The sequence below is a fragment of the Plecotus auritus genome, assembly GCF_963455305.1.
Source record: "Plecotus auritus genome assembly, chromosome: 1".
Lineage (NCBI taxonomy): Eukaryota > Metazoa > Chordata > Mammalia > Chiroptera > Vespertilionidae > Plecotus > Plecotus auritus.
Window position 1 is genome coordinate 32,000,816 of NC_137770.1, and position 238,326 is coordinate 32,239,141.

At 42.0% G+C, this 238,326-nt stretch overlaps 5 protein-coding genes across 9 annotated transcripts; 2 read left to right on the forward strand and 3 right to left on the reverse strand.

Annotated features, from left to right (window-relative positions):
• The first annotated feature begins 49,392 nt into the window (after window positions 1-49,392).
• PLEK2 (pleckstrin 2) lies at window positions 49,393-66,735 on the forward strand. The gene is made up of 9 exons (XM_080673840.1): window positions 49,393-49,616; window positions 58,915-59,079; window positions 60,040-60,221; window positions 61,128-61,219; window positions 61,520-61,707; window positions 61,934-62,035; window positions 63,479-63,562; window positions 64,483-64,561; window positions 65,999-66,735. Exons 1-9 carry the CDS (start codon window positions 49,527-49,529, stop codon window positions 66,124-66,126), a joined length of 1,110 nt encoding a protein of 369 aa, XP_080529966.1. The 5' UTR covers window positions 49,393-49,526; the 3' UTR covers window positions 66,127-66,735.
• Window positions 66,736-67,233: 498 nt separating this feature from the next.
• Window positions 67,234-91,254, reverse strand: EIF2S1 (eukaryotic translation initiation factor 2 subunit alpha). 2 transcript variants are annotated; one of them, XM_080683959.1, is made up of 8 exons: window positions 90,782-91,254; window positions 86,153-86,394; window positions 80,383-80,462; window positions 78,289-78,440; window positions 73,926-74,032; window positions 72,766-72,863; window positions 71,721-71,864; window positions 67,234-70,036 (listed from the first exon to the last, which is right to left on the reverse strand). In XM_080683959.1, exons 2-8 carry the CDS (start codon window positions 86,391-86,393, stop codon window positions 69,911-69,913), a joined length of 948 nt encoding a protein of 315 aa, XP_080540085.1. In that variant the 5' UTR covers window position 86,394; window positions 90,782-91,254; the 3' UTR covers window positions 67,234-69,910. The 2 variants fall into 2 exon arrangements, with proteins under 2 accessions (XP_080540085.1, XP_080540086.1); XM_080683960.1 differs by having other exon boundaries at window positions 73,926-74,011; window positions 90,782-90,913.
• A 79-nt stretch (window positions 91,255-91,333) lies between these two features.
• ATP6V1D (ATPase H+ transporting V1 subunit D) lies at window positions 91,334-107,794 on the forward strand. Its single transcript, XM_080683993.1, has 9 exons — window positions 91,334-91,602; window positions 97,981-98,098; window positions 100,271-100,350; window positions 102,049-102,116; window positions 103,224-103,268; window positions 104,207-104,310; window positions 104,851-104,917; window positions 106,061-106,139; window positions 107,074-107,794. The coding sequence occupies exons 1-9, from the start codon at window positions 91,562-91,564 to the stop codon at window positions 107,213-107,215; spliced, it is 744 nt and encodes a 247-aa protein (XP_080540119.1). The 5' UTR covers window positions 91,334-91,561; the 3' UTR covers window positions 107,216-107,794.
• Window positions 107,795-110,652: 2,858 nt separating this feature from the next.
• PALS1 (protein associated with LIN7 1, MAGUK p55 family member) lies at window positions 110,653-199,345 on the reverse strand. 4 transcript variants are annotated; one of them, XM_080683997.1, is made up of 16 exons: window positions 199,099-199,325; window positions 191,312-191,489; window positions 164,797-164,878; window positions 159,979-160,266; window positions 145,030-145,238; window positions 140,026-140,103; window positions 139,089-139,235; window positions 135,543-135,704; window positions 133,977-134,054; window positions 126,171-126,354; window positions 124,257-124,328; window positions 123,823-123,894; window positions 120,960-121,127; window positions 120,110-120,312; window positions 118,267-118,377; window positions 110,653-110,960 (listed from the first exon to the last, which is right to left on the reverse strand). In XM_080683997.1, exons 4-16 carry the CDS (start codon window positions 160,241-160,243, stop codon window positions 110,784-110,786), a joined length of 1,926 nt encoding a protein of 641 aa, XP_080540123.1. In that variant the 5' UTR covers window positions 160,244-160,266; window positions 164,797-164,878; window positions 191,312-191,489; window positions 199,099-199,325; the 3' UTR covers window positions 110,653-110,783. The 4 variants fall into 4 exon arrangements, with proteins under 4 accessions (XP_080540123.1, XP_080540121.1, XP_080540122.1 ...); XM_080683995.1 differs by having other exon boundaries at window positions 159,979-160,508; XM_080683996.1 differs by lacking the exon at window positions 191,312-191,489 and having other exon boundaries at window positions 199,099-199,345.
• A 9,458-nt stretch (window positions 199,346-208,803) lies between these two features.
• GARIN2 (golgi associated RAB2 interactor family member 2) lies at window positions 208,804-228,672 on the reverse strand (the record flags this gene model as incomplete). The annotated part of the gene is made up of 6 exons (XM_080663385.1): window positions 208,804-208,868; window positions 211,339-211,367; window positions 221,247-221,476; window positions 224,358-224,892; window positions 225,602-225,795; window positions 228,514-228,672. The coding sequence occupies 6 exons, from the start codon at window positions 228,670-228,672 to the stop codon at window positions 208,804-208,806; spliced, it is 1,212 nt and encodes a 403-aa protein (XP_080519511.1).
• Between the last annotated feature and the right edge of the window lie 9,654 nt (window positions 228,673-238,326).

The following is a 238,326-nucleotide window of genomic DNA, read 5'->3' on the forward strand; positions in this document are numbered from 1 at the left end:
GATCTGCGGGCTCAGCTCACTGGGGATAGCCCAGACCTCAACTCTTTTTTTTTTTTTTGTATCTTCAGGGCCCCAATTCCTTAGTGCCCAGGGCCTCAAGGTTTCGAGTAATCCCATGCCTGCCGAGCAGCGGGGGTGCTGGCGGAGAGAGTTGGCTTGCGGTTTATGAACTGCTGGTGTCCTGGGTCTCTCCGCTGGACATCCCAGCATCTCTGAGTTACAGATCGCCATGTGCTGCCCCGCATGGTTGGACTGCTTCCGTGTCTGCTAGCTGTCCTGTCCCTTGTGCCCTGTTCCCTCGGATGCCAGTGAGTCATAGTGGCATCGCAATGGCCTATGCTTATTCTCAGCAATAATACCTAGGGAGTGGCCATGAGTCCCTCTGTCTTGGTTTCTTGCCCTCTGCATGCGTCTCCCGGAGAGGCAGCCGCTGAGTGGGTCAGTTCGTGAGAACCTGTATTTATGGAGCTCTGGGCTGTGCAGATGTCTTCGCAGGGGATGCAGAGGCCCCCCGCTGGAGGAGCTACGGGTAAGGCAGGGAGCTCACCTGCCACCCTGAGGCCACCTCAACCTGGAGGAGCTGCAGGTCTTGGCTCTGAGGCAGGTGGGACTGTCTCCCAACTGCGGCGACTCCTCAGCAGGACACACGACTGGTTTGTGCGCCCATTGCCTGCTCTGTCTCCGTTAGTGTCTCTGTCTTCTTTTCACATCCGTGCACATAAAATATACTGGTGTTTGTGTTCCAGGACTGGCTCTGACCCATGTCTGTCTTTTTCTATTTTGGAGCCCCTTCCCCAGGGCTGCCGGGAGCCAGGCCCTTCACACCTGGGCATCACCCTATCCTGAACCCAGAGGGCTGCTGGGTGGGGCCGCCCTGTGGGGAGGGCAGGTGGCACTACCAGCCAGTCCTTTTCACTGTCTTTGCTCTAACCCTCTTTGGAAACCTGAATTCTCCACCCAACCCCTGCCTGCCCACCAGGAGCATAATCTGGTCCAGGCCTTACTTTGGTCCCAGGATACAGGGCAGATGGTGAGTCCCGGGCGTATCCAGAGTGGCTACAGGTTGGCTGTTTCTGCCCATGAGCTGAGCTCCTCTCAAACATGCCAGCCATGACCTGGGATGTCTCAGGGGGTGGGAAGGCACAAGGGAGGAGGCTGAGGATGCCTCAAAGAGCCGGAAGGCCAGACTCCCTACTTTCCATTGTGCTAACAGTCACACTTGGAAGACACAGAATTCTGCATTCTCCTGGCAGCGCTGCCTTCCCAGAGATGTGCCTGTGCAGGGAGCAGTCCCTTCCTCCTTCGTGTACCTCTGCTCTATCTAGCGGACTTTGTCCCTTCCTCCCACGATTCTCCTGACCACTTTCCTACATCCAGAAAGAGAGTGGAGGGTTCAGAATTTGCTCAGTCAGTTCAACTAAACACCCATGGCTTGACCCCTCCCACTCCAGCCCCCACCCCTGCCCCAGCTAGGCTGTAGCACCCTGGCTGGTTGTCTGGATGGAGTAGGCAGTGTGCTTTCTGAATCACTGAGATGGCTCTAGACCTTCCCCACTCACCTGAAGCTATTTATTTCTTTGACTGAAAGCTTTCCCCCTTATAAAAATGAGCAAGTATAAAGCCCCAGCAGTCCTTTACATGTTAGTGTAAATAAACCTATAAGGCTATTCCTTAGAGCAGGTTTCTATAGGAAGAAGAGGCAAGCATAATGAAACAGTCTATGTTATGGATCTTCAGAGAAGAGGCATGAGGTGGGGCTCAGAACAAGAAGACTGAGGGCACTCAAAACCCTTCTTTAAAAAAATTTTTTTATTGATTTCAGAGAGGAAGGGAGAGGGATAGAGAGATAGAAACATCAATGATGAGAGAGAATCATCAATCGGCTGCCTCCTGCACGCCCCTCACTGGGGACCAAGCCCACAACCCAGGCATGTGCCCTGACCGGGAATCGAACCATTAACTTCTGGTTCATGGATTGACACTCAACCACTGAGCCACACCGGCTGGGCTCAAGACCCTCCTTCTGTCCTCTGCTCAGCTGATGCCTTCCTTTCTTGATACTTTCCTTCCTTACTCCCTTCACCCAATCCAGGGGGATCTTCTGACAACACTACATTGTGCGAAGTTCTCTAGGAAAGCTAAGGTCAAGGCCCTTGGCTGCATCTTATGAAATCTGCCCAAGCTTTGCAAAAGCCTGATGCCTAATTAATAACAGTGAATGAATGACCACAACCTTGTCTTGCCTGCTGGGGGTGCCTATCTCAGAAGGGTGTATTGGCCGTACAGCCCCCAGGTGCCATTCAGGGACGACTGTTTGGTGGGCAGGGAAACAGGTCCAGCAATAGTGACCAACTCATCATACTGCAGGTTAGAGGGACCGGGCTTAACTTTATCAACAGCTGCGCTTCCTACCACGATGCCTCGTACTACCGCAGTGGCCAGGCGCTGCAATGAGTGGTCGAAGGCATCTGCACATTTTCTCCCATCAGAGGTGGGCACTGTTGGTTCCCTGTCCCACAGAGGGGGTCTGGTGGCAACCGGTCTACAACCCTGACTTACTGCATCACTTTTTGTTTCAACGTAAGCAGTAGACACTTCTGGGAGGATTTGTGATGAGTCAGGGTACTCTGTTGTACTTTGATGAGATTATGGATGTTAGAGACTAAATGCTATTTCCAGAGAAAAATTACTGTTTGAGAGAGGGAGAGTTGGGGTCATAACGAAGAACGTATGGGAGGCCATCTTAGCCAGGACTTTTAACAATTGCCACGAGGATCCATCCCTGTGAAATTTTGGCCTCTTGAAACCTTGGGCTTAGAATTGAAACTTCTCCCTCCTACATATGTTTTGTTTATGCCCTAGGCCTTTTCCCTTTGATCCTGTTTCCATTACTTGAGGTTAAGACTGGGTCCCTTAACTGCAGTTATTCTCAGAGGGTTTGAAAGTACCAAATGAAAACGTTCTCCTGAAAACTCAGATGGATCTGAGAATTGATGTGGTTAGTTCTTCAGCTTCTTACTGGACACCACACTCAGCCAGTTACTGGGGTGTGTACAGCTAGTCAGGGAGAAAGACGTTGCATCACTGCAGTGTTAATAGTCCTCCGAAGGAAAAGCCTCCAAGAGAGGAACCCGACTGGTCTACAGGGACACCACCCCAGGAGGTGCCTAAACAGGTATAGTGCAAAGCACAGCCAACCCATAGTGGGTGCTCTCAGGAACTCGTGATCAATGAAGTCCTATCGAGGGTCAAGCTCAGTAAGCTTACCCTAAAGGCTGGGCAGAATGTTCCAGAGCACCAAGGCTCCTTTGGCACCTGAAGCTAGGAATCCTGTTTGGACAACCTCCCTACCATATCTTGCTCACCACTGTAGAGCAACTCACTGTTCTCCCTTCTCTTTCCAAACCACTAGTCTGTGCAGAGCCCCGCCAGCACCCCAGCTTCACTCTTAGAGCCTTTGGACTTTGGCCAAAGACCCAGCTCCACTGATTTGTCCATAGCTTCACTCTGGTGATACCGTTTCTTGGTGTGGGAAATGCTGTCCTTTGAGTGCCAAGCAGTGCGGAGAAGAAGGATCCGCTGGTAGTCTGGTCTGGCTCCTTGCCTCTGTTACAATCACACCTTCCAAACAGAAAGGAAGTTCTCTGGTTTATAAAGGTCCATCCATGAGGAAGGTTCCTGAGAATGAAGTGTCTTAGTTTGAATGTAGGGTTGTATTCGTTTTCTAGGGCTACTATAATGAAGTACCACAAACGGGGTGGCTTTAAACAACAGAAATGTGTTCTCTCACAGTTCTGGAAGTCAGACGTCTGAAATCAAGGTGTCAGCAGGAGGCTCTGGAGGCACTAGGGGAGAATCGTTCTTTGCCTCTTTCAGCATCTGGTGGCTGTGACACTTCTTGGTTTCCTAGGCTTGTGGTAGCATCGCTCCAAGTTCTGCCTCCATGGCCTCACAGCCTCCTCTTCTGTCTCTGTCTTCTCTTCTGCCTCTTCCTAATCCAATCCATTATCATTGGATTTAAGGCTCACCTACTTAATCCAGGATGATCTCATCTCAAGATCCTTAATTTAATTACACCTGCAAAGAACTTTTTTCCAAATGAAGTCTTTTCCAGGGATTTTGATGTGGACATATCTTTTTAGGGGCCACCATTCAACCCTCCATGGGGGTTAGGGAGGGAGATTCCTGTTGAAGCCCTTGCATCCTGTACCCATTTAGGAATTCACTAAGCGTGAGAACTGGAACTCCCATGTGGTGTGACTCGAGAGAGAACTCAAGGACTTAGGTTGAGGATGGAGCTTTCCATTCTAAGACGCCTCCTGTGGCTGATGGGATTTTTCTGTTCAGATGTAGATCTGACCATTTCACCCCTCCTCCAGGTGCTTTAATGAGTTCCCATTACCTTTAGGATCAAGCTCACCACCTTAGCGAGGCTTACACAGCCCGTTGCGGTTTGGCCTCATTTCTCGCCTCCCTCTCAGTCCCACGTGATCCAGGGAAAATGACTTGTTTCCCCACCAGCTCTCTGCTCACTGCCCCTGGGCCAGCCGCCTCTGTGTTCCTGTCCCTGGAACACTCTGACTCCTTCTCTTAGCCCAACTAGAGACCGAGGAGCTCACTCACAGCCAGCAACACTGGTTGTCTGTTTACTTCCAGCTCTCCCTGGCCCCAGCTCTATTTAGTTCAGCAAACTCAGGATGGGAGCTGTCTCCCTGGAAGCTCTCCATGTGACAGCCCGCTAGCAGCAGGAGCTAAGTTCTTCCAGTGCAGTCGATGCAGCAGACTTTCATTTGCCCATGCACCTGCCATGCACCAGGACCTGCGCTAGGCTTGTGGGACTACGGTGAACAAGGCAGACCCAGTCTCTGCCCTCCCTTCCCCTGAAATACAGGGTGCCAAGAACTGTGATGAGCTGGGTTAGAGAAAGAAGAATTAACTTGATTTAGGGGGTCAGGAAATATTTCTATGTCTGGTATAGCCAGGGGAGGGGGAGGTGGGAGGGGAGGTGAAGAGCAGGCCTCCAGGTAGAAAGGACAACACACACAAAGGCGGGGAACCCACCCAGGGGTCTGCAGAAGCAGCCAGGGGTGAGTGATGGAGTCCACGAGGAGCCAGGCCTGGGTCACAAAACGTCTGTAAAGCAAGGCAGGAAGAGACAGATGGTAAACAAACAGAAAATAACAGGCTGTATCGCCTGAGAGCAGAGTGGTATGTAAGTGAGCAGGGAGCTCATTAGATTGGTAGCCCTATGAACCAGGAGGTCAGGGTACCTGCCTGGGTTGTGGGCTCGATCCCCAGTGTGGGGGTGCAGGAGGCACCCAATTCTCTCTCATCATTGATGTTTGCATCTCTCTTTCCTTCTCCCTTCCTCTTCGAAATCAATAAAAACATATATATATATTTTTAAAAATCGCACTCAGCGTCTAGCTGAAAGGGAGTCTGAGAAATGCGGTTTTACTTATTTATTTTTAAAGGTCTTTGGCACGAGAGGATAGTTGGGCTGAATCCTGGAAATGAGGCGGATCGGCCATGTGAAGATGGGGAAAGACTATTCCATGTAGAAGGGACCACTAGGGCAAAAGCCCAAAGATGGATGGAGTTTGGGTAGTTTGAGGAATAGATAAAAGGTTGGTATGGCTGGAGCTTGGTGAGAAAGCAGGTGAGGAATGCAGCATGCGGGTGGGAGAAGTGGGCAGGGGTCAGAGTGTGTAGGGCTCTGGAGGCCTGGGTTTGGGGAGGGAACCGGGTGGATAGATGGATATGAGAGATTTTCAAATGGAGAATTGGGTGGGGGGGCGGCTAGCCCAGCCCCTTCCAGGGAACCCCTCCTGAGGGGCAGGGCCAGGCAAGGGGGAGTTGGTAGGCAGAGTCTGGGGTCCCTTGTGCCCCTGGCATCTGTCCTGTCTCCTAGAGGCTGGGTCATGGTTTGGGGTCAGCATAACTAAAACTTGGGTCTGTTTGGTTTCTGCAAACCTTTCTCTCTTCCTGTTACATAAGACTCCTGCCCTCCGGGGCAGCTTGCACCAGGCTTTACAAACTAAGTCTCTCTCTCTCTCTCTCTCTCTCTCTCTCTCTCTCTCTCTCTCTCTCTCTCTCTCTCTCTCTCACACACACACACACACACACACACACACACACACTAATCTTGGTCAGCTGGGCCTGCGGAGCCCCCCTGAAGCTCTCTGGGAACTCTAGCCCTCATCCTACTGAGACCCGTGGAATCCTAGCCGAATTAGGACATCCCAGAGCAGGGCAGAGGAGGGGGAACAGCACAGGTATTGAGTCAGACAGACTTTCATTAGAACCCTGCCTCTGCCACTTACTTTCGGTCTGACTTTTGACAAGACACAGAGCCCCTCTGGGATTTAGCTCTGTGGATTTGGTGCAAATTGAGTAGTTTGGTTTATTTCCTGGGAGCACTTTCTAGCCTCCCCCGGCCCCGCTCCGAGGCTGAATGTAAAAGGAACTATGTTGAAGGTTTGGAGCAACCAGAGGGGGCATGAGATTCCAGGGGAGCACAGTAAACATCTTAAAGTGGACATTTCTGTTATTAAAAGTCTTGTGGGAATTGCCTTGGGGGAATTTTCACCTGCTGAGTCTGCCCACCACCCTGCCGGTGTCCGGTGACCAGCTGTGCTGGAATTAAGGGGTTTCCCAGAACCCGGGACTTTCCTGCTGAAACCAGGATAAATCTGATTTAGGAGCGCTGCTCTCCTGCATGGGGTCCCCAGGAGTCCTTCAGAGGCACACAGTTCGCCCAGCCTCTCTGGGGACACAGTCAAGGACAGCAAGTGCCCGCTGCCTCCCTGGCTTGCCCAGTCTCTCCTGCTGCACCAAAGCCCAAGGTCAAGGCCGGAGGCAGAACCTGGTCTGCACCTCTTCAACACCCAAGGGCAAGCTCCCTCCTTGGATCCCTTCAGAAGTGAAAGCCAAAGGGCGTTCGGTGTTATTTTGCTGACGTTCCCTCAATCTGTCCCCCAGGACCTTGGGGCTGCTGACCAGCAGGACCAGATGGCACCTTTGCAGGAATATCTCATCCCTCTGCCTTTGGAGGCGCCGAGCTTCCTGAGAAGCAGCTTTCCTCTTCTTCTGATGGACATGTTTGTTCGGCCCTTCTCGGTATTCACATGCTTTTTTTCCTCCCTATGACTCTGCTGAATTACTTGACACCCAATCCCGGCTTACATTTCACATCCTGGATGACAGCTGACCTTGTCCAGAAGGAGGGAGAGCCGGGGTCGAGGGAGGGAGGAGGGAAGGGCAAGACCAGGAAACGAAAGGAGCCAGATTGCTTCACATTTATGACTGTTCGCAACCATCCCCTTTCTCAGTTGTTCCAGAATGTGGCCCTCCGTACTCCACGTCCCCCTGGGAACTTCCTGATTGCCCAATAAAGGTTGCAAACAGCTTTAAGGTCATTCATTGGACCTGACTTTGAATTCAAGGTCCCTGACTCACTTGAGTGTGTTACATACCTCTCTAAGCCTCAGTTTCTTCATCTAAAAATGGGGCTAATAATAGTCCATACCTTCCAGTGCTGTGGAGATCAGATGGGATGATGCTTATCAACAGCTTAGCATGCAATCAATGCCAGACACTAGGAGATGTGTTCTCCTTTGTAAGTCTCAGAAGTCAAAGCTCTAGCAAGGATTCCTGGACTTGGGCCACTTATTGTTAACTAGAGGCCCGGTGCACAAAATTTGTGCACCAGGGAAGGGGGATCCCTCAGCCCAGCCTGCACCCTCTCACAGTCCGGAGCCCTCACTCAGACATCCTTAGCACTGCTGCGGAGGCAGGAGAGGCTCTTGCTCGCCAGTCATGAGCCCGGCTTCTGTCTGAGCAGCACTCCCCCTGTGGGAGCGCACTAACCACCAGGGGGCAGCTCCTGCATTGAGCGTCTGCCCCCTGGTGGTCAGTGTGCATCATAGCGACTGGTAGTTCAGCTGTTCGGTTGATTTGCATATTAGCCTTTTATTATATAGGATAGGAAAGCAAAGTAACCTCTATACCAGGCGTCCACATGCAGCCCGCCGAGGACATTTATCCAGCTCACTGGGTGCCGCTACCTGTCCTGCTTAGCAGCCGACTTGTCCCGGGCCCGCAGTGTGCATAGGAATTTGTTCATAGTTTTTTTTTTTAAACTATAGTCCGGCCCTCCAACGGTCTGAGGGACAGTGAACTGGCCCCCTGTTTAAAAAGTTTGAGGACCCCTGCTCTATACATACAAGTTTTCTCATCTATAAAATGCGAATGATAGAACATACTCTATAGGATTATTATAAAGGTTAAGTTAAAAAATATAATATGTCTAATATGCTTGGTACAGGTCCATGATTTCTTATTCCAAACCCACAGGACTTTGCAAGACTTTTTGGATTTAAGAAAAAAAAATTTATATGCTGTATATATGATATATATATATATATATATATATATATATATATATATACTTTTATTTAAAATAAATATATTTTTATTGATTTCAGAGAGGAAGGGAGAGGGAGAGAGAGATAGAAACATCAATGATGAGAGAGAATCATTGATCGGCTGCCTCCTGCACATCCTCTACTGGGGATTGAGCCCACAACCCAGGCATATATGTGCCTTTGAGCAGAACCAAACCTGGGACCCTTCAGTCTGAAGGCCAATGCTCAACCCACTGAGCCAAACCAGCTAAGACATATATGCTGTATTTTGTAACTCATGAGCCAGGTGTGAGTCAGCACCCCATGGTCAAACATATTATTATTTCTATAATATAACCTTTGAATATCACACTAAGTGAGGTAATAAAGACTTTTTCTATAATATAACCTTTGAATATCACACTAAGTGAGGTAATAAAGACTTTTTCTATAATATAACCTTTGAATATCACACTAAGTGAGGTAATAAAGACTTTTTCTATAATATAACCTTTGAATATCACACTAAGTGAGGTAATAAAGACTTTTTCTATAATATAACCTTTGAATATCACACTAGGTGAGGTAATAAAGACTTTAAGTGGCTTTACATCCTTACCTTGTGAGAAAGGCAGGGCACGTAATAAAATTCCCACTTGACAGATTACAAACTAATGATCAGGGTCATGGTCTGGTCAAGATCACATGGTCCATGATTGGCAGCACCAGGATCCCTGGGTCTCCAGGCCATCTGTCTCAGGGACTCTTCCCATCATACCACACAGCGCGATGGACATGACCCTGTTACAACCATTCCCTTTGCTTAATGAGCTTAGGAAAAAAAGAAGCTACTAAATAATGAAGTTTAGTAGCTTCTTCTCATCTTCATAAGTGTATATAGGAATCTTTCTTTCTTTCCTTCCTCCCTTCCTTCCTTCCTCCCTTTTTTCTTTCTTTCTTCCTTCCTTCCTTTCTTTCTTTTTTTATTTTTAATCCTCACCTGAGGATATTTCCCCATTGATTTTTAGAAAGAGTGGAAGAGAGAGGGAAAGAAAGAGAGAAACACCAATGTGAGAGAAACACATTGATTGGTTGCCTCCTGCATGAGCCCCGACCAGGGCCCGGGCTGGGGAGGAACCTGCATCCACGGTACGTGCCCTTGACCGGAATTGAACCTGGGACCCTTTGATCCACACGCCAACACTCTATCCACTGAACCAATCCGGCTAGGGCTATATAGGTATATTTCTACAATCTTTTCATATTCTTCATTTCCCACTTGGGTAGGTGGTACATATTTCTCTGTATTGTCTTGTAATGTAATGCAGTGTAGTGTATTGTCATTTTTAAAAACTGTAGAGTTTTCCAGAATCTTTATATAACCCAGTTAGCTTAACTATTCCCCTATTGCTGGGCATTTGCATGTTTCCAATTTTGCACTGCTCTAAAATAACGCTCAGTCACGCACTTAAACTCCGCTTTGGGGATGAGCAAGCACATTGATCCGAAAACACCTGTCCCTCGAGCTCCCGGCTGGCGGGCAGCCTTTGGGAGATTGTATTTCCAGGCACGTTGACTATATATTCCTTGTTCCCAATCAACGAATCAATTAGGGTTTGTTGAGTGCCTCCGTGGGGAGCAGGGTGCTCTTTGGTGCTTGGAGGAGGCACGGAAGCGAAAGCCGTGTCACTTACCCTTAAGAAGCTTGTGTGTCACCCGAGAGGCCTTTCAACGTCACACCAGGCCGGTGTGCACCCAGCCAGTGAGGCTTTCTAAGAGGGCGGTGCAGATGCACTAGGGGAGTAGTTAAGGTAACTGGGTTACATGAAGGGTGTGGCCAGAATGGTGAAAGCAAGAACTTTAAATAGGTCTCTGCTGTGTCCCTCGCCTGCCAAGGGCCTGTGATGCTCAGGAGGAAGGTGCTAAAAATGACATGGTGCAAAGGGAAAACAAGGCCAGGGGTTCCAGGAAGCCCTTCCTAACTCCTCAACTTACACTGTGTTCACAGTCAGGGGGAACCATTAAAAGTCAACATGTGGGCGTTGTCCTGTGCATGGAAAGGTTGCCATTCAATACCCAGGCAGGGCAGAGGCTGGGGTTGTGGGCTCGATCCCCAGAGTGGGGCACAAAGGAGGCAGCCGGTGGATGTTTCTCTTCCACATCAATGTTTCTTTCTCTCTCTCCCCCTCTCTCTCAAAGTCCATTTAAAAATCAATATAAAGCACCACTTCCCTGAATCTCCTTGTTGGGGAGGTGGGTGGGTGGGAGGGGGGCAGTTGGCGAAGGACTAGACGACACCTGGTTGCTGGTCCTGTTTAACTTGCCTTGAAGCAAATTAGTTAACCTGCTCTGCCTCCTCCTGCCCACCCATCAACTAGGAATGAAGGCCGCTCTCCTAGGACGCAGGACTGGAAGGAAGATCATTTGGAATCCTGACAAGTGCTTCAGAAAGAACAAAACGTTGCTCAAATGATCTGAGAGGGCCTGGGGACCACATCTCATTCACTGCCTCACCCCAACACCCAGCACCGTGTGGGTCTGGCATCATAAGTGTTTGCTGAGTGGACCAGGAGAGAATCGGCAGGTGTTACTGTGAGTCCATCAAGGGCAGAGAACTGCACATCATCCCATCAACGCTGAGCCCGAGGAGGAGGCTGACACCTCTCCAACTCGACCCCACACCTGTCATCCCTAGAACAGTCCCCACCCTGATCCTGCCACCCCTGAATCCACTCTAAGGAGCCCCTCATTCAGGGCAACAAGGACTCACACCTAAAGTTCACCCCCCATGACGGAACAGAGGCAGCACTGCCCTCAGCCCATCTCCTCGGGTTTCAAGGACTGCACGACGCACTGTCACGAGAGCCTGACCAGTTCTGCTCTCAGCTCCCGCTCCTGGCTGCTGAGCAGGGAAATGTCAGGCTGTAGGGGTCAGCAGCCAACAGCAGCTCCCTGGCCAGCTGAGGACGCCTGGCACCGGAGAGCAGCTATGCTCTTCCCACCACCAGCTGGAGTCTCAGACGTTCCGTCCTGGTGCAGCCAACTTGTTGCTCCTGGGCATTTGGTACCCACAACAGAGACCGCTGGCCAGCCTGTGCTAAGGAGCCAGTTCGGAGTGGCTCACACCTGTCCTACTGGCTGGACTTTCCCAGGGAGTTTTCCTGTATTTCTTAAGTCAATGTCATCCTTCTTCTTGTGATACCTTAGAGGACAAGACAGGCTGTGAGGTCTGCAGCCGTGGGGCTATGAAAACTGGTCATTTTCCAAAGTCTCATTTCTTTGCTTTCATGCATTTCTCTATTTATTCTCTGTCTTCACTACCGAAATGTAAGGTCCAGAGGGCAGGAAACGTGTCTAACTCATCCCAGTGCTGAGAACTGTGCCTTAAGCAAAGCAGGTGCTTAATTAGTATTTGTGAATGAGTGAATGAATAAACGAACCCACAAATGAACTCTTTTGCAATGTTTATTATATACAAGTGATAATTATCCTATATAATAAAGAGGGAATATGCAAATTGACTGTCACTCCGCCACAAAGACGGCAGCACCCACAGCGGAGGTGGGGGGGTTCCATAACACAAGATGGCTGCACCCACAGCAGAGGCCGAGTTCCTGTAACAAGCCTTAACGAGCAATCAGCAGGGACCTGAGGCTGCACCCCCACCCCTGCCAGCCCCCATGGAGCTTGACAGGGGACCTCAGGGCACAACCCCCACCCTGGCACCAGGCCAGGGGACCTCAGGCCGTGGCCCCCACCCGGCAGGGCTTGACGGGGGACCTCAGGCCACGCCCCCCACCCTAGCACCAGGCCGGAGGACCTCAGGCTGTGCCCCCCACCTTAGCGCCAGGTCGGGGGACCTCAGGACACCCCCCCACCCTGGCACCAGGCCGGGGGACCTGAGCTTGTGCCCCCCACCTGGCGGGGCTTGACAAGGGTGGGATCAGCTGGGTCTGGATCTAGCCCAATGTTGGGGGGCTGGCTGGGTCTGGGTCTCGTGCGATTTTGAGGCACATGTGGGTAGGCGATGACTTGACTCTGGGTCCTGTGGTGCACCCCAGACTCTGACAGGCGGAAGATTTTCATATACATTTTACTAATTTTCTTTCATCTCTGACACTTCTATTACAGAGAAAGGGCAAATAGCAATATTAAAATATTTCCTCTAATTAATCCCCTTTTAATGTGCATGAATTTTGTGCACTGGGCCACTAGTTATAAATAATTTATAAGTGACTTTAAAAGGAGGTAGTAATTTCCATAGTCCATAAGGAGTAATAACATATACAGTGTCCTGCCTTATTCCTTGACTATTCATTCATTTTTTTCATTCAACCTTGTGTCTGATCTGTGGTCACATAATGTGCATGTCAGAGCTACAAAATAGAAGCCCGAAGTTCTACAAGCATCTGTGATGGGGGCATTTGACCCAGTCAGAGGTCAGCGGAAGCTACCTGGGGAAGTAACGTGTGAGCCAAGATCCGAAAGAAGAAAGTCCTTTACTGAAGCCAAAGTGGGGATGGAAGAATGTTTCCGGAAGAGGCGATGGCATGTGAAGGGCCTGGTGATGGGAGGGAGTGTGCATGGAAGAGAGAGGGGGGGGGCAGCCAGGAAGTGAGGAGGGCTGTGGGGACGGGTCAGCCCCCTTGGTGAGGCCAGAGCAGCAGCAGATGCCAGCAGCATCCAGATGTGCTCAGTTGATGCCCTGGGCCAGGAGAGATGTCACCTCCTCCAGGAGCCTGTTTCCAACCCCTCAGCCTCGGTTAGGGCTCCTCCTCTGTGTTCCCATGGAAGCCAGCTGCCCTTATCATTTAACTTACAAAAGTCTATTTTAATGTTCTGTTTTCTTACTTTTTTGTCTCCCTGTCTCTCCATTTGTGAGCTGCTTGAGGGAAGGGACCTTGCCTAATCCTCCTATGCCACCAGTACCTCACAGAGTTCCTGGAACATAGTAGGTGCCCCATTAGTGCTTGATGAATGAATGTATGATTATATGAATGAATGAATGAATGAATGAATGAATGAATGAAGTCCCCTCAGACCAGGAATGCATTGGACAATGTTTGGCTTTCTAGTCAGGAAGCCCCCGCTGAGCTCTGCTGCAAACAGGAGCGTGTGGATGGGGGTTCCCGCTGCCTTTTGGAGGAGAAGGGATCCAGATGGCTAGAAAAAAGGAAGGTCAGGGGATGCTGTGCAGTTAGTGCCACATGAAGGAAGAAGGGATTGACAGCGCATCTTTAAAAGGAAGGAGGGATGACAGTTTCAAGGAGGATTTGTTTACCAGACGCTTAAAACGAATTTCAACAGGTGAAGTTACAGGCGCTTATAAGGATGAATGAGAACGTCGGCTGGGTATGCAGCAGCCTCTTGTGCATTATGCATTAAGCCCTGTTCTAAATGCTTTGCAAGTATTAAACCATCTAAATCCTCATAACAGGAGAGACCGAACCAAGATGGCGGCGTAGGTAAACACCTAAACTGCTGCCTCGCACAATTTCAAAACTACAACTAAAAGACAAAACGTCTATCACCCAGAACCACGGGAAAGCTGGCTGAGTGGAAGTTCTACAACTAGAAGGAAAGAGAAAAGAGCATTGAGACGTGCACAAGTGCTGAAAAGCTGAGGTACGGAGGCACACGAATCGGGCTGGCGGCGGGCGACTGGGAGCACTGCTTTTTTCAACCCGAAGGGAGACAAGCTCCCGATTACTCTGAACTCCAGTTTCTGGGGAGACGCTGGGGACCCAAACTCCTGCGGGGAGAAGCTGGACTGTCTGCCATTGGGTCGGAAAGTGAGGGTGGCTTTCTTGCAGAGGTGCGCACAACAGTCATTGTTTACTGTGCTGGGGCGTGGGACACGGGGACTTGGAAATGCAGAGACGCAGAGACGGCTGACTGGCAGCCATCATCACGGTTTGCCACGCCCTAGTCTAGTGAATCCCTGAGACCCTGCCCCGCACAATCTACAAATGCACCCAAGGTCCACGCAGCGGCTTTTGCATATAAATGGCCTGCCCTATCGCAGCTTAACCTAACAAACTGCAGCTCTGGTCAGACAGCTCCAAAATCTCCAAACCCCAAGCAAAGAGGAGAAAACTGTAGTTCTCGCTGTAGCTCCTGCTGGGTGTCCTCAGACAGTAGCTGACCAGCACCCCATTGGAGATCCAGAAGCTAGTGTATCTAGTGGTCAGTGTGAGATGACACCAGATTTCAACTACTCACATCCATAAGTGACACATTCAAGAGGCAGACTCAGTGAGCACCAAAGCCCCACTGAAGCAAGTCCTGCCCCATAAGGGTGTCTCCAGCACAGCAGTTCTTCCTTTATAGACACAGTGGGTCCTCACAGCCAATTGGCCTGGAGGTCAATTCCTCCCAGTGTACCAACAGCAATCAAGGCTTAACTACACCAAGACTTTGCACTCAGCCCACAAAGGGGTGCACCAAGAGTGTCCACCTTAGGTGATAGGCTGAACCACTGGTCACCTACCACAGAAAACCACTCCATCAACACAGGGAAACAGCAAAATGCAGAGACAAAGAAACATGTCACGAATGAAAGAAATGGAGGAAAGCAAACTACTGGACATAGAGTTCAAAACCACATTTATAAGGTTACTCAAGAATCTTCTAAAAACCGCCAAGAAACTTGATGAGACCTCCGAAGAGCTTAGTGAGACCTTCAAGGACCTTAATGAGAATGCTAAAAAAATGGAAAAGGACCAGTCAGAAATTAAGCATACACTGGCTGAAATAAAGAATATACAGAAATTCAACTGTAGATCAAAGGACCCCAAGAATCAAACCAAAGATCTGAAATATGAGGAAACAAAAAACACCCAACCAGAAAAACAAAAAGAAAAAAGAATCCAAAAATATGAAGATAGTGTAAGGAGCCTCTGGGACAACTTTAAGCGTACCAACATCTGAATTATTGGGGTGCCAGAAGAAGAGAAAGAACAAAATATTGAAAACCTGTTAGAAGAAATAATGACAGAAAACTTTCCCTACCTGGTGAAAGAAATAGACTTACAAGTCCAGGAAGTGCAGAGAACCCCAAACAAGTGGAATCCAAAGAGGACCACACCAAGACACATCATAATTAAAATGCCAAGGGCAAAAGACAAAGAGAGAATCTTGAAAGCAGCAAGAGAAAAACAGTTAGTTACCTACAAGGGAATACCCATACGACTGTCAGCTGATTTCTCAACAGAAACTATGCAGGCCAGACGGGAGTGGCAAGAAATATTCAAAGTGATGAAGAGCAAGAACCTACAACCAAGATTACTCTACCCAGCAAAGCTATCATTCAGAATTGAAGGTCAGATAAAGAGCTTCACAGACAAGAAAAAGCTAAAGGAGTTCATCACCACCAAACCAGGATTATATGAAATGCTGAAGGGTATTCTTTAAGAAGAGGAAGAAGAAAAAGGTAAAGATAAATATTATGAACAACAAAATGACAACAAATACATACCTACCAACAAGTGAATCTAAAAATCAAGTGAATAAAAAATCTGAAGAACAGAATGGACTGGTGAATATAATAGAATCAGGGACATAGAAAGGGAGTGGACTGACAATTCTCAGGGGGAAGGGGGTGTGAGGGGTGCGGGAAGAGATTGGACAAAAATCTTACACCTATGGATGAAGACAGTGGCGGGGGGTAAGGGCATGGGGTGGGGTGGGTAATCAGGTGGAGGGGAGCTATGGGGGGGAAAAAAAGAGGAACACCTGTAATAATCTGAACAATAAAGATTTATTTAAAAATAAATGAAAAAAAAATCCTCATAACAATTGCATGAAGCATTTAACTATGGCTGTGCCTATTTTACAGGTGAGGAAACTGAGGAGCAGGGAGGTTAAGTACCCGCCCCCCCCCCCCCTTTCCCAGGACCGAGCAGCCAGGAAGTGCCAGAGCCAGGCTCAGGAAGCCAGTCTCTTACCCGCTACCCCGTGCTGCCCTCCAGCTATCTCTGAAAAGATCTTCCTGAGAGGGAGAGCATCCTGGGAACACATTTTGCAGATGAGAAAACTGAGGCTCAAAGAGCTTAACTTGCCAAAGATCAGCCAGCTGGTAAGTGGCAGAGCCAGGATCTATGATAATAACAGCCCTCACTGCCTCCTGTGTCCCCCAGATGCTCTCAGCTGAGCTCTGAGCCTGGTATTTTCTATGCCACTCCCTCTGCAGCTCAGGAACCTCGGCCAAGGCCTGGCAGATGGCGTGTACATTTCCAACACGGCAGCCCCTTCTCTACTCCCCATCTCGCCATCCCAGCTCCGAGCTGCTAACCCACAGTGACCGCGGCAGGGATTCCATCTCAACCTGGCATGGGATTAGGAACAACTAATTCCATCAGCAACTTTTCGGGGAGAAATAGGTGCAGCTAAAATTATTTATACACCCTTGCTGGACAGGAAGGCGACAGCCTGACCTAGGGGAAGGTGATTAAGGATTCAGCGAGTCAGCATCCCAGGGACCTGCAGGCCAATGGGAGGCCTCCCAGGCAAGGCTTGGAGCCTCAGGCAGACCCTCTGTCTCACCACTTGGATGCCAGGATGTTTTTCCTGGGGCTGCCCATCCCTGCTCTCCTGCTCCATTCCTCAGGGGCTGCCTTTGCACAAGGGCTGACAGGCTCAGGATGCACCTGAAACCGGGGAAAGGGGAATTGGATCCAACCCAGCCTCTTTGACACAGAGCCCTAGGGCCAAGCACGTACCCAGGCCTGTGAGGGTCATCTGAACAGCTTGCGAACACGGGTTACTTTCACCTCAAGAACCCGACTCAAAAGACATCGGACGCAGGCTTCACTACTCATTTCCCTTCCTGCAGGTGACATGCCACTGTGGCAGTCCGTGCCTCAGTTTCCCCATGTGTGAGAACAGAAGTTTTGCAAGCTTCTAGCATACACAGGCTTGACCAAGGGAGTCCTTCCTGAGACAATAACAGGAAAAATTTCCATGTGTGGGCTGAGGAAGGTAGCAGGGTGAGGGTAGGGGCCAGGAGGAGCGTGGTTTTCGGGATCAGGCAGATCTGGGTTCAAATCCTAGATCTGCCTCTTCCTGTGTATGCGAATCTCTGGGCCTTGGAAATGATGACCAATCCAGTCCACAAAACAACCCTCTGAGGTAGGTGCTATCTCTAGTCACATCTTATACTTGAGAAACTGGGGCACAGAGAGGCAAATTAACTTGCCTAAAGTCACACAGCTTGGAAGTAGCAGAGTCAGGTGAGGAAACTTGGGAGCAGAGAGGTTAAGTACACCCCCTTACTCTGGCCTGCACTCCTAATCACCACCCTACACTGCCCTGCTTCCTATGACACCTTGAAGAGCAGAATTCTGATCCTAGACCTGACAGTAACTTAGGTCACAGCGTTGCTTGAGCCTCATGTGTAAAATGAGGAGAGAAGACTCCTGACTCTACACCAAGTAGCACTATCTTAGCTTCTAAGATGTTTCTGAGAGTGTGTTTTCTCTGCCCATTGGCCCACAAAGTGGGGGGACAGTTATCAGGAGATTGCGCCCCCTTTGCCCCACATTGCCTTGCCTTGCCTCCTAGCCTTGGCTTCAAGGGTAAGCAGTGAGGGGCAGTGAGCGCGTGTTTCCCAGGGTAAGCATGTCAAACTCAAAGGCTAACATGGGCCAAATAAACAAGGTTTAAGTTTATGTGAGCCACAAAAAAACGAAAGCTTCAATTTTCATAGAAACGTAGGTTTATTTCGAAAGAGACATGCTGAATACAAAGGGCTGAAATAAAAGAGTAATTGTTAACATAAAATAATAGAACATTTTAATAAAAATTAATATTTTTTCTTGAACATTAACTTACCAGACACTGAATAACTGCACAAATTAATAAGCATAACACAAATAAACCTATTTTTCTTGTTCTCTGAAAGCAAAATATTTCCTGTTGTGCTCACCAAACAAGTCAGTCCAAGACTAATGACAGGGCAATCGGCTGCTAAAATATTCGCTGCTACTATTAGTGGAGAGAAATGGTGCGCCTGCGTGTAAGGCACATAAGGGAAATGAATGCAACACGATTATAGTAATCAGTTATTAGCGAACATTGTAGTTCGTTATTAATAACTAGAGGCCCAGTGCATGAAATTTGTGCACTGATAGGGTCCCTAGCAGCTGCTGGCTGCTGGCCAGGTACTCCCTCCCTTCCCCTGGCTGCCTGCCAGCTGGGGCCTCCCTTCCTTCCCCCTGCCGGCCGACCCGCCCCCTGGTCGAACTCCCGGACAACTCCAGTGGAGGGGACAATTTACATACTGCACTTTTATTATATTGGATTATGTATAATAGGATATTGTAAAAATTAAGTTACAAAATTGTTATTAAAACGTTTCTTACATACTGTTATATTGGTAAAAATATTCGTTGTGGGCCACATGTGCCCGTGGGCTGTGAGTTTGACATGCTTGTCCCAGGGTTTCCCACACATCCTCCTCTGAATCTCCAGAGTGCCACGAGGGCAGCGTCTGCCTCCTGGACAATGCGGACCAGGCTGATGGGTCGTATCCTTCCCCGCATTAGAGTTTCCTTGGCCTCTTGGTTGCACTGGGGCCAGTTTAAAGTAATTCTGAGACTCTTGGTATTGGAGGGGCAAGTGTCGCTAACCAGGATATCAGAATCTCACTTTCAGCAGCTCTAACCAAGATGGCTGGTGTGCCCTCCGACGGCCAGCTCAGCCCCTCCAAGAGAGTCTGAGCCCTCCCTGGCTGGCCAGACAGTTAGGAGTTCTTTCTGGAGTTGGGCTGCAACCTGACTCTCCTGTCAGGTCCACCTTCTGGGCCTAGTGTGGCCGTGTGCAGCAGCGCGGGGTCCCTCTCCTGGGACAGGCCTCTGCCAAGATGAAGAGAGTCCCTGCCAAGTCTTCTATTTTCTAGATTAAATATCCCCACTTCTTTCAGTTTTGCCTCTTAGGCAAGAGTCCTTCGAGGCTTCTTCCTCACCTCCCCACTCCCTCTCTTCCCAATTTGTTCTAATGGATTTGTCAGGAATCCTGACTCAGGGCCCCTTTCAAAATACAAGGTGCCAGCGCTCAGTAGGCCAGCACTATTGTTTATTGTCTCCCTGTGTCGTGCTCTCCTCCCCTCCCTCCAGCTCTCCAGGTCTTCTTCTGGAAACCGCACCCCAAAAACTTCATCCGTGTGGCCCTTGTAGGGTTGCCACATCCACCTATGATTCAGCCCTCAAGGAGAGTTGATTGGTCAAGATGTTGGCACGGCACGTGAGCCACTCCAATCAATTCATTTTCTGGGATTTGGGGGCTTGAGAGCCTCTCTTTTGATTGCAACTGTGAGATATAAAACTCAGTGGCTATTGGCAGCTATATTAACCAAGATGGAGTAGGCTAGGCTGTGGAACCAACCCTGAAGTGTTAGTGGCTTAATCAAATAAAGATGTATTTCTTTCTCATGCAAGGTTTAATGGCATTGGGTACTTCTTCTGGGAAGCTCTCCTCCAACGGGTGAACTCAGGGATCTAAGAACCTTCTATCCTGAGGCTCCGTCCTCAAAGGATGCATTTCACTTGGAGCTGTGAGGAAGGGGGAGAGGGGAGGGAAGGCTGGGGGACCGCTCTGAATGGCTTCTGCCTGAAGTGATGCACATTCCTTCCACCCACATCCCCAGTCAGATTTCAGTCTATAGCTTCACATAACTACCTGGAGGGGAGGCTGGGAGATGGAGATGTCATCTTCCTATGGTGAAAAGTAGCAAACTAGCAACAGGAAACGTGTAGCCGCCATGGTTTTTGCCACGTACAGAAAGCTGGTCTAATTGAGGGGAGCAAATATAGGCAGAAGAGGTGAGAGGTGGAGAGAAAGGCCCTGATGAGACTGTATCTGAGGCTCACCCGCCTTCCCTGGGACTTGGCTATCTGTGAGATACCACAACGTACATTCCTCCTGAAATGAGCTAATTTTGCATTAGTTTTGGTCACTGACATCTAAAGGAGACCGGTATAATACAATCATTGTGTTAACATTATAATGTTATTAACAGACTAAATAATCACAAATTAAAAAAAAAACAACACAAAAACCTTTCACTTCAAATCTTCCCATCTGGACTTCCTTGTCTAGTTCAGGGGTCAGGCAGATGGCAAATATTTCAGACTCCGTGGACCACACAGTCCCTGCCTGCTGTAGCATGAAAGGCAACACAGACAGTCCGTAAACAATGAGCATGGCTGTTCCAGGGAAACCTAGTTGCACTGCAGGCTGGACCTAGCACGCAGGCCTTGGTTTGCAAACTCCTGGTCTAGTTGGTCTTTTTTGATCTGAGCTTGGGATTTTCAAGTCTCCCTATTAAACAAAATCTTGTTAGGGTCAACCCATCTTTCAAGTCAGCAAGCGTATTTTTTAAAATATATTTTTATTGATTTCAAAGAGGAAGGGAAAGAGAGAGAGAGAGATAGAAACATCAATGATGAGAGAGAATCATGGATCTGGGGGTGGGGTTGAGGGTGGAGATCAAGCCCGCAACCCCAGGCATGTGCCCTTGGCCCTAATAGAACCTGGGACCCTTTAGTCCACAGGCCAACGCTCTATCCACTGAGCCAAAGCGGCTAGGGCAGCAGGCGTATTTTTGAACCCTGATTCTACCAACCAGCGGAGCAGCTCTGTGTCCTGTGCATATCGCATGAGCTTTCAACGTCTTAATGGTCCATCAGACTCTCAGGCCCCGGAAACTGCGGTGGCCGGTGACTGTGCTGCCCCTCCTGGGAGAGGACACGGTCAGGGAGAAGCCAGGGCCACAAAGGGTGAGATGCTTAACATGGCACCCTTCAGACCACACGGAGCTCGGCCTCTGCTGACACGGGGCCAGCTCTCTCTCTCTCTCTCTCTCTCTCTCTCTCTCTCTCTCTCTCTCTCTCTCTCTGTTTCTCTCACTTCGTAGAGGGCATCTGGAGGAGCAGGCGTAATCTGAAGGCTGTTTGCTTCTCTGAAGAACTCTTTTCTCAACACTCATTATTCAAAGTGACCATCGGATAATTACCATGCACTCTTCTACTGTGTCCTCCAACAACCTGAGCCCCCTCCCTGAGTCCGAGCCATGGAATCTCCCTCTGAGGGCTGAGTGGACCTTAGCATTATCCATCTAATCCGGTGCCTCTCTTTTTACAGAGGAGAAAATTGAAGCCGAGGTGGGAGCAACTTGCCCAAAGGCCTGGAGGGCATCTGTGCCTGGTTCTGGTTTACTCTACCTTCCGCCCTGCTAGACCCATCCCCCATTAGAAACATACATAGTTCTATTGATAGATATAACTCAAGACTGACAGCTCCAGAAATAACCTACCTCTTTTTCAAGGTCAGTGCAAGGCCATAGAGACACATGCTGGTCAACCCACTGAACCAATGGGTGGACATTGGCTCCCAGGTAAAAAGACCCCCAATCCTCAAGGATGGGGCACTGGGAGTATTGGCAGGGTCATGTTATGATTTTCATAGGCCTTAGGCAGTTGTGTCCTTATGGGCCCATTACTTTATAAAAAATATATTAAAAATTATATTTTAAGACTACATTGGCCCTGGCCAGTGTGGCTCAGTTAGTTAGGCATCCTCCTGTGTACCAAAGGGTTGTGGCTCGATCCCTGGTCAGCGTGAGTGCAGGAGGCAACCAATTGCTGTTTCTCTCACACATTGATGTTTCTCTCTCTAAAATAAATTTTTTTAAAACATTGGCTAAAAAAAAAGACTACATTGGGATAAAGACAAATTTCATCCAGCCCTGACTTATTTTTATATATTCACTAGAGGCCTGGTGCACGAAATTCGTGCATGGGGGGTGTGGGGGGGTTATCCCTCAGCCCAGCCTGCACCCTCTCCAATTTGGGACCCCTCGAGGGATGTCTCTCTTACAATCCAGGACTGCTGGCTCCCAACAGCTCACCTGCCTGCCTGATTGCCCCTAACTGCTTCTGCCTACCAGCCTGATCAACCCCTAACTGCTCCCCTGCCAGCCTGATCAACGCCTAACTGCTCTCTTGCTGGCCGGATTGCCCCTAACTGCCCTCCCCTGCAGGCCTGGTTGCCCCTAACTGCCCTCCCCTGCTGGCCCTGTCACCCATAACTGCCCTCCCCTGCAGGCCTGATTGCTCCCAACTGCCCTCCCCTGCAGGTCTCGTCACCCCCAACTGCCCTCCCCTGCAGGCCTAGTTGTCCCCAACTGCCCTCCCCTGCAGGCCTGGTCCCTCCCAACTGCCCTCCCCTGCTGGCCTGGTTATCCCCAACTGCCCTCCCCTGCAGGCCTGGTCCCCCCTCCCCCCAGTTGCCTTCCCCTGCAGGCCTGGTCCCCTGCAACTGCCCTCCCTTGCAAGCTTGGTCCCTCCCAACTGCCCTCCCCTGCAGGCTTGATCGCCCACAACTGCCCTCCCCTGCAGGCCTGGTCCCTCCCAACTGCCCTCCCCTGCTGGCCTGGTTATCCCCAACTGCCCTCCCCTGCAGGCCTGGTCCCCCCCCCCCCCCAGTTGCCTTCCCCTGCAGGCCTGGTCCCCTGCAACTGCCCTCCCTTGCAAGCTTGGTCCCTCCCAACTGCCCTCCCCTGCTGGCCTGATCACCCACAACTGCCCTCCCCTGCCGGCCATCTTGTGATGGCCATATAGTGTCCACATGGGGTGGCCATCTTTGACCATGTGGGGGAGGCCATCTTGTGTGTTTGAGTGATGGTCAATTTGCATATTACCTCTTTATTAAATCTACTTAATAAAAGAGCAACATGATAATTGACCGTACATTCGCGATGCCCACCAGCCAATCAGGAGTGAGTATGCAAATTAACCCAACAAAGACGGCATTCCGCACCACCCCAGCCACTCCGGGCCTCTGGGCAGTGTGGGAAGGCAGAAAGGTGGGTCCAGGCGGGAATGGAAAGGCTGCTCTGGCCAAAGTGAAGGCAGTACCGGCAGCCAGGGGAAGGAAGGCCCATTCTTGCACGAATCTTCGTGCATCGGGCCTCTAGTAGGATTATAATTACAGTCTCCTGATTTTAAAAGAAATTAAAATTAAAACATTTTATGGACCTCTAAAATTTTGTGGATCTGTATTAGTCTGGGTTTTCCAGAGAAACAGAACCAATAGGAGACACGTAGATATAGATATCCTACCTAATAAAGAGGGAATATGCTAATTAACCATCACTCCTTCACAAAGATGGCTATACCCATAGCTGAGGCCAAGTTCCCATAAGGAGCCTTAATGAGCAATCAGCAGGGACCTGAGGCTATGCCCTCCCCCACCCCCGTGGGCCTTGACGGGGGACCTCAGGCCTTACCCCCCCACTCGGCAGGGCTTGACAGGGGACCTCAAGGTGCGCTTCCCGTCCTGGTGCTGGGCTAGGGGACCTCAGACTGCACCCCCCGTCTGGCAGGGATTGACAGGGACCTCAGGCCGCGCCTCCTGCCTTGGCACCAGGCTGGGGATCTCAGGCCACGCCCCCCACCTGGTGGGTCTTGATGGGGACCTCAGGCCAAGACTCCTGCCCGGGGACCTCAAGGTGTGCTTCCCATCCTGGTGCAGGGCTAGGGGACCTCAGGCTGCTCCCCCCTCCCCAGCGCCAGGCCGGGGGACCTCAGGCCACACTCCCCACCAGGTGGGGCTTGACAGGGGATCTCAGGCCATGTCCCACACCTGGCAGGGCTTGATGGGGGACCTCAAGGCACACCCCCCACCCTGGTCTGGGCCAGAGGACCTCAGGCCACCCCCCCCATCCTGGTGCTGGGCCAGGGGACCTGAGGCTACGTCCCCTGCCTGGCGGGCCTTGACAAGGGTAGGAATGGCCAGGTCTGGATCTAGCCCAATGGGGGAGCTGGGCGGCCGGGTCTGGATCTCACGCAATTTTGAGGCGAATGTGGGTGGGTGGGGACTTGACTCTGGGTCCCGTGGTATGCCCCAGACTCTGACAGGAGGAAGGTTTTCATATACATTTTACTAATTTTCTTTAATCTCTGACACTTCTATTATAGAGGAAGGGCAAATAGCAATATTAAATTATTTTCTCTAATTAATCCCCTTTTAATGTGCACGAATTTCGTGCACTGGGCCACTAGTAGATATATAAATATATAAAGAGATTTATCATAAGGGATTGGCTCAAGCAGTCTTGGAGGCGAAGAAGTCCCCACAGTCAGCAAGCTGAAGACCCAGGAGAGCCGATGGTATAGTTCTAGTTAGAATCTAAAGGACTGAGCCCAAGGGAGGCAACGTGTAAGGTCCAGTCTGAGACTGAAGGCAGGACAAGGTCAGTGTCCCTGTTTGAGGACTGTCAAGGAGAGAGAACTTCCCTATTGTGTTTTATTGAGGTTTCCAACAGATTCGACGAGGCCCACTGACATTGAGGAGGGCCATCTGTTCTGCTGGTCTACCACTCCAGTGCCAATCTTGTCCAGAAACACACAGACACAGCCGGAGTAATGCTTAACCAAATACCTGGGCACCTCCTGGCCAGGTCAAGCTGGCACATAAAATTAACCCTGGCAGGACCTTAGGCACTCTGTCTAGTGAGCCTGCTGGAGAAGGCTGCCCCGAGTGCCCGGGGCCTTTTCTTGGCGTTACCACTTCATGAATGGGCCCCACAGGAGAGATGGCTCTGCACACACAGTGGTTACCTGGGCTTGCTGCCAGGGGTCTTGAGTTTGGGGGCTGGTGCCCATGCATTTTAATCTCTAGTTGGGAGAAGAGTGTGTGTGTGTGTGTGTGTGTGTGTGTGTGTGTGTGTGTGTGTGTGTGTAAACAGGGCCTTGGAGGATTGACTTTTCATCTATCTGTCACAAACCATCCCTACCCCTTGTCAAACGTCTCTGGTGTAGGCTGAGCCCCCAGGAGATGAAGTCTGCTGAGCAGGACCGGGTGGAGCAGAGCTTCCTCTAAGTCAGAGGAGCATGAACTTGGACCGCAGGTTGGTTTGCTTTCTTTGCAATTTGATCTTTTATTTTTAAAATGTCCTCTAAATTTTGCATTCTATACCATATTATATTCATATTTATTTTTCCCCCAAAATAGTTGAGTAAAAGCTGATGCTCCGTGTTTATCCCGTGGCTTCATTATTCCTGGAATATTGGCCCCCTTACTGGGAGAAAAGTGGATTAGAGAGAAGGGCCAGCTCCAAGGCTTTTTGTCAGAGGCTAATGACACTCCGACAGTTAAGATCAATATTCTGCCGTCTGCCCCACCCTCTCTTTAATCTGCCCATTTGGTGGTGGAGAAAGGCCTAGGGAAGGGTGCCCATTCGCTCAATGTGTCAAGGCAGGAGGTGAAATAGAATCAAGGCAGCACCAGGGTGAACTGGAGATCTGCCAAGTGTGTCTTCCCTGCTCTAGGCAGGATCTGGGCACAGGGCAAGGTGAGAGAAACAGAGATTTCACAGCTAAGATTTTCAGTTAAATCCTACCACCTGCGTATTCAAACCGCAGATCACTGTCTGTGCAGCTGAGGCCCATTTCATGTGACTTTACATCCATATCAAGGAGGTTTGAACTTTGGGAAAATAAACACTGACCCAGCTTCCAAAACGTCAGCCTTCCTGCTGCTTATTTTTAGTTCTTTGGATGTGTGCAGATCGTCACCAGCGCAGTGAAGAAAATGCAGATGCTCCCCATAATCACCTGGCTAATAAATCATGGCTGAAAGGCTGCTGGGGACAGTGTGTGCTCTGACCTTGCTGAGGAGGTAGCTGTCTCTCAGGAACAAGTGAGATGGGTTGGAGGTGGAGGTGGACAGTGCACCCTGAGAGAAGGCTCAAGTCAGGGTGGAATGAGTCAAAAGAATGGGCTTCTCAGAATGAGGGGTGTGGTATGTGTTTGTGTGATGTGTGTGTTAGAGGGAGTGCGGTGGGGAATAAGGAAGAGACTGGGGAAATCTAGTCATGGGTTATGAACCAGAGAAGGGAGACTCTGGTCACGATAAGGTCTATTCCAGGGGGTTAATGGGCATCCAATGTTTTGTTTTGTTTTTCCCCCTGGCAAAAACCTATTTCTTGCCCAGCCGATGTGGCTCAGTGGTTGAGTGTTGACCTATGAACCAAGAAGTCACGGTTGGATTCCCAGTCAGGGCACATGCCCGGATTTAGGGCTCAATCCCCAATAGGGGGCCTGCAGGAAGCAGCCAGTCAATGATTCTCTCTCATCATTGATGTTTCTATTTCTCTCTCCCTCTTCCTTTCTCTCTGAAATCAATTAAAATATATATTTTTTTAAAATCGATTTCTCCTTTTTTGGGTTGAAATTTTTCTTGAAATTCTTTTTTGCTTAGGCCAGTTTGAGTTGGGTTTCAGTCATGGTAAGTAAAAGATCCCTAAACAGGCTATGGAAGAGCCCAGTGAAAGAACATCAGCCCGAAAGGCAGGAGGCCCAGGTTCTAGTCCTGGCTCTGGCACAAGCCAGGCTGTGACCTTGGGCAAGTCATTCTTCCTCCTGGACTCAGTTTCCTCATTTGTAAAAAGATGAGTGGTTTTCAGATTTTGGATTTCATGAACCAGTTTAAATAATATAAAGAACCATATCATTAACAACTATCTCCAACATTTTATAAAAGAAAGAATGTTTTGCCCTAACCAGTTTGGCTCAGTGGATAGAGCGTCGGCCTGCGGACTGAAGGGTCCCAGGTTTGATTCCAGTCAAGGGCATGTACGTTGGTTGCGGGCACATCCCCAGTAGGGGGTGTGCAGGAGGTGGCTGATGGATGTTTCTCTCTCATCAATGTTTCTAACTCTCTATCCCACTCCCTTTCTCTCTGTAAAAAAATCAATAAAATATATTAAAATAAAAGAAAGAAAGAATGTTTTTACACCAAAAGTGTAAGGGACAAAATTGAACATGGAACAAATTTAGATTTAAGAAAAATCCACTAGATTGATTGCAATTTCCCCCCATATTGCCCTAGACTGAGAGGAAGCATCATCATAGACTGGCATTGCTCCGATGCCCGGAGCTTGGTGACTATTGAATTTCATGCACTCCCGGGTCCATCTTTAGGCTCTAATGTGGTAGGATCAATCTTTCAGCTCCGCACCTTTTTCCAAAATTGCCAGTCTGTGCATTGTCAGTAGCCCAGCCCTTAGCCATCCCTCCCTCCTCTGCAGCGGAGAGAAGGAAGTGTCTACCACAGTAAAGAGACATTTCCCCCTAAAGGACACACGCTAATGAAAACCTACTGCTATTACTGCTATCGCTACAGCTGCTACTAAAATCCAACAAGAGCCCATTTCTGACATTATTCTAAACACTTTACATGTTTAGTATTTAAAAAGCTAATTCAAATTTCACAACACCCTCCCCCCCCCACGAGAAAGGCATAATTATTATTCACAGATTGCCCAGGAGGACATTGAGGCAGGGAGACAAAATAATGAAGCCACATAGTATTGAGTTCATCTTGAACTTTCCTAACTCTGCAGAGGTCAGACTAAAATGCATGTGTGTGTCTAAGGCTTGGGGCATGTAGAGTGAGGCTCACTATCCGGGATCGTGTAATCCCACCTACTTCAGGACCTGCTGCTTGTCCGCTGTCCCCGGATGGAAGGTCTCCTTACGTGTCCAACAACAACACAATAGCATTAGTCACCATCTATCTTGATGGTCTGTGTGTGAGGTACTTGGCTTCCATCCTCTCGCTTTATGCTTCCTCCCATAGGAAAGGTGGCATTTCTCTTTCTTGGGTGACCTAACTGCAGCTTAGAGAGGTGACCTGCCCAAGGTCACACAGCTGACTGAGATTTGAACTGAGGTCTTCCTAACTCTAAAGCTCCTACTTTTAACCTCATAAAAAAAGGAGGGATTATGTCCCATTTTGGAGTCAGAAATAGAAAGTTCTCAGAGAAGGGGAGTAATAGACCCAAGCCAGGTAGGAGCAGAAAACAGCATCAGGCCCAGGTCTCTGTGCTTCCGAGGTTCCTGTCCCAGTGCAGAAGCACCCCACCTTCTAGACGCTGGTCCAGAGCATCCCATCCTGAGAGCTCTTGCCAAGATGGCTCAGCGTGGCCTTGGTGAGATACTTGCGGGGAGGGAGTTCATAGATGGGCTGGGAAGGAGGGTACTAAGTTGGGTGCAGAAGGTCCCAAGGGCAAACTGGCTTCTTGGTGTTATCTCTCAGTCCTCTTTTTTTAATTTTTTAAAAAATTTATTGATTTTAGAGAGAGAAGAAGGGAGGGAGAGAGAGAAACATTGATTTGTTGTTCCACCTACCTATGGATTCATTGGTTGATTCTTGTATGTGCCCTGACCTGGGATCAAACACACAACCTTGGTGTATCAGGCAGCTGCTCTACCCAACTGAGGTCTTAACTCACTGTGCTCAGCCTAGTTTTCCCAGCCCACAAAATGGGATTAACAGGCCTAACGGGAGAGGCTGGGAAGGAATACGAGACAGTGACTTCCTTGAAGACCTTGTCCTGTTCCCATCACCCCCTCCCTCCTATCAGTCTTCCTCACCGACATAAATGGCACCACCCATGGTCAGGCTGCTCATGCTGGAAGTCAGAGATTCAGCCTCAATTCTTCCCTCTTCCTCATTGCAGCCCATCAGCAAGTCCTCTAGGTCCAACCTCCCAAATATGTCTCAACCCCCCACCTCTCTCTCCACTCCATCCAGGAGTCCAAGCCCGTGTCCTCCCTCACCTACAGCCACAGTGATGCTTGAACATTTAAATCAGATCGTGTCATTTGCTTAAAACCCTTCAGTGATTTCCCATTTTACTCAGACAAAAACCAAAATCCTAAACTTGGCCTGACTGGCTTGGCCCCTGCCCACCCCTCCAATCATCTCAGTCCATAGGACCTTGCCCTTATCCACTGAACCCCAACCCCAATGAACTTGCAGTTCCTAGAACACAAGCTCTTTTCCTCCCATTCTCATCCTGAAAAAAATACTCAGCAGTGTTCAGCATGCTGTCTGCTCAACTCTCCCTCTACCCCCAATTCAGTGCAAAAATGCCTGGTCAGTAAAATATCCTGATGAAAGGATTACACCCCGCACTGCAGCTCTAACACCAGAAAGGATGATATCAGTTATCACCTGGGAACTGAGGGTCCAAGGTGAGAAAAGGGAGGGGGTGACATCCAGGCAGGTATGGCTTGAGGCTGGAATCCTGGAGTTTTTTTGTAAGTTCTTGTTAACTCTTCGAGTGACCTTCCTGGGAGTTTGACAAATATATGAAAACCTGTTTGACTATGATGAATTTCTAAAACAATCTGTAGAACAAGATGCAACATGATGGCCGAAACCGGTTTGGCTCAGTGGATAGAGCGTCGGCCTGCGGACTGAAGGGTCCCGGGTTCGATTCCGGTCAAGGGCATGTACCTTGGTTGCGGGCACATCTCCAGTAGGGGGTGTGCAGGAGGCAGCTGATTGATGTTTCTCTCTCATCGATGTTTCTGACTCTCATCCCTCTCCCTTCCGCTCTGTAAAAAATCAATAAAATATATTTAAAAAAAAAAAAGATGCAACATGACGGACACCCACGACTTTACTCTCTCCTGTTGTGGCCCTGGCCATGGCTCTGCAGTCATCGTTATTCCCTCCTAAGCTCTGTGCACGCCCAGGGTCTGTCCCTGGAAACACAGTGTAGTCCTCCGAACGTTCCCACAGTCTGCAGTTCGCTGAGTTTAGTGGCTCTCAAACGCCACTGAAATCCCGAGTCGGCCTGATAAGATCATGAGCCACTTGATAAGGTTCTGATATTCCAGGTCTGAAGCACGGCCCGGGAATCTGCATTTCTACAAGCTTCCCGGGTGATTCCCAGGCAGAGGGGCCTCGGACCGCCCTTCGAGGAACACTGACTTAGACATCATTGTACAAGGGGTTGATTTTTAATTTTTAAAACGATACTGCAATGAAGACTTTGTAGAAATCATGTTTTCTTTTGCACTATTTTCTTTACACATCTTCTTAAAAGTAGGATTATGGAATCAGAGGATAGCAATTACTTTGTAGTTCTTGCCAAGATAGTCTCCAGGGAATTTGAATAATTGAACATTAACTTTTAGCATTTAAATGGATTTTCATAACAATATAAGAGTTGCTCAAACTGCAAGTTCAAGATTTATAGCGGGGCTGCTCATTTTTCTATGCAAAGCTTTGTGTGTGAACGATCCGCTCATTTCCTCTCACTACTTATCAGAATCGGAGCAGGATGCTGGCCTTTTATAGTTATAGCAATTCCTCAGCTATTTTGGATAAAAAGCTTTATTTGCCGCATGTATTTCTCCCCCTTCTGTGGCTTTCATTTTTGTATTTGCTTTATTACGGTCTGTGGCACAAAAGGCTTTTTAAAACACATTTGGTTCCATCTATTCTGTCCCCGGTATCTATTTCTTCAATAGACAAAATGTTTTCTCCTCATCACAGACAAAACACATCTCCTTTTCCATTTCCTTCTCTGGCTTTTTATGACCCATTTGAAATGCATTGTAGTGCATGGTGTGAAAAAATATGGATATAAGCTAATTCTGATCCATGCTGATGTCCTACCACTTAGGTGATGTTTTTTAAATAGTGACTCTTTCTTCGAGCATTGTGTTGATGCTATTCATCTAACATCAAGTCCTTAAATAAGTTGAATCTGTCTCTATATATTCTATTCTATTCCCCTGGCCAATTTTTCTTGTCTTTACTCCAATAAAATATAGTGACGTCTGTCTAGTTAGTCTGAGTTCCCCAAAACATTTTTAGCCCACTCATACTCCAGATGAGTTTTACTGTTTATTATTTTTTAATCCTCCCCCATGAATATGTTTTTACTAATTTTAGAGAGAGAGAGGATGGGTGAGAGAGAGAGAGAAGGAAACATCTATGTGAGAGAGAAACATTGATCAGTTGCCTCCCATACACACCCCAAGCGGGAATCGAACCCGCAACCTAGGTAGGTGACCTGACTGGGAATCGAACCCGCAACCATTTTGGTATATAGGACAACACTCCAACCAACTGAACCACCTGGACAGGGCTTACTTTTTATTTTTTAAACCCTACTATGCCACTCTTTGTGTCTTTAATTTATATTCCATTGTAATTTTAACTTTAGTTAGATTTCATTATCAGAATCAGGATGTAGCTCTTCATTCACTCATGTTTTCCTTTAAAATTTTCTTAGAAAAAGTATCATTTATTCCAAGTTAAATTAATTTCCAACTAGTTACGGGGGGTGTGGGGGGAGGCGCTCTCCTTTTCCTTCCCTCAGTCCCACTCTTACTCTTATTCTCATGCTCACTAAAATACAGGCGTTTTGACCCAAAAGCCATGAAGATAAAGTGATACACTTCCCCTTATCCCCCTCCACCCCGCCCCCCAGCCCAGCATATGTTGCTTCTTGGCCTCGGCCAGCAGCCTGTGAGCTGCTCTTGGAGACCCCATTTGTCTCCCTCCTCCTCCTTTCCCTCCCTGTAAGGTGGGCAGAGTTGTCCCAGAACCCCCTTCCTGGGTTAGGACAGAGCTGGTCAAGGGAGGCGCAGAGAGTTCTAGAAGTGCCATCCTACTTATTAAAAAAAAACAGGAAGCCATCATGTACTTGAATAAGTATCCCCTCAAAACTCATGTCCCCACAGAACCTCAGAATGTGACCATATTCAGGAATAGGGTCTTTGCAGATGTAACTAGTGAAAAGGAGGCCATACGTGGATTCGAGTGGGCCCTAAAGCCAATGACAGTTGTCTTTACAAAAGAGAAAACAACCCTGGCTGGTTTGGCTCGGTGATTAGTGTCAGCCCGTGGACTGAAGGGTCTTGGGTTTGATTTCCAATCAGGGGCATGTACCTTGGTTGCAGGCTCAATCTCTGGCCCTGGGTTGGAGGAAGCAACCAATTGATATGTCTTACATCGATGTTTCTCTCGCTCTTGCTCTCTCTCTCTCTCTCTCTCTCTCTCTCTCCCCACCTCCACTCTCTCTAAAAATCAATGGGAAAAATGTCCTCGGGTGAGGATTAACAGAGAGAGAGAGAGAGAGAGAAAGAGAGAGAGAGAATACACATACACACACACACACACACACACACAGAGGAAGAGTGCCATGTGACAACAAAGGCAGAGATGGGAGTGATGCGTCTACAGACCACAGAATGCCAAGGATTGCTGGCAATCACCAGAAACTCAGAAACTGGGGGAGAGGCCTGGAACAGACGTTCCCTCAGCCTCCACAAGGAACCAGACTTGCCAATACCTTGATTCCAGACTTCTGGCCCGCAGAGCTGTGAGAGAATACGTCTCTGTTGATGTAAGCCACACCGTTTGTGGTATTGTGTTTGGCAGCCCCAAGAGGCTGGCCCACGCAGGATCCTCGGTCTCGCCTGAAAGCATCCCAACCCTGACTTAACTGTGGGATTATCTAGCTCGCAGGGCAGAGGCATCCTTGTAAACCTGCCCCAACACAGAGAATGAACAGTCCCCTCTGGAATGTAAATACTCAAGAAATGATGAGAGTTTTCCTGTTTCCTGACCAACCACAAGTCTCTCTTTGTAGAAGGCGAACTATTTATAGCATATCCCAAGTTCTGAGAACCCAGGACCCTTTCTCCAGGGAGGCAGTGTGGCATAACCTGAAGGGCTCAGAAGCGGGGCTCAGACCAAGGGTCTAAATCTTGCCCTGCCTGTTACCGGAGTCGTAACTCTAAGCAGGTCACTTACGAGTAATCTCTTCAAGCTAGACTCCCAATCTGTAAACGGAGACAATAAAATTGTATCCCTGACATATTTTAGGGAGTTGTCCCGGGAGCTGATGAGATAATTTATGGGAAATCATTGTTTAAATGGTAAGGCGTTGGGCAGGTGTTACCGCCAATAGTGGTTGCCTGCGGGGCAGGAGGGACAGGGTGAAAGTGTGGGAGGGCCTCGGGCTTCTCACTGTACCTCTTTTTGTTCCTTGTATATATTGAAAACCATTTGTTAAAAAACCATTTTAATGTGCAATGAAGGGGAAAAGTAAAAAACCTGCGTGGCTTCCAATGTCACCCAAAGATGACATCTGGAGGTGTGAGCACCCATGGCCTCGAATGGGAACCTCCATCCCCCTCCCCACCTCCACCCCCACCCTGGCTCCTGGTGTGGAGGCTTCTGGGATACAACCCAGGTCACACCTCCTGAACCATCTTTTCCTTCTCCTGTTAACTCAGAGTGTGGGAACTAAAACCGGGTGCCCAGCCCTGCCACGGGTTTCACATGGTCTGATTTGTCTTTCTGAGTCTAGAGAGAATGGGGACCCTCCTGCTAAGTGGTTGGGGCAACTTCCAGGATTGCGTGTAAAGACAAGGCATATTCGGGAAGACCTTTTCCCAGAGCATGCTGAGGGTCTTAGGCACATCCCAAAGGCACAGAGAATGACTGCTTTGCTGGGAACCCCAGGGAACTGAAAGGGAAACGGAGCCCTGAGGTCCACTCCACTTAACGAAGCTCTTTGCCCCACCCCTGCCAGGTGCTGAGGGGCCCTCCAGGGTTCTGAGGTCTCACCTGGGCCCTTCCCCTTGGTTCTATGTCCTGGGGCCACGTCTGACACTTGTCACCAGCCCCTCACTGCCAAGACTCTGACTTCTCCACATGTCACCACTGGCCTCCCCCTGCGCTCTGTCCCCTTGACCATCAACACTAGCTGGTCAATATGACACTCCACATGGTTGCCTCTCTGCCCCCAGAGAAAGGCCCCCTTTCTTCCTTATTTGGGGTGGGGGGCTTATAGCAAAGTCACTTGAGCCCCCAACAGGAAGGCCCTTTCAGCTGGGCACTTTGTTTTTGAGTCAGAGCCACCAGGCCAGGATCCTTCCTCCCCCACAGCCATTTCCCCTCCCTGTGCCCTGGTGTCATCCCAAACCTCTCCCCAGCCCCGACTGTATACCGATGAATGCAAATTGTGCCCAGGATTCAGGATCTGTCCCAGGCAGCCCTGGGTCAGGTGTGTGGTTTTGTGGAGCATAAGAGGGGACTGGGATGTGTGACGATGGCCTGTCTCCATGTGCCGTTGGACCTGAGCCTGGGCTCCAACCGAGACATAACCAGGCTTGCTCTCCTCTGAGGGAATTTAATAGGGATGCTGTGACTCCCTTTACACTGCAATGGTTCAGCTCTGGAGTCAATCCCAGCTCCACAGTTCACAAGCCATGTGATCTTGAGCAAGTAACGTAATCTCTTGGAATCTTGGCATTTTTTTGTTTGTTTTGTTTTGTTTTTTTTCATTTGTAAAATGAAGATCAGCTGGGCTCCAGGGCTGTTGAAGGACTTAAGTGAGATAATGCATACAAAGGGGGTAGTGTTCGTCCCTGGCAGGTGGTAAGTGGTTAATACATGTCAGATGTTATTACTAACAGAATGGTCTTGTTTCTAGTCATGGCTTCAGCCCGATAGAGCCTTGTGACCTTGAGTAAGTGTTTTACCTCTGTTGGCTCTTTTTTGATGTAAAATGAGAGGATAGGTCTTGAGCCTTGATATTCCTTCCAACTTTATGGGTGTAAAGTCAGAATTCCCTTTGACCCCAGTGGGGTAATTGCTGCCATTAGTATCATCAGATGAGGTGGCTTCCTACGGGGTGAAATAAGAGAGGCTGCCAAATCCATGGGGCTTCTCCAACCCAAGCCCGTCTCTGCCTGCATCCCAGGGCAGTGGTGGGCGGGGCTGTGGGGAGCTTGTCTGTGGGAGAAGCCTGGTAGATAGCTAATTCTAAAGGAAGAAATGCCAGGCCCAGGCCTACCTGAGAAAACAGATTCTGAGATCCGAAGGAAGGGGTAGTGCCGAGTATGTCAGGAGTCTGCCTCACACTGAGTCCTAACGAGAAAGGAGGTTGTGAGGAGAGGCTGAAGAGGCAGTGTGCACACTGGTTACACACCTGGCTGCAGAGCCTGAAGGCCTGGGTTGGAGTCTTGGATCTTCCATTTACCAGCTGTGCGACCTTAGTCAAAGTACCGAACCTCTCTGTTTTCTCAAATTTCTCATTGTGAAACAGGGTAGTAACAACAGTTTCCCCTACTGGTTGTTATGAAGACTAAATGTACATAAGTACTTAGGAAAGTCCTGGCATGTGATAAGTACTTGGTGTGAAATGAATATTATTATAACTAGAGGCCCGATGCACAAAATTCGTACAAGGGGCTGGGCCCCCGCTGCAGTGCTTCATCTGGAAGGTCATCCTGTTAATTAGCATATTATGCTTTTATTATTATAGACTAGAGGCCCACCGTGCCAAATCGCACGAGACCCAAACCCGGCACACCCCGGGACCCAGGGCCCCCGTGGGACCCAGCATCAAGTCCCCACCCACCTGTGTGCCCTCACAGTGCACACAGCCCCGCCCACCTTGAAGACAGTTGTGGACAGAGATAAGAAGAGTTTCCTGCCCTAACGTTTCCTTCTCAGGAGCACTTAAATTGACCTTCGTTGGAAGATGAGAATTGAACAGAGCAACATTTACTGTTCCCATGAAGAAATCATATGACGTTCAACAGGTGCCTTTTGGCATTTGGTCGTGATGGCGTGACGGTGTCATGGCCATGGGGTTTTTATAATAGAGATAGGAAACAAGGTACTGCGCAGGCGTCCTCAAACTACGGCCCGCGGGCCACATGCGGCCCGCCGAGGACATTTATCCGGCCCGCCAGGTGCCGCTGCCTGTCCTGCTTAGCAGCTGACTCGTCCCGGGCCCACAGTGTGCATAGGAATTTGTTCATAGTTTTTTTTTTTTAAACTATAGTCTGGCTCTCCAACGGTCTGAGGGACAGTGAACTGGCTCCCTATTTAAAAAGTTTGAGGACCCTTGGCTTTGGGCTTTGTATAGGGGGAGCGGAGTCCCTTTAATGTTGCAGCAGAAACAGAGGCATCTCCATGCTGACTGTGGCGTTCTGGGGTGTAGGTAGTACTCCCTACAACACCTTCTGGCAAGTTTTAGAAATGTGTGCAAGGAACTTTTTGGATGGTCCCATAACAGTGGTAGAATATGCCAGAAAATGGTGTCTTACAGTTACTGTAAGCCCTCAATGCAGGGGTCTGAGAGAACTAATGTTACCCCACCATTATTAGGGATCAAATTCCTTGGATGGACCAAAAAGGGAATTGTCATATGCTATTAGCTCCTCAGTGCAAATGAGTTTCTCAGATTAGCCAATATTTTAGTGGAACTGGAGGGAATAAGAACTAAAAGTGGATGTGGCAGGTCAGTGGGCGCAGCTCTGTGTAGGACAGCAGGTGGGTGGGGCCGTGGGTACAGGCAGGAAGCTCGGAGTGTTTTGGGTGTAGTGTGCAGATGCCAGAGAGGAAGGAAGAAAGCACCCATCAAAGGTGGCCTGCTTCAGCCTTGCCTCAGGGCCACCGGGTCCATTGTTGGCAGAATTTCCATGGGCCACAGCCCACCAGGGCTGCCCCCTCCTCTCCTGCCCTTGGTGGACCAGGGACCTTACCACGCCAGGGACCAAATCCACCATATGGAGTTTGTCTGCCCCCTAGTGGATACAATGTAGAAGTTCTCTTAAAATTGGAATATATGTTTAAAAATAAAGTCTATATTATGTAATTAATATAAAAATAAGGTAGCATTTGGTTAGTACTTTACAGTTAGTTATAAGGCACTGTCACAAATATTAGCTTTATGGCTTGAGTGTGCACCCCACTCCCCACAGTCTTCAGCCACCTGAGCTTCTCTGATTTCTCCTCATGGGTGGAGGCAAGGAGCCTGGAGCCTGGAGCAGCCTGGGAAGGACTGGGTGAGTTCCGACTCCTCTGGGGCCTTGGGTCCTCGCTCCACCCACTGGACCCAAAAGTGGGCTGGAGAATGTGACAGCCCCCTGCACTCAGCCACACCGTCCCCTTCACACAGTGGTCCTGGCGCCCTGGACATGCCTCAGGCCAGAACTGCTCAGAGTTTTCTTTGCTGTCGAGCTCAAGCCCCAGGCATCTTCAGACTTTCAGTTCCTCTTAAAACCGGACACAAAGTCTGCCCCTTCTGTGCCACTGCTGAAGGTAAGCACACTGGACCGTTGGAGAGGCTGACGGATTGTCCCTACAGGGAAGGGAGTGGCAGGTATGAAACCTCCGACAGGGCAGGTTACAGAGGTTCCCGCACTTTCCAGGGTCTCCCCGCCATGGTCCCTGGTCTCTGGTTCCTCACTCCTCTGCTGAGATCACTGAAAACCCGGAGGGTGAGCTCAAATCTTCCTCCCTTCTCAGTAGCGCGGCCAGATGCTATCCGCCTGGACAACATTCTCCTTTTTTGTGGAGCATGTCCTAGACACTGTGGCTCTGATTTTCTTCCTGCAGGAAAAGGTCATCTGAGAGTCACACTGAATATTTTAAATGTTTGATGTTGTGTTTTGGGTTTTGATGTGTTATTTTGAGAAACCACTTAGAGATGTTTTGTTTTGGGCAGCGTAAGCGAGCCATTAAGATGATTTCATCCCTAGAATTTAACTTTGTTTCCCCAGGCGAGACAAAGCAGTGGCGCCAATGGGGGTGATGTCCTTCCTTTCCGAATAGGTCATGAGAGGGGAGGATGCAAGGCAGGGGAGCAGGGCCTGCTTGAGGGACAGAGTGGGGCTGGGGTCCTGGGGGAACCAACTTGCAAGCACAAGGTGGATCACAGCGGTGGGCGTGTCCTTCCTAATCTGATGGCACCTTGAGAGCCAGCCCGACCCTGTCAGCTTTACCCCCACACCCATGGAAGCCTCTGCAGGGACAGGTCATGACCCAAGACCAGGGAGAATGCCAGATGCTGAGAATGGACAGGAGAGGGAAGATGGGGGTGGGACAGGGGATTGGTTCTACTTCCTTCTCTGTTAACTACCCCCAACATTTTAGCTTCTCCCCCTCTACTTTTTTTTTAAGAGCCTGGTGTTGAGCATTCAATTCCATTGAACCACAGACGTGCAAAGAGGGGGGTGGATCTAAAATCCTTTCATTCCTGCAACTATTGTAGGAGCCATCAGAAGTAACGCCCCCCCCACCACCCCAACGGCTTACGTGCACTTGGATGCTTGAGTAGGGTGACAGCCACCCATTCGCCCTCTCTGGGAGGAAAACACGCCCGTTGACATGGAAGAAACACTTGGGATCTAGAGAACGCTGACTTGGCACAAACCTCGGGGTCTACACCCTTCCCCTTTTTGCATCTCCCTGCCGACTGTGCCACTATTTGCCACAACTCTCTCCTGCCTTTCCTCAGACTCACCACTTCCTCCTTGCTGGGCTACAGCATCCCAAAGCCCACTTTCCCTCGGAGTTCCCCAGGCCTGGCCCTCCCCCTCTGTGGCCCCTCCCACCTTTCCCGTTGCTCCCCTGAAAGTCTCCCCCTTCTGAAAGCACCATGGGTGCCTGGGCTGAGCTAGGGGCTGCTGAGGGAGATCCCCCAAATACAGTTTGTTATAAAGCAGCTGGTTGGGGGGATACTGGGGAGGGGTGGGCATAGCTGAAGAAATAATTATAGGACCACGTCGTAAGTACTATCCTGAAGGTCCATACAGGTGGCTGCTTTATTTTTTAAATCCAATCTTACAAACAAATGCTCTCCCAATCTCCCTTTGTTCTTTTCCTTCCTGCTTGGGATACTATTTTGTGAGAATAATGTTTGTTGCTGTGGCAACAAATGCACTGCTGATGACAGGGCACAAACCTCTCAAAACAGGCCTGGGGAAAGCCTGTTCTTTGGTGGCAGATGAAGCCATTGACTCCAAGGGAATCGCCTACCTCCAGACTCCTTGTTAATTAGATAAAAACGTCTCCCTGGGGTTTAAGCCACTGTTGGTTGACTTTCTGGTTACTTGCAGCCTAAAGCATGATAACTGATTTTCTTCTGCGTATGAGAGAAGGAAGGTAAGGGGGACTTGAGCATGGGCAAACCCAAGTTCTTTGTGGAAAAGGGCAGAAATTCCCCTGGTGGATGGACCCACTTCACCCATTTACTTAACATATTCAGCCAATATTGATGGAGTGGCACCGTATGCCAGGCATCACAGTGAGTTGCTGTAGCTAAAATCAAGAAAATCCACACATGGTCCCAGTCCTCCTGAGGCATGAAGGGGAAGACAGTAGCCAAATAGTCATCCTAACCAGTAAATAACTAGAAGCTGAGCTAAGCACATGGATGACAGGAGCAGACACTGTGAGAACATGTGAAACAACACGTACAATATAATGTCTGGGCGCCAGAAAGACCTCCCGAGAAAGTGATCTCTAAGCTGGGAGCTGGAGGAGGAGAAGGGGTGAACCAGGCAGAAGCGAAGGAGAGCTCGGGGTACAGGGAACAGTGCATGCAAAGGCCCGGGACTGGCTTGAGATCCCTGAGAGGAGTAGACTGAATTTAATGGGTTGAAAATTTTACCTTCAGTGCCTCCTCAAAATCCGGCCTACCAGGTGTCCCTGCCGCCTGCTTCTTTGCTCATCCCATCCTGTCCCCCAGGAACTCTGTGTCAAGGTTCCACCCAGACCTGCTCTTCCTTCTACCCCACCCTTCACATGGCTCTCCCACTATCAAAACCCCCCTTTCCTTCCCATAAACCAAGATACTTTCTCCTATATTTTCTTCTGAGGTGGGGAAGCAGCGGGGAGGAGAGAGAGTCATTGGTGGAATTCATACAGCAAGCAAAGAATTTTAGACAGGAGGAGGGCCCACCTCCCACAAAGCAGTCTCCTGGCCTCCTCCTCAAGACACCTGTGGGCTCTGCTTGGGAGAGTCTGGGGTTCAGGCTGGGCTCTGTGGGTGGGCCAGCCCCTCCCTTCCTCCCAGTTTCTCACCCAAGCAGTGCCTGGGGTGTTGAGAGGGCTGGGCCACCTTCCAGAGGAACTGTCTCCCAAAGGCCTAAGGAGGAGCACTGTGGCCCACTGGAGGAGCCCGGCTTTGCAACCAGACAGCTCTGGGGGTGAGGCCGAACCCTAGCTTTCTGCACGACCTGGGGCTGTCACTTAGCTCTCTGAGCCTCAGTTGCCTCACCTGCAAAAAGGGCATATGTAAAATGATCTTTGCAGAGTTGCTGTGAGGATTATAAATAAAATGGTACAAAAGAGAGACAAAGATGAGGTTTTAAAATCTGAGCTAGGGCTCAAACACAGATCTAGGGTCAGGAATTAGCAGTCTAATCCCAATTTCAAATAGTTTGTCCAGTTCCACTTCTCAGGCCCAGGTTCTGAGTTTTTATTTCGAAAGCATGATGATCCCTATTGGTGGCTGTATAAATTCCAATTAAAATGAAATACAGTTTAAGCTTCAGCCCCTCACACTAGCCACAGTTTAAGTGCTCAGTAGTCATTCATCGCATTGGACAGAGTAGATTCAGAACATTTCCATCAGCAAAGAAAGTTTTATTGGACAACACAGGAGGTCTGTTTATTTTAATGGTCATCTTACTCCTGGACCAAGTCAGTCATTGGGAGGGTGGCATGTGTGTGTGTGCCTGTGTGTGCACACATCTGTGTGCACAGGCCTATGTGTATGGGTGGTAGACAAGCCGGGGGCCCAGCCTTCAGCCCTCCCAGATGAGCTCATCGACACCCATCGTTTGCAGGACTGGACTGGGGTAAAGTCACAGAATGAAAGCCCACCAAGGGGCCCCAACCTGCCCCAGGTGTGAGACAGAAAGGCTGGGGGCAGCCCACAGCCCCAGAATCCGGTCTTGACACGGGGCCCCAGGAAGAAAGAGCCCCCAGTGTTGCTTCCGAGGCAGAAGGGGAAGACAGTTCACGTGAAGCTATGAGATGCAAGTGTACAGCCCCAACCGCTACCTTGATTCTGAGACAAGGCCTCGGTGGGTAAAACAAGTGGGCTTCCCAGGAATCTGTCCTATAAGGTCACATAAGAGGGGACTGGGCTGAGGGAAATACGACTATTCCTCTCCATCAGGCCTACTTCCCAGAGACCTCGGCATCATAGGGGACAAGCTTCCTACCCCAGTCCACTTCCAGGAACCAGCAGTATCCTGAGCAGGCCGTGGCCACAAGGAGAAGCAGAGCATTCAACCCCGAAGGCCCAGGCAACTCCCTGGAATTGTCTGCAGAGATGCCTGTGCTCTGAGATGCCTCCATTCCCTGCATCCATATCTGCATTCATTCATTCATGCATGCATGCATACATTCCATTCAGAAGTCATGGGAGCTCCAGGCCTCCATGCGGGTCTGCCCCTTTGGAGATCATCTCCATGGAATATGATACACGGTCAGGGCACCTCTGAGGTTAGGAGCCCAGATTTTGGAGTTAGCTCTGTGCAACCTGGGCAAGTCACTTCTGTTTCTTCAACTGCAAATGCAAAGAACAGAAGCTACCCTCATAGGGCTGTTGGGCTTAATGGACGACAGTGTGGTGCCCCAAATATGGTAGCTATAACTATTATTATTATTATTATTATTATTATTATTATTATTATTACAGCAGTGGTGACACACAGGACTGAGCCACAACTCTGAGGGTAGCTGGAGGGGGCCACTGAGGTGGGTCTGAGAGACACGCTGGAGAGGGAAGTGAGGAGGACCATTGTGGGAGGAAGACAGTAACCCCTTGGGGCTACCAGACTGGGCTGACAGCCAGAGCCTCACCCATCTCCCTTCCTAGGCCAATCATGAGACACCTTGAAGGGTAAGAGGGAGGGAAGGAAGAAGTGGCCATGATCTGTGCCCTGGTGTGGACACAAATCTGAGGGCTGGATAGCTCTCCACCCATCTTCATATCTCCGCACATCCCTGCGAAAGTGCAATTGGGGGTCAGAGCCAAGTGCTGTCCTCAATAGGAGCTGCCTGATGGTGGCCTGGAGGAAGAGAAGGTTCCCTGCCTCTGTAGCATGGATTCCCCTGACTTGGAATAAGAAGCGAAGAATAATGGCAATTATTTTTAAAACCTGCACTTTTCCTGTTATCAGTTTTCTGCTGCTACGGTGACAACTCCTTCACCCAGAATTCAGTATCTGGCAACCTCACTTGCACAAAACAAAGCCCAGAAGCAGAAGTCAGCTGGAAAAGGAAAAGCTGGAGATGCTGAAATAGACACGATGAAAGCACTAATGCTTTCTGATGCCGTGTATCCGTATTTTAAGTACCATTCTACACCATTCTAATAGCCTGGCTTATTCGTCTGAGTCTAATCAGATTGTAAGCGATTTAAAGCGTAGCTGCTGAAGACGGGCACCCTGACAGCCGGGAGAAGTGGCAACTGGCAATAAGGAAGGAGATGGAGAAACTATGACGAGCAGACGAAGCGCCCACAACACGCAGCAGCCTGGATCTGCTTCAGAGGCAGTGTGTGAGGGCCCCTGCGCAGCCCCTGCACAGCTCCATGCTCTTGCCAGTGGGCTCAGAACACAGTTCTCTAGGAGTCCAACCGGTGAATGAGCCAGTGGTTAGAATTGGGTTCGTACGGGGCCAACTCTCACCCATCCAGTTGCAAGCTCTCCTCAGCATTTTGGAGAGAGGCCATGGCTGCCAGCTGTCATCAACTTTTAAAATTTATTTTATTATTTTTATTTTATTTTATTGTTAATTTTATTATTTTATTATTTTATTTTTGCCCATTGAAAGGAAGAGCTCTGCTGAGTGGAGGCCTGAGTGGGACCCTCAACAAGTCGCCCCACGCACCCAGCATTAGTTCTTTGAGCTCCTGTTATCCTATTATGGGGCTCCATTTCCTCTTCTGTAAAATGCAGGTTGAACTACTAGCACATAAGCTCGCAGCCTGTGCTCAGGGAGAGGCTGTCTGGGGCTGGACAGTAATGACACTAACATTACCCAGGATTTGCCACACGCAGGTGCGGGGTGCTTTACAAAGCTAACTTTAATCCCATCACATAGGGGCCCAGGGCCCAGTGATTGTTTTTAAACTCTGCTGAAATTCTTCATTTTTGAACCAAGATCTTACCTTTCCATTTGTATGGGGCCCTGCAAATTATGCAGCCAGTCCTGGTTCAAAGTCTCCCCATTGGAAGAGCTAAATACTCCTGTGGCCCCTATCCAATAGCGTCATCTGAGAGTTAGTTACAAATGCAGAGTCCCAGGCCCATAGCTCTTCCCCCTCAACCCCCCCTCGCCCCAGTCAGATCTGCACTTTAATAAGATCACATTCAGAGCTGCAATCCCATCACTGTTTGCTATTTTCTTCCATGTCTGCATTTACTGGAAAGTATCTTTAATTGCATAGTTAAGAGCTCAATGTCTGATCTGCCAGTGAGACTGGAGATTCACCTGCCTATGGGAGATGGACTTCTAGGGCCCCCAAATCTTTGAATGGCGGCGTGGGCGGGCGGGCACCCCACAGGCTGTAAGAAGCGCCGTCTAATTCAGAGGTTGCCCCTACACTGGATCGGGACTTTGCCAGCTCCAGGGCGGGCAAGCAGACGCCTAAGGAGCAACATTTAAGGAAGCACGTACTTCCAGGCGCCAACGCTGCACCTGCATTACTAAGAGCACGTGCTTCCTTAAACGTTGCGCCCTAGGCTCCTGCTCCCCCTCCCCCCCCCCGCCCCCGCCCTCAGCCCTCACTCCACACACACTAGTCCCCGCCGGTGCTCTGGGGACGTCACAAAAAACTGGAGCTTGGGACCACCCGTTCTTTGGCAGCCTTCGTTGTTGTGCGTTTGGGACGCTTTGAAGCGCATGCTCCAAGCCCTGAGCATTTCTGGTCTGGGGCAACTCCCAAAAGGGGCGTGATTGCTCAGCATCAGAATCCAATCCCCCCACCATCTCTTACCATTTCTAACCCCAGGAAGCTCGCAGCTACCCTCTACCTCTCACCAATCTAAATTCTGTGTTGGAGATTGCCGGGGTTGGCTGGCTTCACCCTCTTCTCACCTCCCCAGCAAACTGCTCCGTGGGCGGAGCTGCGTGCAGGGGCCTGGGGATGCATTCCCGCCAGCCTCGGGTGCAGACGGAGGCCAGGCTGGAGATTGGCTGCTCACCTGAGTTTAGCTCCAAGTATTCATCACTCGGGAGCTGCAGGACTGCAGGTGGGGCTCCCTTCAGCAAGGGGGCTGATTTGCAGCGGACACCCACAGTTGTTGGAGCGGAGAGGGCCCTTCGCAGAGGCGGGCTGAGAAACTCAGGGATTTTCCAGGGCTGGGGTTCCCCGAGCTAACTCAACCTCTGAGAGCCTTTTCTTACTTGGCGAGATTTCTAAACCAAGGTTTCCCCAACCCATGACGCAGAGTCTCCTGGGGATGGACGTGGTCCCTGCTACTTTTGTAGGAAATAGAAAAAGGAGCCCCACTCGGGGCAGATGCAGCCCCGCTGGGATGTGGCTTGGCAGGTAGACAGAGACTTTAGGTAAAGAAAAAGCTTTCCTCCTTTTGGGCAATGCAGCCCTGGGTCGGGGAGGGGCAGGAGGGAGAGGGAAGCGTGCTGTGGACTGTGGAGCGTGGACTGCCACGTGCCTCTTTGTACAATACACGACCTGCCTTGCTGTGAGCAGTGGCCCTGGGTGGGGCTGGTAAAAGCCCTGCAGGTGAGTCTGATGATCAGCCACGTGGGAGCCTCTGAGGCTGCAGAGCGGCTGTGACCAGATGTGATCCACTGTGGCCAGCACCTGGCACCCTGGCCACCACCTTCCTGCTGGGGTTCCTCAGGCATTCTCAGGCCAAGGTTATGCCCCTTTCTTTTTTACCCACACAAAATAAGCAAAAGAAAGCCTGACCTCCAGGGGTAACATTTAGGGAATGAAGGGATGAAGGGGAGGGAAAGGGACAGGAGGGGAGGGGTAGGAGAAGGAGGGAGGGCCCTTATCTATATTAAACAGGCCCAGCTCTGCCTGCTTGCACAGCTGAGTCATGCTATGCATCCTGCTCCACCCCTCCTGGCCATGACACAGCTGCCAGGGGGCCATCTCTCCTTCAGGGCTGGGCTCTAGGCGGCCAGCAGGGTTGATGGTGCTGGTGGGGAAGCAGGGAGTCAGCCAGGACATTCCAGTGCATGACTGAGGCCTTGCGTCATTGAACAGAATATTCCCCTCTTCCCCAGCAAGTTGTCAGTTCCGAGTCTCTTCCAGGGGACCTCCTCCAGCTGGCTGACTCCTGGGAGTCCCAAGCGGTCCACCTGACAGGGATTACACAGAGCCTGCGAAACTGGATGGTCTCTGTTGATTCTGATAAAATCAGCAAAACTTTCTAGAAATACTGCACTTAGTGCTGGTATAGGCATCTGAGGCTGGTCTTATCATGCTGGTGAGGACATCATGTGGTACATTCTAGGAAGCAGTTTGGAGATATGTATCAAGAATTTTTAAAATGTATGCCCTTTAACATAAAAGTATGCTCCAAATATTTATATGAAATAAAGATGTGGCAAAATGCTTATGCACAGAGATACTTATCATAGCAACATTTATACAGTGAAACAGGAAATGATTAAAGACATTATGATACAGGCATGATGAAATATTATACAGCCATTAAAGTTATATTTTTGAGTTGTTATTAATGATTTGATAAGGTGCTTAGAAGCTATTATAAATGAAAAAGGCAGGGCTCAAACTTTTAAAATAAAATTTAATAAAATATATGTGCATATAAAAATACCTTCTGTGTACGTCAGCAATTTTCAAACGGTGTGACCCAAAATTTTTTATTTTATTTATGTATTTATTTATTTATGTATTTAAATTTTAAAAAATTTATTGCATGAAATTTAAATGCTTCCTTTTTCCCCCAATGTTTTTTTAAAATTAAATTTATTGGGGCGACATTGGTCAACATGAACATACAGGTCTCAGATGTGGGTTTCTATGTTGCAAGATCTGTATATTACACTGTGTGCCCACCACCCTAAGTCCAATCTTCTTCTGTCACCTTACATTAGGACCCCCACCCCCTTCCCTCTGGGAACCACCACACTGCTGTTTGTGTTCACCAGTTTCAGTTTTATATCCCACAAGAATGTTTAACACATGCAATACCTAACTATTTAGTCAAGGGCACTGACCACTTTTCCCTTAGATTGTCAAATAGAAAAAATGACAACAACCAATTCAACAATAGCTGTCCTGTATGAATGAATCAAAATTATGCCTATTTTTTTTGTTATATCGGCAAAAAATATGATACATTTTCCGATGTGCCACAGAATTTTAGTAATTAGTTTATGTGTGCCAGGAGATGAAAAAGGTTGAAAATCGCTGGTCTAGGTGATGGGATTTGGTTTTATCCTTTTAGGCATTTTCTACATTTTCTATAATGAGCACAATTTATTTTTACGGTTGGGAAAAACAGAACACATTGTTTAAAGTCTTTTCCGATTTTGTAGACAGAGCTCTCCTGGCCTGCAGTTCCCCCTCACTGCAGTCCTGCTCTGATGCAAGGCGGGGGGGGGGGGGGGGGGGGAGGGGGTTGGGGGGTGGGGGAGCAGGGAGAGCCCCTGCATTGCCCCAGCAGGCCTTCTGGCACTTAAACTTCGAGCCTATATACTAGTCCTGGCTTGGCCATTAACTGGCTGCGGGACTGTAGACAAGCCATTTTATTTATCTGGGTTTGCGGGGAGGGGTGCTCATTTATAACATGAAGTGCCTTGATTTGATGATATAAGGGTTAGATTCTGATTCTGTGATTCTGATAAACGTACTGAGTCAAGGTACTTGTGAATAAGACTCCATGATTTCCTCTTCTCCGCTGTAAGTATCTTAAGATTCTTGTCTATAGCTAAACGAGTGGCTCTCTAATGGTGGAATTTAACATCAGATTGTGAATCACCTACACCCAGAAACTGGCCTTATTGCTCTCTGAAGTTCACACAATCTAGACGTTATCTGGCCCTTGTGAGCGAGTCAGGGTCCCTTCCACACCAGTGTCTGACCCTGAGAGGCAGAGGAGAGGAGACAGGCTCCTGGGTCCTGAGCTTCCTTCCCTTCCCTGCTCCCTTCCCCGTGTCAGCTGTTCATAACTTGCTGTCTGCTTCCTCTGTCTCCATCCTCTTCCCTGTGGTTGAGTTGGGCTTATGTCAGCGTGGTTCCCTGGTGGGCTGATGGCTCAGCCACCACAGCCAGGGGAGGTGGGGGATGACTCATGCCCTGGGTTCAGTGAGTCAGACTCAGGGTGGCTGGACAGGGGCTGTCCTAGGATGGAAAGCAGGTTCTAAGTATACCGAGGCCTAGCCCTGTCCTGAGGGGCAGAGAGAACCAATCTTTCTGTGAACTCATTCAGGAACTCTTCTGGCCAAAGACAATGCCACCCCTTCTAAGGCTCAGAAGGTTGTGTTTGGGTAAGACTAAAACAACCTGTATGCCAGCTGCCTGCTCCCCTGGCATCTGGGAGGAAGAAGGAGAATAACAGCTTAGTTAGAGCCAAAGGAGATAAGAATTTCCCATTCCAACTTCTCAGGCCACCATGTTTCAGAGCTCAGAGTATTCTTTCTTCCTCTTCCCCGCCCAGGAACTGAGGAGCAAGTGCATTCACACTGCCCTGGCGCTAAAATTGGTGACCTTGGGCAAGTTATGTAACTGCTTCAAGTTTCAGTTTCCTTGGCTGGAAAGAATGGGATAATAAACTCACCTCGTGGGTTGCTGTGCATTCAATAAAACCTAGCACCCACCACAGGCCTGGCTTCAGAAGGTGCTGAGCCAATCTGCATGCTGAAACCCGGCGGAAGCACCATTGCTTTGGGACTGGCTGGGAGATCTAAAGTCAGTCTGTGCAGAAGGCTGAGGTGCGCCACCCCCCCCCCCCCCCCCCCCGCCCCGCGCATCTCACGTGGTTTAGGTGTCAGCTCCAAGCTGGTTTTGACAGGCACAGCTGGTTTCCCACAGCTTGAGGCACCTTCTCCCAATCTAGAGCCTTCTCTTCCCTTTTAGGCATTTGGGGCCTTTCCCCTTCCTGGTGAGCCATCCTAATGGCGTGCTTCAGCGTGCAGTGAACATAATGAACGCAACGACTGTGTCCTAAGGATTACTAGACAGAATCAGTATTACTGAGGTTTCCTTTTGTTTCAGGCTCCCATATGGTCTGCTATTGATTCAGTTGTCATTTAAAAATTTGATATTTTCTTCAACATGAATTTTTGCATTAATTTTAATTAAAAATTTTTTTTTGCATTAAAATGTTATTTATTTAGAGTGCGGAGGTCCTTGGCACACCCTTAAATTTTGCACAAGGATTAAATCTTCAGCTCTAGCCCTTTGGGGAGGGATGTATTTGGGGGGCAGAGAGCCCCCACAGACAGTGCCTTTTAAATCTGTGACCTTGCTAATGGGAGCTCTTCTCTGCCCCCACCAGAGGCCAGGATAAGTTTCTAGCCTGGTGCCACCCCATCCACTCTCACACCCCCGTTTCAATTGAACTCAGGGATGACTCTAGATCAGTGATTTTCAGCCAGTGTGCCATAAAATTTTTTAAAACATGCAAAAAACTGTTGAGTCAGGGGCACTGAGCCCTTTTCCCTTAGATTGTCAAATAAAAAAAATGACAACAGCCAACACAATAGCTGTGGAGTGTGAAGGCCCTGTCTTGGACCATAAATACTAGTATATAGGTCATACAATAGAGTACATCTTATTGGCCATGCCACATAATAAGGTTGCATGTGATTGGTTAATTCTTAGTGCCAGAAACCCTTATATACTCTTATAGGCACCTGGTTTTTTAAAAAGTCACTTTGGAGCAAATAGGGTAGGTAGGTAATCACTTTTTTTTTTTTTTTTTTTTGTAAATCAATCAAAATTATGCCTACTTTTTTTGGCAGATAGGCAAAAAATATATTTTTTGGTTTGCCGCAGAGTTTTAGTAATTAGTTTATATGTGCCATGAGATGAAAAAGGCTGGGAATCTCTGTTCAAAATCCTTGAAATCTTTTCAGTTCCATTTAATTCCAATACTATTACTCAAGGGCTGTATACTAAGTGCCAGGCAGGCACCTGGTTAAGGCTGGGGGAGGAGGAAGATAGGCAGAGACAGAAAAAGTAAGAGGCACCGAGCGCCCTGGGGCACCTGGATGGGGCGCCCTGCCCAGTGGAGAGAGCTGAGGCGGGAAGACTCTCCAGGGAGAGGCTCCAGGTGGCAGACTCTGTACCTTCAGGACTAACCTGGGCATCTGGGGGCGGAGGCGGGGGGGCACGTCAGGGATCCCAACCAGGTCTGACTTCCTCCCTGGGCGACCGGGCGCCCAGGCTCTGGACGCGGGCCAGGAAGGCGGCACCCGCGCGGGTCGTTGGCGCTTCCTGCGCTTCCTGCGCGCGGGGGACGCGGAGGAGGAGCGCGGAGCAGCATGCGGCGCGGGGACAGCGCACCTGGGGGGCTCGCAGGTGGCGACATGGAGGACGGCGGCGTGCTCAAGGAGGGCTTCCTCGTCAAGAGGGTGAGCGCCCGGAGCCTCTCCGGACTTTGCCCAGGGCGGCTGGTGGGCGGGCACCCGCGCACCTGAGCGGCGTCCCCAGCTCCGGCTCCAGGGCGGATCGGGCGCCCGGGGCTCTGCGGGGCAGAGCTCGTGTCCGTGGGGAGAGCCGGCGGACAGCTTTCTACAGAAAAGGCGCCAGGGCACAGGCCAGGACAGTCCTGATTAGTGTGGATGGGGTGCGGGTGGAGGCTACCGAAGTGGCTATCTTCATTACAACAACTTAGTAAAGTAGTTAGTACTTAAATACGATGGATTAAAACAATGTAAACGTGCCTGTAGTTCACAGTGCCCATCCATGTAATTCCCGCCTATACGCTTCACAATAACCCAGGAGCAAGGAGGAAGCCTGTGCTTCTTAAGCATGTACTGTGTGTGTGTGTGGGGGGGGGCGACACTGTCTCCTTCAATCCTCCCAACAGCCCACGGGTGGTACCGCATGATCCCCCTTCTCCAAGGGGAGAACAAAACGCACAGAGGCCGGGTGACTGGCTCAGGATCTGGGTGCTAGCGAGTGATGGAGCAGGATCAAACCCACTCAGGTCTACTCCAAACCTCTTCCTGCCCACCGCAGGGTGGGCATTCTTATCACTCTATCACAGACGAGGAGACCGAGGGTTAGAAAGACGAAATCCTCCTCCCAGAACCCCAGGGCTAACCACAGATAGGACTGGCCCCTCCATCCCCAGTGCTTCCCCATTGGCCCATGTGGCCTTTCCCACAGCAGGCAGGAGTCCAGACAAAAACTGGACACAGGATCAAGGTAGAAAATGATGAAGTTCTTCTAGCATGGATGTTCATGCTCAGCATTTTTGCTAACATAGTGGCAGACCATAAACCCTGGGGGTGAGCCTTCCGGCCCTTCTGTTGAGTTTACAGCTTTGAGAGGGGCTGACAGAGAGGGATGGCTGTGCTCTCCTTTCCATTGCCTCCTCTGGTGGCCAGATGGGCCCTGGAGTCTCAAGTCGCCTTCAGGCCCGTGGGTAATGCAGCCCTGTTATATTACACCTCGTTTGATAGAGGAAGGTGGGTGTGTTGTTTGCTCAAAACTGTAAGCAGAGGAGTGCTGATGCCAGATCAAGGGTCAGACTGCATACAAGCAGGTACAAAATTCCACTCCTGCTTCATGCCACTGTGATTAAAGCCATAGGCTGGTCCCTTATGGTTTGTGGAGGCAGATGCACCTCAGTGAGACAACGTCTGAGGGAACCTCTGTGGTCTCCACTCCTGCAGCTTCTGAAGTTTGAGGGGAGGTGTTGAGCTGGGCAGGAGTTTTTGCTGGGCATCACTGATTGTTGGGAAGCTGGGTCCTGGTAGGGGCCCGTGGAGGCCAGACTCCCTCAGAATGCCCCTTGTGGGCCTCCTCCCCCACCCCACACCCACCCCCCATATTCCCAGGGGTTAGCTTACCTGATTCCCCACCTGCGGCCAGGGGGAGTCAGGAGACAAGAGGGGAGGATGTGAGTTCTCTTCTGCACAGGCTGCCAGTCCTGCGTGTCCAGCTCACAGAGTCCAGGGTGCAGAGAAGGGAGGACAGTCCACGGGTCAGACCCCAAAAACACACGATAGGGGCTTGGCTTAAATACATGAAGCTCATTCCAGCTTTAGGAGGGTTTGCAGTGCAGAGGTGGGCAGGGCCGTAGCTGGAAGCCCAGAGCACAGAACAGTCATCACGCTGAGGGTGAAGCAGGGGCAGGCAGGGGCATGAAGGGTTTGGCTCCTAATTCTGCCCGGACAAGAAGCAGAACTCCAGGCAAAACACAGGCTGCTCACTAGGCCTGGCTTGAAAGGAGGTGGGTGAGGGGAGGAAGCCCGGATCAGCGTGGGTAGGACCGCTTTTCCTTTCAGAAGAGGCGGGAGCACTTCAGATATTGCTGCCCCTTCATTCCTTGAACGGCACGCCTAGAAAATGGCAAGGTTAACGTGCTTCGGCCTAGGAATTTCATTCGTGGGGCTCTATCCAAGGAAACACCGTAAGAGGTTTATGCACAAAGAGTTGCGTAGGTAGTGAAAAACTGGAAACTACCTGTATATCCCCCCAAACAGACAAATGATTAAGTAAATGATGTTTAAAATGTTCTTAATATTATAACTTAAAGAGTAAAAATGTTAAAGGGGTAAGTAAGGGAAAATGTACGTACCAGAGAAAAGTCTGGAAGGAGTTCTGGAGGCTAGAAGCCTGAAATCAAGGGTTTTCCTCCTGAAACTAGTAGGGCAGAATGTCTCCTTGCCTCTTTTGCTTCTGGCATTTGCAGGCTATCAAGGAATCACCCAGATTTTTTTCCTCCCGATGTAGGGAGAAACCTGGTTCTTCCCTACTGTGTGTGTGTGTGTGTGTGTGTGTGTGCACGCGCGCGCGCGTGCGCGCGCATGTGTGTTTATCCTGTGAGTATCCTTTACTTTTGCACAGAACACTCCACTGCTGACACTTCTGGTCACCAAATGTTTTCCTCCACCAAGCAATTCTCTGTGACACCCGCTGGGTATCCTACAATTTAACTCAATTCTGACACAGTCTATACAGAGATAGTGTCAGATTCCACAGGTTAAGGGCTCAGTCCCACAGACTGCCCATCCCCAACACACACACACTTCAGCCGAAGTCACAAGCCTGATGGGAGATCCCAATGTCCCCCTCCTTGGATTTGATTAATTCGCTAGAGTGGCTCACAGAACTCAGGGAAACACTTACTTATGTTCACCAGTTTATTTTATTTTATTTTATTTTATTTATTTTTTAAAATATATTTTTATTGATTTCAGAGAGGCAGGGAGAGGGAGAGAGAGATAGAAACATCAATGATGACAGAGAATCATCGACTGGCTGCCTCCTGCAACCACAACCTGGGCATGTGCCCTTGACCGGAATCGAACCCAGGACCCTTCATTCCACAGGCTGACGCTCTATCCACTGAACCAAACCGGCTAGGGCCACCAGTTTATTAAAGCATATGCTAAAGGATACGATAGACAGCCAGATGGAAGAGACACACAGGGCAGGGTATATGGGAAGGGGTGTGCAATTCTAAGCCCTCTCCAAGAACCCAGTGCTCACCACCCAGAAGCTCTCCGAACCCCGTCCTGTGGGGATTTTAATGGAGGCTTCATCTCATAGGCACGATTGATCAGTAATTCCATCGGAGCCCCTCCCCTTTCTCAAGAGAATGGGTGTGCTGGGCTGGAAATTCCAAGCTTCTCATCCTGGCTTCGTCTTTCCAGTGAGCAGCCCCTATCCAGGAGCCATCAGGAGCCCACCCAGAGTTGCCTCATTAGAATAAAGACACTGACATCACCTGGGAAATGACAAGGGTTTCAGAAGCTCTGAGCCAGGAACGCACGCGGGGCAGAGACCAATATATGTATTTTCTGTGATCTCAAAGCAGGCAACCCTTGGCATCCCTTGGCTTGGAGAAGCATCTCCCCAATCTCTGCCTCCATCGTCACATGACCATCTTCTCCCCGTGTGTCTCTCAGTGTGTAAATTGTCCTCCTTCTAGGAGGACACCAGTCATATTAGCATCACTGGGGCCACCCTGATCCATGTAACTTTATCTCAACCTGATTACATCTGCAATGACCCTAATGCCATATGAGATCCTATCCAGAGGTACCAGGTGTTAAGACTTCAATACCTTTTGGGGGGACATAATTCAACCCATAGCAAGTAGCATATCTGCTGCTTTGAGGTTGTAGGGTCTTGGGCAAGACCTTTCTGAGGCTCAGTTTCCTCATCATGACAGTTCGGGAGTACAGGCTTTTTCAAAGGGTCCCTCCAGCTGTAACTTTCTGTACCGAGGGTCGCCATCCAGCATATAGACGCCCCTCCTTCCCCTGAAGAAGCTTTAGGGGCTCATGGGTTAGCCGGCTTCTGGCCCCAGCCAGCCACTTGCAGACAAGGAGCTGGAGGCGGAGAAACTGCCCAGGTGGAGGGCCTTGTTCGGCTTATCCCACTGTGTTGTCAGCCTCTGACCTCCTTTGCCTGGGACTTTGGACCAGCCCCTTGTGCCCTCTAAGCATGGCAGGGCTTATCTGTAGCTGCGATGACGCTGCTCTCATCCCGTCCTGTGGATTGTTGCAGCAGCTCCGGCTGAGCTGTCCGCGTGTGGCTGCTTCATTCCCGCACTCCACAGCGAGGTCCCTTGACCTTTTTAACAGGAGGACTTAGGCTTGTCGTCCTTATGCTTAGAAGTCTTCAAAGACTCCCCTCTGGCTGCAATATAAAGATCAAACTCTGCAACACAGGACCTGAAGCCGACTGGTCCCTCATCCCTTCCTCACAGCCCCTGAGCCCCACCCTACAGAACTGTTTGGAGTTTTCCAGATTCGCAGCAGTTTTCTGCTCTCCCCTCTTGCCTTCCTCACCTGGCCAACACCTCACAGCCTTCAGCACGCAGCCCAGGATCCGCTCCTCTGGAGCCCGCTCACCCCGCGCACCTCCTCCTCCACCTCAGAATGACCTCCATCCTCCCTCTGAGCGCCTCCTTGGGGTTTGCATCATGCCCTACATTGATTATCTGTTATTGTGTAATAAGTAGCCCAAAGCTTCACGTCTTAGACAACAAATACTTATTACCTCGCACAGTTTCTTAGGGTCAGGTAACCGGGACCAGCTCAGCTGCAAGATTCTGGCTCAGAGACTCTCTCTCATGAGGTTGTAGCCAAAATGCTGCCCAAGGCTTGACTGGCTGGAGGACCCATGTCCAAGCTCACTCACATGGGTAGTGGCTGGAGGCCTCAGTTTCTACTTCCCCACTATGCATAGGGGCTGCTTACAATGTGGCAGCTAATTTTCCCAGAGTTGGGGGGCGGGGGAGGACAGAGAGCCCAAGACTACAGCTACAGAGTTTCATAACCTGATGTCAGCAGTGACAAACCATCCCTCTGCCATATTCTCTTGGTCACGCAGACCAACCCCTGTACCGTGTGGGAAGAGACTGCACAGGGTGTGAATACCAGGAGGTGGGGATCGTGGGGGGCATTAATCATCCGTCCTGGAACTTACCACATTGTGTGGGGTCGTCATCTGTCACCCCCACTGACTCGGGTCCGATGTTGTTCATCTTGGTGTTCCTGTGACCAGCACTGTGCTTGGTGCAGAAGCATTTAGTCACTGGTCGTTGAATGAAAAGACAAATGAATGAGTGCTTTCCCTAATAATCTTATCAGGATTTTTGTTTATTTGAATTTAAATTAATTTTTATTATAAAAACAACACATGCATATTATTTAAAAGAAACACACCTAGAAACATAAGGGTGAGAAATGAGAAATAAGTTTCCATTTTAACTCCCACATCCAGTCTTAGTGCCTAGAGAAGATGAGCATAACATTTCAGGGGTATCCCTCCAGAAATTTTCTACATTAACAGTAGAGTTGTTTTGGGGTCTCATAGGAAGTAATGCAAGTAAGAGTGCTTTGCTCATGTCAGAGGCCATGGCTGCGCTGGTCTGACCTGGGGACCCCCCCTGCCCCCACCCCGTGGCCGCTCCTGCCATCTGTTAGGACTGGAATCCCAGCACACAGTATTGTTACACATCAGAATATTTTGCATGTTTTCACTCTTATAAGTTATGGTCCTTTGATGGTCTCAATACATAAAACTAATATTTACTTAGCACAGAGCCCCATACGTGGAATTACTGGGTCACAGAATCTGAGCATTTTTACAAGGACCACCAGCAGCTTTGAGTTTTCTACCTACATAGTAAGTCCCTCTCATCGGCCTTTCTCCTCAGCCCTCTCTCCTTTGCCAGCAGTCAGCACTCTTAGCTGCTTCTGACACGCACCCCAGCGAGTTTGAACAGCAGGGGTTTCATGGAGAATAATAAATACTAAGGAACTCAGGAGTATTCGGGAGGGCCAGAGAACCTGCGGGGATGCCATACAGCCGGGGATGCCATACAGCCGGGGATGCTGCAGCCGGACAAAAGTGCCCAACAGCGCCCCCAGACGTTCCAGTGGGAACCACGGCTGACACTGTTTGCCACTTGTGCCTGATAACCCTGGGGCTGGTGTCAGAACCGCACCTGTTCTTCCAGCACGTCCTTGCCACAAATTCCTCTTTCCCATGCTTGGTTGCTGCCACACAGGCCTCAATGCATGTGACTGGCAGCAACTTGGTCAGCTACCTGCTCCCTTTGTGCCAGGGATTCTGGGAAATGTAGCATGTTGTCCAGGAAGGAACAGTATCTCCTTATTGGCTTGTTCTGCTCAACCTCTGTTGGTTACACTTTTCTCTGTAACATCTCCTGCCGCCTTTTTTCTTTCCCTGGTGATTTATTTTTTAAAAAATCTGTATATTTTATTGATTTCAGAGAGGAAGGGAGAGCTGGAGAGATAGAAACATCAATGATGACAGAGAATCACTGATCAGATGCCTCCTACACGCCCCCCCCACACACACACTGGGGATCAAGCGCACAACCCAGGCATGTGCCCTTGACTGGAATCGAACCCGGGACCCTTCAGTCTACAGGCTGACGCTCTATCCACTCTATCAAACCGGTTAGGGCTTTCCCTGGCGATTTAATTTGCTCAGGCTGCTGTAACAGAATGCCACAGACAGGACGGCTTAGACAAGAGAGATTTACTTTCTCCCAGTTCTGGAGGCTAGAGTCCACGATCACGGTGTCAGCAGTATTGGTTTCCTCCGAGGCCTCTCCCTCGGCTTGCATGTGGCCACCTTCTGGCTGTGTGTCCACACGGTCTTTCCTCTGTGCACACGTCTCCCTGATGCCTCTCTGTGTGTCCAAATTTCCTCTTGCTCTGAGGACCCAAAACAGGTTAGATTAGGGCCCACCCAAGGCCATATTTTAACCTAATCACCTCTTTAAAGGCCTTATCTCTGAATAGTCACATTCTGAGGTAGTGGGGGTTAGGGCTTCAATGTATGATCCTTTTTTGGGGGGAGACACATAATTCAGCTCATAACACCTGTGTTTCACGTTTAAGATGATTCCATCCTTGCCCCTTCTCTACCTCACATCAGCACCCATATCATCAACTTAAGTCGCCCTCTCCTCTCGCTGCACCAGCCGTGATCCGTGTGTCAGCAATTTGCTGCTGACACTACTGCAGGGGCCCCTGCAGGGTCATGGGGACAGGCCAGGGGCAGGGCCGTAGAGAACCCCACCTGCTGAGGAGTCGGAGCCAAAAGTTTTGTGTTTCTTTAAACACGTCTGACATGTCAAGGAAAGCTGTTAGCTGTCATCTCACACATGGGCTCTAAGTGCGGGACAGAGTGGAGAGAGCAAAAGTGTCAAGTTCAGCTCGACTGCCTGAGTGCTCTCGTGTGAACAGCTGAGCAGCACGCAGCGTGGAACACTTGGACGAAGTAATGAGCTCCGGTCAGATGAACTCTGTTAGAAGTCTGATTTCGTTGCCACAGTAAATTCTGTTGGGGTGCAGGCCAGTGCTCCTAAGGTCAGCTGTTGTCTCCCTACCAGCACTCAGCCCACGCTGAGCATGGCACAGAGTCACAGCGCGCAGATGTGAGGGCGGAAGGGAACAGGCGCTCGGTGAGGAAATGAGCGAATGGGGGAAATGGTCTCTGACACGGGTGAAGTGCCTCTCTTAGTTAGAATCTAGCCAGGGGTCCTCAAACTTTTTAAACAGGGGGCCAGTTCACTGTCCCTCAGACCGTTGGAGGGCCGGACTATAGTTTAAAAAAAAAAACTGTGAACAAATTCCTATGCGCACTGCGGGCCCGGGTCGAGTCGGCTGCTAAGCAGGACAGGCAGCGGCACCCGGTGGGCCGGACAAATGTCCTCGGCGGGCCACATGTGGCCCGCGGGTCGTAGTTTGAGGACCCCTGCCCGTATAAAGCTCTGCTCTGGAAAACATGCCAAGAAAGTAGATTCCTGAGTGTGTTCTAAATCCATTCCTTTCTGATTCCTCGGCAGACACCCCCCATCCTCTGGTCTGTTCTAGAAACAGGCTCTCTGCCTCCATTGGACTGTGCTATCCATTGACTGTATGGTCCTTCTGAGAGCTCCCAAACTACCCTGCCTTTTAGGCCTGGCGCGGCAGGTAAGACTTGGCATCCTTAGCACTGGTAGACCACGTGTGGCTTCAGTTTTACCAATTGCCCGCATCCTTTGACCAGCAATAGTCTTTCTACGAGTATATCCTAAGGGAAAAAAAAATCAGAGATGCAGATCAAAATTTATATGCAAGGATATTCATTGCAGAATTGTTTATAATAGTGAAAAGCAAAACAAAAATTATTTCAAAATAAAGAACAAAAGACCTGTTATATATGCAGGAGATTGACAACTAAATGATGCACCCACCTAGTGGTCATTTAAAAATGTAGCCTGTCTGGTGTGGCTCAGTTGGTTGAGCGTCCTCTCCTGGTTGTGGGCTCAATCCCCAGAAGAGGGGGGGTGGGGGGGGGGCGTGTAAGAAACAGCTGATGGATGTTTCTCTCTCATTGATATTTCTATCTCTCTCCTCCTTTCTTCTCTCTGAAATCAATAAAAATATATTTTAAAAATATTTTAGAGAAATGTAATGGTGTGAGACGATACTCAGCAAAGCTCAACAAAACAAAAAACTAGAAAATAAAAGTATATGTAATATAGTCCTGATTTAAAAAACAACAACTAGAAAGTAAATACTAAAAGGAAAAAAGACTAGAAGGAAGTACTGAATGTTAGCAATGCCTGTCTTCTGATAATACTTAGCAGTGTCTTTCACGGTTTATAGCCAGAAAAAAAGGCCACGTAGGAATGAGAAGGCCAATGCCAAAGGTCTTTATTATATACTCAAAGGAGATGACTAAGATATCCAGACAAAGAATACTTTCTTCATGAAAATGAAAATAAAACGTAGGATTCTGAACTGGATCCTTTGGCCATTCATGGCATTATCAGGGCAATTGATGAAACTTGTACTGGATTTGTGGAATAGCTAAAAACAACATTCACGTAAATTTTCTGATATTGATGGTTACATTGTGATTATGTTGAAAACATCCTTATTTTTTTGTAGGAGATACACAATAAAATATTCAGAAGTGATGGAGCATCATCTTAAAAATGTACTCTTAAATGGTTCTGTGAAAAAAAAAGTTCATCTTTTCTTCTGAATTGAAATTATTTCAAAATAAAAAATATTAAGCCAAAAAAAAGATAATGCTGTCCCCCTTGTTGGAGAGTCAGTCCTATGGCACAGACTGGCTCCCTGCACGTGGGACTCCTCTCCCTGGACACAGGGTTGTCCCCCAGCCACCTCACTGCCCGGCTCTGCTGTCTGTCCTCAGGGTCACATTGTCCACAACTGGAAGGCGCGATGGTTCGTCCTTCGGCAGAACACGCTGCTGTACTACAAGCTCGAGGGGGGTCGGAAGGTGACCCCTCCCAAGGGGCAGATCCTCCTGGATGGCTGCACCATCACCTGCCCCTGCCTGGAGTATGAAAACCGACCGGTAAGTGAAGGCTGGCTTCCCAGCTCCTCCCTGCCCCAGACTCCTCCCCCGCTGGCCTCTGGTGACAGGGGTGTGGGTAATGGGAAGAACTGAGCTATCATTGAAAAACCCGGTTCCAATCCTGGCTGCACCACGTGCCGGGTATGTGGCCTTGAGCAAGTAATGAACCTCTCTGAGCCTTAGCTCCTCCTCTATAAAATGGGATAAAAAATGACACCTATGTCCCGTGAATGCGATGGGGATCTTATAGGCTAGGAGGCACTGAAAAAAATGTGAGTAATCAAAGCAATATGATGGCTTTCGTCCCCAAGGAGTGCATGTTCCAAAAGTCAGGGGCAGCACTCACCCTACCATCAAAAAGTATCTGACGCAATCATTTATCGAAGGCCCAGTATGTGCCAAGAAATTAGCTAGGCTTGGAGGAGTTGAGGGAGAAAATAGTAAGATTGCTTCTTCTCCAGTTAATAATCTTATTAGGAAAGCAAGTGGTTAGTCGAAAAACATTCAGTTTCAAATGGTGGTTCCAACATTATCAGCCATAGAGAGCACTGTGTCCGCAGAGAAGGGAGCCGGCTGGGTCAGTTGTGTCTTTGCGAGGAATGGAGGGGAGGGAGGGGATGAGAGGGAGGGGAAGAGGGGGGCAAAGATCCAGAAGAGGAGAGAGGCAGACGTTCCAGTCTTAAGTAGAAGTGCGGGGAGAGGGAGGGGGTAGGTTTGGAGAAGAGGATGGCCCGTGTGGCTAAGGGAAAACGCTCCCTGAGGGAGCAGTGGGAGAATGGCTGGGGCCAGTGGAGGGAATGGGGAGCCCCTGAAGGTTTTGAGTGAGCGAATGGACTGATGGGACCTCTGTTAGGAAGACTAACAGGAGGAAGGAAGCTCAGTTCCCAGTAAGATGGCTAGATCCATAAAGAAGGTACCTTACGTCTGAGTGCCGGTCTGGCTGGCTATCTCTTCCCGCAGCTCCTCATTAAGCTGAAGACTCGCACGTCCACAGAATACTTCCTGGAGGCCTGTTCTCGGGAGGACAGGGACGCCTGGGCCTTTGAGATCACCGGGGCGATTCACGCTGGGCAGCCGGGAAAGGTCCAGCAGCTCCACATACAGAGAAACTCCTTCAAGCTGCCCCCTCACATCAGCCTGCAGTGAGTGCCCGGCCCCTGTCCGCACTCCGCCTGCCTCTGCTGCGGCCTCTATGTCTGGTCTGTGTGCAGTGGGGCGGGGGCTCTGTGGTTGCTGATTGGGCCTGACTGCTTCCGCCAACGTGCTTCAGGGCCTTTTGCTGTCACTGCCCTGTTTGTGTTCTTTTCTCTGCCTGGGAACGGCCTGCTCCTACATAACCCTTTGGGGCCTCGGCTGCTTCCTCCACCTCAGCGTCTTGAGAGCCTCCCTCCAGTTTCAGCCAGGTGCTCAGGGCCAGGGCACAGCTCCAGGAACCTCCGCTCACCAATCGTGGGCATGTTCGCCCCCTGGTGGCAAGAACGATGTGTTCTGGAAGCAGTTGCATTCTTACCCTGCTCAAGACATAGTTCTGGAGCGCCTACTGCACGCAGTTCATAGCACTAGATCCTCGAGAGATGCAGATGGGGATAAACAAGGTCCCTTCTTAGGGGCTTTCCAACCCAAGTACGTAATTAGCAAATGAGAAAAGACCTTCCATTGGTGGCAGGGATCATCTCACAGAACAGAAGGAAAGCAGGTCGGCAGTGGAGGCGCGAGTGTAAAGTAGGGGCGTATGAAAGGAATTCCCATCGTGGAAACGTACAACAGCCCATTTACAGGAAAAACTTCTAACCCCCCAAGCAGCAGAAGTCACAGCTCTTTAGTTTTACTACAAAAAGCAATAACTGTCTAGGATAGAAATATTAGAACATTTAGATGAGCATGGAAAAAAAAAAAAAGATCCAAAATCCTACCTACCTCTCACATTCTGCCCCCTCTTTCTTTGTGGTGCGTATCGCACCATTTGCCACTTGCTTAATACCCTGTGGCCCTTTCTCATATCTGTCAGTGTGATGAGGGGCCGCTGACCTTGCCTTCCTCCCATGTAGTCGCATCGTGGACAAGATGCACGACAGCGCGAGTGGAATCCGGCCAAGCCCCAACGTGGAGCAGGGAAGCACCTACAAAAAGACCTTCATTGGTGAGCCTTCCCTCTCGGAGGGAAGTGGAAACCTGGGGCGTGGTGAACTGGGACGTAGTGGTGCTTGACCAGCTGGTGTTTAGGCCAGAGCTGCCTGCTGGCCAACCGTCTGGCCTGAGATGGCCACGTGTGGGTGTGGCCACAGCTCCACGTAGCAGGGGTGGCCATTGGTCTGCGCTTGTGCAGAGCCCCAAGGCTGCCCAGGAGGTCAAAGTCAGTGAGGACTCAGCCAGGCCCCCCACCCATGGAGGCTGGTTGGTAGGCTGTGGTCTGACTGGTGCTGCCCTTGCTCTGATGCAGGCTCCTCCCTGGTGGACTGGCTCATCTCCAACGGCTTTGCAGCCAACCGGCTGGAGGCCGTGACCCTGGCCTCCATGCTCCTGGAGGAGAACTTCCTGAAGCCAGTCGGCGCCCGGAGCACGGGAGCCGTTCGCTCTGGGGACCTGGCCGAGCAGTTCCTGGATGACTCCACGGCCTTGTACACCTTTGTAAGTTATGGAGAGGGTTCCTCTTGCCACCAGGGCAGAGGGAAGGGGGTGGCCACAGAGTGGGGACAAGGGGTCCACAGTCATGGGTGAGGCCTCGGGTTTGGGGGACAGCTTCACCCCAGGTGGAATGGGTTTCTCTGTGAAGGATTTTCCTTTTTCCTATGGTAGCCCCCACAGCCTGTAACTGGGACTTTTTGTGACAGAATCCTTGTTTTCTTCCCACGAGGCTGAGAGCTACAAGAAGAAGATCAGTCTCAAGGAAGACATTAATCTGAGCACTATGGAGCTGAGTGGCACGGTGATAAAGCAAGGCTATCTGGCCAAGCAGGTATGGCTGCCTGGGAGCAGGGATGGACAGTTCTCAACCTCAGGGGAGGCAGGAATTTCCCAAGGGGTGGGAAGGGCTGAGACGGCCGGAGGCACTAAGTATCAGCAGGATGAGCTAAAGCAGGGGTCCAGCAGCTGCCACAGGGAGCAGGTCAAGGGGATGCATGTGCCCACCCTCACTCCTCCCTCATCCCCTGTTACCCCCCCCCACACACACACACACCCTCTCTCCCATGAGTCCCAGACACAGGGGTGTTCAGGGAAAAGGTACACAAGCAATGATGACAACATTAAAGATGCCTATGTTCATATGTGTCTGGAGGGCATTGGCTCCTGGGCTGGTGGTTGCATTTGCTGCCTTCTGCTCTCTGAGGCTTTCTGGGGTCTCTGCCTTCTTTTGTGGGACTCTGCACGCCCCCTTGATACACTTTCCGAACAACCCACCTCAGTAGGTTGAAGATGAAATTTCACAGGGTCATCTCAGTGTTTGAAAACTGACCAGGGCCACCACTCCTAGCCGTGTTTGGGAGAGCGGCCCTGTCAAGCCGGAGACATCCATGTCACAGTCACACCCACGGCATTTCTACCCGTGCCTGACAAAACGGCTGTTCGGGAACAAAATGACTGCGTGACGGCGCAGGAAGTGTCCGTGGACCTCTGCACGTCCCCTGTGTTGGTGTGCACCTCACACACGTGTGCACGTGCCTGTCGGCACCACGGACACGTGTGCTGCTCAGCACCATACCCGTGTTTCTCAGAGCACCTGTTGCTGTCACCCGTTTCTTGCACACGAGGATCCCCATCTGCTCTCAGATTATTTACATTAGGAAACTGCCCGGGAGACCACGTGGAGGGCGTGTGTGTGGGGGGGGCGGGGGAGGGGGACTCGGTGTTCCAGACTGGAGGGTGAAGGAAGCTTTGTGACCTAGGGGGTGAGGCCAAAGGGAGTCCTACACTCGTCTGTATCTTACACATTTAGATTTTAGCACCTAGTTGATCATTTCTTACTTTTCTGATGCAGAATGGTGAAGTGCTTTTTACTGTAAATGTGTGCACATGTGTACGTGCAGCTGTAGGTTTGTTTGGGGAACAAGTTGACACTTGACTTGATGCCCTTGGGTTCAACTTCGCCTGTGAGCTCTCAGTCCACTTGGCACCTGCTGCCTCCCTGTCCTCCTTGTGTCCTGCGTGGTGTCCGGGGAATGTCCCCCCTTCCTTCAGCGCTGACCCTCTTCGGCTCTGTCAACTCAACTAAAGGCGACAGTGTTTTTGCTAAGTGCCTCTGAGCAGGGAAGTCCATGATACATCGCTGCCATCCTTGGGGCTCTTCTTGGAAAGTGGTCCCATGGAGCCAGCTGGCTTGGAGGCTTGGCATTCGATACAGGGAAGTGGGAGGGAGGAGCTCAGAGCTGTCCCCAGGAGCCTGACCCTTTCTTTACCGCAGGGCCACAAGAGGAAAAACTGGAAGGTGCGGCGCTTTGTTCTGAGGAAGGAGCCGGCTTTCCTGCATTACTACGACCCTTCCAAAGTGAGTACCGCGTGCTCACTTGGTCCCCGTGTGAGGCTTCCGGATACTTCTCTCCCAAGCATCGCAGCCAGCTGGCTCCACATCCTTCCTCAACCCAGCATCCCTACCATAACTTCTGCCGCACTATGCCTTTCCTTCCACATCCAGCTACTCTTAAAGGGGAGGATTGCTCTTTGATTCCATCACGTCATTGCCTGCTCCGTGGATCTTCATTATTTTCTGAGGAAAAGCATCTTTCAGTCTCTCCAAAGCTTGCCACGTGGCTGTGGAGGGGGAGGGGCTGGCAGACGCCAACCTGGTGCTTCCCAGCTCTTCTCCCCTTTCTCTCCACGGATGCCAGGGATTCTGTTCCCTCAACCTCTCGTCCCCACCAATATTTTGCAAACTTTCTTTTACTATTTAATATTTAAGCCATAATTTACTAATTTTATTTTTTTCTAATTGATCGAAGAATTGCTATTCTGAGTTTCAGATAATAGTATTATTGCATGCCGAGTGTATCTAATTTCAGTCAAAAGAGAAGAAAAATGGCTTTTCAGATGGCCTATTCAACCTTGACTTTGGAAGATGTAGGAATTTTATTCATTTTTTGAAAGAGTGAAGCCTGGGCAGTTCCTCCCTCACTGAGCTTGTCAGGATGTGAAGGAGCGTGAAGGGGGCCTGGGGTCCTGACAGATCACAGCAGGAGCCGAGCATCAGGGAGGGCTGTGGCCCTGCTGTAGCTGGTGTGAACAGAGTCCAAACTTCCTCACTGGTGCTTGTAGGTTGGCTGCAAGAAGGCCAAGTTCTGTCTCATCTTCGTTACACATGACTCTCTCAACTTCTTTGGCTGGCACGACTGAGGGTGGTTATAGGCGAGAGTGCAGCTCTTCCCTTTTGTTCGTTCACACAATTCCTAATAGGTCTCCTTCCCTCTGCAGGAAGAGAACCGGCCAGTGGGTGGGTTTTCCCTTCGTGGTTCACTCGTGTCTGCTCTGGAGGACAATGGCGTTCCCACTGGTAAGGTCCAACTTTGGCCCCGGCCTGAGAGCTCAAGGGCCTCCCTCCTGCACTCTCAATAATGCTCTGTTGTCGAAGGACTGAGCTGTGGGAGCTGAGTAGCGCTTTCTCAATGAGACCATGAATGGTGTGAGTTTTAAAGCCAGTTTCAGAATTAGAGAAAAGGGCATGTGTTCTTAGTGTTTTAACAATACAGCTATACAGTCCTTGTCTTTAATACTTTCCCCTCAATTTCTTTGTTTACTGGTCCATAAGCTTCCACCTAAGAATAATATTAGCTTACACAGTGTTTAAGGGTTAGGGACATACTTTAATATCTATTGTCACACTAACTAGCTAGGGTAGGAAGATAGTATCATTCCCATTTTATGGATATGGAAATTGAGGTTCAAAGACGTTAAACAGTGTAAAGTCAAATCCTAAATCTGTACCTTCTCTTTATATAAACACTAGAGGCCCGGTGCACGGAATTTGTGCACTGGGGGCGGGGGTGTCCCTCAGCCCAGCCTTCACCCTCTCCAATCTGGAACCTCTCAGGGGATGTCCAACTTCCGGTTTAGGCCTGATCCTGCATCGGGCCTAAACTAGCAGTCGGACATCCCCCTCACAATCCAGGACTGCTGGCTCCTAACCACTTGCCTACCTGGCTGCCTGATTGCCCCTAACCGCTCCCCTGCCAGCATGATTGACACCTAACTGCTCCCCTGCCAGCCTGATCACCCCCAACTGCCCTCCCCTGCAGGCCTGGTCCCCCCCAACTGCCCTCCTCTGCAGGCCTGGTCCCCCCCAACTGCCCTCCTCTGCAGGCCTGGTCCCCCCCAACTGCCCTCCCCTGCCGGCCATCTTGTGACAATGTGGGGGCAGCCATCTTGTGACAACGTGGGGGCAGCCATCTTGTGACAACGTGGGGGCAGCCATCTTGTGACATGAGGGCGTGAGGTTCAATTTGCATATTACGTCTTTATTATATAGGATACTAGATTCTTTTATGTGAACGACATTGTAGATCTAGGGTTAGCATAGGTGGCAGACCATGAAGGCTTCCGAGAATGTCCAGACAACTTGGCTGGAGTGGCTCAGTGGTTGAGCATTGACCTGTGCCCCAGTTTCGGGCTCAGTCATGCAGGAGGCAGCCAACCAATGACTCTCTCTCGTCATTGATATTTCTATCTCTCCCTCTCTGAAATCAATAAAAATATTTAAAACAATTGTCTAGACATACCACTGGCAGGCCTTGAGGCAAAGGCAAAGGGAGGGAGGGATGGGAGAGAGGAAAAGAAGAAAGCACCATGCACCTTGTGGGATTCCCTAACCATGTACGTTTGTATTTAATAAATACTTCATTATTTGTGTTTTTGTCTGTATCTCAGTTGATTTTCAGCTGCTTCCAGCTACAAGCAGACTGGATATTTCCTCACTGATTTTTGTTCTGCCTAGGCGTTAAAGGGAATGTCCAGGGAAATCTCTTCAAAGTGATTACTAAGGACGACACACACTATTACATCCAGGCCAGCAGCAAGGCTGAGCGAGCCGAGTGGATCGAAGCTATCAAGAAGCTAACGTGACGGGGACCCGAGAGACCAGGACCAGGATTCCTCCCACCTACCCGGTGACACCAACAGGGTTTCCCAGAAAATGAGTGTTAATGTAACTGTTTACTTTGTACTGTTTTGGAGTGAGTCTACTGAAGAGTTTCCTAGATTACAATGGGCAGTGCTGCTCTTTCCTTCCCCACCTTCATGTTAACAACCTGGAAATGCTAGAACAGCCGTTAGGCGTCAGCATGTTGACTTTTACCAGTCATCACAGCCAGCCATTCCTTGGCCACCGAAGTAGGTTTGCCTTATAACACTAACTGGCCACATTATATACTAAATAAAACGCTAGTCTCATGGCACTGTCTCTGAAATGCTGTCAACAGCTATTAACTCCTTCTTTAGGATTAATGAAAATTGACATTTGGCCAAAACCGGTTTGGCTTAGTGGATAGAGCGTCGGCCTGCGGACTGAAAGGTCCCGGGTTCAATTCCGGTCAAGGGCATGTACATTGGTTGCGGGCACATCCCCAGTGGGGGGTGTGCAGGAGGCAGCTGATCGATGTTTCTCTCTCATCGATGTTTCTAGCTCTCTATCCCTCTCCCTTCCTCTCTGTGAAATATCAATAAAATATATTTTAAAAAAAATTGACATTTGTTTCTGGCTATTAGAATTCCCTTACAAAGTTTCAGTTTTCAAAGGTATTTCATGCTTGAGACTATACGAAGTGAGCGAGGTGGTTATGCAGATGCCTCAAGTGATCTCTGTGACTAAGACATGCTTCATTTCAAAGTGGGATGGTGGCAAAATTAACTTGAACATTCAAAGAATAGTTTTCTTTTGAAAAATAAGCTTGCATTTAGTATTACACATCACAGAAAAATCCTGGACTCAGTTGAAGAGATTAGTCACACATACTAAAAAAAAGGTAAAATTATAGCCTTACTGTGGAAAATACCATTTAGAAAGAAGCAGAGCCGAGCTCTCTAAAGGACAGAGAAAGATATGAATAGGAAAAGAGTTAAATCAAGGCATGAGATTTTGGTTTTCTAAGTGAACATTGAGACAAATAGGTACCAAGAAGCTTCACCAGCTGGAAGGTTAACCTGCAGTAGTGAAAAGTCTGTATCATACAATTATTTTAAAAAACATTTTTATTGCTTTCAAGTTCATACAGTAAACTGGCACAAGATATTGCCAGCATTCTTGCTTAATACAAGTACTTATAGACTCCCTTTAATGAATAGGTAAGATACGTAACTGACATTTAAGGGGACTAGATACTTCCGAAGTAAAAATTTGTCCTTAGTTTGAACTGTTCTCTTAATTTCAAGTAGAATACTTGACCTGAGTGATCAAAATTCCAATTGAATGAAATTTTACTTCATTCCTTACATTGTAAAGAGATTGCCTTTTAGAGCACCATTTTCCGTTTGGCATTTTACCAGGTCTAATGTCCCTGGAATTAGTTTATTGCTTTTGGGATAGCAACAGGTGTTTATCTGAATTTGACTGTATTTGGTTTGATGGCTTCTTCTCTAAACTGGCACAACTGTACCATACTGTGTAGGACAGTCCTCATGCATTTAAAGTAGATGACCATCACCTTGAAGCAAATCAGGGAACAACTCTTATCAAGGTACTAGCATTTTAATTTTTAAAATCCTGAACCATTTGAATTCAACTGTTTTTGATGTAAAAGTAGTTAAATCGAGAATGTTTGAAAGTCTGGCAGCTGAGTAATAATTGTATTGCTAAGCATAATGTAGTGCTTAGCATGTCTCTGTAAGTTCCCACTTAGAATTATCCAAAGTATTGGTTTGTCTTGTTTTGGAAAAGATAAAAAATGGTTTGAATGTTCATTTTTTTGTCAGCCATTCTCAATTAATTATGCATTAAGAACCAAGCTATTGCTAAGGTTCAGTTTTGAGCTGATAATCACTTGATGTCAGTCCAAGGCAGAATGGGAAGTAGATGAAGTTGTCCTATTTTAATGAAGAGGTTTTTTGGGGGGAGATCCAAGATTTGGATAAACTGGTCACTTGACTTTGTCAATCTGTTCCTTCAGTTATCTGGAGCTGGGTATGTTATCTTGTCCTTTAAAAGTGATATTTTTAGGTCAGCAAGGTATATGTATGCTTTAAGTTTAGTTAGTTCTATCACTGAGGTATCAATCTTTTCTCTGGTAAGGGTCATGAATTTGCAACTGTTGTGGAACTGAACAAAAGGCCTGCATGGATAAATTCACTCACCATGAAGGTTACCAGCATTTCTCGTTATAGCTTTTGAAGTATAAAAATATTCAGTAAACAAAAATTCAATTCCCTGTCGATAGCAAACATTTAAGGAGCATCTGTTATATTTTGATGACATCTGCTGTGAGCTTTACAGACTTATTTTTTGACTCTTCAAAAAGACCAAGGTGAAAATTATGTGCTAATTTTGAATATATCCTGATTTTCCTCTAAATATTCCCAGTATGGTATGCTAGCTCGCAACCATGGCTCCCTTGTAGAGATGGCTATATGAAGTCAGGCTTCTAGATTGGGACAACCTTCACATATGGCACAAACTGTCTCATCAACACTATTTTCCAGTCCCTTTTTTAAAATATTGAATCTAGTCCTGGATTGATGAAGGTGGATACGGTTTCATTTTCTAAGTATTTAAATGGCTATTCGTCAGAATAATTTAATAAAATTAATATATCTAGTACCTCAAGTATACTAAGATTAAATCTACAAAGACCAAAGTAACTCAAGACTTTCTACACCCTGGTTATTGTAGCTATAACTTCAAACCATGTGTTTTCTATGAATGAATTTATTTACCTTTAAATTTATATACCTTTAAAATAATTAGTTCTTAAAGATAAAAATGATGGAAATGTAGAAAAATCATGGTAATTGTGTTCAAACAGATCCCTATCTGTTATAAAGAAAACTGAAGCTCTCTAGATGGCACCTAGTGAATATTTTAATGGGGGGAAAAAATCTCAAGTTGGGCGATGAGACTCAAAATAAATTAAAGCAGCAGCAACTTAAAAAAACAAACAAAATAAAACCAACCTTACCACTTTGAATTACAAACTCAGGCAAGCAGCTTAGTACACCAACCAGGACCAGTGTGAAATTCTCCCACATATATTTCATCAGTCTCAAAGATGTAAAAGGCACACAACCAATGTAATCCTTTAATTGCATTTTAAGGCTTTTCCCCTTAAGAATTAACTTTCACTGTAGTTAAAATTATTTTCTCTAAGCCTTCCTTTTGAAAGGATGTTGTATAGATCCTTTGAACATCTGCCCTTATATTTCTACATCTAGACTAAAATGAATAGAATTAGGGTCTTAGTAATCATGCTTTTATAACTGGTGACAAGAAGGAAGAAGCCTATAGTTAAATATCCCAGAAATTTATTTAATGTTTGCTTGATACATTTATATAGAAAGGTTGGGACCATTTGCTTTGGGTACCCCTGATAAATTACATAGAGGCACTGAACTACAAACAGGTGTCAATCTAGGGACATCAGAAATGGAAAGCCCAATTTTGACTGTTCTTAGCTTAGAGATTTGTCTCTAGTGAAACTGGGCCACTCCCTTAAAAAATGCTCAATGTGTTGGAGCTACTGTGTGAAAATAGCCGACATTTTAGGACATTTCACGTTTTGGTCTGTTAGAACATTTAAATACTTGAAAATAAAAAATATTCAGCTGTGAAGTTTTCAATACTAGAAAACTTTTAAGTCTAGGGTTTATAGCCAGGAAGGGCTGTTTTGTGTTCCTTAAATTGGACTCTGTTTCCCAAAAGTTAATCTTCAGCTTTGGCTTCCATTTCTTCTGCATCATCATCTCCATCCACTTCTGCATTTTCTCTCTCAAGCCTCTCCAGCTGCCTTGCAAGTTCGGTTTCATCTGTATCTGTGACCACTTTGGGCTGTGGAAGCAGAGGCATAATTTCAATGAAGTAGCCAAATAGTACACAAAATTGAATTTCAATACTATCACTGCCTAGTATTTTAACTCTAAAAGACAATTAACAACTCTGATGCCATATCTATTCATTTCTGAGTGCTGACATATGACTAATAAATTCCATTAGCTCAATAATGGAAGAAACTTATGAGAATAAAACAGTACAGAAAAAAAGAAATATGTGTGTATTTAAAACAAAGTACTATTTTCTGTTATTTTTACAAGCTAAAACTGAAAATATATGAAAATAATCTCAGTGGCTATATCTTTCAAACTCAAAAGACGTGCTATAAAGATGCACCTTCTAGGTTCAAAATAAATTTACTATTCTTTTGCAGAGAAGAATTATCATGTGTGTATCTATAATGTGTTAAATATTTTTATATATACATATGAAAATTAGGTTTTATTCTTGTTGAGATGAGGGAAATAAAGGCAATTACACTTATTTCTAATTCTGAGATCAAATTAAGTATTTTACATTAAATTTTGACAATAATCAACCACTAATTTTCAATCATCTATTTTTTTCCCTTTGCTGGGTGGGTGACGACAGGACACCTAACACCACCAGTGACAACAGTTCTCAATAAACATCCCATGATAGTTCTTATCCTATCTAATAAAAGAGTAGTATGCAAACTGACCATCACTCCAAGACACAAGATGGCTGCCACAAGATGGCCAGCAGGGGAGGGCAGTTGGGAGGGACCAGGCCTGCAGGGGAGGGAAGTTGAAGGGGATCCAGGCCTGCAGGGAGTGCAGTTGCGGGAGGGGGGGGCCCAGATCTGCAGGAGAGGGCAGTTGGGGGGATCCAGGCCTGCAGGGGAGCAGTTAGGTGTCGATCAGGCTGGCAGGGGAGTAGTTAGGGGCAATCAGGCAGGCAGGCAGGCAGGCGAGCAGTTGGGAGCTAGCAGTCCTGGATTGTGGGAGGGACTGCCCGTTTAGGCCCAACTGCCCGTTTAGGCCCGATCCCATTGAGATTCAACATCCCTCGAGGGGTCCCAGATTGGAGAGGGTGCAGGCTGGGCTGAGGGACACCCCTCCCCACCTGTGCATGAATTTCGTGCACCGGACCTCTAGTCTATACTAATAAAAAGGTAATATGCTAATTAGACTGGACGTCTTCCAGACATTCATCTGGACTTCCTTCCAGACAAAGCCACAGTGGCGGGGCCGAGGCAGAGGCGGTTAGGGGCGACCAGGTCGGCAGGGGAGGGCAGTTAGGGGTTATCAGGTTGGCAGGCAGAGGTGGTTAAGGACGATCAGGCAGGCAGGGGAGCAGTTAGGGGCATCAGGCCAGCAGGCAGAGTGGTTAGGGGTGATCAGGGAGGTGAGTGGTTAGGAGCCAATGGTCCCAGATTGCAAGAGGGACATCCCCTCAGGGGTCCCAGATTGGAGAGGTTGCAGACCTGGCTGAGGGATCCCCCCCACCGCCACTGTGCACAAATTTCGTGCATTGGGCCTCTAGTTTACTTATAAAAAGCCCTTTTAGGAATCCTCTGAGTCAATAATTATTTTATGCTTAGCAGAGTTGTAATCCTAAATGTACTCATTTTTTTTAAGATTTTAGAATGCAAATCATTTAGATGTTTTTAAATTTATTAAAACCTTTAAGAACAAGGCAAAACCACTCTTAATCTTACCTCCATTTGAACATTGAAGACACCCCTCTTTTCCTCAATCTTTTCTTTTATAACAGCCATAGCCTGATTGAGAACAGAGAGGCCTTCTGTCCTTTCCAGGGTGGTTGTAGTCATTACATACCGTGGAGGAGCTATGAGATTAATCTAAGGAAGAAGATAAAAATTCACCTGTGAGTATACCTAAAGAACACACAACTATCAGGATGTTTGAGAACTGTTTTACTAATCTGCTGCCTTAACAAATCTTAATTCTCAAAACTTAACCACCAATTTTATAGTTAGCAATTTGGGATAGCCTGTTAAGGTAGCAAAAGCTAATTGATACAGTGATTTAATCAAATCTGCAATACTGAATACAAGCAATGACAATTTCTGGGTGTCTTTGGAGATTTAACTAACTAGAGCCATTGCCAGCATAATGGATAATTTGTCTCTAAAACAAACAAAAATTTCAATTTGGTTCCAAACTAAACAGAAGAAATTCTTCTAAGAGATTCTAAATAACAACCATTCAGTTAATTTTATTGCTAACAAAAGATTCATAGCAAACCTCCTAAAAATTGTGTGTGAATGAGAATATGTTGCCCTTTTCAAGATTCTATAAGCATTATGGGTACAACTTAAAAAAAAGTTTTTATTGATTTTAGAGAGAGAAAAAGGGGGAGAGAATCATCAATCAGCTGCTGCCTCCTGCACACCCAACTACTGGGGATCGAGCCTTCAAACCTGGGCGTGTGCCCTGATAGGGAAGTGAACCAATGACCTCTTGGTGCGTGGGACGATGCTCAACCAACTGAGCCACTTCAGCCAGGGCATAATGTTTTATTGTAAAGGAGCCCTCTGCACTAAATACCAATAGGAATCTCTATCCACTGTGACAGTAACAGTAGCTACAACAAAAAGCCTATACACAACCGTAAATATCACCTGGAAATATCACCAAGAATCACTTTTCATAACACTTGTTATGAAACATGATCATAAAAAAAATCTGATTTGGCTTAGGTGGGTATTTCAGCAGGGGGGGAGAAAACTGACTGCTCACCTTGATGGGCATGGTTTCTGTAGAACAATTCAAACCTGCTCGTAGGGCTTCTTTTACGGCATCGATGCCTTCATAACCATAACAAGCCACTTCGATATCTAAAATTACACAATTCAAAAGCTTATATCAAAAAAATGCAAAAAATATTTAGAGGCATAAAAGAAATCAGATACATAAGTATTCAAACACTTGTGAAAGCTTTCATCATCCTTTCAATTAGAAACCAATCCCAGCTACTAACTTTCATAATTAAAACTATCTGAAATTATATCCTATCATTCACATCAAGCCCCTATAAGACAGGCACATTTAACAAACACCTTGAATTCTGGCTATGCCTGGGTTAAAAATCACAATTCCAACTTCTCTGTACCTCAGTTTCTTATTTGTAAAATAGAGAGAAGTGTTTTAATACTGAATGAAACAATAATTGCAAATTGTTGAGAACAGTTTAGAAATTGTATACACTTTGACTCTGCAATTCTACTTTTAGGAATCTGCCTTACAGAATGCTTGTACAAATGGGTAAGTATCTATGTATAAGAATGTTAAATTTATAGTGTTCTGTCTAATAAAAAAATTGGCACAACCTAAATGTTCTTTAAGAAGGGACTGGTTAAGTTAACCACTCTATAGACTATTACCTAGCCATGGAAAAGAATGAAAAAGATTCCTATGCTCTACATGGAAAGGCAACCATGATACATCAAGTGGGAAAAATTAGTTGGAGAAAACTTTGCATGGTATGATCTCATCTTTGTAATAACAACAACAAAAAAAGTCCTATCTGAATGTAAACAGCATATATTCCTATACAGCTTATGAGTACAGGAAAAATGTCTGAAAGAATATATTAAAAACTATTAACAGTGGTTAATCCAGAAATGTGGGAGGATATTTGTACTGTTAGATTATTTTAAAGTATACACTAAAATAACCACCCCCTTAAAAAAAAGGAGGGGGCTAACTTAAGGTTAACTTGTGTCAATATATACCTTTTATGATGATTCAGCAAATATTTAAGTTCTTAAATTTTCATATGAAAAATACATTTAGAAAAATGTACAGATGTTGATATAGTAGCATATTCTTCAGAAGGCTCATTGACAACTTTTTTGATACATGCAAAACCTTTTAATATCCTTTAAAAAATCATTTACCTGCTCGAATTTTGACAGCCTGTGGGGTCAAACGCCTATTAATATTGTTAATGAGTACTTCACGTTCATCTTCATTCAAATCTAAACTATCCAAAATAGATGGGTCTCTGATTAAAAAAACAAAACAAAACAAAAAAAAAACCAACAAAAGGTCAAGGTTACTTTACTGATACTTGCAATACCAAACAATACCGCAGAATAATGTATAAGAGCACAGACTTTAGTGTTAGAATTAGAGTTCAAATCTTAGCTTTGCCGTTTGATAACTATGTTTCTTTGGCATTTCCATACCTCAGTTTCCAAATGTGTAAAATGAGGACAAAAACAGTGCATCTCACTGGATTGTGGTATTAAATGAACAATGCAGCATTTAGCAGGATATGACAAATAGAAAACATCCAATTGATCATTATTAAAGGAAAAATTATAGAGATCAGGCTAAAGCAAGCAATTTAAAATGTCTCCCTGGCATCCCACTATACTTAAGCACTTCCGTGTAATTAGCATTTCCTGCTTCAAAAAGCTTACAATCTAACTGGAAAAGAACAAAAACATGGAAAAATTTTTAAAAATAAAACTACATCCCTAGGAATTAGAAGAGAAAGGAACTACTTCCAGTAAGTGGGTCAGCAAGGGTCTTCATGGATAAAGTAGAATTTTTCCTGACCTTCCTAAATTCCACAAGACAGGAACCAGGATCTTAAGTCAATAATATGATTGCTGAACAAATGACAAATGAAAAAAATAAAACGACTAAAAGAATGATAGGATTTGAATAAGCAAAAGCAGAACTATTTTAAGAAAGGTATGATATATAAAAAAAAAATGGCATGAGCAAGCACTAGGCTTAAAAAGCATAGGTTAAGGAAGGAAAGGCAAAGGAATTTGGGTGGAGGAAACTTTCTTTCAGCTAATACTGCCTACAAAGCAAAAGAAGACAAACCAACAGAAAATGGGCAAATGAGATAAACAGATGTTTCATAGATGAAACATAAACGGTCAATAAACATGAAAAGGTGTGAAGTTCACCAACAACCAACAGAATGCAAATCAAGACAAGATATTATTGTACATCCATCAGTTTGGCAAAAGGAAAAAAAAAATCTGAGACACACACCAAATGTTGGTGAGGATGAAGAGAAACAGGGATGCTCATACAATTGCTAGAGATAATATAAATAACCAACTTAGAGAGTATTTTGGAAAAAATGAGTAAATTTAAAGATGCAAACAATTCTATTCCAGTCCTAGGTATATATCTTAGAACTCCCAAACATGTACACACAGAGACATACATCAGTATTCATCACAGCATTGTTTGGAAAAAAAAGGGGGGGGGGGAGAGTGGGCTTACCTAAGTATCTCTTAATAGAAGAACAGATAAAACATATTCTCATAATAAAATACTACAGAGAAATTAACATGAAAGAAAGTGAAGGGATCAGCCATAGAACATGACTGGTGGAGGTGGGCAAAGGGAGGGAAATGGGGCATCTGTAATAGTGTCAACAATAAAAATAAAGTTTAAAAAAAGCCCTTTTATGGTACAAAGTAGGAAGAATGTTTCTAATGGCTACAGAAGAAATCAGTTATGGCTGTGATAGGCAGATTAATAATCCCTGAAAAATATCCATGTCTTAATCCCAAAAATATATGGATACATTATCTTACATAATAAAAGAGACTTGGCAGATGTGATTATATTAAGGATCTTGAGATACAGAGGTTATTCTGAATGATATGAACGGGCCCAATGTAATCACAAAGTTCTGTATAAGAGGGAGGTGACGTGACAATGAAAGAGAGAGACTTTGATTGATTTTGAAAAAGGTGTGGAAATGAATTTCCCCCTAAGGCTGCCAGAAGGAATACAGCCCTGTCAACACCTTGGTTTTAACACAGTGAGACCCACTTCAGAATTCTGACCTCCATAAATGTAAGAAATAAATTTGTGTTGCTTTAAACAAAAACGAAATTAACTTGAAGCAGGCATACATCTATCAATTTGGAGAAATCCTGTTCAAAAGCAGTCTTATGAGTAAAAATTCAAGGTACATAAAGTGATAGAATAAAAATTTAAATATGTACTTTCTGAGTACATTTTAAAATATGTACTTTCTGAAGTTCTTATTAAAACCATAAAATACTAATTTCAGAATAGTGGTTACCAGTGATGAGTGAGAGGAATAGATTGGGAAGGGTAAAACATTATTTTCAATTATTTCAGATATTTTATTTTTTAAAAGAAAAATATGAAGCACATGTGGCAAAGAATCAGTATTACTTAAATCTAAGTAGTCACTACATGACACAAGAGAAGACTGATAAGGGAAAGGGAATAATCTATGCCACAGGTGAGCAGTAATGGAGAGAATGCTGGAGATGGAAGCTAAAGAGGTAAGCTGGGGCCAGATGATGACAGCAAGCCAAGTTAAGAAATGTACTGACTGAGGAATGCAGGACTGCAGTCAGCGAGGACAAAAATATAAAGCAGTGCTTTAATGGTAATAGCATAAACTCTGGATGGAGCCTGGCTCTACCATATGCTGTGTGAACTTGGACAAACTATTGACTCTCTGCTTCCATTTCCTCATCTATAAGATAAGTATTAAAAGAACTTATACCATAGGTTGTTGTGAGAATTATATAAATATTAGCTATTATAATTACTATTCTCACCTCCCCAACAACATATGAAAAAAAAAGTCCCATGTGGGGGTAAACTAGAAAGGATTTAGAGAACCCAATGAGTAAGCTTGCCACAGGCTCTAACAGTCCCAGGCCCCACTCAGCCATTCTGAGGGCTGAGAGAACCATTGCCTCTTAGCAGCACAAAGGTTAACAAAGTAACCTCAGCGCAGAGAGAGGCTGCTTGTGGAGCATTAACATTTAGGAAAGAGTGGGAGGTGCAGATTTTGACAGAACTGGAGTCTGGATGTTAAAAGGAGAGGCCACAGTGCTTGCTCAGGAGAAAGTAGACAGAATTTGTTTTTTTAGTGTAAATGGGAGAAATCAGAACATATTTTTATGCTGCTGGAGCAAAAACAATTAAGGGAAAGACTAAGGACCCAAGAGATGGAATAACAGATGGAAAAAGGTCCCTGAGCAGTAGCTGGGCACAGGTGGTAAGATTAGTTGGAGAGCAGGAAGGACAGGAATTCCAGTGTGACAAAAGCTCAGGAAGGAGTAATGACAGGTGGGATGAAGATAAGTTTGCTGAGATAGTGTAAGGAAATAGAGGAGAACCTATGCAATGGCTTCTATTTTCTTTATAAAATAGGTAGTGAGTGCACCAGGTGAGAGTGAGGGAAGAAGGATGGAGTGGGTAACTGAGGAAGCTCTAAAATACCAACTCGAAGAATGAGAGGAAGAACTACCCAGGAGCACAGAGAATGTGGGCAGCAGTGTAGGCCCAGCTGAGGTTGATACCATGAATATGCAGGGGCACCAACCTGCAAGACTGTTGGAGGTTTTTCCTATCAGCACCTAGCAGTCTACAAGTATAGAGAAGGCAGGAACATCGACTCAAGACTAGATGTAACAAGAAGGAAAAACAGGGCAAAAGCTCAAGATATTGGCAAGAAAGTTCTTGAAATGATGGACCATGGTGCAGCTATGCTGAATAAGAAAGAGAAGGCAAGGAGTGAAAAGAGAGAAAAAAAAAAGGTGTGGAATCAGAGCCTGACATAAGAATTAAGAAGACACAGAGTAGGACTAACTATGTGGGAGCTGGAAGGACAGGGGCTGTGGAAAAATATAGAACGTGTGAATTAAAGGTTCAAAGGCAGAGCAAATCCTGGTGATAGTAGGTATAGAGCGAAGCCATACGGAAGACTGGCTAAAGTGGCATGGGCTGAAGGTCTAAGGAGTTGTGAGGAAAAGAAAACAAGAGGTTATAGTTTTAGATGAAACATTTACACTGGCCCTGAAGTTACCTAGGACAATAAAAAACCAAGAGAAGGGAATGGGTAAGGGAGTAGCATGAGATGAAAGAATATGGTTTATGAAACTATGTAACTAATAAAAGAAATTGTAAGTACTGGCCAGGTAGCTCAGTTGGTTAGCGTGTCATCCCAATATGCCAAGGTTGTAGGTTCGATCCTCATTCAGGGCACATACAAAAAGCAACCAATGAATGCTTAAGTAAGTGGAACTACAAATCGATGTTTCTCTCTCTCTCTCAAACCAATAAAAAAAGAAATTATATAGGCTTGGCTATACATGATTGGCTCATATGATGGGCCTTTTATACTGAAATATTTTAATGTAAATTTCTACTATTACATGTTAAGCTCTCAACTTGCATGCTAGAGCCAGCAGCTGTGATATCAAGGTTGAAGTAGAGCCAAAAAGATGTTCTTACGAGACTGCATGCTTAAATGCATCATAGGCACCATATCCGGGTCTCTTGTACTTGTCATCAAAGACCCAAGCAGTCCTCTGGAACAGGCTTTCCAGTTGTTCATCCTTGGTGTACTCTAACACCTCAGCAACATGACGAAGAATGCTGTAAACCTAGAAACAAAATGAAGGACTCAACAATTCAAAGGGTAAGAGATCTATTTAAAAAATAGGTATTTTTACACTTTATTAGATAGCATATAAAAACAAACCGTTGGTTAATGTGACTACAATAATTGCTTAACAACAAAGGATCGCCATACAACAAATTCTTTTTCATAGAGAAATATTCGCTTTCCCATAATAATAAACTCAACTGGGTATAACAAGTAGAATAGTAGAATTTAGCAGCCTAACACTCAGATTACATCTTGACTCTAATTAACCTCTGAGTTTGTTTCCTCCTCTGGAAAAGGGAGATAGTATCTCTCCTTTTTACTGCAGAGCTCTTACATAGATCAAACAAATACAAATGCAATACTATAAATGAAAAACATAATACAAATGTTTTATACAAATGTATAAAATTTGTATGTTACACAAATCCTGTTAAACAAATGTAAGCTATTATTACTACCACTCATGAGATCATGGAAACAGGATTGAGATTTCAATATTTCTTTTGCTCTGTTATTATTTAACAGTTATCCTTCAATCTTACCCACTGCTGCCAAACTTTTTCTAATCTAAATCTTTTTCTAAAATAAAAGGGCTTAAAGGTACTAACATTGGCTATTTCGTCTATCATCTTATCCTGATAAGACCTACTAACAGTCATTTTACACCAGGTGACAAAACAAAATGGAAGTTTTCTAGAGCAGTGCTTCTCAAATGTGAATTCTCAAACTTGTTGGGACTTGAGATCCTGCATTTCTAATAAGCAATCAGGTGATGCCAATGCTGTTGGTCCATAGACTACTCTGAGTGGCAAGGTCCTAGAATTCATTAAAAAGGGATTTTAGTGATAGCGCTTTTGAATGTGTAAACCAGACTACAGTAATAATGAACACATCAGTAAAGCAAAGGGAAAGATTGGGTAATGGTCTGATGGCTTTTAGATTTTTATTCTGTTTTACTATTTAAACAAGATTTCAAAAATCTTCTCATTTAACATGGTTTTCTTGGCACTTTATCTTTAGGGCAGAAAGACACACGGCAGAGGAGAACAAGACACAAGAAAAGGGCAAACATGCCTAGCTGGTGTGGCTCAGCGGTTGAGCATCAACCTTTAAACCAGGGTGTCACAGTTCAATTCCCAATCAGGGGATATGCCCGGGTTCCAAGCTGGATCCCCAGTAAGGGGTGTACAGGAGGCAGCTGATCAACAATTCTCTCTCATCATTGAAGTTTCTATCTGTCTCCCTCTCCCTTCCTCTCTAAAATCAATTAAAATTATATGAAAAAAAAAAAAGGTCAAATAAAAGAGAAACAATGGAACAGTGCCATCAAGAACTCAGGATCTAGGGAATGAAGGACAATCTAAATAGGACCAGAGAACAGAACAACTCATAGACAAGATGAATGCAGAAATGGCTATTCTTGCTTAATTTATGTTTACTGTGGGGAAGTAGGAAATTATAGCAAAAAAAGAAAAAAGTAATAACCTTAACTCAGGAAAAACCCCCAAAACTACTAATAGACTTCTGCTTTGCTTTCTTAGATTCACAAACATTTTACAAACCCTTGATCATTCTTAACAGTTATCTCTGTGACCCTTATTCCAGAATAGGGACCAACGTTAACTACATGTTATGACAAGCCAAATAAAAAGAAGTCACCCATAGTTAATTTATTCCTAAAGTCGCTTAAAAACATTCAGTACTATTTTGAGAATATTAGATCATACTTTGAGATATAACACCATGAGATAAAAACACTGCAGTCATACTCTTTTGAAATTAAATCTTTAAATCATTTTTCTATGTAACATACAACTGGAAATGAAAATAAAGTTACAGAAAATGTAGGTTTTGTTTTTTATTTTTGCCAGAACATGACTTGCTGATTATTAAGCACATCAAATAGTGGATTAATCTGACTAAAAAAATCAACTTACAGTTTTAGATTTGGTGAATTTATCTTCACATTTGATTGCTTCTTCTGGAGAAACTCTTCTTTTCGACAAATCAATGTAACCTGCATGAAAAAAAAAAAAAGGAAAATAATTATCTCTGTCCAGATGCCAGCATACCACAACCAGATGTTTGGTTGGTATACCTACACTTACTCCCCACTAAAATCCTGATAAATTTTTTTTTTCAGAAATGCATTTAGATTATCATGTAATTGTATATTCTCTACTACCTCATTGGAAAGATCTAATAGTTTTCAATTATCAAATTAAAGCTAGTCAAAAGATTTTCTATTTATCTATATCCCCCCCCCCACCCCCGCCCCAGTGCAATCTGGCATTAGTAGTTTGATTAGAGAAATCTCAAGTCCACCATACTGGAGGGGTTCTGAAATTCCGGGTTTTCTCAGATTGTAGATTACAAGGCCTCAGCTTGTCATACTGGATGAGGTTTGCCCAGGAGATAGACCTACAGCTACACCAGCAAAGATGCTAAGGGAAGAACCCTGTTCTAGATGGGGCCTGTGGATGAGAGATACTGACATAGACAGTGGAAAGAAAAGCTGGATATTTCATCCTCATCAGGAAAACTTAAGTTCCATGGTTGGGCTATGTCACAGGCATCCTATCTAATAAAAGAGTAACATGCAAATTAACCATCACTCTGCTACACCCACAAAACACGCCCACTAGCCAATCAGGAGTGAGTATGCAAATTAACGCCGACCAAGATGGCTGCGGCCACAGAGAGAGCAGGAGGGAGGCTTGGGTTTCCCCGGCGATGGAGGAAGCCAAGCTTTCAGCACACCCTGGCCAGCCCAGGCCTCTGCTTAAGGCTACAAAGTTTCAATGACAGAAGATAAATAAATCCTAACAAAAATGACGGCAGCCACAGAGCTGGAGAGAGCAGGAGGCTAGGGTTGCCCCGGTGATGGAGGAAGCCAAGCTTTCTGCACACCCTGGCCGGCCCAGGCCTCTGCTTAAGGCTACAAAGTTTCAATTATAGAAGATAAATAAAACACACAAGATGGCTGCCCCCATGTGGTCAAAGATCCTGCCCCAATGTGGACACAAGATGGCCACCACAAGAGGGCCAGCAGGGGAGGGCAGTTGGGAGGGACCAGGCCTACAAGGGAGGGAAGTTGGGGGCAAACAGGCTGGCAGGGGAGCAGTTAGACATCAATCAGGCTGGCAGGGGAGTGGTTAGGGGGTGATCAGGCTGACAGGCAGAGGCGGTTAGGGGCAATCAGGAAGGCAGGCAGGCGAGTAGTTGGGAGCCAGCAGTTCTGGATTGTGAGAGGGATGTCCGACTGCCCCACTGGGGATCGGGCCTAAATGAGCAGTCGGACATCCCTCAAGGGGTCCCAGATTGGAAAGGGTGCAGGCTGGGCTGAGAGACACCCCCCCCCCTTGCACGAATTTTGTGCACCGGGCCTCTAGTCAGAGTATAAAGCAGGAACTGAGGCCACTACCCTCTCCAATTGAGGAGCTTGCATTTGGACATCATTTGTGGGACTCTCAGTGACAACAGATTCCCATGCCCAATTGGAAGGGCTTAAGGGCTGAGGTGGAATGGAACTACAGAAATCTGAACATACAGGAAAAAAAAAAAAGAGTAAGGACTGGTTGATGTGGGTGACGTGGGCACATTTTGGCTTGAAGAATCTGGTTTGGTTGCTTTAGATAGTGATAGTTTCTTTGCTGCTGCTGCTTCTTCAATTTGACTCACCAGTTCCTCAACCAAGTCTTTATTGTTGACTCCAGTAGAGAATTCCTTCTGAAAATTTTTATCTAGAAACATGGTGTAGGAAAAGAGCCTTCAACTGTTTATGCTGTGTAAGCATGGAAGAGGTACATTTTTGGTGTTTCTTCCATATCATGGGACCAGCTGGATTCTGTGGTACCAGGTTCATGTGAATAAAGGGTCTGGCTGGGGATTCTCTGAGGTCCCTCTGTTAACCAGGGGTGCTGACATCTGGGATGACAAGCTGTGATCAACTTTGTCTTGTAGCATATCAGTATTGTCATCACAAATGTGGACAAAAGAGTGGGTATGGGGAGACCCTGAGGCTCCCCTGTTCATCTGGGCGCCAGAGGTCTGCATTGGTGCTCTGACATTTATGGCCTGGCTGACTGGGTGGGAAGAGAAGCCCCTTCCTAGGACTAGCCAATTCTTAGAGGAGCCGCCTTTCACATGCCAACTAACCAATCTCGAGCCCTTATTTCTAACCATTTCCTCATCAAAGTCTCAAACACCAAGCCAATATTCCCCCTGCCCCAAATCAACCCAAAGCCGGAACTATTCAAATTAGCCAACTCTAAACTGTTTACCCTGACCTGCCTTGCTTTTCCTGTGGAAATCTTAATAAAGGCTCTGGCTTTCCCCTTGCTCCTTCTGCCTCCTGAACAAATCTGGTGCTTCCCCATGTGGCTCTGCATAGCACAGGTATGTCCCCATCTCCTGGGAAACTTAATAAAAATTTTCTTCCAACAGCATTGGCCTATGTCAACAGTCACCTCCATAAATTAAAATCCTACCGGTACAAATAGAGATGAACAGTTAAATGTATTCTAAAAAATTTAGGAGGGGAAAAAAGGTCTTTAAAATTTACCTACATATTTTTTACTTTAGGCATCACATCTCTTTGGTCTGAATAACTCCTTTACCATTTCTTATAATGCAGGTATATTTGGTAATAAATCCTCTTAGTTTCTAGTTATCTGACAAGGTCTCATTTTGATCTTCACTGTTAAATATTTTCTTTAGATACAGAATTCTGGCTTGACAGTTTTTTTTCTTTTACTACTTTAAAGATGTCATTCAATGCCCTGACCTCCATTATTTCCAATAAGGATGCCACAGTAAGTTATATTACTGATCCTCTGTAAATAATGTGCCATTTTCCTTGGCTATTTTCAAGGTTTTCAATTTATCTGTTTTTTAACAGTCCTTTGTGCCTAGACACAAACTTATTAGGTTTGTTCAACCTCTCCAATTTATAAATTTATATTTCTCTAGCACATATGGGAAACTTTTGGCCATGATTTCTAAAAATATATTTTCTGCCCTTTCTTTCTTTTAAAATGGAGCATTTGATATCTGACCATTTCCCCCCCTCTGTTCTTCAGACTGGTTCTTTTTAAATGAACTATCTTCAAGAGCCTTCTGCCATCTTTAATCTGTTAGTCCATCCAGTTAATTTTTTAAATATTATACTTTTGATTTGTAAGATTTGTTTAGTTTTTTTTTGTGCGAGTTTATAATTTCTCTAGAGATTGCATTTTCTTCATTACAAGCATATTTTCCTAATATCCTTGAGCAGTTATAGCATCTGCTTTAAAATCCTTATCTGTTAATTCCAACATAAGAGTCATCTTTAGGTCAGTCTCGACTGATTGCCTTTTCTCTCCTGTTTGGCAATTTTGGACTGTATCCTAAACATTGTGAATGATGTGACAGACTCTGAATTTCTTTATGTTCCCCTTAAGGATACTGATTTTGTTTTAGCAGGCAGTTAATTTGTTTGTATTCAGAACTATAAGCTGTCTCCCCAGGTGGAAAGCAACTGAAATCTGTTTAGAGTTTGCCCTATTGGATTGCTTGCAGTTCACCCTGTAGTTCAGAGGTCAGCCAGGATTTAAGCAGAATTTATATACAAATTTAGGGGTTCTCCCTCTATCTCTTCTTTCTCTGATCTCTATAACTATTTTCCATCTGCTGTGGTTGTCCAGAACTGTCACTTCTGGTTCTCAAGCCATTAAGACTGTAGGTTTCCACTAGAATTTTAGCTGTCCTGCTTGAAGCTATCTGTGATATGCATTCAGACAAAAAGCTGCAAAACTTATCCAGTGCAATTCCCCCTCTTCCTGCAGTTCCACCTGCTTTTGTTACCATTGTCTTTAGGTAGTTGTTTTTTATAGTCTGGCTTTATAGCTATTATTTTTAAAGATTTGTCCAATAAGAACTAATCTTCTAGTATCCTTAATGGATCCCCTCTATAGGACCATCTGCGCATTGCTTTTTTTTTTTATCTTACCTCAGTCATCTTTCCACATCAGAAGTGTCATGATTTATTTCACCATGATTTTTATTATTTCCTGTTTTTAATGAATACTGTACAAGCAATGCAGCTATGGAAATCATTTTCACATGTCTATTGTATATGGAAATAAAATATATTTCTGATTGCAGGTGGAAATTTGATTCCTTCTTGTTATATTTTATACTAGAGGCCCGGTGCACAAAATTCGTGCATGGAGGAGTGTGTGTATGTGTCCCTCAGCCCAGCCTGCACCCTCTCCAATCTGGCACCCCTTGAGGGACATCCAACTGCAGGCCTGGGTCCCCCCCCCTCAACTGCCCTCCATTGCAGGCCTGGTCACCCCCAACTAAGCGGGCAGTCGGACATCCCTCTCAGAATCCAGGACTCCTGGCTCCCAACCACTCGCTTGCCTGCCTGCCTGACTGCCCCTAACTGCTTCTGCCTGCCAGCTTGATCACCCCCTAACCACTCCCCTGCCAGCCCAATGATTCCTAACTGCCCTCCCCTACCATCCTGGTCACCCCTAACCACCCTCCCCTGCTGGCCTGGTCGCCCCTAATTGCCCTCCCCTGCTGGCCTGGTCACCCCCAACTGCTTCCTCTGCTGGCTCCGTCACCCCTAATTGCCCTCCCTTGCCAGCCTGGTTGCCCCCAACTGCCCTCCCCTGCTGCTCTGGTCACCCCCAACTGCCCTCCTCTGCAGGCCTGGTCCCCCCCCCAACTGCCCTCACCTGCAGGCCTGGGTCCGCCCCAACTGCCCTCCCCTGCTGGCCATCTTGTGTGTTGGAGTGACGGTCAATTTGCATATTACCCTTTTATTAGATAGGATAATAAAAAGGAAATACAAGATAAGACACCATTCTAGGTCATTCTGGGGCAGTGCTATGAAGACTTATTAAAGTTTAAGGAATATAATAGTCCCCTGTTATCCACAGGAGATATATTTCAAGACCCCCCCGTGGATGCCTGAAATTGCAGATATCAAATCCTATATATACTATTTTCCCCCCTATACATATATAGCATCTCATTTAAAGGATGCGTTTAATGGCTTTTCTTTGGCATATCCAAATAAAGTTATACATATTTTGGGCCCATTATTAAGTAAAATAATAGTTACTTTAATACAAGCACTTCATATACCTTGACAGTCAATCTAATAACTGAGATGGCTACTAAGTAATTAATGGGCAGGTAGTGTATACAGCGTGGATATGCTGGACAAAGGGGTGATTCATAACCTGGGCAGGATGGCTAGAGATTTCACCAGGCTATTTAGAATGGTGTGCAATTTAAAACTTATAAATTGTTTATGTACCATGGTCCAAAAATGTTAAATGGAAAATTCCTCTGAAATAAAATTCAAGTTATTTTGACCCATAAAAATGAGCCTTGGGATGTACTAATTAAACCACTAACTTAAGAGATCTTGCTTAGATGGTTAACTGGCATCATTCTCTAACAACTTTGTATGTAAAAGAATTTATAAAAGGAGGTATTTTGTTTTTTTACTACAGTAGGCAATTTACAAAAAAATATATTTTATAATAAACCATTTAAATCTGAAAGTTATACAGAGTGGGGCAAATGTAGGGGTAATTGTTTGTATGGAAAATAATACAATAGTTAGTACAAGTATAAATTCTGTCGCATAGTCACAACCATAAACCTACTTTTACCCCACCCTGTATTTTAGATATTCTTTTCACTTACCTTTTTCTTTGTCCACTCTAATGACAACCACACATTCATTCCTGCCAATTCTGATGAGTTTGTTTATAGAACGAATACGTCTTCTGGACAACTCACTAAGAAGAATCATGCCTTCAATATTGTTATATTCCAGCAGGCTGACGTAAGCCCCCATTTCAGCAATGGACCTTACATTCACCATCACTACATCTTCCACTTCAGGAAATTTGTGTTGATAAAATCTACAACTCAGACCCGGCATTCTGCAATTTAAACAAAAGAATCAAGTAAGTGCTCAGTTAAGGTCAAAATAAAGAAATGTGAGTCAATTTTCCACATTTTGCCACTGGAAGAACTTGTTAAGTCTTCTCACCTCTTTAAACTTCTTAAATGGTATCAGAAAACAGATGATGTCTAAGAACCAAGCTTTAATTTTTATGCTGCTCCACATTTTTGTAAGGCGTGGGTGATTCTCTGCCATCAGTTTCAGAGGAATCATAAAAATTAATGACCATCTATAAAGTACTGAGATCTAAGGATAAAGGTACCTCAAGAGTTAAATACTATTTTATTAACACCACTTCAAGAAAAACAAATGATGGAAAGCATCAATAAACCTACCAGCAAATTCTAAACCTATTCTTTTTCTAAATCAGCCAAGACTGTACCCACTACATAAAAAGGGAAGTATCTTCTTAAACCCTAACCATATGTGAAATTATATACCCTATAATTTATTACAGCCAAAATCACAATATCACATGTCAGAAAAAAAATTAGGTTTATTAATCACAAAATATATTAAATTTAACTAACATGTACCCTCCTATCCAAATTTTTCCTCTTAACACAATGGATTCACAATTACCATAATTTCTAGTTTCTAATTTTTTCATCACTCCCCAAAAATCTTCTCTTTTGTTGAACAGGTATACTCAATCTTGAGAATAGCTTTATAGACCTTCATTACTATAGAATTCAAGTTTCTCTTAACCTCCAAGCATTAAATGTATTTAAAACTATTCTCTTTGATCCACCCAACCTACTTTCAGCACCATCCTTTTATGACCCACATGCCTGAAATCATACCATGAGTAGAAATGTATTTTTAAACAGAAGCTCTCAAACTAATCAGTTGATGATTTTCATATTTTTCTGCTAACCTTAATCAGTTTACTCTTGTGAAAGCTCAGAAGACAGGCAATAATAGGACCTAAATGCCTATGAAAAATTTACTAACCTTGTTTTTCTTTTTCTTTTTTTCTTTCTAAAATATACTTTTATTTATTTCAGAGAGGGAGCGAGAGGGAGAGATAGAAACATCAATGATGAAAGAGAATCACTGATTGGCTGCCTCCTATATGCCTCCCACTGGGGATCGAGCGCACAACCTCAGCATTTGCCCTTGACTGGAATCAAACTCAGGATCCTTCAGTCCCCAGCCTGGTGCTCTATCCACTGAGCAAAACTGGCTAGGGCTGTTTTTCTTATTAATTGGGAAATAAGGCTTCCATTACTTGATCTTAAAGACAGGGCATTCACATAGACCACCAAGAGTTCTGCTGCAGTGCAACTGCATCCACATGTACCTTCCCATTGACTTATATACATCTTCCCAATAACCTACACGGTCCTATATGATCTGGCCGCTGCCTATCTCGCTGAGGTACCACTTTCTCTTCATTTTATAGATGAAGAAACTGAAGCACAGGTTAAGCAACTTGTTCTGTCATATGCTACTAACAAGTAATAGTGTCAGAATTTGAACCTATGAGGTTTTGGTCCACAATCTGTGCTTATTCATCAGGCAATATTTTCTCTCAACATTATTGATAAATGTACTATAATCAGAAACACCTTAAACAAAGAGCAACATTAATATACATTTTCAGTGCTGAAGCATTTACTACAGATTAGTGAAAACTTTTAGTACTAACCTATCATATTTAACAACATCAACAAAATAAAGTAGCACATTTATAATAGTGGTAGAGATGTATTCTCTTGTAACTTGACAAAATAGGAATTTAGCAAATAAAGGGAAGTAGACATTCAATGGCCAGAATTACCCACCAAGAAAACAGCTGAGCTGGTCATTTTATTTTTAACCAGGGCTCTTTTTGTTTGTTTTGCACGGGTTAGCGGGGATGACAACGGGACTGTTGTCAAATAAAATTTGAGAGCTAAAAAAGTTTTAAACTGGTTATCAAAATAAAATGATGTCATGGAGATCTGTGAAATAGTTTTAAGAACTTTAACATGTGCTGACCACATTTACTTATCAAGTTTCCTCAAATAGTAAAGCTGGTAATTTTGGGGAAGCAAGGCTTTTGATGGTTAAAGAACAAAGGCAATAGTGTAAAAGAATCCTGAAGAGAGATATAAATTCTACAGCTTTTGGAGGTTCAAGTCTATGCAATATATAGTGTAAATAAAGGAATACTGCTAATGATATGTCATTCACAGTTTAAAAACAAAACAATGGCCGGAATCCTCAAGCCTGGAAACAGGAAAATGTCCAGTGTCCTGGGGCAGGGGGTGTCACTGCGTACTCCTGAGGCGCCCCACCTCAAGGCATCCTTACTTTAAGTATACTGAAGAGGCTATATAGTCACTTGGCCCACTCTCCTTCATGAGATTCCAGGTAAGTACAAAAAGAATGCATTTAACAGAGAACCTGCATATTGGTTGGCAGATTTTGAACGTATCTCCTTATTTATGTTAATTACACTAACTTTTAAAAGTTCAGTCAGGAAAATAGAAGCCACAAGTTAGGTATCTATCAACCCTTTAATTTTCAAAGCCCTCTGACTTATGTTATTTGGCCCTCAAATAAGTCCTCAAGTCAGGCAGGTAGCATAGTGCACTTCGGGAACAGTTGTAGATGTGGGTGTCAATCCTTGTTATCTTACCAGCTGTGGTTGCTTGGAAAATGTATTTCCACTGAACTGTAGTTTCTAGTCTGGGCCATGTACCTCCCAGATTTGTGGAGAGTTATCAAGTGAGATAAAATACTTATAAAAACATTTTGAAAGTGTAATGTGCTATCCTATATAATAAAACCCTAATATGCAAATCGACGGAACAGTGGAATGACCAGTTACTATGATGCACACTGACCACCGGGGGTCAGACGCTCAATGCAGGAGCTGCCCCCTGGTGGTCAGTGCGCCCCCCCTCTGCTCAGCCAGAAGCTGGGCTCACCGCTGGCGAGCAGGAGCAGGTGGGCTGTAAGGAGCAAGAGGGCGCAGGCCAGGCTGAGGGACCACCCCCCCTCCCCCAGAGCACAAAATTTCGTGGAAGGGGCCTCTAGTACAAATATAACATAGTAAAGGCAAAGAACATATTATTTCCATTTTGTAGTATCTACTATGTACAAGCTAAAACCAAGTCTTATGACATAAAATAGCGTCTTTAACCCACAGAACCTCAATATGTCACAGTACTACAATACCATGTGTTCTTTGTTAAAGAACATCCATCTTTCAGAATATATTAACAGCTAATTTCAAATACTCTACATTGCCAGTAATTTTGCCTGGTCAAACGACAAGAAGGACTCCTTTCTTAAACTATGGATACGGGAAGCCCACACTCATTTTGGGGGTGACGTGTATTACGTGTTAGAAGCAACTCTTGTGTAATTTTAATTAGACTCGAGTGCTACAGGAAAGAAAGCTTCTAAATGATCTCACTGTAGTGGAAAAAGGAAGCACCAATATCTACACACATGGCTGTGCATCTCTGAGATCATTTGGCATCAGATGAACTGGCAGGACAGCTAAGTAGAAGTAATTCCCAAACTCTTCAAAGACACGGAGACACAAGTTTTTTTCCCTGAATAACAACTTCAATCAGGAGAAAAACTAAGACTTCTCTGTTACACCTTTCCCCCAGGAAACAATGTTTCTTGTTTAACGAAAATTAAAGTACCTTATGTTTGGGGAATAATAAAAAGGGACCTCTCAGGCTGAATACGTATCTAACCTTAATACTCCCTTATTTTACATTTTCCTTTTTATTTAACTGTAAGACCACAGCGTGTAATTCCATACTTCTGCTCCCATCGGTGCTGAAACACGGTAAACCGACAGGAAGCTTGTTTTAGTTTCGCGGAGTGATTCATTCTACAGAAATCTCGGGCTTTAAGGCAGCATGAGCTGCAATTTTTAAAAATAAGACGATCAAATGAATAAACTACTGATGGACCTTTTAGAACCCAGCTCTTGTCAACACTGTGACCCATCCCACCGGCCCCTTGAGGTGTCCAGTCTGGTTTCCACCGAGAGGTGGTATTTCCTGGGACCGAAAGGAGAAAAACAAAAAGGTCGGAATTCTCAAGCCCGGAAAGAGCTAAGTGCTCGACGTTCTGGGGCTGGGGTGTCGCTGCATCCTCCCGAGGCGCCCCACCTCAAGGCACCCTCACTTTAAGGACACCGAACCCACTCTCCTTCACGAGATTCCTGCGCTCCTACAGAGGTGCCTCGGGAACACGGAAAGACCGACGGGAGCCGGCGGCGGCGGCGGCGCCCAGACACTTCCCGCGCCCGAACAGGAGGTGCTAGCCCGGGCCTACCCTCCCTCGACCACCCAGGTACTGGCCACAACCAGAGTGAGATCTTGGAGAATCCGATCTAGGGCGCTAGTCACCTGAGGTATACGTGTGAATCCTACAGTGGGGTCCGGGGCCGCGCTCCTTAATTGTAGAGATCAGACTCGCTTCGCCACAGCAGCCGCTGCCGATCCTCTCCAGCGTGCGCTTCGCTCAGTCCCACCGCGCATGCGGAACCACCTCGCAGCACGCAAGCGCCAACAGAATCGAGGCCCCTCTTCCTCACTGACCATAGAGTCCAGGTCCTCCGAGAACAGGGAAGAACGGAGATCACAGGAGGACCTGAAAATTACGCTTTCTCATAGTTTTCTTTAATTTTTGATAAGTAGCCTTCAAGGCGCAGGGAAGAGGTAGGACTCCGATTCCTTGTCCCTGATGAATAAATCCTTTCTTAAGACTTCCGGTCATTCGTGCATGAGGTGGCGCTGTGACCACAGATGACAAGCGGAAAAGGAGAAGGAGTGTACTCTTCTCTCCTGTTCTTTCGCTCCAAGCTTGGAGAGCCCAGCACACCCGCCGGGGACTGGAGCGGGAGGGGCTGGGATGCGAGCCGGAAGTGAGGGGCAGTCTCGCGGTGCGCGCGCCTCCACATCCGGGCCTTGTCTTCTTCACGTACTCCCACCCCCACCACTCCACCCGGGAGCCAACAGGAAGCGGAAGTGAAGAATGAGAATCCCGGTGGTCTCCTAGCAACGCGAGGAGGGTGGGGATGTCAAGTGAGACAACCACCTGACTGCGGTAGAAGAAGACGCTGTGGCTGGGTCTGTGGCAACCACGTCTGCCCGACCGGGAACCGAAGCCGAACAGTCATCGTCAGAATGTCGGGCAAAGACCGAATTGAAATCTTTCCCTCGCGAATGTAAGTAAAAGAATGAACGTCATTAGGTTCAGGACCGCCTGGCGGGATTCTCGTTTCCTCCGCAGCGAGATTCCTGATTTTCTGGGCGGATCCTGAGCTCTCCCGGTCTTTCTTCGTGGGTGCAGGGCGAGGCTCCCTGACGGCCCCTCACATATTCCTCTGAGTGAACCGGGCTGGTCAGAGCGATCCCTGCCCATAGGAACAGGCGCCCAGCCTGCTGGCTTTTGTGAAGGTCCGCTAACCCTATTCATTAATCCAGCCATTCATTCCACCCTCTCTATGGAACCCGGCACTGGATTACGTAACTGCGAATCGATGCTCAGTTTAGCGGAGAGATGGGCAAGCTAACGAGGTTTGATAAATGGATTGAGAAAGGAGGTTTACTGCTGTGGGAAGCATATAGAAGAGACTTTTAAGCCAAATTGGGTGTTGAATTGAAATGCCCTCGCGTGAACGCCAGATCTTATCCCCTTATTCATTTTCCATGATTCCGCGAAATGTCACCTGCGATGGGAAGGTACCCCGAGTTTCTGAGGCACTCCTCTTGTTCAGACTTACGTTAATAATACCCATCACATTGTAAAGTGGATAGTAATTGTTTGCATAACGTTCCCACTGGACCGTGCGCTCTCAAGTATTAATCCACTAGAGGCCCGGTGCAAGACATTCGTGCACTAGGGGGAAGAGGGAGCGGGGAGGGGGGTCCTCTCAGCCCAGCCTGTGCCCTTTAGCAGTCGGACAACCTTAGGGCTGCTGCAGAGGCGGAAGTGGCTCCCACCACCTCTGCTGTGCTCTCCAGTCTTCAGCCTGGCTTGTGGCTGAGCGGAGATCCCCGCTGTGGGAGCGCACTGACCACCAGGGGGCAGCTCCTGCGCAGAGCGTCTGCCCTCTGGTGGTCAGTGCACGTCATAGCAACCAGTCATTCAGTTTGGTCATTTGCAAATTACCCTTTTATTATATAGGATTATTATATAGGATAGACAGTCCACAAAAAATGTTCCTCGAATGAACCCATGCCTTGGAATTTGCTCAGTTGTGGGCAGCCTTTCTCGTTTGGTCTGATGTCCTTGGCAAGAGAAATAGCATATGGCCCTAGGTGTTTGGCCAATCTGTAAAGAAAATGTTGAGGTTTTCTCATATGTATCTAACAATGTGTGGAAAGAAAAGATTGTTCTTATTTACCCTCTTCTCCTTTTCCTCTTTTTCTTTTTTTCAGTGAGGAGCAGAAAATCAGTTTTGGCTTTGACATTTAGATCTTTTTTTATTGTGGTCCTATCTCTTTGGAAGTATTCTGTTGCTTTTCTTCATCCTGACCTTTTTCTCCTAAATAAAAGTTATTTTCAAACCCCAAACTTAGATTTCTGTCTCTGCCTGGGTGGCTACAGCTCTTAATGAAATGAAGGAGTTGTTGGCTTTTTGTTTATTTTTTTACTTTCACCTACTGGCTTTCTAATAGCTGTTTGGAATCAAGTCAGTTGTGGGGAAGATGGCCAAACTCTACCATAGCTTCCAGCAGCCTACGATTGTATTTCCTAAATGACACCAGCCCCTATTAAAATGTCTGCCTGAGAAAGCTCAGAGCCACCAGAAGAATTTACTGTTTAATCTAGCCAACACCTGCTGGAAATCCCTGACCTCCCTTTCTTAGGGCATTTACTGAAAAGGGCTTACAATGATGAATCCTTCATTTTCCTGTTGAGATGTATAGGGTGTCCCCAAAAAATGTTTACACATTTTAACAGCTGATAACTCAATTTTGAAAATGAAATGTATTTTAATAAACACTGCCTTTATCATTGTTCAGAGTATATGTGTATATTTTGTTGGACACCCTGTATATGTCTCTCCCTATAAATTAGAAGTATCTTTCTCAAAGACCTGAAAATCATTTCTTTGAGATGTAATCAGGAAGGATAAGGCCTCTGTGAGGATGGAATCCTAACTTCCATAGTGTCAGTTAGTAGACACAGGTGGCCCAATCGCATTTCCACTGACCAGCCTTCTGGAATTTTTCACTTCCCTGAATCTGCTTGAATCCCCTCACTTCTCTCCCTCATTCTTCGTTTAAAATGCAGTCACCTTTGCAAACCTCAGCTCCTTCCCCTATTGTCAGTGGTTACTGAGTAAAATCATTTTCACTGCTTCAATTAATGTTTGACTGTGTTAATCTTAGATAGTAGTCAGAATGTTAACATTTTTTTGTCTTAATTTAAGACTAAGAGGTGAAAATAAACTTCATTCGGCTTAGACAAGAAGAATGATAGGTTTGTGAAGGTGGAAATTGCTATTTTAGAGCACCCAGCTTGCTGTTTAAGGGGAAAATTAGGTGCAGGAAGTAACAGCTTTTCTAAATATTTTCCCCAAGGCTTAGCACAGGTACTTTGTCATGTAGTCAGATGTCTTTGATTCATCTGGAAATAAGTTATCATCCTAGCTGAAGGTCAAACACTTTAAGTAGGGCTGAGCAGCTGTGAAACTTGAAAAAGAATAAGTTTTTTAAAGAGCCAGGTTAGGAAATACACTAGTGACTTCTCTTTGAGACAATTCTTATAATGTTACGCTATGAAATGGGGCTGACACCCAGTTAGGCACCAGAGAGAGAAAAACAAGTTTAGGGTGGAATTGAAAGAGACATGAAGGATATGGAGTCTAAAGAAGTCAGTCAAATCCAGGTTATACCTACAAGGGCTGTAAGCCCTTGGGCAGGTCACTCTTCGATTGTCAAGAGTAAAAATGTGTCTATTTTACAGAGATGCCATTACCTAGGAGGAAATTAAAATTAGCCTGGTCAGTTCAATTTTATCAACCAGTTCACCTTTTTGCTATCAAACTTGTTGGAATCTGCAGTACTAGGATTTGACTTACATTTGATTCAACTCTTTCCAAATTCTGATGGTTAGTATAAACAATACAGTATGTTTAAATATACACATTGGGGCAGCTAAATCCTGCTCAGGCAGGAAACTGAACCTGCCTCACTTGGTTAGATCTTCAGCCAGTGCAGAGGCAGCCGGGATAGCTAGAGAGAGCTGTTCATCTGGTGCTATTTATAATCTGCAGGGGAGGCAGTGTCCCATGTAATTGGGGTACAGTGGACCTACGGTTGAGCCTCAGACAAGTCCCTGGAGTCAGAAGGCTGGTTCTTGTCCTGCCCTGCCTTTTCTTCAGTGAGTGACTGTGGGAAAGTTGTTTCATTTTTCTAAGTCTCATTTTCTTAACTTTCAGGATAATGTCTAAAGTTCCTTCCAGCTGCAGAATTGTCTCAATAATCTTTGCCCTATGGTAAAGGACTTCAACAATCTAAAAACTTAGCCAAAAGGTCCATTAATACTATTTTGCATTTAGTTATAACACCATTCATATGAAATTATATCTCCTTAAACAAATCACTTTAAGTATCTAAGATAATCTATTGTTGGATCTTATTGCCCATTTCCCCCCATTATTAAATTTTATCAGGCATATGGGAGCAAGAACAGAAATGTCAGTTTCTGCTGTTGTTTTTTTTACTTTGGTATTGTGGTTTCTGATGGGAAGAGATTGAAATAGGCGGTAAGGAGACTTGAGTAGCTTGTCACTTCTCAGGAGTCTATTCTTATATATGTCATTTATTCTATATATATAAAAGCCTAATATGCAAAGTGTCCCCTTGGGAGTTCAACTGGGAGACCGGGAATTCGATCGCTTGCTATGATGTGCGCTGATCACCAGGTGGTGGCGTGGAGTGAAGGAAGGTCCCGGCTGGCAGCCGGGGATGGGAGGCCCTGGCTGGCAGCTGGAAGGCCCTGATCCCTGGCCAAGTCTAGGGACCCTACCCGTGTACAAATTTCATGCATTGGGCCTCTAGTAAATTATAAATGCTTATATATGTCATTTGTTACCTAATTCGTTACATTCATTTTTTATATAAAGTCATTTACATAAAATGATTGGTATTAGGGTTTTGATTGATATCAAAACACTTTAATGCCACATTTTAATAGAAAAAGTAATAAAAGGTTGTGGAATAAAATGCAAAAGATACAAAAGAATCCTATATAATAAATGCCCAGCAACCAAAACGGCAGAATGACCAGAATGACCTCGGCCCCTCACCCTGGCGGCCGCCCCCCAGTGAGCGGTTAGGGGCGATCAGGCAGGCAGGCAGGCAGAGTGCTTAGGGGCAGTCAGGTAGGCAGAGGTGGTTAGGGGTGATCAGGCAGGCAGAGGCTGATAGTGTTGATCAGGCAGGCAGAGGCGGTTAGGGGTGATCAGGCAAGCAGGTGAGTGGTTAGGGGCGATCATGCAGGCAGGCAAGCAGTTAGGGGCCAGCGGTCCCGGATTGTGAGAGGGATGTCTGACTGCCATTTTAGGCCAGATCTGCAGGGATCCCTGCGAGATTGGGCCTAAACCAGCAGTCGGACATCACCTGAGGGGTCCCAGATTTTGAGAGGGTGCAGGCTGGGCTGAGGGACACCCGCCCCATGCATGAATTTCTTGCACTGGGCCTCTAGTATAGTAATAAAAAGTAAATCTATTTTTTAAAAATATATTTTAATTGATTTCAGAGAAGAAGGGAGAGAGAGGGAGAGAGCTAGAAACATCATTGATGAGAGAGAATCATGTATCGGCCACCTCCTGCATGCCCCCTAGTGGGGATCCAGCCTGCGACCCAGGCATGTGCCCTTGACTGGAATGGAACCCAGGACCCTTCAGTCTGCAGGCCGACACTCTATCCACTGAGCCAAACTGGCCAGGGCAATCTATTTTTTTTTTTTTTTTAGCCAGCCCAATTTCCCAAAGGAAATGGTTATAGTTTCTGTGAATCCTTTCTATTCTCTGTATCTGTATAAGCATGTTTATCCTTCCATGCTTTGCATAGCTAACACAATATCATATAGGAAGCACATGCAGACCTACTTTCCCCTTTTTTTTTATAACTGCATATCATTCCATTTTATAATGAACCATAATTTATGGAACATTTAACTTGTTTCTACCCATTTGCTCTTATAAATAACTAGAGGCTCGGTGCAAGAAATTTGTACACGGGGGGGGGGTGTCCCTCAGCCCAGCCTGCACCCTCTCTAATCTGGGACCCCTACCAGGACTGGGCCTAAATGGGCAGTCGGACATCCCTCTCACAATCCAGGACTGCTGGCTCCCAACTGCTCACCTGCCTGCCTTCCTGATTGCCCCTAACTGCTTCTGCCTGCCAGCCTGATCACTCCCTAACCACTCCCCTGCCAGCCTGATTGATGCCTAACTGCTTCCCTGCCAGCCTGATTACCCCTAACTGCCCTCCCCTGCAGGCCTGGTCACCCCTAACTGCCCTCCCCTGCAGGCCTGGTCCCCCCCAACTGCCCTCCCCTGCAGGCCTGGTTGCCCCCAACTGCCCTCCCCTGCAGGCCTGGTCCCTCCCAACTGCTCTCCCCTGCAGGCCTGGGTCCCCCCTAACTGCCCTCCCCTGCAGGCTTTATCGCCCCCAACTGCCCTCCCTTGCAGGCCTGGCCCCTCCCAACTGCCCTGCCCTGCTAGCCATCTTGTGGTGGCCATCTTGTGTCCACATGGGGGCAGCCATCTTTGACCACATGGGGGCAGCCATCTTGTGTGTTGGAGTGATGGTCAATTTGCATATTACTCTTTTATTAGATAGGATGTTGGAATACTTATCCATAACCTTGTACATATTATTGTATACCTGTGGGAGTAAATCTGTAGGATAAATTCCTCAAAGTGGAATTGTTGGTCCTGAAGGTAAGTGCATAAATTAGTGGACAGATTTTTAAAAAATCCTTAATACACTTCTTTTTTGTTGTTGTTAATCCTCATCCGAGGATATTTTTTCCACTGATTTTTAGGAAGGGAGGAGGAGAGACAGAGAGAGAGAGAAACATCAATGTGAGAGACACATCAATTGGTTGCCTCCCACACGTGCCCCAACAGGGCTGGGAATAGAGCCTGCAAATGAGGTATGTGCCCTTGACTGGAATCGAACCCATAACCCTTTAGTCAGTGGGCCAATGCTCTATCCACTAAACTGGCTAGGGATAGAACACTTCTAATGGAAACAGATAGTGTTTTAATTTATAAATCAAATAAGTATTTAAACTATGTTGGAATCATAAAAAGCGCTCCTGATAAACTTTATTATGACAATATTTATGCCAGATATAGATTAAAATGTTGTCCTAGTTTTAAATAAACTTCTCATTTATGGAAAACTTGAGGGTAGAACTCTGTGGTATTGAGAAACCAACTGAACCTGTCATCTACAAATGCTGTATATATTATTCTGTTGACATCAAAGAATAAAGCATAATTTTAACATTGTATTGGAGAGGTATTTTTCTTTCTTTTAAACAATGGGAATAAATGTTTTTAACTTTGTTTACATAGGGCACAGACCATCATGAAGGCTCGATTAAAAGGAGCACAGACAGGTCGAAACCTCCTGAAGAAGAAATCAGATGCCCTAACTCTTCGATTTCGACAGATCCTAAAGAAGATCATAGAGGTAGAATGAACTTTGCTTAGAACAGTATTTATTTTGGAAATATCTAAGGAAAATCCAGCATGGCTGTTGACATTTTAATTTTTCTTTGTTATTTTAATTAATTTTTCTTTCAAAAGTAAGAATACCATTATAAAGTAATGAGTTTCACATGGTTCATTTAATAAAATCCAAATTCCTTACTCTTGTTCTCGAGCCTCACTTGATCTAATCTGGTCCCTACCTGCCTCTCTGACCTCATTTGCCCTGTTCTTCCTAACATCCTCCTCTAGGGTCTTTGCATTAGCTGTTTTTTCCTGCTGGAAATGCTCTTTCCCAGACTACTGATGACTGGCTCCTCTGCATTCTGGTCTCTCCAGAGAGGCCATCACTGATCACCTAATCTGAAGTGACCGCTGTATTTACTTGTCATGTATCCCTGTTTTTATCATAGCACATACTAGTGCATGGTATTTGTTTGATAGTTTACCCCCACTAGAGAATGTAAGTTCCATGAGAAGGGGATTCTGTCTTTTCAGCAATGTATTTTCAGTATCTAGAACAGTGTCGGCAGCTAGTACATTTGACTCAATGCTTTTTGGATAAATTATATACAGTGGCATATAAAAAAGTGAAGGTTCTTTCCCATTTCCCCTCTCCTAGCCCCAACTATCCTTTTTTCATTTCCCAGAAGAGTTCTTTGTGAGACTCTGTTTTACATCCTTTCCATCTTCTCTCTCTCAATCTCTTTCTCCCTGAATATCTCAATCTCTTTCTTTGGTAGCACATATTGAAAATATTGCTTTTGTAAAGCATATACCAAGAGTATGGTATCATGTGTGGCTATATGTCCACACACAGATTTTTTGGTAACAAACATGCATGCAAGTACACACACACACTTATATTTATATAACATTTTCTGCCCCACTCCCCCTTCCTTCGCTCCATGGCAGAATATGATGAACAGCTTTCTAAATCATATAGTTCGGTCTCATTCTTTATAATAGCTGAATGGTACACCTTTGCATGGATCATGGAATTTACTGTTTCTCTATTGATGGATGTGTAGTTTTACCATTTTGTGGGGGAGGGTACTCTTAAATCCTTATGTGTATGTATGCTAGCATTTTTCTGGAAAAGTCCTAGAATCTCAATCATTTAATTGTTTGATAGATAACTCAAATTTGCCCTCCAAATTGTTATACTAATTTACATTTCTACTAAATGATTAGTGAGAGGACCTATTTTCTTAAATTCTTCTTAGTTGGGTATTTTTTGTTGTTGTCAATCTGTTGTGCTAAAATTGCTACCTTATTTTAATATATTTTTTTATTGATTTCAGAGAGGAAGGGAGAGGGAGAGATAGAACAGCAATGATGAGAGAGAATCATTGACCAGCTGCCTCCTGCACTCCTCCTACTGTGGATTGAGCCCAAAGCCTGGGCACGTACCCTGACTGGGAATTGAACGGCTGGGCTATTTTATAATTTTGAAAATAAACCTTTACCTTGAATCACTTTTATTTTTATTTTTGTTGTGTTGTGTGGGGGGGGTGATGTGAGGAGTTAGGGATTTAGCTTCATCATTTTGTAAATGCATGACCAGTTGAGTGGTCTCTTTACATTGCTAAATTCCAGTATAGTCCTGGGGCTGTTTCTGAACTCTCTATTCCATTTCATTGACTTAGTGTCCCAGTACCAGATGTATTTCTTTATAGTTAAACATTTTTAGTACTTGGTAAGGTAACTCTCTACCCACTGACCCAGTTATACTTCTCTTAAAAAATTATTGGATATCCTCAAACATTAAATATTCCAGATTTATTTTAGAATCACTATGCCATTAGGATTTTGACTGCACTGTAGTGAATTTAGGAGATTAATTTGAGCAAATCATTATGGACCCATTCAACAAAAACATAGTCCTGCAGTAAAGATTCAGTTTTCTCTTTCTTAATGTCTTTATTTTAATGTTTTATTTATAAAACTCATGGTTTTGCAACATGATTATGACCATAACTAAACCTTTTAAAGCAAAATAGGAAATTTTTATTTTGTTTTATCATTATCAAATCAATGTTTATATTTACATGCATACCTGACATGGAATACTGATGGTATTGAAGCAACATGATTATGATTTTTCCTGGTAAAGTAACTTGGTTGAATCAGCTATTGGTTTATACTTTTTCAGACTAAAATGTTGATGGGTGAAGTGATGAGAGAAGCTGCCTTTTCACTTGCTGAGGCCAAGTTCACAGCAGGGGACTTCAGGTAAGAAGACTAAATTGGGCGTTTTGAAAAATCAGTGCTCTATGTTCATAATTTCATTTAAAAGCCATTTTAAATTTAAAAATATTAGCATTAAAGACAATTGGTATATTAATAATAAGTAAGGACACTTTTAACCCCATTCCCTTAACATCACCATCTTCATTACTACCGACATGTATCTGTTACACCGTTGTAGGCACAAGATACTTAATATTTTATGGCCCATTTTTATTTAACATGGTATCATGAACATTTTTTCCTTGTTTTCACTTAGCCGCATAATCTTTCTCTAGATGTACCATAACTTATTAACCTTTTCTCCTAATGGAAGGCGTTTGGGTTGATTTGCTGATGTTTTTTGGTATTAGAAAAGGTGCTCAATCCCCAGTGTGGTGTGTGCAGGAGGCAGCCGATCAATGACCCTCTCCCCCTCTCCCTTCCTCTCTGAAATCAATAAAAATATATTAAAAAAAGGGGGGGGGAGGTTGCGTGACTTTTATGGCTTTTGTCATTATCAATATATGCCTTACAAAGCATTCGAAATAGTTTAGTATTCCTTTACAAAGGGGTTTTGCCAATTTACATGTTATGTAATTCCCCAAATAAGCCTGTGAAGTAGACCAGGTAAGCAGTTTTTCTCAGTTAAGTTCAATGCCTTCCTGAGTCAAATGGCTATTTCGGGGCAGAGGTGGAAGTTATTTTCAGGGGTTTTGATTTTAGTGTTTTGTGTGTTTTTTTTTCTTAATTTTTGTTGTTAATCCTCAACTGAGGATATTTTTTACATTGATTTTTAGAGAGAGTGTAAGTGAGGGAGGGAGAGAAAGGAAGGGAGGGAGAAGGGAGTGAGAGAGCGAGAGAGACTGAGAGAGAAACAACGATGAGAGAGATAAATTGATGTGAGAGAGACACATTGATTGCTTGCCCTGACTAGGGCTGGGGCTTTAACCTGCAACCCAGGCCTGTGCCCTTGACTGGGAATAGAACCTGTGACTCTTCGGTGCTTGGGCCAACTCTCGAATCACTGAGCCACACAGGCCAGGGCTGATTTTAGTCTTCTTTACTCAGTGACACAGCGCCTTTATTCTTAGCGTTTCTTATCTGTCTGGGAGCATTACCTGGTGGGCCACGTCTTACAGCCTGAGGGCCATAAGGCCTTTGAAGCAGTAGACTAAGTTTTGCCAGGGTTGGTAGGATAACAACTTGCACTGGCATTTCCAAGCAGAGGGAAGAAATCAATAGTGTATAAGTGGTATGTGAATACCTCAGGGTGGTTATAGGGAAAACACTTTACGATAAAAATGAGGAGTCAGACAAAGCCAGATGGAAGTTAGGTAAGTTCTAGAAAAGGAATTGTACTTCTTTTGCCAAACTTAGAAGTTTTGAACAGCAAACCTAAAAGGAAAGAAAGCTTTCTCTAAATTACATTAACAGAATGAAAATCCCACGTCTTACTGAAAACTCAAGCGATCCAAATACTTTAAAATCATTCTTTGTTGGTTTTTTTTATGACTAATTTTTAGTCTTTGCTCTCTGAGGCCCTCCTGTGGAAGTAGTGATTTTTGTCCTTTTCGGGAAAAAGACTATTATCAGAACATACTTAATTGTGATACCTCACTCTTGTTAAAATTACCCAATGGTAGGTTTATCTTTCACTCTAAAAACTCAACTAAACCAAGGCCCTTTTTTCCCCCCCTGCAGCACCACAGTTATCCAAAATGTGAATAAAGCCCAAGTGAAGATTCGAGCAAAGAAAGATAATGTAGCAGGTAATTTTTCAACCATTTAGACTCCATGGTGGATAAAAGGTGACGTTTGAAAATTAACCTGTCTATACAGCAACTAGAGGCCCAGTGCACAAATTCATGCGCCAGTGGAGTCCCTTGGCCTGGCCTGCGGGATGGGGCCAAAACCAGCTCTCTGACATCCCCCAAGGGATCCCGGATGGCAAGAGGGCACAGGCCAGGCTGAGGGACCGCACCGATGCACGATCAGGGCTGGGGAGGGATGCTGGAGGTTGGCCAGCTGGGGAAGGACCACAGGAGGGCTCCAGGGCATATCTGGCTCCAGCAGTAAGCTAACCTAGCTGTCGGAGTGTCTCCCCCTGGTGGTCAGTGCACGTCATAGCGAGCAGTTGAGCGGCCTTAGCATATCATTAGCATATTATGCTTTGATTGGTTGAATGGCTGACTGGACACTTAGCATATTAGGCTTTTATTATATAGGATGTCTGGATATCCCAATTAATCTTTTCTACTTAGAGCAAGTTGATTGGCTTTACATGTTAAACCCATTGTAACTGATGATTTCCAGGGAGTTAGGGTAGGGGAAATGGGAAGTTGTTTAATGTATATAAAGTTAGGGTTATACAAGATAAACACATTCCAGAGATATGCTGTACTGTATAGTGCCAATAGAATAATATGGTGGTGTGCGCTTAAAAACTTGTTGGGAGGGTAGATCTGATGTTGAGAGTTCTACATACACACACATATAACTGTCTCACCATTCCCTTTTCCTGTGTGTGTGTTTGTACACATACACATACAAACACACACACAGGAAAAGGACACATAAAATCTTTCGGAGATGATGGTGTTTATTACCTTGATTATTGTGATGGTATCATGGGTGTATGCATATGTCTAAACTCATCAAAATGCATATATTAAATATGTGCAATTTTTTTTTGTATATTAAGTATATCTCAGAGCTGAAGGGAAAAAAAACCCCACTGTAACAACCAGATCTCTTATTACTCAGGTTAATTTAATTTTTGAATAGGATTGAACAATTAGGAAGGCAGGTTCCTAATTTTATTCCTTGAAACCAGTTACAATTCCAGACAATCTGTTGACTTTTTCTGTGTTTAACAGGTGTTACCTTGCCAATATTTGAACATTACCATGAAGGAACTGATAGTAAGTGTCTCTGGGTTCTCTGATTCCTCTTTAAATGAACCTTGTTCTGGAAAATGGTGCTAGATTGAGTTTGGTGGTTCCCATGTTAAAGCCTTATCTAATACAGTTAGGACAGTAGGTAATCAGTTCATCCAAAAAAGTGTTATGGCAGGGAGTCATTAAACATTGTACATGTCTTAAAATATTTTATTTTAACCTAGAGATATATAAGTGTACAGTCATGTTACATTTAAAAAATATAAGCTCATGGCCTTTCTTTGCATATGAATTCAGTTTAGACTTCTAGGTTGTCTTTCTGCATAAACCACACCCATAATACATTGTTTATAATTTCCAGTTTGCATCTCTAATTTAAAGTAGAAAAAGATCTTAGACACTGATGCAGTCTGAATGCTGAATCTCCCTAGAATTTTATAGCCCACTCTCATTTTTTTTTGTAACTGTCTCACCATTCTCTAATTTGACAGCATTTTTGTAGTAAAACATCTTTGTTGAGTCTGTCCAAAGTAATCAGATTTTTTTTTTTTAGAAATATAACAATGTCCTTCCTTTGGCACTCATCTTTCATTGGTCCACATAAAATATTTAGTAAAGTTGGAATAAAGTAGAGCGTTCTGGAGAGTCACCTATTAACAGAGTGTCACTGTACTGGGGCATCAGGCAGTTTGTTCCATTAGGGAATGGAGCACGTTGGTTACTCCAGCAATCTGGTGAAGTGGGGGTTGGCTAAACACCTCCTGTAGTTAGAGGAGTATCCCTGTGGATACTGTCATGTCCAGTAGTGTCTGGGAGGGAGATGGGCACTTCATGTTTGCATTTAATAGAGATAGTATATTTGTTTTTCCATTTTGGCACTGTTCTGACATCTTCTTTTGGGGAATTTGAGGGGGAAGATGATTGTTCTACAATTACAAGTGTTGTCTGACTGGTTCTTTCAGGTTATGAACTGACTGGTTTAGCCAGAGGTGGGGAACAACTGGCTAAATTAAAGAGGAACTATGCCAAAGCAGTGGAACTACTGGTGGAACTCGCCTCACTGCAGGTAGGCAGAGAACTCCCTGCTGTTTGGTTTCTAATATTTGAGTGCGGGAGATTCAGATGTTGGCTCAGAGTGTACTGAACTCAGTACTTCAAACCGTTTTCATGACCTCTGTGAAACAAGTCAAAGATGTTTTGATTTCTGAACTAGTGACTTCTGCACCATTGTCCCAACTTGTGTTACTGACAAAATGTGCAGTGGTGGTTTCACTCTGCTAGAGGAGGACTGCAGCTTTAAATGCAGATTTAACACGGTGTATGAGTGAAAAGCCAGGTTTTCCTTTGTGGCCAGCTAATGTGTTTCTAGGTCATTTGTGCATGATTCTCTCCTCTTGCCATTTTTACAACTTTAGGTAAGTCTGAAGTAAGTTATAATAGCATGGAGATAGTGTTAGCTCTGTGGAAAGCTCACAATTTTTAACTTGTTGAAAGGACTAGTTTTGGTTTCCAAATGTCCTTTACTGGTGCCATCTGAGTGGAGCATAGGAACAGGGCAGAATTAGGAAGACTTTGTACTTACATTTTATTTGTCCTCTGATTTTAGACTTCCTTTGTTACTTTGGATGAAGCTATTAAGATAACCAACAGGCGTGTAAATGCCATTGAACATGGTGAGTGCAAGCCTGTGGGGCTTTGTTCATCTGCTGTGCATGCCTCTACATTTGTTGCATAACTACTAGGATCAGGCACTGACTGCCAGGTGGTACACATTGCCCACAGTGGGTAGTGCAGTGAGTCAGTGGTGCTGTAAAATGTTATTAAGTGCTTTGATAGGAGGTGTATAATTTGGACGTTAGATGAGAGTGGTAAGTTCAAAATTATGGAATATTTTATTCACTGCTGGTTATACATTTAGAATAAAGAGTGGAAACTATTTCTCAAGAGCTATAGTGTTTTTAGTATTTTCCAATAACTGAGTGAATGATGCATTTTTTTTGAACACATCAAATATTTAACGTTAAATCCCTCTTCCCTTTGGCCTGTGTCCTACAGAAACAATGTCCTATATTCTCTTGATTTCTGAAAATAAATTTTCCCATTTGATGCATTATTTCCCATCTTTATTATTTCAAAACTGTGACTGCTAAGTATTAATGTAATACTTTTTGCTTAAGAAACTCAGTTTTCATTAAAGGAACATTTTTTCAATTTTAAGGTAAGGAGAAAAATTTGAATAGCAAAGGAATTATTTTTGCTTTATTAAAGAGGAAGTTACCTCATTTAAAAAAAACTGAAAACACATTTCCTGACTGCTTGCTAGTGCCAGCCCTTGTACATGGAGTTACAAGCAAAACAGAATGGATAAGGTAATAGTTCCAACTCTCAAGTTGACATTCTAAAACAGGCAAATTCCATGTAAAACAGAACCTTATGACTGACACAAAACACAGCTTACTGCATTCTTTGTGCCTTGATGCTCCACTTTTCCACAGATTACTGTATATTTGAGTGTGGGAGATTCAAATCTTGTTCAATGTTATATATTCATATGAATTCAGTGACATATATATTGCGATCCAATGTTATCTGTCTATAGAAAAGACATAGAAGGGCATATACCAAAATGTTTATAATAGTTACTTTAGAGTGTTTGGATTATACTCTTCTTTTAATGTGCTTGTTTTCTAAATTTTCTGCATTAAATGTACATCGATTTTATAATTATATAACTAACTGGTATACAAATGAGCACTGGCAATTAGAAAAAAAAAAGGTTTAAAGTTCTCACAGGTATATTTTTTTTTAAACCCTAGTCATCATTCCCAGGATTGAACGTACCCTTGCTTATATCATCGCAGAGCTGGATGAGAGAGAGCGAGAAGAGTTCTATAGGTTTGTTGGAATTGGCAGTTATTGATCATTTTCTGTTTTCCATATTCCAGTGTCTCTATTTGCTGAGAAATTTGTTGGCTTCTGTTCTTTAGAATTAGCATAGCTTGCATTTTACTCTGATATGTAAGAAGCAAGAAATAATATTGCCAAAGGCTGTGAGGACAGCTCTATGCCAAGTTTTGCACATACCTAAAACAGCATCTCCAAAAGCTTTGGTCAGAGAAGCTATTAATAGACTTGGTTATTTTAAAAAGTGAAACTGATTTAAGGGGGTGACTGTCTCCCACATAAAAAGAAACTGGATTAATCAACCAGTATGTATTACATGTTGACTATGTTCCAGAAGGGGACATTACATAATAGTGTAAACTATACCATTAGAGAATTGGTGCAGTACTTTGAGATGATGCACGTACAAAATTGGTTATGAACATTTAGAGCTAGTAAGGTCAATAAATACTAAGTAGGTGGTGTACAGGGTCAGTGTGTCAGGTTCAGAAGTGGGAGACAGATGAAGGCAGGCATATCCAGGGAAGAAACGGCCCTCTTAACTCTGAGCGGCGTCAGAGTATGATTTATAATCTTAATTATCAAAGTTTATTTAGTTCTGACCTTCAGTGATGTTTAGGGTTGTAGTGAGCCAAATGGAATGATACAAAATTTTAATAAATACCTAAATGCTCAAAATCTGTTCCAGTATCAGGGAATAGATCTCAAAGTTTATTCACTTTGGGATAGGAGTTTTTGAAATCAGTTATTAGCTTAAAATATGTGTATCTGACCTCAAATCTTTTTTTAATGGGCTATAAATTACTAAAACTGAAATTACAATAAAGTTTTGTTCTAGTTTGTTTATTATCCTTGTTACAAAACTAGAAGAAAGCACATCTACTTAGTACTGCAATAGCATTCAGAAAAACCCTTCACTTTACAGGTTAAAGAAAATACAGGAGAAGAAAAAGATTCTCAAGGAAAAAACTGAGAGGGAATTGGAGAAACGGAAGGTAGCTGGAGAGGTGACGGAGCCTGCCAATCTTCTGGCTGAAGAGAAGGATGAGGATCTTCTGTTTGAGTAATCTTGCCTACTCTGGTTCTTCTTGCCTGCTCTGGTTCTTTCAGAAGTCCTGACGTGACACCATTTTAGTTCAGTGTGTAGGTTTGGTTCGTGTGGTTGTTTATTTTTTGGTCTAATTTCACTGGTTGTAAAACTTCCCTGGATGTCCATTTATGGGATTACTTTTGCAGAATCCTAATTTACCAACCATTGATCACAGATGAGATTTAGAGAACCTGCCTAGGAACTTGCAGAATTTATTCCGCAGAAGTGTCACCCCACCGCATTTATAAATGGTGACAAGTGATCGGCTTACCAAGCATATTAGGAAATTCCCCTTGGGCACCAGCAGTGGTCTGAGGCCAATACAAGGAGGCCAGCTACTGTAGGAGCACCCTCCATTCCTACCCACCCTCACCCCTGGCGCTGTTGTCTGAGATAGCTGCAGCCATCCCGTGTTTCTGTGGTACTTCTCCCTCTTTAGGAAAGCCTTCCCTTAATTTACCTTGCATGACAGGTCTCTGTTTGTTCTTTCTGTCATGGAACAGTTGTGCCAATTTGCATGTGACTATGGTATAAACAATAAAATGATTAAAAATGAGTTGCTCGTTTTTTAAAAAGAAATTAAGGAAATAGAACTTAATACCTGTGCCGATAGGGAGCATTCCCCTACGGTGAAGAACAAGTTAAAAGATGTGTGTTTCTCCCAGAGGTTCCAATGGACTGACTTCTGGCACAAACATGAAGACAGGATGGTCGTTAGATATGCTGAAACCTTGAATGGCATAGGGTATAAATAAAGCAAAAGAAAGTACCTGGTGGCTTTTTTTATTTGAAATATAATTTTACTTTTTATTTTTACAATACAGTGTGCAGTATAACATCTCAAAACAATAGAGTGCAGATACAGGACACGAGTACAAAGGAGGATTAACAATAATATCAGAAAGGTCACCTTATTAAGGCTAAATCCCTGGTTCATATTTTCACACACATTCATAAAATTACATTCAAATTATTCCTTATCAATACTTATTCCTTACGCCATGAGAAAAGGGAAAAAAATCCAGACATTAGATTTTCATAAGATAGTAAATCTGGATTAGTTTAAATACTGTTCTCCTTTTCGTTAGTTCTGACTTAAGATTTACTAAAGGGAGATATTTCCTTATTTGAATTAGCACGTGCATTTTATTAGCTATCGGTATTCCTATAAGTGGTTAAGACCTCCCCCCTCTCTGGGGTCTCCAATCAGAAACACAGAGGAACAGGAAATGGAACTGGCCACAGTGCCTAGCTGTACAGCAAGGGTTTGTTTCCATTTTCTTTCAAGGAAGTTAGCGACAACTCAGTGTTCACTCTGCTTAGGGACTGTGTTGACTATCAGCACATCCATATCACTGGGAGAAACGTTTCTATACCTCTACCATTGCTGATGAGGAAAGAACTGTAAGACTTCATTGACCCCCAAAATATCTTGTCACTTTAGACTTCCTAAAGCATACTATGGGATGGCATGTACCCTGGTAGGGGATTTGCTTGTTAAAGCTATATCTGAGTCTTGTTAGCACATGGTGTTTTGTGGATCTACGGTCTGCAGATTAACTCAGGGAATGGAACAGCCACTGACTGACACTACCTGAAATCTCATTCTAACACAATTTAAGCTGCCAACTTTTTAGATTTTAGGGTTAAAAACAGTTGTCAGTTATGATAAGCAGCTCACAAAACTCCACTGTCTACCACTGACTGCCTTTCATTCCTGAGGAGAAAAACTGCAAGACTGAGAAGATGAAGTGCTTATATTCCTTGGTTTCCAATGCTAAAAATCAGTGTGAGCTTTGCATTTCCTGCTATAAACTTGGAGTGTTTCAGACCTGAAGAGACAGTATGTATGGCATTCCTTCTCTTAACCCAGGATATTTCTTCCTAATGAACATCTTGAAAGTATTTCCACATAAGACACACACTGCAGCCAACTTTAATGCCATGCAAATTTGAACAGAAAAAGGCAACATAAACTGTCTACATTTGTTCAAATAAAAGTATGTAGACAAGAAAAAAAATCAAATATACACATGACACAAACTACTTGTTAAAAACTGCTTACATTAAATTAAGTGACAATTCAATATTATTCCAGTGTTTAGCTTTGAGAACAGGAAATGTAGCTAAAGTCATCACAAAAATAAAATGACGTTCACATTTGAGGTTGTTTGTCACACATCACACCATCCCGAAAGGCTTGAAAAGACTACAAATCAACTTTCCATGCCAGTGTGAAAATCCCATTAGTTTAAACATTTATGATTTAACAAGCGATTGCATTATGGTCCTAAGAGACAGATGTTGTTAGGACAAAAGCCTCTTTATATATGTTTAACTCCCCCCTCCCACCCATGTTCCTTTCCTAAAATGTTCAAATGACTTTCAGGTAATTCTTTTCTTCTGATCTCAAAGTCAATTGTCACAGTATTTCCCTCAGATATAATTTTAGTCCAATCTGAACAAGTGTTATCAATAACCATTTGTCAATCTATTAAATATTAGTATACAGTACAGCAGCTATATTCATCACAGAATTCCAGTTTATTACCTGTACATAGCACAGTCATCAAATTATACTGTGCTCCTATATAAAAATGCAAAAACTGTCAAAGGTGCTATGTCCTCTCATGTATATAAAAAACTTCATTATGAGAAACTTTAACAGTCAACACAGTTTATATGAACATCTGCCATTCATAAAAATGTAACTTACATACTCAGTTGTACTATGCAGATAGGAGAAAGGAAGCAAGGTTATCAAATCAGTTGTGACAATTAAAGGAAAATTCATAAAATCATATCTTTAAAAAGATCATCATGCACTTAGATCAGAGTCTGCAATAAAGTCCAATCCACAAAGCTTGAGCTAAAAATTGGTGCTTCTAACGGAATGTTTTTCAAGAATTAAAACACAAGTGAATTCAAGCCTATGAGTAGTTCCAGACCAAAGTGGCACCTTAAAAAATATTTTAATCACTATAAACTATTTAACATATTTTTTGTAGTGAGTTCTTGAAATCTGGTGTGTATCTACTTTCAGCACAAAAAAATTTTAAGGATAGTATTTCTGATGACTAAATCAGTTTTCTAACTAAATAAAATCTTGCCCAGTACACAGAAGCACAGTCCCTACCCACCCCCCCAATTCCCATGAAGTCATTTAAGTTAACTGTTAAATAACATTAATATTTTAACTATGTGAGACATGGGCTGCTGTGTATATACACACACGTTTTTCATGGAAATATGACTAGACAGAAAAGATTTAGGTGAAAAAGATTTTTACATGGATAAAATGGAACTGCTCCATTGAAAGCTTCCATTTAGAATCCCCAAATGAGTCAAGAACCAAAAGCCATAGGGAATAAAGACTGCTGTGCACAAATTAGCTATGGGGATTTTCTTCTCACTAGTTTGAGATCTAACAAGAGGCCTACATTGCCTGCCACCTTACCCTCAGAGTCTTGCTGAAGTATCAGGTTTACCTTCGTACTGATAGTGTGCCAGATCAAGTCCAATCATGCCACAGATGGATGTTTCCTTCACCTCAGCCAAGTGGACGGCACCCACTGAGGTTCAGTATCAAGTTTGTTAATTAGCCTAAGTAATTCCTGATAGGCTTTATCAAGATCTGAATTCACAATTGCCGTGTCAAAGTAGTGACCATTGTTCTGCTCCATCTCTCTAGTTTTCTCAATGATTTCTCTCAACTCTTCTGGCTGTAAAGAGTAGATGAACAGTGTGAAGTTAACGCCTTACCAAAGGTGGCCAAAGAACAAGTCAACTGCTTTCCTTTTCTCAAAATACTCCGCCTTAGGAGCTCCTTCCCAGTCTTGTCATGCACACAGTGACTTCCTTTGCTCTTCTAGCATCTTCAGGACTCACACTGTGAGTCATTTGGGACTCAATATAATCTATTTATACTGTGATTTAGGTTTTCATATATTGCTGTCTTATCTCACCCACAAGACTTCAAGAGCAAAGACTGTTACTTTGAGTTCCCCACAGACATTCATTTTAAAATGTTCTAGGGCAGTGGTTGGCAAACTCATTAGTCAACAGAGCCAAATACCAACAGTACAATGATTGAAATTTCTTTTGAGAGCCAAATTTTTTAAACTTAAACTTCTTCTAACGCCACTTCTTCAAAATAGACTCGCCCAGGCCATGGTATTTTGTGGAAGAGCCACAGTCAAGGGGCCAAAGAGCCGCATGTGGCTCGCGAGCTGCAGTTTGCCAACCACGGTTCTAGGGCATCCTAACCTCTTCCTAAAAAGAACATCTGCTGTAACACAGAGTGAACCTTTATGGGTGGAACAAGAGTGGCAGGACCCAAAGCGCCATCTATTCTTGGCTCTTATAGAGCCCCTGTTCTTTATATCTATTGCAGAGTTAGGCAAGTTAAACATCTGATTGGAAAAGCAAAGGATCAATAGAATGGGCATCTTTTTTAATGAAAGTATTGCTGGTCAACTCAAGATTTAATAATTGAATACAGCTGACCCTTGAACAACACAGGTTTGAATGCACAGGTCCACTTATAGGTACATTTTTTTCAGTAAGTATCTGAATAACTGTTTTCGATCCGAGGTTGGGAGTCTGCAGATGTGGAGGGCCAACTGCATGCATTAATCTACACTATTTTATATAGGGGACTTGAGCATCTTCGGATTTTGGTATCCACTAGGGGTCCTGAAGCCAACCCCCCACATACACTGAGCGGCCAGATTATGATCTCTGAATGCATAATAATCTGGCCACTCAGTGTGTGTGTGTATATATATGTATATTAGAGGCCCGGTGCATGAATTCATGCATGGGTGGGGTCCTGCCAGCCTGGCCCGGGGGAGGGGACATGGGTGGTTGGCCGGCCTGCCTGCTGGTCGAACTCCTGGTCGAGGGGACAATTTGCATATTAGCCTTTTATTTTATAGGATATACACTGAGTGGCCAGATTATTATGCGTTCAGAGATCATAATAATCTGGCCACTCAGTGTATACTGAGGGTAGTTAAGTACATACTCAGCTTAACATGTTATATTTCTACTTTGTTTTCAATACACAAAGAAGGTCTTTAAGATGCAAAAAGTATACTAAGAAGAGTTTGGGAAACAACCCAGAGCAGGCTACTTTAAACTATTGGGTAAGGGAAACAACTATTTCACATAGACAAGCAGGAGGCAAGGCTGTGTGCCTCTGATTATCAGGCACAATTGTTCAAGAAAGTGAAACTGCCTCCAAAACACCCCTGTCAATAAAGAAAACTAATTAAACTCAAGTCCAAATGTCTGATATAAAAGTTACATACTATATTGGACCCACAATACAAAACTATTTCTATCATTCAGCTGGTTGAACTTCTGTAACAGAAGGAAAACATATTAAAAGTCTGACAGTTCTGGCTTGTCCTGAGGCAGTTGCTTGTGTAGCTCTCTCATTTTCATTCTGGAATGTTGTGCATCTGGCTGTGGTACACAGAATCCTTTGTTCCCTAACAGGGACTCTGCTATACTATTGTAACCAAACACACTGACATTCTTGCTGAAACTTATGTCTACTCAAAGCTTAAGATTATTGAAAAACATTCCAGAACTCAAAACAGAATCTAAACTTGGTGGTGCCAGAGTTGAAATGTAAATGTTAAACCTCACATCTTACATAAATTCATATGATTATCCAATCTACCTGGTTTTTCTTTATCAAATTTAAGGCACTATTTAATCTTTTTCCAAAATGGCTTTTATATTACTTAGTTTTAATTTCCTCTTATTTTTCAAATTATAATTCAAGACTAAAATGAAACAAAATGTTTTTGCTCAAAATTAGCCTATAGGGAAAGTGACTAAGTTCAGACTATCAGTTTACCACTCTTCAAGGCCCCCTTTAACAGAACAGATTCTGAGATTCAAAGTACAATCAATTGATATTTTACATTTTGTACCCAGAGAAACACCATCACTTTCCAGCTAGCACAATTTCATTCACTTAAAACTGAGGATTTGTTTTTATACAACACTTCCATTTTGTGAGTGATAAAGCACTATTGGAAATACCACAGGAGATAAAAACAAAACATAAGTGAAATTAAAAGGCAACAGATACATCACCCTCTACCCAACAAATACAGAATATATATTCTTACTAGTGTGCATGGAACATACACCAACACAGAACACAAGCTGAACCATAAAATAAGGTTCAACAAATTTGGAAGACTGACATCTTACAGAGTATGTTCTTTGACCACAATGGAATTACAAATCAATAAAATATTTTTTGAAATCTCCAAACAGGTGGAAATTATATACTTCTAAAAAACACATTGGCTAAAGAAGAAAATGACATAAGAGGATTAGAAAGCATTTTAACAAAATAATAATGAGAAATATAACCTCAAATTCTATAGGACACAACACTAAACAACTGCTGAGAGAAATCTGTAGCTTCATATTAGAAAAGATTTAAAACTCATCTACTGAAGACAGTAGAGCAAGTACAAATTAATGCAAACTAGAACAAAAGAACAAAAATAAGACACGTCAATTAAATAGAAACAGACAAAAAATAAAGAAAATTAACAAAGACAAAAGTACTCTGACATTTCTTTGTCTAAAGGGTTTTTTTTTTAAAGGGTTTTGATTATTCCTTTTAATTTCCATATAAATTTTAAAATCTTTTCAATTTCTACAATAAAGCCTTCTGAGATTTTTTAAAATGGTAACAGATTTCTTGATATATTAATTCATTTACAATTCACCCATTTAAAATGTACAATTCAAGAGGTTTCAGTATAGTCACAGAGTTGTGCAATCAACACCACAATTCAATTTCAGAACGTTTTCATCACTTTCCACCCCCAGCCCCCCAAAAACTATACCCATTAGCAGCCACTCCCCATTTTCTACCACCCCCAGCCCTAGGCAACTAATAATCTACATTAGGTCTCTATAGATTTGTCTATCCTGGGCATTCCATAAAATGGAATCATACACTATATGGTCTATGTTACACTATCACTTCATTCCTTTTTATGACTGTTTCCCAAGACTTAAAATAAAGCTACAGTATTCAGTGCAATATTGGCATAAATACGTGAATCGAGTCCAGAAATAATCTATAATCCCCCCGACAACCCCCTCCCTTGACCCTCCTCCCCAATTATATGTGGTCATTTTTTTACAAAAGTGCCAATGTAATTCAATGGGAAAAAGGATAGTTTTTTTTTCCAAGAAATGATTGTACAGCAACTCGATATCCACATGTGATTTAAAGAACAAAACAAAACAAAAAGCCAATCTCCACTCTTATCTCACACTAAAATAGAGATGATGAACCTGAGATAGATCACAGAACTAAAAGTAAAAGCTAATACAAGAAAGTTTTTAGAAGAAACCAAAGGATAAAATCTTCATAATCCTAGAGTAGACAAATTTTTTTAGTATAAAAAAATCATTAACTATAAGAAAAATAAAAAAGTGTACTTCATTAAGATTAAACATTTCTGATCTTCAAAATAATTAAAAAGATACAAAGACTTTGAGAAAATATTTATATACAGATATAAAGAATAAGAAAAATAACAATAAAAAAATAAGACTTGAGGCATTTCACAAAAGAACATGCTTAAACGACTATGTGAAAAGATGCTGTCATTAGTCAACAGGAAAATGTATAATGATAACACTTCACACCTGCTAGAACTAAAAAATTGCTACATACAATAGTAAAAGTTGGTAAAAATGTGGAGCCAATGGAACCAAAGTGATAGCATAAAATGGCAAAATGTTTTTAACACATTTTGGCAGTTTTTATATAGTTAAACATTTGATGCAATTCAAGAGGATGAAAACATATGTCCACCAAACGACTATGAATGTTTAGGGCAGCTATGGTCATACTAGCTAAAAGTTGGAAACCACCCAAATATTTTTAATTAGTAAGTGGACAAATTGTAATATATTTAGATCATGGTATAGATTGCACTTAGCAACAGAAGATATGAACTACTGTTAGATGCAACACAGATCAATATCAAAACATTATGCTGATATACAGCCAGATACAAACTTAAACATATTGTGTGGTCTCATTTATATTAACTTCAAGAACAGACAAAACAAATCTATAGTGACATAAAGCAGATTCGTGGTTGCCTTGGGAAGATTGGAGGGGTATTAACTTAAAAGGAGCATGAGAGAATTTTTTGGAGTGGTGAAAATGTTCTAAATCTTGATTGGCATAGTAGTAACACAGGTATGCATTTTGCCAAAACTCACTGAATTATACAAGTAAAATGTATGCATTTTATTTATGTAAAGTAACTTCAATAAAGTTGATTTTTAAAAATTAGAAAATTCTAATTAGAAAATCAAGCATATTGTATACCATTAAAACATTTTGGTACTGATTAAGTCCATGCTTTAAAAATAGGTATAATTGGTATCTTTCTAGACCTCACTCAAATTAGGATGACTAATTCAAAATAAAGTAGGTAAAAAATTCCATGAGAGCACTGCCAGAGAACACTAACCAAAAGAAAATTGCTTACCATGTTTTGGAATGGTGTATGGCCTTTGGCACAACATTGAATCCTTGTTGAAGAATAACCTAACTAAAAAAGAGCGTGCATACTCGAAACAGAAAACAGGGCTGAACAAGCAGAATGGATCACTAGTCCTTAAGGTGCATCCCTTTCCTTTGCTTGTTTACCAAAGTAGTTACTGGGCACTAAGTTTCATAGAGTATTAACCTTATTTTTCTTATTATATGTTGTGATCCTCTTCAAAAATAGCAAGTGACCATGTCTCATATTTCTTGTGTATCATCCCAAGTGCTAAGGACACTCTGATCCCACTTACTTATCTACACTAATAAAAGAGAAACATGCAAATTGACCGTATCTCCACTATGCCCACAAGCCACGCCCAACAGCCAATCAGGAGTGAGTATGCAAATTAACCCAACCAAGATGGCGGCGGCCATGGAGCTGGAGCGAGCAGGAGGCTTGGGTTGCCCTGGCGATGGAGGAAGCCAAGCTTCCCGCTGCTCTGGCCAGCTCTGGCCTCCGCTCAAGGCTACAAAGTTTCAATTATAGAAGATAAATAAATCCCAACAAAAATGGTGGTGGCCACGGAGCTGGAGCGAGCAGGAGGCTTGGGTTGCCCCCGGCGATGGAGGAAGCCAAACTTCCCGCCTGCCCTGGCCGGCCCTGGTCTCCGCTCAAGGCTACAAAGTTTCAATTATAGAAGATAAATAAATCCCAGATACTTGCTTCCAGCTGGCGCTGGCCTCTGCTCAAGAAGGCGCTGGGAAAAAAAAAAAAAGGAGGGGCTGGGAGCTTGGGTTGCCAGGGGGTGATCAGGCCAGGATGGGACGGCAGTTGTGGGTGATCAGGCTGGTGGGGGGCGGGGCCGTTAGGGGTAAGCAGACCAGCAGGGGGGCCAGTTGGGGGTGAGCAGGCCATCAGTGGGGGTCAGTTGGAGGTGATCAGGACAGCGGTGGGGGGGGCAGTTTGGAGTGAGCAGGCCAGCAGGGGGGCAGTTGGGGGCAAGCAGGCCAGTGGGGAGGGATGGTGGGGGCGAGCAGGCCAGCAGGGGGGGCAGTTGGGGGTGAGCAGGCTGGCATGGGGGGCAGTTGGGGGTGATCAGGCTGGCAGGGGGGAATTTGAGGGCGAGCAGGCCGGCGGCGGGGGGCATTTGGGGGTGAGGAGGCCGGCAGGCAGAGTGGTTAGGGGCAATCAGGCAGGCAGGCAGGCAGGCGAGTGGCTGGAGCCAGTAGTCCTGGATTGTGAGAGGGATGTCCGACTACCAATTTAGGCCCAATCCCTGTAAACCGGCAGCAGGACATCCTTCGCGGGGTCCCAGATTGGAGAGGGTGCAGGCTGGGCTGAGGAACACACCCCCCCCCCCACCACCCCGTGCACGAATTTCGTGCACCGGGCCACTAGTGAACTTACAATTGTGCTGCAAAAAATAAAGAAGGGGTGAAACACTACTTTAACTAGCTAATCTACTTAGCCTAAACATTATGTTCAACATATAGGATGGGGAAATCCCTGTTGTCTATAGCCTAAGACATTGAAAAATACTAGCTTCCCATATACAGAGACTGAATAAGAAATGTAAGTACACCTAGAGTGAAAAAGCATATCTTGAGGCACGAGGGTTGGTGGCTGTGGTAAAGTCAAGAATCGAAGGAAAAGCGTGTTGTTACATGCTTGGAATGACTTTCAAGGAAGAGCATTATTACATGTTTTTATGGCTTTTAAGGAGAGTTAGGGGCATAGCAAATGAAATGAGATTAAGTGACTCCACTATTAAATAGAAATATTATAAAAATCAGAAAAAAACAAGGAAGACTAAGTATTTGTTACTTTGACAAAGCAATTCACATGACAGTTTTTAGTTCACACATTTAAATAAAAAGCCAATGCTTTCTGATTACCAGTATACTATCATTGAATCATTAATAATGTTTAGTATATAATAGACTACCTCACCATGTCCAGCATCTAAAATAATTTAAAAAATATTCCATTTTCAGATCATGTAAGAAGATCAAAGCAAGGAGACAAACAATATAAAGCTTCAATGAGAAAAAAAGAGAAAAACAAGGGCACTCAATATTGGCTCCCCACACATGCAGAGTATCTGCAGAGAACAGTGGGCAATCCCTAAGAATATGATGATCCCTCTTTGTGTGTGTTCAAGATATCACATAATCCCTGCTGGAAATACACACATCCATGTGAAGATCAAGAAAGTGCTAAAGAATGCCAAATCTTACCATACATTTGGGGTACAACAGGGAATGTGTGGGGAACAACAAGAGAAGCCACCTTCTTTGGAGAGCTGCCAGAGTCTAACCAGAGGCAATCATGGCAATTTTGGGGAAAATTATATGGCTGAAAGAATAATCACTTTGAAAGCTCAAGCTGATGTAGTTTTTAAGTATTGTGACATAATAGGCCATGACTGTTTCATGTATACTTTCAGTGGAATAGTACAACAGTATAATAACTCTACCTTTGGATTCTTGCCCTCTTTGGCCAACAATGCCCGAAGTCTTTCTTGTGAGGGGGGGGCAATAAAAATAATATATGGTTTCAAGTCTGAATTCCGGAGAGTCTTCAATGACTGAAAAGAAAAGATATTTTGGATCTTTAAAATAATTTTCTTGATTTAACTTCTTCCCAATAACATACTTGGAATATAATAATGTCATTAAACAACAATAACACCATAACCTATGAGTGTTTCCAAACATCTTTGTAAAAAAAAAAACTCACAATATTTTAGGATCCTACCATTCACTGTAAAAATATATTGGGTACCTATAAAATCACACATACACACACACATACACGCACAAACACACACACTATTTATTGGCTCACTCTTTTTATGTAATGAAATAAAAATAAATGAATGAAGGATTACAACTATGTAATGTTAAAATACCCTGCTTATAAGATCACATGCAGATTATAATAACCATATTAAAAATCCATTTTAGAGAAAGTAGAAATGAGCAGTCACTTTACAATGTGCCAGGGTCTAAATGGAAGCACAGAGAGAAAAACTTCACCCACACACACACACACAAACACACACAAATTTTGGAAAAGCACATCCAAGGAAAGGAGACTATCTGAATTGGGAGGTGTGGCTTTTTTTTAATTTTTAATTTTTTAAAAATCCTCACCGGAGGATATTTTTCCATTGATTTTTAGAGAGAGTGTAAGAGAGAGGGAAAGACAGAGAGGAATATCAATATGAGAGAGACACATCGATTGGTTGCTTTCTCACAAGCCCCGACCAGGGCCTGGGCTGGGGAGGAGCCTGTAACCAATGTATGGGCCCTTGACCGGAATCAAACCTGGGACCCTTTGGTCTATAGGCGGAAGCTCTATCCACTGAGCTAAACCAGCTACGGTGGGAGGTGTGGCTTTCACCTCGCCTTTGCCACCGCATGACAGCGTGCCGTCAACTGAAGCACTCCATCAAAATGGGAATTACAGGGTTGTACCCCCCTTTTATTAACCTAAAAACATTAAGACAATATGTTTAACTTCTCAATGTTCTCTGGTACATCTGCTGGCCCAAATAATATAAGAATTCTGAAGGAGTTTAGTAAAAACATTTATACTTCTCTCAAATGTTTACAATTGAAATAGTAGACTAAACTCTTTTATCTACTAAAAAAACACAAAAACAAAGAAAATCTATTATTTCGAGAGCCATTTTACTTATTTTCATTATTTTTTAATCCTCATTAGAGGATATGTTTTTATTGATTTTTTTAGAGAGAGAGAAAAAGATAAAAATCACTTGGTTGCTTCCTGTATGTTCCCTGACCAGGTATCAAACCTGCAACCTAGGTATGTACCCTGAATGGGAATTGAACTCATAACCTTTTGGTGTATGGGACAACACTCCAACCAACTGAGCCAGGGCTCAAGGGAACAATTTTAGAGTCAATTTCCTTTTCTATACATCTATTTATTAACCACTGCTTATATTTTCTAAGTTGACATACGCAGTAGATTCATTAAGGAAAGTTTTATGCTGAAGCTGTCTAGTCTAGAAAAACTTTTCCACAACTAACAATCTTTAAAATCCCAAATTTCTAAGTTACCGTATTAAATTTTAGAAAATATGTACATGTATATGTGTAGGTATGTATGTATTTGACTCTGAGGAAATTGAGATTCAGCAATCTGTCTGATTTCAGATAGGGAGTCAGTGGGGAAAAGCTGTATAAGAACTTAATTAGGTCCTGTGGTTCTTGGACCAAAATACAGTTTCCACTAGATTACTTTGCAAAAAATGCCCTCAAGTTCAACACCCTAAACCAAAACAGCTTTACCTGTGTACGAAGACTTAAAAGACATATTTTCCCAGAGTTGATCACTTGCCGTACAGAATCTATGCTGGTTCCATACAGATTTTTCTCAAATTCACCATGCTCAATGAACTTTCCAGCTGCTATGTCTGCTTCGAATGCTTGCCGAGAAACAAAGTGGTAATCTCTACCAGCTACTTCATGATCTCGCCTATTGCGAGTTGTATCTAGACAGACAAAATCAGGTAAAAATAATTGATATTGATCATGGTAAGGATGGGGGGTAATTTTGCTAATCAGAAAAAAGTTTTATTTCATAATACAGATGATACAATAATGAACTGAGGAAATGTTAAGAACCCATGTATTTAATTTAATACTGGTTTTATTTCCAGATTGAGAAATGAACAAAAATTTGTTTTTCGTATGCTATTAATAGTTATATTAATAACAATATACTTTATGTTTACACTTTAAATTAATTCATCTTGCATTTAAAACACTACTATTCACCTTTTCTGAAGTTTATTTCTATAAGATTAGGTGCTATGTAAGATACCCTATAATTTTTAAACAGAACTTCTGTGTTCAGAGATTATGTCTAAATTTCTATCTTCTTCATCAGTTGTTGAAACCAGATGTTGATTCCATATTGAACAAGGAATTATAAGAAGTGCAAAATGAAATTCATTTAGAAAGTGATCAGTACCATATTCTTAGGAAAATTGAAATTTCTCAAGATTTGGTTAAAACAAAGTTTTTCTTTCCCGGTCAACAATGTTTTGATAAAATGAATGAAAAATTGCCTGTGTAAGTTAGATTCTAAAGCAGTGAACTGAAAAGCACAGGAAAATGGGAATGCATCCAAACTTACGAGGAACTGCAGCTGCAAAGCGGTCTTTCTCTTTGTTCATGAGCCTCTGACGTAATTCATTTTGGCCACAATTCTGTGGACCAATCAAAATGATAGGTCTTTTCCTATTTGCTGGCTGATGATAAAGTGACATTTCCTCATAAGTTAAGATTTCTTCATTGTCATAGTCTTTAGAAAAAGAAAAAGTTAAGCTCTTTAGACAGAATTACTGCTATGTAATAAACATACACTCATAGATCTTCCAAAAAAAACAAAACAAAACTGAAAAGAGCATAATTTATTATTAAAAATGCTTAACTTTTTGGATCAAGAGTATTTTCCCCTGTCATTATAGCCTTTCCAGGATACTATGAAAATAAATCAGACAATATATGAATCATTCTAGAAATTTTTATTGCTTCTCTTATTTCAGACTGAATGTTTAATATAACAATACTGATCCTTATGTAAAATAGCTAGTTTGCAGTCAGTACTTTGACAGGGGTGGGGCACCAGGTGGTAAACTAATGAGAATAACATCTAGCATTTTGTAAAATGACGATACTAACACATTATTTGCAGGGGTCCTCAAACTTTTTAAACAGGGGGCCAGTTCACTGTCCCTCAGACTGTTGGAGGGCCAGACTATAGTTTTAAAAAAGAAACTATGAACAAATTCCTATGCGCACTGCGGGCCCAGGACGAGTCGGCTGCTAAGCAGGACAGGCAGCGGCACCCGGTGGGCCGGATAAATGTCCTCGGCGGGCCGCATGTGGCCTGTGGGCCATAGTTTGAGGACCCCTGAGAGGGTTGGTTTAAGGATCAGACCTAATGTGCATGCTGAGCACAATACATGGTATGAACATTCAAAATAGTGGCTACAATCAGGTATCAGAGAAAGCTGGAAAACTTTTCTGAGATTATATAACTTGCCATTCACACTTCCTGCTTTTATATTTACTTTGTTCTGGAATATTTGAGGTCACGATTCAAAAAGAGCTATAAATTACGATAGGGGGGTTAACATTCCTAAAGCCCATAATTCAGATGAAATCAGAGCTGTTAAGCGTTAAGAACAAAGGTAGACAATAGCAGCCTGCCATCTTCTCACGCGTACCAGTTCACCTGACTGGGAGAGAAGATCAGATGTGTAGTCAGACCCTCCCAGCTGTAAGTTCCATGGGGGTAGGGGACCATCTTAGTCATGCTAGTGCTTAGCACAGAGCACAGAGTAGGAACTATATTTGCTTAAATTTCAGCTCAACCATATCTTAGTTGTAAGAACTTAAGCAGGTTACTTTAACATCTGAATTTGATTTTATTAATCTGTATGTTCAAGGAATTTATTGTGAGAACTAAATAGATGAAGGTATTAAAAGTATATATAGTTAGCTTCCCTAGAATAAAAGTTACTATAAATGAGTTATTAATAAAAATATTAATTATGATGACACCGTCCCTTCCCAAAATACTTTTCACTCTGAAAAAGCTGAGTTCCTTCTTCTAACATGTATAATCAGACTGTGGCAGCACTGTGACTTACAGACTTGGTTTATAATCTGTAGATTTCAGATTTGCAAATTTTCTAGAGTATAATAGCTATTAGAGCTGAATTAATTAATTTTAGTGTACTTCAAAACATGAAAAACAGATTTAATCACCTACCCAAATATAGAGGAAAGGATTAAAAATTCAATAAATCTTCTTAGTTACATAAATATAACAAAGCGTTAAGGTTGTTTATTTTGAAAAAAAAATTATTAAAGTAAATGGAATCTCTGATATAGTTTTATATGGAGTTTTTCAACAATCCATACCATTTTTGTCATTGATTTAATTTATGCTGCCTAAAAAAACTTCAAGGTACTGATAAATCTTATAAATTGTTTAAGAAGTTAAGGATTGCCTTGACTTTATTATTTGGCTTTCTAACATGAACCAAAGCAGAGGTAGAATATCTGATGCCCATAAAGGACTAACCAAGAAGGTAACGAGAGCAGTAAATTAGGTTTGGTTTATAAAAAATTGCATGTTGTGGAAACTGTTAAACTAAGACAAGTAGTAGGTGCCCAATATAAAGGCAACAGCCATCATTAGGTACAGCAAAGTGTTGTCACTTGGGAATATGAGTCACATGTTATTAGAGCTTTTGATTTTAAGAGAAGTACCAACTTTAAAATAGAACAAAAAAACTCCATGTACCTGACTGCTAGCAGGTAGCAGGCTCTGTGGAATGAGTTGTCTTAGTAACAGGAGTTATTATAGACAAAATATTGTTTACTTAAAATATAGCTATATTGTTAGAATTTGTTAGACGCATGTATCAATTTCACAAATAGTTTGAGTAGAAAAAAATTAAGAGAAATTTCAATTCCATTTCCTCAAAGTTAGAGAAATATCCATATAACACTATATATATATTTTACTTTAATTTTTTTTTTAAATTTTTATTGTTTTCTTAGAGAGAAAGGGAGAGGGGAGAGAGATAGAACATCATTGAGAGAGAAATGTCATCAATCAGCTGCCTCCTGCACGCCCCCTACTGGGGATCGAGCCTGCAACCTGAGCATGTGCCCTGACCAGGGATTGAACCTGTGACCTCCTGGTTCATAGGTTGATGCTCCACTGCTGAGCCAGCACTGGCCGGGCTGTACTTTAATTTTTATACCAGTTTTTCTCTGAATTCAAAACACTGCATTACTCATAGGATTCTAAAAGAAAATCATTTTTGTTAAATGACTTTCTTAAGCCCTTTTGTCACATTAAAAGGCAAGACAGGGCCAGAAACAAAACTACCTGAAAATATCTATTTAATTTCTTTCAAGTGCTAAATATTGGGCCTCTTCCAGACATAAATTCAGCTATCTCTGGGAGTGGAACTTACCATCATTTTTATTGGCATTATATAAAACCTTTTTCCTCTTCTTTTTATTCTTCTTTGCACACCATAGTTTTCCTGTTGAATAATCATAAACATAACTATAAATGTGGTATTTGTTTCCTTAAACAAAGCTACATATTTCAAATAGAAGCACTCAAATAGTTAATTTAAATTTATAAACATTACATTTTTCATAGAAGAACTACTTTCCAGGAAGTATTTACAATTTTCTATTAATCTCACATTATAGACCAACAATCTTTAATATTTAAATCCTGTCCTTTCTTTATAGTTCTAAGATAACCAGTTTTGCCTTTCACATCACTCTTGCCATGAATACATCTTTCATGCCAGTTCTAACTGATATGTAAATTTAAACATACTTACAGATGAAGACCCAAAAAATCTCTCATTAATGCCAAATAAAAATGTCCAACCTGATTTTTCTGGCTCCTTGTCTTCCTCTATTGTTTGCTTCATGGCTTCCCTTTGCTGCTGAAAGCTTTTCCCTTAATAGCAGAAAGGAAAAAGAGTAAATATTTAAGAGAGAAGAATAGAAGTATTTTTTAAAAACATCAAGGAAAAACACCAGGAGTAACTATTCATTTATATTCCCTCCTAATTCCTTCTGTCACCTATGCGAGTATGTCAGCTATGATTATAAATAAGCCTCCAAATGTTTAACATATTAAGTTTCAATCTCACTCTCAACCAATTCTAAGACATTTATTACTAGACTATCTCACCTATTAGAAAAGATAAATCATAAGCTGGTGTTAGAAAATTTAATAGCTCAATTTTTACAAAGCTTTCATTCAGTAGTTATTAAATGAAAAGTACTATGCTGGATCTTATAATACTTCTGATCATTTGGAATTACAGAAAATCAAGCAAATTCATTCTAGAAGTTAACTTTACAAAATAATATGTGAATATTCATCACTTTTTAATTCCAAGACACTACTCAACATATTCCCTTTCATTTATTCTTTTCTTTCCCTCTTTTCCTTTGTATGTATATATATATGTGCGTATGCTTTAATGATTTTTAAAATTTCCACCTTTACTAATGATGCAAATAAATGAAAACAATATTGTTTTTCCTCTAAGGATTATGTTTTTAATATAGGAAGCTATCAAGGTTTCTGACCTTCATTTTCTTTTAAGACATCTACCTTAAATCCAAATGCATTTTTTCTGAAGGCTGAAAATAATTTTACTTCAAAATTTCTGTATTAGAGGTCTACTTTTACATTTTATTGTTATATCTACCTTCCATTTCACGCCAGGGATTCTTATTCCACCTATGTTTGAATAACTTGTAGAATGAAGTGTGTTTCATAAAAGCACAAGTGAAAATAATGAGTTTGACACACATAAGAAGCATTAAAGGTAACCAGGTTATCTCTAGAGCTATACAGATTGCATTTCTAGTGAAACAAATAACTATTACTAGAGGGGAAATTTTAAGAGCATTAATATTTAAAAATGAATATTTGTCTTTAACAGAGTAAAAAAATAAGGAACAAAATAATTTTAATAATTTACATATTAAGATGTTTAAAAACATTACAGTGTGATACTTCTATGGCACATTTTTATAGTATGCACATATGTAACTATTTTTGAGATAGAATCAGACATTAATGGGAGATGGACATTATGACCTCTTAAAAATCCTAACAGAAAACCATTATCAAACTCAAACTAAGGTGGTTCCATTTATTTGTCCCATAAAAGACCTGCAAATGATATCACTGAAATCTCCTTGACTCATCTATATACTTTCAGAAACTCAATGTAATCAATCCGTCAATAAACACCAGTTCTAAATATTTATGGGCTAAGGCTGGCATGGTAAGAAGGTATCAAATTGATATTTGGCAGAAGCACTGAATAGAGAACCATGATGGTTGCCCAATACTCCAGGATTCTTGAGGAATGTCCTGCAGCTGATATTGTGAAGAATCAAGGGTAAAGCATCAGCCACTCAACTTAGTATGAGAAGCTCATTCATTCCTCCTTTCCTGAAATATGACCAAATATAGCCAAATTTGGTCCAGCTTTTGGTTTTAAAAGCAGGTGACTTGTGACTTTCTATAATCTCATACACATAAAGAACAGATGCAAATATTAATATTAGATCATAATTTCATTCTAAAGCCCAACAAATTGGTCACAATTGTATTTAAGATATTTATGCTACAGTTGCAACATAAAAACCCAACTGGATGAAAAAGCAATTATTCAAAATTATTTTTAAAAGGCATGAAAAAGAGTTTTCTCTGTGAAGGTCTGTTTTTTAAATGTTCTTTTAACTATATATGTACTTTCTACTATATTGTCCTTACCTGGAACAAGCCCAGCTAGAGGTTGATTATCTTCATCCCCATCCCTGTAGGCCTGCCACCAGTTTGGATCTTCCTGACTGATCACATGAAGTATATCCCCTTTTTGAAAAGAGAGACCTAACTCTCGACATGGAACATATGGGTCATCTGAAGGGTCATAATCAAAATGAGCTTTTACATGGATCTAAAAGATAAAAAGGGTAAAAAAAAAAAAAGATGAAATGGCAACACAAAATACTTAGGATAAATATAATTAAAATGTTATGGTTTTTCATTAGTGCAAAGAAATTATGAGCTGAAAGAGGAAAGTTTAGTTAAATAACAGTATTTTGGGGCAGTATTTTCTTAGGCTCATCTGTTTTCTTCAGTTAAGTTCATCTCTCTGTTGACTGCATACATGTACAAGGGTATGCAAAACACTATCATGAGTTACTAACAAGCTGAGGTGCTAAGAAGCTTCTGAGGCTTAAAGAAGCAAAAGGAATATAATAAAGGGCCCCTGACTGTCTCCCTTCCTGATCTGTAAAAACAAGAACTCTGCGGTGCCCCTCAGAAATCTCCAATCTATAAAACAGACCTCTTGATTTTTCTCCCCAAATGTTTTTCCTCCAGATTTCCCTTTAATAAGTAGCACCACTATCCACCCAGTTGTTCAAGCATCCTTGCTTCCTCTTTCCTTTACCCTCCACATTCATTACAAGGTCCTGTCATTTCTACTTCCAGAACACAGCCTGACTAATGTTCTCCACTGCCACAGCTATCATCCACGTTTAAGCCATCATCATACTTCATAATGACTTCAGCAACAGTTTCCTAAATCTCCTTGCTTCCTTATTGGCTTTACTGATCCAATTTATACACAGAAGCCAGAAATGTTTTGTTTGTGTTTGTAAAATACAAATCAGATCATTTACTATATTTAAAATCCAAACTCCCTGCATGGCCAAGGAAACCTGCTTGACCTGGCCCTATCTTCCTCTCTAGCCTCGTCTCACAGAATCCCCTCCTCGCCTCTTTACTCTCCTGCTTTGCTCCATGCCCACAGGCTTTCCAAAAACAAAGTTCTTTAGATATTTTACCTGAAAGCTCTTCTGGCAATTAACAGGCCTGGCATCATCTCATTCTATGGTCTTGGCTTCACGTTGCCTTCTCCAAGAGGCCTTTCCTGACCATCTTATGTAATTGATTCCACTTATTTTTATTCTCAATGTTCACACTGTGCTTATTCCTACTTACTGCAAACTATAATTATTTTGTCATGTTCATTATTATAAATCCAATGTTTAGCACAGTGCCCTGTACACAAAAGAGATCCAACAGATGTTCACTGTAAGGAAAATAATTATTTGGGACTCCTAAGAATATATTTCAATAATTAAAATTAACGCCACTGGGCTAGTGGCTATTTCTATGGTTTGTATCCCTTCACTGTAACTTTATCCTGAGGCCTTTAAGTTACCCTTAAACCACTTTTCTCTATCCTCCCAACCTTGACCCCACAAATCAGAAGACTTCATGAAGGCATGCTCTCAGTTTTATTAAGAGTTCTTTGAACTGAAAATAAACAGTGATGCAGAAACCTAATATTTAGTGGCTTTGTGGGACATTACCTGTTACACTACCCAGCAGTTAAGAGCATAGGTTCTGGAATAGGCATGGGTTCTAGTCCTGAGTCAGTCACTTACCAATAGTGGGCTTGGGCAATTAACTTGACTGTTCTAGTTTCAATGCCTGTTGAATGGGAATAATAAAGATATCTATATTTCATAGGGATGCTGTGAGAATTAAATGAGATAAAATAACTAGTACTGTGCCTGGCACAGAGTAAATATCATACTAGCTAACACTTACTGGACAATCAGTACTCTGAATTTTCTAGTGCATATTCCATCACTAATAAGCAGTGTGATCCCACTACATTTCAATTTACTCCTATGTTCATCTCATGGCACACATAAACTAATTACTAAAATCTATGGCACACTAAAAAATAAATTTTTTGCCGATCTGACAAAGCCATAGGTATAATTTTAATTCATTCACACTGGAAGGCTATTGTTGTGTTAGCTGTTGTCATTTTTTAATTTGACAGTGTAAGGGAAAAGAGGTCAGTGCTCCTGACTAGTCAGGTACTGTAGGTTTTAAAAATTCTTGGGGCACACCGTTTGAAAATCGCTAGATTAGAGCATTACTATATGAAAAATGTGCCTTCAGCTCAAATATTCTAGTTCCTCTCTCCATATTATTTCAAATATATTGTGAAATATAACCTAAAGTTTTATAGACCCGTCTGGGAATTCTAACTTGTTTCTAAGTCAATGTGGAGAGACAGAAACAGCACAGCTTAAGCAATTCATGTGTCCTGGATAAATGTGTTAGTCACCCAGGAAGTAAACTACAAAAGGGCCAAGATTTGTGCCTTCTCAAAATGATAAAGCAGCCACTTGTTGTTATATGTGGTGCATAAGGGAGTACCTCTCCTGACACTTTGCTCTTGCCATTCGTGACATTATAAATGAGCCAGTGAACATAGTACAGTTTTAGTTGAACACCTACAGTACTTTATCTACAGAAAGATACCTTTGCTCTTATTAGATCTTGACCTGTACCATAATGATGCTCAATAAACTGGTTTTAATTTCTTAATCTCATAGATAATTATTCTGCATATGCCAACAAAAACTATGATTTCCTGCCCTGGCCAATGTTGTTCAGTGGTTGGAGCATTGGCTTGTGCACCAAAGGGTTCATTCCCCACCCCTCGGTTGGGCACATGCAGGAGGCAACTGGTTGATGTATCCCGCTCACATCGATGTTTTTCTCTCTCCCCGCTTCCCTCCCACTTTTTCTGAAAAGCAATGGAAAAAAATATCCTTAGGTGAGGATTATGAACAACAACAAATAATGATTTCCTATCACCGTTTTCTTTTTTTGGAAACCTTTAGTTACAAGCTTTAATAATAGTAGTTCATTTTAAGCCAGTTATGTTTTATAAAAACTTTACAAGAGATATTGCAATTAAGAGTTTTTCACAATAAAAGAAAGAAATGAAGGAAAAAAATATTGCACAACATTGTTTCTATTTTGAAAAGATCTCTACACATCAAATACTGTATTATTTATTTTTTAAAATCCTCACTCTAGGATACGTTTATGATTTTTAGAGAGAGAAGGGGGAGAGAGAGAGAGAAACACAGATGTGAGAAACATACAGGTTGCCTCCTGTATACACCCCAACTGGGGATCAACCCGCAACCTTTTTGGTGTACAGGATGATGCTCCAACCAACTGAGCCACCTGGCCAGGCTCAAATGCTGTATTTTATTTTATTTTATTTTTTAAAAATATATTTTATTGATTTTTTTTTTTTACAGAGAGGAAGGGAGAGGGATAGAGTTAGAAATATCGATGAGAGAGAAACATCGATCAGCTGCCTCCTGCACAATCCCTACTGAGGATGTGCCCACAACCAAGGTACATGCCCTTGACCGGAATCGAACCTGGGACCCTTCAGTCCGCAGGCCAACGCTCTATCCACTGAGCCAAACCGGTCAGGGTGCAAATGCTATATTTTAAAAGAGCATCGTTTCTTTTCCTTTCTCTCCCTTACTTTTATTTATTGTTTATTGTTTGTTAATCCTCACCAGAGGATATTTTGCCATTGATTTTTAGAGAGTGGAAGGGAGGGGGAGAGACAGAGAGAGAAACATCAACATGAGAAAGACACATTGACCGGTTGCCTCCGGCATGCACCCTGAACAGGGCCGAGGACCGACCCTGCAACGGAGGTACCTGCTGCCCTTGACCAGAATTGAACCCGGACCCTTCAGTCTGCAAGCTGACGCTCTATTCATTGAACTAAAACGGCGAGGGCTCTCCCTTTCTTTTTAAAGCCATATACAAAGGGTCATATCCCTCCTCTGTATGTCTTCTCTAAGAGAAGAGTTACTTCTGATGTTCAAGGCTTGTTTGCAGGAGGTATGTGGAAAGGCACAGTGCACAAAGAATCAGGCTACTGGAATCCAGATACAAACTGTTTCCTCATTTCTCCTCCTACAGAAGAACTTTATACAGAAGGAAGGTTGCAAATGCAATAGCAATTTTAATATGTTCCATAAAGAATAATGGAAAAACATGGATGATGATATATATTGAAAATGTGGTGATATATTGAGAAAGAAATGAAACTGTGTTCTGTTTCAAACTATTATGCTTTTATAAAAGTTAAGAGTAGCAACAGATATAATAGACCAGGCTTCCATGTTAACCCAGCACTTTGAAGTCTGTAATTTTTTAACAGCTTTATTGAGATAATTCATATACTATACAAGGCACCATGTACACAACTAGATGGTTTAATTAAGAGTTGTACAACTACCAACATTTTTAGAACATTTTTATCAGCCCCAAAAGAAACACCATATAGATTAAGAATGCCTCCCATTCCCTCCTCACTCACCACCCTTACACCTAAGAAGCTATTAATCTACTTTCTGTCTCTGTGGATTTACCTATTCTAGACAGTCATGTAAATGAACCAACACATGGCTTTTGTGACTGGCATCATTCACTCATCATAATTTTATCAAGGTTAATCCATGTTGAAGCATATTTTATTCCTTTTAATTGCCAAATAATATCACACATTTCATTTTCCATTCATTAGCTGGCAGACATTTGGGTTGTTTCTACTACCTGGCTACCCTATATAATAAAAGCCTAATATGCTAAGTGTCCGGTTGTCCGTTCAACCAATCCAAGTGTAATATGCTAATGATATGCTAAGACTGCTCAACAGCTCTCTATGACATGCACTGACCACCAGGGGGCAGACAGTCGACCGGTCAACCAGTTTCTATGATGTGCAATGACCACCAGGTGGCAGACGCTCCACCTGGTAGGTTAGCTTGCTGCTGGGGTCCAGCCGATCAGGACTGAGCGAGATGGGCCGGACATGCCCTGGAGCCCTCCTGTGATCCCTCCCCGGCTGGCCAACCTCCTGAGTTCCTCCCTGGCCCTGATCGTGCACTGGTGGGGTCTCTCAGCCTGGTCTGTGCCCTCTTGCAATCCGGGACCCCTCGGGGAATGTTGGAGAGCCGGTTTTGGCCTTATCCCGTTCAATGTAGGAGCTGCCCCCTGGTGGTGAGTGCACTCCCACAGGGGGAGTGCCACTCAGCCAGAAGCCCGGCTCACAGCTGGCAAGCGCAGCAGTGGTGGCGGGAGCCTCTCCGGCCTCCGCAGCAATGCTAAGGATGACCGACTGCCCGGGGAGCAGGCCTAAACCATCAGTCAGACATCCCCCAAGGGCTCCTAGACTGCAAGAGGGCACAGGCTGGGCTGAGGGACTCCCACCCCCCGCCCCCCTGTGCACAAATCTCATGCACCAGGCTTCTAGTTATAAATAATGCTACTGTGAACACTCAAGTACAAGTTTGTGTTAGATACATGTTTTCAATTCTCTTGGATATACACCTTGGAATGGAACTGTTGGATCACACAGTAAGAAAGTTTGTCTTTTAATATAGCTAGTTGAGTAAATGTTAAACATAAAGAGCAATGTTCATTCTAAAATACGAGTGTACAAGCACTTCTTCCCTCTACATTGATATATTTAAGTGAAATAAACCCACCTAAAATAACAGAAAAAGACAAAGTTCACTGTTACAAGTCACAAAAATTCTAAAAGACATTTTATGAGTTTACTCATTTAAAATATTGATATTTCATATTTATCTAAATAAAAACTAGTGAATTTCCTTATTTTTATTTGAGTGCAAGAAATATTTAAGGTGACACTTCTGATACCCCAAACAATAACATCTATGGCATAAGTTTTTGTGTGGGTGTAAGTTTAAATGAACTGAAAATTTATGTCCATGCAAAAACCTGCACAAGGATGTTTACAGCAATGATACTTACAACTATCAAAAATCTGGAAGCAACCAAGATGTCTTTCAGTTGACGAATGGATAAACTGTTGTATATCTTAGACAACAGAATATTATTCAATGCTAAAAAGAAATGAGCTATCAAGCTATAAGAAGACATGAAGGAAACTTAAACGTTTATCACTAATGAAAATACAAATCTGAAATGGCCAACTATATGACATTTCAACTATAAGACATTCTAGAAAAGGCAAAACTATAGAGACCAGTGGTTGCCATGGTTGGGAGAAGGAATTGATGAATAGACAGAGCAGAGGATTTTTAGGTCAGGGAAACTTCTATGTGATACAATGGAATTACACATTTGTCAAACCCATAGAATGTACACCACCCAAAGTAAATCCTATTAAAACTACTAGAAGAAAAAAAAACACTACTAGAGGCCCAGTGCACGAATTTATGCACAGGTGGGGTCTCTTGGCCTGGCCGGAGGTCGAGGCCTATTGGGGGTCCGGCTGGCCAGGGGGAGTGACCCCGGGAGGTTGGCTGGCCAAACCCCCATCGGGGCCAATTGGGGGACTGGGGAGGGGCCATGAAAGGCTGGCTGTGGGAGTGCACTGACCACCGGGGGGCAGCTCCTGCATTGAGCGTCTGCCCCCTGGTGGGTCAGTATAGCCATAGTGACCAGTCGATGGGTGACTTAGGCTTTTATATTTGTGTATGGGGTGGGGGGTTCCCTCAGCCCAGCCTGCACCCTCTGCAATCAGGGACCACTTGGGAGATGTTCGACTGCCGGTTTAGGCCTGATCCCTGTACCGGCAGTCAGACATCCCTCTCGCAATCTGGGGCTGCTGGCTCCTAACCACTCACCTGCCTGCCTGCCTAATTGCCCCTAATTGCCTCTGCCTGCCTGCCTGATTGCCCCTAATCCCTCCACCAGCCTACCTGATCTTGCCCACAACTGCCCTCCCTTGCTGGCCTGATCTCACCTCCAACTGCCCTCCCCTGCTGGCCAGGTTGCCCTCAACTGCCCTCCCCTGCCTGCCTGATCTCACCCCCAACTACCCTTCCCTGCCAGTCTGATCTCACCCCCAAATGCCCTCCCCTGCTGGCCTGATCTCGCCCCCAACTGCCCTCCCCTGCACGCCTATTTAGTTCTGAGTGGTCGGTTTCTATGCCAGTCAGCGTCAGAAGCTCCGCCTCCTAGGCAGCCATTGGCTCCTCACAGTTGACCCAGATTTGGTTCTGACTGGTCAGTTTCTATGCCAGTCAGCGTCAAAAGCTCCGCCTTCTAAACAGCCACTGGCTCCTCACAGTTGACCCAGATTTGGTTCTGATTGGTCAGTTCCTATGCCAGTCAGCGTCTCTGGGCCTATCAACGAGGCCTGATCAGAAAGGCGAGGCTGATCAGCAGCCCTGGTGGATGCCTGGAGAGAAATGAAGATGCGGCTGCTGGCCAGACTGGGAGAGAAAGAAAGAGGCAAGTGCTGATCAAAAGCTGAGGCAATGGATCAGTCCCTGCTTCTCTCTTCAGGCCTCTCTCTGGCCCTGATTTGCAGCCCCATCAACAGTCAGTTGCCACGGCAACCCAGCGCTGACTGCAGGACTGACTTCTGGTTGGTCAAGCCTCGGTCGTTACTGGTCATTATGACCCAAGGTTTTTATATATTAGGATGAACTCTGAGTAATAATGGAATCATTAATTCATTGATGTAACAAATGTACCATTCTGGTGCAGGATGATGATAGTGGGGGAGATTATGCATATGTGTGAATAAGAGGTATGTGAAACTGAACTTTTTGCTTCATTTTGCTGTGAACCTAAAACTACTCTAAAAATAAACTTTATTAATTTAGAAAAAAGTAAACAGTAGCCATCAGACAATAAATAATGAACAAACAAAAAAATATTACTTACTACAGTTTCCTTGGCAGGAGGAGGCTTGATCTGTTGACTGGGGATCAGAACAAATGTCAAAGTACCATGCATATCAGACTGTAATAGAGAGATTAGGTAATTCTTAAAATCCATTATTTATGAAAATCATTTCATGATCTTATGATCAATATTCTCTACAGTGGACTATTCTGGAACCCCTAGGAGACTTAAAATAATCAGTAAAGATGAATCCCATTTTGTCAGAAAGTACAAATTATGCCTTTCATAGACTTCATTATAGGAGAGCTAGCCAGTAATAAGGCATTCTGTAATTCTGGCACACTGGGCAAAGCCATTTAGCCCATAAGTCTTGGGTTTTGATCTTCTACTTAGTGTAAGTTTAGGAAGATTCCACAGTGAAGGGTTGGACAATACCAGAGTGCTATAACAATTCTGGGTTACCTACTCTGATATACATACATTTTAATACAGTAGAAACTGAAATAGTAATTTTGACTAGGATAATAAAAGTGACACAAATATTCTCACTTCCCAGATGCTTTGTCTCTGTCATCCATTCTATTTTTAATTCTATAGTCTCATTGCTAGGTTCACTATTATTTCCCAGTACACCACTAACTATTGTTTAGATACCTCCAGTTTAGACAATAGAACAATAAGCATAATTTCTGGTCCTGAGATAGCAGGAAGCAGTGCTCAACCTAGAGATAGCAGCCAATAAAACAATGGCTAAAAACAATGATTTGCACTTTGCTCTCCCAAAGCAATAAATGGGGTTCAGTGAAAATAAGGACTAAGGATGTTTTCTAGATTTGTCAACAGACATCAGCAGATAGGAGAGATTCTATTGTAACAATTGATATTAAGTCAATAAGAATATAAATCTGGTTTGTGGGGATATATACAGTGATCAGAAATTGCTCTCAAAAGCTGTCTATAAACGGCTTCCTGATTATACGAGCACTGTCTAATAGAACTTTCTATGATCATATAAATGTTCTATATCTATACCATAATATGAGAGCCATTAGCTACATACTGTTCTTATCTAGAATACAGTTGTTAGGAATGAGAAACTCAATTTTAATTGTTAATTTAAATTGAAATAGCTACCATATGTAGTTGTTGGACAATGTAGATGTATTGTCCTATACATCTTAATAACCTAACATTAAGAAAATAACAATTGATTGTAGATCACAAACAAAATGAATATAAATATCATGAGGGCATGGACTTCGTTTTGTTACTGTTTTTCTAGCAGCTGGCCCATAGTAGGCACTTAAATAAATACATGTTGAATGAATTAATGAGATATATTTGTGACTTCAGAGGTAAATAAAATACACCTGATAGTAAGTAACAAAGCTCAAAATAAAAAAAAAAATATCAGTAGTACCCATCCCAAAATAAAACTCTACTAATAAATATTGTAAAAATATCATGTGAAAATTAGGCTAGAAATTATCTAGTCCTCTTAGCAATTATTTTAAAAATACTTAAAAATGTTTTATTCTGAAGTCTAATAACAAAAAATCAACTTTCAAGAACCTACTAAATATTCGTCTACCTGTGTCAACTTACCAACAAGTCAAAAACCTCATTTACATCTTTTCCCCGAATTTCAATGCCATTAATCTCCAGAACTTCATCTCCTTCATGTAAAAGACCACTTTTCTCTGCAGCACCCCCTTTTACTATCCGACTAATGATGACAGAATCCATTTCATTACGAACTGTAGCACCCTAAAAAAATTCAACATCCAATTTTAAAATAAAAATGCAATTTTTTGGTTAAAGATTTCTTCATTTTTAAATTCTTATATTTTTTTCTATTCAATAATACTAGCCTTCAGTTATCTTGAGGAAGAAATTGACTTACACAGCTAGAGTAATCAAGATAATTAGGTTACTATTTAGGTGACCATTTTCCTTACATTTTCTGCTACAGAAACATTGCATTCATTAAAATTCTCAAAATCAAGCAGGCTTTTGAAGCATACAACAGAAAAACGCACTTGCATAAAAACCACCTGAAGACTTGTTCTCTATATGTTGGATGCTATTCAAAATGGTTACACTATATTTAGGTGTAATTAGAGAACATGTCATATCTATAAAAGTCCTTTTTTAAAATTTAAAATATGATGGGGAATGAAAACTATTCTGGTTGATTATTCAAATGTTCAATATTATAGCTATATCCAATTCACATTAAAATATATTAAACAAGAGAAACCAAGATGGCGGCATAGGTAAGCACCCAAACTGCTGCCTCGCACAACAATTTCAAAACTACAACTAAAAGACAGAATGAACACCATCCAGAACCACAGGAAAGCTGGCTGAGTGAAAATTCTACAACTAGAAGGAAAGAGAAAAGCTCACAGAGAATTGGAGGTACGGCAAACGGTCTTTGTGCGCGCAGAGGGAAGGGCTGCTAAGAGCCTGGCTGACTTTCTCTGGCGGAAGGGGGAGGGAAGCCCCCAACCGCACTGAACCCCAGTTCTGACTGCACTGAACCCCAGTCCCGGGCGAAATCCCATGGACCCAGGCTCATACAGGGGGCGTCTGGACTGTCAGGTAGAGAGAAAGGCACCCGGAGACTCGGAGACCCGGGGGAGACCCGGGGGAGCCCCGGCGGGCAGGGGTCTGGAGACGTGTGTGCCAGTGTGCACAAAGGCTGCGGAGGTTGCCACAGGCTTTCCCTAGCAGAAGGGAGTCGGAAGCACCTGACTGCACTGAACCCCAGTTCTGACTGCACTGAACCTCAGTTCTAAGCAAGCCCCTGGGGACCCACGCTCTTACTGGGGGGAATCTGGACTCTCGGGCGGAGACTCGGGAGCCGGAAAAGGCAGAGGTCTGGAGGCGCGCACACTCAAGGGCAAGGCTGACGGGAAGCCAAGACTGTCTGCTCCGCCCTGAGACTCCACCCCATCCAAGCTGAGCCCAGAGGCTTTTGCAATTTGGCAAGTCTAATCCTATAAGGCTGTCTCCAGCACCGAACTTCTCCCAGCATAGACACAGCTGATCCTCACAGCCAACTGGCCTGGAGGTCAATTCCTCCCAGTGATACCAACAACAATCAAGACTTAACTACAACAAGGCTGTACACACAGTCCACAAAGGGGTGCACCAAGAGTATCCACCTCAGGTTAACTGGGGAGGCCGACCCACTGGGCCCTATAGGACATCTAGCACACAAACCTACCCTACCAACTAAGGGAAGCAGTGAAAATGCGGCGTCAAAGAAACAGATCACAAACAAAAGAAATGGAGGAAAACAAACGACTGGATATAGAATTCAAAGCCACGGTTATAAGGCTTTTCAAGAATATCCTAGAAAAGGCCGATAAATATAACGAGACCCTCGAAGATATGAAAAAGGACCAACTAGAAATTAAACATACACTGACTGAAATAAAAAATATTATACAGAGACCCAAAAACAGACTAGAGGAACACAAGAATCAAGTCAAAGAATTGAAATACAAAGAAACAAAAAACACTCAACCGAAAAAGCAAAAAGAAAAAAAAATCCAAAAAGTTGAAGATAGTGTAAGAAGCCTCTGGGACAACTTCAAGTGTACCAACATCAGAATTATGGGGGTGCCAGAAGAAGAGAGATAGCAAGATACTGAAAACCTATTTGAAGAAATAATGACTGAAAACTTCCCCCACCTGGTGAAAGAAATAGACTTACAAGTCCAGGAAGTGCACAGAACCCCAAACAAAAGGAATCCAAAAAGGACCACACCAAGACACATCATAATTAAAATGCCAAGAGCAAAAGACAAAGAGAGAATCTTAAAAGCAGCAAGAGAAAAACAGTTAATTACCTACAAGGGAGCACCCATATGATTGTCAGCTGATTTCTCAACAGAAACTATGCAGGCCAGATGGGAGTGGCAAGAAATTTTCAAAGTGATGAATAGCAAGAACCTACAACCAAGATTACTCTACCCAGCAAAGCTATCATTCAGAATTGAAGGGCAGATAAAGAGCTTCACAGATAAGAAAAAGCTAAAGGAGTTCATCACCACCAAACCAGTATTATATGAAATGCTGAAAGGTATTCTTAAAGAAGAGGAAGAAGAAAAAAGTAAAGATAAAAATTATGAACAACAAATACATGTCTATCAACAAGTGAACCTAAAAATCAAGTGAATTAAAAACCTGAGGAACAGAATGATCTGGTGAATATAATAGAATCAGGGGCACAGAAAGGGAGTGGACTGATAATTCTCAGGGGGAAAGGGTTATGGGGGGTTCAGGAAGAGACTGGACAAAAATCATACACCTATGGATGAGGACAGTGGGGGGGAGGTAAGGGCAGAAGGTGGGGTGGGAACCGGGTGGAGGGGAGCTATGGGGGGAAAAAGGAGAAACAATTGTAATAATCTGAATAAAGATTTAAAAAAATGAGAAAAAAAATATTAAACATTATTATCACACAAATTAGAAATACAATTAAACATATACATTCAAAAATGGAAATATAAAATACAGAAAAAAGCTTCAAAGTATACAGAATTTATAAGATTTTTATCCTAAACTTGCCCAATTTTTTTTCTAGTGGGGAAAAAAACTAAGTTACATAAACTGCCCATAAAATATGGTCTGTATTTTATGTATCCCACTATTCAAAACACAATTTGAGATCAGGATTCAAGAATATCTTTGAAAATAAAGGAAAAAAAAATTAAGGCAATAATAGCAGACTAAGAAGAGATTTAAAAAGTTTTACATATAAAAACTATAAAACAAATATAAACATTAATAAATACATACTTCTAAGTATATGTGAAGTATATATAAGTAATTGTGTTTCAACAGATTTTAAGTGAATAAAAAGGTCAGATTTTTTTTTAAATTAGGAGAATAATAAAGCAGGTTCCTTATCCCTCTGTTCCTCAACAATTTTTTCACAAGCTACTATTTTCATCAAATTAGGGGTGAGAAAGATGAACACATTTTTCTCTGAAAAAGGAGTATGAGAAAGAACATAATTTCAACAAATTTATCTCAAAAGAGAAAAACTACCAGAAACATAAAGGGGTCTTTAACTGTCTGCTATACAAAAGATCCCTGGGTAGAAAGGATCTCAGATCACATACATGGAATACTTACCAATGGAATATCTCGAGCCTTTTCTATACGCACTATTTTTACAGTTTCTCCTCCATACTGGCCAATGCTTTCATAAACTCTCTCATCTGTAATGGGCTCTAGCTGCATTTCCTGCTCTGCAACCTTATCATGGGCCAGTAAAAGTGCCTGTTTAAAAAAAATCCATAGCATTAAAAAACAGTATTCTGATCATTAAACCTTTAAAAGAAATACTATAATTAATGATATATTCAGATTTGTTGCCAAACTTTCCAAGGAGGTACAAATGCAACCCTGTATCTTTCAAGCTAATAACAATTAAAGATGTGTTAGGGCCATGGTTGGTTTGGCTCAGCGGATAGAGGGTCAGCCTGTGGACCAAAGGGTCCCGGGTTCGATTCCGGTAAAGGGCACATACCATGGTTGCAGCTCCTTCCCAGCCTGGGCCCTGGTCAGGGCTCCTGCAGGAGGCAACCAATTGATGTTTCTCACATCGATGTTTCTCTCTATCTTTCCCTTCTCTCTTCTACTCTCCCTGAAAATCAATGGAACAATATCCTCGGGTGAGGATTAACAACAACAACTAAAGTAATATTAAAAAGATGTGTTAGGTATAACAGGCATAGTCTAGGATAGGTTCTGAAAGTCTGAAGTGCTTATTATACTGCAAAAAAAAACAAAATCAATTTTAAGGCCCAAAACCATAGATAATTTAAATTTATGGGAGGGAAAACAAAACAGGGAAGAAATTTTTTAAAAGAATAAGTTATTTCAAAACTAAAGTTAATTTTAAATATGAAAATATATAATCCAACAATATTATTTCACAGTGGGAGTTGTAAATAATCAAACAGCCTATCGATAATATCTAAAGTCTCTTCTAGCCCTAAGGGACTAATTCAGAGAGACTTGGAATTTGGAAAAACCACATATACATAATGCTCTGTACATTTTCTACCTGAATATGTGGAGCATTCAGCAAAGCAGTTAATTCTTGCCCTTCCTTCTGGTGGATTGACTTCAAAACAATTTGTACCTAAGGAACAAAAAGAAAGATGAATTCTTCCTAGGTTACAGAAAATATCACCAACACCTATACATGTATTTTTAAAAAGATACATTTAAAATTGTAAAAATTACTTATAAGAAAGGCACTAAATAGAATTGTTAGAAAAAAATTATTTTTTCTCACAGAATTTTCAATCTTGTTATCATGGTTAACAATAATATTCTTTATTTAAAAAGACAACACTAGATAGGATTTTGGTATTTATGCATATGAATGAACTATTTTCTTCTTGTAAGTTTCTCCTAACATACTATAAAATCTACACCAGTGGTCGGCAAACTCATTAGTCAACAGAGCCAAATATCAACAGTACAATGATTGAAATTTCTTTTGAGAGCCAATTTTTTTAAACTTAAACTTCTTCTAACGCCACTTCTTCAAAATAGACTCGCCTAGGCTGTGGTATTTTGTGGAAGAGCCACACTCAAGGGGCCAAAGAGCCGCATGTGGCTCGCAAGCCGCAGTTTGCCGACCACAGATCTACACTAATCAAAGAGAAACATGCAAGTTGACCATCCCTCCGCTCTGCCCACCAGCCAATCAGGAGCGAGTATGCAAATTAACCCAACAAAGATGGTGGTTAATTTGCATACGCCTCAGCGGGCTTCGCTCCCTTCTCTGCTTTGCTCTGGCTGCAGGAAGCCCTATTCTTGCAGGAATCTTCCTGCAACAGGCCTCTAGTAGATTAATAATTACATAAGGGAAGAAAAACTAAGTTATCTTGATGTTTTATCGTTTTTAATCATGTTTATGCAACTACATTTTAAATCACAAATGACACTTTCAAGAGTTACAGACTTAACAAGATAAATTTATATAAGAGTAATGCAACAATCACCATATTATGGTGAATTACATTTAAAAATTTCCCACTGTAAAGCAATTCTTACATTCCTAGGGTAAACACCATTCGACTATGATGAATTTTTTAGCCTTTGTTTCCTTATCTGTAGAATGGCAGCTACCATTTAAGGTTCTCAAAAGATGGCGATAATCCATATAAACTAAGCACATAATGAAGTATTATTTAATGTATTTTAATATATGCGTTATTGATATTTCTATATTAATATTCATAAACTGGATTGGTGAATGTGGTCAATGTATACTGGTTTATAAAACTGTCTGGTTTTACTACCTAGGTCATTATATCCTAGTATAATGAATTGGAAAATAGTCTATGTTTAAATGTCAAAAAAGTTTGTTTAACATTAAAATTGTATGTTCCTGAGTGTTTTGATAGACCTTGTACATAAAATCATCCAGGCCTGATAGATATTTTTTAGGGTGGATTTCTGATTTTCAATTTTATCTATAGCTACTGGTCTACTTTTTTTGGCTATCTTTTCTTATGTCACTTTTGACAATTTATATTATTTTAGAAAACCATTCACCTGATAGCTCTTTCACATTTATTAAGAAAGCTGTAATATGCTATAATTTTTAATCTTCTGTGTCTGTATTCATGCTCCTTTATTCATTCCTAATGTTACTGATATATTTTTCTTCATCTAACAAGTCAAAGGTTTCTCCATTTTTTTTGTAATTTTCAAAAAACCAGCTTCTAATGTTCAATCTATTGTTCTTTCCACTGAAATAATTTAATTTCTTTCTTCTGCTTTATTTATTTTACTTTTTAATCTTTAATCATTTAAGCTGTTATGTTTGATTCATTTATTTTCACTCTTTTTTCTTCTATAATACTTATAGGTACAAATTTTGCTCTGTGGATTACTTTCCCCCAAAGATTATGCTATGTATATTCTCATTGTCAATGCCTCTTTCTTTCCTTTTCTATTTCCAAATGTCTATTACACATAAAAAAGAGTAATGTGTAACTATGCAAAGTGCCTTCTAACCTATTTTATAAGTCTGTAGCTCTGGAAGTCCTACCCTTCCCTACTTTTTTCTGTCTGGTGTCTGGATTCCATGAAATAAATTTACTTGATGGGCTTTCAGAATTATTAGGTTTTTTTTAAAGTTTGAATTTTATTTTATTTATTTCAGAGAAAGGAAGGGAGAGAGAGAGATAGAAACATCAATGATGAGAATCACTGCACGCCCCTTACTGGGGACCAAGCCTGCAACCCAAGAATACAATCCAGGCATGTGCCCTGACCAGGAATCCAACCATGACCTCCTTGTTCATAGGTCGATGTTCAACCACTGAGCCACACCAGCTGGGCTACAATTATTAGTTTTTATGTCAAAATAACTTAAAATCCTATAATAATGACAAAATGTCCACCCCTCACCAAGATTGGAGATGCCTTATTTATATCTTTTTAAAACCTTCAATTAAAAGCTGTTTTCAGAATACATTAAACACTGAACACAAAAAGCAGTGGAAACTAAACCTCTCACTGTACATTAAAATTGAATTATTTTCGAACTTCTACACACTTTCTATAGAGGAACAACTTCAAAATACAGTCATTCACCACTTGATAACTTCTGAGAAATGAGTCATTAGGCAGTATTATCATGCTATCATCATAGAATGTACTCACACAAATCTAGATGTTATAGCCTACTACACATCTAGGCTATATAAGGTAGCCAATTGCTCTTAGACTACAAATGTGTACAGCATGTTACTGTATTGAACACTGTAGGCAACTATAACACAGTGATATCCTTTTACAAAACTGGCAGTGCAGGTTTATTTACACCAGCATCACCACAAACATGTGAGTAATGTGTTGTGTTAGGATGGCTGCAACTAGAAGATGGGAATTTTCCACTCTATTATAATCTTACTAGAGGCCTGGAGCATGAAAATTCATGCACTGGTGGGGGGGTCCCTCAGCCCGGCCTACCCCCTTACACAGTCTGGGAGCCTCAGTGGCGGGAAGCGACCCGGCGAGCAGGGGAAGGCGACGCCCCATCTCACCTCTGCTGCTGCCACTGCTGGCAGCGCAAGCCTCTACTGGCCCTGGTTACCTGAGCCTCAAGCGGCTCTGGGTGGCTGGGCAGCTGACATCCGAGGCTTGCCTGTGCTTCAGGCCAGCCCTGGGCAGCTGGGCAGCCGCCATCCGAGGCTTGCCTGTGCCTTGGGCCGGCCCTGGGCGGCTGGGGGGCTGAAGGGACTGGGGGACTCTGGAGGCAACCAGGCCTGCCTGGGGGCGGGCCTGGCCTTGCCATGCACCTGCCGCCCTGGCAGGGCTGAGGGGACTGGGCACCACCATCTTGTGGCTGTGGGTGCTGCCATCTTTGAAGGCATGGCAGTCAATTAGCATATTCCTTCCTTATTGCCTGTGGGTGCCACCATCTTTGAGATAGTGTGAGGGTCAATTAGCATATTCCCTCCTTATTAGATAGGATGGAACCACTGTCATATATGTGGTTCATTATTGACTGAAATGTCATTATGTAGCACATGACTGTATCTACTAGTAACAAATCTTAGAAGCTAGCCTATATAATAAAAGGCTAATATGCAAATTGTCCCAACTGGGAGTTTGACCAGGGTGTGGGGCCGGCCAGCCAACTACCCGCGGCCCCTCCCCCTGGCTGGCCCCACCTCCGATCGCCCCCCCCCCCCCGCCTCCCAATTGGGTGCGAGGCCTACCAGACCCCAACCGTGCACGAATTCATGCACTGGGTCTCTAGTCCTATGTAATAGAAGGGTAAAAAGCAAATTGACCCTAACAGCGGAACGACCGGTCGCTATGATGCACTGTCCCACCAGGGGCAGATGCTCAACACAGCAGCTGCCCCCTGGTGGTCAGTGCGCTTCCACAGGGGGAGCTCCGCTCAACCACAAGCCGGGCTGAGGGCTGCAAGTACAGCAGTGGTGGTAGGAGCCTTTCCAGCCTCCTTAGCAGCGCTAAGGATGTCCGACTGATGGCTTAGGCCCGTTCCCCGGGAGAGTGGGCCTAAGTCGGCAGGTGGCCATCCTGAGGGGTCCTGGACTGCAAGAGGGAGCAGGATGGGCTGAGGGATGCCCCCCCGCCCCCGCAAGTGCATGAATTTTCAGGCATCAGGCCTCTAGTATATTTATAATACCAGATTATGATATAATTTTTATCTCATTGATATTCATTTACCTTCGTTTATGATGTATAATGCTTAAAATAAAACTATACTAAGCCCTAGCCAGTTTGGCTCAGTGGATAGAGCATCGGCCTATGAACTGAAAGGTCTAGGGTTCGATTCCAGTCAAGGGCACATGCCTGGGTTGCGGGCTCGATCCCCAGTAGGAGGTATGCAGCAGGCAGCCAATCAATGATTCTCTATCATCACTGATGTTTCTATTTCTCTCCCTCTCCCTTCCTCTCTGAAATCAAGAAAAATATATTTAAAAAATACATACTAAAAGCATTAAAAAACTTTCCCCTTTAGTAACTTAGAAAAATACTTGTCTTATCATGCAAATATGTAATTTTGTATGCAAAACGAACTCTCTTCTTTAGTGAAACAGAGTTCTGACTTTGAAATAAGCATAGCCCTAGCTGGACTTGCTCAGTGACTAGAGTGGCGGCCCATGGACAGAAGGGTCCTGGGTTTGATTCTGGTCAAAGGCATGTACCTTGGTTGCAGGCTCGATCCCTGGCCCTGGTCAGGGGTGTGTATGGGAAGCAACCAGTCGATGTGTCTCTCTCACATCAATGTTTCTATGTCTTTCCCCCTCCATTCCACTCAAATATCCTCGGTTGAGGATTAACAACAAGAACAACAACAACAAACACCAGAAATAAGCATATATATTTTTCAGGGTAAAATGTACTTAGAAAATATTTCCTAATATAATAAATTATTCTTATGTGATCAGTAGTAATTAATTCAAACAAGCCTTATATTCACACCGGTATTTTCTAATAATACTGCCTTATTATCACTAACAATTACTTTGTTATATATATATGTCAATAATATCTTTAAAATACATACCTCTTGTGCAAGATCTTGTGCATTGGAGATAAGAGGAAACGGAGGACTGGCCTTGCTCATGTGTACTGTGACAGCGTTGTGTATTTTAAATGCATTCTGGAAATCTTTATTTTGTACAAGTTGTAAAAGTAGTGAAATATCCTCCTGGCTCTGAGAATCTACCAAAGTATGTTGGATATGTTTAAGTGAAGAAAATAAGTCTTCCACTTCTAGGAGGAAAAGGAACCGAAAAGTTAATTTTCTGTCTTAATTCAACACTTAAGATAAAATTTCTTGAACAGTAACAATTTGCCTTTTAAAAAACAACAAAACTTGCATATATATTTGAGAGTCAAATCACTGTCATTTTACTGGTTTTAAGTAATACTCTTTCAAATTATATAACAGATTAGAATAAAGTTTTTGAATGTGTTTTAAATATAAAACTAATACATACTCACTATAAAAATAAATGAGGGAAGGAATACAAAAATGAAAAAATAAATTAAAAATCACCAATAGTTCTATCACCTACAAACAACCTTTATTTTAACCATCTTACAACATTTCCTGTTTTCATTTAACAGTACATTTTGTTTTCTCAAATCACCAGTCTTTAAAAAACATTACATATAATTGCTATGTGATATTTTATTACATGGCTAAATCATGATTTATAATAACCATTATACTAAAGTTAAGCATTCAGGTCACTTCTAATTTTTTGCTACTATAAGTAATAATAAGCACTTCAGTGCATAATTATCACTGTTGCATAAAAATTTGTCTGAGATTCTGATGTTTCCTTAAAATGATTTCTAGAAATAGAATTTTAATATAAGATTCTGACATTTTAAAAACCAAATGGCTTTTCAGGGAGATTTTACTAATTAATATCCTACTAGCAATATTTTTGCCAATGTTCAACATTATAAAATCTTCAATTTCTTTAATAGGAAAGTTATAGTTTATTCATATTTACCAGGTACTTCTTTTGTGGTTCATAAAAGTCTTATGACCATGAATCTCCTAAAATTATACTGAAAGTTATGGCATATTTATGTGTGTGCAAGCCTGTTACTGGGCTTATGTAGCACATGCATTTTTCTGGGAGTTATCCCAAAATGTTTAGAACCAGAGGTCATTTCTTCCCTGCCCCCCAACAGGGAGATGTGTACATTTGTGTGTACACTTTGTCACATTCACTGGAAATGGTTTTCTAATTTTTCCATTTGTCTGCTTTTACTGTAGAAGTTTTCAACTCTTATGTATTAAGAATGATCTACCTTTTCCTGCATGATTTCTTTCACTGTTTCTATGCTTGTAAACTCCTTTCCCTAGGTCTTAAATATTTACCTACGTTTCTTCTGGCTTCTTGTGGCTTCTATTTCATAATAAACTGTAATCCATTTGAAATTTTTTTTATATAGCTTTGAGGGGAAATTTTAACTTCATTTTTTTTTTTTTTGTTAACACTTACTCTAACACCATTTAAAAAAAATCCTTCCTTTTCTAATTTAAGCTGCTACCAAATTCTTACATATATTAGGGTCTGTTTTAGTCCACTGGTCTATCAGAACCACAATGTCTTATTAAAGTAGCACTGCAGTCTTGCTCATACTGATATGACAAGTACTTGCTCATTATTTTTTTTTCAAAATGTCTTGACTATTTAAAATAATTTACAGAATAACTTTTTCAAGGTATCTCCAACTGTCTTTCCTATTTGTTCCAAAAGAAAAATCCTATTACAATTTTGACTGATATTAAAACTGTAAATGAATCTGAGAAAAACTCACAGTAGATACTATTTGTCTTATGCAGTCTTTTTAAGTCTTTTTGTTAGTTTTCTTTATATATGACTTTCAAAAATTATTGAATCTTGTACATTTATCTTGTGTACTACTACTTAAAGTAGTTAAATTTTTATAGATTTGAATAATTCTCTAGTTGATTCTGTATATTCCCTCTCTCTCTAATGAAAACAGGTTTACTCCCCATTATAAAAAAAAATACACATTCTCTATTAACTTAATGCAGCAAAAAAGGGGGGAAAATTTAGAAAGTCAAACTGCCATTAGAATAACCTAGGAAGCTGTGACTCAGTGCTAAATAAAATTTGTTAAATAACCAGAATTTAACTATAACTTGATATCTACAAGAGTAGACAGAATATAGATAGTGGAAATTGGTATATTTTGGCCAAAGAGTACGAACTATCAGCTTTATGATAAGTTCTGAGATCTAATGTACAGCATGGTGACTACAGTCAATATTGTATTGCATACTTAAAATTTACTGAATAGCTCTTCAGCATTTTCACACACACACACAAAAGGAAACTGTGAGGTGATAGAAGTGTTAATTAAATGTAAATATTTCACAATGTATACAGCAAATTCTCACACTGTACACATTGGACATACAAAATTTTGTGGGACTATAATAATAAAAGCGTAATATGCTAATTAGACTGGACAGCCAAACGACCTTCCAGATGTCATTCTGGATGAAGCCGCGGGGGCGGGGGCCAAGGCAGTTGGGGCGATCAGGCAGGCAGGCAGAGGGGTTAGGGGCAATCAGGTAGGCAGGCAGAGGGGTTAGGGGCAATCAGGTAGGCAGGCAGAAGCAGTTAGGGGCGATCAGGCAGGCAGGCAGAGGGGTTAGGGGCGATCAGGTAGGCAGGCAGAGGGATTAGGGGCAATCAGGTAGGCAGGCAGAGGCGGTTAGGGGAGATCAGGCAGGCGAGAGGTTAGGAGCCAGTGGTCGCAGATTGTGAGAGGGATTGGGCCTAAACCGGCAGTAGGACATCCCCCAAGAGATCCTGAATTGTGAGAGCATGCAGGCCGGGCTAAGGAACCGCCCCCCCATCCCATGCACAAATTTTGTGCACCGGGCCTCTAAGTACTTCAATAAAGCTGGAGGGAGGAGTGGGGAAAAAAATATGGAATGTCAGATTCCATGAAATTCAAAGAGGTTACTACAGAATTGCCTAAGAGTATAGAGAATTTCCTCAGAGTATAAAGAATTCAATAGCCTTAAAGTATCTTTAGATCAAAATAGTAAAACATTTAAATATCTTAAAAGAAAGAAATTACAAACCAAAAAAAATAGGCTACAGTCTTATGAGTACTAACGACTTCCCTGAGTGGATAATGGGAATCCAGTTTAAATTTTTAGTAATTCTTTAAAGGGGCTCAGCCTGGTTGTCAGGGCAATGAAAAAAATCAGGAGCTTCAGATCTCAGCATTGACTGAAATCAATAAGCAACTTTTAGTCAGTCCAGAAAGTAACCATCTCCCTATTGTGTCTCTTCAACCCTCCGGATATTTAAATTTTTAAAGGCAAAAAAACTTGTGCATTTCTCCTGTGTACTAAAGCCATCCAATTGGACACTAACATACTGACATTATAAAATAATTATCTTCAGTTCTACTTTTCAGCTATAACTACTGGTATCATTTCATTATACTATGTAACTTTCAGACTTTTTTAAAAAAAATGCTGACCTAACCATACAGGTCAGATTATAAATGTTTTGCAATATGAGTTTTCCAAATTCTTTAGAATAAATTCCTAGGATAAAATTACTCATCAGATAATAAAAACATTTATAACTCTGATACATATTGCCAATCTGCCCTCCAAATTTGTACTTATAGTGCTATCAGCAATTAATTTGAGTTCCTGTTTCTACAAATAAAAAACAAATTCAGGATTATAAATCTTTTCAGTTTTGATGATCTAGTTAGAAAAAAATATATACTTATTTGCCTAAGAATGAGGGTGAATATATTTTCACAAAGTTAATAGTCATCTATATTTCTTCTTGCATCCTTTTTCAGCTTTTGCCCATTTTTCTACTAGAGGTTTTTTTCTTTTTTCCCTTAATGACTGAAATTACACTGATTTTATAAAATGCCTGCAGTATTAGCAGATCATACTGAATATAATTTTATCTTTTTTGCTATGTTAGAACAATGTATTTAATCAAGGATATTTATGAGCATTAGTAAGGAAATTTACAGAGATGTGGGTCCTCAGTTCTACCTCAAACATAATCATTACACACACACTTACACACACACACACACACACACACACTCCTTTCTGTTTAAGAACCATTGATTTAAAGGCTTTATTAACATCAGTTATTGTAATATTTTAAGACATGATATACTTGGGACTCACTAAAATACTCAAAACTATTTTCTTCTATACTAAATAACTTTGATTGCTATATTGAGTTTTTGTGTGTGCTTTTAAGTTACTCTATTTTTTCTTGATAACTGCTTCCTTTTGTTATCCTCTTCTTGTTTCTCTTATAAACATAGCATATAATATTCACATTTAGAATATTTTTAGTATAAATAAGATACTGTAGTAATTAGCCAGCAAGAAAAACTAGGGAAAGTAAGGCAGGGTAACCTAAACTAGGAATGGCTTAATGGGAGATACTTGAGATCAATGATCTTATTTCAGGTGATCGGTTAATAGTTGAGACACTATTCATTTGGGAAATGGGACTTTTGTGGTTAGTCCCAAAGAAATGACAGTTTTAAAGTTCTAAGAAATTAGTAGGCTTCTCATGTTGATAGGAACTGAGGTAAAAAATATAGTTTCCAGAAAAAGAAATCTCATCAATTTCTTCATATTGTCTTCATACTGAGGAGTTCTAAAGCCATAAAGACCACCTAGGATATTTTAAAATCCCAGAAAAAAATCTCAGGTTCAAACTGGAAATGTTTTCCACTCAGGTCAGGGACTAAGATAAGATCTATAGGAATAGGAAAGTTATAAAGCAGAAGACTACAACTGAATCCCAGAGAGGCTGATGACCTAGTACATATTAATGGGGTCGAGGAGAACATAAGGAACATGCCAATGCTAGAAATATCAACAAATTTAACTGGGCTTAAGGTTCAAGATTTTTAGGTTAGCATTAAAACCATTTTAAACTTGTTAACTATTCTTCAGAACTTTCACTCACCCGTATTAAGTCCTATTCACATTTTTGTTCTTAATTAGTAAAAACTGTTTTCACTGAAATTCTCTTTTCTTAGGAGTTATTTCCAGACTTATGTCAATCAGTGTTGCCAGACTAAATTAAAAACACTTGCACTAAAGTTCAGTTTTACAAGTATCACCAACCATTGCTGAAAAACTACAAATGTCTATTTGTCCCGAATCACATAGATGTAGAATACAGTATTATATGCATATACATTTTATGTATATAATCCTGAAAAACTTTTACCAATAAAAATAAAACAAAAGACATCAAAACCTGAGACATAACGTAATTCAGCTTCAGATCAATTCTCTACAGATGAAGAAAATGATGTCATCCATAAAAATGGTACTTGGATCAAGAACTCATTTCTTCAATTTCTAAGGGAGTGCTTTTTCTGCCATGCTAAGGGAATAATAAAAGACAAACTTTTTTTTTTTCAGGTTCTAGGGCTTGATTGTGATCGGTTTATCTGTTTTAGAAAAGCTGTCCTGAGATGTCTTTTCACCCAATACAGTAGCATGTAACGGACACTAACAAGTAGACAGAGAAGCTTACACATTCTAGTTATATTACCATGAATCTGTAGGAGAAATTTCCTCTAGTTATCTGTGCTTGTGCATGTTTCCATACATAATGCATATCTAAATTATTTTATATACTTTTTATAATATTATATTGGCTACTTTTATAAAATTGTTGCATTTTACTTCTGCTATTTTAAGCAATTGTCTTATATGCTTTAAATATTTTCTCACAGTATTTTATTTTAACTCTAATATTACAATGGTATGCTAGGTAGCATATTGAGAAAAGTTCAGCAAAAGAAACCGAAAATGCAATTTCTGTGAATATAGAGGCGATGTATCTTTTTGAGAAATGTTGTAAAGCATCTTTGACAGTATTGCACTAGCCTGAGTAGCAAAGTAGTACAGCAAAATTTGTTAACTATGATTTACACAGACCATTTTCAAATAAATTCCATATCTGCTTTCATGACCAATTTAACTGGGAAGGTTTCCAGATAGCATTTTTAGGCTGAAAAGCTGCCCAAAGTTCTCTCATCCCTCAAGATCAAATATGTTTCCACTGAAAAAGTTTAATGAATAAGCAGAACTTCATGAAGTATAGGTAACTTGACAAACATTCAGAAGAGTTTTTAAGACTTCATGAAGTATAGGTAACTTGACAAAGATATGGATTAAACCATATACAGCTTAAATAAATGAGTATTTAAGGAAAAAATATGAAATATCAATACAAACCCTCAAATGAAATTAGTATAAATTTATGAGTACATTTATCAATTTAAAGCCCATTAAAAATGATGCTCCTCTGTCCAATAAGTTTTAAGATCACAAAGAAAGCGACAAGTAACTATAGCATTAGTCTTAAAATACTGATCATGATAAAATGAGTTTACTGTCTTGACTCAGTTCTTTGAAAATTCTGAATGGAATTCTGACAAAGGGTCTTTTCTTTGATATTAAATATGATGTCATAAAAAATAACTGTTGGCAACATCAACTCAAGGATTCTCATATGGACATTCTCATTCATATTTTAGTTTCATATAAAAATCCTTGATTTTAAAAGTCAGAATATTTAGTTGTAGATTAAAAAAAACACTTTCTTCCTTTATGGTACATCTTGAAAAGCACTTTACAAATACCTATTATTCAGTAACAGTTAATTTTCTACATACTTTAAGAAATGTCTCATTCTGATGCAGCAATTAGGTTGTATGTTACCTAAACAAAAAGCCACCTAAGTTCTTCAATATTCCGTGCAATTTCAGAGGAAATTTTAAAAATTCAATCAGATACAGCTAAAACAGTCCTGTCAAATATGTACCTCTTCTGTGATAATGAAAATAAGACAACAAAGACAGGACAGGATACAGAGAGAACAGAGACTCCCCATACACAGAAACTAGAGGTTCCCTTCCCACTCCCACACATAGATACAACAGACACAAAGAGAGAGAACCAGATGGACAGAGAAAAAGAGAGGCAAGTGGAGAGTCATAGGGCCAGCGAGAAAGAATGACACAAATGCATTGTAGGAATGGACAAAGACGGGAGTAATGGGGTAGAGAGGTACCTTCGGTAATGCAGGATGGAAGGAGGGTAGAAATGGGATACTGCAGAGGGGAAGGCAAAGGTAGGTCTTGGCAATAAATTCTAGTCTGTAACAATTACCCTTCAAAAAATTTCTTTGATCTAATTTATATTTTGTCTTAAAGTTTTGATCTACTTCCTCTAGATCTCTAGATATTGGTAAAAATTGTTTTAATTTTCCATCATTTTCTCTAACATTTCAAACAATACTTAAATATAGATAATTTATGTTAAAAGAGAAGACAAATTATCTAAAGAGAAATATATTTGGCTTTGGGATACAATTGAGCAGATACATTAAGTCCAGGAATCTATCCCCTGAACTCTCACGTCTCCCTTTAGCCGTCTCCTGGCAGACTAAAATGAAAATGAAAAAAAGACTAAAATAGGCAACAGAAAGTAATCACCAAGAGTTGCTCTATCTGAAAATTCTACCTTCAAATATCTAAGACTTTGGGAAGCCATGTGGGAGAATTTCTGGCTAAAAGGGAAACTATAAAATCACCCAAGAAGCTGAGGAATCTCCATCTCTTGAGACTTTTCAAAACAAGAGATAACCATCTACCCTGGATTAGCTTTGCTTACTTTTACTTATTGCTATCATTTACCCCACAGGAAAAGAGACAATCTAGAGACCTATACTAACATTAAGATTCTTACATTTCGTTGTTTAAATAATACAAGTTCTTTTAACCCATGCTCAGAAATTTCTATATTTCAACAAACTTCATGACTTTTTTCTGAAAAAGTTTTAACATTTCTTCTTTTTATCTAAACTTTAAAGTCAAACTGAGTATTGAGATGAAGAAATTAATATTACTGAATATGAGGAAATTATATCAGTTACCAACATTATCTAATAACGGAATCAAAATTAGAACTTTCATTCAGGAAATATTTGCTTAAATAGGGGTAGTCTTTCTTTTTTTCTTGTTAAATTTAAGGACATAAAATTAAATATCTGAACTTTGATTTTTAGTGTACTAGGTAAAAATGAATTTATTAAAAATAAGCAGAAGCTCATGAAAGATCTTGAACAATAATTACTCATGAACAAATTGGGTTACAAATTACAAACAAATACAAGTATATAAGCAAAAACAGTTGAGTAAGATAGCAGAGCAAAATCTTACCCCCAAATATGATAAGAAAATGGAAAACTGTCATTCACGTGAATACAATTCAATCAGGTGTAAAAGCTTCATGATTTTTCTTTGGATGAAACTGAAACCAGTTTGATGAGAGGAAAAAGACCAGCTCCAAATTTGGAGCCAGAATACATGGGTCCTAGTTATGGTTTGACCACTTATTAGTTGAATTATATATCCTTGGACAACCCACTTCAAGTCTCCAATCCAAGCTTTTTTATTAAATGAGTGGGTCTGACTAGGATAATATTTCTCAAACTTTAGTTGGTGATCCATTAAAAAATATTTTTGATTTTTTAATCCAGTATACACATACTAATTTGAAATAAAAGGTTTAAGAATACTTATGTGCAATATAATATGCTTTAATATTTCCAATTTTATTCTAGTTTTTAAAAAATTACTAGCAGCTAAAATTAAAAGACATATAATAACAATAGCAAGGATGTAGAGAAATGGAACCTTCACACATTGCTGGTGAGAATGTAAAACAGTGCAGATACTGTAAAAGATATGGCAGTTCCTCAATAAGTTAAACGCAGAATTACCCTATGATCCAGCAATTCCACTCCTAAGTATATATCCAAAAGAATTAAAAACAGGTGTTCAAACAAAAACTTATACAAGAGTATTCAAAACAGTACTATTCACAAGAACCAAAAGGTGGAAACAACCCAAATGTTCCATCAATAGATGAATGAATAAACAAAAAGTGGTTTATCCATACAATGGACTATTACTATAAAAAGGAATACAGTACTGGTTCATGCTACAACACAGATGAACCTTGAAAACATTATGCTATGTGCAAAAAAGCCAGTCACAAAAGGTCACATACAGTGTGATTCAGTTATATGAAATGTCTCAAAGAAATCTATAGACAGAAGGTAATTAGGTTATAAGAATTAGGGAGAAGAGAATATAAAGTAATTGCTAATGGATATAGTTTGTCTTTTGGGGATAATAAAATCACTCTGGAATTAATAGTGAAAATGGGTATACAATCTTGGGAATATACTAAAACCTCATGATGAATTGTACATTTTATTATTTTTTAAGTATTTTTTTATTTTATTTTTGGTAATCCTCACCTGATGATATTTTTCCATTGATTTTTAGAGAGAGTAGAAGAGAGAGGGAAAGACAGAGAGAAACATTGATGTGAGAGAAACACATTGATCGGTTGCCTCCTGCACGTGCCCCAACCAGAGCCCCGGCCAGGGAGAAGCCTGCAACCGAGGTACGTACCCTTAACTGGAATCGAACCCGGGACCCTTTGGTCTGCAGGCCAATGCTCTATCCGCTGAACCAAACTGGCTAGGACTATTTAATTTTGTTTTATATTTTTAAATATATTTTTATTTATTTCAGAGAGGGAGAAAGAGAAAGAGATAGAATCATCAATGATGAGAGAGAATCAATGATTGGCTGCCTCCTGCATGCCATGCCCCCCACTGGGGATTGAGCCCACAACCTGGGCATGTTTCTTGACTGGAATTGAACCCAGGACCCTTCAGTCTGAAGGCTGATGCTCAATTCACTGAGCCAAACCAGCTAGGGCTGGCAGAATGAAGTTTTTATGTATTGTGTCAACGGCTGAATGGTGTAGCAATTAAAGAATTTCAGTAGAATTATGCAAATTATGCATATTTAACAACCAAACATTATATGACTATATCCATATTCTAGTGAATTTAAAAAATTTTTATTTTAGGTTCGCTCTAATTATAGCAATCCTAATAAATCAGAAAATTTTCAAATGGTCCTAGCATTTTAAACATTAAACCTAATACCAACAAGTGTAATTATTTCACTTCTAGAAAGAACTCCCTCAATGGCTAATAAAGTGTGGAGATATCTACAGCAGTTGAGCATACACTTAATGACAAGAATAATTAACTTCTCAAAAGTAGGCTGATTTCAAGGTTTATTGGCACTGGAATTTTGTTTGTTGGCTTTAAATAAACTTTTATTTTAAAAGCCATTCTCTTAAAAAGTTCATTATAATCCAGCAATATTCCAGAATACACCATGGGCAATCAAAAGTCAGATATTGTCAGAAATAAACATGAAAAAGATATTTCACTTTACAATGTCAAATACAGAAGTATTCTCTTAAAAAAAAATCCTCACCTAAGGATATGTTTATTGATTTTAGAGAGAGGAAATGAGAGAGAGAATGAGAAGCATTGATTAGTTACCTCCTGTATGCACCCAGATCAGGGATTAAACCCACAACCTTTCGATGTACAGGACTATGTTCCAACCAACTGTGCCACCCAGCCAAAGCCAGAAGTACTCTTGACTTAACAATTTGAATATTCAGAGCTATCTGGCAAAAATAACATGTAGACACTTAATCAATATTGAAACATGCTATTATTATTATAAAATATTTTATTCATAATTTTCTTGCCCTTGGTGTGTCTTTTTAAAATGTTTCTTCACATTAATAGCATGTTCTCTTGGTATAAATTAGAAAGCTCCTAACCACCAATTTCAGGAGTCTCTTTATTAACCACAAAACCAACAGCTTATGGGTGTGTGTGGGTGGTTGAGTGTGCCTTTTCTAAGCTTTTTTCAAAGATGCAACAATCATATAGTCTACAGTGTTTCTGAGTTTATTCTCTTTAAATATTATGTCTACTGTATTTACTTGTCCACAACTATGGTCCAAAATTACTAATTTGTGAATACAAAAACCGAAACAGTGAAATCTACAATCTAGACATGTGAAAATGATCCTACTCTAAATCATCCCACTCTAACCTGCATTCTGTTTTTTTTCCTCAGGATTTCTCTCACAAGGTACTTTGCTTATAAAACAGGGTTAGACAATGATATTTTATTTATGGCAAAGCAAGTTTTAATAACTCATGCCAATTTTAAGGAAAGCTTCCCTAATATATCAAATTTTTTATAATTTATATTAATTATTTATTTGGAATTAGTTCAAAATTTCTCAAATATATAAAAAATTTTTATACTTGATATAAAAATTTTAATTTTTTAATTACTCATTTGGAGTTAAGTTCCCACATCACTAATTTTCAATAAGTTCTGATTGCTTTTAAACAAGAAAATTCAGTTCATTCTTTCTGAATATTTTCTATCAATTCCATCCCTGAACTTAAAAAAAAACAAAACAACACATTGGTGATTTGTGCATTTATTTAACAAATTAACATAGATTTTACTCTGTAACAGATACTATCCTAAGTGTGTTAGCAAATTATTCCCACTTAGTCTGAAAATCCAAGGCAAACTTACACTCATTAGGATGGCTGTGACCAGTGAATTAATTGGTGGGAATGTAAACTGGTGCATCTGCTTTGTAAAACAATAAGGTGATTCCTCTATCCTTGCACTTTCATTACTACACAGTACCAAATTTATAAAAACTTTCATTAAAAAAGACCACCCAGACAATTAAAGTACCTAACCTTTCCAACCACATTTTCAGTTCTTAAAAGAATTATTTTCTCTACTCACAGATAAATGATGATGTATCATCTCCAAACTGAAGGCTCCCTCTGAAAGAATAAATCAACTGTCCCATCCCTGCCTCATTTAAAACAAGATTGCTGTTTCTGGCTGTGAAAAAGGCTGAGAAGTTGTCTTCTGGCATGTGTGTATTAATCAAAATACTGGCAGGGAGACACATACAACTTTAAGGGAGTACCTCTGTTGTCATATGATGTGTTAGCAAATTATGAACAGGAAAAAAAAGTTTGGTGCAAAGCTATTAAACTGCATTTTAAAATGAAAACTTAAAACTGAATCTATCCAAACACTCAAGCTTTGATTGACAATAACAACTTGATAACTTACACTAACTTTTCATGTTTCCTACAATTAACACATTTGTGTTGAGTGTATTAACATTAAATTTATCACTTATTTCTCAACATATTAAATATTCTCCTATTCAAAAGATGAATTACAGATACCTGGTGCTACATTTCAAATTACTTTAAAATAAAGCATGTAAAATATTCTTAAGTACAAGGACTGCACAAAGGTATTTTTACAAATTAATGCAGATTACAAGTTGGAAGTAAATATACCTGTTCTTTTTTAAAATATATTTTTTTATTGATTTTAGAAAGGAAGGAAGAGGGGGAGACAGATATAGAAACATCAATGATGAGAATCACTGATTGGCTGCCTCCTGCACACCCCCTACTAGGGATTGAACCCATAACCCAGGCATGTGAACCTGACCGGGAATGGAACTTTGACCTCCTGGTTCATAGGTTGACACTATGCCACACTGGCTGGGCTAGCTTGTACATAAATTAGCAATGCAACATACAAACAGGAAAAGGAAAAGGCAAAAAATTTAAGAAATGGTTTCCAGTTCTCTATGCTTGGGCAAATCTCTCTATATAAAGCCCTAATATGCAAATAGATAGAACGGAGGAACAACTGAACAACCAAACAACCGGTCACCATGATGTGCACTGACCACCAGGGGGTGCGTGCAGAACATGGTGGGTGTTGGCAGCAGGCGGGATGGTGAAGCAGGTGAGCGGGGGCGCCAGACCAAGGTGGGGTGCCAGTCGCTGTCATTGGGGCGAGCCTCTGGTTGTTACTGAAAATTCTTTGCTCCTGTGTGCCGCAGTCCCACCCGGCGCTTGCACCTGCTGCCAGTGCTGGCCCCACTCACACCCGTGCCGGCACAAGAGCCGCTGCTTGCACCTGGGGCAGACAGGGGGCGGGGGGGGGGGGGAGGCACTGTGGCAGGAGGGGCGGGGTAGGGGTGCGGAGGATGGGCCGAGACCCAACCCCCAACCCTGTGCCCACCGCAGACTCGTGGCCCACAGTTCCTTTCAAGGTGCACGAATTAGTGCACTGGGCCCTAAGTAAATAAATAAATAAATTCCCTATGTGAATCTGGCTTAAGCTATATTTGTTTCTTTACTGAGATTACATGAATATTATTAGATGGGACATTTATGTCTGATCTAAGTAAAGCAAAATGAACAAAAACATTAATCTTAAAGCAATTTAAACAGAAAAACAAAAGAATCTTCCAGGCTTAGGTTGGATATACTAAAATGTAAATTTTTTCCAAGTCATAGAGAATATAGACAAAATATTTTATTTTTTTTAAAAAAGGGGTGGTGGGAGGTGTGAGCCAGTAAAAGGCAATTGGGAATGAAACTAACAAAACTCTCAGGAAAAAAGAACATAAAATTAGTTTAGATAAATGTATTACAAAATCTGTAATCTTTCTGATTTCACTATAACAGTGGTCGGCAAACCGCAGCTCGCGAGCCGCAGCCGTGGTTTGCCGCTCTGTTGACTAATGAGTTTGCCGACCACTGTCATATATTACCCCTTTACCTCTTTGCACACAATATGCCACAATTGCCTAATCCTCACAGCTTCCAACTACACGGTAACATTTAGTCTAGTCCAGTGGTCAGCAAACTCATTAGTCAACAGAGTGGTAAACCACGGCTCACCGACCACTGCACTATAACATCTTGAAGGCATTTAGCAGATTTCACTATCACTGAACATGCCAGTGATTTCTTTAAAAACTAGAAAAGCATGCACATTACTTTCTGTCAAGAAATATAGATCCTGAATGAATTTACAGCAAAGAAAAGAAGCAGACAATGTGATGTAATAGAAACCGCTTGCGATTTAGAATATAGAGACTTGGTGAGGAGCAAATCTAGTACACAAGGTATCTTTGTGCAAACTAGAGAAAGGTATTCCACTCTTGGTAGCCAGATCTCTGGTTCAGTGAGTATAGAACAGGTACGGTGTCAGTCTTCACTCAAACCCTTTGCTCTGGCACTATTCCAACTACATATCCAGATCAGAAAAATTCAAATTTGGCTTGGGGTCTTAAACAGGTGATTTAACAAAGGTTCAATTTCTTTATCTCTAAAATGGGAATTACAGAATCCTGTTAACAGGATTATTATGGGTATTACATAGAATGTTGTTTGCTGTAAGGGACAACATTCTATGTAATACCCATAATAATCCTAAGGGAACACAAATTAACATATACTCCTAACACTAATTTGGTGATCATTCTAGCAGGGGTCCTCAAACTTTTTAAACAAGGGGCCAGTTCACTGTCCCTCAGACCGTTGGAGGGCCGGACTATAGTTTAAAAAAAAAACTATGAACATTTTTTGGTTTATATCTATTAAAATCTCACAGAACTGGTTTTTTGTTGTTCCCCCCCACACCACAGAATGGAATTGGGAATAGATAATGTAGGGATTTTGAGCCATGTTTTATATATATGATATTAATGAAAATCAGATTTCAAGCTACAGATATTAATTTTATTACTATTTTATAAACCTTAATGAAATCAGAAATTCAAAATCTGAAAATTGCTAATTTTGATATAAAAGTCAAAAGGTGAATTTCAAGGCATTTTTAACTGTGAGGCCACATGTAGAATTTTTTAATTTAAAGATTATATCTAAAAACCATGTTGTAGAAACTGGAATTTTTAAGCCATATGCTTTAACTCTACTTGGCTAATAGTAAACAATAATGGTTATATGACCTTACCAAGAAAAGAAGTGTCTTGGATTGATTTCAAAATGCTATTATTTACATCCTCTTATACCCTTCTTCCTTTCTATACATATTTATGTTAAGAGGTAAGAGAAACAAAAGCAAAAACATCTTCTATTATTCTGTTTTTACTCACCTAATATTTTCACAGCATAATGAGGACTTTCTAAGACAATTCCTTCCTCTGTATCAAATATAGGGTTATCTATTCCAGTCTTTGGAGGCATTTGGGCTAGTTTCTTAAGTCTCATGGAAGAATTAAGGTCAAGTTCTTGTTTTTTCCCTTCTTCCTCTCGCCTACGCCTCATGTCCTCCTGTTGTTGCCGAATACGCTCCAACTGTGCACTTCGACGTACAGGCATCATCCTGGTGCCCAAATCTCCAGGGCAGTCAACAGCCATCTCTCGGTGCTTCTGATGTTCCTCTGGTGATGCAAGATCAACATTTTTTACTTCGCCGTCTGATTCCTCAGTAACATGCCCATTCATATGGGATGTTGTCATGGTTATCTATAAAAACCTGTACCACTTTTTATAAATCAATTTTTCCTATAAAGCCAATCTCTTGATTCTGCAGTATAAAATCCATGTTACTTCAAAAGAACACACCACAAAAGACTTCTCACATCATATAATAATGCTATGAAAATGTATCCATGAAGGAAATCTAAGGGGAAAGATGAGGGGAAAAAAGTGTAAGAATCACAATATAAAAGACTTTAAATAGACCACTTCTAATCCCTCGCAATATAGAAAATACCCCACAAGAACATATCAGATTAAATACTTTCATTTTATAGATGCTGCTGAGAAAATCAAGGTGTTCCCCCTGCCACCCTAAAAAAGGTCCCTTCCCAAGAATTTGAAGCATACTGTTATTTTACAGCTGAGAAAAATGATGTATTGAAAGGTTTAACAAAATGGGAAAGTAAGAAAGTTTTGGGTACTAGTTTAGTAGAGAATAAGTTGCTTACAGTATAAGCATGTTTTAATCATCTTTGTAAAGTTGTCTCAACACAGTACTTTACACTCAATTAACATACATGAGATTTAAAAAACTTCCTAGTTAACTGCTAAAGAAACTGAAATATAGCATGTCATGTTGGTGGCCCACTTGAGGTAAAGGTAGTATTCTGGGGGACAATTCACTTTCAGGAGTTTATAAGATGAAGAGATACCCAATGCAAAAGAAACTTTAATTAGCAGCTAAGGCATCTATAGAATAAAACCACAATGAGTGAGAAAAAGACTAGTGGGTATCAGTGTTTATAACTGGTCACATTAACACAAGAATTAGGGTTCTTTATGAAAATCCATTCAGAGAAAATGGTACCTGTTACTATTCAAAAAATATTTTAAAGCCATATCATACAGAAAATAAGAACATGTTGGGCCCTAGCTGGCTTGGTTCAATGGATAGAGCGTCAGCCTGCGGACTGAAGGGTCCCAGGTTCGATTCCAGCCAAGGACACATGCCTGGGTTGCAGGCTTGATCCCCAGTAGGGGGGCGTGCAGGAGGCAGTTGATCAATGATTCTCTCTCATCAATAATGTTTCTATCTCTCTCTCCTTCTCCCTTCCTCTCTGAAATCAATAAAGAAATGTACTTAAAAAAAAAAAAAAAGAAGAACATGTTGGACTCAGAGGCTAAAAAACTGAACTTTAATTCTGGCTCTGACACTTCCTCTAGCTATATGATCTAAGACTAGTCAGTTTCTCCCGCTGAACCTCAGAGTCCTTTGGAAAATTCATTCACAGGATTGTTCTGAGTTTTAAATGAGATAATGTAGCAAGTTTTAAAACTAAAAAAGATATATCAATTCTTAGTATTAATTTGATTCTTATATTTTAAAACTCCTTCAACATATTTTAGACAAGAAAAATATTTTACTGGATGACACTGGCTTTTTATCAAGCCATTTCTTGGTCGTAAAAAGGTAGATTGTTTATATATGTGAAAACCCACACATTAAATCTAATTAGTCTTCCTTTGCTCAAGACTTTAAAAATATTTACAATAATAAACCTACTACCTCCTGGAGTTGAGCATCACTTCAGTAAATAGGTTTTTTAGAGCACATGCCTACTAAGCAAAAGCTGTTTTCAGACAACATTCCTAATGCCCGTCAATCTTCTCTCAAATATCTTGTCCCAGACTGCTTAACACAAACCCACCTAAACTACCAGGAAAACCACTAGACCAACAATCAGGAAAATAGAGGCAAACCACATGAGCCACTTAACAGGGGTGGGCAAACTTTTTGACTCAAGGGCCACAATGGGTTCTTAAACTGGACCGGAGGGCCGGAACAAAAGTATGGATGGAGTGTTTGTGTGAACTAATATAAATTCAAAGTAAAGGAGCGGAGGGGAGAGCAAGAGAACCGGATAGAACAGCCGGATCCGGCCCGCGGGCTGTAGTTTGCCCACAGCTGCACTAGAATTACATTTCACAAGAATTTCGAGAGATTTTCCTGTGTCCTATCCAAATCTTAGCTTCTTTCTTTATATATAGCCATGTGACCTACACATAAATACCTTATCATTAGATTGCCTTTTCATTAAAATAACAGCTGTCAGAATTACAATAGGCAATTCTTAAGTTTTTATATTTTAATTTATGCAAATTCAGCTTATTTGATGTTTTTATTACAAGCAAGCAGAAATTTGTGTAGGAGTTGCTGTAGTACTATGCTTAATTTTAATTTTAAAAACCTAGGTGTGTACATATTTCCAGAAAATTAAAACTCACTTTCTCCATTTACAATATTTACTGAATATTAAAAATCAAATAATTTATTTTTTACTTTATATGCTAGTCTATAAAAATTATGATATGAAATTAAAACTGTCAGCTTAAAAATTGTAAGCTATGTCCATATTCACTATACTAGATCATGTAAGAAAAGACTAGGCCAGGTGATCTGGGTTAAGAGTTCTCATGCTTGCACTATTATTATGCTTATCTACCTGTATCTAGCCTTTGACTCTCAGAAAAATTTCTGCAACCTGTTATTAATCCACTTAAAATTCCATTTTGGTTATCTTGGAGTGTTCATAGTCTACTGGGACAGACAGCAAAGAAAAAGAATGATTATTCTTCCCCAATTGGTTTCTCCCCATTAGATTTTACAGGAATGAAAGCAGGGGATGGCATGATCACAATCACTTTTAGAGAAATAACACTCTGGTAGGAGTGTAGAGGATTGATTATAGGGGGGCAATGAGACCACTTTGAAGGCAATAAGAATTGTGGTACTGAACTAAGACAGTGAAATGAAGAAAAGTTATATTAAAGAAATATTTGAGTTATAGAAGTACTAGAACTTGATGTCTATTTCATTTAGCAGGGCAAGACGAAGAAAAAGGAAGTAATAATAACTATAACATTTACTAAGCATTTATGTGCCACACAATATTGCAAGCACTATACAGTATTCATTCATTAATCTTCATTACAATTGTAAAAGTAAGTCCAAATATGCAAGAAGATGGAGGAATAAGGAAGAGGCCATATCAGCCAAAGGCAAGAAGATAAAAGATTTGGGGAAAGTACAAATAAAGCTAGATGAACTAAAGCAGTCAGCTTGTACAACAGGATAGTGACTAGAAAATTTGACTGGGTTCAACTTATGAAAGGTCTTAAATGTAAGTTCTTAATTTTCAAGGCAGTAGAAAAGCCATCAAAGATTTAGAAAAGAGGGGGTGATTTGTACATAATTGAGCATTTACCCTTGGCTAGGTACTAGAGGTTTATAGTCTACCTACCAAAATGTCCTACAGGGATCTAGAAATTAATGTCTCCAAAATTAAATACATATTTACCTTTAATCTTCTCATAGTCTCTTTGATCCTCTTCCTCTATTCTCAATTCTAATTAATGCCACTATATCTACCCAGTTACCCAAGACAACAAAATGCTAAAAAGATCAGGCTCCAGAATCAGACTGCCTAGGATCTAATCCTTATCTACTCTCCTTTTAAGTCTTTGTCTGCCCATCAAACTAGAAGCCCTTGGAGGTCAGAAACCAGGCTGACTAGTCTCTGGATCTGTGATACTATCCAGCACAGGGCCAAGCAAACAGGAGGCTGCAGGATATGAACCCAGACAGTGGGACTCCAGGGCCACTATCCTTGGATCACTAGGTGAATGGCAATGTCATGAACTAAGACTGAGAATAATAAAGAGAGTGAGAATTAGATAGAAGGGGTGAACAATTAAAGGGTAATATGGACTTAGTTAATATGGATTTAGTTTTGGACACATTAACTGCAAGGTGACTGTAGATCATATAGGTAAATAATCTAATCAGCAGGGATCTGTCTTATTCATTTCTATAGCTCTGATATCTAGTAAAAAAAATTAAAGAAAAAAAATCGATCAAAACTCTTCACATAGTCTACAAAATCAAGAAAATGAATTTTCAGGTTGGCAGGCCAAAGCTGTTTCAATGCTAGCTTCTAACTAGTGGGCAAGGGCTTTGCTTATGTGAATCGGCTATAGGGGAAGGGGGTTAAAAGATGCTAAATAAGCTTCAATAAATACAAATGATTGAAATCAGGTGCCCTGAAACAGTGAGGAATATTAGCCTACTGAAAACTCTACACTAAGAAAGAGAACCATTTGTGTGAGGGCTGGGAAACATAACAGATTAGCAGGAACACAATTTCCTATATAATCAGTATTCTAATTTATAGACAGAGGAAAATGTAAAACATGCACTTCACATGCATAAACATGGTTTGTCGACACTAGTGTCCAGAATTCTAGATTTTTTTTCAATTCATCCTTCCTCCCTTTCTCCCATAAGTAATGCCCTTTGACCAGCAGCTGGGAATTCTCATTTTAAGTGATCAGCATTCCTCTGATTCTGAGGAGTTGGCCTATTAGTTCCCATAGAAACAACTTTTTCAACTAACACAAGATTCAGTCCAAGCATAGAGAAAAAAACTTACATTATGCAAATTGGAAAGGCCTTGTCTACTATTCTCTTAGTTTCTCTTCTCTGGTTTTTCACAAAACTCCAGCTTTCTTACTCTGTAAAACAGGAAAGAGACAATCAAGTATAAAAGTCTGCAATGCTTTTTAGAGAGAGGGAGGGGAGGGAAAGGTTAATTCAATATGATATCCAATTCTGTTTGCAAATGGCTAGGATTTCTTAGTATACTAGTAAGTAAAAATGCAACCCCTCACAATCTCCACTGGACATACATTAAAGTCAATATAATTACCTGAGTAAGTAATGAGAAAGAGGTAAACATAACTGGTTTAAAAGGTTTTAAAAAGGGGTAAGACCCTTTTTGCAGATTATTATTATTTAAAAGAATAACATACTTTTTTATTGATCTTAGAGAGGGGGGCAGAGGGAGGAAAGAAGGAAGAGAGATACAGAAACATCAATGTGAGAGAGAAACACCAATCAACTGGGGAACTGAACCCACAACTTGGGTATGTGCCCTGACTGGGAATCGAACCCAACACCTTTTGGTGTACAGGACGACGCTCCAACCAACTAAGCCACACCAACTAGGGCTTGCTGATTATTTTTCATGACACCTTTGACCTCTAGGTTAAAGCTCAAACAAAAATGCAGTTTTTTGTTTTGTTCTTTCTTTTAATTTCTGGATCAATTTTATACATCGTGAATAGTTTATGATGCCAATAAAATAAGTTTAGAAAATGAGAATATGACAGATGAGAAACAGTTCAGAGAGAGAAATGTTGATGCGACATTGGAGACCAAGACAGAAAGGATCCTGTTCTAATGGAGCTTACATTCTAGTAGGGCAGCAATTTTCAACTGGTGTGCTGCAAGAATTTTAAAACATGTAATACCTGACTATTTAGTCAGGGCACTGCTTTCTTTTCCCTTACATTGTCAAATTAAAAAATAACAACACCTAACACAATAATAGCTGTCTGGTGTGAATGAATCAAAATTATACCTTTTTTTGTCAGATCAGCAAAAAATATATTTTTGGTGTTACAGAATTTTAGTAATTAGTTTATGTGTGCCATGAGATGAAAACAATTGAAAATAGCTGTGGTAGGGCAATAGATAATAAAAAGCAAACACACAATAAGATGACTTCAGATAAATGGCTATAGAAAAAGTAAAACAGGGTAATATTGAGATAGGGTATGGGACTGAACAGCTGCTATTGAAAAAAGCTACAGAAACTGTCAAGAAGAAGGAAGACCACCCCCTACTGGATTTATGGCTTAAAAGCAGCAGAAGTCAGATTGATACAACATGGCGACTAATTTCAACTAATGGCAACCCCTAGCCTCATTATACACTACTTGTAGCCCTGCGCACGAATTGGTGCACCAGTAGCTCTCTGTGGGGCCTGGCCGCTCCACGCCTGCTGCCCAGAGGCTCTCCGCGGTCCAGAGGCCCATCCGCGCCCCGGCCTGGCTACCGGGGTGGAACGCTTGCCTCGTTGCCATGGTGACGAAGCAAGCATTCCACCAGGCTGCTCACCTTGCCCGCTCTCAGTGCCCCGCCCTCCCGCCCCCCCGGGACTGGGGGACTCTGGCGGGGCTGAGAGGACTGGGTGCCGCCATCTTGTGGCTATGGGTGGCGCCATCTTTGTGACGGAGTGATGGTTAATTTTCATATTACCCTTTTATTAGATAGGATTGTAATACATTAATGTGCTAAACGACACACCTTACCATGCCATGATGAAAAACAGAAAGCCCACTTAAGTACACAGAATGGCCAAGAGAACTCCTCTGAGAAATCTCCACCCCTTTCCCAGAAAGATCCTCAATAGTCCTCCCCCTCACTGAATAACCTAACCTCCTATTAAATGAACCTCAATAAAAGAAGCAAATTCTGCTAAAGGGGGAACTGCTTGGCAGAGTAGCCCATTCTCTGTCTCACTACTTCACTAATAAACGCGCTTTCACTTTAAACTCTATGTTGGCTTGTGTTTGAATTCTTTCCTGCCCAAAGCCAAGAACCCACAGTGGGTGGAGAATCCTTGAGTCCCAGGACCCCCAGAACACCTGCATCAATATCTCTATATATAAAAGCCTAAGCAACCGGCCAACCGGCTGACTGACTGGTTGCTATGACACGCACTGAGCACCAGGGGGCAGATGCTCAACGCAGGAGTGGAAACCATAGGCATGAAAACATGGAACAGACTGATGAATCTCAGAGGGAATGGGGGAGGAGGGAGGGCGGGAAGAGATTAATCAAAAATCTTATATGCATACTAGAGGCCCGGTGCATGGATTTGTGCACCGGTGGGGTCCCTCGGCCTGGCCTACAGGGATTGGGCCGAAACTGGTTCTCCGACATCCCCTGAGGGGTTCTGGGTTGCGAGAGGGCACAGGCCAGGCTGAGGGACCCTACCGGTGCACAAATCCGTGGACCGGGCCTCTAGTAATATATGTAGGTAGTGATTTTAGAAGGTGCAACATCAGATAAGATGACCAGGGAAGCCCTATTTCAGGCGGTGATATTTGAGACCTGAACGCCAACAAAGTGAGTACGCTCTGAGAAGATCCAGAAATGTTTCCAGGTTGAGGAACTAGAAAGTACATTTTGATATGGATGTCACCAGGAATCTCAATTTCAACATACATAAGATGTTTCTCGACTTACAACAGAGTCACATAATGATAAACCTACAGTAAGTTGAAAATATGTTAAGTTGAAAATGCACTTACTACTACACTATAGAGTATCAGGTATTTAACCTCATGATCATGTGGCTCACTGGTACTGCCCAGCAACATGAGGGAGTATAGTACCGCATATATTACTGACAGGGGGTGTGTGTGTCAAAATTTAAAATCTTAAGTATGATTTCTTCTAAATGCACATTGCTTTTGCATCATCATCAAAGTTGAAAAATCATAACTCAAAACCATCATAAGTCAGTTTGTGTATCCCAAACTGAAAAACTCTTCACTACTATTAATTATACCATTAGTGATCTCCAAGATCTTTATCTTTTTCAAGCTCTATTATCCAATCAGTTGCCAAGTTGATTCCACCAGGCTTTTAGAACCCACTGAATGGTAATAGAATATGTCAACCCCAAACATGCCACTAAGAAACTGTTAAGAAAATGGGAAGGTAAAGCTAAAAAAAGAAAGAAATGTTTGTAAATTATGTATGTCTGCTGTAACTACTCTTATGACTCAGTAAGTTAAAAATCTATTTTTCAAAATAAGGCAAGAGATTTGACTACTTCAATAAAGAAGGTAGACAAGTGGCAAAAATAATTATTTGGAAAGATATTCAACATCATTAATCTTTTAAAAAATGCAAATTAAAACCACGAGATAGTGACATAAGGATAAATATAAATCAATGAAGTAGCATTAAGAGTCCAGAAATAAACTCTCACATTTATTGACAGAGAAAGACAAATACTGTATGATTTCACTATTATGTGGAATCTCAAAACAACAAGAAAAAAAAACACCAACAACGAACAAATAAGACAAAATTCATATTCAGCCATGGCCAATGTGGCTCAACTGGTTGTGTGTTGTCTCATGCACTGCAAGGATGCCAGTTTGATTCAAGGTTGGGCACATGTCTAGGTTGCAGGCTTGATTCCAGGTAAGGAGCATGCAGGAGGCAGCTGATGAATGTTTCTCTCTCTCTTCCTCTTTAAAAAACAAACAAAAACACTCATATACAGATAACACACTGGTGGTTGCCAGAGGGGGGGTGGGTGTTGGGGATAGGAAAAATGGATAAAAAGGATCAAGAGATACAAACTTTCAGATACAAAATAAGTCATGGGGATGTAATGTACAGCATGGTTACTATAATCAATAATATATTGCAAATTTGAAAGTTGGTAAAAAAGTAAATCTTATAAGTTCTCAGCACACATAAATTTTCTAATTGTATTGGAACAGATGCTAATTAGACTTATTGTGGTGATCATTTTGCAATGTATAAATGTGTAAATCATTATACTGTACACCTGAAACTAATATAATATTGCATGCCTATTATACCTCAATTAAAAAGTAAGAGAAATCACTTAACACCCACTAGGATGACTAAATACAAAAAGACAGATAAGGCTAATGAGGATGTGGAGAAACTGGAACCCTCATACACTGCTGGTGGGAATGTCAAATGGTATAACCACACTGGAAAATAGTATGATAATTCCTTAAAAGGCTAAACCTAAGAGTTATCATATGCTCCAGAAATTCCACTCCTAGGTATACATCCAAGATAAATGAAAACATACTTACATACAAAAAACCTGTACAAAATGTGCATAGCAGCCTAATTCATAATAACCCCAAAGTGAAAAATAATCCAAATCCAAATGTTCATTAACTGATTGGTGAATGAATGAAATGTTGTATATCTATAATGAAATATTATTGGGCAATAAAAAGAAATAAAGTACCAATACATAATACAACATCAATGAACCTTGTAAACAGAAATGAAAGAGGCCAGTCACAAAGGACCTCATACATACTATATGATTCTGTTTATAACATGTCCAGAATAGGCAAATGTATAGCAATAGATAGTAGATTAGTAGTTGCCTAAAGCTGTGGGTGGAGGAATTATGGTTAGGGAGTGCAGGGTTCTTTTGGGGGAGGGGACTGATGAAAATGTTTAAAATTAATTGTGGTAAGCGCTGAATAACTTTGAATATACTTAAAGCCATTGTACACTTGAAATGGATGAGTTGTATGGTATGAATTGTATAAAGCTGTTAAAAAAACAGAATAAAATACCATTACAAACACAATAAAATAGCTAAAATTAAAAAAGACTGACAATTCTAAGCATTGGAGGGGATGCAGAGAAATCAAAATGCTCAAACAATACTGATGAGAGTGCCAAATGGTAGTGAGTTTGGCAGTTTCTTAAAACATCATGATACAACCCACAGATTCCACAAAAGAAAAACAAAAACATAATTTTATTTATAAAAATCACAAAGATTTGTATGGAACAAAGAAGCATTATTAATAACTTAAAATTGGGCACAATCTAAATGTCGTTCAGTTGGCAAACAGATAAATAACACACAGAATACTATCTATACTAATAAAAGAGTAATATGCTAATTAGACCAGATGCCTTCTGGACGTCCTTCCAGACAAAGCCACGGTGGTGGGGGCAGAGGCAGTTAGGGGCGACCAGGCCAGCAGGGGAGCAGTTAGGGACGATCATAGGTGGTTAGGGGTGATCAGACAGGCAGGCAAGTGAGCAGTTAGGAGCCAGTGGTCCCACAGGGATCGGGCCTAAACCGGCAATCACACATCTCCCAAGGGGTCCCGGATTGGAGAGGATGCAGGCTGGACTGAGGGACCGCCCCCATGCATGAATTTTGTACACCAGGTCTCTAGTCCAATAATAAAAAAGAATGAACTAGTGATGATATGCAACAACATGGATGGCCTGAAAACCATAATGCCAGACACTAGAGTACATATTGCATGATTCTATTCATATGACATTTCTAAGAAAGGCAAAACTAGCAATGTCAGAGGAAAGCAGTTTGGTGGTTTCCTGGAGCTGGGAGTGGGAGCAGAAACTGGCTATAAAAGCATGAGGGACTTTTTTATAGGTGATGGTAGTATAATAAAAAATAGATTTCAGTGATATCTGCATAATGACATAAAATTACTAAAACAAACTGTACCCATAACACATGTGAATTTCACGAAATATAAGTATCTCAATAAAGTTGTTTTTATTTTTATTTTTTATTTTTTTTATTAAGGTATTATATGTGTACATATCTTACCAGTGCCCCCCGCACCCCACTCCCATACATGCCCTCACCCACCAATGCTTTGCATCCGTTGGTTATTCTTATATGTATGTATATAAGTCCTTCGGTTGACCTCTTATTTTCCCCCCTCTCCCTAACCTTCCCGATGTAATTTGACAGTCCGTTTGATGCTTTACTGCCTCTGTATCTATCTTTTTGTTCATCCGTTTATAAAGTTTTTTATTATCCCCAAATGAGTGAGATCATGTGGTATTTTTCTTTCATTGACTAGCTTATTTCACTTAGCATAATGTTCTCTAATTCCATCCAGGTTGCGACAAATGGTAAGAATTCCTTCTTTTTTTTTTTTTTTTTTTTTTTTTTCAAATTTTTATTAAGGTATTATATGTGTACAAGAATTCCTTCTTTTTAATGGCAGCATAGTGTTCCATTGTGTAGATGTACCATAGTTTTCTGATCCAGTCATCTGCTGACGGGCACCTAGGCTGTTTCCAAATCTTAGCTATGGTAAATTGTGCTGCTATGAACATAGGGGTGCATATATCCTTTCTGATTGGTGTTTCTAGTTTCTTAGGATATAATCCAAGGAGTGGGATTACTGGGTCAAATGGGAGTTCCATTTTCAGTTTTTTGAGGAAACTCCATACTGTTCTCCACAGTGGCTGCACCAGTCTGCATTCCCTCCAGCAGTGCATGAGGGTTCATTTCTCTCTGCATCCTCACCAACACTTCTCGTTTGTTGATTTGTTGATGATAGCCCTTCTGACAGGTGTGAGATGGTATCGCATTGTTGTTTTGATTTGCATCTCTCAAATAAGTAGTGACTTTGAGCATGTTTTCATGTATCTCTTGGCCTTCCTTCTGTCTTCTTTCAAAAAGTTTCTATTTAGGTCCGTTGCCCATTTTTTTTATTGGATCATTTATCTTCCTTTTATTAAGTTGTATAAGCTGCCTATAGATGTTACAGATTAAACCTTTATCAGTGATAACATTTGCAAATATGTTCTCCCTCACAGTGGGGTTTCTTGTTGTTTTGTTGATGGTTTCTTTTGCTGTGAAAAAGCTTTTTATTTTGATGTAGTCCCATTTGTTTTTCTCTTTGGCTTCCATTGCCCTAGGGGCAGTATCAGTGAAGAAGTTCTTTTGGTATATGTCTGAGATTTTGCTGCCTGTGGATTCCTCTAGTATATTTATGGTTTACCGTCTTATGTTTAAGTCCTGTATCCATTTTGAGTTTATTTTTGTGTATGGTGTAAGTTGGTGGTCTAGTTTCATTTTTTTGCATATATCTGTCCAATTTTCCCAAAACCATTTATTGAAGACTGTCTTGACTCCATTATATGTTCATGCCTCCTTTGTCAAATATTAATTGGGCATAGTGGTTTGGGTTGATATCTGGATTCTCTATTCTATTCCATTGATCTGTATGTCTGTTCTTGTGCCAGTAACAGGCTGTTTTGAGAACAGTGGCTTCGTAATACAGCTTAAAATCTGGTATTGAGATCCCTCCTACTTTATTCTTCTTTCTCAGGATTGCTGTGGCTATTCGGGGTCATTTTTTATTCCAGATAAATTTTTGGAGAGTTCTTTCTAGGTCTGTGAAATATGCCATTGGTATTTTAATAGGGATTGCATTGAATCTATAGATTGCTTTGGGTAGTATGGACATTTTAATGATGTTGATTCTACCAATCCATGAACATGGTATGTTCTTCCATCTGTTTACGTCTTCCTCTATCTCTTTTTTCAGTGTCCTGTCGTTTTCCGCGTATAGGTCTTTTACCTACTTGGTTAAGTTTATTCCTAGGTATCTTAATTTTTTTGGTGCGATGGTAAATGGGATTGCTTTTTTAGTCTCTCTTTCTGTAAGTTCACTATTGGTGTATACAAATGCCATAGATTTCTTGGCATTAATTTTGTATCCTGCTATATTGCCGAATTAATTTATTAAGTCTGTTAGTTTTTTATGGAGTCTTTTGGGTTTTTTATGTATAATATCAAGTCATATGCGAATAAGGACAGCTTTACTTCTTCTTTTCCAATTTGGATGCCTTTTATTTCTTCTTCTTGTCTAATTGCAATGGCTAATATTTCCAGTATTATGTCAAACAGGAGTGGTGAGAGTGGGCATCCCTGTCTTGTTCTTGTTCTTAGGGAAAATGGTTTTAGTTTTTGCCCATTGAGTATGATGTTAGCTGTAGGTTTATCATATATAGCTTTTATTATGTTGAGGTATGATCCTTCTATTCCCACCTTGTTGAGAGTTTTTATCAAGAAAGGGTGTTGGATTTTGTCAAATGCTTTTTCTGCATCAATTGATATGACTATGTGATTTTTATCTCTCAATTTGTTTATGTGATGTATCACGTTTATTGATTTGCAGATATTGTACCATCCTTGAATTCTGGGGATAAATCCTACTTGGTCATGGTGTATGATTTTCCTGATGTAGTGCTGGATCTGATTTGCTAGAATTTTGTTGAGGATTTTGGCATCTATGTTCATGAGGGATATTGGCCTGTAATTCTCTTTCATTGTGTTGTCTTTATCTGGTTTTGGTATAGGGTGATGCTGGCTTCATAGAAGGAGCTTGGAAGTGTTCCTTCCTCTTGAATTTTTTGGAATAGTCTGAGGAGGATAGGTTTTAGTTATTCCTTGAATGTTTGGTAAAACTCTCCTGTGAAGCCATCTGCCCCTGGGCTTTTGTTTGCCAGAAGCTTTTTGATGACTGCTTCAATTTCTTCCATAGTTACTGGCATATTGAGCTGTTTAGGTTCTTCCTTATTGAGTTTTGGAAGGTTATATTTTTCTAGGAATATGTCCATTTCCTCCAGGTTGTCCAGTTTGTTGGAATAGAGTTGTTCACAGTATTTTTTAACAATCCTTTGTATTTCGGTGGGGTCTGTTGTTATTTCACCTCTTTCATTTCTGATTTCGTTTATTTGGGTCCTCTCTCTTTGCTTCTTGGTGAGCCTAGCCAGAGGTTCATCAATCTTGTTTATCCTTTCAAAGAACCAGCTCTTTGTTTTGTTGATCTTTTGTATTGTTTCTTTGGTCTCTATGTCATTTATTTCTGCTCTGATCTTTATTATTTCCTTCCTTCTGCTCTTTTTCTAACTCTTTGAGTTGTAGGGTTAGGTAATATATTACCATTGTTTCTTGTTTTTTGCAGTATGCTTGTAGAGCTATGAACTTCCCTCTCAAGACTGCTTTCGCTGTGTCCCATAGATTTTGGATTGTTGTGTTTTCATTGTCATTTGTTGCCATGATGTTTTTTACTTCTTCCTTGATCTCTCTGGTAACCCAGTCATTGCTTAATAGCATGCTGTTTAGTCTCCATGTGTTTGATTTCTTTGGATTATTTTTATTGTAGTTTAGTTCGTTTTATGTCATTGTGGTCTGAGAAGATGCTTGATATGATTTCTATCTTCTTGAATTTGAAGAGACTTTGCCTATGTCCCAACATATGGTCTATCTTTGAAAATGACCCATGTGCACTTGAGAAGAAAGTATATTCTGTGGCTTTGGGGTGAAATGTTCTTAAGATGTCAATTAATTCCATCTGGTCTAGTGAGTCATTTAGGATTGATGTTTCTTTGCTGATTTTTTGTTTAGAGGACTTGTCCAATGGTGATAGTGGGGTATTAAAGTCTCCTACTATGATTGTATTGCTGTCAATCTCTCCCTTGATATCCTCCAGGAGATTTTTTATGTATTTGGGTGCTCCTGTATTGGGTGCATATATGTTTACCAGGGTTATTTCTTCTTGTTGGATTGCTCCCTTTAGTATTATGAAGTGGCCTTCCTTATCTCTTGTTATGTCCTTCACTTTGAGATCTAATTTGTCAGATATAAGTCTTGCTACTCCAGCTTTTTTTTCAGTTCCATTTGCCTGGAAAACCTTTTTCCATCCCTTCACCCTCAGTCTGTGTGCGTCTTTTTTTCTGAGGTTGGTTTCTTGTAGACAGCAGATATATGGGTCTTGTTTTTTTTTATCCAATCCATTACCCTATGTCTTTTGATTGGGGCATTTAATCCATTTACATTTAAAGTTATTATTGATAGGTACTTGTCACCATTTTTATTCTTTACCCCTGTGTTCCTTCTTCGCTTCTTTTTTTTTTTTTTTTACAGCAGACCCCTTAGCATTTCTTGAATTGCTGGTTTGGTGGTAATAAATTCCCTTAGTCCTTTTTTTGTCTGTGAAGCTCCTGATTTCACCTTCAATTTTGATTGATAGCCTTGCTGGGTACAGTATTCTTGGATTCAGACCCTTCCTTTGCACGACTTTGTATATTTCATTCCATTCCCTTCTGGCCTAATGAGTTTCTGTTGAGAAATCAGTTGCTAGTCTGATGGGGGTTCCTTTGTAGGTAACTTTCTGTCCCTCTCTGGCCGCTTTTAAGATTCTTACTTTGTCGTTGGTGTTTGCCAATTTAATTATAATGTGCATTGGCGTTGGTCTTTTGGGGTTCATTTTGCTTGGGACTCTGTGAGCTTCTTGGATTTGTGTGGGTTTTTTCTTCCCTATATCAGGGAAGTTTTCTGTCATTATTTCTTCCAACAGGTTTTCTATTCCTTGCTCAGTTTCCTCTCCTTCTGGAACCCCTATTATGCGGATGTTGTTTTGTTTTGTGTTGTCCCAAAGTTTCCTTAGGCTCTCCTCCTGCTTTTTAATTTTTTTTTTCCAGAAGCTGCTCTACTTGGGTATTTTTCCCCATCTTGTCTTCTAGCTCACTGATGTGGTCCTCTGCTTCTTCTAGTCTACTCTTGATGCTTTCTATTGAGTTCTTTACAGCAGCGATGTCATTTTTCATTTCTTCTTGGTTCTTCATTTCCTCTTGGTTCTTACACATATTGTCGAATTTGTCTTCCATTCTTTTCAGCCACCTTATGACCATTTCTCTGAATTCTTTCTCTGGAATGTTGCTTGCCTCCATTTCGTTTACTTCCTTTTCTGGTGATGCCTGCTTTTCTTTCATATGCGGGCTGTGCCTTTGTCTCCCCATGGTCTCTCTTCTCTGGATGTCTGGTTATGTATTTCTCTCTCTCCTCATCCCAGGCGAAATCTGACCTTTCCGTGGTTGAGTGTAGAGCTCCTCTGAATCGGCGTGTTTGCACCAATTGGGGACCGGTGTTCTGGGGCTCGCAGCTGTTCGATGGGTACCGCTGTTGTGGATTTTCAGGCTCCCGATAAGCTCCACTTTCCTTTTCAAGATGGCACAGTCTCCGTGTCCAAGCCCGTAGCTCTGGGAGGGGTCAGAGCCGCAGTGGGGGCTGCCCGGTCAGGGGAACCCCGTCTAGCAGTCCCCCACCTTCTCCTGGAGTTTAGCTGTCCCTTAACTTGCCAACAAACACTCCTCGTGCGACCCTCAGCTGTTCTTTCTTTCTGCTCCGAGACAAGGCTCGGAACACGTCTGTCTATTCCGCCGCCATTTTTCTCCCCCAATAAAGTTGTTTTTAAAATTCATCAAATTGAGCACTTAAAATTATTGAGTTTTAATGTAAGTATACTTACTGAGTTTATTTAAAACTAGAGGCCCAATGCATGAAATTCATGCAAGAGTAGACCTTCCTTCCCCCAGCTGCCAGCACCAGCTTCCCTCTGGCACCCGGGACTCAGGCTCCCCTCACAGCCCCGGCTTTGTCCAGATCACCCAGCCTAATTAGCATATTACACTTTTATTATTATAGATATACACTTAAAATTGCATCTTATTACATGTAAGTTATATCTCAACAAAACCAATTTTTAAAAAAATGACCACTGTATATTCCCAAAACAAATCATATACTGACATCACATAAGAAAACCCTGTTTACTCAATAAACGCTTAACTCAATGCATAAATTTCATTTTCCAACAAAGAATGGCACAACAACAAAGAATGGCACACACAACATCTCTTCATAGAGAACAAACTTAGCTATACCTAAAAATCAGTAAATACAAGTCAAAACTGAAATATATTTGGGCTAGTTGGGCAAAGTTATTACTGACAACAATATAAACAAAAATATGTAGGCTCAGTGCAGATTTAATTGAAAAACTAATTTTTTTCGATTATTTTTTACATTAGAGAAAAGTAATTTTAAAATAAAAAAATCATCATCGCCGAAACCAGTTTGGCTCAGTGGATAGAGCGTTGGCCTGCAGACTGAAAGGTCCCAGGTTCGATTCCGGTCAAGGGCATGTACCTTGGTTGCGGGCACATCCCCAGTAGGGGGTGTGCAGGAGGCAGCTGATCGATGTTTCTCTCTCATTGATGTTTCTAACTCTCTATCCCTCTCCCTTCCTCTCTGTAAAAAAATCAATAAAAAATATATTTTAAAAAAATAAATAAAATAAAAAATCATATTATATATTTGAAGTATCTGAAACTTGTTTAACTCAATAAGTGCAATGTAAAAACATTTTATAAGCTATTAACTAACAAACAAAGCCCCCTAAATTAAGAAAAAGACCAAGTTCAAATGTCCTGGATCTTAACTTTTAAGGGAACATTCTGACAAGTTCTATAATAAAGACATTTTGAAAGTTCTACCTAATTCATGTTTTAGGTTTCAGATAGAAGTACCTTTATTTATCATCCACATAATTGCATTCCAAAGAAGTCACTGTAATCTTCATTAACTTTATAATTGACTATATTTAAAATGTACCATGCCAGATAAATTTGTAAAGAATGGAAGCAGAATTTCCTTAATTGAGAAAAACTTCAAAAAAAAAATCAAATCAAATAAGTAAAGATTTCAAAGGGAAATAGGAATAACATACATTATAACTAACCCAACGCCATATAAATCATCTGCCCTCACAGACAGCAAAAGAAAATATAATTCCTGATGCTCAATTCAATTGGATAGCTGAGAAAACTTACCTTTCTCAGATGTAAACTTTCAGAGACTAAGGAACTTTGAATATTCCTGGTGAAAACTGGATATATATAAAACATACCTGCAATGGAAAGATTTAGTTTACAAGTTCCCATTCTCATCCCATGATTCTAGGCAAGCCGTGGGCAAACTACGGCCCGTGGGCCAGATCTGGCTGTTCTATCTGGTTCTCTTGCTCTCCCCTCTGCTCCTTTACTTTGAATTTATATTAGTTCACACAAACACTCCATCCATGCTTTTGTTCCGGCCCTCCGGTCCAGTTTAAGAACCCATTGTGGCCCTCGAGTCAAAAAGTTTGCCCACCCGTTCTCGGCCATAAAACTACCTTGAAACAACAACAAAAACAAACAAAAAGGCAACATGGAAAAAACAGCTGGAAAAATACTGCTGTGTTTATAACGTATTAAACAGCTATATTCTAAAATACTCATTTAACCAAAGTTTAGCACAGGGTTAATTTATAAAAATCACCTGGACTCTTCTTAAACATTTGGATTTCAGTGGTTCCAACCAAGGGTGAATTTCCTTCCACCTGACTCCATCAGAAGAATTTTGACAACATCTGGACATATTTTTTATTGTCAGGACTGGCTTGAGGGGTGCTACTGGCATCTAGTTAGGAGAGGCCAGGGAAACTGCTAAACATGCACAGGACAGCCTCCCATAACAAGGAATAATCCATTAAAAATGTCAACGCCAAAATTGAGAAACCCTGAGGTAAGGCAAAAACCGAAGTATCAACTAATCCAAAATTGAGGTGTTCACTCATTTAATAATATTCAATAATTTTCTCACATGTTCAAGACAAAACTTCAAATAGCCAAGCTTCCTTGTAAAACACCTAATGGTGTTTTTGCTTATTGTGTTTCAACTCTTTTCCAAGTACTGTTGATTTCCAAATAATTAATCAATACTGAGCAGAAAGATCCTTAAATATTATCTAAACCAGTGTTTTCAATATGTTCAGAAAGAGACTTCAAGGTCACATTGGCAATAGATGGAAAGATAAGTGCAGAAGCATAATTTTATCTTTCTTTTTAATGTTTAAGGGGAAAAATATTCTGCTAACTTAAATGTTTAAATAACAAAACAAACCTTGATTTAATGAATTCCTTTTATTTTACAAATGAAAAAGGTCCAGAAAATTTAAGTCACTTGCCAAAGTTACACAAATACTTAGTGACAGAAATAAAAAAAACCAAAAACAGAAATTCAACAAGGTTTTGATCTCCAACTGAATAGTAACAGAATAAATGGAATAAAAACTATTGCCAAATAAAGTGCCTTACACTGTATACTGAAACCTGAGTAAGAAAGCAAGCCCAATTTTAGTAATATTTTCCAGTATATGATATATTCCCCACCATCAACTGCTTACAATCTAGCCAAGAGACAAAACACGCATATAAAATGATAAATTAAGTTAGTTACATTAAGAGTGGCCTAGCCCTAACTGGTTTGGCTCAGTGGATAGAGCGTCGGCCTGCGGACTCAAGGGTCCCAGGTTCGATTCTGGTCAAGGGCATGTACCTTGGTTGCCGGCACGTGCCCAGTGGGGAGTGTGCAGGAGGCAGCTGATCGTTTGTTTCTCTCTCATCGATGTTTCTAAATCTCTATCCCTCTCCCTTCCTCTCTGTAAATAATCAATTAAAAAATAAAAAAGAGTGGCCTAAACCAGGAAAGACTAAAAAAAGTATAGACAAAACATACTTAATGGTTATAATATTTACTGACCCTGTGTGCTAAACATGCTACCATACTTAATGTAATTAATCCTCAAAAAATCCTCCAAGTTTAAGTACTGTTGTTATTCCCAATGACAAATAAGAAAACAGGTTTAAAGAAACAAAGATTTTGCCCAAAGAGTACCTCAAAATAAACATTCAATAGTTGTAATAGGTACTCCTGTGTATATGGGTTTACATCCATTGTATCAGACTAGAGGCCTGGTGCACGAAATTTGTGCCGGGGGGTGGGGGAGGGGAGAAGGGGAGGTGTCCCTCAGCCCAGCCTGCACCCTCTCGCAATCCGGGACTGCTGGTTCCTAACCACTCGCCTGCCTGCCTGCCTGATCATCCCTAACCACCTCTGCCTGCCTGATCACTCCTAACCGCCTCTGCCTTGGCTCTGCACCCGGGACCCAGGCTTCCCTCCTCCGGCCGGCCGTAGGAACCCAGGACCCAGGCTTTCCTCCCTCTGGCTGGCCACAGGTACCTGGGACCGCGGGCGGGCCGCTTCTCCCGGGCCACAACCGCTGGCGCCTGGGACAGTGGGCGTGCAGCTTCTCCCAGGCCGCAGCCGCAGCTGCTGGCACCTGGGACCGCAGGCAGATGTCTTCTCCCGGGCCCAGCTTTGTCAGGAAGGGCGTCTGGAAGACATCCGGTCTAATAAGCATATTACCCTTTTATTAGTATAGATGATTCTTTCAACATCCTTATATAGTAGTCACCAGAGGACAAAAGTAGAATGATTATTTAAATGGTTTGTTTTCTTAATTTATTTTATTTTTTAACTGAATTTATTGGTTTGAGTAAACAGTGATGGTGATAGTGGTTAGTAGTAGTAGAAGTAAAAGCAATAGACTTGCCAGTCAGAGTGCCAAGAATTTCACATATATCATCTCATTCAACTCCCATTCAATCCTTTCAACTCCTCAAAGTTATCCTCAGTTTACAGATGTGGAAAACAAGTATGGAGAGGTTAAGTTGCTTCCAGAGATCATAAATCTAAATGGCAGAGCCAAGACTCATACCAAGTTTATATGAGAAAAGAAGCTCTTCACTCTTGCTATTATTTTCATTTAGTCTTATTCCAATACTAAGTAAAGAAAAAGAAAAACTAGGGATTATAATGATTCTCGGTCCAGTGTTTTGATGCAGCGATCGCCAACCTTTTGGACCTCATGGACCACGAGTGGTCCGCAGATCATCAGTTGGCAACCACTGTTTTGAAAAGTACCTGCCTAAGATTTTCCTTCACTTGTCCATAGACATTCTCTCTTGTAAACAATGAAATTCTATGAAAAACACATTTGCAAATCCAAATATCTAATAGTCTCTTCTTGCTTTTTTATGCTTAAAATTTAGCTTTGGCAGTACTGGTAAGTATTCCCAGGAACCAATGGGACGGCATAATGAATCATCATTCACTGTTTTCCTTTACAAATCTGAAAATTACTCTGCTATAGTAGTACCTTGCAAAAATAAAGAAGAGTAGGGAGAAGAAGAAATCATTTTTTTAAACAAGATAATTAAGCTCCCTATTTATCATATGTAATATTCTCTGAAGTGAAAAATATTGTGTTTTTTTTAATTTAGTGGGAAAATTCTCCATTTGCTTGTATCATACACAAAATTGAAGATCTTTGGAGATATTCAAGACCACACACTCAAAGTAGGAATTGGTTAAAAGCCAAAGCGTATCAAATGGTTGGTTACTTGAACTGCCCCATTATCACCTTCAACAACTTTGTAATAAAAGATTAAATGAATCCAAAAGGTTTGTCAAGTTTTTAAAAAGGCACTTGGACAAAGGTAATTTATAACATTTCAAACTGCCTATAACATTTTAAAACTGGATTTTTAAACATATGGAATCAAATTTCTTGCAAAATGGCTTTTTAGTATATTGCTAACAATGAAGGATATATATGGCCTAGTTGGAGAACAAGAATAGTCTTGCTAAGGAACAGAGCCAATGTAAGAGATAGAAGATAAAGCCACAGTTGACTCTGAATGCTTAGCTAAATTGTTTGAATTTCTCATGCAAGCAGTGGGAGACTATGGGTTTGAGTTAAAAAAAAAACACAAAACAAAAAATGGCTTTTTAGAAAGTTTAAATTTACTATACACTGTAACCAGAATTGACTAAGGGAAATATAAGTAGAATAGCCAAGAGAGACAATGTTTTAATATTTTGTGCATGGGAAGATAAAGGAAGTAGCAGTAAAGATAATTTCAAACAATGGCCACTACAAAGGATCATTTGACAAGATTTAGAGATCAGAGCGAAATATAATTCTAAAATATTGAGCATGACAATTGAACCTTAAAATATAATTCAGAGAATATGGGATTTTCCCTGGGGAGAGAAGGATGGGGAGAACTGGAAAGATGATAAATTCCATTTTAGAAGTATTGCATTTAAAGTGAGAACGTTGACAGGTTGTTAACTGCTAGACAGGAAAACCAAAGAGAACAGGCTAGAAATGAATATGTGTAATTTACATATTCATAAGTTACATTTGTAAAGCTTTCCCGTGTCTACAGTAAGTTAAAACACATCTCAGTTTATCTTCACAATTGCCCTTAAAGGTAAGCAGATCAGACATCCCCATTTTCCAGAAGATATTGTAGGTATTGCAAGTTAAGTCACAGAGCTAGATGTTAATAGCGCAGGAACTAAAATTCAGATCAGCGAACCCTTGGGTGGATCCACAGTGCTATGTTAGTTACATCTCTGTAAGATGATACCATACTGACTACAGACCTCTTTTAAAAAATCACGTAATTACAGTTGACCCTTTAACAATAAGAGTCTGAACTTAGAAGCTCCAATTATATGCAGATTGTTTTCAATAAACACCTGTACTGTTTTCAATTTGCAGTTGGAGTCCCTGGATGCAGACGGAAGATTGCATGTGTTGATCTATACTAATAAAAGAGTAAGATGCAAATTGACCGTACCTCCGCAACACCAAGCCAATCAGGAGTATGCAAATTAACCCAACAAAGATGATGGGTTAATTTGCATATGTGGGCGCCTAGCGGCCTGGGAACATCCTCGGGACCCAGACCACTCTGAGTCTGTAGGCCTGCGCGTAGGCCCTGAGCAGCCGGGATCCCAGAACGCCCCTGACCAGGAGTGGCCTATGGGCGCCGGCACCAAGTGGCCCAGGTCCTGGGACAAGTGTCCAGGGGTGCCAAGTGCAAGCGGCTGCGGGGCGGAAATTCCCACTCTGCGGCCGCTTGCACACGCGCCTGTGCCAAGTGGCCCGGGTCCACGCCCCCAGCCTGGCAGACACAGCGAATGCAAGCCAGGGACACGCCCCTCGCCCAGTGGACACAACGCAGGGGATCCTTTGCGCATGGGCTGCAGAGGAAACACCTTTTCTTTTCTTTATAAAAATATATAGACTATCAGAAACATCGATGAGAGAGAAACATCGATCAGCTGCCTCCTGCACACTCCCCACTGGGGATGTGCCCCCAACTAAGGTACATGCCCTTAACAGGAATCAAACCTGGGACGCTTCAGTCTACAGGCCCATGCTCTATCCACTGAGCCAAACCAGTTCAAGCGTAAACACCTTTTCTGGACCACTCATTGGCTAAGCTCCCTGTATGCCACTACTTGCAGTGTTCTTGGTAACTTGGGTAATAAGAATCCAAGAAGGTGATCCAGGGTTTTTCCACCACACTCCTGGAGAAAAAAATGGAAGGTCCGCTGCTGGAGGGGCTAAGAAATGTCATATCCTGCCCTAGCCGGTTTGGCTCAGTGGATAGAGCCTAGGCCTGCCTACCGCAGGGTCCGGGTTCGATTCTGATCAAGGGCATGTACCTAGGTTACAGGCTCCTCCCTGGCCGGGGCCCAGGTCAGGGCTCATGCAGGAGGCAACCAAGTGTTCCTCTCACACTGATGTTTCTCTCTGTCTCTTCCTCTCTCTCTCTTCTACACTCTCTAAAAATCAATGGAAACATATCTTCAGGTGAAGATTAAAAAAGAAAGAAAGACAGAAATGTCATATCTATGAAAGACACATCTTGAAAATGCCTAAAGAAAGGCATTTTCATGGTGAAGGGACTGGAGTCCGTGATGATCAAAACACCCTGGCGGCTGTGGTGGCTGGCAGTGGCTGCAGCAGCGGGGTGATGGGACTGGCACCTTCCCCTGATCAGCCTGGTCGCCTCCTGCAGAGGAAGGACAGTAGGACATCCCCTGAGGGCTCCCAGTCTGTGAGAGGGGGCAGGCTGGGCTGAGGGACCGCCTCCCCCCTCAAGTGCACGAATTTCATGCACCGGGCCCCTAGTTTTATGTAAGGGACTTGAGCATCAGAGGATTTCGGTATCCACGGGGGTCCTGGAACCAATCTTCTATAGATACTAAGGGACAACTTAAGTTTATGAGGAGTCAAAAGTCATACAAGGATTTCTGACTGGGATGGGGGTCGGCACCCCTAACTCCCAAAATGTTCAAGGGTCAACTGTACATCACTCTGTTGTTACCTTTAAAATATGACTAGAGAAAATTCATCTTTTCTCAATTTCTTGCTTCATATAATGAACTTTAATACGATATTTCACTGTTATATATGTTAACAGACTACAAGTTTACTATAACACCAGACTGCGGTAACATGACATCTATTGCTGAAAATTTCTAAATACTACTCAAGTTAGCCAAGCAGCAGAGGTACTCCAGTGGAGGAATGGTAGAATGCATGTGAATTTTCATACTCATTTGAAAAGTGAATTTAAGTTACCAGCATTCCACGTTCCTGGTAACATTTAAAAAAGTTATTCTCCACTCTGCATTGCTCCAATTTTTAGTATGTGCTGCCAAAGTGAGCCACATGTCCTACCTTGAAAGACAGTTTAATAAAATATTAATTTATATCTTAAAATCTGTCAGATAAATCAGTTATCCCCTGGGGTCAAATTTAAGTACTGAAAGTCATAATTATATTATCCCTAAATATACTGATAATTATATTAACTTCCATCAATTCTCCCTCCTTAATATCTCACATATATACACCCCTAATTCTTTCTCTCTTTTCGTACCACTACCTTAAATCATATACACATTCTTTCATGGATTTTTCTATGAACTTGATAAGTCTTTCTAGTTGCCAATAATTTTACACAATACTGCCAAGTTATCTTTCCTGAAGCACTCATTTATATTGGCAGTGTCCCTTTTTCCAAAAGTTTTTGTTGCCTTTCCTCTCTCTTAAGCTACTGCTTAATAAGGGATTAATATGTACTCATTCACTCACTGTACCTGGCATGCATTATCTCATTAACCCTCACAACCATCTCCCTGTTCAATTTCGTGACTTAGCTTAGTAAAGATAAGTAACTTCTCCAATGTAAAAAACTAAATGGTACAACTGCGCCTCAAACTGAAGCCTGTTTTTTAAGACCTTGATTTACTTGGTAATAGAGCAGAGCACATCCTCTTTGAGTTTTTCTTTTGCATCCTTGCCCACAGTCTTAATTCCTCACTGCGTCTCATGACTTCTGGCTCTGCCATTTTGTAGTTCTCCCCAAGAAAATATAGTGAGAGTGAAACTTTTCTTCCAATTACAGTAGAAAGATAAAGTAGCATCCTATCTAATAAAGAGGGAATATGCAAATTGACCATCATATCACCACAAAGATGGTGGTGCCCATAGCCACAAGATGGCGGTGCCCAGTCCCCTCAGCCCTGCTGGAGTCCCACAGTCCTTTCAGCCCCGCTAGGGGGGGAAGTGGGGGAGGCACGTAATGTGGCCAGACCCACCCTCAGCCCCCCAGGGCCGGCCCAAGCGGTTCTCAACCTGTGGGTCGTGACCCACAGGTTGAGAACTGCTGCTGTAGAGCCTAAGACCATCGGGAAACACAGATATTTACATTATGATTCATAACAGTAGCAAAATTACAGTTATGAAGTAGCAACGAAAATAATTTTATGGTTGGGGGTCACCACAACATGAGGAACTGTATTAAAGGGTCGCGGCATTAGAAAGGTTGAGAACCACTGAGTTAGGGAGATCAGGATGGGAGGCAGGCGAGCGGTTAGGAGCCAGCAGTCCCAGATTGTGAGAGGGATGTACGACTGCCAGTTTAGCCCCGATCCCACAGGAATTGATTCTCCTCTAAACTGGCAGTTGGACATCCCCCAAGAGGTCCTGGATTAGAGAGAGTGCAGGCCAGGCTGAGGGACACCCCCCTCCCGGTCACGAATTTTGTGCACCGGGCCTCTAGTCTACAATAAAAGGGTAATATGCTAATTAGACCGGACATCCTTCCTGATGAAACTGAGGTTGGAGGGAAGCCAGCCCAGGTCCCTGGTGCCTGCCGGTGGCGGGAGGAGGGAAGCCAGTGCCTGCAGCCGGAGGAAAGGCCTACTCTTGCACAAATTTTTGTGCACCGGGCCTCTAGTATATATATAATCCCTAAGGCCCTAAACAATTTCATAAGCAATGCAGCTAAGAATTTCTAAATAAAACACTTAAACTATCATTAGAATCATGATTTCTCAATAGTCAGGACTGCCTCTACCACACAAAAATAATTATGTTCCATCTTTAATTTAAAAATTAGAGGAAACCAGTTTACTAAAGGAATAAGGGCATTAATTGTAAGAGAAATTCCAAAAGGAACCACCTACACTTTAAATACAGTAAACAAAACTGCTGCCTGTGAGCCTTTCCTGTGGTAGAAGTTCCAGAGCCTTGTCATAATTTTGATTGCATCCATTCTTTCATCATGTTAATAACTCACAATGACAACCCTCATAGAATCCTAATTACAAACTCACATAGCTATTGCTTTGCTTTACAGATGCCTATTTTTATGCCTATTCCACATACATTTTCCTCTATCCCCTTTAATCTTAAGTGTCAATCCTTTAGTCAATCACTTGTCACAAGTTTCAGGTCTCTAAAAATGTGTAAGAGATTCCAACTTTTGACCTCCCTCAGTGATTTACAGCTTACTAGAGAAAAAAATATGCTTCAAAGGTCAGCAAATTAGTAGATGATTACCTCACTGGTATGCAATTCAACAACTGGCCATAAAAAAGAATAGTTTGCCTCATCGTTGAAGAAATATCAAGTAACCATTTCATAGTTATTAGAACAAGAACATTAAACAAAATTAGTAAATTTTCGTATCTATTGTTATCTATAAATTAGAGTATTTTCAGGACCAGAAGTAGGGTTGTGTCATCAGAACAGGAAACAAGAAACTGAGAAGAAGACTGATGAGGTTACAAATGTCACTGAGTTTAGAATCCATTGAACTTTTAGTACTGTAGTACTGCTGACTGAGGGTATGAGCCATGTTCTAATTTTGACCAGGTAGTGTTAGAAGGCAGAAGAACAAGCGGGTTACTATGCAACAAGAAATAGGAACAAAAGATCAATCTTAAAGATTACTGAACAGCACATCCCCCTTATCCATTGGGGATATGTTCTAAGACCCCCAGTGGATGAGATGCCTGAAACCGTAGATAGCAGCCAACTCTATAAATACTGTTTTTCCACCCTATACATACACACCTATGATAAAGGTTAATTTAGTAATTAGGTGCAGTAAGAGATTAACAAAACCAATAATAAAATAAGATAGTTATAACAACATCATAATAATAAAAGCATAACATGCTAATTAGACCGGACGTCCTTCCAGACGACCTTCAGGACGAAGCCAGGGCTGTGAGGGAAGCCTGGGTCCCGGGTACCAGAGGGAAGCTGGTGCCGGTAGCCGGGGGAAGGAAGACCTACTCTTGCATGAATTTCGTGCATCAGGCCCCTAGTACTGTAATAAAATTATGTGAATATGGTCTCTTTCAAAATATCTTACTCTACTATATTCACCTTTTCACTTAAAGGAAGCACTTTACGGTTTCTCTTTGGCTTATCTGAATTGCCAGCATCATTATTCTTGCACGTTAGGGCTATTATTAAGTAAAATAAGGGTTGCTTGAACACAAGCACAGTTGATCTGGGCAGGTAGCATATACAGTGTGAATACATTGGACAAAGGAATAATTCACATTGGTGGTGGGGGGGGGACAGGAAAGGGAGAGAACCATGCTACTCAGAATGATGTATGATTTAAAACTTGTGAATTGTTTATTTCTGAAATTTTCCATTTAATATTTTCAAACCACAGTTGACCACAGGTAACTGAAACCATGTAAAGTGAAACCGCGGATAAGAGGGAACTACTGTATTACAAATCCTATAGTTAAAAAGGTTACTAAATGATACTTTCATTCAATAGTGTAAGAATCCACTTGGTACAGAAACCTGGATAGTCACTGGCAAGAAAAAGAAACTTAAAATTTAGTATGGAAATTAGGTAAGTAAACAAGCAAACAAACAAAACCCCTATACAACTGTAATGCTATTTGATAAGTGCTGTACTACAACTACAGAAAATGCTACAGTTACCTGTAGAGAAAGAACATCCTAAGGAAACTTGTATAAATGGGAAAGAATATAAGACCCAAAACAGATTACACAAAAGGGAAAAAGGTAATCAAAATATTAATACAAGCACATTGACGTCAGTAAAATTAAACAAATGGCTTATTTGAACATAAGATTTTCAATCACTTGCAATGCAACTCAACTCTACAAATTATGTCACTTTTTAAAAAGTATATTTTTATTTATTTCAGAGAGAAAGGGAAAGGAAAAGGTAGAAACATCAATGATGAGAGAGAATCATCGATTGGCTGCCTCACCCCCCACTGGGGACTAAGCCAGCAACCCAGGCATATATCCTTGACTGGAATCGAACCCGGAACTCTTCAGTCCACAGCTGACACTCTATCCACTGAGCCAAACCAGCTAGGGTTTAATTTATGTCACTTTTTAAGCCTAATTAAAAATGTATACTAAAAGCAATGTAGTGAAAAAACAACCTAGAGCAGTGGTTGGCAAACTCATTAGTCAACAGAGCCAAATATCAACAGTACAACGATTGAAATTTCTTTTGAGAGCCAAATTTTTTAAACTTAAACTTCTTCTAACACCACTTCTTCAAAACAGACTCGCCCAGGCCATGGTATTTTGTGGAAGAGCCACACTCAAGGGGCCAAAGAGCCGCATGTGGCTCGCGTGCCGCAGTTTGCCGACCACGGCCCTAGAGTAATGTTTGAAAAGTGAGAGAAACTGATAACACTGAGAACTTGATCTCACTACATATGTAAGCTGTTTATAAGCAGGGCAACAAAAATTGTCCCCCCGCCCCACACTGATTTTCACTATTATTTCAGAGATAAAAAAAACTTTACCTCAGCATACAATTACAGTTATTCATTACTGATTCAGTCTATGATAACTAATTCACACAATTTCTGTAAAATTGCTTAATCAAAGTATTGATAATCACATGCTCTATTAAAATATATTTATTAAAATATAATGCAGTTTATTGCAACCCCTGCCTCTGATCTGTGAAAGAGTACAGATTGTTTTTGGAGAGAAGAGTTAAAAATCTCAAATCAGCCCAGCTGGTGTGGCTCAGTGGTTGAACATCAACCTATGAACCAGGAGGCCATGGTCGATTCCCAGTCAGGGCAAATGCCTGGGTTGTGGACCCAGAGCGGGGTGTGTGGGAGGCGGCCGATGAATGGTCTCCGCTCATCACTGATGTTTCTATCTCTCTCTCCCTCTCCCTTCCTCTCTGAAATCAATTTAAAAAATGTATTTTAAAAATAGTAATAAAAAAATTAAAAAATCTCAAATCAAGTTCTAGCTTAAGAGAAATTCAGAAAGGAAGAAAAACAACTTTCTGAAGCCTCACTTATATCCCAAACATTACACAAAAATGATTACACATATTTGGGTATTCTTTAAGTGCAACCAAATCCTAGCACAGCACTTTGGTGTATTCATAGAAGGCAGTCAACTATTTTAAATGAATGAAGTCTTAAATACACTTGTGAAGCACACAAGCAAAATATAGAAAGCCTACTTGTTAGGTCACATCAAAGTATTGTTAATACATTTTAAGTGTCATCATCAAATATTTTCCATGACAAATGAAAACATTCAATATATGAAACAAATTCTGTTTTTTAAAAAAATTTTGATTGATTTTTTTAAATTTTTTTTTTAGAGATAGAAAGAGAAGGGAAAGAGGGAGAGATCAATTTGTTGTTCCACTTATTTATACATCCACTGGCTGATTCTTGTATATACCTTGACTGGGTATTGAACCTGCAACCTTGCTGTATCTGCACAATGCTCCAGCCAACTGAGCTACCTGGCCAGGGCCCTCAGTATTTTTATGTAAAGTTTGACTATTGTGAAGGAAGCAGTTAAGGTAACCATAATTCAAGACAATTCAGCTATAAATATAAACAGTTATAATTTCTAATATTTGGAATAACTAGATATACTAAAAATTGTCAAAAATCTGAATGAATCTCCTTAATTATTTTACATCCGTCAATTTGTCAATTTGCCATAAAACACGAGGGGGAGGGGATGAGAAAGCAAATACCAGTACTTATTAAGTATCTACGATGTGTCAGATTATTTTGCTCAGTGCCTTTCTTACTTTATTTTAACCTTTTCAATCATTTTCCGAGGTGGCTACATGTTATAGATGACCTAAATTGAAGGCTTGGCTAAAGAAGTAACTTCCCAACTCAGCAAACCTATAACTACATTACTACAATTATCTTCATTTCTCCTGCTTGACTTTTTGCCTAAAACAAAATTAGGCAACCTAAGCCCACAGAGCAAATCAAGCAAACCCTGTTACTATAAATAAAGTTTTATTGAACATAGTCACATTCATTTGTTTGCACTTTGCATTGTAACTGCAGAGTGCAGCACTTGCAACCTAAATGATATGGCCTGAAAAGCTTAAAATATTTACTATCTGGCCTTTATTAACAGCTGTCAACCTTCTGCCTTAAAGGATCAAAAATGCCAACAACCTCAGAGGCCTCAAAATTTCAATGTTTAGGGTATTTGAGGATAGTATTAGCCTAAGAAGGAACTTTTAAATTATATGAGACAAAAGGCCAAATTACTTGAATTTATAAAGGCTAAATCACATAAGTTCAAATTTATAAAAATGATAAAATTAAACAGCTTGATTATGAATCCTTCTTTTTAAAATTTTTATTTACTGATTTGAAAGAGAGAGAGAGAGGGGAGAGAGAAAAACATCAATTTGTTGTTCCACTTATTGATGGATTGTTTGATTCTTGTATGTGCCCCAAACGGGGGATTGAACCTGCAACTTTGGCATATCTGGATGACATTCCAACCAACTGAGCTATCTGGCCAGGGCAATAAACCCTTATTCTTTTTAATTACACTGTTTTCAGTAGTCTGAATCAATGTAGGAAAAACCTCACAATTCAAAAATATTAAATATATTTAGTTAGCATGCATCTTTTTACAATGCATTCACATTTTTGTTGTTGTTAATCCTCACCTGAGGATATTTTTTCCATTTTTTTAAGAGATGTGGGGATGAGGGAGGGGAGAGAGAGAAAGAAGCAGAGAGAGAAAAACATCCAGCACATGCCCTGACTGGGGCCAGGGTTCAAACCTGCAACCAAGGGATGTACCCTTGACTGGGAATCCAACCTGAGACCCTTTGGTGCTGGAGCCAATGAATCACTGAACCATGCCAGCTAGGGCTGCATCCACATTTTTCATGAAGGAACATCTTCATAACAAAACAGACCCTGGCTTTTTCTTACACGTATTTTATTTCATATTTCATTTCACACATTTTTTATTTAATACATTCACTGAATTCATTCTACTCTTACTGAGCCAAACATTTATCTGATTACTCAAGGGTCTATAGTAGATTTTCTGGTGTGAGAAAGAAGCATGTTTTTTGTTGTTACTTTTTAAATTCCCATTATTATTCCAAGTAAAATATTCTTCATTCAAAATATACTTCACTATCCAAATACATTTAAACAACTTGTCTAAATTAACCCAACATAAGGACTGCATGATTATAGTGATACAAATGACATTTTCTTTCTTCATTTAGTAATTTTAAACAAGAGTCCTCCAGTGGTGAAAGTATAGCCCACAAACTCCAGCATAGATCAAGAACACTTAACTCACCCTGACCCGTTTGGGTGGATAGAGTGTCGGCCTGTGGACTGAAGGGTCCCAGGTTCGATTCCGGTCAAGGGCATGTACCTTGGATGTGGGCACATCCCCAGTAGGCAGTGTGCAGGAGGCAGCTGATCGATGTTTCTCTCATCGATGTTTCTGACTCTCTATCCCTCTCCCTTCTTCTCTGTAAAAATCAATTAAAATATATTTTAAAAAAAGAACACTTAACTCCTACCAACATGTAAAATTTATGCAAGTGTTAATAAATATCTTGATTCCTTTGACTTTATAAACACTTTAGCTCACAAAATCTTGTATTTGGTTTCCTTCTTTGTTTTTAAGAATAAATTTTAATATGTATTAGTCAAAGGAAAATAATCCAAAATGATTTGTGTTTGAAACAACTCTGGAGTTATTCCCAGAATCATGCAAGGCTGGTTCAATATTTGAAAATTACTTAATGTAACTCACCATATTAACAGATTAAACAAAAATCTACATGATCACCTCAACAGATGCAAAAAGGCATTTGACAAAATTCAACATCCATTCAGCAACCTCAGAATAAAAGGAAACTTCCTTAACCTGATTTAGAGAATCTACAAAACAACCTTACAGCTAACATCCTATCTAATAAAGAAGGAATATGCTAGTTGACCGTCACACCCTAACAAAGATGGTGGCGCCCACAGCCAATAAGGAGGGAATATGCTAATTGACTGCCACGCCCTCAAAGATGGCGGCGCCCACAGCCACAAGATGGCGGTGCCCAGTCTCCTCAGCCCTGCCAAGGCAGCAGGCGCGCAGCTGGGCCCACCCCCAGGCGGGTCTGGCTGCTCCACACGCCTGCCTCCGGAGTCCCCCAGCCCCCTCAGCACCCCAGTGCTGGCCCAAGGCGCAGGCAAGCCTCAGATGGCAGCTGCGCAGCTGCCCAGGGCCGCCCAAGGCTCAGATAACCAGAGCCAGCCGAGGCTTGTGCTGCCAGCAGTGGCAGCAGCAGAGGTATGATGGGGGCGTCGCCTTTCCCTGATCACTGGGTCACCTCCCACCCCTGAGGGCTCCTGGACTGCGAGAGGGGGCAGGCTGGGCTGAAGGACCCCCAACTCCAGTGCATGAATTTTCATGCACTGGGCCTCTAGTTTTAAAGATGAAAGACGACTGAATGCTTTCCCTTTAAAACTGTGAACAAGGCAACAATGTTACCTTTCACCATTCCTATTCAATATCTCACTTGAAGTCCTAGCCAGTGCAATGTCAAGAAAAAGAAAAGGCCTTCTAAGGCCAAGAGACATATGAAAACATGCTCAAAGTCACTAATCATCTGAGAGATGCAAATCAAAATAACAATGAGGTACCATCTCACACCTGTCAGAATGGCTATCAACAAATCAACAAACGGCAAGTGCTGGAGAGGTTGTGGAGAAAAAGGAACCCTCTTGCACTGCTGGTGGGAATGCAGACTGGTGCAGCCACTGTGGAAAACAGTATGGTGTTTTGTCAAAAAATTGAAAATGGAACTACCATTTGACCCAGTATTCCCACTTCTAGGAATATATCCCAGGAAAACAGAAACACCAATCAGAAAGGATATAGGCACCCCTTTGTTCATAGCTGCACAATTTACAATAGCTAAGATTTGGAAACAGCCTAAGTGCCCATCAGCAGATGAGTGGATTGGAAAACTGTGGTACATCTACACAATGGAATATTATGCTGCTGTAAAAAAGAAGGAACTGGAGAACATTATGCTAAGTGAAATAAGCCAGTCAGAGAAAGATAAATATTACATGATCTCCCTCATTTGTGGAATATAATGAACAACATAAACTGAACAAAAAATAGAACCAGAATCATAGAAGCATTGAACAGACTGTCTAACGTATGAGGGAAGGCGGGGGTGAGGGGGAAAGAGATCAACAAAAGGACTTGTATGCATGCATATGAGCATAACCAATGGACACAGGCAGGGCCGGATGAGGGCATGTGCTGGGGGGTGGGGGCAGTCAGGGAGAGGTCAATGGGGGAAAAAGGAGACTTATGTAATTCGTTAACCAATAAAGAATTAAAAAGAAAAAGAAGAGGCATATAGACTAGAAAGAAATAAACATGTTTCTAATCATCGATTACAAGACTCTCTACTTTGAAAATCCCAAGAAATCTAAAAAAAAAACAACACAACAAAAAAAACACAACCTCACAGAATAGATGAGTTTAGTAAAAACTCAGGATACAAAATCAATATAAAACACACACAATTGTATTTCTATATCTTGTCATGATCAATTGGAAGCCCAAGTCTTTTAAAATGTTGACCATTTACAACAAGACCAAAAAAATTGAAAACTTAGGTATAGATCTAATAAAATATTTGCAGGATTTACACACTGAAAACTAAAAAGCACTTATAAAAGAAATCAAAGACCTAAGTAAATGGAGTGAACACCATGTTTACAGATTGGAAATCTCAATTTTGTTAACATGTCAACTGTCCGCAAATTGAACTATAGATTAAACACAAACCCAAATGAAATCCTAGCAGATTTTTTTGTGGATATCAACAAGGAGATTCTAAAATGTATATGGAAAGGTAAAATAACGTTAAAACAATCTTGTAAAAGAATAAAGTTAGAGAACTCACATGACCTGATTTCAAGATTTTAAAGCTCTAGTAATCAAGACATTGTGATATTGTCAAAGGATAAACAAATAGACCAATGGAAAATAAGCCTCTAGAACAGACCTAAACAAATATAGTCAAATGATTTTTTACCAAAGACAAAGGCAATTCAATGAAGACAGAACAGTCTTTTCAACAAATGGTCAACCCAAACCTCTCTCCATACAAAAATTTACTCAAAACAGAAAATAAACATAGATCTAAATATAAAATATAAAACATGTAGAAGAAAACATAGGAGAAAATCTTTGTAACCTTGGGTTAGGCAGAGTTCACAGATACAACACCAAAAGTGAGATCCATAAAATAAAATACTGATACTTTGGACTTCACCAAAATGTAAAACTTCTGTACTTCAAAAGACATTGTTAAGAGAATGGGAAAGGCAAGACACACAATGGGAGAAAATCTTTGCAAATCACATAGCTAACAAAGGAATATACAGAACTCTCAAAACGTGACAATAAGAAAATCAAATTTTAAAATGAGCAAAATACTTGGACACTTCAACAAAGAAGATACAGTCAAACCTTGGGTTCTCGAACATCTCCCATCTCAAACAATTCGATTCGCAACCAAGTTGTTCATGGAAAAAATGGCTCGGTTGTCAAACAAAACTTTGGTTTTCGACCGGACAACACTTTCGGGCTGATACCCGTATGATCAGTGACGCATCTCAGGCAGCAAAGGAGAGAATGTGAAGGCATGAGTCAGTTTACTACTAAACCTGTTGTTAACATCTCAGGAAATTGTGCTGTGAATACTTTTGCAGGATTTTTTTTTTTTTTTTTTTTTTTTGCTATTATTAAATACATACAGTAAGTCACTATGGGTCCTAAGGTTAGTGATAGCAGCAAAGTGAAAAGGAAAGTTGAGAGAACAATGTAGAGCTTAAAAAAGAAGTAACTGCGAAGTATGATAGAGTTGTTCGCATGTCTCATTTGGCTGAGTATGGCTGGGTGAAATCCACAACTAGCACAATTTTAAAACCATGAAGAGGCCATCAAGAGTGCTGATGTTGCGAAGGGTGTGAAAGTGCTCTTGAAACAACCATACAGGCAACTGAGAAAGGCTAAAACAGGAAATCATTAGGGGGTTTGGAACAAATTAATTCAATTTACATTATTTCTAATGGGAAAAATGATTCGAATTTTGAACAAATCACAGAGTCTTTTAGAATGATTTAAGTTCAAGAACCAATTCCACTGTATACAGAGGGCACCATATACATGAAAAGATGCTCATTATCATTAGTCATGAGAAAAATGCAAATAAAAACCACAATGAGATACTGGATACATACATACTAGAATGACTAAAGTTAAAAAGATTTACCATACCAAGTGCTGATGAGGATGTAAAGTAACAAACACTCAAACATTGCTGAGGAAAACACAAACTGGTTCAGCCTCCTTGGAAAACAGTTTTACAGCATATAGTTTGCTATGCTGCTGTAACGAATTACCAGAAACTCAATGGCTTAACACAACACAAATTTATTATTTTACATTTCTGTAGATTAAAAGTCTGACTCAGGACTTCCTGGACTAATAAAATCAAGCTGCATTCTTTTTTGGGGGTCTACAGGTTATTCCATTTCCTAGCTTTTTCCAGTTTCTACAGATCTCTACATTCCTTAGCTTACGGCCCCCCTCCTCCATCCTCAAAACCAAGAACTCTATCTCCCTGGCTCTGCTTTCCTTGTTACAGCTTGTTATCTGACTCTACTGCTTCTCTCTCTTCCTTTAAGGTCTTTTGTGATACTTAGGCCCACCTGGATAATCCAGGATAATCTCAATATTTTAAAGTCAGTTGATTAGCAATTTTAATTCCACCTGCAACTTTAATTCATCTTTGCCATGCAACCTAATTTATTCACAGGTTCCAGAGATTAGGATATACTTGTGGGACATTAATTCTGCCTATAACAGACAGTTTTAATAAAGTTAAACATACACTTATCATCTGACCCAGCAATTCCACTTCCAGGTGCTTATCCAAGAGCAATGAAGACATGTTCACACAAAAACCTATTTGTAAAGATTCACAGAAGTTTTATTCACAGTAAAAAACACGTAAGAAAAACCCTGAAAATAACTCAAATGTGCTTCACCCGGTGGATGGGTAAACAAAGTGTGGTACATTCATAAAATGTAATACTATTTTCAGCAATAAAGCCGAAGAAAAACTGCTGATACACTCAACAGCATGAGTGAACACAAGTGTATTATGCTAAATGAAAGAAACCAGACTCAAAGTATTTCATTTATATATTTTAGAAAAGACAAACATCATTAGTTACCAGGGGTTTAGGGTGGATGAAGGGTTCATTATAAAAGAGTAGCTCAAAGGAATTTGGGGTGCTGAAACTATTCTGTATCTTGATTTTGGTAGTTGCACAGCTTTATGCAATTGCCTAAACAACTGTAAAATGGAAAGAGTTAATTTCATTTCATGTAAATTAAAAATAAAGTTAAAGTCTTTCTGAAAGAAAGATACAAATACATAATTTTTCACGAATAAGAGTGACAGAAAATTTTAAAAATCTGGCAATGCCAATCTGACAATTCCAAGTGTGGGCAATTATTACAATTTAGGAGGATAATTTGGCTGCATCTATATTGAAAATGCACATCAACCGATGGCCTAGCAATTCCACTTACAGATATGTATACATTCTAGGAAAATCTTCATACATGTGCTCAAGCAGACATGCACAAAGATATTCATTGAACATTGTTTGAAATACTAAAAAACTGAAAACAACCCTTCAGTAGGGAAATGAATTAATTGTGGCTAGTGGTTATTTAAAAAAGGAAAGGAAAAAAATGCATAAGGAAAAGAATCAACCCTGATGGCTACAAATGTGATTTTGAGAAGGGTAACTTATTTGTGTGTTTTTTTATTTAATAATAGTATATATTGAAAAGAACATCATACTTGGAATGTGGAGACAAGCATTTAGCATTTAGTTCCAACTTTGTCACTAACTAGCAGTCAGACTATGGACTACTTGTTACATAACCTCACTTTTCCTGGAAAATTAAAGCAAGGCTATATAACCATTAAGAATATTTCCAACTCAATAATTCTATGATTCATTAAGTACATAATAAAAAATTATAATATAAAGCCCCTATGTAGAGAAACTATTTTTCCCAGACATCATGAAATCAGAAACTATCAGAGAAATAGGACATCTTTGTATACTGATACATAAAATGGACCAAATTTCTTGGTATATTTTTGATGCACTTTTTAATCAAGATCACAAATTCAGAAAGAACATAAACATCTCGCCATCAGGTAAAACATATATTCTCTCTCATTTCAACATTCTAAAACAAGTTAATATTATTGAGCCCATCTTTACTTGTCAAGTTCAGGTCTGTCTAGCCAAAAATCATTCAAGTACATGGTAAGATTCACTTGCTTTTTTAAAACATAAAGATAGCCCTCGCCGGTGTGGGCCGCGGGTTAGAGTGCAGCCCTCGAACTGAAGGGAGAGTTGAGGGTTCGATTCCTCGATTCCCAGTCAAAGGCACTACCTGGCTTGCGGGTTTGCTCCCTGACTCTCCCCCATCTCCCCATCTGGGCACCTGCATGTGTCTCTCTCACATGATGTTTCTCACTCTCTCCTTCCCTTCCTACCGAGGTCACGGTTTGATTTCTGGTCAGGGCATGTGCCCAGGTTGCCGGCTCCATCCCCAGTAGGGGGCATGCAGGAGGCAGCCAATCAATGACTCTCATCATTGATGTTTCTATCTCTTCCTCTCCCTGTCTTTCTAAAGTCAATAAATAATATATTTTTTTAAAAAGGCAATGGACAAAAATATCCTCAGGCGAGGATAAAAGACACACACAAAAACATAGAGATAACATGAATTGTTTTTTGTATTTTTGCCTGTTTCACCTATAAAGACCTTACATTATAATTTTATAGCTTCAGCCTGCTACAATAAAGAGCCTTTAAAAACTTGTAATATGCCAGGTCCACAGGGATCTAATAAAAAAAATCAGTACTTCATAATCCAAAAAAATGTTATTTAACCATTTCATTACCACCAATACTTACGCTTCAAAGACACCAATAACCAACATGTCATTTGTTACTATTGCAGAATTTAATAGGTTATTAACTTCTGGCATAATCCAAAAGCATAATTAGAATACAATCATTAAAACATGACATAACTTTTTTTAAAAAAAGCAGAAATATTAACGTTTCACCTTGTCAGTAAAACCAACATTTTAAAATTCTTGTTCTACAGAGTTTCCATATCAAAATTCTTACAATTCTAAACGATTACGGAGACAAAACATACACTACATCCTTGTAAAAACCTCCTAGCTATCAGATTTTAATTTTAGCGCTGCCAAAAAAACACACCTTTCGACCGAAACCTAAATTCCGTACATATTACTGTATGTCAATCAACTAAACACAAGGTGAGTTATTATTAGGAAGTTATATAATTTGCACTAAAGATTGTTTTAAACGCCTTTGATTATATGCAGCAGCTTACAACAATTTACAGGCTTCAAAGTTCACCTAGCAAATTTAGAGTAAATTATCGGAAACTATTTATGAGAGTAGGATTTTCTTTACAAGTGGTCACAAGGAAGGAACTGTTTGTTTATTTGTTTAAAGAACGTAACGAGCAGCTGAATACCAGGAGCTGAGTCAGGCGGAGGAACGCTGACTGCATTCCGTCTTCTAAAGGAAAGTGCTCGCCGGGTCGATCTCCCCGACCCGGCCCAGAGGGAGTCCCGAACTAGGGGACGGGGTGCAGAGGACCCGCGACTCCCAGCCGCGCCCCCTGCAATTCGGGCCGGGCGCGTGGGAGCCCTGCCAAGGTGGGTCCCTCGTCTGGACCGAGGGACTGGGTGCAGCAAGGCAGCGTTCCACCAAGGGACAAAGGTTGGGCTCACGCCCTCGGCGACGGTCTGCGGATCCCGCTGCGTGGGGCAGCCAGTAGAGCAGCCGCGGGTCCCCCCAGGGCCCAGCACCCGGCGTGTGGGGGAGGGGACAAGCCCGGCGCCCCTTCCCCGCCGCGCGCCGGGGGGACCTGTTGATTATGACCTCCCCACCGAGCCGCCGCCGTCCGTTTCTTACCTCTGCGCCACTGCGGCCGTCGGTCCTGTTGCCGCAGCCGCCCCTAAATACTGCAGAAACCACAGCTCTCCAGCGGCACTTAAGATACCGGATAAAGAATCCAGAAACTCCCGATTCCCCACCTCACAATTCTTAGTCCCCGCCTCCGCCCCCGCCGCCAGCCGCCGCCGTCTCCACCGCCAGCGACTCCGCCTCAAGACCGCGCGAGACCCGCCCCCGCGGCCGCCGCGAGACCGCGCACGCGCTCCCGGACCCGGCGTAGCGGGCGCGCCTATCCCAGTTCCTCCTGGGCGCGCCCCGCCCGCTGCAAAGCAGAGAGGCTGGCGCTCATCGCCCAATCCCGACCCGGCGCGGAGAGAGGGCCCGCTCATTGGTCAGCTCTGCAGCTCCGAGCGGCGGGTCGCGCGCACTTGCGCGCCTCGAAGTATAAAAGGCGAACAGCTCCGGGCTCGCGGCGTAGGAAACTGCTTTGGCGTTGAGCCTCTGGGCTAGGTTGTGTGTGGACACGAGGTTTCCCTGAGGCACTGTCGGGAGCCGGTGGGTGACTGTCTGCTCCTGAAGAAAATCTGATTCCCCATGAGGCCACTTGTCATGTCCTATGAAACACGTCACACAATATTAGCATTTGTTTAAAACAACAAAACAAACAAAAACCATGACATACTTACAGGTAGTGTCCCACAGAAGAACTCTCTGCCACTGCAGAAGACTCCAAAAAACTACCAGCTGGGATCGAGTTCTGAAAACCAGAAAGAAAGAATGCCAAGGGCCACAGCTGTTCCACAAAACTCGAGTAAATGGGTTTAGAGTTATCTGGGACAACCCACATTCAGTGCAAGGAAATCCAGATAAACAGTCTCCAGGATTTCCTAGAAACTGTTGGGCGAGGGGGGTGAGGGGGGGAGTGTCGTGTGTGTGTGTCCGTCCGTCCTATTTTCTAAGTTCTAAAATGCATAAAATAACAATTCAAGAAGCCTCCTCTAGCTCCTCAGTGAATTTTTCTTCTCGAGCTCAGGATTTCTCACCTGAGGGCTACTGACATTAGGGCCACATCATTCTTTGGGGTGGGGGGGGGGGGGAGGGTCCTGTGCATTGTAGGATGTGCAGCAGCATCCCTGCTCTCTACCCGATGCCAGCAGACCACTACCCCATTATGACTATCAAACACGTCACTAGACATTGCCCAAGATCCCCTGGACGCCAAAAATCATCTCCCGTTGGGAACCACTGATCTAGCTGTTTAAAGAATTCTTTAAAAAGGAGTCTCTCATCGCCGGTACATTCCAATTGCCTGGCTCCAAGCAGTTGTGCCTAACACCCCTACCCGCACGAACTCGCCGGCTCCCTAGGCTTGCTTCCCTGGCTGCTTGGACTCCTCGGTCACAGGACCGCACCCTAGTAAACCGATGGTCACTATCTGTGCGAGATAGCAGCCAATGTTCTCAAAATATGTGGAAATTCCTTGGTCAAGTGCTATACGAATCTTAGTCATCATTTTTACTTCCCAAAGATATTTCCATTTTAAAAGAGGGTAGATCCTATGGCAAATAAGTTTATTTTCTGGTGAATAAAGCTATGCCCAGAATCCCAAATTACTTGGCCTTGTGTAAAAAAAAAAAAAAAAAAAAAAGGAGGAGGAGGAGGAAGAGGGAAAAGTGAAAGATATAGAAACTGAAGGTAAAGTAATTGGATTTGACTTTGATGCTAACTAGTTCTGTGACTTCAGAACGTGAAACGTTTTCTAAACTATTCCTAAGTTTACTTCCCTAAATTTTCTCATCCATAATATAACAGGTTAACGTATTTTCCCTAGCTTTAAGATTCTGATAGCCTCTGCATGTGGAATCTAACATGGATAGCATAGGGAGTTAAAATATAATTTCATCCCAAAATAGAATGAAATGGGTAATCTGTGCTTTAAAACCCCATCAGAAGAGTTGTTCGTCTTTGTCACAAGGCAGATTCACTCACAGAGTCACCCTGGCAAATTTGTAACTAAGTTTTTCGGGTGAATAGTGAAAGCCAAACTGTAAAAACAAGTGTATGGTGGAGAGTAACCATAGGAAATACCTCTCCTCCTTCCTCATTTGGCGTCTGCTTAACCCAGCATCTGCCAATAGCCTCTATTACAGTTTTATGTAATAAAATGTTGTTCCATTTTATTATATTAAAGGCTTAAGGGAAATATATTCATATTGCATTTCAGCCATTTGCAACAAGTCTGAAATCTCAGTTTTCAAGATTCTACCATTCACTGTTATATGTGAAATCCTTAACTAAGGCTATTACATCCCTTTAGTTTTATCATCTCTATGTACTAGTGAAAGCCAAAGTTTTCATAACTGAATTAGTAGCCTAATCACTACTAACTGTATGAACCAGATGATCAGAAATGATGTAAATTAAAAGAATGCTCACTGATTGAGATGTGAGAAGTTATGAAACAAGTCATTATTACACAAGTATCTAAAAATTTTAAATACCATAAGAACAAAAAGCAAACCAATAAGCCATGAATTTTTTTAATTTAAGTGTGTTTATTTATTATTGTTTTGATGCTTTATAGTACTTCTTAAACTTTCATAAATCTAGCTAAAATGATTATGTCCCTAAGCTAAGGACACAGTTGTTGCCATGTGGAATGGGAAGTCCCACTGTCTTTGGTTTGTTTAGCATCAGTGTTATTCAGTACAGGTGTGTATCATTCAACTCAGTTTACTTTAATATTCACTCATTAATTAAATATATATCGAATACTTCTTACATCTAAATACTATGCTGTAGAGAACTGAAACATGGGACAGTCCCTGTCCTGGAGGAATTAAGTAAGGTGGGGAAAGAGAAGATAAGACAAGTCCATAAACATAAAATATAATAAATGAAAATAAGGCTCAAAAAATGGTAAAGTCTTGTACTAGGAGAAGCTTTGTTATCTAATGAGGAGGGAGAAGGACAGGGAAAGAAAAGAAACCACTATTGAAAGACCCACAATAATAGGAAAATCAAGATCTTATACTGTATATGCCTTTTAAAAAGATAAAACTTTTTATCAATTTGAATGAGAGAAGAACACAGAGAAAAGCATGGGCTTATTATGGGAACAGCAAGTAGTCAACAATAACTTCAGAGTAGCATATTCAATATTTAGTGTGTTAGCCATTTATCCCACTTTTTTGTGTGCCCTTGGGTGGCCTTGTGCTAGACTGGGATGTGTAATCAAATGAAATATGGTACAGGAGACATTTTATTTGGGAGAGAGAGGGCAGGTATATTTGGAGCTTGGAAATTTTTTCAAATAAGAGAAAGACCAAGACTGAATCTAAGAGAAAGAATATCAGGTTTATTCTCCTAAATAGGGCAATAAAATTACCCATATCTCTTCCTCACTAAGCGCCCAATCAAATCTCTATTTTGTTTATGTAATAAATCTCAGCTACCACTTTTAATTCATATCCACATGTGAATACCTCTGACTGGTAATATCTGTGCTGAAATCCAGAGAGTTGAACTCTAATGCTTCTTCTGTCCAGTCTTGGATTCACTCTGATTGAGATTTAACCCCATTGCAGCTTCAAAACAGCCTTTATCAGGGTCACCTGTTAGAGCCACTTTGTTAAATGCCAAGGTCAGTGTTCAGTCCTTGTCTTCCTTGACCTGCCAGCAAGCATTTGATGCCATTGAGCATTTTCTCCATTTTGTCCTCTGGGCTCCTGACCGCTCTGGCTTCTCTGCCTACACACTGGAACCTCCTTCTCAGTCTTCGTCTTCCTTATCTCTCTGATGGCTAAAAGTTGGAGTCTCTCAGGCTACACTTCATATTTTACCTTTCTCTGCCTGGGTTTGAATCCCAGTTCTACCACTTGCTAGCTGTTTGATCAGAAAAAATTAACTTAATTTCTCCAAGATTCAATTTCCTTACCTATAAATTGATGATAATAGAAGTAGCTACCTCTTTTAGTGGTTGTGAAGACCAAAGGAATCTATTTACATAAAGCGCTTAAAACATGCCAGGCACTATATACATTAATTCTTTGTACTTGTTCTTATCATGTTCTTTATCACTCACTACCTATGTGATTGCGTCTGGTTTCGGTGGTTTTATACACTGTCAACTCTAAATTTGTCTCTGCCTAAACCTCTGTCGTCATAACTCCAGAATCATATATTCAACTATTAGCTCAACACCCCCATTTGAATTTCTAATGATTATTAAAAATTGAACATGCCATAACTTTTTATGTTTATCTAGTTTTCTTCATTTTAATCTATGGTAATCTCATTATTCCAGTTGGTGAGGCTTTCTTTCTACTGTAGATCCAATACAGTAGTGGGAAATCCTCTCATTTCTACCTTCACATCCAGAATCTAAGCACTTCTCACCCACCCATTGCTACCACCCTAAGAGGTTCTTTTGCACTGATATTTTCTCAATATTGCAGCCACTGTGATCCTCAATCTATATATTTTAGCTGTATGACTTTGAATAAGCAACTTAACCTTGCTAAGTTTCACTTTTGGCATCTGTCTGTAAAACAGTAAAGTAGCAATATCCTCAGATTACTGTGAAGATGGAGAATGCATGCAAAGCACATTATAGATTACTGGCAGCTTTTTAAAAAAGAATAAGTGGTGGCTTTTTATTTATTTATTTATTTATTTATTTATTTATTTATTTTTATTTTATTGTTTAAGGTATTACAAATAGTAGTGCATATGTCTCTCCCCCTTCCCCCCTCCGCCCCTCCCTCCCCACACTGACCTAGTGGTGGCTTTTAAAAATTCAAACTATTTTTTTGGATGGAGACTGCCGGTAGTTTATTTTTAAAAGTATGGGGATTAAAAAAATCACTCTGAAAATGACATTCGATTCCATAAATACTGTCTCTCAGGCCAGGTGCTCAGAACACAAAGACGGAAAGAACATGGCCCCTCCTTCAAGGATGCCACAGGCCCAATGTTAGAAACAATGTAGTGCTGGGTTAATGTCCAAATGAGAAAGGAAGGTAAAACCAAAGAGAATAGCAAACTTTTCCAATAACCCCAAAGAAGCCTATAGGTAAAAACTGAGTTTATGAATAAAAAATCTTCTAGTTATGTATATGTCTCTATCTTCCTTTAAAATGGATAACCCACAGTAATTAGGCTTAAAGGAATGAGATTGACATAAGTGCTTAATGATTAGTGGTAGCCTTTATTTCTGCCACATGGAAGACACCGCTTTGTTTTTCCTTGTGTTGGCTGTTATTTCTTGAGCTGTGCTTGTTTTTTAGTTTAGTAGTTTGTATTTATCTGGGAAATAAAAAAGATGGAGAAGTCAGTTCAATTAATTCAAAAGTCTAAAATAGAGAATAAAGTTATTTCTGTTAAATAAAAAACTTATAAAAACTAAATATGCATAAATTAAGTGATTATAATAAGTAAAAGTACATTTATAATCCAACTTTTCTTCTTAATATAAGAATAAACATCCTTTGGACAGATAAGTTTTTGTTTTTTATAGGTTGAAGAAATGTTAAAGGAACCTCTAAATTTCTTAAAATTTTTGTTTGAAGCTATTTTTACCCATGTAAGAATCTAATAAATCAAGATGTCAAGATTAAGAGAGTATGGGCTTTTATTCTGTAAGAATTATAGATATATCACGGAATTATTTTGTATCTAAACTGAGTCCTAAAATAAGTCATAGGTATGTGAGGTTTACAAGCTCATTGAAATAAGGGGCCAATTAACTTCCACGTTACTTCAGTTGTAATATGAAGTCTTTTTTCACCATTTAAAAAGTTGTCTACCTTTGCCCATACATAAGCAATTCACAGCTTAAATATTTGAGAGCCACTTTTTAAAATCAGAAGTCAAGATTTAAATGTAATATGTATATCATTTTTTGCCCTTTTTTGCATTTGTAGTTCTTAATGAGGTCCCAATATTTGAAATTTCATTGCTATAAAATATATCAATCAAAGGATGAAATCATCAAATATTGGGTTATCTTTAAAGGATTTTTCTCTCTCTAAATTGTACACTATATAGGGTGGAGCAAAAGTAGGTTTACAGTTGTGAGTACATGAAACAAAGTTTATTCTTATATTGTTATTTATTAATTATTATATTACTTTCCATACGAACAACTGTAAGCCTACTTTAGTCCCACCCCATTTTGAGAGCTAGCAGGACTTGGATCCTCTCTAAGTGGATGTAGGAACCAGCACATGTCACCCTGAGTGCCACCCTTTACTGTCCACCACTATCATGTATAATAATAAAAGCATAATATGCTAACTAGACCAGACGTCCTTCCGGACGACCTTCTGGATGAAGCCGGGGCTGTGAGGGAAGCCTGGGTCCCCGGTGCTAGAGGGAAGCCAGTGCCGGCAGCCAGGGGAAGGAAGGCCTACTCTTGCATGAATTCCGTGCATTGGGCCTTTAGTAGAACAATACTGAGAACATACTTAAATGGAAAAAAACACACAAAAGCATAGGCACAGACTAAGCAGTGTATGTGAAGGCCAGGGGATTATTGTGTGTGGGCATTTGTTATTTTTTGGCCACATTGTTTTCCTCTGGTGCATAACCTCTGGCCCATGGTGTGCATCTGGGTGGGGCTCGGTTAATAAACTAAGTACTCATTGCTAACCTAGCTGACTTTAGTGGCAGCATGACAGAACGGGTAAAAGAAGGGTGGGCACCTCCATTATCATCAGAGCCCTGATGATATGAGCATGAGGTTCCTGCCAAGGCCACTCCTGGTTCTCCAACCTTCTCTTCAATTCTACAAACTCAGCCCCTAAGTGTACACATGTATGCATGGGTACACACACACACATAGTAGCTATGTTGTGGGAGGCTGCTGAAAGAAGTTTCATTCTTAAGTAACTCAGTGCCAAGCTAGTGTCCCAAAGAACTTTAGAATAGTAAGCCTGGGCCACCACATGCAGCTATGCAGGTTATGCACTGCACAAAGGCTACAATGTGAATGGGGCCCCCAACGTTGTACAGTATACAATTTACACAACTATATGTAACAGCCTAGTAGGTACTCCATAAATCCTATATAATAAAAGAGTAATATGCAAATTAACCATCACTCCACTACACCCACAAGCCATGCCCATCGGCCAATCAGGAGCGAGTATGCAAATTAACCCAACCAAGATGGCTGCGGCCATGGAGCGAGCAGGAGGCTTGGGTTTCCCCGGCAATGGAGGAAGCCAAGCTTTCCACACACCCTGGACAGCCTAGGCCTCCACTCAAGGCTACAAAGTTTCAATTATAGAAGATAAATAAATCCCAGATCCCAGGGCCTCCGCTTGGTCACCGGGAGGCATGGCCGGCCTGCAAACCACCACAGGCCCCTCGCCCAGGCTGCCCCATGCCCCAAGGGAACCCCCACCCTGATCCAGGACATCCTTCAGGGCAAACCAGCTGGTCCCCACCCGTGCACCAGGCCTCTATCCTATCTAATAAAAGAGTAATATGCAGATTGACCATCACACCAACACACAAGATGGCTGCCCCCATGTGGTCAAAGATCCTGCCCCCATGTGGACACAAGATGGCCACCACAAGATGGCCAGCAGGGGAGGGCAGTTGGGAGGGACCAGGTCTGCAAGGGAGGGCAGTTGGGGGCGATCAAGCCTGCAGGGGAAGGCAGTTAGGGGTGACCAGGCTGGTAGAGGAGGGAAGTTGGGGGTGACCAGGCCTGCAGGGGAGGGCAGTTAGGGGTGACCAGGCCTGCAGGGGAGGGCAGTTAGGGGCAAACAGGCTGGCAGGGGAGCAGTTAGGGGGTGATCATGCTGGCAGGCAGAAGCGGTTAGGGGCAATCATGAAGGCAGGCAGGCGAGCAGTTGGGAGCCAGCAGTTCTGGATTGTGAGAGGGATGTCCGACTGCCCATTTAGGCCCGATCCTACCGAGATCGGGCCTAAATGGGCAGTCGGACATCCCTCAAGGGGTCCCAGATTGGAGAGGGTGCAGGCTGGGCTGAGGGACACACATCCCCGTGCACGAATTTCGTGCACCGGGCCTCTAGTATTGATATAATTGTGGTATGAAAGAAAGAGGGTTTGGCTGTGTTGGCTAACCTAAGGAAGCAGGTTGGGAAAGAGTGTGATGAGGGATGCAAAGAGGAAGAGGAAGAATGAGAATGAAAGGAATCACATAGCCCTAGCCGGCTTGGCTCAGTGGATGGAGCGTGGGCCTGCAGACTGAAGGGTCCCAGGTTCGATTCTGGCCAAGGACATATGCCTGGGTTGCAGGCTCAATCCCCATGGGAGGCATGCAGGAGGCAGCCCATCAATGATTCTCTCTCATCATTGATGTTTCTATCTCTCTCTCCTTCTCTCTTCCTCTCTGAAATCAATAAATATTAAAAGAAAAAAAAATAAAGGAATCATGTAAAAGAAGCTGCAAGTAATTCCCTTCCAGTGCCTTATCTGAGGCTCCCTCTTTTCCTGAGGACTTAGAGCAGAAACCACAACCAACCCTCAACATTCCAGTCCACCTCTATTGTCACTACAATGGAAGCAATAAGGTTCCATGTTCAAAGATTCAATTTTTTTACAACTTTTTGTGAAAGTTTCATGTGTGCCCTTTATATCTATAGGGATTTATAATTGTAAAAAATTACCTTTAGGTTATCTTACATGTTTTTTTATCCATTGGCCTTTGCTTTTTCTGTTTCACTTTCCGCTCCTCACATCCGTTCCCCTGAGAAAAGGGGAGACAGATGAGGCACAAGTTCGAGGAAATTAGAAGAGGATTTGACACGAGAGGAGAGAGACAAAGGGCAAAAAGGAAAATAGCGGGGACAGGGGAAGAGAGAGAGGAAGTGAAGAAGAAAGAAAAAAGTCACAAGCAAGAGAGAAAAAAGGCACAGAAAGAGAGGGAACGTATTCTGGGTCTTAAATTCAAATGATGTTCCAGCCATCTCATCAAAAATGTCATTATTCTTTCCAATGGAGCCCACTGTTGTTTCACAAACAGGTTTCCTTTAGGGTCCTCCCACCCTTTCTCTTTCAGCCTCGGTTTTATCAACATAGAATGACCCTGCCCATTTAGGATTCTGAGGAATTTGATTTGTAATTGGAAAAGAAAAGCTAGTGGGGATGGGGAGGACACTCCCAGTATTTCTTAAGTATTTTCCCCTCTCTTCTTTCCTTGAATCTCTATTCTTTGTCTCATTTCTTTACACATTTGGAAAATACCATAGGTTCATAGATAAACCGATTTTTTTCAGCAAAGTTAAGGAGCAGAAAGCCTAGGAAGATAAGAAATTGAAAGTCAAGAAGGAAGAGAGATGGACCCAGATCCAGAGAGACAAGGTTAGCCTAGGCCCTGACACGTAGCCTTTTTGTAAAAATACATTTGAAGTGCCTCGTTACCCAAAATCTTACTGAGAAAGGAGAAAAAGTGTGATTCTTTCAAACTGCTGAGAGATTTGAGAGAGATGAATTAGAAACCATGCCTGCAGCTGGCCATTGCCCAGCAGTGGGGTGAGTGAGAATCTGAGAGGTTAATAAGACCAGGAGTTCGTTTTACTGCCGTGGGAGCACTCATTATTCGGGCTTCTACATGGAGTAGAAATCAGATTTACAGACTCACTCAGTCTAAATTCAATGAGGGATTATGATTCCACTAATCTTTGCTTTTCTTGGGGGAAAGAGTGTTCAGTGTGCGTAAGAGAGTATGAAAGGGGGAAAAGAAGTGATTCAGAGCAGTGTGAAAAAGGGGAAAGAAATGCTAATCAGAGGGAAAATTGAAAAACTATACAATCCTAAGTAATGAAAAATGGGAAGATCAAGGAAAGAAAAATGGAAAGAATGAGAAAGTACATGAAAGAAAACAAACAGGGAAAAAAATTAATATTTTTGAGAAACCTGCATGCCAGACTTGCATCCTATACTGTCCTTGGGACTTGACAAGCTCACAGTGGGATTTTGCTACCCGTGGGCTGTTCTCTGTTTCGCTCCTCATTCACAGAGCCCTGTGCTAAGCTGCCTCTATATTTACAAAGATGGGCCACCAGGACCACAAACACATCAGCTTATAAAGTCATAACAGTGGAAAGGGCCCCGAGACAGCTAGTCATGCCCCTCCCTCCCCCACCCATGTGCACACACATTTGACAGTTGAGACAACTGAGGCCCGGAGAGGTTGAATATGAAACAGGAAGTGCAGTTAGAGGTCAAAGCGAGGGCTTTTGATTCTAAGTTCAGTGTTTGATAGTTGACTTCTTCACTTTCCCAAACTCTTCCAGCTCCTTTCCCAGCCTGTATCATGGACGCACTCCTTTCTAGTCGTGTTGCCTCCCAAACTGTCGTCTTCATTTTTTTTTTCTCTTGCCCCCATAGGTAGTCAGTCAATAAGTCCTGCTGACTACATATTCATGTCCTTTTTATCTCACTGCTTCTTCCCTGGTTCAAACCGGGCACCCTTTACCTGGACTTTTATAATGATTTCCTACCTCTAATGTGCTCCAGCTTCTCTTAGAAATTGCAATTGTCCTAAAACATAACACTAATTTTGTCATTTCTGTCTTTCCATGGCCCCTCCTTTCCGACCAGACAGTAATGTCCACACTCCCTGGCATGGAGCAAGACCTCCACAGTCTGGCTTCTGCCTTGCATTCTGGCTCCATCTTTCTTTGTTCCAGTATTGACCATGCCCAGCACTATCCCATCCCTTTGATTTTGTTCACACCATTCCTTATAGCCAGGATATTCTTGCTTCCCCCTTTCTAACTCAAAGACTGCCGCCTTCATAGAATCTTTCTTGATTTTCTCTTTCTATTTCTCCTTCTTGAGCAAAAAGTAGGTCTTCCACTTTTCTCTGAAAGCTATACCATTACAATTTATGTTATTTGTGCATCTCTTGAGGCCAGGTAATACATATTGTTATTTATTTCATTTTGAGCCAGAGCCTGCCAGCACTTCATACATAACAGATAGGCATTGGATGCTTGTTCAGTTGAACAAAATTGAGTTTGTGCCAAAAGACAGGTGAAGGAATCAGTCATATGCAGGGCGAAGATAAAAATATTTACATTAATTTAAAATGTCCATGGCTTAAATAAGGAGCACTTCAGAGTACATGGAGAAGGTACTAATTATGTGCTAATGTACTATGCATTAGTGATAAGGGTGCTGCTAGATTGATCCTTGCCTAGAGAATGAGAGGAAATATTTGCTGATTGGACATCTCTGGAATTTCTACAAATTCACTTTGATTTCTTTTTGAAATACAAACTGGGGTAGAAATTGATAGATGAAAGTTCTATATACTGCAAAGGAGATTTTGCATTTTTCTTATAAACTACAATAACATTTCCCTATGATGGTCTCAGGTTCAATACTGTGGATTGTAACATAGGTGAAGCCACATTAGGTGAAGCCGATCTGGTACTTGGGACACTAATGCCCCGTGGGAAGGCCCAGAGACAAATTCCCCTTGTATAAACACCTATCCTCTAATTATTTGCTTTTTTGAGGCGGATTCTTGCAAATGTGACTACTAATGTCTTTAAGTGTTGGTTTTTAAAGCTGAAGTATTTTCCCCCCTCTGCACTTAAGTCCAGTAAAATGTGCCTCTATGTTCCTTCCATGACATTCTTTTATGCGCATGACTGGAGCTGAGGTCTACTCCACCCCCACAGTAACCTGGAAGTGGGTCAGCAGCAAGCCAGGGAAGAGCTCTCCTCTGGTGCCTATAGGACAACCTCCACGTCAAAAGCTTGTGTTGCAATTTAAAATCCTGAGACATGAGAATTTGTGAAGAAAAAACTGTCATACAAAACACTAAATGGAATCACCTGACAGCAAAGCAGAGGCCAAAACTGAAAGCAGGAAGAAAAGAGGGGCGATGACTTCAGATCTACCAAGAAATGTACTTGTGGACCACTCCCCTTTCAAATCAGCAAGGACAAGAGGCCCTATTGTTTGGGTTCTACCTGCAGAGCTAGCCAGGGAGTGGTTCCTGCCCAGGGAGTTAGATACAGGGAACTAGGAAACCGGACCCTACCAGCACAGAAGAATGTGAAGCGAGGCCCCCTGCGTGAAAGATAGCACGAGGACAGGCTCTGGGGAAGAGTTTCTGAGCGCAGGACTCAGAAGGGAGCAGAGGCAGGAGAGGGAATGCGTCAACACATCTCGCTTGATTCCTTCGCTCTTAACTACTCTGCTCCAGGACCCAGAGGTGACCACCAGTACCAGGGATCCCAAAGAAATGTAGTGGAATTTGTTCCATACCTGAAGTGTTTGAATCAGTCCTCATGCTCCTGTAAAAATAAACAACACATTTCAAAACATTTGCTAGTGTAACCACAAATATTTAGAAAAGCATTACTGGGTGTGAGATAGCTGGCCATTCCCAAAATGCTTTGTAGGTAGCAATGAAACGTGTTTGGTACATCTATGGTATTGTTGATTATAAAACATATTAAAGTAAAAGTACCTAAATTTCTCTAACATGCAAGCTATCCCACCTGTAAAAGCCATATTAATAACATATAATCTATTTTTATTACCTGTCACTCAGTGAGGCTGGGGCATCCTTTCCCTGCTTCCTTTCCAGCCTCTGAAAACTTATTTGGGGTTTAGACTGAGAGAAGCTCAGGGCTCACCTAAAAGAGCCAGGTGTGTTGGGCATTGTAGGCTTTCATAGAGACCTAGGGATAGATTCTAGAAAGGATGGGTGCCTGGGGTTAGAAGTTGTCCAACTCTGCTAGCTTCTTTGTCACAGTCGCTATGGCCCTGATGGGGGCCACAGAGCCTGGGAAACTTGTCAGCCCCCCAAATATGCCTTTTTTGATATATTGATTATTTTAAGCTGGTTATTTTTAAGAAACAAAAGACTCAGAAAGAACCTTTTACCCTCCCCCTTACCTGCCTAAAGGAATTCAGATAGAAAAACCTGCTCCAAGGAAAATCTGCTCACCTTAGTGGCATGTGATCTAAGCGTGGTAGAAAGGAAGAAGCCAAGCAAAGTCAGTTTTTATACTCCCCTCTGAGTCCCATTGTGTCTGGGTGTCCTGGCAAGATTTGTTTACCAAATGTGTGCTCTTTCTCATCCATCTGTGAATTGCCCACTTTCCTTTTGATGTCCCAGATGCCTGCCCCCCTTTTTTAGTTTAGAATGGCATATAAACCTGAACTGCCCAGTCTGTCCTAGACTCCTATATTCTTAGGGAACTCTCACATGTACATATGTAATAAATTTGATTATTTTCTCTTGTTAATATGTTTCATGTTAATTTGGTTATTAGACCAGCCAGATGAACTTGAAGGGTAGAAGGAAAATTTTTTTCCCTCCCAACACAGGTGAATAACATACACAAGTTATTATTTTTCTTATGGTGTAGTGGATAAAGTAGGAGAGAAGCTGTCAGTTTTTTAGACTATTTCACTTTCAGAAATGTCTTTGGATAAAGAAGTTTGTTTTCTGCACCCCAAATTTTAAAAATTAATAACAATAATTCAAATACTTATTTTCTTAACCTCAGTGGCATGCTAAAACATAAACCCATGTCACTTAATTTTCACTAAATCTTTGTTTCTTCATCACATTTTCAATATTTTGGAACTGTTGTTGTTTGAGCAAAAGAAAGTGTTTCAAAAAAATAATTGCCCTTAGATAATATATTCATAGATAAGCACAAAGACATAATTATGATCCATTTCAAGGGTTCTGGCAAATGCATCCAGTTTGAGTTCTACTAATGGATCTTTCCAAAGTAAAGGTTAAGTTAGTAATTTTCTGAGGAGTTTGCAAATAAATGTTCACAGAGCCTTAACTAAATAGGTCTGGTGATTTAAATGAAGGTTAAGCTTAATGACAAAAGTTTTCAAGAGACTGAGAAATATCAGGTAAATGTACTTTAAATATGTGTAAATTAAAATAAAGCCTGCCATTATCCTCCATACAGCAAAGGGAAGAGTCACAGTATCACTATTATCGAGGTATGAAAAGGAATATAAATGCTTTATAAAGGAAATCCTTCACTTTGGAAGGACCTAAAGTGACATTACAGATGGCTCCATACTCTTTCACTCATCTAGATTGAAATGGCTGAATTTACATTTTAAAGAGTAATGAATTTGAGGACAAAATATCTAACAAGGTCATTGTTTAATTTTTTTTTCATGTTCCAAAGTGCATGGTTATAAAGTGTCACTGAAATCCATGGTCTGGAAGATGAAAAATATGTAGCACTTATTTATCACTCTCACAATGTCCTGACGCAATCTTACAAATCCTGCAATATCCTACAGATGTCCCAGGAACAAAGCACCAGCCAGTTCCATTCTATTCTTAGATATTACACCTATCATTCATAATGAACATTTTCAAATTAGGCTCCAGCAAGTAATTATGTTCCTGATGCAAACTGGCAATAAAAAAGAACCCAGGCTTGATTAAATTGGGCTTAAGAGGATTACTTAGAACCAAAATTTGTTTTTGCTTTGTGTTTTAAAATTTATCTATTTATTTTTCTCCCTAGTGGAGTCATCAGATAAATGACTCAGGAAGCCGAGAGACTGGAGTGCAGGCCTTGAAGAATTTCGGATGTGCTAACCTTCAAGATTCCTTTTATTTTTACTATTCATATAGGGATTTTTTTTCCCATTTCTAACAGTGATCATAATAGTGAGACAAACAACAATTTGCAGAGCATTTTTTCATCATAAAATATTTTTTATCTCACAATTTTAATACTTTAAAAAGCCAATAAGAGCCCATCTAATGCTCAGAGGATTTCTTGGGTAGTGAGACTATTCTGTATGTCATGGTGGGTACATGTCACTATGTATGTGCCCAAACCGATCGAACTCTACAACACAAAGAGTGAACCTTAAACTAGGGACTAGAGTTAATAATAATGTATCAATATTATTTATTAGCTAGAGGTCCAGTGCACAAAATTCATGCATGGAAGGGGGGGCGGGTCCCTCAGCCCGGTCTGCACCCTTTCCATTCTGGGATCCCTCAGGGGATGGCCAACTGTAGTTGCATCCCTCTCGCAATCCGGGACCACTGGCTCCTAACTGCTCGCCTGCCTGCCTGCCTGCCTGATTGCCCCTAACTGCTCCCCTGCCAGCCTAATCACCCCCTAACTGCTCCCCTGCCGGCCTTATCTCTCCTAACTGCTTCCCTGCCTGCCTGATCGCCCCTAACCACCGCTGCCTCGGCCTCTGCCACTGCGGCTTTATCCGGAAGGACATCGGGAATGATGTCCAGAAGGTCATTCAGTCTAATTAGCATATTACGCTTTTATTAGTATAGATTGCAACAAATGTACCACACTAATGCAAAGTGTTAATAGGGAAGTCTGGGGGTGGGGGAAGGGTGACAGAATGGCAGTGGGTGGGTGTATGGAGCTCTCTATCAATTTTTCTATGAATCTAAAACTGTACTTAAAAATAAAGTTTATTAATTATTCATTTTATTAAAATGCACTAAAAGCTAATCTAAGGGCAAGGAGAGAAGTTGAAATGATTTAAATAATTAACATATATTTTTTTCCCTTTTGAATCCAAATTTCAAAAGAGCTCCTGGTCATATAGAAACGATTTCTGAAGAAGTTTCCCTAGAGTTCAAGCCAATAGTTTGTCCTATGGCTGTAAAGAGGGATCCTTGCTTTGGCTATCGGGACTAAGAACAAGCCCTCAGGAGAAAGGAATCCTTGCTAAACTGTACTTTGTACCAGTATGTAGAACTGGCATAGTATCTAGAACTGGCTTTTCATAAAGCAATGGTTCTCAAATGTGAGCATGCATTGGAACCACTCGGCGGTCTATTGCAGCACAGAATGCTGAGCCCACTCCAGAATTTATGATTCAGTAGGATGGGGTGGCCTGAGAATTTACATCTCTCACAAGTTCCCAGGAGATAGTGCTGACACACACCGAGAACCACTGGTGTAGAAACCCTGGATATTAAACGATGCTTTGTTTGAGCAGACAGCCAAAAGTACTGAAATCATCATCCCCTGATGCCTGAATACCTTGGCACTTGGATCTACAGGCTCTAGAATTGCTAGAAATGCACAGTCCAGGGGCTAAATGCACATGACTCTGATTTCCAGGTTTGTGACTCACCTAAGGATCACCCATAATCCATTGATTCCCTTGACCTGTACTTAGCTAAGAAAGGTTAAAGAAAAAGCCAGATTTGAGTAAAACATACTTAATTCTCACTTGGTTAAAATATTAGTAAGGTGTGTTTTTTTTTTTAATTTTTTGACAGAACACCCAACTTTCTTTTACGTAAACTATTGGAAATGAATGATCAGTGACAACAGTGATCACTTACTGAGCACCTACTGTGTCCCAAGCTCTGTACATTCTTTTAGTTCTCTACTTCTCAGAGCCCTACAACACACTGGATGTGTTTACTGTTTCTGTTCCAGCACTCTCCTTTAAGGACTCCCCAGAGCAGAGCTACATTTGACTTCACCATTCGGTCGCCTGTTTATTTAGCAGTAGATTAAAATTACATAAGAATTATGAGTAGGTCTTGATCCCTGGCAGGAGAATAATGTCTAAAGTCTACCCAGGACAAATGTCTTAATGTTTATTTTTGACAAATTTCCAAGGACAAAGACACCACAACCTCCAAAAACCAGTTCTGTTGTTTATTAATATCTAATCAGTGATACGTACTAATGTATTGTTCTTTATTGATTGGTTGGCTGTCTGCTATATTACTTTACTGTACAATAAATTTTTCCTTTGTGATTAGTTAAAATGATTTTCATTTTAAATTTACTTTTTAAATTTAGCCTTCTGTGGACTTCTCATACATTGAAGATAGTAATTGTCACCTATTGGCACTTTCCTCCTCTGTTTAAATAACCTTTTTTTTTTAACTACATAAGTTTTGTGTTTTTCTCCAGTCCTTCTCTAGGTTCAGTGTATTAGCTAGTGTAGTGGGAACATTACTTTGAAGATACTCTGTGGTATAAAATCATCTTTGCATTATATTCAATGCAAGTCAAATCTACATTAGATTTGTTTAGTCTAATGTACAATCTGAACCTTTTCTCCTGCCCCTCCCTTGCTACGTCCCTTCCTCCCCCCATTCCCTTCCCCATTTTAATTTGTCTATTCTTTTATTTTTGAAGCAATTACCATTGTTCACAATGCCTGGCATTGTGAATTTTTTAATATCAGTTTTTTTTTTTAAATCCCTACAACAATTCAGCATGGTAGGTATAATTCTCATTTTACAAGTAAAGAAACTGTGACCTGGAAACATCACAAAGCAGGTAAGACTAGATGAGCTAGGATTGGAACCAGGGTTATCTGACTGCAAAACTCAGTCTCTTACTGCTATGTCTTCCAATTAATGCATCCTAGCATCAGTTTGATTTTTAAATTATATATGTAATCCATTGTATAATAAAAGTTTCATAGAAACATGTGTTAATAGCTACAACAAATATCAATTTCTTTAATCACCAGCTATGCCTAAACTGTGGTTTCTTACCATCCTTATCCTATCTAATAAAAGAGTTATATGCAAATTGACCATCACTCCAACACACAAGATGGCTGCCCCCATGTGGACACAAGATGGCCACCACAAGATGGCCAGCAGGGGAGGGCAGTTGTGGGTGATCAGGCCAGCAGGGGAGGGCAGTTGGGGGCCACCAGGCCTGCAGGGGAGGGCAGTTGGGGGCAACCAGGCCTGCAGGAGAGGGAAGTTGGGGGGGACCAGGCCAGCAGGGGAGGGCAGTTAGGGGTGACCAGGCTGGCAAGAGAGGGCAGTTAGGGGTTACCGGGCCAGCAGGGGAGTGCAGTTGGGGGCGACCAGGCCTGTAGGGGAGGGCAGTTAGGGGCAACCAGGCTGGCAGTGGAGGGCAGTTAGGAGTGACCAGGCCTGTCAGTTAGGTGTCGATCAGGCTGGCAGGGGAGTGGTTAGGGGTGATCAGGCTGGCAGGCAGAAGCGGTTAGGGGAAATCAGGCAGGCAGGCAGGCAGGCGAGCGGTTAGGAGCCAGGAGTCCTGGATTGTGAGAGGGATGTCCGACTGCCCATTTAGGCCCGATCGGGTCCCAGTTTGGAGAGGGTGCAGGCTGGGCTGAGGGACACCCCCCCCCCCCCCGTGCACGAATTTCATGCACCCGGCCTCTAGTTATAGAAATAAAATACCATTGTATATACATTTTTTGGGGATTTTACTTTACTAGCTTGTAAGTTCTTTTTAGTCATACAGCTCTTTTCATTGAAATTCCCCCATTGCTTTTCCTGATGGGGATCTGCTGTTTCACTAAATTAACATATTATTTCCTATTTAGCCATTTTTATACCCACAGTTCTTTGGATTACTTACAGGTTTTAACTACAAGACACTATGTTCAAATACGTTATTTTAAAAAATTATTTCTTTGACACATTTTCCTCTATGTCAAGGGCTGCAATCATCTGTTGTGTGAGTTGCCAGATCACTCTGTAGACAGCTCCCACTGTCTGCGGTGACATCATCAGTGTGAGTAACATCTAAAAAAACCCCAGTAATTGCTTAACGTGTATTTTTAAAAATTATTAGTGAGATTGATCCCTCTTCAAGTGTTGATTTATTTTTGTCTTCTGGAGTCAATTTTTCATTCATAACATTTGTTCATTGGATTCTTTACAAATTCTCATTAGCTACCTGTATATATGGTAGGAACAACCTTTATAGATTACCTGTTGTGATTATTTTTCCATTGTGTTATGCATTTATTTATTTAAAATCATTTATTTGGCAGGTATTTATAATTGTTATACAGTCATTCAGCTTGGAACTCTATTTCCCCAGAGCTCCATACTTCCTCCAGATCCCTGCTCATATCAGATCTCTGCCCTTTATCAGAGAAGCCATCCTGACCACCTGTATAAGAATCTCTCCTCCCTCCTCAAACCACTGTCTATTCTGCTACTTTATTTCTTTAATCACAGCCCATTTCAGATCTCATGATATATTTTATTATCTATATCCTCCATTGGAATAAAACACTCCATGAGATAGGGACTTGATTATTTTCACTGCTGTGTTCTCAGGGCCTAGCACATAGACGGTGCTCAGTAAATATTATTGAATGAATGAACTTTGCCACTGAAAATTTCTTCTGTTGCTTCAGTGGCCAAGAAATGAACTTTCCTCTGAGACCAAGGCAATGCTACCATTCCATTTTCTTCTAGTTTATTTTAGTTTTACAATATTTTACTCTTTTTCCATCTGAAATTTTTTGTGTGGTATGACATAAATCTCTAGAATTTTGCTCTTTTGTGCTTCTTTTGAACCCATATTAGTTCACATTTATTTTTCAAACTTTATTTATATATTCTAAACTTGGCACTAGTGTTTCTAGTGGCTATTTAATTATAATGTGGCTTAAGATTTTATAGAACCAAGTCCCTCTAGACACTTTCCATACCCAAAAGTTTACTTGATAATCTTACCCCTATCTTTTCCACATACTTTTTATAATTTCTATGAGATATCCTATTGAGATAAATTGGTATTGTATTAAATCTGTAAATCAATCTAGGAGGCCCTGTAATATTTGCTGTCTTAAATCTACCAGCCCAGAAAGAGATCTGAGTTTTCCTTATTCAAGTTGTTGTTTAGTTCTGCCATTAAAGTTTTGTAATTCCAGGTATATAGATCTCTTCTCACTCCCACTAAATATTTGATTTTTATCATTGTTTATGAAAAATACATTCTCTTTTTTTCAATGCATTTTTATTTTTTAAAAATAAGACATTAACAGAATTATTTTTTGTAAGTTTATTTTATAACCTATGACATTGTTAAACATTTTTTACAAACTAATATTTTTAATGAATCTCAAATTTTCTAAATGTGAATTTCCATTTGCAAAGAGTGATTTTTAAAATCTCATATTTATTCTTTGATTTCTCTGCCATACTGTACTTCCTCTTAAATTATATTTTATAGAAATGTTAATGGGAACATAATTTAAGAACAGTTGCAAAATTTCTTCATTAAAATGATATCTCTGATTTGGAGCAATTGTTCTTTACTGTGTTAAAGGAAAATTCTTCTATATTTTGTGAGTCTTTATCAAGAGCATCAAAATCTCTCAAATGCATTTAAAGTGTCATGACTTTTCTGCTATTCGATATTCAAATAATGACTTCTACTGACAGTTTCCTTAATTTGGTATTATTTTCTATATTTTGCTTCTTAAGAGTCTATGTATTTAGCATTTATTGCCACAAGTAGGATTAATCTAGAATTTTCTTTCTTGTGCTGTCTGCCAGACTTTACAATCCAAATTATTTGCTTCAGAAAATTAGGAAAATAAAACATATTTGTTCTATATTTAAAAGGTTACAAACATCTGCTAGATGTCCTTTTCTTTCATGGGAGCTATTTGATAAAAACTTCCGGTTTTCAAGTTTTGATTGTGCCAGTTTTGCCTCTTTGTGTTTTTGTTAAAGTCATCTACTTAATTTAGGGTTTCCAAGCTATTAAAGCAAAGTTGTATATAATATTTCTCAATAACAATTTACTAATCTTCCTATTAGCTGATGTGACACCTTTCAAGTTTCCAGTTTTGCCCTTTAAAGAAAAAAGTTGTACGGTGGTTTGCCCTTTTTTTGTTGTTTATTCTTTTTGAAGAATCAACCACAGTTTCTATCACTTAAAATTACATAAATTTTTTACTGTTTATTAGTTTTAAAAAATATATTTTTATTGATTTCAGAGAGGAAGGAAGGAAGGGAGAGGGAGAGATAGAAACATCCATGATGAGAGAGAATCATGGATCGGCTGCCTCCTGCAAGTCTCTACTGGGGATGGTGCCTGTAACCCGGCACGTGCCCTTGACCGGAATTAAACCTGGGACCTTTCAGTTCGCAGGCTGACGCTCTATCTACTGAGCCAAACCGGCCAGGGCTGTTTATTACTTTTTTTTAGTTTTGTTTTCCTGTTTCCCTCTGTTCCTTTTTATATTAAAAAAAAAAAAAACACAACTTAGAGCCCTGTTGGCATGGCTCGGTGGTTGATGTTGATCTATGAACCAGAAGGTCATGGTTCAATTCCTGGTCAGGGCACATGCCCAGGTTGTGGGCTTGATCCCCAGTGTGGGACGTGCAGGAGGCAGCTGATCAATGATTCTCTGTCACCATTGATGTTTCTCTCTTTCTCCCTCCCCCTTCCTCTCTGAAATAAATAAAAATATATTTTATAAAAATAAAAAGAATTTAGACATGATTCATTTCATCCCTTGTTTTCATTATTGCTAATATAAGTATTTAGGTCCAAATTTTCCTCTGGTTTCTTTTTAGGCACTACTACTGAATGATCAGATTAACTTTAATATTTATAATACTGTAGTGTTCTCTCCCATTCATCTTGCAATTGGATATCAAAGTTATGAAAATAGGTTTTTTTTTCAGATTATTAAGTTGTTAATTGGAAATGTAGAAAAGTGTGAGGGATATGTAGAGGAGAGAAGATAGAGAAGTATAGCCCTAACCGGTTTGGCTTAGTGCAGTGGTTGGCAAACTCATTAGTCAACAGAGCCAAATATCAACAGTACAACGATTGAAATTTCTTTTGAGAGCCCAAAACCGACTTCTGCGCATGGGCCACGAAGTTTCAATCATACTGTACGTGCGCGCCCGCACGTGGTATTTTGTGGGAGAGCCACACTCAAGGGGCCAAAGAGCCACATGTGGCTCGCGAGCCGCAGTTTGCTGACCACTGGCTTAGTGGATAGAATAGAGCATCAGCCTGTGGACTGAAAGGTCCCAGGTTTGATTCCGGTCAAGGGCATGTACCTTGGTTGTGAGCACATCCCCAGTAGGAGGTGTGCAGGAGGCAGCTGATTGATGTTTCTAACTCTCTATCCCTCTCCCTTCCTCTCTGTAAATTTTTTTTTTTAATAAAAGATAAAAGAAAGAGCACCCATCATCACTCTAGAAATTGAGGCCCCCCCAACTCCCAAAGGTAGACCCTGTGATTCTTGTTTAGTTTCTTCAGTACACACAGTGACACCAGACAGGCAGCCCAGAATGAAAATAAAATTTAGATGAGATTGAACCAAAATTGGGTAATTAAGAGTTGACGATGTCATCATTCGATTATATTGTGTCTATGTTACCTCCCATCTCGGCATCCCCGGGACCTCCCTGCCTCACACACCTGGATTCTTCAGCCTTGAGAGTCCTGCTTCTTTCCGAGGTCCTATCATTCATCTCTTCGCAGGCCTGCGGCTCACTTTCTACTGGTGTCAGGGTAGTTTGGAAACATCTTTCCCCTTCGAAAGTCAGTGTTACGTTTGAGATGGTGACGTGTTTTGTGAATTCTTTGAGCTCATTCTTACTCTTTGTATCTCGTAGACACCCAGGCTTCAGACATTTTCCCAGTTTTTCCTTTGAAAACAATAAGCAGCAGCAAATCAGGTAACAGGAGAGCATCATCCTGAAGTGGATGACTTATGGGGCCATATCTAAAACAGCAATCGTTTCATTCAGATTTATTCGATGCACAGGCACAGTAATGAGGGACTGAAGCTTGCTGTTGCATGGCCGGTGGGGAGGCCAGGTGGGTGTTTGAGGCTGGTAGTGTGGGGACCCAACACAGCACAATGAAAAGCTCATGTGGTCATGTACTAAAGTCACCTCACACGAGAAAAAATTAGTACTAAATTACAGTACTTCCTCTTCCCGAATTGTCAGGGAAAGGAAGGTTTTCTAAGAAGGCCTTACTAGGTACTCCCCAATCTGAGGCTGTCCTTGGTTTAAGGGCATCTAATAGGTGAGAGGAGTTGGAGCTTCTTAATACTACTACCGAATTTGTTTTTCAAAACACTTAGAACCTCTACCTAAACCTTAATACCCTAAAATCTCTCCTGTTCTAATTTCCTGGTTTCTGTTAATGCACCACCTCTCTGAGTGGCTCACTCGCTTCCTGGGAATCTAAGGCTCAGAGCAATCGGCTGGCAGGTTCTGAATACTGTGTTTCTCTAGCATCCCCTGCGTCTGCACCAACTAGTCCATCACCTCTGTTACCTTTCCTGGAAAATAATTTTCCTCCTAAAAACTTCATTTTAAGTCTGACAATGAAAGAAATACATATTTATTATAGAATAACTTAAAAAATACCATCCTATATAATAAAAGGCTAATGTGCAAATTGTCCCCTGGACCAGGAGTTTGAGCAGGAGTTCGACCAGGGGGCAGGGCTGGAAGCCATCCGTCCACGGCCCCTCACCCCAGCCGGCCCGGCCCCATCGGCCCCTATCAGGGAGGGCTGGCCAGACCCCACCCGTAGACGAATTTGTGCACTGGGCCTCTAGTAATATATAAAGTGAAAGGAAGAAAATTATTGCCAGCCTGATGCCACTGGCCAGAAATAACCACTCCTCTGGCACATTTCACTTGGTCCCTTTGCCCATTTATTTACTTTGTATGTGTCTGTTCTGTGACCATATTTCTGTTTCATATGCTACATTTTTCACTTAATGATTTATAATAATGTTTTCCTTATATCATTAAAACTTGAATTCTTCTAATTAAAAATGAATCCTTGTTGTTGTAGGAAACAGTAAACTCAGAGAAGTGTGAAGAAAACATGAATTGCTTATAATCCCCAAATCCAAAAATAAACTGCTATTAATAATATGACTTTCCCCCTCCTATTGCCTCTGTACCTTAGGGATCATAGTCTTCATTTTTCACTCAACTTTATATCATGAAGATTTCTCCAAGTAAAGAACAATTCTTCAACAATTTTAATAGCTACAGAGTGTTCATTCATTAAGCAAATATTTAGTAAGTGTCTATGAACTTGCCAGATACATACTATGGTCATTCCTGAATAAGACAAATATGGGGCCTGCTCTGCATGGATTTAAATCCAGTTAGCCATTTTCCCTGTAGTGGACGTTTAGGTTACTTCCATATTTTCATTTTTAGAAACATGGTATAGATGTGGAATGATTAGCATCTTTATAGTGAAGTCCTCATTCCTATTTCTGTTTAATTCCTTTAGAAAGAGTCCTAGAAGTGGGATCACTGAGTCAAAGGGTATATTTTAAGGTTTGTAGCAATTTTCATTCCTACCATAAATCTATATGAATTCCATGTTGACTACAGCCCTACTAACATGGACTACTTTTATTCTTTTAAGTAACAGTTTTACAGGATAGATTCTTTCTAAGTTTGAATTTCTTTGATTATTAATGAGGTTAAACTTTTCCACTGTATTTATTGGAAGTCTCTTCTTCTGTGAAACGTCTTCCTTGCCCTTTGCCATTTTTTAAAAAAAATTGTGGGCCCCCTGGGGTTTTCTGCATTAGTCTTCAAATTGATTTCTTTACCTACAATCCATCCTGCCATCAAATTAATCTTTAAAAAACACAGCTCCTTGCCCTGGCCGGGTGGCTCAGTTGGTTGGGGAATTGTCCTGTACACCAAAAGGTTGCAGGTTACATCCCTAGTCAGGGTGCATGCAGGAGGCAACTGATGGATGTTTCTCTCGCACATCAATGTTTCTCTCTCTCCCTTCCTCTCTCCAAAAATCAATTAAAAAAAAGAAAAGCTCTCAGTCTTAAAAATACACACACAAGAATCACAGCTCCTTCACACCCTTACAGAAAGGGCTATTGTGGCTAAGGTATGCCCAAAGACCGAAAACCACACTTCTTACTTTGGCATTCAAGGTTTGCAAGCAACTTTTCAATTCTGTATCTTATTATTCTCCACATATATGATGCTCCAGCCAAACAGGACTAATCACTTTTGGATATGGCTTTGAGTTTTTCTACTTCCTGGCCTTTTTCTATAGCCACTGACTTCTTTTGGTATTTTAATTTCTACCCTCACTTTTCCCTACTGAAGTTTCATCTCATCTTTTTATATATATTTAGACCTTAAAATAGCCCTTACGTAATATTAATATTCTCATCCAAAGATGAGGAGACTGAAGCTCATGCAGGTTCAGTGACTTGGCCAAACCACTCTGCAGCAGGGCAAGATTCCAAGCCAGGTCTCGGACTCTGATCCCAAAGTTCTTCCCAACCCACCACAGCTTTCTGACATTGGGGTACGTTTGGTGGTAAGGATGGTCACTACCTATTTCAAGAGACACCTGACAACTCCTTTACAGCAAGGATCAGATCTCATTGTTAAAATTAGAGCAAGTTCCATAGCATTTTGATAATCACCATCAGGGAACTAACCAAGAAGAGCAATCTTGGTGATCACCCTTGTTCTTGATTCTTAAAGAATGAAAGTCTTCCATGTCACATACCTTTTCTGCTTGCTTGGCCCTTAGTATGTCATCATTTTCAAATACCACTCTGACCCCCGAGCTGTTTGTGCCATCATGGAGGTCTGTGACTTCTGTGACTTCTGTGAAAATGTTCACATCTGGGGCCTCAGTGACCTCCTGTTCGGGAACATCCGTGACATCAGTGACGTCGGTGATGACTGTTAATTCTGAGAAATCAGTGCTCTCCATGCCATATACATGGTCTGAATACGTGTACGGATGGGAAGTCTGTACAGCTGCGAATTCTGCGATATCCATGATGTCCATGGAGCCCGTGATGTCTGTGCTATTTGTGAGTTCCGAGAGGCTCGAGACTTCCGACACTCTGGAAGCTTTGGCTTTCTCCTGATTCAAGAGGGCGATGAGCTCTACCCATTGAGAAAACAAGACGTCCTGTTTGTATGCAGGGGCACAGAGCTGTAGGTAGTAGGCTCGACCACTCACCAACTTCACTTTGAGGCGCATTTTCTCAGCATCGTGCACAGACAGAGTCACAAACTGCAGAGGGAGAAACCTGCAAACAGATGCAGAGGTCATCTGGAGGGCAGATTGGAGGCCTCTTAGAAGGCCTTCCCTGTTACGTTTTATAGCAGTTTGTAGAGTGAGACTTAGGACAGCAGGCTGGTCTCCCACACAGGCCCGGGGCGGGGCAGGCAGGGACCTGGCAGTGCCTTCCCGTGGCCACAGGCCCCAGGGCTGGTCCTTAGTTTAGGAGGCTCAGAAGGGTCATTTTCAGTACATGCCATCAGGCTGCTGGGGGTCATCCCCCCTGGGTCACACTTCTAAGACTCTGATGTACTACAAAAATCAGAGTGCCGACATTTACCATGAGAAATTGTCCTGTTTCATCCTGCAGAGGGGAGACTAAGAGAAGGTGGGTGATTGGCTCTAGGCCACAGAGCAAGTTGGTGGCTTGAGACAAAACCAGAGCTAACTACTTCTGGTAGCAGTTAGGATGTTGGGGGGAGAGGGGCATGTTCTACAGAGGCGGTTTGAGTTTTCAGTTCCTGTTAATTACGTTCAATTAAAAAAAAAAACCTCTTGTTTGACTGCCGGGTTGGCATAAACCATTCCCCAGCTTTGAGGGTGTGGCTCTCATTTGCAGCAAGGAGCACAAGGGAGAGGCTCCCTCGGAGCAATTGTCATCACCGTGTCCATTGTCAGCTCCTCGGGGCAAAGCCCATTTTCTGAAACATCCTTCACCTCTTCCCTTTGTAGCTCACCTGGTGAGCACCAGTTTCTCTGGAGAAGATCTCAGGAGACTCTCAAACAGGGGTCTGTCTTTCTGGGCCGTGGGCGTGAGATGTGCTAGCAGCATCACGTTGGGGGTCTTGTGGGTGTGGCTGGAAGAGCAGATGGCAACAGCCACCCAATTGGCTCGGTTATGAAGGTAAATGGATTCACCTCTTCTATTGACCTAAGGCAGAGAACAGGAAGAGGGGTTTTCTGATGAGGTGCATGGTCCCGATTCCCTTGCTTACCTGTAGGAAACAGGACAAACGAACCATGTGATGCATCTGTTCAGTCACTCGTTCCTGTGACTTCTTGGAGCTCTCACAGTAAAAAGGCAGACATGGCTCCTGACTGTGGAGGTCTACCAGGGAAGTAAACCCTGAACAACTATGCCACTTATTATTATTATTATTTAATCCTCATCTGAGGGTATGTTTATTATTTGTTTGTTTGTTTAGAGAGAGAGGGGGAGGGAGAAAGAGAAATAATAGGAATAATGAGTTTTGAGTATTTGTTGCCTTTGTTCTGAATGTAACTTAATTGGAAAAGTTTATAGAATTTAATTTTTAATAGTGGCTGTGTTTAACAACTACTTGCAAACTTCCTAAACACTTACCAATTGGCCAGTCCCAGGCACCCTGGCCACAGGGTCAGAGAAGTCTCCCCTGAGAAAGGGACCTCACTGAGACCTGAACAATGTGGGAGGTAAACTGGCTGTGTGGACAGAACTTTTAAGCTGAGGAATTGCATGTGCAAAACCCCAAGTCCTAAGAATCTCAGCCAGTAAATTCTTCGCAGTTGGAAGAGGAGGAGACTGGAAAGTGGGTGGACAACGATGTGAAGCCAGAGAAGTTCCAAGCAACACTTGGTTTCTCAGCTGTATAATAACTGGTTCAAAAAAATAAATCACTTAAAAACAAATATACTCTAAAAGACATCAGAACCCACACTATTGATTATCTACCCAACACCATGCTCCTTTTCTGCCCAATGAGCAGAATTCTGGTTTTGTTCAGTACCCATCCCTCGGGGCTGGTGTCCCAACTCAGGGGTTAAATTATGATTGACTTAGCCCAGCTGGTGTGGCTCAATACTTGAGTACTGAGGTCACCAGTTCGATTCCTGGTCAGGGCACATACCCAAGTTGTGGGCTCAGTCCCCAGTGGGGGGTATGCAGGAGGCAGCTGATCAATTATTCTCTCATCAATGTTCCCATCTCTCTCGCCCTTCCTCTCTCTAAAGTCAATAAAAACATATTAAAAAATTATGATAAACCAGTCATGCTGACTCATCCTCTTGCAAGCAATTGCTTTTAGCAGCAGCATGTGACCCAGGCCTGGCCAATGAGACACTTAGTGGGGGCCTCTTGGTGGCTCTGGGAAAGGATTCCAAGTCCTCACAGAGTTGTAAGGATGAGAGGCATTTCTTCTGTTGCTGGCAGTCACTGTCCTGTTTGCATGTGATGTTCGAGGGGAGCTAACTTGAGGGTGACAGAGCAAAAAGAGGGAGGTTGGGTCCCTGATAACTCCCCGTGGGCAAGCTGATACCCTGAGGTTCTGGCACTCTGTTTGAGCTCATTGTTATTCTTTTTCATTTAAACTTGTTGACTCAGGAACTTTAGTAGCTTGCTGCATGTTGAAGGGAATAACCTTACCCAATTATGATATGGGGCCATGGATGGTCTATAGAATGCTAACTGGCCCCTACCTCCATATTCATGAGAGCATGCAAAGGTCATTAGAAAAGTGTGCAGGAAGAAATGTGGAAAAAAAAGAATATTAGTAAGAACGAAGCACATGGAAAGTAAAGTACATACAATTATGACTTATTACATGTGTTCTGGGCAACACTGAAGCTTTAGTGTTCTTTGAGGCATCACTTCCTGCCTATGGTTCTGGAGGGGCGGTGGTCTCCCTGGCTCCCAGGGTCAGTGCAGAGAACGTGTTTATGGAAGGTGAAGTATCTGTGGTCATCTCTGTCATCCCTCTGTGGCATCAGCTGAGGATGTGTTTCATGTTAGACTTGGTTGTGGCATTTCAGTGAAGTTTAGAGGTACAGCCTATGCCACTGAACTCATTTCCCTATTTCTTTGTATGTATGTATGTATGTGTGTGTGTGTATATATATATATATTTAAATATGTTTGTTTTTTTAATTCCGAGAGGGGAATGGAGAGTGAGAGAGGGATAGGAACATCAATGATGAGAAAGAATCATTGATTGGCTGCCTCCTGCAAGCCCCCTGTTGGGGATTAAGCCCGAAACCCAGGCATGTGTCCTGACTGGGAATTGAACCCTGACCTCCTGGTTCATAGGTTGACTCTCAACCACTGAGCAACACTAGCCAGGTTTATCTGAATATTTTAATGTTGAATGTTCAAAGGAAAGTTAGAACTGCTCCCAAATGCATTGAAATGTAGTTTCATTCATAACGTAGGTAACATTTTTATGAAAGGAAACTTTTCTCCCTAGCACAATTTGACAATTGTATTTCACCTTTAGAACTAAAAGCCAAAATTCACTTTAAATCCCATTTGTGTCATAGATGTTATTCTTTACAGTGTCTGCTAAATCTAAGAAAGGAATTATCAGAATGTTTTCCTGTGGCAGGATATGCTAAAAATGACTACCGTCTCTTCATGTAATTTTGAGAAGATTATGATAGAAAATTATGGTAGAGTTAGGACAGAATTCCTAGGTTAGAGTTGGGGAAATTTGAAATGAATTTTTACTTAACATTATAATTATTTTCAGTTGTTTAAAGTTCCCAAACTGTTCCCTTTAACTGTATCATGCATTCCACTGCCACATTTAAAACAATTCTCCTCCCAACCTTTTCAGTCATCTTTGAGTAAGTTAATGACTGAAATTATTGTAACATAATTCAGGGCTCAAATATTTACCTGGATAAAATTGCCCTCTAATATGGGAGGAGATACAAAAGGGGCATACTCTCCTCCATCCAACATATTTTGGAGATCTCTTGGACTGTGCGAGGGTGGGATGCAGATGGCATCTCGCTCACTGATCCTCATGGTAGACTTCCTGTTGCTCTTCTTCATTGTGCTTACGCACAGACATCAGACAATTGACAAGTGGACAGACAATGAACAGATGCAGAGAAAATTTAACATAACACATAAGTAGCTTCCCTTATTCATTCATTCAACAAATTTCATCAACATCTATGATATGCTAGGCCAGTGGTCGGCAAACTACGGCTTGCGAGCCACATGCGAGCCACATGAGTTTGCCAACCACTGTGTAAGGCATTACCCTTACCCAGAAATTTTGACTTCAGGTTAAAGACATTAGTACATTATTAAAATGTTTTTTAAGTGTTTTTCCCTGGCAGTGGTCGGCAAACTCATTAGTCAACAGAGCGGCAAACCGCGGCTCGCGAGCCGCAGTTTGCCGACCACTGGTGTAAGAGATGTATAATCAGTTACATCCTTGGAATTGATGTAATTCAATAGGAGACCATGAGACTCTATACTGATTTAAATACATAAATTAATTAAAAGTTTGATGAGGAACAGAATATTTACATATTTCAAACCTACATATTCATTAATTTCAAAGGGGGAAAAGTAACTTTATAGTGAAGAAGCCAGGCAGACACCCCTTAAATGAAGTGATTCGTGAACACTGTCAGCAATGGCAATGTCCCACCAGACAGTCCAGCATCCTTCTGTGATATTCCTCCCAAAGATGCATGACCTGAGTCCCATCATTAGGGAACATCAGACAGATGCAATTCAGGAACATTCAACAAAATAACTGCCTTGTGGTTTTAAAACATGTCAAGATAATGAAAGTCAAAGGAAGACTAAGGCACTGTCCTAGACTGAAGGAGACCAAAGAAATATGCCAACTGAACTGGATCCTCTAGCTTTGCAGGTCCTCATTGGGACAATCGGCAACATTTGAATGGGGGTCTCAGGATTAGATGGTGGTGATATGCAATGTTCAAGTCCTGATTTCGATGGTCATGTTTTGGCTCTGCAGAGGAACATCTTTGGTTGTAGGAAACAAACTAAAGTACTTGAGGATAATCGGGCATCATGTTGAAAACTGTTCTCAAAAATTTCAGAAAATATTTCTGTAAGTTTGTGATTGTTTTAAAAATTAATGGGAATAATAATTCAAAGAAAGAGAAAGTAAAAGAGGTGGAGAGGAGAGGGTGGGGGAGGGGAGGTAGACGAATTCTGAGGTTCAGGCCTTGAGTGAAGGAGGCTATATTAAACCACTTTAGATTTCCAAGGACAGAGCTTTGTAATAGCAATGAAAGGATTTTCATAGTGATTGAATGGCTAGATAAAAAGCCCGTTGTCATTTACATGTTCTCTGCTCCATAACTTACCCAGTAGGACAAAACATGTGTCCATCATCGCTCAATGGTCGGAGACAACTGAGGCTGCCTGAGAGAACCGGAGGACACAGCGAATGCTCCATCTCTCAACTGGATCCCCTGGGGGCCCAAATATAGGGTGTCCCCCCAAATGTATACACACTTTAACAGCTGATAACTCACTTGATTTTCACTCACTCCTTTTCAGGTTTAATTGATTTGAAATAATGGGTGCAACCAGACTAAGCTTTGAACAGAAAATTTATTTTAAAGTGCCGCTAGACTTTTTAATGAGGATACATAAAAGATAAAGTTCAAGGTACAAAACCCGGTTCACCAATTGAGGGCTCACAAGTACCAAACAAAATGGTTCTTGATGTTTGCCATTCTATTGCTTCCTGTTATCACCAGTGCCTGGACCAGAACCGTCATCAGTTTGAAACAGGCACTGACAAACAACATTATTCATTTCTGTAGATTCTTTAAAATTTTGAAAATGAACTGTATGTTAATAAACACTGACTTTATAATCATTCAGCATGTGTACACAATTCTGGGGACACCCTGTCTATGAAGATCTCCTGGAACATGTCAAGAAAGCTTTGGAATAGAGCATTTTTGAAAGGAGAGCAAGGCGTAATGGAGGAAGGAGAGAGAAGGCCCCGACCTTTGGGATCTGGCTGACAAGCAATCACAGCAACTGTTCTCCCTCCATTTCCCAGAACAGCTGTGCTTTCTTGCATTTTTGTCCTTCTCAGCTCAGATTCTCATATTGGTGCACGTGTCCCTTCTTGAATCTAGAAAAGTGGATCATCCAAAGCCGCCATCTTTGGTACACTGAATTCCCAGAAGAGGGAAAGAGGAATAGAAAGCCTGGGCAGGGAAGTTAGTATAAAAAGAAGGGAAAGATAAAGGAAGAAGGGTAGACAAAAGGAAGAGGAGCGGGGGTGGCGTAGCTCACCACAGGCTCATCTTGTGCACCATCGCATCTTACCTCAATTCAGGGCCAAGCCAGAATCTTCTCTTGGAGACAGCGTTTTTAACTCACTTCAGTTTGGGCTTCCTCCTTTTCATGATGAAGTCTTGTGTGAAAGAAACAAAAATAGAGAATAAAGTATGCAGTGCAATTTCCACACTAATCCTTACTCTTATTTCAAATGTGAGGTCCATGGCTTAGAAAGAGTTCCAGCTGAACCCAGTGGGTGAAGTGGTCAGAGGGCTGCTGTCCACCTCTGAGCTGAGCTGTAGTCAGTGCCCCTAAACATGGTCTTCCGGTGAGTGGAACCAAACAATCATATGTCCATAGCTCATGGTTGGCCTAAAACTGCCAGACAGTGAACTCCTGGGCTCCTCTAGCCAGCGAGGATGTTTGAGAATGCGACAAAGGAAGTAATGTAGACTCACATAACCTTTGTGCAATGGCAGGTTGTAAGAAGCCTGAGGGTTTTCTTTCTGTACATTTAGGCCAGAGCAGCCTAAATAACTCTAACGTCCCAGCCAGTAGTTGTTGTATGCATATACTTATATATGCTATGCTCAGTATTTTGTCCCTTGTGTTTAGTTCTCATATCATATTATGATTACAGTCACTAGCATAGACAATTCAATCTTGTCTCCGTAAAATTCTGACTTAAGTAATCCCTTCATTCCTGGACCAGGTGAACTACAACTATAATTGCTATTTTAACTTAAGTGACATAAGGCCAGTATGGAAACTAGTCTGGTGGAAATATTTATAATGGGTTTTGGAGTCAGACACAGCCAGGTTTATATTTGGACTCTGTCACCTGCTACGTTTGTGATCTTGGACCACGTTACTAACATCTCTGAGCTCAGTCCTCAGTGCAGTGTTGGGATGACTGAATACACCGAGTATGAGAAACACCGAACACCGTGGCTACCCATAGTGAGCATCTGCATGAGGCCTATATTGGTCTGCCACACCTGGCCCTGTGTCAAAAAGTACAATCTACCTAGCATTTGCTGGGCTGGGTTCCCTCTTGATCACTGCTAGTTTCATATTCCCCAAATTTCATCCATGCTAAGAAACATGCTTTTCCTCAGTTTAACAACACTGAAATGGAATATATCTTGTGACCACCGGGGGACATGGCATGGGGGGTTGTCATTTGGCTGCACATGTATGAACTTAATCCTGGTTGTTCGTATTAAATTATGTACGTTGATTGTACTACATGGGTTGCATTTAATTATCATTTAAAATGTGTTCCTAATGGGTTCCCTGAAAACACTTTGTTGGTATCTCCTGGTAAGACTGAGGAACTTTCAGGACAAAACTTGCAGGATGCAAGTCAGAGGCTTGGAAGAAGCTCCCAGAGATAGAGCGGAGCATTCCTTTAAGAAATGCTCAGAGCATGGCGGCACAGATATTGTGTGGGAGAAATCTAACTAATAAGAAAGCATTGAATTATGGAATTTGTAGCATTTTTTTTCACAGTGGTCCATACAATAATGATATATCTTATAATTGATGGATCTTAGATCTGATGAAATGCAGTAATCAACTCTTGTTCATCTAGAAGTGGATGATAGAATAGACATTTTTTTTGGGAAAAATCACTCCAAGAGAGTGACAACATCCACATCTTGGAGGCTATGTCAGTGTTTACAAACATGCTAATCAGTAGGGGCTGCATGGCCACTGGGAATAGGGAATACCCTTTCCGGCCCAGTCCTTTATGTGGTTCCAGGATTCCTTGTGTGAGAGAACGTCATCCCTCCAGAGAGCAATCAGCAGCTGATCTCCCAGGGGAGCAGGTGTGGCTGTGGAGTCAGGGCCACACTGAGGGAGGAGGAAGTGTCAGGAAGGAAAGGGCTTTAGCAGATCTGAACCCTGATTAGGACTTGCCCCTCTTGTTGCCATTGAACCTGAAACAAAGGAGAGGGCAGCTAAGGAGCAGAAAATGAAACAGAACCTTTTATCTTCTCTGGTGTGATTGGTTTTTCTTGGTTTTTTTTTTTTTTTTTTTTTTTGTTTGTTTCTAAACATTTGTTTAGAATTATTTTGACACCTTTGAATAAATGGTAAATGTGTGCTTTTAATTAGTTTTAATTGTGATTTGAGATTATCAGTCTGTGTCTCACAATGCCTCCCCCCCAATTATCTTGGTTAATTAGTCAAGACTGCACTGTTCCTAAGATGCATGACTTGCTCTGTGAAACCAATCTTGGCCACACACACACATCACCTCACAATCTGTCAGTGGTCCAAAAGTAGGATCAGCTCTTAAATTAACTATTTATTAGGCTTACTTTCAATACCTGCAGACAGTATTAAAGTTTTGGTATATATAATAAAAGAGTAATATGCTAATTAGACTAGACAGCTGAACAGCCTTCCAGACGTCCTTCCGGAAGATCTTCTGAACGAAGCCAGGGCTGCGAGGGCCATGTCCTTTGCAAGAATTTCGTGCATCGGGCCTCTAGTGTCCTGCATCGGGCCTCTAGTGTCCTGCATTGGGCTTCTAGTGTGTGTGTGTGTGTGTGTGTGTGTGTGTGTGTGTGTGTGTGTATACACACACACTAGAGGCCTGGTGCACGAAATTCATGCACGGGGGGGGGGGGGGTGTCCCTCAGCCCAGCCTGCACCCTCTCCAATCTGGGACCCCTCCAGGGATGTCCGACTGCCTGTTTAGGCCTGATCCTACCAGGGCATCCCTCTCACAATCCAGGACTGCTGGCTCCCAACTGCTTGCCTGCCTGCCTTCCTGATTGCCCCTAACTGCTTCTGCCTGCAAGCCTGATCACCCCCTAACCACTCCCCTGCCAAACTGATTGATGCCTAACTGCTCCCCTCCCAGCCTGTTTGCCCCTAACTACCCTCCCCTGCAGGCCTGGTCCCCCCCAACTGCTCTACCCTGCAGGCCTGGGTCCCCCCCCAACTGCCCTTCCCTGCAGGCCTGGTCGCCCCCAACTTCCCTCCTCTGCCGGCCTTGTCACCCCTAACTGCCCTACCCTGCAGGCTTGATTGCCCCCAACTGCCCTCCTTTGCAGGCCTGGTCCCTTCCAACTGCCCTCCCCTGCTTGCCATCTTGTGGCGGCCATCTTGTGTCTACATGGGGGCAGTCATCTTTGACCACATAGGGGCAGCCACCTTGTGTGTTGGAGTGATGGTCAATTTGCATATTACTCTTTTATTAGATAGGATATATATATATTTTTTCAGCTTTATAAATTTATATATACATATACATGTATTCCATATTGCATAGCATAAATATTTATATTTTCTCTTAACATCAAATCAGCAGTTATGGATCATGGTGTGGACCTATTTGGAACATTACAATCTCTTGTAAGATGTGCCAAAATTAATTGTGCCCAATAGCTAACAGATGTTTGAGAAATGATTTTCCCTTAAAAGGCAGTGGATGATTCCAGGTTCTCATCTGAGTGCCCTGTGCTCTGCTGTGCTCTTGTGAGGATCACAGCAGGTCATCCTGACAGTCACCCCACAGCCCCCAGCCCTCTCGCCCCATGAACAACCATGAACAACCATTACTGAGTTATTGCTGCCAATTTTGGTGATTCAGAATAACTGATTTGTGTGGGCTGGACTTCTACAGATAATTTTGTTTTCCTCATAATTTTATCAATGGAACAGTTTTTAATATAGCTTTATTGAGATATAATTTGCATATCATCTACTTTACTCATTTAAAAGGTATAATTCAATGATTTTTAGTATAATTCCAGAGTGGTGCAACCATCACCACAATCTAACTTTAGAACATTTGCATTATTATCCATGGAAAAGTTTTTACTAAGGATAAATGAAGAATGTGAATAGCACATTTATGTATCTCTTTCGTCGCCCTGTGACCATTGCACATCAGAGAATATGACTGTAGTCTTTACGATTAAAAGTCAGAGCAGAGAAGAATATAAAAAAAAAGTCAGAGCAGAGATGTTGCAAGTGAAATTTGTGATAATGTTATTCATATAAATAAGCTGAACATTTGTTGATTTTCAGCTTATTAATATGAATAACATCACACATTTCAGATATATAAATATCTTAAAAATAAAGCAAGGTTATTTATGAAAATTCTTTATGGAAGTTCATATACTGTCTTGCTTTTTTAAATATTACATGGGCAGTATAAGTCTATAATATAAAACTCATAAATAAAAAGTAAACTTTAGCCCTAGCTGGTTTGGCTCAGTGGATAGAGCGTCGGCCTGGGGACTGAAGGGCCCTGGGTTTAATTCCAGTCAAGGGCACAAGCCCAGGTTGAGGGCTCGATCCCCAGTATGAGGCTTGTAAGAGGCAGCCAATCAATGATTCTCTCTCATTATTGATGTTTCTATCTCTCTCCCTCTCCCTTCCTCTCTGAAATCAATAAAAATATATTTTTTAAAAAGTAAACTTTAGTATTAAAATAGGTTAATCACACTAAAGGACCAATGAATGAGTACATAATGGAATTACAATAAATATGTGTTGAGTGAATGTGTGAATTAAACAGAGCAGCCAAGTAGGGATGCAGTAGGCCATCATGGGAACACAAAGCTAGCTTCATTTCACATACACAGAACCTCATGTTTGTTCTATCAGGACTGTGTGTTAGTTTCACAATCATAACTTATATCTTCCCAATAATTTATGCCTTTCACTGGTCCCATTAAATATCCTATACATCTAAGTAAGCAAGCAAGAGTGATACCACAGATAAGGGCTGTAATTGTTGCTGAGCAGGGAGGGCGTAGAGGAATCTGATAATATTTGAGGTGGACTCCAACTTATCCTATCACTAGAAGAGCTTTTACATTCTTTGTTATTTCTCTTAATTAGCATGTTTCCCCCTCTCAATCCTACTCCCCCTCTTTTTTCAATTCTGAGTGAGTGCAGATTAATTCAGCAGATATTTACACCAGGTTGTACTTTTTGTGCAGAATTACAGTGTAATTTTCATTTGAAAAAGCACTGTTGGCTTTTAGTAAAAGAAAAAGGTAGGGGGATCCCATATTAAATCTGATCCCAGTCCAGGAGCCCATGCCAGTGACTTAACAGGGGAACAGAGCCCAGGAAGCAATGAGCTGCATATATCTAAGGGTGGAACGGCTTCAGTTTTGCTCTAAACTTTCCATGACGTCACCAGAATTCCCCATCTGGGTAATGCTCCCAGGATGGCCAAGGCCCCATCAGAGCTAAGAATAGTGTGGATGTGAAGGTACCACCCTATGGTGGGGGTGCAGAGTCTGCATTTTCCCAGGAGTAAATGCAGTAATTGGGAATTTTTTGGAACTGGGACAGCTTGAGTTTTAATGGAAATTAGGAAGAGGAGGGAGTGGGCATCTGGGAGCCAGCATGGAAGTGTTTCTGTTGGCTTTTCTGACCGCCTAATTCAGAGCAGTGTGTATAAATGCCCATAAAATGTTCTCTGTCTTTCCTCTTTACTATTTCCACGTGGTCTTTTCCCCTGATATGTAATTATAACAAAATTTCAAACCTACGGCAACGTTGAAAGAATTCTATAGTGAACATCCATGTACTGACCATCCAGGGGTGGGCAAACTTTTTGACTTGAGGGCCACAATGGGTTCTTAAACTGGACCGGAGGGCCGGAACAAAAGCATGGATGGAGTGTTCGTGTGAACTAATATAAATTCAAAGTAAAGGAGCGGAGGGGAGAGCAAGAGAACCGGATAGAACAGCCGGATCTGGCCCGCGGGCCGTAGTTTGCCCACGGCTGACTGTCTTTTCCCTTTGTGTGTTGGTTCTGTAATTCCATGGAAGCTCTGAAATGATGGTGTCTACCAGCACTTGGTGAAGCTGTTCTCTGTGACGCTTGGTGCTTTGAAGTATCGCATTTACTTTTTTCTAAGATTCTTAACACACCAGTTAACATTTTCAGGATTGGTCCATCACAATTCTAGGTTGCAGTTCTTCTTTTACCTGTGAGAAGGTCTGAATATTACAGCTCCTCTCTTGACAATGAGACCCCCTTTCTTCCCCAACTAACCTTTCATCTTTGAACAGAAAAGCCCTGGGTATCTGGATCTTCTCTCCCATTTGAACAATTGAAAATGACTGTCTTTCTACAAATTCATTCAATTCTCAGGCACTTATGGAAGAAAATTGGGGGAACAGTGTGAAAAATCAAAATTTGAAGAGAATCTGGAAAACTCATTTTTATTTCCATTTCAAATGCTCAATGAAATTATTTTTACGAAATCCAGTAACTAGGTGTTGTCTCTGAGCTTTCCTTCTTGTTCTGGTTACAGTACTAGAAGGAAAGAAATGAAACTAGAAGGAAAAGAGGAAGATAAGAGGAAAATAGACCTTGGGTTCTTGAATGATTTGAAATTCACTGAGCTAAACCTTCCTTCTCCCTCAGGCTCACTCCAGGTCGCAGGAGCGGAAGTCACTTACACAGAGGTGAGGCTGAAGAGACCTCGAGATCTTCTGGATGTCCACTAGGAGGTTAGTCTCCAAAGGGCACGCTCCCAACTCTTTTCACATTTCTTTGGCAGAAGGTGTTTGTGTCTACCAGGCAGGCAACTGACCACGTAGTAAAAGAAGCGGGGAGGCAGGCTGCTCTGGTTATTGTTCCATTGCTCCCGCATCACAATGCGCTGACATGGTCTCTCAGGAAGAGAAGCTGGCGTTGGCTGGCCTCCTTGGGAGGTTCAGGGTTGCCAGCGTTCCCTCAGCGCCCACCCAGCTCCACAGAGGTAGTGCTGGTTGCAGCATAAAGTTTTCAGATGAGAACTTTAGGGAAGAAAAGTAAGTTTAGCAGTAGAATCATACTGAGATATCATACTGAGAAAGTTGAAAAGACTATACTGTTTATCATTCAGCTGATAATTTATCATTCAATCTCTTCTGGAAGGAGAAACTTCAAATGAATGTAGCATTCTTAGAGGACAGAGGGCTGTTTGTCTTCAGTGCATTCTGGACACATGCTATTGTAGGAACTCAGTACTTCCTGGATAAATGAATGAGTATAAACACACACATGCTATTTTCTCTGTAGGCTATGTGATTAGGTTGTCTTTGCTTTTCTGTGTGGTTAGGAGGTTCTCCCCTTCCCTATGATATAGATCATCCTTCTTCACCTTTTGTGTTTTAGTCAAGTGCTGAACATACCCACCTGGACCACGGAGGCCTGCAAGGGGGTGGGCATTACTGCGGTGAATTTACTTCCTTTGGGTCACCATAGTCTACATTGAAATCCTTGACAGGACCCAGAGAATATGTGGTCTCTCAGAATAAACATGAACTATCTGAGTGTTTGAAGGGATGATAGTGTTCCTATTTCCTCAAGAAGTGTGACTTCCATTTGGGACCAGGTGTTGTGTCAGGGAGACCGCAGGATCCACTCCCATAGGATGTATACCA

Coding starts and splice junctions, on each gene's coding strand:
- PALS1 (XM_080683994.1), bottom strand. CDS start 160,345: ATGACAACATCCCATATGAATGGGCATGTTACTGAGGAATCAGACGGC. Junction 139,236..140,025: donor TGAATGCTCCACATATTCAG/GTAGAAAATGTA, acceptor TTTTTTAAACAG/GCACTTTTACTGGCCCATGA. Junction 121,128..123,822: donor TAATGCCAATAAAAATGATG/GTAAGTTCCACT, acceptor CTTTTTCTAAAG/ACTATGACAATGAAGAAATC.
- PLEK2 (XM_080673840.1), top strand. CDS start 49,527: ATGCGGCGCGGGGACAGCGCACCTGGGGGGCTCGCAGGTGGCGACATG. Junction 62,036..63,478: donor AAGGCTATCTGGCCAAGCAG/GTATGGCTGCCT, acceptor TCTTTACCGCAG/GGCCACAAGAGGAAAAACTG. Junction 63,563..64,482: donor ATTACTACGACCCTTCCAAA/GTGAGTACCGCG, acceptor TTCCCTCTGCAG/GAAGAGAACCGGCCAGTGGG.
- ATP6V1D (XM_080683993.1), top strand. CDS start 91,562: ATGTCGGGCAAAGACCGAATTGAAATCTTTCCCTCGCGAAT. Junction 103,269..104,206: donor TTACCATGAAGGAACTGATA/GTAAGTGTCTCT, acceptor TGGTTCTTTCAG/GTTATGAACTGACTGGTTTA. Junction 104,918..106,060: donor TGTAAATGCCATTGAACATG/GTGAGTGCAAGC, acceptor TTTAAACCCTAG/TCATCATTCCCAGGATTGAA.
- EIF2S1 (XM_080683959.1), bottom strand. CDS start 86,393: ATGCCGGGTCTGAGTTGTAGATTTTATCAACACAAATTTCCTGAAGTG. Junction 80,463..86,152: donor TAGAGTGGACAAAGAAAAAG/GTAAGTGAAAAG, acceptor TTTTTCATGCAG/GTTACATTGATTTGTCGAAA. Junction 78,441..80,382: donor AATTCACCAAATCTAAAACT/GTAAGTTGATTT, acceptor TTTTGTTTCTAG/GTTTACAGCATTCTTCGTCA.